This window comes from Tenrec ecaudatus, chromosome 1 (assembly GCF_050624435.1).
Source record: "Tenrec ecaudatus isolate mTenEca1 chromosome 1, mTenEca1.hap1, whole genome shotgun sequence".
NCBI lineage: Eukaryota > Metazoa > Chordata > Mammalia > Afrosoricida > Tenrecidae > Tenrec > Tenrec ecaudatus.
In genome coordinates this window covers 13,331,960-13,605,613 of record NC_134530.1, presented here as the reverse complement: position 1 = coordinate 13,605,613, position 273,654 = coordinate 13,331,960, and the positions used below count along the sequence as shown (strand labels likewise).

General features: G+C 54.9%; 15 protein-coding genes, 1 long non-coding RNA gene, 1 other non-coding gene and 1 pseudogene across 40 annotated transcripts; 10 read left to right on the top strand and 8 right to left on the bottom strand.

Moving 5' to 3' along the window:
- The first annotated feature begins 13,004 nt into the window (after positions 1–13,004).
- Positions 13,005–19,988, top strand: ELOF1 (elongation factor 1). Of its 3 annotated transcripts, none has more exons than XM_075547548.1 (4): positions 13,005–13,073; positions 18,787–18,920; positions 19,113–19,183; positions 19,391–19,988. In XM_075547548.1, exons 2-4 carry the CDS (start codon positions 18,805–18,807, stop codon positions 19,453–19,455), a joined length of 252 nt encoding a protein of 83 aa, XP_075403663.1. In that variant the 5' UTR covers positions 13,005–13,073; positions 18,787–18,804; the 3' UTR covers positions 19,456–19,988. The 3 variants fall into 3 exon arrangements, with proteins under 3 accessions (XP_075403663.1, XP_075403668.1, XP_075403658.1); XM_075547553.1 differs by having other exon boundaries at positions 13,015–13,083; XM_075547543.1 differs by lacking the exon at positions 13,005–13,073 and adding an exon at positions 13,142–13,284.
- A 1,931-nt stretch (positions 19,989–21,919) lies between these two features.
- On the bottom strand, positions 21,920–29,041 carry CNN1 (calponin 1). The gene is made up of 7 exons (XM_075547533.1): positions 28,882–29,041; positions 26,997–27,118; positions 24,081–24,147; positions 23,856–23,993; positions 23,590–23,700; positions 22,785–22,931; positions 21,920–22,678 (listed from the first exon to the last, which is right to left on the bottom strand). The coding sequence occupies exons 1-7, from the start codon at positions 28,942–28,944 to the stop codon at positions 22,433–22,435; spliced, it is 894 nt and encodes a 297-aa protein (XP_075403648.1). The 5' UTR covers positions 28,945–29,041; the 3' UTR covers positions 21,920–22,432.
- Positions 29,042–36,281: 7,240 nt separating this feature from the next.
- LOC142445561 (ferritin light chain-like) lies at positions 36,282–37,012 on the bottom strand (annotated as a pseudogene).
- A 13,029-nt stretch (positions 37,013–50,041) lies between these two features.
- ECSIT (ECSIT signaling integrator) lies at positions 50,042–65,560 on the top strand. Of its 2 annotated transcripts, XM_075547509.1 has the most exons (9): positions 50,047–50,132; positions 50,388–50,467; positions 56,258–56,374; positions 60,462–60,879; positions 61,109–61,332; positions 64,225–64,282; positions 64,390–64,538; positions 64,701–64,806; positions 65,215–65,560. In XM_075547509.1, exons 3-9 carry the CDS (start codon positions 56,279–56,281, stop codon positions 65,460–65,462), a joined length of 1,299 nt encoding a protein of 432 aa, XP_075403624.1. In that variant the 5' UTR covers positions 50,047–50,132; positions 50,388–50,467; positions 56,258–56,278; the 3' UTR covers positions 65,463–65,560. The 2 variants fall into 2 exon arrangements, with proteins under 2 accessions (XP_075403615.1, XP_075403624.1); XM_075547500.1 differs by lacking the exon at positions 50,388–50,467 and having other exon boundaries at positions 50,042–50,132.
- Positions 65,561–66,125: 565 nt separating this feature from the next.
- Positions 66,126–82,251, top strand: ZNF653 (zinc finger protein 653). The gene is made up of 9 exons (XM_075547486.1): positions 66,126–66,412; positions 72,902–72,945; positions 75,889–76,104; positions 79,018–79,599; positions 79,736–79,916; positions 80,014–80,125; positions 81,113–81,227; positions 81,501–81,600; positions 81,835–82,251. Exons 1-9 carry the CDS (start codon positions 66,126–66,128, stop codon positions 82,010–82,012), a joined length of 1,815 nt encoding a protein of 604 aa, XP_075403601.1. The 3' UTR covers positions 82,013–82,251.
- Positions 82,072–101,539, top strand: ELAVL3 (ELAV like RNA binding protein 3). The gene is made up of 10 exons (XM_075544723.1): positions 82,072–82,233; positions 83,473–83,618; positions 84,628–84,784; positions 85,539–85,901; positions 94,258–94,474; positions 95,027–95,130; positions 98,054–98,207; positions 98,365–98,590; positions 99,660–99,698; positions 101,209–101,539. Exons 1-10 carry the CDS (start codon positions 82,072–82,074, stop codon positions 101,537–101,539), a joined length of 1,899 nt encoding a protein of 632 aa, XP_075400838.1.
- Positions 101,540–104,796: 3,257 nt separating this feature from the next.
- Positions 104,797–114,658, bottom strand: PRKCSH (PRKCSH beta subunit of glucosidase II). Of its 2 annotated transcripts, none has more exons than XM_075547465.1 (18): positions 114,501–114,658; positions 114,027–114,138; positions 113,684–113,800; positions 112,935–113,030; positions 112,803–112,860; positions 111,394–111,511; positions 109,825–109,954; positions 108,541–108,625; positions 107,832–107,910; positions 107,147–107,233; positions 106,764–106,937; positions 106,591–106,687; positions 106,142–106,211; positions 105,806–105,895; positions 105,597–105,671; positions 105,416–105,515; positions 105,179–105,337; positions 104,797–105,091 (listed from the first exon to the last, which is right to left on the bottom strand). In XM_075547465.1, the coding sequence occupies exons 2-17, from the start codon at positions 114,109–114,111 to the stop codon at positions 105,194–105,196; spliced, it is 1,605 nt and encodes a 534-aa protein (XP_075403580.1). In that variant the 5' UTR covers positions 114,112–114,138; positions 114,501–114,658; the 3' UTR covers positions 104,797–105,091; positions 105,179–105,193. The 2 variants fall into 2 exon arrangements, with proteins under 2 accessions (XP_075403580.1, XP_075403588.1); XM_075547473.1 differs by having other exon boundaries at positions 106,785–106,937.
- Positions 114,659–115,243: 585 nt separating this feature from the next.
- Positions 115,244–124,528, top strand: ODAD3 (outer dynein arm docking complex subunit 3). The gene is made up of 13 exons (XM_075536550.1): positions 115,244–115,581; positions 117,160–117,281; positions 117,380–117,457; positions 120,119–120,286; positions 120,406–120,507; positions 120,597–120,722; positions 120,899–121,021; positions 121,549–121,701; positions 122,601–122,761; positions 122,842–122,998; positions 123,326–123,478; positions 123,929–124,013; positions 124,184–124,528. Exons 1-13 carry the CDS (start codon positions 115,335–115,337, stop codon positions 124,300–124,302), a joined length of 1,794 nt encoding a protein of 597 aa, XP_075392665.1. The 5' UTR covers positions 115,244–115,334; the 3' UTR covers positions 124,303–124,528.
- A 668-nt stretch (positions 124,529–125,196) lies between these two features.
- Positions 125,197–141,614, top strand: RGL3 (ral guanine nucleotide dissociation stimulator like 3). 2 transcript variants are annotated; one of them, XM_075536542.1, is made up of 19 exons: positions 125,197–125,232; positions 125,641–125,754; positions 126,358–126,581; positions 126,755–126,805; positions 126,915–127,129; positions 133,924–134,066; positions 134,139–134,354; positions 134,884–134,987; positions 135,077–135,161; positions 136,460–136,516; positions 136,595–136,681; positions 136,812–136,844; positions 136,929–137,050; positions 137,631–137,726; positions 137,825–137,902; positions 137,983–138,079; positions 138,900–139,052; positions 139,148–139,262; positions 140,484–141,614. In XM_075536542.1, exons 1-19 carry the CDS (start codon positions 125,197–125,199, stop codon positions 140,600–140,602), a joined length of 2,145 nt encoding a protein of 714 aa, XP_075392657.1. In that variant the 3' UTR covers positions 140,603–141,614. The 2 variants fall into 2 exon arrangements, with proteins under 2 accessions (XP_075392657.1, XP_075392649.1); XM_075536534.1 differs by having other exon boundaries at positions 137,965–138,079.
- On the bottom strand, positions 130,883–131,073 carry LOC142438054 (U2 spliceosomal RNA). The gene has a single exon (XR_012782520.1). It is a non-coding gene; the product is annotated as a U2 spliceosomal RNA (small nuclear RNA).
- A 6,047-nt stretch (positions 141,615–147,661) lies between the features above and the next one.
- Positions 147,662–152,060, top strand: EPOR (erythropoietin receptor). The gene is made up of 8 exons (XM_075536523.1): positions 147,662–147,764; positions 148,587–148,722; positions 149,548–149,720; positions 149,797–149,957; positions 150,348–150,501; positions 150,602–150,689; positions 151,277–151,364; positions 151,449–152,060. Exons 1-8 carry the CDS (start codon positions 147,662–147,664, stop codon positions 152,058–152,060), a joined length of 1,515 nt encoding a protein of 504 aa, XP_075392638.1.
- A 753-nt stretch (positions 152,061–152,813) lies between these two features.
- Positions 152,814–154,736, bottom strand: SWSAP1 (SWIM-type zinc finger 7 associated protein 1). Its single transcript, XM_075536510.1, has 2 exons — positions 154,488–154,736; positions 152,814–153,570 (listed from the first exon to the last, which is right to left on the bottom strand). Exons 1-2 carry the CDS (start codon positions 154,734–154,736, stop codon positions 153,067–153,069), a joined length of 753 nt encoding a protein of 250 aa, XP_075392625.1. The 3' UTR covers positions 152,814–153,066.
- Positions 154,737–159,296: 4,560 nt separating this feature from the next.
- On the bottom strand, positions 159,297–167,015 carry PLPPR2 (phospholipid phosphatase related 2). Of its 11 annotated transcripts, none has more exons than XM_075547393.1 (10): positions 166,774–167,013; positions 165,644–165,821; positions 164,966–165,045; positions 163,720–163,908; positions 163,467–163,602; positions 162,599–162,870; positions 161,661–161,807; positions 161,088–161,210; positions 160,757–160,808; positions 159,297–160,605 (listed from the first exon to the last, which is right to left on the bottom strand). In XM_075547393.1, the coding sequence occupies exons 3-10, from the start codon at positions 165,029–165,031 to the stop codon at positions 160,253–160,255; spliced, it is 1,338 nt and encodes a 445-aa protein (XP_075403508.1). In that variant the 5' UTR covers positions 165,032–165,045; positions 165,644–165,821; positions 166,774–167,013; the 3' UTR covers positions 159,297–160,252. The 11 variants fall into 11 exon arrangements, with proteins under 11 accessions (XP_075403508.1, XP_075403493.1, XP_075403526.1 ...); XM_075547378.1 differs by having other exon boundaries at positions 161,661–161,837; positions 165,575–165,821; positions 166,774–167,011; XM_075547411.1 differs by having other exon boundaries at positions 161,661–161,837; positions 163,720–163,833; positions 165,575–165,821; positions 166,774–167,011.
- Positions 165,657–181,341, bottom strand: CCDC159 (coiled-coil domain containing 159). Its single transcript, XM_075544688.1, has 14 exons — positions 181,181–181,341; positions 180,821–181,080; positions 180,274–180,307; positions 179,936–180,024; positions 179,749–179,830; positions 179,416–179,611; positions 178,510–178,577; positions 178,334–178,410; positions 168,873–168,985; positions 168,617–168,699; positions 167,925–168,038; positions 167,659–167,668; positions 166,774–167,125; positions 165,657–165,716 (listed from the first exon to the last, which is right to left on the bottom strand). The coding sequence occupies exons 1-14, from the start codon at positions 181,320–181,322 to the stop codon at positions 165,657–165,659; spliced, it is 1,680 nt and encodes a 559-aa protein (XP_075400803.1). The 5' UTR covers positions 181,323–181,341.
- A 1,437-nt stretch (positions 181,342–182,778) lies between these two features.
- TMEM205 (transmembrane protein 205) lies at positions 182,779–185,179 on the top strand. 3 transcript variants are annotated; one of them, XM_075536492.1, is made up of 4 exons: positions 182,779–182,921; positions 183,431–183,539; positions 183,631–183,794; positions 184,818–185,179. In XM_075536492.1, the coding sequence occupies exons 2-4, from the start codon at positions 183,440–183,442 to the stop codon at positions 185,121–185,123; spliced, it is 570 nt and encodes a 189-aa protein (XP_075392607.1). In that variant the 5' UTR covers positions 182,779–182,921; positions 183,431–183,439; the 3' UTR covers positions 185,124–185,179. The 3 variants fall into 3 exon arrangements, with proteins under 3 accessions (XP_075392607.1, XP_075392598.1, XP_075392614.1); XM_075536483.1 differs by having other exon boundaries at positions 182,838–183,016; XM_075536499.1 differs by lacking the exon at positions 182,779–182,921 and adding an exon at positions 183,035–183,164.
- A 2,967-nt stretch (positions 185,180–188,146) lies between these two features.
- RAB3D (RAB3D, member RAS oncogene family) lies at positions 188,147–207,404 on the top strand. 2 transcript variants are annotated; one of them, XM_075547356.1, is made up of 5 exons: positions 188,147–188,256; positions 190,583–190,869; positions 191,361–191,479; positions 191,559–191,683; positions 203,972–207,404. In XM_075547356.1, exons 2-5 carry the CDS (start codon positions 190,642–190,644, stop codon positions 204,157–204,159), a joined length of 660 nt encoding a protein of 219 aa, XP_075403471.1. In that variant the 5' UTR covers positions 188,147–188,256; positions 190,583–190,641; the 3' UTR covers positions 204,160–207,404. The 2 variants fall into 2 exon arrangements, with proteins under 2 accessions (XP_075403471.1, XP_075403462.1); XM_075547347.1 differs by having other exon boundaries at positions 188,147–188,309.
- A 2,239-nt stretch (positions 207,405–209,643) lies between these two features.
- Positions 209,644–232,290, bottom strand: TSPAN16 (tetraspanin 16). The gene is made up of 7 exons (XM_075544611.1): positions 232,222–232,290; positions 229,184–229,378; positions 224,445–224,519; positions 222,332–222,439; positions 220,118–220,270; positions 216,451–216,534; positions 209,644–209,691 (listed from the first exon to the last, which is right to left on the bottom strand). Exons 1-7 carry the CDS (start codon positions 232,288–232,290, stop codon positions 209,644–209,646), a joined length of 732 nt encoding a protein of 243 aa, XP_075400726.1.
- An 8,438-nt stretch (positions 232,291–240,728) lies between these two features.
- Positions 240,729–254,401, top strand: LOC142445459 (uncharacterized). 6 transcript variants are annotated; one of them, XR_012784028.1, is made up of 4 exons: positions 240,729–243,471; positions 243,831–243,897; positions 244,839–244,958; positions 254,164–254,401. It is a non-coding gene; the product is annotated as an uncharacterized LOC142445459 (long non-coding RNA). The 6 variants fall into 6 exon arrangements; XR_012784025.1 differs by lacking the exon at positions 254,164–254,401 and adding an exon at positions 246,015–247,196; XR_012784027.1 differs by lacking the exon at positions 254,164–254,401 and having other exon boundaries at positions 240,729–241,027; positions 241,424–243,471; positions 244,839–245,616.
- Positions 254,402–273,654: the final 19,253 nt, after the last annotated feature.

The following is a 273,654-nucleotide window of genomic DNA, read 5'->3' as shown; positions in this document are numbered from 1 at the left end:
CCAAGTGAGTTTTTGTTGTTGTTGTTTTTAAATATTTTATTAGGGGCTCATACAACTCATCACAATCCATACATACATCAATTGTATAAAGCACATCTGTACATTCTTTACCCTCATCATTTTCAAAGCAGTTGCTCTCCACTTAAGCCCTTTGCATCAGGTCCTCTTGTTTTTTCCCCTCCCTCCCCGCTGCCCCCTCCCTCATGAGCCCTTGATAATTTATCAATTATTATTTTGTCATATCTTGCCCTGTCCGATGTCTCCCTTCACCCCCTTTTCTATTGTCCGTCCCCCAGGGAGGAGGTCACATGTAGATCCTTGTAATCGGTTCCCTCTTTCCAACCCACTCACCCTTTACCCTCCCAGTATCGCCCCTCACACCCCTGGTCCTGAAGGTATCATCCACCCTGGATTCCCTGAGCCTCCAACTCCTATCTGCACCAGTGTACAACCTCTGCTCTATCCAGACTTGCAAGATAGAATTCGGATCATGATATTTGGGGGCAGGAAGCATTTAGGAACTGGAGGAAAACTGTATTCTTCATCGGTGCTACATTGCACCCTGACTCATCTCCTCCCCTAGACCCCTCTGCCAGGGGATCTCCAGTGGCCGACAAATGGGCTTTGGGTCTCCACTCTGCACTTCCCCCATCATGCACTATGGTAAGATTTTTTTTTCTGATGATGCCTTATACCTGATCCCTTCGACACCTCGTGATCGCACAGGCTGGTGTGCTTCTTCCATGTGGGCTTTGTTGCTTCTGAGCTAGATGGCCGCTTGTTTACCCTCAAGCAAGTGAGTTTTATAAAGGTTAGAAGCACTTTCAGGTCTTACAGTAAATGGAACACAGGCCAGAGCCCGCGGCACAATAGCGCTGAACCTCGCTCCCAGGACTGTGGCCTGGTCGCTTCCACACCACACTGCACTGTGTAGCAGCTCCTGGGAGAGAGCCCTCAGAGAGAAAACTTCTGACTTTTCAGGGACCTCGTTGGGAGGCATGGTCGACCCCTTTGGCTGAATCAAATACACCTGTCCTAAATGGGCCAGTCCCGATGTGCCACCCACCTACATGTACCATCCCTTCCTGGCTGGAAGCTCAAACCTAACACTGTCCACAAGTTCCCTAAGAAAGCCTGGTCTGATCAACCTGGCTTTTCCCACCTCTTTTTTGGAATGTGGCCATGTCCCTCAGTCCCTCTCCAGCGACTAGTTCAGCAGGGGTCAGCACCCATGCTTTTGCTCAGCTGGGCAAGTGCACGTTAGGAATGACTTCACAGCCTGGTTCTTAAAATAAATGTTGGAAGCAGTATGTTGGTGGTGGCCTGAAAGCTAACTGTCAGTTCAGTTCCCTTCTCAGGAGAGTTGGGTAACAGCCCTAAACCAATAGGCCAAGACCAGGGCCATTCATAGAAACCACTGTTGGGGCCTGCCCTCAACTGTCACTTCAACTGTTAAAGGACAGGGACACCGCTGTCTGTTTGCAGCCGCCAGCCCAGCTGAGCAAAATGAAACATCAGACTGGAATAAAAAAGGAACTGAGGTTCTTTCTGGGGGAGAGACTCAATAGAAATGGTCAAAGGGAGACATCAACTAGGTCCACGTGGAAGAAGCAGTACACCAGCCGGTGTGATCCAAGGACTGTAAATAATAAAAATCCAAATCTGATGGAGGGAACGGTATCAGAGCTTACATTGTGAACCCTCAGTTTACAGAAGGCTATGGTGACCGCGCAAGGCCAAAATCCATATGCGGGCTCTTCACGTGGATTTAAAAAAGAAGAAATGGCCAACATCACCCACCCCCACCTCCCTTTTCTCAGCAAGCATAACAGAAACCCAGAGAGAATAAGCCATTTCCTCAAGGTCACGCCCAGGAAATGGCAGACCCTCAGTCTTCACTGCTGACTCAGATGCTCCGAGCAGCCAGTGGGGCTCTGAATCAGAGGTCGATGTAACCCCATAGCCTCACTCGCAGTGGAAGGACCCAGACTGTAGTTTGCTCTTTGATCAAAGTCAATACCTAAAAACCTGCAGCCCTGATCACATTAGAGAGCCTGGATAGAACACAGGGAGGCCCGAATGTGGGACGGAAATCACCCAGGAGACCAGGCTGACTGGTAGAGGGACTGGGAGTTAGACAAGCCTCTGACCCTTGCCCCTCAGGTTCTGGAAGGGGACTGGCCTCTTGTGTGAAAATAATCAACCACTTCGGATCACAAAGAGTGCATTCACCCAAGGACAAAGTTCAGCGGGTTAGACAAGGAGGAGGGGTGGACACAGGAAGCCCAGGTGGATGTGGGATAAAGATGATACATGTCGGGATGGCAAGGGATGCGTTGAATCAGAGTGTGTATGAATCATTGACTATAAACCTGCGATCTGCCATGTGTGAACCTTCACCTAAGTCATATATAGTTGGTTTCATTTAATGTATAGACCTAGATGAATCAGGAGCCCCAGTGGTGCGGCGGTTACCAGCTGGGCTGTTCTCTGCAAGCTCAGCAGTTTGAAATCACCTCCTTGAGAGAGAGATGGGCTTTCTACTCCGGTAAAGAGTGGGGGACACTCACAGGGGCAGTTCTACCCTGTCCTGCAGGGTCGATGTGAGTCATCATCCACACGACGGCAGTAAGTTTGGTTTGACTGGAGACCTAGGTGGAGGATGTGGTGGAGAACAATAGCTTGAGGTTTTGATATTTTTGTTTCATGAAAGTTTTTTTTATAATATTCTAAGAGGAAAAACAAAAACACAAACTGGTTGCCTATGAGTTGAGTAAACATTATAGGGTAGAGGAGAACCACTCCACTTGGGTTCCGAGGCTGTAAATCTCTACAGAAGGACCCGCCGTCTCTTTCTCCCTGCAGAGCAGCAGGCAGGTTCGAACTACCCATCACTCAGTCAGCAGCAAGGCGCTAACCATTGTGCCACCAGGCTTCCCTTGCAACTTGGTCACCAAACACTCACTGCAGTCGAATGGTGTCGGACCCACAGTGACCCTAGAGGACAGAGTAAGTAGAACTTCCCTGTGGGTTCCAAGACTGTAAATACTGTAGGGAGTAGAAAGCCTCAACTTTCTCCCAAGGAGCGGCTGGTGGTTTCAAACTGCTGACCTTGCTGTTAGCAGCCCCATGCATTACTATAGATGTGAATGATGTTGAGTTTGTTACACGATACATATATTCCTAGCATGATTTTTATTATTATTATTTTACCGAAGTGTCAGTCAGCTATTCTCCCTGACAAGCACTATGCTTTAAAAAAAAAAAAAAAACAAACACAAACATGGAGGCAGGGGTCAGAATCACCCCCACCCATCCCAACCTCCCTTTCCTCAGCAGGCTCAGAGAGTGTAAGCCGTTTCTTAAAGGTCACATACAGAAATTGGCAGCCCCTGCATCTTCACTGCTGACTCAGAGGCTCCAGGCAGGCAGGGGTTTGAATCAGACAGTCAATTTAGCCCGACATCCCCATTCACATTGGAGGCCCAGACTGCAGAAAGAGGAAGTGACATATTCCAGGTCACATTGGGATTGAGGAGAGCCCCCCTCCTCCATACCAACCTGGCCCTTCTATCAACCCCTGAGGACAAGCTCCTGGACCAGTCACCTGGAGACACAAGAGGAATAATAAGGAGAGATGGACACTCACCTTCAGGGGGCTTCCATTTAACTGGGAAGTGTGTGGGGGGGGTGGGGGGAGAGCGTGATTAGACTGTCCTATGGAGCAGGGTTCCATTCGATTGTGTGTGGGGTGGCTACGCTCCCCGACCCCTAATAACAACAGTAACTGAGCCACCGCGCCTGATGCCGATCATCTCGGTGATTAGTAGTGGCATGATCCTCCCCTCCATCACACAGGGTGCTGGAACAAAACCACCACCACAAGGCCATTGCCATTCGTAGTGAGTGGCTAGGACAGAGCAGAAGTGCCCCGGCGGCTCTCTGAGGCTGCAAAGCGGTGAGGAAGCAGAGAGCCTCATCTTGCTCCCGCAGAACAGCTGGTGGTTTTGAATAGCTGACCTTGTGGTTAGTAGCCCAATGCATAACCGGCACTCCAAGCACACTGGAACTGGCCACCCCTAAGGAGGCAGACTACGCCCACCTCATAGACAGCAGCCAAGGCCAAGAAGTGTGAACAGGGGAGAGGTTTATAGGGCTTACATAAACAAAGCGCTCTGTGTTTATATGACTTTCTGGAAAATGCAAGATGATAGAAACCAAGAGTCCCTTCTAGTCGGTTCCAACTCTTAGCCACCCATATGCACAACAAACCGAGACACTGCCTGGTCCTGCGCCTCCTCACAATGGCTCTTAGGCTGGAGCCCATTGTTGCAGCCGCTGTGTCGAGCCGTTTTGTCCAGGGTCTACCTCGTTTTCGCTGCCCTTCTCCTCTACCAAGCCTGATGGATCCCTACAGGTACTGGTCCCTCCTGATAACATGTTCACAGTATGTGAGACGAAGCCTCGCTATCCCTACCTTGAAGAAACATCTGGCTGTCCTTCTTCCAAGACAGATCTGTTGGTTCTTTCGGTAGTCAGGCTTCTTCTCCAGCGCCGTCATTCAAATGCTCTGAGTCTTCTTCAGTCTTCCTGAGGCAATGCCCAACTCTCACATGCAGACGAGGCGACTGAAAATGCCATGGTGTGGGTCAGGCACACCGTAGCTCTCAAAGTAACATCCTCGCTTTAAAATATTTAAATGGGGGGGAGGGTATCAGAGCAATAGCAAACTAGCTAAGAGGAGGTACCAAGAGGCAAAAATAAGGGGAAAGTGATGGTGGGGCAGGAGGAAGGTAAAAGGAAACAGAGGAAGGACCTAGGAAGCAAAGCAATGGATTGAGGTATAAACATAGTGGTGTGCATATGTAAGTACATTAATCCACAAAAATAGAGGTATTGGCCTATGTTCATATATTTATATGGCAGTATGCTGAGATAGTGGACGGACTTCAGGCCTCTGCTCATACCCTCCCTCAATACAAGAATACTGTGTTCTAACCAATTGGCATTCTGAGATTTTCACCCTCCCAAGACAAAATGGGTACATAAGCAAATGTGGCGAAGAAGGAGGATGGTGCCTGGCTATTAAAAAATATAGCATCTGTGATCTTAAAGACTTGAAGTTACACAAGCTGCCATTCAGGAGAGAAGCAACAAGCCCACATGGAGGCACAAGCCCACAAGCACACCACCAGTGTGATCATGAGGAGTTATCAGGACCGGGTAATAGGCATCAGAAGACATAACAAACAAACAAACAAAAACATATTGTTGAGAATGAGGGGGGTTGGAGCAGAGATCCAAGGCCCATCTGTAGACAATAGAACAATCCCCCAACAGAAGGGCCACAGGGAAGGTATGAGTCAACGAGGGTGCAGTAATGCATCAGTGAAACATACTATATTTCTCTGGTTCCTTGAGGCTTCCTCACCCCCCACTACCATGACCCCAGTGCTGCTTCTCAATTCAGACTAGACCAGAACATGTACACTGGTATAGATAAGAGATGGGTGATCACAACACAGAGACTCCAGGAACAGGAAAGGGAATAGCGATACTAGAAGAGTAGGGGGAAGATGGGGGAGAAGAATGAAGAAAGGGGGAACTGATTGTAATCATCAACACATAACCATACACCCCTCTTCAGGGGAATAAAAACAACAGAAAGCATCGGGGGATGGAGATAGCAGTAGGTGTGAGATATGAAAATAATAAAAATGTATAATCTATCAAGGAGTTATGAAGGCGTGTGGGGAGATAGAAGGGGGAAAAAAAGAGGAGCTGATACCAAGGGCTCAATAGAAAGTAAATGTCTAGAAAAGAATGATGGCAGCACATGTACAAATTCTCCTGATGCAAGCGATGTATGGATTGTGACAAGTGTTGTAAGAATGGATTGTGACAAGTGTTGTAAGAGTCCCCAATAAAATGATCTTTTAATAAGATATTTAAAAATAATAAAATACTTAAAAGAGGATTTACCCAGTGCAATGCATCCTTTGATCTCTAAACTGCTAATTCCATGAACATTGATTATGGAGCCCAGCAAGACGAAATCCTTGACAACTTTAATCATTGCTACACCTTTCATGATGCTGTTACCTATTGGTCCAGTGGTAAGGACTCTGGTTTTCTTTCCATTGAGTTGTCATTCATATTGAAGGCTGCAGTTCTTGATCTTCATCAGCAAGTGCTTCAAGTCCTCCTCACTTTCAGCAAGCGAAATTGTCATAATAAACCTTCCTCCAATCCTGATGCCACGTTCTTCTTCATATAAATGAGATTCAATCGGCCTACAAATTAAATAACCATGATGAGAGAAGACAACCCTGACCTCACCTTTCCTGATTTTAAACCATTCACTATTCGTTTATTCTGTTCACACAACTGCCTCTTGATCCATGGACAGGTTCGTGATGAAATGTTCTGGAATTCCCACTCTTCCCAAGGCTCTCCCCAGTTTGCGATGATCCACAGTTAAAATGCCTTTGACGGTCCATAAAACACCAGTAAACATCTTTCTGGCATTCTCTGCTTTGAGCCAAGATCCACCTGACATCAACAAGGATATCTCTTGTTCCATGTCCTCTTCTGAATCCGGCCTGAACCTCTGACAACTCCCGGTCAACGTGTTGCTGCAACCATTGGTGGATAATCTCTGGCAAAATTTACTTGCGTGTGATAGCAGTGACATGGTTCGATAATTTGAGTGTTCTGATGGGTCATCTTTCTGCTGAAATGGGTAAATTCCAGTCCGTTGGCTAATTTCTTGGCATGGAGAGTCCCTGGTGATGCAAAAGATTCATGTGCTTGGCTGAAAACTGAAAGGCTGGCGATCCGAGTCCACTCAGAAGAAGTGCCTTGAGAGAAAGTCCCGGGGCTGGATCTACTTCCTAGTGAGAAATCAGCTCCTGGTAACATAGGGGCAGAAGGGCAGGTCTGCTCTTACCCAAGTGGGGGGTCTCTGTGAGTTGAAATCTAATCAGTTAATGAATTGTTTAGGAACCAAAATTTTAGATAAAATGCAGGAAAATACATATCTGTATTGTGTTGGATATGTTTACTGTCTGCATTGCAGTGATGGCTTCAGGGCTGTACACAGGTCAAAAAGGTTCCCGTCAACAGTTGAATTATGTCCTCCCCCCAAATATGTGTCAACTCAGCTGAGTCATGCTTCTCTCTGGTTTGGCAGTCACGTGATGATGTAAAGCAGCAATTAATGTGAAGGGTCCCTTGTGATGCAATATGATTTGGAAACCAATCAGCTGCCAAAGGACTAATTCCTTCACAGCTCTGCTCCAGTGTCAGGAAGGCTCTCTGAGGTGTGTCCAGAAACACCTTTTGACTTACAAGAGATGGAAGGAGAGAGGGATGTTAGAGCAGGAACAAAAGGAACGCGGCGCCAGAGCATGGGTTTCCGTAAACAGGTTTTATTAGAGGTAATGACCTGCCCGGTGAGTTTAGACTGGAACCAGAGTAAAGGTGGCCGGATGGGGGAGGATTGGAAGACGAGTGATGAGAGAACAGCCGGAAGTAAGAAAGGGAGAGCTAGAGAGAGGAAGAGACAGAGGGACGGACGGACATGCGGCCACACAAGAAGGTGAAGACAGTCAGAGATAAATGAGGAGCTGACGCCAAGGGCTCAAGGAGAGAGCAAATGTTTGAGAACGACGATGGCAACAAATGTACAACTGTATTTGACACGATGGATGTATGTATGGATTGTGATAAGAGTTGTACCAGCCCCCAATAAAATGACTAAAAAAAATAAAAAGAAGAAAGAAAGTCAGAGAGACAGGGAACAAAGGAATCCCGCGTTAATAAACTTTGGGAACAGAAATAAATGATCATGTGTAAAAGGAGCCCGCTCTTCCCCCATTGGCTGTGGCACCAGCAGAATGGTGGAGGTGGGGGTTTGGGGAGATTTCTGTGAGTTTTCTTGAAAAGACGAGGTGTCACCTTACACTAGGAGGGGTCCGAGAAGGGGTTAGAGACGCTGACTATGGCTGAGAGCCAGAGCCTTACTGCTGGACCCTTTAAGAAACAAGCAGAGATCAGAGGGATCTACTACCACCAAGAAAGAAGAGCCAGCGGTCCCTGCACTGAGAAACTCCTAGACCCAGTAGAAGATTGTCATCTCCAAGACACATGGCAAAGATCTCCAAAGAATGACGGGCCTACATATTCTGAAAGGACACCTGAGTCTCCTCAGAGGAAATAGAGATCTTTCCCCTACAGCCACCATTTGAAGTCAAACTTCCAGGCCCCTAAATTGTAAGAGAATCAACTTGGGTTGATTAGAGCCACCCATTGGTGGTCTTTCTGGTATCGCAAGAGCAGTAAGAATTAAATATCAGAGTTGGGTTACATGCCGTTTGTCAACTATCCCTCAATAAAGCTGCTCGTAAGAAAGAAAGATGAGGCTCGGAGATAAACAAGTGGCCATCTGGCTCAGAAGCAACAAAGCCCACATGGAAGAAACACACCAGCCTGTGTGACCACGAGCTGTCGAAGGGTCAGGTATTAAGCATCAAGGAACATAAAATCATATCATTGAAAAGGTGGGTGAGTGCAGAGTGGAGACTCAAAGCCCAATGGTAGCCAACTGGACACCCCTTGCTGAGGGTTGTGGGGAGGAGATGAACCAGGCAGGGTGCAGGGTAGCAACGATTAAACATATAACTTTCCTCTAGTTCTTAAATACTTCCTCCCCGCCCCCCACTATCATGATCCCAATACTACCTTGAAAATCTGGCTAGACCAGAGGATGTACATTGGTACAGATAGCAACTGGAAACACAGGGAATCCAGGACAGATGACTCCTTCAGGACCAGTGATGAGGGTGGAGAGAATGTGGGGTAGAATGGGGGAACTGATTACAGGAATCTAAATATAGCCTCATCCCTGGGGGAGGGACAGCAAAGAAGAGGGCAGGGGGAGATGTCAGACAGTGTAATATATGACAAAATAATAATAATAAATGAAAGATGAAGGGTTCACGAGGTAGGGGGAGTGGGGAGGGAGGGGGAAAATGAGCAGCAGATATTAAGGGCTCAAGTAGAAGGCAGATGTTTTGGGAATGATGAGGGCAACAAATGTACATATGTTCTTGACACAATGGATAGATGTATGGATTGTGATGGGAATTGTACGAGCCCCCAATAAAATGATTTTTTAAAAACAATTTAAAAAGAAAAAGAAAGACGAAAACTCACCTCATAACCAGGAGCACCGTGAAAAAGATACAGTATATAACACAGAACGGCAACTTCTTGGAAGTCTATCCTTCCCAAGAAATGATCCAGTCTTTAAGGAGGCTGGCCTGAGGACTTGTACTGCACCATTCATTACAGACGTAAAACTTGAGACGCCCCTCAACTGCCCATCAGAAGGATCATGGTTTGAACAGACTATGGCAGAGTGGCACCGTGAGGACGCAGATCCTGAAAATAAGACTTAGTTGAATGTACATTTTCAGCATGATGTGCAAACACAAGTCTCAGGGTGACGTGTATAGCACATCCCATCCAGCTAGCTTGCAAGCTGGTACCCACCCGAACGTCAAGACAGTTCCCACGGGTCACACTGCCCCCTGCAGGACACTGGGGGACAGTGTAGCCAGGGCCCAGTGAAATCAGTTTTTTCCTCAGTGAACTTTATTTGAAGTCATCTCACTTTAAATCCTTTTCCTGGGAGGCTATTTCTAATTAAATAAGTCTTGTTAAGATTCCTGGTGATTTGTCCTTTCTTTTTTCTGTCCTCTTACTCAAACCTAGAAACCCACGGGGCAGTTCTACCCTGCCCTGTAGGGTCCCTGTACACGGGATAAACCCGGTGGAACCAGAAGGGACTCAAACGCTCAGCTACCTCTCCGCGCCCCCCTCCCCCACCAAACTGACCACTCTCATGTTGCAACACCTCATTTCAAGACTTCTTCAGGACGCTCATCTCTTTTGATCCAGTCTCTTGCTGGCTTCTCGCCAGACAGCTTTTGAGGTCAAGGAGCTCCTGGTCGCTCTCCTCGGCTCCCTTTTGTGCTCCTTCTACGCCGGGCTTCACATAGGCTCCATATCAGAACATTGCTCAACGTTACATCCAAATCTTTCCCCTGTGCTCCCATTTCCAATGGCCTGCTCAGCGTTTCTCTTCACTTACATCAAACTTGTCATGGTCTACACACCACTTTTGACCTCCCCTTCAAAGCCTCTCCCTTCCTCAAAGATCCCTGAGTGACACAACAGTTTGCTCTTGAGGACTAGATTAAAGGCGGGGCGGATCAAGCCCACCCTATGGAGCCTGGTGCTCGCATTCTGTAAAGGTGACAGTCGAGCCCAATGGAAAGGCACCCAGCATCACCATCTAGAGAGTAGCTCGATGCCCCCTTGCATTGATAGGACAGGTTTTGATCTGCTGGGCAGGGATCTGCCTTTGTAAGACTTGATCCAGGATGTTTTCCCCTGGCACCAATCTCCATGCTAAGGGTAAACAGAGTTCAATTGATTAAGATGGAACTCTGCAAGAAAACAACTCACAGGTTGTGGCTCCCAGTGGAACTGTGCTCTCAAAGATTCCTCCCCCGACAGTGTCTGGAGTGCTGTGTCCTTGGGGAAATTGCTGACGTAGCAATACAATCACCTTATACCCTGGGGGGGATGATTGACAATGTTTTTCTTTTTTGTTTCTAGGGAGGGTGATTGTTTTCCTGACTTTTGTTTGCTTATTTTTGTTTTCTGTTTTTGTTTGTTTCTTTGTTGGTTGGTTTGTTGCTGCTGTGGGTCTAGTTGGTCTTATGGGGTTTTGATTTTGTCGTAATACGACTGCCAAAGTAAACCAGAGTCAAGCCTAACCCGTGGACCAGCAGATGGATCCCGGGCTCCCACTCAACTCTAGCCCAAATCAAAAAACAGCTAGTTCTTACAACATGACCTTGATCAATATTCACTTTCATGAAATGAACACTGAAGATAAGGGTGCTACAGCAAAGTGCAGTGAAGAAAGCAGATGGTGGCTGGCTATCAATCAAAATAGTGTCTGGGGTCTTAAAGGCTTGTATTCAAATAAGCAGCCATCTAAGTGAGGAGTCAACTAAGCTCACATGGAAGAAGCATACCAGTTTGTGTAATTCAAAGATGACAATAACAAAATCCAAATATGAGGAAGCTGAAACCTCTCTGCTCCTCTTAAGAACCACCCACCACCAGCCGGACCACCCAGAGATCAAGCCCGACTTTATCAGCAATTTCTATCCTTACTTGTTTGCTGGGGTTAAGGTCACGAGAGGTTCTGAGTGAGGCTGCTCGGGCTTGTATTCCCCGTACAAGTTTGCAGTACAAGCCCTGGGTGTAGTTAATTCCTTCTTCCTTAAAGAAACCTGGTCTCCCCTTGATTTAAGGGGTCATGGTTCTGTAAACATTCTTCTGCTTGTATAGATCAAGTAAATACTTAATAGGCTTCCCATCTACTTCAGCCTTAGGGACACCCTGCCTAAGTAATCAATGCCATGGGTCCATATGAACCAGGCCATTCTCATGACTACTTTGGCTAGCTGTTCATTACAGTACCCAAGCCCATCTTGTCTCTATTGAATGCTGACACTTCACCCCATGGGGCCCATTCAGTCTTAGAGCTGACAAGTGTCTTAGTTCATTTAGGGTAGTTCATTACCCAGCCTGGCTGACATTAACTAGCCATCCCTGGAGTTTCAAGGATGCTAAGGATCTCTTTCCAAATCTGTTTCTTGATGCTGTAGTAAAATGGGTGCGCTCGGGAACTCTATTTGTGGGTCTAGGGGGCTATCCCAATAAATCCACTCTAACATGCCAATTTCCATAAATCTTTTTGGAAAGGCTTTTAATACCTTCTTCTTTAGTATACCAAGGTAGGTATGTCTGGTACTTCAGTTTAACTCAGTGTAGTCCATCTCACAAACCCTGCTTCACTGAGCTAACAAATCAACGATTAGGTCCTCTCCTGTGTTTAGTGGGTCCATGTCGATAAACTCAGGCGGGTCCATGCTATGTTCTTTGCACTATTATTCCCCACCCTTAAAAACCTTTCCCACATATATTCTCCAGGTTTCTATCTGTACAAATTAGGAAACTCCAGGAGCCCCCCACACCCCAAAAGTTTTATTGGCATATAATTCACATATCATACGATTCAATAATTCAACTACATCAAGAAGGGATGTACAAACATTGCCACAAGCCGTTTTCGAAACTTTTCTTCATTCTTGTAAAACCCCAGCTGTTTTTTAGGAGTATATCACATCTCTTCCTGGGTCAACATCTGCACTTCACCTTTGGGGATTTTCTGTGTCTTAAAGTCAAATTAAAGATCTAGAAGCAATAATGAGTGGTAAGGGTGTTTCCTGGGAACTTGCAGTATATCTTGGAAAGCAGCGGTTCTCCACCTTCCTCATGCCACAGCCCTTTAATACAGCTCCTCGTGTGGTGGTGACCCCCAACCATAACATTATTTTCGTTGCTACTTCATCACTGTCATTTTGCTACTGTTATGAATCGTCATGTAACTATCTGATATGCCAGATGTATTTTCATTGTTACAAATGGAACATAATTAAAGCAGTGATTAATCACACAATATGTAGCTGTATATTGTGGAAAATGTATGTGTTCTCCAATGGTCTTAGGCGACCCCTGTAAAAGGGTAGTTAGACAACCACCCCCCACCCCCCCTGGGGGGTCGCGACCCACGGGTTGAGAACCGCTGTGTAAGGCGTCTGCCTCAGGCAATGCTTCCGGCAGGGTCCTAGGTGCGGTGTTCGTATCCAAGGTTGGGCTAATCTCAAATGCGGTGGGTGGGTGGAGGGGATGATGATCGTACCCAAAACGCCAGACACACGGCCACCGAGTTGATGCTGTACAACAGGACAGAACTCTCTCTGCGCGTTTCTCAGGCTGTAACTTCCCGGGCTTCCTCTGCGCGCGCTCCCGGCTGGCGGGAGTGGGCGGGACTTATGAGGAGGGGAGGGGTTTCCGCTTCCGGGGAGGACCGGAAGTCGCCGTCTCCCAGTGAACCGGACTGTCGCGAGGAGGGAAGGCGAGTGCAGGTGAAGGAAGGTTCGCGTGGGCGGGCGTTGGGATCGGGCCCGACTGGGTTTTTTCTTCTCCTCCGAGGGTCCTGGGGGGGCATCGGGGACCCCTGGCATGGGAGATGGGGTATCAGAGAACTTGATCCTCCCGAGCCCCGGGCCGCTACACTCGGCTGCGCCGGGGCCTAGCTGCTGCGGACGGCCGTCGGGCGGCGACGCGGACGCCCCGGTGAGCCTGGGGGCCATCGCCCCGGTGAGCCTGGGGGCCATCGCGGGCTGCCTCAGGGGTCGGTCCGGCGCCTCGGGGTCGACTTGGCCGCCGACCGACAGGCCCGGGCTTCTGGAGTCTATGTGGAAGCCAGACCCGTTTCCTGGGGGAGCGGGGCAGCAACCCCCAAGTCGGACGGGGAGACCCTGCCTGGAGAGACTCCTCGGTCGCTCAGCAAGCAGACATGGCGCGTGGGATGGATGCGGGGGCTGTTTGCAGTGCTGGCGATTCGGCAGCACCCAGAACAGGCCACCATCTGGGGTTTGTCTTTTGGTTGGCCGTTTGTTTTGTTTTTTTCAAAAGTTTTATTGGCACATGATTCATATGTAATCCAATTTAGTAGGTTAATTATATTAAGAAGAGTTGTAAAATCTCCACCACAATCAATTTTAGAACATTTTCTCATTTCTTTTATAAGTTGTAGTTAGGTCTATATTCCCCATCCCCAACCTCCCCTGCTGTACCCCTAAGATACTATTAATCCAGTTACTGTCTGTAGATTTACCTATCTTGGATTTCTTTTTTACTTTTAATCATTTTATTGGGCGCTGGTACAACTCTTATCACCATCCATCCATCCATCCATTGTGTCAAGCACATTTATACATTTGTTGCCATCCTCATTCTTAAAACATTTGCTTTCTACTTGAGCCCCTGGTATCAGCTTATGTTTCTCCTCATGAACCCTTGATAATTTATAAATTATTATTTTGTTATGTCTTACACTATCCGAAGTCTCCCTTCACCCACTTTTCTGTTGTCCATCCCCCAGGGAGGAGGTTATATGTAGATCCTTGTAATCGGTTCCCCCTTTTCTACCTCACCTTCCCTCTACTCTCCTGGTATCACCACTCTCACCACTGGTCCGGAGGGGTTCATTTGCCCAGGATTCCCTGTGTTTCCAGTTCCTTTCTGTACTGGTGTATGTCCTGTGGTCTAGCCAGATTTATAAGGTAGAATTGGGATTATGATTGGGTGGCGGTAGGTGGTGGGGACAGGAAGCATTAAGAACTAGAGGAAAGTTGTATGTTTCATCATTGCTACACTGCACCTTGACTGGTCTCCTCCCCACTACCCTTCTGTAAGGGGATGCCCAGTTGTCTACAGATGGGCTTTGCGTTCCCACTCCGCACTCCCCCTCATTCACAATGATAAGATTTTTATGTTCTTTGATGCCTTATACCTGATCCCATTGACACCTCGTTGTCACACAGGCTGTTGTGCTTCTTCTATGTGGGTTTTGTTGCTTCTGAGCTAGATGGCTGCTTGTTTATCTTCAAGCCTTTAAGACCCCAGATGCTATATCTTTAGACAGCTGGGCACCATCAGCTTTCTTCACCACATTTGCTTATGCACCTGCTTTGCCTTAAGCAATACTGTCAGGAAGGTGAGCATCATGGAATGTAGTTTAATAGAACAAACTGTTGTTGTACTGAGGGAGTACTTGAGTGGTGGTCCAATGTATCTGCTACCTTAATACTAAACCCATACATAAATGCCCATAGGTCTATTTCCCCATCATCATGTATAAATATATTTACATATGCACATGCCTGTATTTAGACTTTCTATAAATGCCCTTTGCCTCCTAGTTCTTTCCTCTATTTCCTTTTACTTTCTGCTTGTCCCACTGTCATGCTCAGCCTTCTTTTGGGTTTCAGTAATTCCTCTCGGTTACATTGCCTTTGATCAAGCCTACCAGGCCTCTTACACCCTCCTCACCATTGGTTTTAGATCATTTGTTTTCCCCTTGTTTCTGGGTTTGTTAACACCACTCCCTTTCTCCCACTTCCCCCTCTACCAAGTTCCCCGGAACCATCCAGATTGTTTATCCCACCTATCTTATCTAGATAGACCTGCAGAGATAATATATGCACAAAAACAAGACAGAGCAAAACAAAGCAATAAAAGAAAACAAAATAACAAACCAGTTGACAAAAAAAGAAAAGCCTGTAAATAGTTCTGGGTCTGTTTGTTGACCTTTAGGAATGTTTTTTGGTCAAGTCTGATGGGGTGTCATGTCCTGGCCCCAAAGTCTATTTGGTATTCCCTCGGGACTTCCTTGGTCTGCTCCCCTTGCTGTTCTGTTGCACGCCCTTAGTGCTTTGCCTTGGGGTGGTAGGGTCAGATCGGGTGCAATTCCGACACTGTGTCTCCAGTGTTTCCCCTGTAAGGCTATGGGTCAGTGGGGGATGACGTGTGTCATAGTGGGGCCAGCCATATGGTCCTCTCTGTGCATTGGCTGCTCTGAGCGGGGATATCGTCCTCAAGGCTTGGTGGACTAGGATGATTTCCACTTTTGTCCCCCCCTTCATTTACTCCCTTATGCTCTGATCAGACATGTCCCTCTTCCTGACTGTAGCTTCAGTGCTGTCCTCTGAAGTGAATTCTTCTGGAGGGAGGGGCGGCTGTCCACGTAGTTAGGATTGGGACCGGCCCCTACATTCTGGGTTCTAGCTGCTGCTTCCCGCCCCGATCACATCTCCATGGCTCACTTCAGCCGTATCTTGTTTTCTTTTTCTAGAAAAGGCTTACCCTGCTGCTGGGTTTTGGTGCTTGCCATTCCCTCTGCCTGGGCTGCCTTGTCCCCTCATCCAGACCCAGGTTAAATGACACCGGGCGCCCCTCCCTCATCACCGTTACCTGAAATAACCTCCCGTCGGAAACATTCATTTAGCCATGTTTCCCTCACCTCTTAAAACTTAACACCCTCAAACCCACCACCAACCAACTGATTCCAACCCATAATGACCCTACCAGGGGGTCTTCATGGCAGCAGCCCACCTCACCTCTCCTGGTAACACCTCCTAGGTTTGAACAGCCGACCCCACAATTACGAGCCCAGTGTTTATCCCACAGTGTCACCAGGCTCCCTTTTAACCTCAACACTTAGCAGTCTTTGAAACCATTCCCGGTACTAGTTTGCTGCTAGAGTATCTGTCTTTCTCCACCAGCACTTCAGTAAGTAGCACAAGAGCGAGACTCCTTCCCTGCCTTGTTCATTGCAGCATGGCTACAGTTTAGAACTAGCAAGCTCTGCCACTGGTTCCTTCCTTTGTTATTTGTTGAGTGTCAGTTCTGTGCCCGGAGCCATTCCAAGCTCTGGAGATCCCACCGTTGAAAAAGCAGAGACCAAAGCCCCTGCCCTCCTGGGCTCTACATGGCGAGGATGATGGCAGGGGATGGAGATGCAGGGAGACCGATGGAGAGGCCACTGTGCTGATAGGAGCCAGTGATGACTGTGAGCGCCTCAGTCAGACCAGGGGGCTGACCAAAGAGGTGGTGAGAAGTAGATTCGAGCTGCATTCAGAAGTAGCAGGATAAGGTAAGAGATGCCAACCTCTCCCCGCCATCCCATCGATTCTGACTCAGCGACCCTGGAAGGACAGGGTAGGACTGCCCTGTGGGTTTCTGAGACTGTAACCCTTTGTGGGAGGAGAACGCGTCTAGCTTTCTCCCGAGGAGTGGCTGGCGGTTTCAGACTGCCGACCTTGCAGTTCTCAATCCAGTTCGTAACCACTCATCACTAGTGCTCCATGCTCAGAAGTACAGGAAGGAAAAAAATGAGGACAGGTCCAGCTTGGGGTCTGTGTGTCTAGGCTGATGGACCTGCCATAACCTGAGATGGGGGAGACTTTGGGAGAGCGGGTTGAGTTGACACAAGGAACCTTGCTTTAAACCAGAGGGTCCATAAAGCTTGACAGCCTTGGCAACTCTACTGTCCGTCAGCGTCACCATGAGTTAGAATTGAGTCGACAGCAGGAGGTGTGTTGATTTGGATGTGGGACACATTCCATTGAAACCTTCATCGGACAGTAGAGCCATCAGTGTCAGGTCCTGGAGGTTGTGCCCCTGGGCCTGCTTCTCAGTCAAGTGTGTGGGGAAGAAGTGGCAGAGATGGAGTGAAATGGGAGTGGGGGGGTGTGTGTTCCTGAGAGCTGCAGGGGTTAAGCCAGTTAAAGGGCCAAGTGTAAGCGGTTTTCTGAGCAGCAGCCGCAGGGAGCAAGGCCTGCATCCTAGGGAGGACTCCCTGTTGGGGTCAGCAGCCCGGTGACCTTAGCGAGTGGGCAGGGAGGAGTGGAGAGAGAGGAAGAGGAGCAGATGGAAGCACAGCAAGCTCGTATTAGAAAAACAGGCAGAGAAGCAGGGTGGGAGTGGGAGGGGCTGAAGAGTTTGGTCGGCTGGTTGTTTTTTATGATGGAAGAGAATAACAGTAAGTATATTTGGTAATAATCCAATAGAGTATTTGATGTTTCAAGAGAGAGAGGAGATGGGATCCGGGGCACAGTTAGCAAATTGCCCTTGAAGGGAACCTAGACATTCTTCCATAGCAAAAGAGGCCCCCATGGAAGCTCTCTGACGTGTAGTAGGTATTGAGAGCGGGAAGTAAGAGGATTCTAGGTGGTTGTTCTTTAGTGGAGCTTTGCTTATCCTAGGTCTCCTTTTCCATGTAAAGTTAGTGATTCGTTTTCCATCTCTTTAAAGAATGATGCTGGAATCCGAATCGGAATTGTATCATCGTTATAGGATACTTTAGGTAATATTTGACATTTTCACAATGTGAGGTCCTCCTATCTGTGAACATGGAACATTCTTCCATGTTTGTTGGTCTCTTGGTTACTTGTCCAGGTGTTTTGTAGTTTTCTTTGTGTGAGTGCTTTGTTTCTGTGGTTAGGTTTATTACTAGATATTCCACCATTTGGGTGGCTACTGTAAATAGCATTTTTTGTTTTCTTGATTCTTTTTCAGAGCTCTGCACGCTCTCTTCTGTTCTCTGCATTCTCAGTGAACTGGAAGCATCCTCAGTAAAAAAGAGAGGGTGTTCTATAAGGCGTGATCAAGCAATATGAATGAAACCCTGCTCTTTTTTCCTCTAGAACCAGCGCTAGACTGGCTGGGAGTGAACCAGTGAGTTTCTGAGACTGTAAAGCGTTACAGGAGCAGGCAGCCTCTTCCTCCCACCAACCGGCTGGTGGGTCTGGTGCACTGACAATATCTAACCCACACCACCACCAAGAACAGGCCACATAGCATCCTCAGCTCCTGGACACTCGGGCTCTTTGTAGCTCTGCACTCCTAGCCATTCACGGTCACTCATTCAGTGGCCTCCTGGTGTAGATGCCAGTGACAGGTGGGACAGACCCACACCTTTGCTCATGTCCCCTTCGCAAGCCCCTCTGAGGTAACACGCAGTCTCACCTGTTTTATAGATGAGGAAGTTCAGGCACGGACAGCTTCAGTAACTTGCCCAGGGTCACAGAATAAGGGCAAGGAGGTGGGGGCACGGGGCTAGGCTAGAACTTTACAGCTCCTTCTTCCAGAGTGCACTGATTGTCCGCCTCTCTGAGGACCCAGGTACCGTCGGGGCCACTGCCAGGCCCCCCTTCCCAGCCTCCTTCCAGAGCTTCAAGGCTGGGCCTACTGTGTGAATCACTCCCACAAATCTGTGACTCCTTCCCACAGGGCCACCTTCCGGGAGTCATGGGCCGCAGAAAGTCAAAACGGAAGCCGCCTCCTAAGAAGAAGATGACGGGCACCCTAGAGACCCAGTTCACCTGCCCCTTCTGCAACCACGAGAAGTCCTGTGACGTGAAAATGTGGGTGGTCAACAGCACAGAGCACCTGGGCGTCCTGTTGGTCAGGAGGTGCCCTTTCCTGGGCTCCAGCCTGTTCGCCATCTGGGGACCGAGTAGCCCTGTGGCCCCAGTAGGAGTGGGTGGGAAGGGCGAGGGGTGGTCATCAGACACAGGGCTCTTTGCTCACCCGGTTTTCACCTCCTCCCTTTGCAGGGACCGTGCCCGAAACACCGGAGTCATCTCCTGTACTGTGTGCCTCGAGGAATTCCAGACTCCCATCACTTGTATCCTTGGAAACGAGTCCTCAGGGCGAGGGGGAGGGTGGTTAGGGCTGGGGGCCCACACAGGGCAGCCCTGACTCACATGCCATGTCCACCCATTGGCATCCTCCTCCCCTATGACGGTGAGGGCTGAGGGGCGGGGGCTGGGCTGACAGAGTGGGTGGGCAGCTAGTCCAATGCCATCAGATGCCCTTGACCTCAGTCACTCAGATCTCTCGGAGCCGGTGGATGTTTATAGCGACTGGATAGATGCCTGCGAGGCAGCCAACCAATAACAGCACAGAGGACCCGCCCCTCATGCCCACCCACTGGATGCCAAACCAGAGACATTCCAGGGGTCCAGGGTGTGGGTCCAGGGTCATCCCACCAGCCCCCTATGGATGCGGGCATGCGTGTGGGTGTCCATGAGTGTGTTTGGGAGTGAGAGTGAGTGTGTGTGCGTGTGTGTGTCAGGATAGGGCTGTGTGGTTGCTGAGGTTAAGGGACTTGACTGGCCTCACTGGCCTCACTTGCCTCAAATACCTTGGTCTGGCTCCCTTCTCCCCAACCCTGGACCTCCCTACCTGTGGGAGCTGCGGGGGGGCCCTGCCCCCAGCATCCTCGCTGACATCCCCAGGGGGACACAGCAAGTCCAGCAGAAGCTACGGCAGGGCCCAGCACAGCCTCCTTGCCCAGCTCCCCAGCACCGAGCCCTCTGACTGGACTTCCCCACCAGTTTGCAGTGCCTGGGGCCTGCCGAGGAGGAAGGGACAGGATTGCAGGGGCAGCTAGAAGCGATCAGCCCTGAAATAAAGCAGTCAGTGCCAGACTCCCTGCGCCTGTCATTTCCTGGGTTTGGGGCTCATTTCTTCTGATCCAAGGGCTCATTTCTGCAGTGGGAGTGGGGCTCCCGGTTTCAGAGGTGGTTTTAGAAGTGGGGCTTAGGGGTCACCCTTCCAACCATCTGTTTTAGCCACCCAGCAAGCATTCAGGGTGAAAGGGAGTCAGTGCTGGGGACTTGGGGCCCGATGGACCAGGCAGACATTTGGTCAGGGAAGGCTTCCTGGAGGGACAGTCGAATGAGCTGACGGGAGCGGTGCCCCATGCCCGACTGCCCTCAGAGCTGGCCTGTCCCAGCAGCAGCCCTGTGGTTAGCTGGACAGAGAGGGGAGATAACTAATCCCAAGTCCCACAGCCAGAAAGCTCCACAGCTGGGACTTGAACCCAGGAAGCCTGTCTCCAGGACACTTGTGACTTCCTCATAAGACTGGTTGGGGGCAAAAAGCAAGGGTGGGTTATGGGAACAGCTGGGTAGACCACCCAGGAAGTGAAGTCACAGATTTGAGAACTGGGAGGAGGGAGACTGAAGAAGGCAAACACCCATAGTGTGGTGTCACGGGAATATCAGGACATTCAGGTGGCCTCATGGGTGATTGATCTTCATACCTGGGATGGTTCTAGGCTGCCCCTCCTGCCGGCCTTGGGAGCCTGCCCAGTGGGCAGCCCTGCACTCTTGGTGGTACAGTGGGAAGGACAGCAGGACTCCCTTCTGGGGCCACACCCAGGAAGCAAATACAGGGGGCACGGGCCTGGCACCCCAGGGGTGGGGAGTGTGGGCAGCCAGGTGAGATGCCATCTGTCCCAGAAGTCCTGGCCACCAGGCTGGACCACTAGTCTAGCTTTGCCTTCCAGGCTCAACAGGGCGCTCCCACTTCATGAAAGCCCTGGTGAGGGGCACGGGGAAGGGGGGGGGAGGAGGCCTGGACCTGACAAGAGCCTGGGGGCGGAGCTAAAGCAGTGGCAGGCGCCCCAGGGGTGCACGCAGACATCCAGTGGGAGAGGGGGCTCCTAGCATCTTGGGGCCCTCTTCCTGCTGCCCGCCCACCGCAGCCCCAAAGGCCAAGTGCTAATATGGTGCTGTTTTCTGAGAAGCCAGGGCCCTGGGCCAACTGGGGATCCTCAGCCCTTCCGCACTGGCGCAGGGGGAGCACACTGAGCGCCTGACACTCCTTTTACCAGGCCCCAGGGCCTGCGTGCGCGCACGTGCGCGTCTGTACACACGGCCCCTGCTGTCCTGTTGACGCTGCAGCCCCGGCCCAGGGTGGGTGACAAGGGAGGAGACTTCGCCGTGCCCCTCCCTGTGGCGCTACGTCCTGGGAGCCCCCATGTACCCATCCGCCACCACAGGCCCAAGGCAGAGTCAAGGTTCGCCCTGGTCCTGTGGGGTCTGCAGAACCGCAGCCGGACCTCCCTATTGGGGCAGTCTGGAGCATCCCCTCCCGCCCCTCATTGTCCAGTCACCCCACTTAAGTCCCAGTGGACCCTGTTTTTCCTGGCTGGGGAGGAGGAACAGGGTTGGGGTGAGGGCGTGGCTTGGCTGGCACAGCCGTGATTCACATCCCAATCTGGCCTGTCCCAGGGTGTGGGTTTTTTCTCACAACAGCCCTCAGACCTGTGTGTGGTGCCCTGTGAAGTCAGTGGACACAGGGCCCGGGCGGTGTGGGTGCTGGGCATGGGCAGGGCCCACGTGGATGGTGGGCGGGGGAGGGAGAGGGCGGGTAGGTTCCTGCCTATGTGAGCATTTATGGATAAACGAGAGTGTGCGGACCTCCTGGGGGAGTGAGGCAGGGGGTGTGTGGGTGAGTGGCCTTGTGGCTCAAGGGGAGATGGTGGGGCGGGGAGATGCAGGTGTGTGCGCACACCTGTGCACGTGTGTGCGCGCACGCACGTGGGAGATGAGACAGGTCTGAGGCGCTGGGCAATCGTACAGCCATGTTTATTGTGCTCCAGTGAAATGGAAGAGGAAAGTGCTCGCGTTACAAACGCCGCTGTCACGTTCACGGACGCCAGCCGCCGCAAACCAAACTGCGCGTGTCCGTCAAGGCCCCTGGGCATGCAGTTGGCTCCCCCTGTGGCAATGGGAATGGGGTGGGGACAGCCGAGCCTGGGCTCTGGGGGCTTCGCTGGCGGGGGTGGGGGGGCGTCTTGTCCTGGGGACACCCACCTGTGAGGGAGCTGGGGGGGCAGCCGGAGTAGCCGTGCTCAGTGCCTCCTTGGGATGCTATTGGGAACACCCGGTCCTTGGCGGGACCCCGCAGTGCTGCAGGAAGGAGGGCCCCCTCCGTACGCACAGCCCCCCATCCAGTCTGCTCTCCCCAAACTCTTAACCCTGTAGGCAGGTGCCAGGGGGCTGGAGGACAGGCGCCATGCAGGGGGCAAGGGTGGGCTGGACCGGGCTGGGTCCAGCCAAGAGCAGCAGGCAGCCTCCCACCCCTAGGCCGAATTGTAGTAATTGTGCAGGTGGTGGTTGTGGGCCGGCTCATCCAGCTCGGGGTACTCGGGGGTCAGGCAGTACTTGGGGTCATAGACCTGGCGAGGCAGCCCATACACCGTCATGCCCTGCTGCGAGGCCCCCTTGTTGCTGCCCATCTGCAGGCTGACGTTGAGGGTGTCACAGTGCTCCATGCCCAGACCCGGCTCGAAGATCTGCCGCTTGGTCCCAGGCGCGGTCATGCCAGCCTGGGGAAGGGCAGGAGATTCAGTTGGGTGGGTGGGAGGAGCAGGGAGAGGGGAGCCCGATCATCAGGTGCCCCCACAGCCCACTCCACTGCCCCTCGCCCCGCACCTGGCTGGCTCCCTTGTTGGTGCCCATTTGCAGGCTGATGGTGGCCTGATCCAAGGGTTGGTCCGTGCCCAGCTTGGGGTTGTAGAGGTGGCGCCGAGTGCCATAGGCCGTCATGCCCTGCTGGCTGGCAAACTTATTGGTGCCCATCTGGGGAGCAAGGAGCCGCCGTCAGCCACACAATGTAACTGGACGCCCACACAGCCCTCTCCCGAGGTGCCCTGTCCACCTGGGATTACGGAGGCCTTCACCTCCAGAGGGTGTGCCACACCCCAAAGGGCACACAGCCAAGGAATGGCTCGGCACACCGGGGCCCGACTTCCGGGGTTCAAATTCAAGCTCGCCACTGGTCAACTGAGGATCCTGTGCAGGGAGCTAATTTCTCTGGGCCTCAGTTTCCTCACACGTATAAAGGGCATGGTGGTAACTACCTACCCCTGAATGTGCACAGCACAGTGACTGGCCTATAGCTTAACCCCCTGCTGCCGAGTAGATTCCACTCAGCACAACCCTGGAAGACAGGGATGCTGCTCGCTGGGTTTTTCATGGCTGCACATCTCTGCGAGCAGACAGACAGCCTCATCTTTCTCCCCTGGAGCAGCTAAAGGGTTTGAACTGCCCACCTTGCGTTTAGCAGCCCAGTGATTAACCAACTGGGCCACCAGAGCTCCTTGGCATAAAGTTCAATTAGTGCTAAATACACTGTCTCCCAAAGGATGCCCTCCTGGCACTTGTGCCAGCTGCCCGGCAGCTTACCAGCCACACTGAGGAGGAGCAGGGGTGGTGGGTGGCGTGGGGGGAACAGTACCTGGAGTCCAATGATGTTCCGCCCTTCTCTTAGCTTCTCGGGCTCAAATTTCCGCTCCTGCTTCTCAGCATACTTCACTCCCACGTCCACCTTGTTTCCTTTTGTCTTGGCCTGGGGAGGTGGAAGGCGGGGACTAGGGAGGGAGCCTCTGGGCCTCATGTTTCCCATGGAGACCCATTGGCATCCCAGCCTGAGCAGTTCCCAGTCTGCCTTCTGGGCGTCCCCTTCCCGCCTATAGTGGGTGCCCACTCTTGCCGCACACTCACCATGCTGGCCAGGGCCAGGAGGGTGGACTGTACTTGGGTGTGGTTGGTATTCTCAAACAGGTCATTGGCCTCAAAAATGTCATGGGGTTTCACCCCATACTTGGTGATGGCCTTGATGAAGTTACCGATGTTCTCCAGCTGGTGAGGAGCAGGGACAGTCAGTGGGGACAGGAGGTCTCAAGGGCTTATGGGCAAGGGGTTAGGAGAGGTTGAGTGTGGGTTTACCTGGTGCCAATTTTGGGTTGATTCATTGACTTTCTTCACAGAACCTGGTTGGAGCTTATTGATGAACCTACAGAGAGGAGGGTGGAGTAGAATTACGAAGGTGACTCTGTTGTCCCTCTACTTCCACCCCGTCACAGGAGAAGCCCATAAGAGAGTTGGCAGCAGCGGTCATCACGCTGTTTCCACTCCGTGTACCGCAGCCGCCCACCACCACCACCAGCTGCTGTCATGTCAATTGTGACTCACGGTGAGCCCACATGGGTCAGAGTAGAACTAGGCTCTAGTTTTCGATGACTGGTTTTTCAGAAATAGAGTTGATCAGGCACCTCTGGGGGGCCTTGAACCTCCAACCTTTCGTGTTAGCAGCTGAGTGTTCCAACCATCCAGGGTTCTATCTCAGCTGCAACCTCAGCAAACCACCCAACTCGAGCCATCCGCTCTGAGGTGGAGAACCAGCAGGAGGGAGCTAGACTCCAGTCCTCAGTCAGAGAGCCTCCTCAGGTAGAAGGCAGATTCCCGAGCTCACTGGCAACCGCGTCCCAGTCTGCATTTCTCTTGTGGATTTCCTACAACTGAGAGCCCCAGTCTCCGGCTTTGGGCCGCTTCCCCACTGACACTGGCCCTCTGGATGAGCTCATCCAGACCCTTGGCTACCCTACTTCAGCCAGGCCCATAGCTCTCAAACCCGGCTCCCTACATGAGCATCTCAAACTCAACACACCTCACTCACTCTCATTAGAAGTCAACACAACTCACAGATTTCTAATGTCCACCTCGCCCCAAAGCTTGGCCTCTCCCCACCCCATCTCAGTAAAAATTGGCAATGCTATCTTTGCAGGTGCCCAGCCAAAGCCCCCAGAGTTGTCCCTAGCCCATCACCCACACATCCCTTGCTCACCACCAGCTCCAGGCCCCCTGAAAGACCTTTAGCTCCACCTGTAAGATATGCCAGAGCCCTCTGCCTCTCAGCGCCTCCACCCCTCCACCATGGCCTGAACTACTAGTGTCTCTGGGCTGAGCTCTGGCAGTGACCCCAGAGGCTCCCAGCTCCCATCTTGTCCCTCACAGACCCTTCTTCGTCTAACAACCAAAATGACCTTTTTAAACCAATTCAAGTTGCTCCCAGTTCCAAGCTCTCCGGTGGCTTCCCCCAGCCTCCAGCCCACAGCCTTGCCTCTTCACTATGACAAAGCCCCCCGCACCCCCAGCTAACCCTCTGACTGCTGACTGCATCTCCCTCCCCTGCCCCTCACTCAGTTACCTCCCTCCCCCACTGTGCCCTTAAACTTGCCAGACAACAGCTCCCCCCTGAAAGCATTTGCACTGGCTGTTCCTCTGCCTGGAACCTTCTTCCCCTGACACCCCCACAGCTCCCTCAGTCTCCTTCGCTTCGCCCAGGCTCCAGTCAAACACCACCTCTGCAGTCCGCTTCCAGACACCCTACAGAAAAGAGCAGAGGCCCCCACCCCCTAACTTGTCTGCACAAGTTGCTTGTAGGTCTACAAGCCAGTGGGTGCATATTGGAGTCCTGTTCTCCAGCCTTGTTTCCCACCAGATGGAAGTAAAGTCTCATGAGACTGATCGGGTCACTGTGGGAAACATGACGAGAACTATATTCCCTAACTCATAACAGAGGGAATCTGGAAAGCTGGTATTCCACGGTAGGACTGGTCAGTTAGAGACAAAGTTCAAGTACATTATCCTGCGTTAACTATCATTCCCACAGGTTCTCCCCTCACAGCTATGCTGCCTTAAAGTGATTTTATCTCCCTATAGAAGCAGATGTCCTTTTGTTGTCTCCTCGTGCTGTTGTTACCCAGCCCCCCTCATACCTTCCCTCAATGCAGGAATTAGGTGTCCTCACCTGTGAGGTCAGGGACCTTACAGTAGATTCCACCCACCTTGTGACGTACGTAACTACTGAATATGCATGTCTTATGGCTGCCTATCGATGTCCCAAGACAGTAAAGACTCTCTCTTCTCTCTTCCACGTGGACCAAGAGGGGCTGAGTTACCATACAATGTATCCAACTTCTTTATTTTATTCTCTGCCCTATCTTTCCCATCCTCTATGACTTTACTGTGATCTTTATATAAATCATAACTGGACAATCACGCCTACGGACCCTTCGGTGGTTCGAGGCTGGTTTCCTCTGACAGTCCACTGTCCCCGGGGTCTCGGCTAGGGCCGGGCACACAGCAGGAGCACCTTGAACGCATGTCATGAAGGAAGGCGGAAACAACTCAAGCTTGAGCAGCCTCACCTCTGAGCTGGGACCCAAGGGTGGCCCCCTTGCTACCCTGTCTCCCCCTTCCTTATCCCTGACGGGATGAAGGAACAAAAGCCCAACACCTGGGACTTAGGTTCTGCTTTCAGAGCGCAGTACCGGGAGGCACCTCAATCCCCACTGTCAGCTGGCCCGGTCATACTGGAGGTGCAGTTCCGGCCTGGGCTGAGGTCCACGCTCCTCTGCTCCTCCCAGCCTTTGCCGGATGGAACCCTGGCCTGGGAGAGAGGAGATTGCATCCCCTTGGTGACTAGGTTGAGAGGTGTCAGAGCATCACTAGGGGGCCATCCATCCCATCATGGTGGGAGTGGAGGATCGCCATGGATGCTTCTTGCCTTTTCAAAGTGCCCTCTCTCATGACCCAGGGGGTCACAGGGAGCCACTGCCCTGTCGAGCACCCAGGTCAGGACAAGACTCTGGAGCTGTTAGGGCTGGGACACCTGGCAGCTTGCTTTACTGAACTGAGCCTGGGTTTCTCCTTCACCCGGGCCCGGTGAACACATGCCACCTCAGCCGACCGCTGTTGGGCTGTCAGGTATAAAGTCCCCGTCCACGGTTCCAGGCTGGCGGCCGTTGAGGGGGCTGAAGAAAGTTGGGGGCCACTCACATCCCCGTCCGTCCCACTCACTCGCAAAGGATGATGCCGTCTTTCAGGCCGTCCATGAAGTTGTTGCCGATGTGACGTCCCGTCACCCCCTCGATCCACTCCCGCAGCTCCTGCTCCCGTTGGTGGTCATATTTCTGGGCCAGCTGGGGCGGCGGGCGGGCGGGGGGCGGGGGGGGGGACACGGAGACGGTGGTGAGCACGCAGTTTTGGAGTGGGCTTGACTCCTCCTCGTCCCTTCCCAACTAAGGCAATTCTCTGCCCCTTGTTGGGAGGGGGGGACAGGGATGAGGGGGGCTGGAGGGGGCCCAGGGCCAGGAGCGAAGTGGCACCTGCCCAGGGGGTCATTCCAAGCATTCTGAGGTTTGGCAAGGGAGAATGCAGGCAAAAGGGGGGTGCCTCGGCCTCCTGGTTCCCCCTCCAGGCCAAACTTGGGGCTTCATTGCCCTGGCCCTCCCCCCTGGGCTGGCAGGGGACAGGAGGCCTGAAGAGGGAAGGAAGCTGGGCTCTGTCCAGCGTCTCTGGGCCTTGGTGTCACTCCCGGGACCTCATCTCCCAAGGCTAGGCTCAGGGTGGGGGTGGGGAGCAGGCTCTCCGAGTCTGACCTCAGACCCCTCTCTGTGCCTGTCCCTCTCCCTGTTCAGGCTCTCTCTCCCCTCAGCTCTCTGACTTCTTGCCCCTGTCTGGGTGAACCCCCTCTCTGGCTCTGCTGGGGATCAGACTTGTCCTTCTTCCCTGCAGGGTCCCAGCCTCTGGTGGGGGGTGGGGCTCTCCTTCCGGCCTCGCCATCCCAGTCCCAGGCTTTATCTTGCTCCAGTCTCGCCCTCCCACCAGGCATCTGTTTCTCGCCTGGCTCAGTTTCCCAGTGTTTTCTCTCTGTCCTCCATTTATGTCCCCCACCCCCAGTCTAGATAAACTCCCAGGCCCTGGGCGGGGGACTGGGCTGCCCCCTTTCCCGGGTCAAACAGTTAGGGGCTTAGGAGACAGCAGCCCCCTCACCTGGCCCTGGCGGCCCCCTTTCCCTACCAGCCAGGCTTTATAAAGCTAACCAGCCCTTATATAGCGGCGCCTGGCGGGCCGGGCTCCCTGAGGCCACCTTATATGGCGTGGCAGCTCAGCTCGGAGCGGCGCTGGGGGTGGGGGTGGGAGGGGTGCGCTGGGATCTGTCTCTGGCTGAGCACCCGCCCCCTGCCCCCCCCCACCCTGCTAAGATCCCCCACGACCCAGCTTCCAACCTGGGCTCTGGTCTCTCCTTGCTCGCTGTGGAATCCTGGGAAAAGTCACCCTCCTGAGCATCAGTCTGTCCCTCCAGTGCCGTGCCGCTGCGACTCCTCCCCTGGCCTGGCCCGGGATCCTGGGAGGTCCCGCTCCCTCCCCTGGAAAGGCTGACCCCGTGCTGACCCAAAGTCCTCAGGTCAGAGCTTTACACCTGCCTGGGTTGAGCAGGAGAGGGACCCTGGCTTCCTGCTTCTCCTTCGGAGCCTGTTTCCCCATCCTTAGGAGGTCCCTGCCAGGCCTGTGATGCCCGCCCGCCCGCCCCAGAGACGTCCCTCCCCCCTGATGACCTCCCTCACTCTGTGGGCTTCTCACCCCAGGGACCTGCCTACGCCAACCCTCCCTCCAGTCTCTTTGTCTGGCTGAGAATGGACTAGCCACAATCTCCAAGTGGGTACCACGTCCAATCCGGGAACATAGACCGTTCATGGAACTATGAGCAGGTGGGGTATCTGATGTTGGGGGTCTGCCTTCTCTATTCAGCTCCCCACCCCCAACTGTAGCAAGAAGGTTATGGAGGGTCCTGTGAGGGAGAGAGGCAGCCCCCACCCTGTGTCTGTCCCCCTGACCCTCCCAGACTCCAGTCACATGGAGTAATCAGGAGGGGGTTCAGGGGGCACCCGTCCAGTCCTACCTTGTTCTTGACCTCGGCTGACAGCCCGTAGGCGGGGCCTCGGTTGAAGTGAGCAGAGGACATGCTGGCCGCTGGGCTCTGAAGGGAGTTAGCAGGGGTGCTGGTGGCAAGGCCAGGCAGCAGCTGGAACTCCGTCTGCACCCTCTTCCCTCCTCGCACGTTTTTTGAAGCTCAGGAGGCGGCCCGGGAGTCTTCCAGAGCCGTCCCATTGGCCGCAGGGGCCTGCCAAGGGGAGGGGCACCCCCACCTCAGCCACCCCCCCTTGTGATGTCAGGGCCTTGGTATTGGGAGCTGATTGTGTCATTGTTTCCACCTGGGGGGGTGGCCTGAGTTATTCTTAGGGGGGGGCTTGGCCAGACAGAGACCCATCCCGCTCCAGGCCACATTCCCCCACCCCCTTTGGTCCATTGGGCCCTGCCTGGGTCTTTTGAGTCTCTTTGTCGCTGTTGCTGAAGCCATTCTTCTATGACTCTGGGGCGGCCTCTCTCTGGGCTGTTGCTCACCCCCTTAACGCAGGACAGTCCCTGTGGCAGCATAGCGAGCCCCGTCCTGGATTTAACTCTAGGCACCAACAGTCTGTAACCTTAGGTAAGTCCCGCCCCGTCCAGGGACCTCTGTTTCCCCATCTGTAAAATGGGCGACGATAGCGCCTGCCTCATAGGGGACACTGCGAAGACCAGAAGTACTCCCTCAGCTGGCACCTGCAGGGGTCGGTGACTCTGCATCTGTCACCTCCAGACCGCATAAGGTCCTAGAGGAGCAGAACTCTGGGCCCCTATTCATGGGTTGCTTGAGCTACAGGTTGACTGTGCTAGGGAGCCCCTGGGGCCATGGACACCTCCTAAGTCACTGCGCGTCTGGAAGGGACACTAGCAAACACTCTGCCTGGCCAGATGTGGGCCACAAGAGTGGAGGAGATGCCCACACCAGGCCACCTAGATCATGCTGGGGACTTGAATGACATTAATGTGCAAGACACTAATGATGTGTCAGGGGCATGCTGGTCTACTGGCCCTGAGCTGCGGTCTCTGCTGTGATACAGTAATATGACAGGAGCCCCTAGGGCAGTGGTTCTCAACCTTCCTAATGCCACGGCCCTTTCATACAGTTCCTCATGTTGTGTTGACCCCCCACCCAACCATAAAATATTTTCGTTGCTACTTCATCACGGTCATTTTGCTACTGTTATGAATCAGGCGACCCCTGTGAAAGGGTTGTTCAACCCTCCCCCCCTCCCCACCACAGGGTCGAGACCCACAGGTTGAGAACCACTGCCCGAGGTTGTCAAGGGTTACGCGTGTATCAACCCAAGCCTCATAATACCTTCAGAGGTGGATGGTGCTACTGCACATGCCTTACAGATGGGGAAACTGAGGTCTGCGCTGGTGGAATCCTCAGCACCTTGACACTCAAAACACAAACCAATTTCGACCCATAGTCGTCTCATGTGGGGTGTCTGAGGACGTAAATCTTTACGGGAGCACGCAGCCTCATCCCTTGTCCGTGGATCAACTAGTGGGTTTGAACCACCAATCTTGTACTTGGCCATTTCAGTACTTACTGGACAGTGCCACCAGGACTAGCTAATCCTCTGCTGTGGGGTCCTTCCCAAGGAAGATTTTCCTTAACCTCTACCCACTACCAGTGTTTCCCAAAGTAGGAGATGCCAGCTGCTTGGGAAGATGCTGGGATGATCCGGGAGTCTGCCAAAGTAGATACCTACTCTTTGTCCTTGATAAGGAGCTACACTAGGAAATTTTGCGGGTTTTTTGGGAACTTTTTAATTACCAGGCAGGCTTTGACTCTTTTTTTTTTCCCTGAAAAGGGGGCAGTAAACCAAATAAGTCTGAGAACCTATACAGATGGATATGGTACCATCCAAGTTGAGACATACCAATGCCGCCTGAACGGGAGTCTGTCCTCTCTCTTCGGGAACCATTCGACTGGTGTTCCTGGGCTAAGTGGCGACTACCCAGAGAGTGGGTGGTTTGAGTCTACCTGGAAATGCTGCAGAAGAAAGGCCTGGCCACCTGATTCTGAAAGATTAGTCCCTGGAAACACAGAGTTCTAATATGACTCACATGGCATCAGCCTGAGTCAGAATCTACTGGGTGGCAACTGTGGGTTGGTTGGTTGGTTTTGCAGAGGTCGTGCTAAGGACAAGTTGATGGCATCCAATGATGTTGAAGACGCTAAACAGACATCAGATGAGCTAACCACCACCCGCTGACATCACGAGGACAGAGTAAGCCTGCTCCTTAGAGTGCCTGAGATCCTAGGTCTTTCTCCAGAGGAGCCCCTGGTGGGTTTGAACTACTGACCTTGGTGTTTGCATCCCAGCGCTTAATGCACTGCGCTACTACGGTTCTTGAATGAATCTATAAAAACCAAAACCAAACGCACTGCCATCAAACGGTTCCAACTCACAGTGCCCCTACAGAGGGGAATAGAACTGCCTCCGTGGGCCTCGGCACGGGCGTAGCTAGCCTCGTGTGTCCCCTAAGGAGCAGCTCGGGGTTTCAAACTGGGCAACCCACGCATCCACTGCCGTGATTCCAACTCACTCGGGTGCAATGAGAGTAGAAAGTCTCATCTTTCTCCCGAGGGGTGCAGCGGCTGATAGCTTCGAACTGCCAACCTTGTGGTTAGCAACCCAACGCATAACCACTACCCCACCAGAGCCAACGAGTCCTGAACTCCGAACTCCCTGCCAGTCCGGCCACGGGTGCCCTCTTCTAAGCGATTCCCATCCATGAACCCTACCTATCCTCACGGTGGCTCTCTGAGATGGGAATCTGGGATCGCACTCCCTAGACAGCTGGGGAAAGGGAGGCACAGAGGGGAACAGCTCCGGGGACCCACCGCTGGCATGCGGCCTGCTGGAATCGAACTCGGACCCTTCGGGCTTCCGCCCACGCTAGGCGACGCGCCCAGGGCCACGGTTCGCGACTGCGCATGCGAGGAGCGGCGCCGCGGCCGCGCTCGAGCCTGGCGCCCCCTGGCGGTCGCAGGAGGGACGGGAGCCGGGCCGGGCCGGCGGTGACGTCAGGCGCTGACTCAGTGGGCCCCGCCCCCTCGCCGCGGCTGCGTGGCCATTTATAGAATCCGCGCGGGCTCTGAAGTCACGGCCCAAGCACGACGGGGCGGGTGGGGGAGCGTGGGGGGAGCTCCTGGCGCGCCCCTGCACGGGGCACCCCGGGGTCTCCCGAGGAGGCGGCCCTTTATGGGTCCGTCTTGTCCCCGCTGGATCTGCCTCTGGCGCTTGCAGCCCCTCTGAGTCACCGGCTGCCTGCCTCCCCTCTGCTTTCCAGCCTGAGCTTCCTGGAATCTGTCTCTCTGTCTCTGTCTCTCCGCTGTCTCTGGGTCTCCGCTTCTTGTCTCTGAATCCCGGTTTGTCTTGCCCCTGGCCTGTGTCTGTGTGCGTCTTGTAGGTGACGTCGGGGGTGCGCTTTCAGGACCACCCCATCCCATCTTGAAGCCCTAATCCTCAGGGACTCCCCCAGCACTGACTTCGTATTAGGGTCCCTTAGCTCACTCCCCTCGGGTCATAACCCCCTATGGGGCAAGGCAGACCTGCCCCTGTGGGTTTCCGAGACGAGAGCTCCTTATGGGAGCAGAAAGCCCCATCTTTCTCCCGCATGTGGTCCCCTATTCAGCTCCTAAATCTGATGGTTCCAGGGCCCAGCCCTTGTGTTTCTCATGCCCAGCTAGGTGAAACGTTGTGGTGGTGGACAAGCCCTGCCTCTGGGCACGAGGCACTCTTAAACCTTCCTGACTCGGAGCTGCCTGAGGCACATCCGCTCTGTCCCTGGGTGTCTCAGAGAAAGTCAGAGCATCCCACCCTGGACCTGCTTGCTCTGCCAACCCTGAACTATCCTTCCGGCGATGGGGGAGAGCTCACAATGGTTTCCCTATGCAGAGCCAGGCACCGTGCCCAGCAGTGCAGCGGCCTGTAATCTCCCCCTGCCATCTCAGAGAGGAAACAATTGAGCCATTTTTAGAGATAAGGGGCCTACGGTTTAGAGCAGGCGTCCTGGTGGTATGATGGTTCGGCACTCCAGAAACTGCTCACCAGAAAGTTGAGGATTTGAACCTACTTTCTCCCAGGAGAAAGATGAGGCAGCCTGCTTCCGTAAAGGTGGATCTATGGCCAGTTACACTCTGTCAGGGCAGCGAGTTAAGGTTCAGAAAGGCTAAGCCACTCTCCCAATGCCTGCCACTCTGCTGCCACCACTCCTTCCCGGGGTCCACAAATGTGCCCTCTTCTCAACCCTACCTCATTTCATTTCAATCTCTACTCAACTGGCCCTGCCGCCTGGCTCTCAGATCATCATTCCCACCCCTAGAGAGAGAGCCCATGAAATGGTGATGCTGGGGACTGGTGGTCTGAACCTTTAGAACTTTGGTTTTGAAAAGTAATTTTGCGATGGGTTTGTTGTTGTTAGGTGGCGTCCAGTCGGTTCCAACCTAAGTGTAAACACTTCTGGGTCCTGCACCATCCTCACGACCATTGTCCTGTGTGAGCCCATGTTTCAGCCACTGTGTGCACCCAACTTATGGAGAGGCTTCCTCTTTCGTTGTCCTACGTTACCAAGCCTAATGTTCTTTTCCAGAGATTGATGTTCCTGATAACATGCCTGTGGTAGGTACATAATCTGGTGTCAACTTGAGGTTTAAGAGTGAAGGGTGGGGTATAGCCTGTCAATAGGGTCACAGCTTGATGACCTCATTGGAAGTCTCTAAGGAGATCAGTAGCTCACTCGCTGGAGGCGGGACACACTCTCACCACCTTTAAGACATTCCTGAGACAAGCCACATGGAGCTAAGCTGATGCAGCCAGAACCCTGGGAGCTGTAGAAGCCACGTGGAGACCCCTGCCAGCACTGAGATGCTTCTACCGCCACTGGATCCACAAGACTTTCCACCCACTGGCTTGTGATCTTCCTGCATTAGGCATTATTGCATGGCTGCGGGAGTCTAAAGAGGAATTTATGGACTAGTATTGGACATATGGGCTAATATCGGACTTATGGACTTGATCTGGACTGGGCTGGGATGCTCTCATAATGTACAATTAATTACTCTTTGTATAAAGCTCTTTCCTATACACATGTGAGTGTCTATGAATTTGTTTCTCTAGTCTACCCAGACTCACACAGTGCTCGAAGCATGTGGGATGAAGTCTCAACAGCCTTCCTTCCGAGGAGCATTCAACTGCACTTCTTTCTCCTCCTCCTCCTCCTCCTCCTCCTCCTCCTTCTCCTCCTCCTCCTCCTCCTCCTTCTCCTCCTCCTCCTCCTCCTCCTCCTCCTTCTCCTCCTTCTCCTCCTCCTTCTTCTTTTCTTCTATTTCTTTTCATCGCAGCATGACTTCTTGTTGATACTTTTTCTTTAAATGTCAATGGCTTCATGGACGTGTAGTTCACATACCATACAATGTAATGGTTTAAGGCTAGTAATGCAAGTTGTGCAAGCATCACATCTGACAGATTGTCTGTGTGCTCTGGCAGTCCACAGCATAGGGAAGTACACCTGAAGGCTGCCTGACAAGGGGCTGAATTCCTTATACAACCGAGTGGGACTAGAGTTCAGACAGGAAAGCTTTAGGAGACAGGCTTCTCCTTAATGAAAAGTCTTCTTTTTTTAATGAAACTTCTGAGCTAGTCTCTCAGAAACACCTCAGAGATTGAGATCCAGTGTCACTCCCCATGGAAACAGAGCTCCCTCAACTTCCAGAAAACCCACATTGTCTCCCTTAGCCTACAACCCCCACAATCCTCCACGCCCAATGGAAACCTTTAAAAATGATGAACTTGTGTGTTCAGGGAGCTATCTTCCTGATCGGAATAGCTTTCGGGTCATTAGGTTCCCTCTGGAGCCCCTAATAAAAATCTCCTGACTTGCCTCTATGTCTGACTAGAGTAATTCTTTCTCTCGATCACAAACAATAACCTGTTTCCAGGAGCAAACTTTCCTCATAAACAATATCATCCATGAGTGCTGTGCTCCTTTTAAAAGGCTTTGAGACCAAAGCAGTCAGCATTTATTCAGAGCAAAGATGGGCGTGGGATGGAGTGGGGGAATTGAGGGGTGGGGGGCAACTTACACTGAAAACAAAATCAAATATTTAATGTTGAAAAAGTGATTTTTAAAGAAATTACTCCATGTCTCCTTATCACCTTTCCCTGCTTTCTTTTTCTTCTCATATCACCTGATTTATAGCTGTCTTTCTCATCCCCCATGAGACCAGAAATCCCATTGGGCCAGGGGCTTTGCCTGTTTCATCCACAGAGCCCAGCACAGTGGCTGCCCACAGCAGACAGGCCAAAAAAAAAAGGCATTAAAGTGAGTGAGCCGGGTCACGAACCCACATCTCTCTGAGTTGTTGATGCTCAGCTGTACACAAAGGCAGGGCAGTAGTTCCCAGCACTTCGGATTGAGGATAGGGAATTAGGGAGTGTCCTTTACAGTTCTATCCCTCCCTTCTCTGGGAGAGCAGTTGGGGCATAAATGAAGGGGTGCTATCATCAACTGTGGTTCAAAAAACTGAAAAACACTCTCGGCCGATTCTAATTCACAGAGCCCCTATAGAGCAGGATAGAACTGTGGCCTTCCAAACCCCTGGGGGTTCCAAGACTCTCTCTTTATGGGAGTCGAAGGCTCTCATCTTCCTCTAAAGGAGCAGCTGGTGGTTTCCCACGGCTCACCCTGCCAGGAGCAGCCCGACACGCACCCACTCCAATACCAGTCAGCCCCCAACTCAGGGTCTCCGGTCCTGCTTCATCATCCCTAGGATTCGTTGTGAATTGGGAAACTGTGACTCGTAGGGCTTTCCCTGGCTTCCTTTTGGAATTAGACTGCCAGGCCTTTCTTCCTAGTCCATCTCAGTCTCGAAGCACTGCAGAAATGTCTTCCGCATCGTAGCATCACACAAGCAACTATTGACAGATGGGTGGTGGCTGAGCATGAGTTGCACTGACCGGGAGTCAAACCCAGGTCTCCAGCATAGACAGTGGGAAGTCACCACTGAATTACCACTGTGTCGCTCCCCGCACACCCCCCAGTCTCCCCCCCTCCCGCCACCCCACACACACACAGGCTAAGATAGGGGAGTTAGTCTAGATAGTCTAGGTCATTCTACAGCTGCCCATTGCCCTGCTCTTGATCTTGGCAAGAAGATGTTTTGGAAGCAAAGCAATGGGCTGAACAGAAGAGTTTTTTGGTTTTGTTTTTTTGTTTTTTTTTTTTGCTGCAAAAGAAAGCTTTATTGTTTCCATTTGGTCCCCAGCTGGGGGGAGGGGCTCCAGGGCGGTGGCGCTGCGGACGGGTTCAGGCAGAGGGGCACAGGCCGGCCGTGGGGAGGCAGAGGGCCCCTGGCAGGTGGCTTGGCGCCGCAGGTTCCTAGTCGTCTTTGAGAGTGAGCCTCTCCAAGAGATACTCGCCCAGCCGGCCTGGGGGCTGGCCACCCTGCGGAGGTTGGTCAGGTGGTCGCCCATCTTCTTGAGGAGTTTCACCTCCTTGTCCAGGAAGTGGTTCTCCAGAAAGTCACAGAGATGAGGGTCGGTGTGAGTGGACCCTGCGGCATGCAGGTCCAGAAGAGCCTGGTTGAGTTTTTTCTCCAGGGCTAGGGCAGCTTCCGTGGCGTCCAGGGCTCGACCCCACTCATCTTGAGACGGCTCCTGCACATCCTGGAAGAGGGCGCGGCCGCCGCGCTGGTTCTGCAGCTTCAAGAGATGCTCGGCCCCCTCGCGCTTCTCCTTCGCCAGCTCGCGGAAGAAGTGCCCCACGCCTTCCAAGGCCACATCGTCGCGGTCGAAAAAGAAGCCCAGAGAGAGGTAGGTGTAAGAGGCCTGCAGGTGCAGGTTGACCAGACGGTTGACGCCGGCCTCCGCGTCGGCGGAATAATTCTGACGGATCTGAGAGCTCATGATGCGTCGGTTTGGAGGTCACCGCACGCCAAATAAAAGTGTCCGCTGGTCCCAAGAGGAGGGGCTGGCCGAGAAGCTGGTCCCCAAGTTACTTGCGGAAAGAAACCTGTTGCGTGGCGGAGGGTTGGCGGCAGGGAGTCCCCGGACCTGATCCGTTCAAACACTGTTGAAGCAAGACACAGATCCTCGGGACCTCCGGGCGAGCTTAGCCTGGTTTTGTTTTTTTTAACTGAATTGGTGAGCATCACCTTGTCAAGTCAGAAAGCTTCACAACACACACACACACACACACACACACACACACACACGTTGTAAGGGAGGCTCTGGGAGCCCTGTTAGTGGATGTGGGCCATGTGTTCATCACTGTCAAAACTACAGTGTCCTTTCCTTTGACCAGAAGCCCTAGTGGCATTTTAGTTACATGTTGGGCAGCAATCTGCAAGCTCGATGGTTCAAAACTCCAAGCCCCATGGAGGGAGAAAGCTGGGTCTTTCTACTCCTGCAAAGATTTATCACCTCGGAAACTCACAGGGCCAATTCTACCCTATCCGAAAGGGTCACCACGAGTCACCATCAGCTCAATGGCCGTGAGTTGCGCTGAGTTGAATTCTGTTGAACAGGAGTCCTGGAAGTGTAGTGGTTAAGTGTTGGGCTGCTAACTGAAAGGCCAGCAGTTTGAAACCGCCAGCCGCTCCTTTCCTCAGAGGAAAGACACAGCTCTCTACTCCCATAAAGAATTATAGTCTTTAAAAAAAAAAAAGAATTACAGTCTTGTTGCTTAGGAGGCATTGAGTTTATGTTATTGGTGGCGGAATAATTTGGGAAAGGATCTCATTAATGACACAGCACAAGGAATATAATCAATGGCGCTGAATGTGTGCATGTAGAAGCTGTTGAATTGGAGGATGTTTGATGTGTATATTTCCAACATTATTGGAAAAACGATTACGTGAACAATGCGTACAAGGAAGAAGACACTGTTCTAGAATCGAATGTGAGAGTCGTTCAACTTTTCTGGATACGATTGAATTATCGCATTGTATGACATGGAGGAAGTGCTAGTAAACCTTTTAAAAAGAGAAAGAGTTACAGTCTTGGAAGCTCACAAGGGAAGTTCTACAGTTCTACCCTGGCCTCTAGGGTCACTGTGAGTGGGCATCAACTCGATGGCAGTGAGGTGAGGTTCCTTTGAAAAAGTAAATCCTCTTTTTGCAATATCCCCAAGCAGTTTAATTGTAGGTGTGAAGAAGGAATGTGTGACGGAACATCAGTTGCCTGTGGGAAACTGACACCGAGGAAAATATGACGAGGACGATATTCCCTAATTTATCACAGAGGGAATCTGGAAAGCTAGCATTCCACAGTAGGAAAGTCTCCACTTTGGTAAGTTAGAAAGTCCAGGTACATGATCCTGCTTTCAATAGCATTCCCACAGAGTCTCCCCTAACAGCTAGGCTGCCTTAAAGTGAGCATATGATCAACTTTTACGTCCCTATAGAAGCAGACGTCCTGTTGCTCTCTCTTCCCGCCATGTCACCCAGTCCCTCTTAGACCTTCCCCCAATGCAGTTATTAGGTTTCCTCACCTGTGAGCTCAGGGACTTTAATGTCGAGACCACCCACCTCATGATGCATGTAACTACTGAATATGCTTGTCTATGGCTACCTATAAATGTCCTGATAGTAAAGGTTTGCTCTCTCTTCTCCCAGTTCCACATGGACCATCTAGAGGGGCTGAGGTGAGCATGCTACCTACCATAAATGTGTCTGACTCCTTTATCTTACTGTCTCTCCTATCTCTCCTATCCTCTATATATTATCACTGTACAATTGCGCCTACTGGGCCTTCGGTGGTTGAAGGCTGGTTCTGACAGTTGCCGTGACCTTGAAATCACAATTCACGCAGTCGACCCTCAAACGGGGGGCGGGGGGCAGGGAGACCAAAAAAATGAGTACACCGCATGTTGTCTCCATGAAAAGCACTGATACTGTGGTTAGAAGCAGATCAGTGTTACATAGGTTCGGGATATGACCTGGTGGTGATTCTTGGCTGTGTGACTTTAGACTTTACGCTTCTCGGTGTCTCCGTTCAAAACCAAAAGCGAAAGATGAAGCTTTCTACTCCCATAAAGATTTAGTCTTGGAAACCCAGGGGGAAGTTCTACACTGCCCAATAAGGTCACTGTGACCCGGAACGGACTCTGGCAGCGAGGTCATTCTGAAAGCCATTGCCGTTGAGTTGATGCAGCCGCACAGTGACCCTCCAGGCTGGAGGGTTGCCTGGAAGCTTTAAGGAAGCGGTGTCTCATCTTTCTCACTCGGAGGGGTCTGGTGGGCTCGTTTGTTACTCGTGCAGCTTAACTACTTAGAAACTAGGAATCTTCTACATAAGTATATTTAAGTTTGAGACCATTTAACACTCAGAAAAGTTGCAAAAACAAGAGTCCCCTGTGCCTTTGGGTCGGCTGCCATTTTCATCGCTGCCAGAGGGCAGAGTCTGACCCACAACAACCCTGCATTGGACTTCCAGAACTTACATCTTGACCGGAGCAAGCAGCCCTAGCGTTCTTCCTCAGCTCTGACAGTGAGCAGCCCAAGGCCTAGCGCCACCAGCGCTTCCTAACATTTTATATAACCGTGCACAATTACCAAGGATCCTTAGCTGTTGGGTGGCTAAGGCGGCCTATGAACCAAAAGGTCAGGGTTGGAACGACTGCAGCTGCACAGCCCCAGGTGGCAAGATGAGGCAGGCTGCTGCCATGAAGATCACCAGCTTGGGAACCCTACGGGCAGTTCTCCTCTGTCCTCCAGGGTCACTATGCGCTGGAGCCAATGGTTCCTAATACAATTATCCCCACTATGAAATTAACCTAAATTCACTCACTGCTCTGGGGCTGACTCTGACTCATCACGACCCTATAGGACAGGGTAAATCCGCCCCTGTGGGGTTCTGAATCTGCAGCTCTTTAGGGGAGTAGAGAGCCCCCTATGTCTCCCATTGAGCAGCTGGTGGTTTTGAACTTCAGGGTGCAGTGCGCTACACCATTGTGTCAGTCTGGGTACTTTAGAGAAACAAATCCACAGAAACTTATGTATAAGAGAGTTTCATATAAAGGTCCAGTGCGCATCAAGAAAACATCCCAACCCAGTGCTGCCCAAGCCCACAAGTCCAACATTAACCCATATGTCTGACACCAATCCACAAAGTCCTCCTCCATCTCACAAAACACACACTATGACGCCAACTGCAGGAGGAAAGCCAAATCAGTGAACGTGTAAGCATCTCAGCGCTGTCAGGAGTCTCCACACGGCTGCTCCAGCACACAGGGCTGCATCGGAGTAGGTCCATGCGGCTTCTCCTTGGGGATGTCTTGCAGGAAGTGAGCCTTGCCAGCTGAAGGAGGAAACTTCTCAGGCAGCTGCGCCCTGGTGCAACCATCACAAAGCAAGAGACCCCAGAACTAGAAAGGCGAGGCTCACTGAGCCATTTATCCCTCCGCCCTCCAATTAGCCCCACATGTTTATCGGCCAGGTTGGCACAATAAACTACCTCAATTGGGGACAATAAACTAACTACCTCAATCATCAAGGCGCCTTCACTTAAGCTAACAGATGGCTATCAACTAAAGTCCTGACGTCACTCCAGTCTCCCAGTTATTTCCAGCAATGTGTTCTTTCTGGGCCAGGATCCCTCGTTGCGTTTAGTCATCACGTCTCCGCGGGTCTGTGACAGGTCTTCACTCTGCCCTAGTCTCTCCTGACCCTGACACTTTAGAGCAGTGGTTCTCAACCTTCCTCATGCCGCTGACCATTCATACAGTTTCTCGTGTGGTGGTACACACACACACCCCACCAACCATGAAATCATTTTCATTGCTACTTCATCGCTGTCATTTTGCTACGGTCATGAATCAGGTGACATTCAACCCTGCAACAGGGTTGACCCAGTCCAACCCCCAAAGGGCTCAAGACCCACAGGTTGAGAACTGCTGCTTTGGGGGGGAATAATGACAGGTTATTTCAAGAGCTCCGGCACAGTACCTCTTCAGAGCATTGGAAAAGCTAGGATGTCACCACGGGCTGCCAACAGGACAAACAAGTCTGTCTTGGAAGAAGTACAGCCAGAGGGCTCCTTAAAGACAAGGATGGAGAGGCTGTGTCTCACATACTTTGGACGCGTTGTCCGGAGAGACCGGTCCCTGGAACAGGACCTCATGCAGTGAAGGAGAGGACGGTCCTCATGCAGATGGATGGACACGGTGGCTGCAACAATGGGCTCAAACATAGGAACTGCAGGGCCGGGCAGTAAACCGGGTCGCTATGGGTCAGAACCAACTCGTTGGCTCCTAACAACATTTCTTTTTATTTATTTTTTAATCATTTTATTGGGAGTGCTTACAACTCTTATCACTATCCAGACACCCATCCATTGTATCAAGCACGTTTGTACATATGTTGCCATCATCGTTTTCAAAACATTTTCTTTTAACCTGAGCCCTTGGGATCAGCTCCATATTTTCCCCCTCCCTTTCCCATCTTCCCTCCCTCATGAACCCTTGATAATTTATAGACTTTTTTCTTTTTTTTAATATATAGACTTTTTTTCATCTCTCACACTGACTGCTCCAACATTTATTTTTTTTGCTCCAACATTTCTTTTTTTTTTTGCTCCAACATTTATTTCTTATGGTCTCAGTCTGTGCTTTGTGTGATGCTCAGAGGCCGAATTTTCTCAGTTCTCAGGGAGGAGGCCTAGGAGCTAAAGTGTTCTCACCATGCGGGGGGGAGGGGGGTGTCGTGAGGCTACCCTTGGCTCAGGGTGTTACCCTTGATCTCTGGGGCCAGGTGGTGTCTTCCAGGATTCTCCACTATAAAGCGGGTTTTTTCCATAGGGTTTTAAAAATGCAACTGTTATCATAATCCATGCAAACATCGATTGTGTCAAGCACATCTGTACATTCGTTACCCTCATCATTCTCAAAACATTTGCTCTCCACTTAAGCCCTCTCCACGTAAGCATCAGCTCCTCATTTTCCCCTCCCTCCCCGCTCCCCCCCATAGGGTTGTTTTAAGGATTATAGTAACAACGGATCTACTTCACGGCTGTACTCACAGAACCACAGTAAATATGTAAATGCCTGTGTTGAATTTCTTGAAGAATAAACAAAGTAAAAACCGTTATTGTCTCTAAAGCCGAACACAGTGCCTAGCTAGGCGTCCCCGCAGAGGACAGTGTGCCCAGCAACGCCCGCCCTGCACGTGGCTGTCAACCTGCTAGACTGGACTGGAGGGGGCGGGGTGTGAACAGTTGCGTCACTCATCCCGCCCCCTCTGAACTGGGAGCTGATTGGCTATCGTGCTTCTTAGCTCCGCCAATCACAGACGCGTACACAGGCGCTGTGTTGAGGCTGCGCAGAGTCTACCATGCAAGTCTGATGGTTAGTTACAGATGTCTGAGCCCCTTCACCTATGTCTCGGGGACCAAGGGGCTGTACAAATGACTTTATTAGGGTGAGCATCCGTCTCATCTGGGGCTCCAGCTACTTCGGAGACCTGAATTCACCTATGTTGCTGGGTTATCTGGAGGGAGCCCTGGTGGTATTGTGGTTTGCATTGGGTTGTCAATCCTAAGGCCAACAGCTCGCATCCTCCAGCCACTCAGAGGGAGAAAGTCAGACGGGGCGTTCTACTCCAGTAAGGAGTTGTAGTCTTGGGAAGTCACAGAGGGCAGCTTTACCCTGACCTGTAGGGTCACTGTGAATGGCCTTGACTTGAAGGCAGGGAGTTTGGTTTTGAAGGGTGAGTGTTATTGTAGTTGCTGTTTTGAAGGTCAGCAGTTCAAACCCACCAGTGGCTCAGCGGGTGAAAAGATAAGGCTCTCGGCTCCAGGGAGATGCAACAGCCTCAGTTCTGCAGTGTCCTTTGGGGTCACCATGAGTTCTCTTGTAGGGGAGCCTGGGGCCCTTCCACTCACCCTAGCCTGACCTCATCTCTTGACAAGCTGGTTCTCTGTTCTCAGTGAAAACAGAGAGAAACACTGGTCGTCCCGCAGCATCCTCACAGGGGTTGTGTGGCAGGCCACCGTTGCAGCCATTGTCTGTCCATCTCCTGGAGGGGCTTCCTCTTCCGTGGACCCCTCGCCTTTACCAAACATCACATCCTGCCCTCTCTCAGTGACATGTCCAAAATACTAAGACCGAGTCTGGCCATCCTGCTTCCTTCCTAAGGAGCATTCCGGCTTTACTTTCTCCAAGACAGATTTGCCCGTGCTTCTGCCGGTCCTTTCGACGTCTGTCACCAACCCTGTCATTTAAATACCTGTCACTAACCCCATCATTTAAATGTATCGGTTCTTCTGTGGCCTTCCTGCTCTTTTCTTTTCGTGGGTCAAGAAATGTTGCTCCTGAGGATTCCAGGCCCCAGAGGAAGACAGGCAGGGACGGCCTTCAGCCGCGGCTGCCTCATTGTACATGGTTCCACGGAGCTGCTCCTGTGGGTGCTCCTGCTGCAGCTTCAGAGCTGTGTCATCAGGGGCGGGAGTTTGCCTTACTCAGCCAGCATGCGGTCGGAGCGACAGAGGAGGTGACAGCACCTCAATGGCAGCCTCCTCCTCCTCCGACAATTCTCAAAGATGCATGGATGGGGTGCCTGCGCTCAGCCCAAGAGCTCCTGAGGACTGCCCTGGAGAGGCACCTGACCACAGCCTTGGCAGCAGGTACAGGTGATGGTCCCAAGCTACTACCAACCCCAAGTCTTCGAAGTCCATCCTATTGACAAGCGACCTTGCAAGTGCTAACAGCCCAGTGGTTCGGGCTCCTGCTCAGGGTCCAACGGCTTGGAGTCAGTCAGATTTACCTTCTTTTTCACTGCCTAATGTCCGCATGCAGATGAGGCAACAGAAAATACCATCTCCTAGAATAGGCCCCCTCAGTTCACTCTGCTCCAGCCACTCCAGGCCTTTGTCATGTCTTTAAAGAAGCAGACCGCCTTGTCCTTCTCACCGGTCTCACTGACACTGGCAGTGGACCAGCAGGTTCCAACCTCTGAGCATTTGTCACGAGCCCACAGTGTTTCCCAACTGAAGTGGCATTACTAGGACTGGGGACACTGCCACCACCATGGGCCTTGTCCCATGCCGGACCACACAGAATCTTTACTAAATCTTTAGTATCACTTTTGACCATGGAGTGTAAGTATAATCGATAAGTATAGTGACAATGAAGCACACAACTTTCCTCTAGCTCTTTGATGCTTCCTTCCCCCCACTATCACGACCTCGATTCTGCCTTACAAATGGGATTAGACCAGAACATGCACACTACTACAGATAACAGCCCTAAACACAGGGAATCCAGGATGGATAAACCCCTCAGGGCCAACAAGGAAAGTAGAGATACCAGGAGGATTAGAGGAGGGTGGGGGGAGAAAAGGGGAACTGATCACAAGGATCAGTCTAGAACCCCCTCCCAGGAGGACGAATAATGGTAAAGTGGGTGAGGGGCAATGGAGGATGATATAAGATATGGAAAAGATCATCTATAACTTATCAAGGGTTCATGAGGGGAGGTGGGTGGGGAGGGAGGGGGAAGAAATGGGGAGCTGATATCAGGGGCTCAAGTGGGAAGAGAATGCTTTGAAAATGATGATGGCGGCATGTGTGCAAATGTGCTTGACACATCGGAGGAATGTATGGATTGTGGTAAGAGATGTAAGAGGCCCCAGTAAGAGTAGTTAAAAAACATAAGCCAGTATAGCTATAAATGGAGTACATGTAATAATGCTTCGCTTTTGTTGCTTAGATGTGGAATCGGTTCTGACTCATAGCAACCCTCTGCACAATGGAAATGCCACCCTCACCATCCTTATGATGGCACAGTCACCACAGCCATCCAATCCCCTGATGGCCTGGCTCCTTTGTGCTGTCCTCTAGCCGCGCAATGTCCTTCTCCAGAGCCTGGTCTCTCCTGACAACATGTCCTCTCAGGAATATTCTGGCTGTAGTTCTTCCAAGAGAGATTTGTTTGTTTTTCTGGCAGGCCATGGTACTTCCAATATTTTTGCCAGTGCCGTAATTCAAAGGCACTGATTCTTCTCTGGTCTTCCTTAGTCAATGTCCAATTTCACACGCATAGATGACTGGACATGCCATGGCTTGAGTCAGGTGCACCTCAGCTCTCAAAGGGCCGTCCTTGTTTCTCAACACCTTAAAAGAGGTCTTGTGTAGCGGACTGACCCAAGGCCAGGCCTTTTGGGGTTCTTCGCTGCTGCTTCCGTGAACATTGATTGTGGATCCAAGCAAGATGGAGTCCTTGACAACTTCAGTCCTTTTTCCATTTATCATGATGGGATCTATTGGTCCAGTTATAAGGATCTGGGTTTTCTTTGCACTGAGTGGTAATCCATATTGCAGCCTTAGATTACAGCTAGAATCAAGTGCAAGTTCAAAAGCCATTCACATAGCTAAGGTGCATATACAGCCCCCGGTTTGCTTTAGAGACATCATTACCGTAGGAGAGGAGAACATTAGGAATTTTCCCCATGGGGCATAAAGTAGTTCTGTGGAGGCTGCTGCTGTTGGTGTCAGGTGCCATGGAGTCAGTTCCGACTCCCAGCAGCCATATGCACAACGGGATGCCGTACTGCTCTGTCCCATGCCAGCCTCACGATTGTTCCCATGTCTGAACCCAGTTGTAGCCGCTGTCGTCACTCCATCTCCTTGGAAGCCTTCCTCTGTTTCGATGCCCCACCACTTGACCAAGAACGATGTCCTTATCCAGGGACCGGTCTCTCCTGACAATATGGCTATAAAGTATCTAAGACAAGGTCTCGCCATCCTTGCCTCGAAGGAGCAGTCTGACTGTACTTCTTTGAAGACAGATCTGTTTGTCCTTTTAGCAGTCCATGATGCTTTCACTATTCTTCTCCAGCACCACAATTCAAATGCATCGATTCTTCTTCTCTCTTCTTTATCCAACATCCAACTGTCTGCATATGAGGCAACAGGAAAGATCATGACTTGGGTCAGGCACATCTTAGTCCTCAAAGTAACATCCTGGCTTTTCAATACTCTAAAGAGGTTTTGTGCAGCAGGATTTACCTAATGCAACACGTCATTCGACCTCTTGACTGCTGCTTCCATGACCATTGATTGTGGACCCGACGTAAGACACAAAATCCTTGACAACTTCAATCTTTTCTCCATTTATCATAATGTTACCTTTGGTCCATCTGTGGGGATTCTGGTCTTCTTTGCATGGAGTTGTAATCGACACTGAAGACTGCAATCCTGGATCTTCATCAACAAGCGCTTCGAGTCTTCCTCACTTTCAGCAAGCAAGACTGTGTCATCTCTATATCCCAGGTTATTAGTAAGCCGTCCCCCAATCTTGATGCCACATTCTTCTTCACATAATGAAGAAGTCAGCTCCCCACTTTTGGAGAAAGGAGCCACTGAAAACCTTATGCAAATTCTATGGATAGTATCATTAATTCAGCCTATTGCTTAGAACTTAAAATGCTGTTGAGGAAAGGAAACTTAAACAGGTGTAGGCCAAACTCAACAGCTCATCACAACAACAATCTAAGAACAATGGATTCTTTTGACATAGTCCAACTCAATCCTCATCAAGAGATCACTGAAGAAGTGGGTGCTATAGAAAAATGTAGTGCAAAAATGAGATGGTGCCCAGCTCAGAAAGAATAGTGTTGGGCTCTTAAACACTTGTCTTAAAACAAGCAGTCACATAAATGAGGTGTCAGCTAAATCCGCATGGAAGATGTACACCAGCTTGTGTGATCCAAGGATCATAAATAACATAATTCAAATCTGAAGGTGGGAATGGTATTAGAGTTTAAATTATGCTTGGTTTGCAGGCTGGGGATGACAGTGAAAGCCCCAAATCCATTTACAGGGTCACCGCATGGATTAAGCCTCTGGTGAGACCCCTCTGACCATAGCCTCGGGATGTGTATGCTTTTGGATATATGAAGTCTAGGGCAGATGAAACTGTGGAGACTCGCAGTTACTTAGGGTTATGGCAGAGGAGGCTGGGAGGGAAATGGGTATCTAAGAATAATGAGTACAGGCATGAAGAATATGCCCTAAAATTGATTGTGGTGGTGATTGCACAACACTTCCTAATAGGTTTAAATCCTTGGATTGTATGGTATGTGAATTGCCTGTCAATAAAACTGGAAAAGTTTTAAAGAAAACACGTGGACACTTACTAATGAAGATCAAAGACTTCGACATGGACTACAGCTCAACACAAAGACAACAAAAATCTGCACAACAAACACCCTGACAAGAAACAGAGAAGTTGAAAGTTGTCAAGGACTTAATTTTGCTCGGATCCATAATCAATGCCCATGAAGCAGCAATCAGAACATCAAATGACGTAGTCCACTGAGTGCATCTGTGGCCAAAGAGCTCTTTAAAGTGTTGAAAAGCCAAGATGTCACTTTGAAGACTAGGGTGTGCCTGCCACGAGCCATAACAAAACCGAAACGAACTCATTGCCATCAAGGCGATTCCACATTATAGTGACACTGTAGGGCAGAGTAGAACTGCTTCTTTGGGTTTCTTAGACTTTAAATTTTTACACGAGTTGACAGCCCCAAGAGTAGGCAGCCTGTAGGTCTGAACCACAGACCTTGTGATAAGCAGTTCAAAGCAGAGCCCACTGCACAATCAGGGCTCCTTGCCACAAGCTGTGGTCTTTTCAATCGCTTCCTATGCAGACAAACTGCCAGAAGATTAAACAAGTCTGTCTCGGAGGGTCCACAGCCAGAATGCTCCTCAGAGGATGGCAACACTATAACTAACTCATGTCCTCTGGACATGCTGTCATGCTTGGCAGACTAGATGAAACACCACTGTCACTGAGTTGATGCTGCCTCATTCCAACCTTATATATGGTTTCCTTACAGAAGCAGAGTGCCTCCTCTTTTTCTCAAAGCGCAGTCGGTGGGTTTGAACTGTCAACCTTGCAGACCTTGAGAAAAGGTCTTTGGGAAAGCAGAGGGTCGGCGAGGAAGAGGAAGACCCTGACAACGCTGGATTGACCAGTGGATGCAAATGGACTCCAACCCAGCAATGGTGAGGATGACACAGAACCGGAAGCGGTTTCGTTCTGTTGTACATACGGTTGCTGTGTGTACATTACCACGGGTAATTTTTGAGAACAAAAGAGCATAATGTTAACCAAAGCTAGGGTAACTGACATGATTGAAGAAGCCCTGGTTAATGGTGGGAGGCCTAATTCAGTGCTTTTTGCAATATTAATTAACAACAACTCCTAATCATAACTGTGCTAACCTCTTTATTTCCATCCAGTCCCTCCTCGCAAAAGCCTTGGGATATGCTTTTATGATTCCCATTTTACAGAGCCAACGACTGAGGTATAGAGGGAAAGTGTGTGTGTGTATGTGTGTGTGTATGAGAGAAAGAGACACCACCCATACACAGGACATGAAGGGGCTAGGTTGGAATTCAATCCAGACTTGCTAGACTCTCAAATGGGCAGGTCCTAACGTGGCACACAGCACCCCCGGGCACGGTGGTGGCCTCAGGGGTCTTTAGAGGCAGTGGGAGCCAAAGGGAAAAGGTGCAAAGTCACCCGGGAACATGTGATGCCCCAGTGGCAGGAAGCCAGCACCAGTTTGATGGGGGAGGCAGGAATCAGAGGTGGGCAGGGCTGGAGTGAGTTTGGCTCCCAGTGCCACCCGGCCAAATCCCACCTACCACAGAGCAGGTAGCCAGAGGCATCGGCCAATCCGTGGGTAAGGGCAGCCAAGTACTCACTGATCCCCACCGGAGGCTGCTCTGACCTGTCGAGGGCCAAGGTCCTCATGCATGTGCTTGGCTGGGGTAGAGTGAGGCAGTTCCTCAGCAGCAACAGCTTCATTCCTAGTGGGGTCCCTTCCTCACCTGGGCACCCTCAGAATACTGTGGCTCCCCCACATACCCAGACATAGGGAGCAGGGTCAGCCCGGAGCTCTGGTGGCAACGTAGGTTATGCCTGTGGCTGCTTACCGCAAAGTCAGCACTTGGGCACTACCAGCTGGTCTGCGGGGGGAAGATTAGACTTTCCAGTCCTGCAATGAGTTGGCATCTCTGAAAACCACAGGGGTAATTCTACCCCACTGGGAGTCGGAAGAAACTTGAATGCAGTGAGTTTTTTTTGAAGGAGGGTCGGCTCATGGAAGCCCAGTTGACCCTAACAGGCCCTGACAGGCACCCATGCAGCAACATGCACACCCAAGAAACAGTGCTTCCCTACCCACCCACCACCACCACCACCACACACACCCAGAATGGCCTAGCTCACACCGACACACACAGGGACCACCCACACTTATACAGTCCCCAACCCCTCCACATAAACATACACCTTTGCTTGAGTTTGGAGACAAAGTAAAATCCACAACGCTCCACCACTATCTTATCGCTCCAACATCCCAGCGACCTGCGTCCTTTCAGAGTCCCAGGACACACAGCCTTGAACAGTTCCCACAACCTTCAGTGAGGGTGGCCTAAGGACCAAACCAGACTCCTTCCCAGTGGAAGGTGGGAAGGCAAAAAAACGCCAGGGGCAGTGTCTGCTTCTGACTGCAGTAGTAAATATGTGACTGTTTGGCAAGGGTCAATCCAACTGAACCCCAAACCACCCTGGCTGCTTGTTGTTGTTGTTGTTGTTAGGTGAAACGTCAGGTCGGTTCTGACACACAACGATCCTATGCCCAACGGAACGAAACCCTGCCCAGTCCAGCGCCATCCGCACCATGGCTTCTACGCTTGAGCTCACTGTTGACACCACTCTGTCCCCCCATCTCCTCGAGGGCCCTCCTCTTCCTCGCTGCTCCTCTACTCGACCACGCATGCTGCCCAGTAAGCTCTCATAATTGTCCCTTCAATAGGTGAGGCGATGGAATTCACATCCCTTCCATCTTTGATCACTCATCTCCCCTTTTCCTCGAAGGAAAACTGTAGCCTTGGACAGGCATTACAGGTCCCCCAAATCCATCTTCCCAGCCTCGGAAACGGAGACTCATTGCTCTCCCCACTCGTAGTGCACGGTGCCCAGGTGGGAAATCAGGACTAGCTTCAAGGGAGGGGCGTGGCTTGCTGTAAGGCGGGGCCAAGGTCCTCCAGCCTTCCCATTGGTGCTCCTCTCGTGGTAGGCGGGACAGCTCGAAATCGGTCTTCAGGATTTGCTGTCGCCGCGGGGTCGGGGGCGGCGACTCGGAAGCTCTTCGGGCAAACATGGCGGCGCCCAGCGGCCGGACCGAGCCGGTCAGGAGACGGTGGCCGGCCGCGTGAGAAGGTAGGCCGCAGGCGGAGGGCCAGCGCGAGCCCCTGGGCCCCGAGGTGGCTCGTTCCGGCTCCTGGAAGCGCGGGAGGGCTGACCCCGGAGCCCCAGGTGCAGGGAGGGCGCCGTGACCTTTGGGGCTGCGGGACGCGGACACGCGGGAAAGCGCTCCCGCAGCCCGCATTCCTTATCTCCCGCTGTGAGACCGCTGGGACCCGGAGAGGTTCGGACCCTCGCCCGGAGCTCACGTTGCACGTCGTTCGTTCGCAGGTGGGGATTCGAACCCGCGGCGGCCGCTTTGCAACACGCAGGAGGGACGCAGAAGCTGGGCAGCCCGCCGCAGAGCCGCCGTACGCACCCTCAGCCGCGGCGCTCAGATTTGGGGAAGGTCCTTGTAGAGATTCACAGAAGAGCTTACTTTTGCCATTGATCCTTGCCGGGCCCCTGCCACTTAGCAGGTCGTGCCCCAGGTGCTAGGGCCCCAGCAGGAAACAGGACTGAACTCCCCGCTTTCCTGAGCAAATGCTGTAATGTTGGCGACGGCGGGGGGGCTTTGAGATTGTGGGCAGGTCGGTCCAGGAAGGTATCTCATAGGTGGGTGGGTCTGGGGAAGTTTCGTTTTAAATCGCGCCGGGAAAGAAAGCGCAAGAATCCTAAAACGAGTAAAACATAGCTTGTCAAAGACACTGTGGCTGAGGAGGTAAACCCTTTAGGATTTTAATGTGATAAATCACTAGTGATTTTAGGCAGAAAGCACTGAAATTAGTTTAGTTTTAAAAGCTGTCTCGGACCCCAATGGCAAAGAGAACAGACTGAAGGCTTCATGTATCCAGGGGAGAGGGATTGGGTTGGGGCATGGGGGAGGGTTGGCCTGTGGATAGAAAGAAATGGTCCAGTGTTGGCAAGAGTCACCAGGAACGGGAGTGGGGGAAGAGATCGATTGTGGACTTAAGAGCTGCCACTTAGGTTTGTGACCTATTCAAACGAGGAGCACTGGTGCCCCTGGCTGAGATGGGGGAGGAACAAGTTCCAACAGGGACCTAGTTTGGAGTCAGTTAAGGTAGCATGTGAGGCTGGAGCTCTGGGCTGTTATGGGAAATAAGCAGTTGGGAGCCATCTGTGCATAGATCTTTTCCGACACTTTCAGACACACAGGAGACCCTGTCCGGGGTTCTTGTGAAAATGCAGCTTCTGATGGAGCAGGTGCTCCATAAACGGAAGCGACACATCTTGGGCACACATTTTGAGCAGCGAGGCTTTCAAGTCATTGGTGTGCTTTAAAAATCTGGTGCCTGATTTCATCTATCTATCTGGGTTGTAGCTGAAGAAGCTCTTGGTGAAGGAGTGAGTTATTCCATGGGCTGCTAGCTTCAAGGTCAGCAGTTCAAAACCACCAGCCACTCTGCAGGAGAAAGGTGTGACGGTTAAAGTCTCAGAAACTCACGGGAGTAGGGTCAACAGTATTTGCCATGAACGACAGTGGAGGTGGACATCTCTGGTGTCCTCTGGCTTTCCTTGTGCCAGGAGGTAAGAGTCAGACATGCCTCCACGCTCCAGCCTTCAATACCTATTTTGATCAGCCACGCCTCCCACGCCACTCAACATTTTGCTGAGTTTGATAATACATTGACCCACTGCCCAGAACTCCCAGACAGTACTCACAAGGGAAGAAAAACTTGAAGTAGTCAAAGATTTCATCTTGCTTGGATCTACAATCATTGCTCGTGGAAGCAGCAGTGAAGGAATCATGGCCTTGGGTACAACTGCTGCACATCTTTATTAAAGTGTTGAAAATGTTACTTTGAGGACTAAAGCGCCCCTGACCCAAGCCATGCTGTCTTCAGTTGCCTCATATGCATGTGAGAGTTGGACACTGAATAAGGAAGACCGGAGAAGAATCGATGTGTTTGAGTTATGTGCTGGCAAATATGGAAAGTACCGTGGACTGCCAAAAGAAGAAACAAATCTGTCCCGGAAGAAATGCAGCAAGAATGCTCCCTAGAAGCAACGATGGTGAGACTAAATCTCACATCGTTTGGACATGTTAGGAGAGGCCAATCCCTGGAAAAGGAGGAAGGCACGTGACAAGATAGACGGACACAGTGGTTGTAACCATGGGCTCCGATATGAGAATAACTGAGGATGGTGCCAGCCCCGGGTCTGTTTCCTTCTGCTGCACTAAGGTCTCTACGAGTCAAATGTGACTTGATGATGCCTAACATTAGAGAAGCCGTGGGTTACCACAAGTCCGGATCGCAAACAGTAAGGTTCCACTCATTGGTCTCCTCACTCAGCAGCCAAGTCACGCCCGGCCTTCCGTCTCTCAGCCACGTGGTCCATTGGCCTTTGCCTCCACGGGCCAGCAAGCTAGCCCACCTCGGTCCTGTGGTCTCGGCCAGATGAGGAGGTGGCCCGTAGTCTTGGAGCTGCTCCTCTGAGTCTCTGCGCAGTCTCTGCTGCATCGGGCCTCCGCCACCGCATAAGTTCCTCAGGCTTTCTCTTTCTGCTGCTACGTCAAAGATGGCTCATCCTTATCGCAGGGTGTGTGTGTGTGTGTGTGTGTGTGTGTGTAAATTGACCAGTCCCCTCTCTTAGTGTCACACATGCCCTATTTGCATAGTCCTACCCAGTCACTTTGTGGGAGTTACAGAGAGTTTGAGCCCCCCCCAAAACAAACAAACACAGTGACCCTATAGGACAAGGTAGAACTTGCCCCTGTGGAGACAGAAAGCCGCCTCTTTCTCCAGGAGAGCTGCTGGTGATTTTGAACTGCTGACCTTGGGCTCGGGGGGAGACCTGGGTAGAGAACTAGATTAAAACATTTTTCTTCACCACAAATATGCTGACAAGTCGAGTCCAAAAGCACATCCACAGGACTATGCACCGTGATTTACCCTAGGAAGGCAGTTTAGTCTTTAAATATCAATCACGTAATAGACAGATGAATAAAGGACACAAAATGTATGATGATCTCAGTAGAGACAGAAAAGCCATCTGGCAAAATCTAGCACCCTTTCGTGACAAACGCCTAACAAACTTTTCTTTAAAAAAAAGAAAAACGAATAGAACTTTTCTTAACCTGAAAAAGGGCATCTACCAAAACACACACAGTTCACATCACACTTTAAAGACTTGAAGAGCAGGAAGAAGTTAAGGATGTCTGCTCTCACGTTCCTTTTTGACGTGGTACTGGAGGGGGTGGCTGGAGCAGACGGGAGAAGAAGAAGTCAAAGGCGTCCACATTGGAAAGGAAAAAGTAGACTATTGATGGGTAGATAATGTGATCTTGTATGCAGAAATCCTAAAGGAATACACTAAAGAACATTAGAACTGGTAAATCGTCATCCTCAGCCAAGCTGCAGGACACACAATCAGCAGATAAAAATGTATCCCTATACACAAGCAACAAATAATGCAAAAATGAAATCACGAAAACAATTGTTTATAATGCCTTCATAAAAAACGACACTTATGGAAAAATTTAACAAAAAGACGTGTGAGATTAGTACACTGAATACTACTCTCCACTGTTCAAGACTAAAGCATATACAAATAAATGGAGAGATCACATCCTGTTATTCATGGATCTGAAGACTGACTGTTAAAATAGTAATATTTCCCCAAATTGATCTATAACTTTCTCAAAATGGGCAATCCTGCCCCAGACCCCCAGTAGGTTCTGGAACAATCCAGGGGGCTGCAAAAGCAGATTACCTAGACTTTATCCTGCACTATGGGCTAAATCCCAAAAGTTTTTAATTGCCAGAGGGAGGCTGAGTGAATTTTTTTCCCCCCTGAAAAGAGGACGATAGGCCAAATCCATTGGAAAACCTATGAACTGTATATCTCTTAACACGACATCAGAATGCCAGCTGGCTTTCTTGTAGAAATTAACAAACTAATCCTAAAATTCCTATAGAAATGAAAGGGGCCCAGATTAGCTAAGAAAACCTTGAAGAACAAAACTGCAAGGACTCACACCTTCCAGTTATAAAACGTCATCAAGATAATGGGGTCTGGGCTTAAGGTTAAAGGCATAGAGGCAGAAGACACTGTTTGTAAACCATTAGTCTTTTTGTTTCGCTCCCTGCCAGCAAGCCCGTGCTGACTCATAGTGACCTATAGGACAGGGAAGAACTGCCCCTGTGAGTTTCTGAGACTAACTGCTCATGGGCCTAGAAAAGCCCTGTCGTTCTCCTGGGGAGCAGGCTGCTAGCTTTGAACTGCTTTCGCAACCCAGTACATAACCATTACGCCACCATCGTGAGGGTCTTGAATCCAGAATAACAAACTCTGAGAACTCAATAATAAAAGAGGGAAGAACCCAAGTGTGGGTTTTTTTATTTGACAAGGGGTCTGAAGAGACTTCTCCAAAGCAGCTCCACAAATGGTCGGCCAGCACAGGAAAATTGCTCTCAACATTATCAAAATGGGGAAAAGGCAAACCAGTGAGGTCCCGCTTCACATGCAGACCCCCATTGCCTTCAAGTTTATCCCCGCTGCTGGCTACCCTGTAAGACACAGGGTTTTATAAGACTTTACAACAGACGAACCCCTCAACACCAGCAGTGGGAGTGGCGACACCAGGAGGGAAGGGGGTGTAGAAAGGGAGAACCGATCTCAGAGATCTATGTGTAACCTCCTCTCTGGGAGATGGGCAATGGGGAGGCGGGTGAGGGGAGACGCCGGGGAGTGTAAGATATAATAATTATTTATGAACTATCAAGGGACCAGGGGTGGGATCGGGGAGGGAGGGGATGGGGGGAAAAAGGGAAACTGAGCTGATTCCAGGAACCCAAGTGGAAGGTGAATTATGAGAATGACGAGTGCAACGAATGTATAAGGGTGTTTTGCTCAATTGATGTATGTACAGACTGTGATAAGAGCCTTATGAGCCCCAATAAAAAGATTTAAGACTTTACAGTAACAAACAGCATTTTTCTCCTGCTGAGTGGCTGGTGGCATTGAACTGCTGACCTTGTAATTAGCAGCCCAACCAATGCACGCAGAACTCACCATCCTACTTTTTACATCTTTTCACACCTACTAGGATAGAGCTACGGGAGAAAAATGAGGCTCTGTGCTCTTGTAAGATTTATGGTCTCAGAAACCCCATGGAGCCGCTCTAGTCTGCCCTGCAAGGTTTTTAAGTGTTGGAATTAAGTCAACAGAAGTGCGTTTGAAGATAGTTCGAACTGAAAAAAACAGGCAATCACAAATGTTGGGGCGAGTGGGGGGGAATTGGAACACGGATGCTGGTGGGCCTATCATGGGAGGCCCCTGTAGAAACAGATCCGTGGTTCCTCCGAATAACAACTGCCATATGTCCCGGCAGCTCTGTTCACTCGGAGACTGGTACCCCAGCAGCATGAGTCAACTTGTCGAGACAAGCAGGATGTCTGGCAATTGATGACGATAAGTAAGATGCGCTTAAAGTCACTCAAAACAAGGAACACCCAACTGCTATCGAATCCATTCCGATTCACAGCCACCCTACAAACTGGTTTCAAACCGCTGGCCTTGTGGTTAGCAGCCCAATACGTAACCACTGTGCCACCAGGCCTCACACCACGGGTCAATGACTAGAAATGTCGTTCTGTGCATGCTACAATGTGGACGAACCCTGAAAACACGCAAAGTAAAACAAAAAAACAGACAAAAACACACATGTTCTCCAACTCTGTTCATACGAAATGCCCCAAAGGGAACTATACAGAAAGGAGACTCGTGGCGGCTTTGTGGTTGGGGGGTCAGAGGAAAGGGAGTGACTGCTAACAGGTACAGGGTTTCTGGGTAGGCGCACAAGTCTCCGAACACCCTAAAACCCACTGAATTGTACGCGTCGCAAAGGTGAACGATATATCAATAAGTCCTTTTCTTTTTTAATAAAAAATAAATGATCCTGGAGGTAGGGGACCATTGCAGAAGCTAATTCCTGGAGAAAGTGAAAGGTCCAGTCCATCAGAAGCAAGGACCCTTGTTTGTAACAAGTCAGCTAAGCCCTATCATACGGGTGAGCACACAAGGCCACTGAGACTCACCGTGGGCCTTGTCCAGACTCCAGTTAGTCTCTGACCGTGTGGGGCTTCTTTCTTAATGAGTGACGATACCGGGCTGATGGTGTTTCTTCTTTTGGCCAGGTAGTCATCTGACAAGCTGCCATGAGCTGGGCCCAAGCCATCCTGCTGGCCCGGAGCCTCTCTCGGGGCTGGGCTGGCGTCCGTGGAGCTGCCCTCAAAGGAGCCCCCGTCTCGCAGGTAACAGTCAGGGGAGGAAATCTGGGATTGGTCCCGATCCCTTCAAAACCCACCCCGTCTGTCTACTCAGGTTGCAGGTCCCTAACTTATTTGTAAGAGGTGCTAGTGCCCATAAGGGGGCCCTGGTAGCACAGTGGTCAAGCACTGGGCTGCTAACCACCTGTGGCTCCGCAGGAGCGAGATGAGGTTCTCTACTCCCGTCAAGGGTTTACCGTCTTGGAAACCCACAGGGGCAGTTCTACCCTGCCCTACGGGGGGGTGGGGGGGGTCGCTCTGAATTCCCCATAGCATCAACTCGATGGCAGTGAGTTTGGTTTGAGTACCCATATCGGAACCCTGGTGGTGTAGTGGGCTCCATGTTGGCTGCCAGCCTCAAGGTCAGCAGTTTGAACCCGTCAGCTGCTCCGTGGGAGAAAGGTGAGGCTGTTTCTGCTCCCGTGCAGATGCACCGCCTCAGACGCTGTAGGGAGCGGTTCTGTTCTCCTCTGTAGGGTTCCTGAGTCCAAAGCAACTCAATGGTGGTGGGTTTGGGTTTAGTTGGGTGGTGCCCAGATGGGTGAGGAGGTGAGATTTGACAAGAAAAAAAAAAGTGTGAGCTGAGTAGCTTTGGGTGGTGACTGTGGGCGGCCCCCATAAGCACTTCTAAAGATGGGTAGGAAACTGAAGTTCCTAACTCACCCAAAGTGACCGGAAGACGCAAGCAACCGTGCCACAGGTAACGGTGGGAAGGCGGTATGACGTTAGCGGCTGTTCCGCCCCAAGCTCGGGGTGGAGCGTTTTACTCGCATGATCCCCTTTGTGGTGCGTCCCCACTTTGGGTATTCCAGGACGGCCTTTCCAGTGGCTCCACGGACACACTGCCCAGCTCGGGAATTCAGCAAACCAGACCTGTTGTCAGGGCTCGAGTCCATTCCAACTCCTAGTGAACGCAGAGCAGCGCTGCCCACCGAGCTCCCGAGACTGCGCCCTCAACGGGAGCAGGTCGCCAGGCCTCTTCTCCCTGGGAGACGCTGCTGGGTTCAACGCCATGACCTTTCAGTCAGCAGCCACGCGAGCGAGGCTGCCAGCACAGCACCTCTCTGCTGCATTAACCCCAAACCCAACACATGGCCACGGAGTCGATTCCCACTCACAGTGACCCCTTTAGCCCCAGGTGGGCTCTGAGGCTGCAACTCTTCCGCCCCTACCCCTCAGTTTTCGTGATTTAAAATTCACATGTCATATACTCCACAGCTGTGTTTTTAAAGGATAATATATACGTCATGACAGTCCATTCTCGTGCACCCTCCCCGTATTCATCCTTTGTTCAAGTCCCCTCAGACGCCTCTCCTCGCCCCTGATAAGGCTCTACATCAGTCATTGCCAAGACCGTAACTCTTCAGGGGAGTAGGAAGCCTCACCTTTCTCCCATAGAGCAGTAACCCACTGTGCCAACAAGGCTCCCCCTGGTTGCCTACCTTTTCACTTGACATCAATGCCATGTTCTCTTTTGTTTTTAACACCACCTGATCTGGCTCCTACTCTGGACATATTGTCAGGAGAGTCTAGTCCCTGGAAAAAGAGCCACCATGTTTGGTAATGTAGAAGGGCAGGCCCTCGCCTAGATGGAGGGGCTCCAGCAGAGGAACCGTAGGATGGCCCAGGACCATGCAGTGTTTAGTTCTGTTGTGCGTCTTAGCTGACGCGATGGCACCTAACAATAACAATAGTCATTTCATTGTTAGGTCAGTGAAGCGCCTGACTGCTAACCACAAGGTCAGTGGTTCCAACCCACCAGGTGCTTCCAAGGGAGGAAGCGACCTCCGTCTGCGTCCACTTTTGCACAGATGCCAGTGTGGGAGCCCCGGGGGCAGTTCTAGGTGGCCCGGTAGGGTGGCTACAGTGACAGTCGGTTTTTGGGGGGGTTCGTTTCATTTCTAAGCTGTCGTGGGCAGCAGAGCGGAGGGGTGGAGACCAGTCTCCAGTCTGCCCTGTGCAGCTGTGTGACACCAGTGTCCCAGCTGGTCTCTGGGCTTTGGTGTCGGGGTGTCCGTCACGTAAGCGCAGGGAGCCGAGGCCCTAGTAGGGCCGTTGTAAACATGCTAATGAAGGGCCCAGCAGTACTTGGAGGGCAGTAAACACTCAGTAATCTTCACTTACCTTCAGTTTGTGGGGAGACTCGCTTATCTTTTCTTTTCTTTTTTTACATTTTATTAGGGGCTAATACAACTCTTCACAACCCACACATATACACACATCAGTTGTATAAAGCACATCCGTACATTCTCTGCCCTAATCGTTGATTCGCTTATCTTTTCATTCCACTTTTTCCATGAGCTTTTGGAAGCTCCCCTGTGTGAGCTCTTCAGCTGTGTGTAAAGATGCCTTGCATGTTGCCATTCTCCTTTAGGCCAGCTTAAATTAACAGAAGGACTCTGCCCATGCCATCTGCAATAGAGGTTGGCTCACTTTTTTTCAAGGGTCAAGAGTAAATATTCTCGACCTGTGGGTCGGAGCCCCTTTGGGGTTCAACAACCCTCTCACAGGGGTCACCTGATTCATGACAGTAGCAAATGACAGTGATGAAGTAGCAACGAAAAGGATTGTACAGTTGGAGGTCACCACCACGTGAGAAACTGTATGAAAGGGTCGCGGCCTTAGGGAGGGTGAGAACCGCTGGGCTAGTCAACTCTGTCGACTCTGTTGCTGCTGAAACCCTGAAGCGGTCACAGGCGACGTGGGATGAACAGGCGTGGCTGTGTCACACACCAGGCTGTGATCTGCAGGGTTAGCAGTTTGAAACCGCCCACTGCTGGGAGAGGAGGACGTGGCTTTCTACTCCTGTAGAGAGTGACCGTCTTGGAAATCCACAGGGGCCGTTCTCCCCTGTCCTATAGGTTCGCAATGAGTCCGCATCAATTTCATGGCAGTGAGTCTGAGGTTTTGTTTGTTTGCGGTGTTTTTAGAGCATTCCAATAAAATGTTATTTAGAAAAGCTAGCAGCGGGCTGGGATCGGCCTACGGGTCACAGTTCGCCAACTTCTGTCTAGCAAGCACTCCCCACTCTGGGTAACAAGAGATCTCCCTGGCCAAGACAAGGTGATCCTTACCGATGGGGAAACTGAGACCCAAACACTAAAGCAGGAGGTGGCCGTCACCTGGCCGAGTGCCGTCAGGTCGAGATTCCTGCTGACTCTAAGACCTGAGTTTTCCTTTTCAGTTATTTTTTTTTTAAGTGGAATAGGGAATGCCATTGCTTGTCCTGAAGGAGTCCATGTTTCAGAAAGCTCTGAGACCACATCGTGACAAGTCTGTGCCTCTCTTGTCCAAGCCCCACTCAGTTCCTTCTCCGTCTGGAGGCAAACGGTGCTACTGCTTATGTCTTCCCTGCCGGAGATGGTTTGTCCCTGCGCCCACACCGAGACAGGGAGAGAGCACCCGCGCACCCTGCTGGCGCACATGCTCAGCTGCTAACTGAAAGGGTGGCGGTTCTAGCCCAGCGACCGCTCCAGCTGCCATTGAGCCCACTTCCAAGCCTGTAGGACGGCGTGCCTCAGGGTGTGAGGCTGACGTCATGGGCTCGAACTGCCAACCTCGGGGGGCTGAGCACTATGAGATGGCTACAACTAGACTTCACACAGCCGCCACAACGTGGCTATTTCTGGGAACCCACTCGCATTTCACACCTGGCTGGTCCTCCTAAAATAGGGCTCCCCTGAGGTTAGTGTCCAGATCCCACAGCAAGACCCTTAGCCGGCACTAAGACTGCAAGTGTCCCTAGTCCAGGCCTGTGGCCATTGTCAAGATCCCCTTGCTGATGGCCATTGCCACTGTACAAGTCACTTGGCATGTCGCTCTCCAGGCTGTTTGGAAACAGGACGATCGTCATTGCTGAGTGCAGCCTCCCCTGTGGTTTTCCCAGTGCCCACCGGCAGTGGACGAGCGCCTGCGGCCTCACCACCACGCCAGTATAGCGTGGCCTCACCTTAGGCAATGCTGCCTGACTCTGGCTTTGTAACCACAGCCTCACGCCTCCCTGGGGATGCCTGGAAGCCCCCAAGGGACCCAGAGAGGTGCCAGATTCCAGCAGCACCCCTCTATCCCTCAGGTCTCCCCTCTGGCCCTGCGGGGCCTCCACGGCAGTGCTGCCACCCACAGCTCAGACTCGTCGCTGGTCCCACGCCCCCCTGAGCCCACCCGGAGGCCGGCCAAGGCCCAGGCGCCCCACGAGGAGCTGTTTGGGCAGGCGCCTGGCGGTGCGCGCGAGAAGGCCAGCTTCGTGCAGGCCGTGCAGGACTTCACGCGGCACAACGTGCATAGACGGGGCCACGTGGACTTCATCTACCTGGCCCTGAGCAAGATGCGGCAGTACGGCGTGGAGCGGGACCTGGCCGTCTACAACCTGCTGCTCGACATCTTCCCCAAGGAGGTCTTCCGGCCGCGCAACATCATCCAGCGCATCTTCCTGCACTACCCTCGGCAGCAGGAGTGCGGCATCGCCGTCCTGGAGCAGATGGAGAACCACGGTGAGGGCCCCACAACAGCCACCAGCGGCCTCATCACCCACAGCTCCGACTGCCGTCCTCCCCCCTCCTTGTGGGCCCCATTTGCTTCTGGTCTCAGGTCTTTACCTCTCTGATGACCCCCCCCTCCCTCCCCCATCAATGTTCCCGCTCTCTTTATCAATCCCCGACTTCCTTTCTCTCTGCCTGATTCGGTCGCATCCACCTTGCCCACTTTGGTCTGTCTGCACAGGGGTGATGCCCAACCAGGAGACGGAGTTCCTGCTGATTCAGATATTTGGACGCAAAAGCTACCCTATGCTCAAGTTCCTGCGCATGCGGCTGTGGTTCTCCCGCTTCAAGAACGTCAACCCCTTCCCCATGCCCCGGGACCTGCCCCAGGACCCTGTGGACCTGGCCACGCTGGGCCTGCGGCACATGGAGCCCGACCTCAGCGCCAGGGTCACCATCTACCAGGTATCATTGCCCCTGCCCACGCCCCATCATGGCCTGCCTGGGCATGGCTTCACCTCCAGGAATGATTGTGGTGGGACTGTGGGACTCCCTGCCCGACCCTCAGTGGGTACCAGGCCTTTGTTCCTCATAGCAGCTTACTGAACTCTGCGTAGCATGTTCGAGGCCACAGCCTTGCTTCCTGGCCGTAAGCTCTGCCCTGCTGCTCCCGCTGGCAAGCACATTGTCCTCAGGAAGTTCCCCTCCAGAGACTCCAGGTCTCTGCTCCCATGCCCCTTCTTCAGCAGCCCGACTGAGGCACTTTGCCCCGGCCATGGATGGATCTGCCTCCTTGTTCACCATGTTTTGCCCACTAGATCAGGGCCCCCCACAGGCTAAACCCATGACTCAGTTTCCACCAGGTCTCCAAGGTACCCAGCACAATACCTGGCACAAAGCTGACACTCAGCAGCTGTCGGTGGAGTGACTGAATGAAGTCCCCCTTGGCACTCTAAAGGCCCCCCGCCCACCGTCAGGCCTCGCTGGGCATACACAGAGGCCCTCGCAGAGAACCTCAGATGACAGTTTCCCCCCGAGGCTCCAGTGGGGAACGAGACAAACCCTGAGGTTGTGGGAGGTCAGGATGGGAGGGCGAGGCGTGGAGTCCAAGTGTTGGGAACAGCAGGGGAAATCCTGGGAATCCCGGGAGATGCTGAAAGGGCTGTCTGGAGCCAGGGCCTGGGGGACCAGAGGGCCGGAGGCAGGAAGAAGAGGCTGGGGGAACTACAGGTTAGAATTTGGTTTAAACCGGCTGACTGATAGGGAAAGCTGTAGGGAGGTTGAAGAGGAATTATGGGAGTCAGAATCATGGAATCTGTAACGTCAAGAGCTCCCCGTGGCTGTTGTGCGGATGGTAGGTACTGGTCAGTGGGAAGCGAGGGCGGAGGGATGGAGGGTGACCGGAGCATCCAGGTGAGAGGATCAACTGCCCGGAGCATAGCGCAGAATGGAGAGGTAGGTCCTTGTCAATTCATCGCATTTTCATAAGCCATGCGTCCACCTGGTAAACAAGCCAAAGGGTACACAAGAACACACAGGCATGAGCTGGCCTCTCCCACCCCCAGTCTCCTTCCCCCCCCGGGGGGGGGCACGGCCAGTACCAACACCGTGTCACCTTCCAGAGAGCCTACGATTTGCAGGCAGCTCCATCTTTGCTGAGACACTTGGCGCCCCCCTTCTCCTCCCCCCCCAACCACCCATTGGGATAAACAAACCCAGTGCCTTGCCATTAAATCCATCCTGAGTCGGCAACCCCACAGGGCAGAGCAGAGCCTGCAGACCTCTCACAGCGTAGGCCTCCTCTTGCTCCTGTGGAGAAGCTGATGGGCTTGAACCGCTCACCTCGGGGTTAGCAGCCCAACTCGAAACCCACTCCACCAGGGCTCCTCTTATGAGAAATGCATTGAACAGTTGAGCCCGTGGTGGAAGCGTCGCCCTCCTGCCCCAGCACCTGCACGGAGAGTGAAAACCACCTAGTGCCAGCCAGGGACACAGCTCTGTGGATCAAGGCACCCCAGGTGGTAGGACCACGGAGCTGTCGAGGAAGAACGCGACCAGTGAGCTGCCCGTGTGAGAGCCGAGGAGACATCAGAGTGCACACATGTATATGCTTGCTGTACACAAAGTAACCCCGTGAAGATGAGATGCGTGAACAAGAATCCTCTGTGGGGGGGGGGGTGCAGAGGAGGCAGGCATGGACGTGAGACTGTTAGCCCAGCTCAACTCCTACACCATGTCAGTGTTGCGAGGGTCAGGGAAAAGAGAACTCTCAGCCACATAGCTTGACACAGTGGCTGCCCCATGGGTTCCCTCCTAAGAAGGACTGTTGAGGACGGTGGACGGCCGGGCAGTGTTTCTTTCCTAGGGTCACCTTTGAGCAACTACACGACACCAATCAGCATCAACGATGAGTACTATAGTGTGTTTATTTTAGTGGGCTCAAAAGCTTAAAACCAAGACAGACTGAAAAACCACTCAGTCTGACTCCATTTCTAAGTGATGGTGTAACCAATGAAAGAGAGAAAACCACAACATGGTTGGGAGGTACTGTTGAACCCATCCCTCGTGGTGTGTATCTCAACCCTGGGAAACAACGGCAGGGACCCCAAATCCATCCCCATGGCTTCAGAGGCAGTAGTAAGGGCGGAGCTATTTTACAGCTATTGAAGAAACCAAGAAAATGTATTGCTGTCAGTACCCATTCCCTTCAGGTCCATTCTGACTCAGGGACCCCAAAGAACAGAGTGGGAGTGACCCCACTCTGGGTTTTTCCTAGGCAGACCATCATATTGTTCACCCTCAGAGCAGCTGGCTGGTTCAAACTGCTGACCTTCAACTAGACAAGTACTTACCAATTGTACCACCAGATGCCTTAGTACTATGGGTAAAACAAAAACTTGGTGCCATCCAGTTGATGCCAGCCCATAGCCACTCGATATGTTTATTGGAACTAAAACTGTGAGTGTGAGAGAGAGACTTTGGGGGGCAAGGAAGAGGAAAAAAAAGCAATGGACTACCAGGGGTCCTTGAACTTTTAAAACGGGGCCAGTTCACTATCCCTCAGACCCGTTGGAGGGCCGGACTATAGTTTAAAAATAAACTATGAACAAATTCCTATGCACACTTATTTTGAAGTAAAAAAAATAGTGCAAAAACACCCGGCGGGCCGGATAAATGTCCTCGGTGGGTCACATGTGGCCTGCAGGCCAGTTTGAGGATACCTGGTTTAAGTGATGTATAAGAGGCCCAGTAGACCGGCTCAAGAGATGCCCTGAATTCCCAGGGGGCCCCATTCCTGTTTGCTCCCCGCTCCTCTAGTGGGGCAGTTGTCGCAAGCTCCCACTTTTTTCCTTGCAGATGCCTTTGCCCAGTGACTCCACGGGGGCACCGGATCCCACCCAGCCCCACATCGTTGGTAAGGCCTGCACCTGCCTCAGCCTCTGCCAGGTTCCCGGTGGGCCTGAAGGATGGATTCCAGGGGCTTGTGGGCTAGACCCAAGGGCGTGCTTGTCTCCACACCAGGAATCCAGAGTCCCGAGCAGCAGGCCGCCCTGGCTTGCCACAGCCCAGCCAGACCCATCTTCGTCGAGGGCCCCTTCTCCCTGTGGCTCCGAGATAAGTGTGTCTACTACCACATCCTCAGAGCTGACCTGCTGCCCCCGGAGGAGCGGGTGAGTGGTGGGTGGCCTGACACCACCTACAGTGCTTCTGAGAGGGGTGCCAAGGCAGAGGGTGGGAGAGGGCAGCTGATGGTGGGTGGAGCAGGGGAGGGTGTGGGGTGTGGGGAGGCAGGCTGTGACGGCACTGACGAGCCTCCCTCCCACCTGGAGTAGGAAGTAGAGGAGACTCCAGAGGAGTGGAACCTATACTACCCCATGCAGCTGGACCTGGACTACGGGAGGAGCGCCTGGGATGACTACACGTTTGATATTGATGAAGGTAAGAGGGGGAGGGGCAAGACTCAGGTAGGGCCCAGGCTGAGACAGCCCACTTGCCACACACAGGCCCCAGGGAAGGCATGGGCACATACCCGCTCCCACCCTGAAGTCACCATGCCTGTGAGATCTCATTCACATACTCTTGATATTCCCACTGAGCAGGCTGAGTGTGACCAGCTCAGACCTGCGGAAGGGGAGGGCTCACAGGGCTCCCTGGGGCAGTCCTCAAGAACCTGAAGGCATCACACACAGGTCACGAGTGGGAAGGGCTGTCCAGGTCGAAGGAGTTGCTTGTTCAGAGGCTTGGAGGCCCAAGGGAGCAGAAAGCTGTCGCCCTTGAAGCTCTGTGGGATCCCGGAGAGCGTCTCCAGCCCCCACCACACAAACGCTCTCCCATCTCTCCCAACAGTGGAGGAAGGCCCTGTCTTCGCCATGTGCATGGCCGGTGCTCATGACCAGGCCACGCTGGCCAAGTGGATTCAAGGGCTGCAGGAGACCAACCCTGCCCTGGCCCGCATCCCCGTGATCTTCCGTCTGGCGGGGTCCACCGGGGAGCTCTTGGCGGCCTCCCCAGGGCTGGAAGAGCCACCTCTGCCCCCTCAGGGCCAGGAGGAGGAGAGTGACAGCCTGCATCGGCAACAGCAGGGCCAGAGCTGAGGCTTGGCATGGGCCCAGTGTGGCCCCAGGAGACTGCGGCGGCGCGAGAGGACAAGCCGTCCTTGGAGTGTACAGCAAATAAACGTTCCCTTGCCTTCCCTCCTCTCTGGCCGTGTGACTCCCTTCCCTGGCATCTCAGGTGGAGCAGCCCCTTTACACGGGGTGACAACCTGCCTTAAGGGCGCTCCCAGGAGGCACGGTCCCGTATGGTAGGGCTGCTAACCTCAACGCTGGTGGTGCAAACTTAGCAGGAGAAAGGTGAGGCTGTCCGCTCGCAACGACAGCTAGTCTCAGAAACCCTCTATCGGGCTGCTATAGTCCACTTGATGGCCGTAGATTTGGGGCCCCAGGCCTTTCCCCTCCCGCGCCACCCCCGGTCGAAGGCACAAGGAAGAAACCCTTTCCCTCAGTCTTGGGAGCGCTGCCTGCCTGCTGTGCTTTCCCGGGCTAGCCTCAAGCCCGGAGCTTCACCTACGTCCAAGGCGCGGCAGGAGAGTGGAGCGGGGTGGGCGGTGGCGTGCGCGTGCGCAGTGCTCGCCGGGTGTTCCTTGGCGCCGCGGGGCAAGAAGAGGCCGTGAGAAATTTCCCGGCGGCGCGGGAGATGCGCGCCACTTCCGGCCGGGCTCCTAACAACGGGGGAGGCTAGTAACGAGGGAGGGGGGGATGGCGGAGCGGGCGCCGGAGCCCGGGGCGGAGGCGGAGGCGGGCGGGGAGGCGGCGGCCGAGGAGGGCGCGGCGGGCCGCAAGGCGCGCGGCCGGCCGCGGCTCACGGAGTCGGACCGGGCCCGGCGGCGGCTCGAGTCCCGGAAGAAGTACGACGTGCGGCGCGTGTACCTGGGCGAGGCGCACGGGCCCTGGGTGGACCTGAGGCGCCGCAGCGGCTGGAGCGACGCCAAGCTCGCCGCCTACCTCATCTCGCTGGAGCGCGGCCAGCGCAGCGGCCGCCACGGGTGAGGGGGCCCGAGCTGCGGGAGGGAGGGAGCGAGCGAGGGGGGGAGGCGCCCCATCCCCCGCCGAGCGCGGGCCCGCCCCCTCCCGCGAGCGGCCCGGCCTCCGGGCACCTGCGAGCCCCGCCCAGGGCCGCGGCCGCCGGCCGGGGGCTCGGGCTGCAGGTCCCCGCCGCGTCTGGCTCGAGACCCTGCCCCTCTCCGCGACTGCCCAATCCGAGGGCTGCGCCTCGCCTCTCGGCCCGCCTCCAGGGCGGGATGCCCCGCCCCCGGGCCTCTGATTGCCCAGCCTCGGCCAGAGCCCCGCCTCCCAGCGCTCCAACTGCCCTGTCCCTGGGCGGGGCCCCGCCCCCCGGGGCCCCGGAACAGTCACCGCCTTGCCGGAGACCCTGGACGCACCGAGGTCCCCAGGGGTCCCACCTGGACTTCAATTGGCCCCCTCTTCCCACAATCCTAGCCCCTATCCACGTGCAGACCAAACTTTCTCTCATCCCCTGGCCCCGGGGGCACACCTCCGCCCTGGGACACGTGCCCGCAGGCCCATCCCTGGGCCCCAGGTAAAGGGGCGTCCGCCCAGTTGCCAAGTCTCAATCTTGCCAATGAGCAGTGCGGCCTTACAGGTTGATGGGAGCAGTCATTGAATTAAAATAACACCGAAGGCTTAATTAATTAGCACCGTGCCTTATTTAGCACATAGCTGGGCTTGATGCTGTTGATTCTTCTCACAAGCAGTTCCGCCCCGAGATCACTTACATTCCTGGGGAGTTTCAGAGGGTCAAGGACCAACTAAATCCTGTGAGCTGTTCTCCCGGCTCCTCCACGTGCTGGCTGGCAGGCGTGTGTCCACCAGCAGGAGAGGAAAGGAGCTTTTTAAAAGTGTTTATTTGAAAAAACAAAAAAAGATTTTGTTTTTAATTTTTGATGTTGAGACAATCCATAGCAAGAAAAACTATTTCAACAGTTTCTCCATGGAAATGTCAGGGACATTGATTATAGTCTTGAGGTGCACAACCATCGTCACCCCCATGCAAGTTGTTCTTCCCCATTAACGTAAACTCACTGCCCCCACCCCCCGCTATGGGTTCTGTCTGCCCTTGGGAGTGGCTGGGGTCACTCTGATGTCCTCGTATTGTTATGAGAGGCCATCAGGCCCCTTCTGACTCAGCGACCCTGTGTACAGAAGGAAACACTGCAGGGCCCTGCACCATCCTCACAATTGTTCCGACGCCTGACCCGCTGTTGCGGCCACAGCATGGATCTGTCTTGGCCAGGACCTTCCTCGTTGCTGCTGCCTCGCCACTGTAACAAGCACGAAGTCCTTCTCCAAGGACTGGTCTCTCGACAGTATATCCAAAGTGCGTGGGACAAAAGTCCCACCATCTTTACCTCTGAAGAGCGTTCTGGCCATACTTCTTCCAAGACAGATTGGTGTGTTCTTTTGGCAGCCCGCGGTACTTTGATGTTCTTTACCAGCACCTTAATTCAAACTCACTGATTCTTCTTCTGTCTTCCTTATTCAGTTTCCAACTCTCATGCTCATATGAGGTGACCAGGGGCCCCTTAGTCATCAGAGTAACCTCCTTGCTTTTCAACACTTTAAAGAGATCTGGTGCAGATGTTCCCAATGCAATGCAGCATTTCGTCCCTGGACTGTTGTTTCCATGAGCATCGATTGTGGGTCCAAGGCAGACAAAACCCTTGTACCTTTCCATCTCTTCTGTTTATCCTGATGTTATCTGTTGGTCCGGTGGTGAAGATGTTCATTTTGTTTCCATTGAGCTGTAATCCCTACTGAAGGCTGCAGTCCTTGATGTTCATCAGCCAGGGCTTCAGGTCCCCCTCACGTTGAGCGAGCAAGGTTGTGTCATGTGCATATCAAAGGTTGTTCAGAAGCCTTCCTCCAATCCTGCTATTCCATTCGTCTTCATTGGATCCAGCTTCTCTAGTTAATTGCACAGCATACAGAGTGAAGAAGCGTGGTGAGAGGAGACAGCCCTGACACACACCTTTTAAACCATCCAGCAGCCCCTTGTTCTGTTCGCACATGTTCCGCATGAGCACAAAGACGTGTTCCGGAATTCGCCGTCTTCGCAAGCTCTCCAGTTCGATCTGATCCATGCAGTTAGATGCCTTGGCATAGTTAATGAAACACAAGGACATCGTCCTGGTATCCTCTGCTTGGAGCCAAGAGCCATCTGACATCAGCAATGAATGATATCCCTTGTTCCACATCCTCTTCTGAATCGGCCTGAACCCGCTGCCAGTGTACTGCTGCAATCATTGTTGGATGATCTTTAGCAAGATTTTACTTGCATGATTTTTGGTATTTTCTGTAGTTTGAGCATTCTGTTGAGTCCCCTTTCTTTGGACTGGGTACAGATATGGATCTCTTCCAGTTAGTTGGCCAAATAGCTGTCTTCCAAATGTCCTGACAGAGACGAGTGAGTACTTCCTGTGTATCACCAGCTTGTTAAAACGTTTCCAGGGGTGTTCCTCCAATACCTGGGGCCTTGTTTTTGGCTAGTGCTCTCATTGCAGCTGGAACGCCTTCCTGCAGTCACTGGGTCGTTTGCCTGTGTTACCTCCCGACACGGTGGAATGTCAGCTGGTTCTTTTGGTGCAGGGGCTCTGTGCATGCTTTTCATATTATTTTGATGCTTTCTACACCAGCCGGTATTTTGCCCGTAGAACCTCTCAGTATTGCACCTTGAAGCTTGAATTGGTTCTGAGTTCCTTCAGTTTAAGATAAGCTGAGCGTGTTCTTCCATTCTGGTGTTCTAACCTGAGGGCTGTGCACACTTCATTATGGCATTTGGCTTTGTTATTTCTCCAGCTGCCCTCTGAAACTTTCTGTTCAGCTCTGTGACGTCATCGGATTTCCCACTTGCCTTAGCTCCTCTACGATCAAAAGAGCGAGTTTCAAATCTCTTCTGATTGTCACTTTATTTTTTAATAATATTTTTATGAAAAAAAATTTTATGTACATATCTTACTCATCTAAGGATATCCATTCACATACAGTTCTGTTGTTGAGTCCCATCAGGAGGGGTTACCCAATCATCAACGCTATCAACTGCCCTTGCCTCCCTATTTCCCCCTCTCACTTCCCACAGTCTGAGGGAGCCATTTCTCCTGCCATTGCCTCTGAGGGGACATCTATGTCCACGACCAGGTACGAAGCAATCTTCCATATACAGATGAGCAAACAGAAATCTAACGTGATTAGAGAGGTATAACACATGAAGACCTTAATAGTCAGGGGAAGGAATCTTGAAGGAGGAGAGAATAGTTTTGTGGTTCATCAGTATTGTACCGCACCCTGGGTTTATCATCTGTTCCATGTGGTCCTTCTGAGAGGGACTGTCCAATTGTCTTGCTGGTGAACTTTGGGTCTCCACTCTGTCCACTCCCTATCATATCGATTTAGTTGCGTGTTTTTTGAACTTCTGATACCTCTTCCATGTGGACTTTGTTGCTTCCCTGATAGATGGCTGCTTGTTTAACTACAGGTCTTTAAGACCCCAGAAGCTAAATCTTTTGGGAGCCGGGCACCATCAGCTTTCTTCACCACATTTGCTTATGCACCCTCTTTGTCTTCGTCAATCATGTTCATTCCCTTTAATCTTTTCTTTCTTGTTTTTAAATGACCTTTTGCTCTCTTCTTAAATGATGTGCTTGATGTCCTCCCACAGCTTATCAGGTAGTGTTCAGTGAACAAATCTGTTACTTAAAAACTCTGGAAATTCAGGTGAGATAGACTCCAGGTCATATTTTGGCTCTCCTGGACTTGTTTTTATTTTTTTCAGCTTGAGCCTGCACTTACATATGAGCAATTGATGGTCTGTTCCACAGTCAGCCCCTGACCTGGTTTTAGCTGCTGATATTGAGCTTCTCCATCTTTTCTTCTGCAGCTGAAGACAGTTTGGTTTCTGTGTATTCCATCTGGAGAAGTCCATGTGTCCAGTCACCATTTGTGTTGTTGAAAAATGAGACTTGCAATGAACAAGTCGTTGATCTTGCAAAATTCTGTCATGTGATCTCTAATTTTGTTTCTATCACCAAGGCCATATTTTCCAACTTCTGTTTCTTCCTCTTTGTCTCCAGCTTTTTCATTCATTACCAATAATTATCATTGCATCTTGATTGCATGTTTGATCAATCTCCAACCGAAGTTGTCAGTAGGATTCTTCAGTTTCTGCATCACTAGCTTTAGTGGTTGGTTCATAACTTTGAATAAGAGTTGTATTGATTGGATTTCCTTAAAGGTAGAGAGACATTATCCTATCACAAACGCATTGTACTTTTAAGATTGACCTTGAAATGCCCTTTTTGACTGTGTGCAACACCATCCCTCTTAGTTGTGTTATTCCCAGCACAGAAAGCCATGTGATTTCCTGATTCAAAATGACCAATAGCAATCCATTTCAGCTGACTAACGCCCAGGATATCAATCTTTATGATGACGTCAATTTTCGTATATTCATACTCTGTATATTCCAGGTTCCTATTACTAGCAGATGTTTGCGATTGTTTCTTCTCATTTTGAGCCTTGCCCATCACCAGACGAAAGTTCCAGAGGCTTTATTTCCTCAGACTTTCCTCCATCCCCATCATCACGGTCAGCTCCACTCTGAGAAGGCAGCTCTTCGTCAGCCGTTATAAATGCCTCTGACCTGAGGGCCTCATCGCTGGCACTCTCTCTGACAGCATTTGATGCTATCGGTAAGGTGCCAGAAGCTCATGGCTTGGAGTGGACGGTCTCTCCCTTCTTCGGAGTCTGTTCCTACTCTGGAAGCTCTACGGACGCCTGTTCACTCTGGTGATCCTGCTGGCATTTGAAAATCAGTGACACAGCAACACACAAGCCACCACAGCACGACAACTGACCAGCAAGTGGTGATTTGATGTTACAGGGACCCCAAAAACCTCACGGCCACCAGGTCTATTCCAACTCAAAACAGCACAGCAGGGCACACAGCAGAACTGCCCGTGGATTTCTGAGGCTGTAAATCTTTATGGGAGTATAAAGCCTCAACTTTCTCTCTGGGAGCAGCTGGTGAGTTCGAACTGCTGACCTTGCAGTGTAGGCACTCTCCCACCAGGGCCCCTCTGGATGCCATATAGATAGATCTTAAAGAGCTTCATGCCCATGGCAGACATCTCTTCTACTAGTTACATGGAACTGTTGTTTGGTTTTAAGAAGATAGGAGAGATTCTTGGATTAAGGTTTGAAGATGATCTCAGGGCTTCGTAATCTCACAGGTTCATCCAGCCTCCATCGCTCCAGAAAGCACAGCCTGTGATAATTTGAAATTCTGTTATGTATTTCCCCCCTTTTGATGAAGATTCTTTGGTGGACTTCCTGATCAAAATGTTCAGCAATGGCCCCCAGGCTTGTCCGACAACTCTGTGAAAGTGCCATTGCCTCATCTGTAGGGTCGGATCCGAATAACCTGGGTGGGTTTGCAGATCCTGCTTCTTTGTTTTCCGAAAAGCCCCCATGGAACTCTGGATGTGCAGCTGGGGTTGAAGACCACTAGCCTGGAGTTCCTGTGATAAAAGTGATATTTGCAAAGCTTGATTTGGCTCGGCTTGGGCCGTTCCAACCTGTGGGCCTTGGGGGTTGCCAGACTGTGCGGCAAACACCTGAACTCCGATGGGGAGCAGCCATGGCCTGAGGGAGAACTGTGTTTCATTCTTGATCGTTGTCTTCTACCTGGAAGGATGTCCGCTTAGGAGGTGTAAACCAAGTCCATGGAGATAGGCATGAACTTCAAGGCGAAGGGCGAACCAGGGACACAGGGGGATCAGGGCCCATGCATGTTAGCTAGGGCATTTCTCTGCCCAAGGTCTCCCAGGGCTGGCCTCAAGATATTGGCTGGCGGTGTCCCCAGCCCAGAAATGCAAGGAGGAGGGGAGGGCCACTTCCAAGCTCCATTGGGGTGCTGGCAGAGTTCATCTCCTTCCAGTTGTAGAGCTGGGGGCTTTGCCACGTGATGCCCCCGAAGGACCCCTTATGTTCTCAGCTTCGAACGGCTGGCTTCCTCTGTGCCCTTTTAAGGGCTTTGTGACCATATCAAGCCCTTTCCAATTACCTCTCACTTGATTAACTGTGTTACGGGTACCACGAGCTCTTTGGAGCCATAGGGCACCCCAAGGGGGTGGAAAGTGGCCCTCTGAGAGCTGTGCACACCACACACCCCCTCCTAGCCTCATTACTAACTTCTCTGCTCCCTGGCCTTGGGGCCTGACCCTTTCAGCGCCCATGGCCTGGCCTGTGAGCTGGGTGGTGGTGCCCCCTCCACGGGCTGATGTGCACTGCTGACACGCTGCTGGAGCGCAAACCCCACCAGCAGTCTCCCCCCCCCCCCCCCCCCCCCGGGCCTGGACAAGCGGCAGGCATTGCTGCCGTCACGATTCCTGCCGACCATCCATCAGGAGGCCCCCAGGTCTGGCCCCACACTGACTCCTCACTGCCTCTCTCTGTTGCAGGAAGCCTTGGGAGCAAGTCCCCAAAAAACCAAAGCGGAAGAAAAGTAAGTGGATCTGCAGCCCTGGGCACGGGGCCCCCGCCCTTTGGTTCAGTATCCGTCGTGTAGTTTGCTGAGGGCTCACAGGTGCTGCGTGCTGTGCTGGGGAACAGGAGCCCGGCCTTCTCGGGGGGAACAAGACAGGCCGACCAGGATGGAGAGGCGGGACCTGGCACAAGAGTTCTCCAAAACTCAATCTCACTGCCGTGGAGTTGATGCAGACTCATTGTGAGCCTATAGGACAGGGTAGAACTGCCCCTGTGAGTTTCTGAGATGGTCACGCTTTACAGAGCGGCTGGCAGTTTCAAACTGCTGACCTCACATTCAGCAGCCCAGCCCGTAAGCACTATGCCAGGACTCTAGATGCCCCCACCCCCCACCCCATCTCACACACAAAGGATCCCAGCCCAGTGAGGCGGTGTCCCAGCCCTGGGCTGTACATCTGTTCCACGCCTCAGACCCAGGCGGTGTCTGCCCAGAGCTGCCCCCTGGGGGGAGGGGGCAGCTGGGGCCTGACAAGCCACCTCAGCGGGGTGATGGAGATGAGGCTAGCAGGAGGAAAGGGGCAGTCAGGTCAGGTGGCTTGTAGAGGTGGGGGAGGAGCAGCAGGCTGAGTCAGCCGGGAAGAGGGCACAGCCTGGCAAAGGTCCTGGAGCAGGACCCCACCTGCCATGCTCTGGGAGCAGTGAGGAGACTAGTGTGCTGGGAGACGGAGAGCGGCTCCCACAGGAATGCCACCAGGGGGTGATGAACCAACAGGGTCCTCTGAGCACCAGTGAATGGTCTGGGGGAAGCCGCCTCTCTGTCATCAGCTCCTCTCTTCTTGTGACCTGTCCCCTTTCCTCCTCACTTGCCAGAGGAATGGCTTACATCTCAGGAGAGAGTGATTTGAAAATGCAGCCAACCCGAATCCTGCCTCCTTAACATAACAAAGACAACCCTTCCCAAAGGGAGGGGCTCGTAACCACAAACCTACAAGGTCAGGTTTAAGACACGGATTTGGAGGGGCCCCAATCAACCCCGGACAGTCCATCCCTTGACCCCTCCTATGCAAGACACGTTCCCCGTCACCAGAACAAAAAGAAGCCCCTCACTGCCATCAGGTGGACTCCAGCGCAGTTGTGATCCTTTAAGAACAGGGCAGAACGGTCCCCTGGTAGTGTCTGAGACGGTAACTCTTTAGGGACTAGAAAGCCCCATCTTTCTCCTGAGAAATGACTGCTGGTTTGGAACTGCTGCGACAACAGGACTCCTTCCAACCCATCCCTTCATCTCGACAGTCCTACAGCAACTCCCAGTCTCATACCTTATCACTGAATCAGCTGTAGCAATTACGGGTGAGATTTCAATGTATTTCATCCCAGGACCAAACGATTACCAAACGATTTGTAATCTGTGAACCTGTGAAAACTAGACAAGTTAGCCATTTCCATTGTAGTGTGTGTGCGTGTGTGTGTGTGTGTGTGTGTGTGTGTGTGTGTGTGTGTGTGTGAATGAGAGGGGAGGCAGCAGGCGTTGCAGGGAGCAGCCATTTCTGGTACAGATGGGAGAAAGTGAAGGAGGAGCTGGGGCAGCGACCCCCAGCAGCCCCTAAACCCAGCCAAACACATCACATTAGCTCTCCTGGCTGCATGAAAATAACCCTCTGATCTCTAACACCACCTGAGCACTGGCCCTGTGCCCCAGGCCCGGGAGGGTGGCCGCCATCCTCTGGATCCTGGGTCGTGGCCCCTCAGCCCAGGCCACGGCTGTTCCAGGCCCTCTGGGACAGCAACGGAGGCAAGGAGAACAGGGAGGCAGGAAATGCCGGGTCATGCGTTCACCGCGAATACTTGGGCATTTGTTCTGAGGTAGAAGCTGTGTCCTCAGGCGCCCTCTGGCTGCTTTGGGGAGGAAGGACAGGCAGCTGGCAGGAGGGTGGGCACAGGGGAGGCATCGCGAGGATTACTACAGTAAGAGTGACACGCTGGCACAGCTGTGCCTCCACTATGTGCCAGCTACTCCAATTCATCTGCCAACTCCTCCAGTGAGGGCAACCCCTGGCCCAGCATTCATTCCGAGAGGGTTGGCAATGAAGATGGTAGGGGCTAGATCTGAGCTCTTCTGGCTTCTGTATCGCCATGAGGCAGGGGTCAGCCATGCCCCCACCCTCCTTTCTTTACCTATTCCTCCCACCCCACTCTTCTGTGGGGTTTCATAATTAGTTGTAATGGCCACACGCAACTCACAGACAAAACTCGCAACTATGAGACTTATTAGGGAAATTAACAAGTTATCATAAGTCAGGGTCTGTAACCAGTCAGGGTACAGTCATTGATCCCAGCAGTGCCTCTTTTCAACTAACAGCCTAGTCTGTCTGTCTGTCTGTCTGTCTGTCTGTCTGTCTGTCTGCGTCTCTCTCAGGTCCCACCTGGTCCCTTGGCTTCTGCCTCTGAGGGCAGGAGGCCAGCCCACTGCTCTGCCTCAGTCTCGGCTGCTCCTCCATCCTGTCTCTTGGTCTCCTTGTCTCAGCCTCTAGTCTTGCCTGGCTTCTGCTCTGTCCCATGGTCTCCAGGCAATGCCTGGGTGCCTCTGGTCTCCGCCTCAGCCCTTCAGACCAAGATCTCAAACATGGTCTGCTTCCAGTGATCCTAGAATTTCTCTCTACTCCTGCTTCAAACATGGCGCATCCTTATGTGATGGCTGAAACTGACCAATACCTCTGCTAGTGTTCACGCCTCCTGTTTGAACAGTCCCACCCAGTCACGGCGGGAGTTAGAGAGACACGGGTAGAAGAAACCGCACTCCACTACCATGCCTCTCACCTCTCTGAGCCTCACGTACCTCATCAGTAAACTGGAACAGACCTGGTATTTCAACCCAGAGGGGCCCATAAGGCCGAGGGAGTTCTGGGAACCCAGGGGACCAAGCCCCACCCCTCACCACCCGCTCTCCCCACCACGTCTGCAGGGCGGCGGCGCAATGTGAACTGCCTGAAGAATGTGGTGATCTGGTACGAGGACCACAAGCACCGCTGTCCATACGAGCCACACCTCACCGAGCTGGACCCCACCTTCGGCCTGTACACCACCGCCGTATGGCAGTGTGAGGCCGGCCACCGCTACTTCCAAGACCTGCACTCACCCCTGAAGCCACTCAGCGACTCAGAGCCTGACAGCGACAAAGGTGGGCTGTTGGGTGAGGGGTGGGTGGTGCTGGCCGCTCTGCAGCCCCTGCCAGCCCCAGAGGTGGCCTGGCCCTGGCTGTGGGACCCAGGCTGAGTGCTGTTGAGACCTGACAGACCTGTGTCCCCCCTCGCTGTCTTACAGGGTAACAGGCATGGAGCAGGAGGGCTGCTTGTGCCCAAGCCAGCCATTGGCTGCCTTCTCCGCCCCGGCTTCTTGGGTTCTCTCCCTCCCGCTCTCGTTCTCCTACTCCCTCTCTCTCTTTTCTCTCTTTCCAAAGTCCCTGTGCCCCCTGGGGCCCACCCCGTCCTCCCCCTTCTTCCTTTCCCTCCCCACCCCCCCTCCTGTCAGCCAGTCTCTCTCCCCCATCCCACCTTGACCACCCACAGCCTGCTAGGGCCTGGAGGGGACTGGGAGGGGCTTGGCATCAACTGTGAGCAGAGAGGGGTCTGCTGCCAGGCCTCCTGCGGGCACTGAGGGCGGGTCCGTCACAGGGACTGAGCCTGAGCTGGCAGGCCTCTCGGAGCAGGTGGCATCCCAGCTGGTGGAGGGGAAGCCGTGGGCGAGAGGTGTTCTGGGGAGGGGGGAGACCCTTGCCAAGGGCCAGCCCTCCTACCTGTCACTGCCCCCCTCACTGGGCTCCACTCCAGGCTCTGCCCCCATCCACCCTGAGCACTGCCCAGAAGACAGGGCTGTCAGTCACTCTACTTGGCACACAGGGAGACCCAGGACCCGGGAGAAGCATGACCAGACATCTGGTGGCAGTCCGGCTGGCACAGGGTGGCTCCCAGGGAAGCCCAGCCTGACTTTGGGTGCCCAGAGCCAGGCTCTCAGACATGAGCGCCAATCAGCCAGCCCTGCGGGTAGCTGTGGGCACCCATCCGTGCCGAAGCCCCTCACATCCCAGCCCCGGCTCCTCTTGCAGCACCATTTGGCAGCTGCACCCAGGGCCCAGGACTCCTCCCACCATGCACTGCCTGGTTATCACCAGCATCTTCTGTGGAGAAGGTCAGTGTTGGCCCTGATGGATCCGACACATACCAGCCTGTCCCCTCAGGTGGCCAGGGGCCTCAGTCCCCAGGCAGTGAGTTGATGGCCATCTCATGGCCACATCCTGCCCGGAGGCATGCTGCTAATACTGACAGGAAGGGTGGGGGCCTGCTGTCCATCCTGTCCCAAGCCCTGTGCAGCTCTCTACTCAAGAGATACCCCACATGCTCCCTGAGGGAGGTACAACCATTGTTCCTGGTTTGTCAGACAAGGCACCAGGTCCAGAGAGGTTAAGTACGGCACCCTTATCATACAGTGGCCTGTGGACACCCAGATTCAGCCCCTGGCGGCCTGGCGCCAAGACTGGGCTCTTACTGTGACCCTTAGTGGCAGAGGCCTGTCGTTTCTTCCCACACCACAGGGCCCAGCCATGTCACCAGAGTGTAGCTGAAGGGCACCTTTACTTGCCCGCTCCCCATTTTCTCCCGGGTGTGGCATAGGTGCCCAGGGCCTTCATCAAGTGAGGGTCTTCATCAAGTGAGGGTGCTGTGCCAGGTGCCACTCTGGAAGGAAATGTGGTCAACAGGCATAGAGAATATCCTGGGGAAATAAAGCAGCAGGGGGAGGGTGCTCAGGGGAGCTCCGTGAGCAGATACCCTTCTGCAGAAGGGCTGGAGGAGTCGAGGAAGTTAGGAGGCCCAAGTTGGGGTCTGGGAGAAGCACTTTTCACACAGCAGAAATGGCAAGTGCAAAGGCCGTGTGGCAGCCACCTGCCTATTGTCTGCAAGGAATGGTCCCTGTCCTGTGAGGCTGGAGTGGAAAGGAGTGGGGGCAATGTGGACAGGCAATATGGGACCCAGTGAGGACGTGGCTAGTGAGCTGGACAGAGCATGAATGAGCCAATGCCCATTTCTCTCTCTCTCTCTCTCTCTCTCTCTCTCTCTCTCTCTCTCTCTCTTTCTCTCTTTCACACACACCCACCACCACCCCCACACCACCACCACCCAGTCCCAACACCACCACCAGCACCACCCTCCTCCTTAACCTGCCAGCTGTCTTCCATCCTGTGGCCTGAGTGTTCTAGGCCCTCTGTCTCCCTGTCTGTGTGTAAAGCTGATCATGTCCACTCACTTTATAAGGGTCAGAGTTCACCCATATGGCCACACTAACTGCAAGGAATTCTGGGAAATGTAGTCCTCCTGGGCACTAGGAGGCAGGCACACAGATTGGGGAATGGCTGACCTGTCTCTTTAATAGGAGATGGGTAAAGGGTTCCCTGTTGAAGAGGACGGAGAACTGAACAGATATTCTCAGGCCCCTCTGGGCACTGGAGGTGGGACATGTGGGCATCTGCAGGGCTGTGAAAGGACTGGGATGTTCCTGGCAGAGGTGACTGGGTAGTGACCAGGGAATGTGTCAGGAAGTGTTCGGGCTATGGATGGAGTTTGGGTGGAGGATCAATAAGTTTTGAAGATGGGTAGTAGGGAGGTCAGGAGGAGCCCCCCCCCCCCCAGATTCTGCTCTGAGCTGCAGCAGCTGTCATGGGGCCAGCCGGTGGAGGGCGAGTGGCGGAGCAGAGTGGAGGTGGAGGCTTGAGTTTAAGTATGAGAAGGCTCAGGGGTCAGTGGCTATGCTGGGCTGAGGCCCCACCCCCATGAGGAGCACATGTCAGGAAGAGGTGGGTGCAACATTAAGGGACAGAGATGCCCCCCACCGCAGCCCTGAGAGGCCAGGCTTGAGGGGCCATGTATACCTGCAGGTGCCAAGGGCAGGGACCGAGATACCAGTGGGTCCCAGAGGGTGGATGGGGACTGGGACCACGAGCGTTGGCAGTGAGGGGGTCAGAGCACCCAGTCCTGGACATCTCAGCAACTGCCACCCTCCGCTGCAGCCATTGTAACCACCCCCTCCCCTGTCTCCACAGTAGGCAGCGGCCTGGCGGCTGGCAGCTCCGCCTCCTCCAGCTCCGATTCCGACTCCGAGGGGCCCCCAGAGGCCTCGGTGACAGTGACGCCCAGCAGCCCGGCGGGCAGCATCGGGCTCATCACACAGGAGGGCATGCACATCCCCTTTGACGTCCACCACGTGGAGAGCCTGGCTGAGCAGGGCACACCCCTGTGCCCCAACCCCGCCAGCAATGGGCCCGAGGCCCTGGAGGCCGTGGTGTGCGTGCCAGTGCCCGTGCAAGTGGGTACAGGCCCCAGCGCCCTCTTTGAGAATGTGCCCCAGGAGGCCCTGGGTGAAGTGGTGGCCAGCTGCCCTATGCCAGGCATGGTGCCCGGCTCACAGGTGATTATCATCGCGGGCCCAGGCTACGATGCCCTCACTGCCGAGGGCATTCACCTCAATGTGGCTGCAGGCAGCAGTGCCCCTGGCAGCGGACTGGGCGAGGAGGTGCCCTGTGCCATGATGGAAGGCGTGGCAGCGTACACCCAGACAGAGCCCGAGGGCAGCCGGCCCGACACGACAGGCATGAGCACCACGCCAGTCATCGAGACCAAGAAAGGTCTGGCCATTCCAAGGAGGGTGGTCCGAAACCCCCGGTGGGGGTGAGGATGGGGGGGTGGCTAGGGGTCCTGTGAGCAGACTCACTGCCAGCCTCCGACCCCATGGCCACCCCTGCCCTGTGTCCACCCCCGTAGAGAAGGAGGACCTGTACATGCTCAAGAAGGAGGAGAAGGAGGAACTGGTGGCCCCGGAGCTGGCCGAGCTATCGGCTGTGGTGCCCGAAAGCATGGAGCCAGAGGCAGAGGCTGATGGGGAGGAGCTTGATGGCAGCGACATGTCCACCATCATCTATGAGATCCCCAAAGAGCCTGAGAAGTGGGTGCCCGGGGTCACATAGGGGGAGGGCTAGCCAGCAGACTCCCAGCAACCCTGGGTGGGAGCCCCGATGCATGCGCACTTCGACTCCCTCCAGGAGGCGGCGGAGCAAACGCTCGAGAGTGACAGACGCCGATGGCCTGCTGGAGATGTTCCACTGTCCCTACGAGGGCTGCAGCCAGGTCTACGTGGCCCTCAGCAGCTTCCAGGTGAGGCAGGTCCCCAAGGACACTGGGCTTGGCACCTGTGGGCACTGGTAAGGTGTGGAGTGTGGCTTTGGGGACAAGGGGAGCTGCACAAAGACAACACAGTGTGGGAGCCACCCCATCACCATCCACTCAGATAAAACTGCCCCCTGAGTCTGGGCGGGAGCCCCTAGGGACACAGGTGGGGTCTTGCCATCCCACACCTGGCATAGAGGCGGCTCCAGGCCTGTGAATGTGCTGAACCACATTTTCCTTAAACCAAGCCCCTCCCGAATAACAGGCCCTCTGCGGTGACAAAGTGCGGTCACTACTGGAGCCACTACGCCTCTGAACCTTGATTTCCCCAACCACAACTGGACTAGGATCCCGGCCCTTCCCGGGACCAGGGAGCACCCACTGGGGCTCCAGCGTTGGGCACACAGTTGTTAGGTGTCCTCAAGTCTGTTCTGACCCGCAGTCCTGTGCCCTCCACAGCTGTTCCTAAGCTGGAGCCCACTGCTCCAGTCACTGTGTCAATCCATCGCATCAAGCGCCTCCTTCTTTTAGCTGCCCCTCCACCAAACGTGCTGTCCTTCTCCAGGGACTGGTCTCTCCTGACAGCACGTCCAAAGTACGTGAGCCAAAGTCTCGCCATGCTGACCTCTAACAGAGCATTCTGGCCGTCCTTCCAGGACAGATTGGTTTGTCCTTTGAGCAGTCCATGGTCCTTTTCTGCACAACCACAATTCAAATGCACCGATTCTTCTTGGGTCCTCCTTATTCATTGTCCAACTTTCACACGCATGTAGATGAGGCGATGGAAAGTACCCTGGCGTGAGTCAGGCGCACCTTAGTCACACAGTTGACGCTCAGGAAGTGCTGTTGGGCCCCGAGGCAGAGCACCTCTCTCCCTTCTCGCTGGCAGGGCTGATCCCAGCCTGCCCCCAGCTGCCGTCGCTTCTCCCCACTCTGGAGAGCCCCACAGCCCTGGCCCGCCCCTTCCACCCGCAGAACCACGTCAACCTTGTACACCGGAAAGGGAAGACCAAAGTGTGCCCCCATCCAGGCTGTGGCAAGAAGTTCTACTTGTCCAACCACCTGCGGCGGCACATGATCATCCACTCAGGTCAGGCCCCCTGCTGTGTGGGCGGTGCTGCTGGGCAGCCAGCTTTCCCCTCAAACCCGGCCGGGGGCCCCAAGTACTGCCTGGCTGACCAGGGAGCCCCTGGTGCTGTGGCTGCTGTCCTTGTCACCGTCCTCAGTCGCACTGGGAGGTCAAGTGTGGTGTGTCTGCTCCCAGCAGTCCCTTAGAGCCTGCCACCCATCTCTGCATCGCACCTGAGATACCTGGTGGCCTCCAAATGGCAGCGCCTTCAGCCCAGCATCTGCTTACCCCTAGGTGTCCGGGAATTCACCTGCGAGACCTGCGGCAAGTCCTTTAAGAGAAAAAACCACCTGGAAGTACACCGGCGCACGCACACAGGGGAGACGCCTCTGCAGTGAGTGCACCCATGGGCCCAGCGGGAGGACATCCGCGAAGGGGCTGGCCCCTGGGCTGGCTCCGCCCCACCCATGCAAGTGCCCACCCAAGGTGGCACGGATCCTTTTGGGTGCCTCCCCTGCCTAGCCCCTCCCCGGGCCACCCCACACCCCCTCCTGAGCCCACCGCGGCCGCAGCCCTACCCGCAGACAGCAGGACTCTAACCCTCCTGGGTGTTGCCTGCTGCTGGCAGGTGTGAGATCTGCGGCTACCAGTGCCGACAGCGTGCGTCGCTCAACTGGCACATGAAGAAGCACACGGCGGAAGTGCAGTACAACTTCACGTGCGAGCGCTGCGGGAAGCGCTTTGAGAAGCTGGACAGCGTCAAGTTCCACACGCTCAAAAGCCACCCGGACCACAAACCCACCTGAGCCACCCGACCTCTGACCCTTCCTATTTATTTGTCCGTTTGGATACCTCACCCGGGCCTATGGGGCGGGGTGGGGTATGGGGGCTTCGAGACCGCGGGCCGGAAGGAGGCGCCCCGCCCCGCCCCAGGCTGGGCGCCCTGGGCAGGTCCCCCTTCCCCACCCCCTCGCACCTCTGGAGCTGGCGCCTGGAGCGGCACGGCTGGAACTGTGTCCAGAGAGAAGTGAGATTAAAGAGTGAGAAGGGATACCACCTCCCCTAGGCCTGGATAATTTGGGAGGGGGAACTGACACCCTCGACCTCCAACATTGACCCCTCAGCTGGTGCTGACTCCCCCTTCCCCCACCCCCTTTTTCTCTGTCTGTCCTCAGCTGCCTGGGCTCTGGGAGGGGGTGACTCAGGATCCTGTTTCCCAGACCTAATCCCTCAGGGGACTCTCCTGTCGGCTGCAGTGCCACCCTCAGAGCTGGGGGGACAAGCTGAGACGAGGCTCACGAAACTCCCAAATAAGCCATTTACAGCTTGAAACCAGCGCCATGCAGCCAAGAGACTTAGGGAGGGCGTCTCTGAGGAGGTGGCATGTAAGCAAAGACCAGAACGGCAAAAAGGACCCGCCCCTGGAGAAGGCAAGCGCCAGGCTAAGGGAACAGGCCGTGCCAAGATCCGAGGGTAGAATGGGAGCGGCCTTGTCCTTTGGAGAAGAGGGGGTATGGGTTGGCAGAGGCACTGCGATTTCCCGCGGAGGCTGCTGGGGCCGCCTCGGGAGCAATCCTTCACCGCGCTTCTCCAGGCGCCCGCCAGGTGGCGTGCAAGTCGCATGGGCACAGGTGTCTGGCCACGTGACCCTGGGGACAGCAACCGCGAGCCCGGGCACGTGCCCAAGGGAGCCCTGTGGCGCCACGCGGAGATTGACCTCAGCAGGTCCTCCCCAGCTCCGGAGGACAGCTCGAAGCCAGGACTAGAGCCATTGCTACTTGAGAGGGGGCAGGGGTGGAGAGAGCTATCCCGGTCAGGAACGAAGAACCAGTGAACATAAGGCCACTGGGGTCACCCTCCACCCCACCCCCAGGCACAGTCCCCTTCTCGTCCTTGTATGGCCCACAGCCAGAACCGGCAGTTTCCATGGAAACTGCAGCTGGGCCTGCGTGCCCAAGAGTAGCCTCCCTCTTGGCGCAGTGTGGAATCCAGGAGTCTGAAGTAGGGAACAAGTGGCAACCTGTCCCCACTGCTGTCAGCTAGGTCTGCCCCAAGCCAGGTCACCGAGGGCCCACCTCGCTACCGCCTCGATTGCGGGGCTACTGTGATTGGCCTGCTCCAGCATCAGTGTGGCAGCGATCTCTGCTCCACGCGTTCTGATTGGCTCAGTTTCTAAAGCTTCCTCCTGCTATTGGTTCCCCCATGAATGGTCCCTGGTCGGTGAATTTAGGCTTTCCTCTCTAAGTTTAACGGTATTCTTGGACAGAATGTGGAGTGTGCATGGGCGTTTAAGAACGAGGATAGGGTAGAGGGCACGGATCTCGGTTTAGAGGTTCTTGGTGAACTTGACTCGGTAGTCGGGCTGCTGTCTGTGGTGCTGAAGCCAAATCTCAGCGCCCACGCCCAGGGAAGGTATGTCTTTGCACCTGGCTGCTGTCTAGACATAAGCACGCACGACCGTCCTAGTAGCCAGTTGCCCCTACCAAAAAGGGATTGTGGCTCTATAATCGGGAAAGGACCACGATCCCAGGAAGCCCCGCCTTACGTTATGCCGGATCGGAGAGGTCCCTAGGGCTTCCCGCGGTTTCAGGACAACAGTAATAGATACGATCTTGAACACACCTTACCCATTCTGAGCAGTGTAGAAGTCCCATGCACTCTGGGACGCAGCCCCCACCTTTTGAACCCTAGAGGCCACACCTAGCCACTAACCAACCAACCCACAAGCATCCTTTCAGGCAGTTTAGGACTTAAGCCATCAACTACCCACCCCCAGGGTCTTGAAGGGCTACACCTGGTGCCCCCAAGTCTGGAGACCCTGGTCTCTTCCCATCGAAGCCGTAGTTCCCCATCCCCTCCCAAGTCTCATGGACAGAGCCTCCGGCAGATAGAATCACCTCTCCCTCCACTCCTCCAGCATCTTGGGTGCTGGACAGAAGAGGAAAACCTGCCATGTCACCCCAGCCGACAGTTCGCTCAGGGAGTTCCACGGCAGGGCCTGAGAAGGCAGGCGGGCCCCAGTGTTGCTACCCTAGCCTCAGAATGCACTTTTGGAGGTGTGGAGCCCGCGCGCGCGCTCGCTTCCACCTGCCGCGCCGTCGGGTGCCGCGAGGGGGCGGGGCTAGGGCGCCTCAGCCAATGAGCGACGCCGGCGATGGCCTCTGTTGCTATAAAGGGCTGGGGGCGGCGGCGGCGCGGCCCAGAGCGCGGAGCGCGCAGCACGGGCTGGAGGGAGGGAGGGAGGGCGGGCGAGGGCAAAGAACTGTGCACCCGGGACCGGACCGGCCAGGCCTAAAGGGTGGCGGCGATTAGGTAGAGCTCCGGGAATTCTGTTGGGGAGCACAACCTCTCCAGGCTCTGCGGGGCCGCCCAGGGGCTATCCGCAAGCCCCAGCCCTCTCTCCATCCTCTGCCGCCGTCAGCCACCCCGAGACCCGGTCGGCCGCGCGCTTGTCCCCGGGCTCGGGCCCGTTCCCAGCCCTCGAGGGAGCCACCGCCTTCACCGCTGCCTCTGCAGCCGCCGCGCCAGAGGCCGCCCGGGCGGGCCCCCGGCGTGAGCATCGGGCGCCCCCCGCCGGAGTGCAAGACCCCCGGAGCCGCCCTCTCCACGGACCGCGCCCGCCGGGCACACAAGAATGGTCACTGTAGGTATTTTCCTGTAGCCTAGGGAAAATCTGGACGGGGAGATGTTGGGCCTAGGTACCGGCGAGATGGGGAGGGGGGGGGGTAGGACCAGGCCTACTTAGGCCTGGATGGGGGGGGTAGGACCGAGCCTCAGGGCCTGAGAGTAGCAAGACCGCGCCCAGAGTGCTGGAGTCCCTTGGAACCTGGCCTGGGGGGCCTTGGGGAGCCGCGTTGCTATTGAGAAGGATTCCCACGCCGCCTGGGGACTGGGATTGCCCACCTCCCCAAAGCTGGCCGGATGGGGGAGGGGCCGCAGAAGCGGAGGATGCGGCTTCCATCCAGGCCCGCACCCCGCCGGCAGCCCAAACAAACACAGGGCCCCGGTCACGGATGCTGGGCCTGACCAAGGCGGACAGGGCGTCCCCGAGGGCCCGGGGAGGCGGGTGGCGTAGGATCGCGCGCCCTGAGAGTCGGCCGCGCCCAGGAACCGGGCGTCTCGTCCTCGAGCCCGACGACCTTGCGGCAAGCGGGGAGGGGTGGGGGCGCGCCCGGAGGCCCCGCGGGCCTGTCGCCGCTGCCGCCGCGTCCCTTTGTTTCTTCCCGGGCGGTAGCCTCGCGCGGGCGCTTGGGGCTGCGAGGAGGGGGAGGGGAGAAGAGGGCTTGCGTGGGGGGGAGGGGGACTCTTGGCTTCTGGGCCCTCGCCCTCCAGGAGGTAGTACAGGGACCTGAGGCAGCCACCTTAGGCCAGGACCAGGCGGCCCACCCCTCAAGGGCTTTGGGCCGCGGGGTGACCTTGAGTCTGCGGGTCCGCGGCACTCGCCCCACGCCCGGCTCCTTCAGCAGCCACCGAGCTGGTCAGCTCCCGAGCGCGCGGCCCTCCTCGGCCCGCCACGCCCTGGCTGGCCACGCCCTTCGAGGCCACGCCCCCAGGGGCCCGGGGGCCCAGCCTCGCCCGAGCCCTCGGATTTCCACTCGGCAGCCCGGGCGTATCCCAGAGGCGGGGCTGGCCCGTTTTGACCCCGCCCCAGCTCCGCCCTCGCCCCCGCCGCGCGACTCGGCTCCCCGCGCCGACGCGCGTCCTTTGTCTGGTCCCTGCGCCCCGGCCTCCTGCTTCCGCTCCTCCTGTCTTTCCCGAAGTGTCTGTAAACTGTGTCTTTCTGGGCCTCCTGGTCGAGTTGTGGGGACCACGGGGTGGGGGGGGGGAGCTGATGCTCAGCACTCTCCACCCCTGGGCCGCTTCCCCCATTACATCCTGGGTCCCGCCCACTCAGCTCTTAAAAGGCCACCTCTCATGCTCACAAGCTCATTTCAGGCCAGCTCCGTGCCCATGCTGCATCTCAGCGGCTCATCCTACTCTGAGAAGTAGATTGAGACCCCCGCCCCTAATCACCCCTCTCCCCCCCGCCCTCAGGGCCCTCACGACAGCCCAGCACCACCTAGGTTTCCTCCCATTGCTTCCAGCTGTAGAAAGGGGAAACATGCACAAAGAGGAGAGGGTGTGGTCAGAGGTCACACAAGGGCCTCCAACCTATCCTAGGGACAGCCTGGGAGACAGTGAGGTAGACTGAGGTAGGCAAGGGGGAGGGCAGGGCCCAGAGGGGGAAGCTCAGTCCACACCAAGTGGGGGCCATCCTGGCCATAAGCACCTCTCAATGCCCTCTTGTCAGTATGGCCTGTTGCTTCAGATGCTGGGGCCAAGCGGTCCAACACTGGGGGGTCTGCAGCAAAGTGACCCCAGGTGGGTTCCCTGCAAACTGCACCAGCCAGGTGTCGGCACGGTGGTGTGCAAAAGAGCCAGAGGAGGAGGGACAGGAGAGGTGGCATGGGCAGAGATTGGGTAGGAGGGAGGAAAGAGGGGTCCAAAGAGAGCAGTGGGCAGAGAGTGATACAGAAGGTGAGAGAGGGGAGAGAGAACAGAAGGGGAGACTCAGGACATTTGAGAGCAAGCCAGGGCTCCAGTGCTCCCAGGCTTGCTGCCTGCTTCTTACCTCCCCTCAGACCTTACCCCTCCATCCCTCTCCATCCCTAACAGCCCTTGAAGGTCCCTGTGATTTCCCCATGCTGCTGGCTAAGCAGGGCGTGTGTGTGTGTGTGTGTGTGTGTGTGTGGCTTCTATCAATCTGATCCCCATTAGCAGCTTAGCCTCAGCCAGCTCAGCAGAGAAGGAAACATGACACCCATCCCTCTATCCCTCTGTGCTCTGGCAGGTGGAGAGAAAGGAGATGGGGTGGTGGAGCAATCCCTGACTTACCTGACTTACCAAATCACCTCTTAACCCCCTCAGCGTTGCAAGTAGTCAGGGGAGGTGGGTGGCATCTGGCGAGCACAGCATTAGGGAATGGGAGACCCATAACCCTGCCGTTTCTAGAGTCAACTAATCAGGGGTCAGATTTCTGATTTCACTGCTTCCACCTTGTCAAGTCACAGCTGTCTCTCACTTTGCACTTCTCCGCCTGAAAAGTGGGAAGGGCCGTCTCCACCAGCGTGGTGGCGAAAAGTCCATGTAAAATGTGCGTCTGAAACAGTTGGCTCCCTCCCCTCACACATAGTTGTTGTCAGTGTGGTCAAGGGGGCTCAACTCTCTCTCAGCAACTTCACCCACCAGCTGACAGCATGAGACATTGGCTGGTCCTGTGAGATCTTTAAGATCGTTGGTATGTTTAAGTCCATTGGTGTGGCAGTCATGTCAGTCAGTCAGTCATGTCATTGTCAGTTCTTCTCCAAAAGGGTTTTCCCTCACTCGTGCGCATTTTATAACCCATATGTGCTACACAGAAGCCCCCAAACTAGGATGCAATGACCTGAGCTAGTGACTTGTGTAGTGATGTTTGCTTCTCAGCCTTCCACAGCAGACATTACCAACTGATCACAGAACTCTTGTCTCGCTGAGCCCAGGTGGGAATTCATGCCCATCTAGGAGAGGACACAGTGAGAAGGGTGGCAAGTTGAATAAATGACGTGGCAACAGTGATGGAGGCCACAGCACAAAATAAGTGCTCACTTCTATTATGTTTATAATTACCGGTCAACTTTTTAGGAAAATAAGGCTGGTATGCAAACCCTGGTTTTGAATGTTCAAGACACCGTGTAAACACTGCAAGTCCCTGCCCTTCACTGAGATTTGGTTTCCTCATCTGTTAAATGTGTGTGTGGGGTGGGAGGGAGGTGTAGGGGGTGGTGGGTATCCTGTAACTTTGAACATTGCTAACTACAAATGTTACACATAGAGGTTTGTGTGGAGGATATCATAGCCGTGACTACTACTAACGTGTTAATGTTAGGAGATTCGGGGGCAGATCTACAGAACTGTGTTGTTTCACCACCAGTACCCATGGCAGACATTACCAATCAATCCAGCACACGTTCCTGCTGAGCCTGGGTATGGCTCAGAATTGTCCTCCACTACTACCCAATTAAGAGTTTCAGGGGAGTTCAGGGTCAGGGTTGCTGTTGTGAGCTGCCATAGAGTTGGCTCTGACCCATACTGACTTTTGTAGAATGGAATATTACCTGGTCCTGTGCCACTGTCATGCTCTGACCTGCTCTACCATCCCTTGGGGAAGAGTATGTGGGAAACAGAGGTCCGAGGGAGAGAGAAGATCACCCATCAGGTGGCAGAGCTGTCCCCAAGGCATTAGCTGTAGTGATTAGCTCTCAGATCAAAGAGACCCAGATTTAAGATTGGGGCCACCATTCATACCTCCTAATGTCTCTAAGCTCGGTGTCCTCACTTGAAAACTAGAAATATGTTCTCTGCTTGTTGGAAGGAATAAAAGAAAGTGCTTCATACAGTGCCTGATCAAAACATAAACCTTCCAAGTCAATTCTGACTCATAGTGACCCCATAGGACAGGGTAGAACTGCCCCTGCATGTTTCTGAGATTGTAACTATAAATTAGTAGAAAGCCTCATTTTCCCCCTGCTGGTGCCTGGTAAATATCTCGAATCAGGGAACAATTATTGGCCAACAGTATTCTAAGACAGGAATGTCAAGCAGGACAAACCTGCTTCCATTGCTTGTGGCAGTGTCTGTGCAGACATTACTAGTCGATCTAGGAACACTTTCCCAATATGCCTGTGTATTGCTTTGGATCCTTGTGCGTGCCACTGTGCCAGTAATTTGGAGTCTGTAGCAAAGTAGAGCAGAGGCCCAGAACAGTAAATGTCTGAAGACACACAGCTGGGAAATATTGGAGCAGAGCTCCAACTAGTCTTACCTGTCAGGAGCCAAAAACAACCCACTGCTATTTAGTCCACTTCAATTCACAGCGACTATCGCACAGAATGGAGCTACTCCACAGGGATTCCAGAACTGGAAACCTTTACAGAAGCGTGCAGATTTCTTTTTCTCCCACAGAGTGACAGGTGCGTTCAAACCACGGTCTTTTTGAATAGCCACCTGTATTAGGTGGAGTTCTCAGTGTGTGATACCATGGGCTCCGCCCCTGCCCTCACCCAGGAGGGTCTGGTTGACATAACCCCTAACTATCACACAGCCCGATGCTTCACCTGCTGCACCACCGGGCTAGAGGTGAAGATTAGAAACAAAGCCTCATGTTTAAGCCCTGCCCCTCCTTTTATTTGCTACGTGCTCTTTTGACAACTTCTCAAGCATATCTTCAAACTTCAATTTGTCGGTGAAATGAAAAGAACAAACCCAAAACCTTAATACCCTCCCTCCTCTTTTCAGCGTCGATGTGAATGAAAAAGAGGAAAATTTCCCCTCGGCAGAGTTGGCTGAGGTGACCCTGTACCTGCTGTCTGGGTGTAGACCTCTGCTTCATGGCATGCCAGACACTCTCAGGGAATCATGGGGATCTTTCCGGCCGAAGCCGGATGTGGCTGCCCAACACTTCTGGATGCAAACCTCTAGGAAACCCCCGTGGACTGACTGTTTCAGGCGCCAGCCCTGCTCTGTGGGGGAGAAATCGGAAGATGCAGGCTAATTCCCTTCCCCGTGTCACAGTACACCGCCGGTTAGTTGTACGTTCGTACCCTGGCTATTGCCGTGGTACTGGAAGCAAAGCCACTGGTATGTTGAATCTCAGGGTCACCCATGGTAAGCAGCTTTTAATAGAACTTCCAGACGAAGAGAAAGCTAGGAAGAGGGAATGGATTCGTCGCTGAAAATCTAGCAGCAGAATGTCGTTTGACAGAGGGCTGGAAGGTAGGCCTCTCTGATTGGCTCAAAACACAACTGGGGAAGAGCTGCCTCCTCAAAGGAGACTCAACCTCCACGATCTAGAAGGAGCACAACCTTCAGGACCATTTGCTGATGGGTCACAACTCAGAGGGAGAAGAACATAAAGGGTCACCTTTGGAAGAAGAGGAAGGCCCTCCGTGACCTAGATGGACACAGTGGCCGCCACATTGTGCTGAAACATCACCACTGCGAGGCTGACTTGGGGCCATTCTGGCCACTCACTGGACGGCAGCATTACCTGACAACAATCACCTGTCACAGCAGATCACACCAAGGACTCCACCAGTTTCCTGCTGAGCCCAGATGGGGCTTTACAATTCTTTCCCTACCTGGTTCCTCAGAGAGCCACTGCCAGCTCTTTTGAGTTTGCCAAAAAGTGAAGCCTAAAACTGCCGAGCCTCATCCCGGTGTGGGTTGCAGGAGGAATTCCATCAATTGTTTTGGGGGCCATACCCAGGTGCAGGGCCCACCCCCAGGCCAGACCATGGCCCAGAGACAGGAAAGGTCTTGATGGGCGAGAATGATGCGGCAACTGAAAGGTGGAATCGATGTCACCGAATGCAGAAACTTGAATTGATGTGTGGTATTCTGAGTAGATTCTCATCAGCAACTAACAGAAAAGGATTTGTTTAAAAGAATAACTGAACAAGAAAAGATACAAATCAAAAACACACTTTAGAGTCTTAGAACTAAATAAAAATCAGTATACTTTCCTAAACACAGATGTAAAGATACAAATCAAAAACACACTTTAGAGTCTTAGAACTAAATAAAAAGCAGTATACTTTCCTAAACACAGATGTAAAGATCTTCTTTGTAAAAAATAAATAACACACATGCACAAACTCAGCAAATCAAGATTTAAAGTTACCGAATGACCAGGTATGCTTTATTTTATGGATGCAAGGTTGTTTGGTTAAAGATTAATTGATTCACGTATTTTATAACGTGAACATTTAACCCCCCCAAAAAATGTCAACAGATGCTGAAAATTTCAATGAAATGAAATATCCATTTTTTCATAAAATAGCTTTGTTGGAATAACTCACTGCCATCAAATTGATTCAGACTCATAGAGACCCTATAGAAGAGAGTAAAATGGCCCGCTGTTTTCTGAGACTAACTCTCTATGGAAGTAGAAAGCCTTTCTTCCTCAAAGCAGCTGTTGGTTTCAAACTGCTGACCTTGTGGTTAGCAACCTGACTTGTAACTACTAAGCCACGGGGCTCCATTCTTGCAAGGACAGTCGGAATGAAATATTGCTCACCTGGTAAAGGCCACTTACAAAAAGCCTATGGCAGAGCTCACGTTTAACTTTGAATTGTTCAAAGCGTTTCCATTAACATCAGGAATAAGAAGTGACTAGTGTTGCTCCTTGGGCTGCCATCCAAATGGCCGGCTGTTTGAAACCACCAGCGCCTCACTGGGAGGAAGACTGGGCTTTCTACTCCCATAAACAATTCTGGTCTCAGAAGCCCGCAGGGGTTCTCTGAGCCAGCACTGACTCAATGGCAGTGAGTCGGGGATTTATTTTTAGTTTATCACATTGTAGCCACCACTGCAACAAGACAAGAAAAACAACAGGGCAGGCCATAGATCAGTGTTGCCAAAGCTGGGGCGGAGATACACTGAAACCATCTGAGGGGCCACAAAAGCACATGCCTGCACTTTATCCTCCAGGGTGGCTGTAACTCAAAAGTGTTTCGTGGGTAGAGGGCCCTAAGTAAATTTTTTTTTCCTGAGAAGGAAGCAGTATGCCAAAAAGTTGGGGAGCCTCTACTGTAGATGAAGACACAACGCTGCTGTTGCTTGCAGCCAGAATTATCCTTAGAAAATCCAAAATACCTCATTGGGAAAGCTATGGGAGTGAATGCCCAGTGGACATCTGTGGGCGAAGCAAAAGAAATATTGACATCATATTTGTCACAGGAGGAAAAAAGTATATGCTCAGAGAGGGGTTGGCAGGGGCTTCTACATGGTTACGCTTTCAGCTGCTAGCCTCGCGGTCAGCAGTTCAAAACCACCAGCCGTTTCCCAAGAGAAAGAAGAGGCTTTCTCACAGAGAATGAGTCTTGGAAACCCACAGGAGCAGGTCTGCCCTGACCGTCTGGGAGGCCATGCACCCAGCACTGATTTGATGGAAGTGAGTTTGGCTTGGTTTACTAAGCGACAAAAAAGAGAAATGTTATATCGATTCTAAAAAAACATTTTCTCTCTTGTTGTTGAGAATAGACACTCAACAGTTTCTACATGTCCACAGAGCGTCACGAATGCTATGGAATTATGGACTTCAAAGAAAATGAAATTGTTCTTAAACTTTCTGAAGCGCCTATACACACACGCACACACACACACAATTCATTGGCGATAATATTCTTTCAGTTTTTCAATCGTCCACAGCCTTCTTTTCTGAGTTGTTCCTCCCGGTTAACATAAACTCACTGCCCCCAAGGTTCCTGTGTCGTCTTTTGAGTTACTGTTTGTCAATTGGATGCCAGGCAGGTATATCTTAAAACAGCATAAAATGCTCAAGGCAGAAGTCTCTATTAGTGAAACTGGTCTGGTTTCGAGAAGACTGCGGAGGTGTTTTTGTCTTTAAAAAAAAAAAATCTGGGTAGTCGTTTCAGGGGTTCATCTAGCCTCCATGGCTCCAGAAAGTCTGGAGGCCGCGAGAAGTTGAAATTCAGTTCTACGATTCTTCCGCCACTTGCTCAGGATTGTGCTATAAAATCTTCAATCGAGATGTTCAGTAATTGTCGCCAGCCACCACGCAGTTCTCCTGGTTCCTGGAAGCCCTTACTCACACATTGCACTTCCTTCCCCGTCCTTCCTCTGTTTCTCCAGAGGAACAACGATGCCGTGGGTCGCCACGGACAAGCGTCGAAGACCCCAGGCACAAAGCAGAGAACTAAGGAGTAGGACAGAGAAGCACTAAGCACATGATCAGGCCAATTAGCTGGGATGTCCCATGAAACCATAACCCTAAACCTCCAAACCAAGAAACCAAATCCCACGAGATGTTTGGCTGAACATAAGCCGTCGCCCCAGCTCGTTTCTTCCTCTCCCATGGCTGTAAATAGATCCATCACATCTTGCTGGGGGCAGGCGACGCATTGGCCGCAATGACACGAGTCGGCTCTGGGACCCTCTCTTCAACCAAAATTCAGTACTCTGTTTAAAAAAATAAAAGCGCTGTTTCCTATTGTGACGGCATAAGGACCCGCTTGTCTTCTGTGAACCGCATAGGCCTTGGGCATCCGTTTGCCTCTGTGGGATTTCCGTCAGCGCATCCTTGCAGGACATTTCCAGGTGCAGTGACCTGCCCGGTCCTAGAATAGAGTTGTCGGCTGTCCAGTACCCTTGAGTTGGCTCTGACTCCTGCGTCCCCCGAGGATAAGAGAAGGTAGCTCTGCCCCATCTCGCGCCAGCTACCTGGTTGTTGCTCTGCTCAGTCCATCCTGAGAGCCTCCCAACCCCAGGCTGCGGGTGGGTGGAGTGGGACGAGAGAGGATGGGAGGTGAGAGGCGGTAGGCACGGGAGGACAGGTGGATGGCCGGTGAAGTCAAAAATAACGCCCGTGAGGAATGGGCTCCTTAGAACAGGGCAATCGTCACGATCTAGCAGACAGCATCGGACGATCTTTGCTTGTAACCCCACTGGGTTTCCACTGGCTGGTTTAAACGGTTTGGTGAAGTGGAGGGGCAGTGAAAAAGGGGAAGGCCCTCGGCAGTGGCTACCACAATGGGCTCCAGCGTAGGAACCGTTGTGAGGACGGGGCAGGGCCAAGGGTGTTTCACTCAGGGTCTCTGTGGGTTGGACCTCAGGAGCTGGCGCCACCACCACCACCAGTTGGTCTTAGTAACACCTGGTGGTAGACGCCTGAGCCTGTGACAGCCCACTGCCATCGAGCGCCCTAGAGGACAAAGTAGAGCTGCCCCTATGGGTCTCTAAGACTTGAACTCTTGGTGAGAGTAGAAAGCCTCATCTTTCTCCTGTGCAGCAGCTGGTGATTTTAAATGACTGGCTTTGCCATTAGCCCCTCCCAACGAGTAACCCCCTATGCCACCAGGGCTCTAGAATAGACTGTGCCCTCCCCATGTCCCGCCCCCCCAACCCCCCGTGTGGTCAGGGATGCCTAGTGGCTCACCATGGAGCCCGCCTCAGATCTGCTGGCCCCGCTGGGGAGACGGGGCGGTGAGCGGATGTGGCTTGTTGTCTCCAGCAGATACTCGGGGCCATGGAGTCTCAGGTGGCGGGGGGCCCGGCAGGCCCGGCCCTGCCCAACGGGCCACTCCTTGGTACAAATGGAGCCACTGATGACAGCAAGACCAATCTCATTGTCAACTACCTGCCCCAGAACATGACCCAGGATGAGTTCAAGAGCCTCTTCGGCAGCATTGGCGACATCGAGTCCTGCAAGTTGGTGCGGGACAAGATCACAGGTGTGGCTGACAGTGGGTGGGATGGGGTGAAAAAGAAAGGGCCGGAGGGGAGAGGTGGTCAGCTGCAAGAGTACAGGTGTTCCGTCAACAAGAACACCCACGAGGAAAGGGCTCCCGCGGGCACTGAACAGCACTGCCACCCGAGCAGCAGCGGCGTGTGCTCAAAGGCAAACATGGGAAGACCCAGTGGAGGATGGAGGAGGAGGGGGCAGGGTGGAAACAGGGTACGAGGGCTGCAGCCCTGGCGGGGGGTGCTCTGCACACACTTGGTTAATAGGGAAACGCGTTGGCAGTGCCAACGTTCACCTAAAACACAGTGACAGGTTACCCTCCCCCAAGAGCATAGGTGTGCTGGGGGTAGGTAGGCCTCGGGGAGTTGGAGGTGCGATGGGGAGACCGGTGGGATTCTAGAGTCTGGGGAAATGGGACTCTGGAAGAGCAGACGAGGGTGACATCTGGGTTCTCATGGGCTTGGGGGCAGGGCGTGGGAGGATGTTGGCAGGCCTGGGGCCTGAGTGGACGGTCGGGTCATCGTCCTGATCCTCCCCACAGGGCAGAGCCTCGGCTACGGGTTTGTGAACTACTCCGATCCCAATGATGCCGACAAAGCCATCAACACCCTCAACGGCCTCAAGCTGCAGACCAAGACCATCAAGGTAGTGCCCTTCACGCTGGCCTGCCACCTGCCCTCTCCCCCACGACCCCGTCCCTCTCTCACCCAGCTGGAAGCTGCAGGCTGTCCTCCAAGTCTTCCGGCTGGGTCACCTGGGCCATCCCATGTGTCCTCTCCACCCTCTGTGAACCTGTGCCCTCACCTGTCAGTGGGGACAGTAGCAGCCCCGCCCTCTTGTCCTCTGGAGCTGAGTCAGCTAGCCCCAGAGGTCCCAGCAGTAGCAGCAGCAGCAGGAGTGACCAGGGTCCAGTGGGCAGCCCCTCCCTGCCTTTGTCATGGAGATGGAGGGGTGGAGCCCATCTGCCATCTGGAGCCTAATTAGGGTCTGCAAGGGTGGGGTTGGGGGCCCACACCTTTGTGCAACACCCCCTCCCCTCCTGGAAGCAGCTGCAGCTGAGACCCTGTGAGCCCAGGTTCCCTGGGGGGGATGTCTCCATGGAAACTCCCCCCTCTGAGTTCGCCTGGGGGGGGTCTGGGTTCCACCCGCAAATCTGCTCCTGGACCTTGGGGGTGGGGGAGGGGCAGAGCACCCATCTGGCCTCAGCTTGCCATGGGAACAGCGGTGGAGGAATTTGTCCCTCACCCCTAGGAGGTGGGGTGTGAGATGGTGACCCAGTGGCCGGCTGGACCCAGAGAGGTGATCACAGGTGCCACCCGGGGTCCCTAATAACCAACAGAGGGCACGGTGTGTGTGCAAGGGAGCACGCGTGTGTTAGACTCTCCGTGTCGTTTGGGGTCTGAGACACAGTGTGGCATGGGACATGGTGCTTTGCGGCTCTGTGACGTGGTGTGTCTGCCTGTCTGTGGGACGTGGTGGCCTTGTGCTTGTGAACACGGTGTTGGCTTGGCAGTTACTCTGTGACACCCAGCTGTCACTCACTCTAGCTTGCTGGGGCAGGATGGGACCATGTGGTGTGTCGGGCTGTGGCAAGGTGTCTGTGTGGCCCGGTCACCGCTGTGTGGGTGTGTCTCACTGTGCCTCATCCGGATGAAACGGGTGTGACCTTGTGTGCTTGCTCAGTGACGTGACAGGTGTGGACTTCCCCAGCTCTCTCCTCTGTCGCTGTGATACCGCCTCGTGTCCCACCCATGGCTCCAGGCACAGTGGCCGAGGCTGTGACACCGTGTGGCCTCAGTGGGGCCCTGCCTGTGGGAGTGCGTGGTGGTGCTTCCTCCCAAGTGGGGCCCCAGCAGATTCTTCGCCCACTATTTCCAGCAGTCCGCTTGGTGCCAGGCCTCGTCCTGGAAACGGGCCAGGAGGAAGTCCCCCATGTGCTCCTGGGGAGCCCACCTTTAGGTGGGAGACCCACCTCCAGGACAGGCCACCTCAGAGAATCCTATTCCGTGGCCATCTTTGTCTACCTTCCACTGCTCCCAGTCCCCCGGAGCTCCGGCTCCCTCCCTTCCTTACCACCCCCCAAATCTGACCCCTCAGCGAGCCCCCTCATAGCTCAGTCAGAGAGAGACTCTTCACATATTTGAATTCAAGGAAGACTCGCCGTTCCTGGGACCCCAGGTGCACACCATGGTCTGTCATAGACACCCCCACCCAGCAGCACCCTCGGCCCACTCGCGCCCAGCTGCTCGCATGCCGTGGTCCCTCTCCTGAATGAAGTCAAGTCCCCCTCAGCTCCCCGCCCCGAACAGAAGCCCAACCCTTGACAATGACCCTGTCAGCGCAGAGGTTACTCTATAAGATAAACTAAAAACAGAAAATAGACATCAGCAGAAAGATGGGGAAGGGGAGCTTGTCGGGCTCCTGCATACTGACACCCCCTCACCCCCCCGACACACACACACACAGCTGAAGGTCACTTGTTGGGGGGCGGGTCCCTCTGATCTCCCCCCTGCCCCACCCCAGGACATTTATAGACACACAATGAGATGGGGTCACACACACACACACACACGGCTTTGTAAAGGGGCTTTTCTTTCCCTCCCTGCACAATACGCACCACTGTTTCGGGGAGATAGGGACACACGTTCTAAACAGCTGCGGAGGCCCATTGTTGGCCGGGCCCTTGCCAATGGCAGGAACCAAATGATTGCCCCCAAACGTGTACCCGTTCACAGTGGGCAGTGGTGCCCAGAGACAGAGTGAGGCAGGGGTGGCATGGGGCGTCTCCACCACACGCCAAGAAGAACGTGGAGGAGCAGCGGGTGCAAAGACCGTGAGGCAGGACCACGCAAGGGGGCGTTTGGTGACTGGCATCAGGGGAACGAAGCAGGAGGTGACGGGCAGATGGGGCAGAGCCTGGGGACTCAGGGGGAGACTTGAGGGAGGTGGGAGCTGCGTGCCCCGACGCAGGTGTTCAGGGGCGCCCTGCAACAGGGAGGTCAGCCTGAGGGGACGAGGACAGGCCTGCGGAGGAGGAGAATGGAGGTCCAGGTGGAAGGCGGTTAGATGCATCGGAGGGGGTGGGAGAGGGGACAGTACTGAGCTCAGGATGCTGGGGAGGGTGGTAGGGACCGGAGCCCAGGATGGCAAGTGGGAGCAGGCAAAGGTAAGATAAGGCCCCAGGAGATTCCCCCATGGGAACCTGGGAGGCAGGTGTCACCTGAGCATGCTGCCTGAGGGCTTGCTGGTGTTTAAAGCCCTGAGTCTGCACACATGTCCCCCAAGGCGCTGTGTGGAGGCCGGAAGGTGGAGGAGGGGCCACGGGCCTGGCCCACTTTCTACTCCAGCCGTTGGGGGCTGTGGTCCCGGGCGGTGTGGCCCTGTTGGAGGGTACACTCAGTGCCAGCGGCCCACGTTGTGACTGCTGCAGCCAGGCCCCCCACCGCATCCTGCTGATGCCTCCAGGGTGACACCGTGTTTGTCATGTGGCTGAATGAGGCAGCTCTGCGACTCGGCAGTGGTTTGGATCAGCCTTCCCCTCACCTCTGCCCACCGCCCCCACCCCCAGGTGTCCTACGCCAGACCCAGTTCCGCGTCCATCCGGGATGCCAACCTGTACGTCAGCGGGCTCCCCAAGACCATGAGCCAGAAGGAGATGGAGCAGCTCTTCTCCCAGTACGGCCGCATCATTACCTCCCGCATCCTCGTGGACCAGGTCACAGGTCAGGCTGCCAGGAGGGGCCTCACGGGGCGAGGGGCAGAGGCAGGACCCAGACGGAGACATCTCAGAGGTCAGGGCAAGGAGCGGGTGAAGGGGTCAGCCGGGACAATGGGGAGAGGAGGGGGGCCGTGTCCTCATGGTGCCCTCACACCTGGCAGGCGTGTCCCGGGGCGTGGGGTTCATCCGCTTCGACAAGAGGATCGAGGCCGAGGAGGCCATCAAAGGACTGAACGGGCAGAAGCCGCTGGGTGCGGCCGAGCCCATCACAGTCAAGTTCGCCAACAACCCGAGCCAGAAGACGGGACAGGCCTTGCTCACTCACCTCTATCAGTCGTCCGCCCGGCGCTACGCAGGTCCCCTGCACCCCCAGACGCAGCGCTTCCGGTGAGCCCCCTGCCGCCGCCCCGCCCCTCGCTCCCTGGGACCCAGAGGCAGCTGCCTTCCCTGAACCCCCATTCCTGCAGGATGGAGGAAAACAGGGACGGTGCCCACACACCAGGGCCACTGAGGGCCGCAAAGGGGCAGTGCATGGGTGCTGGTTCGGGTGCTGCCCCCACTATTGGGGGCATCCCCATGGGGTCTGGATTTGCCTGGCCCTCTCGCCCCCAAGCGGCTGTGGTCTGCTCCGCAGCTTCCTCTGCAGAGTGCTTCCCGAAGGAGCACTGTTGCCACAGTGCTTGTGTACCGGGCTGCTAACTGCAAGGTCAGCAGTTTGAAACCACCCGCCGTCCACTCCACAGGAGACAGGCGAGGCGTTTCACTCCCACACGGTCTCCGTCTCGGAAACCGCACACACACTTCTGCCCTGTGCCCTTGGGTGGCTGAGGGTGGGCATCGGCTCAGCTGGCAGGGAGCTCCTGCTTTGTTTCCTTTGACCGCCGCCTGCACACGTGCTCCGCACTTGACCACTGGCCACTCGCCGAAGTGCTGCGGAAGAGAGGCCTGGCCAGCAAGCAGGCCTCTTAGGAAGCTCGGGCACAGCCGTGCGAGTGAGGCCGGTCCTGCTTTGCCCCACCCAGGACACAAAGACCAGCCAGACACAGCCCCAAAGAGGCCTTCGCCCCAGCCCCTGCCCACGCTCTCAGCACTCCACCCGCAGCCCTGCACAGGCACCTCTCTCGGGTGCCTCCCCAGCCCACGAGGACACGTGCTCAAAGAATGGACTGCGATGCTCCTGTCGCCTTTGTTAGGGATTAAATTATCTCCCCAGAGGCTGGGCCCTGCGCTGGAAGGGATGCTCCTGCAGGCGGAGGGGGAGGACAGGCCCGCGGGGCGGCAGGGCAGGCAGAGGCGGTGCCAAGAGCGGGTCGTGCCAGGCGGTGTCCAGCCGGGAGCGGCTAGGGCGGGCAGGCGGGGGCAGGGCGGCGCTGCAGGCCAGGGGTGGGGGCAGGGAGGCCAGCCGCTGGCCGACTTGGGACTGAGACCGCCCCTGACCACCACTTCTGCCCCGCAGGCTGGACAATCTGCTCAACATGGCCTACGGAGTCAAGAGGTAACAGTGCCCCGCCCCCTATCCTCGCGGGCCAGCACCCTGGCACCCCCGTTTCCCCCTCCCTAGCCCCCTACCCCAGGATGGTCCCCGGGTTGTGAGCACCCTGGAAATAGCGGGGGATGTAAGATTTGATGGCAGGCCCTGCCCAGCTCCTGGGCGGAGCCCTTCCAAGCAGCCCCAGCTGGCCGGCAGGGTGCGGGAGCGCCCGGAGGAGGGCAGGGACAGGGCAGTCGGGGTTTCAGTGTCGCCACCCCCCACGTTCATCTTTTGAGTTCCTTCCCCCACTGTTGGTCGTCCTTGTGCAGGGTCACAGGGTGACCTTGTTGGGGTCCGAGGTGGACGGCAGTCCCTGGCCGCCCTGGTGGCCCTGACCCGTGATCGGCTCTGTGTCTGCCTCCCAGCAATCTGTTGAGTGCATGTGTGTGCCAGTGCTTGGCACGGGGCTGGGGCTGCAGCACGGCCCGCCCCGAGCATGCCGCCCGAGTGCCCGGCACACAGCACTCAATAAAAGCAGCCTTCACTGGCTTCTTCGTTGCTTTTGTGGTTAATTAACTAGTCCCCATTTCTTCCCCCCCCCGCCCCCCCGCCAGTGGGGAAGAATCTAGAAACGGGACCTCAGGAACACAGAGGGAGGGGTGGCGTAGGAGTAGGGGAAGTCCTGCCCATGTCCGGCCTGGGGAACCCAGGGCAAAGCACAAACCCTGCGCCTGTCAGTGGACATGGCTGGCCAGTGGGTGCAAAGGTAGGGAGGAAGGAGTGAGCTCGCCGGCTCCCGCTGGCCGAGACTGGTTCTGTCCTGCAGGCACAGGAACACGCCAATTCAGCCCCTTCGTGAATTCTTTCCCTGAGTACACACCTCGTGCACACGCCGTGCTGCAGCCACAGGTGCAGCTGGCACCTGGGGCTGAGTAGGATGAGGATGGTGAGGGGCCTCGAGCGGCTCTTTTGGGGATCGGAGGCAGCCACCCTGAAGAGCAGAGGGAGTCGCTGGGCTTGTGTGCTCACACCCCAGACTAGACTTGCAGCCACTCAGAGATGGGAGGTGGGGGGATTGGGAGTGCCAAGGGGGGCGGGGGCAGCCAGCAGGGGCAGGGGGAGCATGGTTGCTTAGGGCAAGGTGAAGTTGAGCAAAAGCAGGAATGGGGTGAGAGGTACTGGGGTGAAGGGTGAAGGTCAAGGGAAGGATCAGCAAGGTCAAGGACCTGATTGATGGGTCATGGGTCAAAGTGTATGGGGCTCAGGGCTTCAGAGCAGAATCCTGGGCTGAGGAGGTCTAAGGAGGGTTAGCGGTCAAGACAGGGCTGGAGCATGGGATCAGGACAGGGGCTCTGGAGGCACCATGCCCTGTGACAAAGTTAAGATGATGATAAAAGGCGTCAGTCCCAAAGTCAGAGATGCCCACGACATGACAATGGCAGAGGCTGTAGGTCACAGAGGGGTCGGGGACCTGCTGGGGGTCAGGGCAGAGCCCGCGTGACCCCCAAAGTAGTCCCCTGTCGCTCATCGCCAGGTTCTCGCCCATTGCCATCGACGGCATGAGCGGCCTCGCGGGCGTGGGCCTGTCGGGAGGCGCCGCGGGCGCCGGCTGGTGCATCTTCGTGTACAACCTGTCGCCGGAGGCGGACGAGAGTGTGCTGTGGCAGCTGTTCGGGCCCTTTGGGGCCGTCACCAACGTCAAGGTCATCCGTGATTTCACCACAAACAAGTGCAAGGGCTTCGGCTTTGTCACCATGACCAACTACGACGAGGCAGCCATGGCCATCGCCAGCCTCAACGGCTACCGCCTGGGCGAGCGGGTGCTGCAGGTCTCCTTCAAGACCAGCAAACAGCACAAGGCCTGAGCCGCAGCGCCTCCCCACCCCTCCCCGGGCAGCAGAGAGAGAGAGAGAGAAAGAGAGAGAGAAGGGGCCCGAGAGAGACAGCGCAGGCAGACCACAGACGGCACGAGGCCCCACATCCCTGCGGGAGCCACAGGGTGAGCACTCAGGGGGCAGGAGGGTCTGCAGGGAATGGGGGTGCTTGGGGTCCCCCACCTCCCAGGCTGGGCTGTTCACTCTCTCGTCTTGGTTTTGTTCTTGGCGATGGTTTTTGTTTCTTTTTCGGCTAAAAAGAAAGCAGAGATGTGCCCCTCCCCCCTGCCCCACCCTCTACCACCATGAGCTCAGGAGGTGCTGGGGGTCCCCTGCCCCCAGGACCTCCTCCGTCCAGGACACCCAAACATCTCCAAGGGAGGGCCTGGGGGCGGGGAACGGGTTTAAAAATCCCCAACCAAGAGAAACGTGAGGAGGGTGTGGGCATCGCCACGACAGAGCCCCCCTCAGTGGAGCGTGGGGAGAGGGAGGGGCTGGAAGCAGAAACAAAATGAAAAAAAAGGGGGGGGTGGGAGGGGAAGAAAAACTCTATTTTTGTAAAAAGGGAAAAAGACCTCGTGGAGAATTTTTACTGGGGATTCTTGAACTTGAAAAAAAAAACCACAAAAAAGACAAAAAAAAACCATAAAGAAAATATTTTGGCAGGTTATGTTTACCACCGGGGGCCGGGAGCAGGAGGCAGGCAGGGCTTTGGGGCTGGAGTCCACAGGGCCAACACTTACCAAACCACAGCCGCTCAGGGCCCGCAGGGGCCACGTGGACACCCCAGGGACACAGCTCCGTTGATGCACCCCACCCCCCACCCCAACAGGCTCCACCTAGACATGGGGCTTTGGTCAGAGAGAAAGGAGGAGGTGAAGGGGTGGGGGCTACAGACACGTGGACACGGGTACACAGACACAGCATCCAGGGACACAGTCAGGCCCACAGCACCAGGCCCCCGTGAGAGGTCCCATTCTCTAGCCTAGCCCTCCACCTCCTCCTGCTTGGCCAGCCTCGCGGCATCCTCAGCCACAGCCTGGCCCCAGGTTCTCTGCAGACTTCTCTCCTGGGTCACCACCGGTCTCCCTGCTGCCCACGAACACAGACGTGCCCACGCGGCGCCCACACATCCAGACACACGATACCTCGTTCCACTTTGGCACCACAGTGGGCTGGGAGCAGCCCCCGCCCCTCAACACTTGAGGCCAAAGGACCTTCTGCCCCTGGGGTGGCCCACAGAGCCAAGGGGGCAGCCCCGCCCTGAGTCTCCCCCACAGCAAGCACCCCATGCCCACCAGGCCCAAGGTGGATGGGCCCAGGGGCCCTGCCCCGCACTCCCTCCCGCCCACTCGTGACCCCTTCTTTGGTTTGCTGGGTTTTTCTCTTTCCAGACTGGTGAGGGCAGTGAATGCGGGCCCACCGCCACCATCCCAAGCCTGGCCCGACCATGGCTTCTGTCGGAATTTTACACCCTCCCCCTCCCCTCTACCCAGTACCCTCTTCCCCAACTAGTTTTTATTCCTTTAAAACATGTCTGACAGAAGCCAGAGGCCTGGACCCTCGCCATGCAGCCCCCAAGCCCCCACCACAAAAGGGAGCCCTCACAGCCACCCCCCACCAGCGGGCCTAGTCAGAACTGAGCATTACAATCCCCGATGTTAGCTTGAGTTGCCTTCTCCCCGTGTCCCGGCGTTTGGTGTCCGGCCGTGGTCCCATCTGACTGTCCAGCTCTCTCTCCCCGACCCCTCCCAGTGTTTGTATTAAACGTCTGTGGAGCTCCTGCTGCAGAAAGAGGGGAAAAAAAGTGACAAAAAAAAAAACCAACAGAAGAGGAAAAATAAAAAACCAACAAAAAAAGAGAAAACACAGAAGAGATAAAAAAAAAAAAGACACAAACTGGCACCAGTTAACTTTCTTGTACTTTTTTGCCGAATTTAGCTTCTTGTAGTTTTAACTTATTGCTATGTTAGCTATTTATTATTCCCTGTTGTAAGGACATTTGTGTATATTTCTGTTACTTCATCCAGTTTGCAGGTTAGAAGGAACGATGCCGCTTTCTGTTTTGCCGAGACGTGGTTACGCCTAATTTATTTATAAAAGGGGAAGTGGCATCCTTAAAGCCCTGACAATAACAGTCAAGGTAGCCGCGGCACCCCGTGTGTGTGCCCGGCCCACGGCCAGCGACGTCTAAGGTCTCAACGGAATAATTTTTTGCTCTTGTCTTGAGAATTTTTTCAGTCCTTCTTAGCTGAAGACCCTAGCTTGTTGATACACAAACCTATTTATTCTTGTGGTTCTGAGTCCTCCTACCCTCTCCCTCAGCAGGGCCGGCACCCCCAGGGGCCCCTCCCCCCCTGCTGTTCTTGGGGCCCTCTGCGCCAACACGTGTGCCCACGTGGGAAGCGTGCCCAAGGCGTTTGTGAGCAATAAGGGCTGGGTTTGTCCCCCACTCAGGGGGGACTGGGCCTTGGAGAGGGGCGCCTCCCCACCCCTCATCCAGGTCTAGGTCCCTGCCACCCCCCAGGACTGGGAAGGGACATCTTTTTCTAAAACACAGAACTCAGCCCAGCCCCCTCCCTGGCAGCCGACCCCTCACCCCAGCGGCAGGCTGGGCCAGGGCTCCCAGGGAGGGGGCCAGGGGCGGGGACAGCAGGGCGGGGCCTCAGCCCCTCCAGCCCTCCCTTCATCCTGTTATTTATTTGGAAGGTTTCAAAGCGCGACACAGTCCATGTTGGAGGTGATTAAAAAAAAAAAAAGATTTAAAAGACAAAAAAAAAAAATTCAACAAGAACACTTTGCGTTGCGTTTAGACTATTTATTACCGGGATTACAGGCCTGGCCACGGTAACAGACTTTTACATGGAATTGTTTAATTATTTGTACTTTTCATGCCAGAAAATAAAAAGTTCAGAATCTTACAGCCGTTGGGTGTTTGTGCAACGTGTCCGGGGTGCCCTCAAAGTCGGCTGTGTAGCGTACCCCCCCTACCCCCCCACGGGCTGCTGTTTCTCCACGGGGCTCGGTCTCCTCTGGAGCCAGGCTTGGCCCCACCAAGACCCACTGCCTCCCTCCCACAGGGTGGGGGGCTGGCCCAGGTGGGAACCCGGAGGCCAGTGGTGGGGTGTGTGCAGGGGGAGAGGGGTGTGTCACCAAACCCAGCTGTGGCTGGGAGCCGCCCAGGGCCCGCCGGTGACCCACCCTCACCTGGTCCCCAGCAAGCAAATCAAGGCACACAGGCGCGGGGGGAGGTGGTGGCCGTGTTTATTGTTTCCAGGTCACTGGTCACATCACTTGACCCCACCAGAAGGGGAGGCAGGTATGGGGAGGAGTAGGGGGGTGCTGGTGAGGCGGTGGGAGGGCACACTGGGAGTCGGGCTCTTTCATGGTCTCTGGAGGCCCCCAGGGTCTGGGGGATGGCTCAGCTAGTCCCGAGATCGGGCAGAGCTCACTGTCCTGTCCTCCACGGAGGTCGCAGTGGGCAGCCTGGGTCTGCCATGAGGGCTGGGGGGCAGCCTGTGGGGCTGGTCAGGCCGTGAGGTTCTGGGGCAGGAGAGAACAGATGAGCTCGAGGAAGAGGGACAGCCCCGGAGGGCGGAGCGGCCAAGGCTGGACCCCCCTGCCTGCTACCTCGGCTCGGGCTGGCTAGAGCTCGTCGTGGTCACTGTCGGGCAGCTCGGGTGGCGGTTCAGGGCAGGCGGCCGGCGTCATCAGCTCCATCAGGTACTCGCAGCGGCTGGGTTCTGTGGTGCTGGTCACCACTGTCTCCTTCCCACACAGGAGCCGCACCTGGGGCGGGGCCGGGGATACTCAGAGGGGCCCAGAGGGGCACTGTGTCCCTGACCCACCCACCCATCAGGCACTCACAGTGGTGGAGCGGTTGGGGCCCTGCCAACAGCCTGTGCCCTGTTCATACTTCATGGCACTGAACTTGTCGTGGTCAGGGCCGGCCCAGGCGCCCCACGTGCTGTGGAGGGAGGGAGACGTGCTGAGGGGGGAGGGGAGGGGGTGGGATCGAGGAGGGGGATGCGAGTTTAGGCCCACTCACCCAAGGCTAGTGGGGGAGCCTCCGAGTTTCGGTTTCTGAGAGACCAGCTTGAAGGGGCAGAGCCGGTAGACATACCTGTCATGGGACGGGGCTGGTGGATGCGGACACTCAAGAGCCCCAGCGTCCTCACCACCAACCTTGACACCCCCACCCCCACCCTGGGGCCCCTAGGCGCCTCCAAGGCCGGCCGGCCCCGTCTGCAAACCCACTCGTTGGTGGTGAGCTCATAGCACTGGCTGTAGAGGTAGGCGAACTCCCCACTGGGGCCGAAGTCAAAGGAGATCTCCTGCTCCAGGTTCCTGCCGGGAAGCCAGGTGGCAGATGCAGGAGCCGCGGACTTGGGCGCCCAGCCCAGCCCAGGACTCAGTCTGGAGCCTGGGCGCAAGCACGGGGACCCTCCCACAGGGGCCTGGCCACCGCCTCCAGTTACCTGGGAGACACCCAATTAACATCTCCTCTGGGGAACCTGGCAGCAGGGCTGTGTGCGCGTGTGTACGCGGGAGGTGGGGGTGGGGGGTTGAGGGAGAAGGTGGGGCCCCCAGTACCTGATGGACTCTTCCATGTCCCTCAAGGACCGTTCGGCCTCCTCAAACTTGGTGCGAGCCTCTTGGGCAGCTGGGGGGCAGGGCAGGGAGGTCAAAGGGGCTGCTGAGGCAGGGCCCAGAATGGCAGCCACCCAGCCTCCTCCTCTCACTGGGCCCCAGGAGGCTCTTGCCAGCCTGGGGCAGACCCCAACTGGCACCCAGGGAGTGAGGCCAGGGCTCGGGTGGCCCCTTGCTTTCTCAGGTTGGCACAATAGCTGCAGCCCATGGGGAGGCAGGAGGGTCTCTAGGCTTCTAGGCAAGGGTGCAAGGACCCGACCCTCCCCCCCCAGCCACCAGCAGGCATGGTGGGGCCTGGACCTTGGACCCCTGGCCAGTCAGTCGGTGGAGGCAGGGAGAGTAAGGTTGGCTTGGGGGAGTGGAGCAGGAGAGGCCCCGCCCCACAGCCTCACCGTCTATGAAAGCTTGCGTCTGCTCGTCATAGGGTGGCAGCTTGTCCTCTTCGGAGGGGCTGGCCGCTTGGGGGGGCACCTGAGGGGGCAGGGCTTCCTGGGGACAGGTAGTGGGAGAATCAGCAAGTAACCCACCCCCAGGGTCCCGCCCCACCTCTGTGCCCTCCACACACCTTGGGCTGCCCTCCCTGCACCTCGAGCTCCTCCTCCTCCTCCTCTTCCTCCTCCTCCTCAGGAGCCTCTTCTTCCTCCTCCTCTTCGGTGGGTGGAGAGGGCACTGGGGGCAGCTGCCCCTCTGTGGGCTCCGCAGGTTCAGTGGCAGGTGCTGGCAGGTCAGTGGGCAGCACCTGTGGACAAGCAGGGGTTCGGGGTAGATGCCCTGGACTTGGTGGGGGGATCCACCCTCACCCGACCCCTCTCCCTGGGTCTGGAGTCCCATGAGGGCCCTGAAGGAGGGGGGTGTGGGTAGCTGGGGGTGAAGGGTGCATGGGGAGTCCAGTTGGCCAGGGGTGGCCTTGGGCGTGGGCAGGGCTGCAGTTGCCCTGCCCTCACTGACCTCAGACCGGTACTTGTCCCTGATGGCGGACCAGAGGCGGTCATAAAAGGTGCTGGCATCTGTCTGTGAGTCCCCTCCAAGGAGGGCCTGTGTGGTTGGGGTTGCGTGAGCATCTGGGCCTCCCGCCCTCCCCCTGCCCCCCAGGTGCTCAGTGGGCAAGGGAGGGTCTCAGCCTGCAGTGCCTGGCATGAAGGTGCACAAGGGGGCAGGCTAGGCCAGCTCACAGCCCCAGGATGTGCAGAGGGGGCACCTAGAGACCTGGGGAGGGGCAACTGCCAGAAAGAGAGAGAGAGAGAGACAGACAGACAGACACTGATGAGCAAACAGTTCCAGAGAGAGGGAAAGGGCCAGGCCTTGCAGGGAGAGGCTGTGAGGGCCAGCCTGGGCCACACAGGGGACTACTGTGCTGCAGGGAAGTGGAATGGGAGCTGGTGAAGAGGGAACCAAGCGTGTCAGGTGTGGGCAATCTGGCTCTGCCACCGAGGCATTGCCATGACCTTCCAGGTCCCACAGGCCTGGGAGAACCCAGGCGTGGCCTGGCAGGGACAGCCACAGCCGGGTTCCCCATAGCTCCTGCACTGAGGCCTACAGGGAACTCCCCAAGGGAGCAGCCAGCCTGCCCCCATCCTACTGCCCTGAGGCCACCCTAGAGGGAATCCTCTCCTCAGACCCAGGGCAAGAATACCTGGGCTTCCCCTTCGGAGAGCACCCCGTCCCCATCCGTGTCCAGCTCCGGGTGGGTCTGCAGTTCGGCCACTGTGACCCTGAAAGGTGAGGACACAGCCAGGGGGAAGGGGGGGGGGTTAGGGTTCCCAGCCACGTACCCAGCAGACCACAGGAACCACGTGGTCTGCCTCCCCATGGATGTTTCAGGACCTTGTGGTGGTATAGAGGAAGGGGCCCAGAAGTGGGGAGAGGAGGGCTGGGGGACCCACTCGGGACCCTAGTCACCTGCCTCTTACCCCTTACTTTATAGCTTTAGGGACTCAGAGACAGAGGGGGATTATATATCAGCACCCCTACCTCCCTAGACCCCTGAGACACCTCCTTCTACCCTCAGAAGCCGACACATGAAAGCTGCCCTTCTGCCCTGCCCCTGCCCAGGTGGTCAGTGACCTGTTCACCAGCCTGGACCCAAACCAAGGTCCAGCTTCTGCCAAAGTCCTCAGGCCGCCGAGCAGGCTGGGAGATGTGAGAGGACCCCACCACTATGTCCTGCACCTGAGGTTTCCTAGCCAGCTCAACCAGCACCCAGGGGTGGGGGTGGGGTGTCAGTGGCTCCCTGGCTTTCCCAGCCTGGACCCATTTCACAGGTGAGTCTGAAGAGGGCTGGAGACCAGTGAGGACGGGCATCCTCTGGCTGGTGTCTGAGGGACAGGGGTGGGGGCACTCACATCCCATCTGCGTCGTCATCCAGCTCCTGGAAAGCGCTGGCCGCCAGCTCCTGCTCCTGCTGGGCCTTGGAGGCAGCCTGCTGCTCTGTGGGGGACCAGCCATCAGCCCCCACCTCCGTCTCCTCCTCCCTCCCCCGCTACTCCCAGGACCACTGCACCCCAGAGAGCACCCGTCGGCTGCCAGGCACATAAGCACTGGAGGGGCAGAGCTCTCTGAGGACAGGCAGGGCGGGTGGTGCTGGGTCAAGAGGGCCGCCTGAGGACCAGTGGGGAGGCAGCAGATGAGGGGGAAGGCTTCCAGGAAACGGCATCCAGAGAGCTCTGAACAGGGGGGCCGGGCAGGGTGCAGACAGACAGGAGCGGCGAGGGAGGGGGGAGAAGCACAGATTCTGAAGAGAGGGATAGGAGACTGGCCAATGGGTGCGATCAGGAGTGAAAGGGCGGGGGAGGCACCCCTCCTGGGCAGAGGGCCACCAAGAACACCCTGTGGGGCAGCTCCACTCCAGTCCTCGGGATCCCCCAAGTCCCCGGCAACCACAAAATCAGTCAGAGAGTCCATCTCCATCGCGATCAACCAGGAACTGCCGAGACACTAAGAGAACTGCTGAGGCTCAGCCGAAACCCGGGAAGCCGCCTTTGCCCTACACCAGTGGTTCTCAACCTCCCTAACGCCACAACCCTCTAACACAGCTCATGTGCTGGTGACACCCCCAACCATAAAAGTATTTTCGTTGCCACTTCATCACTGTCATTTTGCTACTGTGATGAATCGGGCGACCCCTGTGTAAAGGCCATTTGACGCCCCTCCCCACAGGTTGAGAACGGCTGCCCCAAGCAATGCTGCCGATGCTGAACAGTCAGGTGTCTGTTTCGATGAGCCCCTGTGGGGCAGAGACGCTCTAAACCCAAGTCCAAGGTGGGAGACTGACTGGAGACTGCCCCCCGCCCCCACCAAACCAATAATGAAGCTGTGACTCAGAAAGCAATCAACAGAAAATGACCCCGCTCGTTCCAAGATCCCAGTACCCACTCTCCCTGAGAGGCCTGGAGTTGGGTAAAGAAGGGCAGGTGACACCCCACCATCGCCACCACTGCCACCGCGGGAGACAGACCTGATTCAAGGGCTCAAATTACTCTCAAATACGATGACCCCACGCAGTTGAAGACAGGCAGGCACAGAAGGAAGGAAGAAACCACGATGCAACAACAGAGAGCAAGAAGCCCCGGGCCCAGGCCATCCCTTCCGGGAAAGGACAGGCGAATCCTCTGGCTGCCCACGAGTACCTTCCCACAGCTTCCGGTGCTGCTCCTTGGCTTCCTTCTCCGGCTTCTCGGCCTCCTCCTTCACCGTCCGCAGCAGCTCCACCTGGTCCTCCAGGGACTTCTTTCCCTCCTGCAGCTCAATGAGCTTTTTCTGGGTGAGGAGACGGCAAGGGCCCAGCTCTCACTGGGCCTGCACCCCACAGGGCAACAGGAAGGCGCACTGGGGTCTCTCCTCTCTCTGGTTCCCAGGGCCCTCTAGAGACACCCAAACACCTCATCCCAGTCTCCGAGCCCCTGTCCACCCCTACCGCTCCACCTGCTCCATCACCTCCCACACCAGGCTCCGTCTGTCCTCAACAGTCAGACCCCCAAATGCCTTTCGGCCTCCTCTAGTCCTTGGTCGGCACAGATCCATCTGCCTGCCACGCTCCCGCTAGCCAACTCTAAACCTGTAAGAGCTTGCAGCAGGGATGGAGGGCTCCTCCAGGAAGCCTTCCCTACCACCCTCCCTCAAGAGGAGGAGTGGGGGGAGGGGGGAGAGGGTCTCTTGTGTCTGAGCTTCTGTTCGCCCCACAGCTCTGGGTGTCCTCCCACTAGACAACCTGTCCCAGAGGCAGGTCCAGGTGCAGCTACAGCCGTCTGCCCCACCCAGGACACGTTCTGGGACTCTGTGGTATTTCCACCAAGAAAGACTGCTCGCACTGGGGGGAGGGGCACTCCAGCCTAAGGATGCCAGTGGGAAGGTGCCCAAGGTGCCAGGGTCTTAGGTCACTCAGCCATCAGTCAAGTCCGAGTCCCCGGGGGATCGCATTCTTTCCAAAACCTTGGTCCACACTTAAGCCTGGCTTCCTGTCAGGGTCTCCTGTTTCCCCCTCCCCGCTGCCTCCAGCCACCCAAGAGGGCTAAGGTCACTTAGCGCTGACCTCCCTCCCAACATAGCTACTCCCTTCTTGTTCTGTGAACTTGGGTAGGAGAGATCTGGAATTTTCTTTGGCGGGCAGAGAGCCTGAGTCCTGGCTTAGCAGGTCAGACAGAAGTCCAGGGACAGTCCTGTGGACTCTGGCCCTTCAAACAGACCCAGGAGGCGGTAGGCATGGGAGAGAGGGACAGCTAGGGACACATGCCCTTTGGGGTCACAAGTACCCACCCTATGGAACCCAAGGGCCCCTGGGGGGTTTCCCTCGGAACTGGGCACTCATGCAGTCAGCAGTCCCACCTTAGAGACAGGGAGTGGGGGTAGGGAGGAGACACCCCTCATGTCCAGGAGGTGGCAATACTACTTCAGCCCAGGTCGGCCTGATACCCCAGCTCTGCTTGAGACCTCGGCACCCACTTGGCAACTGTGGCCCCAACAGCCACACCCCCTATGAGGCCTCAATGAGCCAACCAAGCAGTAACTCACCCCCAGGAAAACACCAGTTTTTCTTTGGGGGGGTGTGGTAGCAGAGATGTAACCCCCAGCCAGCTCTGCCTGCCTGCCTGCCTGGCCAGCCCATGCCTTCAGAAGAGCCCTGCACCAACTGGAATATGTGAGTGTGGGGGTGTGGTGGGATGGGATGGAATGGGGGGGGGGCGTATGTGTGGCCTCACCTCCTTCTCCTCCCGGGCCTTCTTCCAGTCCTCGATGAAGATCTTCTTCAGGCGGAAGCCCTCCCGGGTGACCTCGGCCATCTGCTGCAGTGTCTCCCTCTCCTTCCTGCCCTTCTCTCTGGGAGGCAGGGGAGACACACAGGCCACCGCTAGGGGGCACTCAGGGCCCACCAGGTCAGCCTCTTGCAAAGGGCTCAGCCCATAGGGGGTGGGGTGAGGTGGGCGCCCACGCACATAAAGGGCAAGTCACGCTCCCAGACAGACAGCCTGGCCACTACGGAAATGCCCTGGACCCAGAAGCGTCTGCACCAGTGGTTCTCAACCTTCCTAATGCAGCAAACCTTTAATAATACAGCTCATGTGGAGGTGACCCCCAACCATAACATCATTTTCATCGTTACCTCCTAACTGTAGTTTTGCTACTGCTATGAACTGTCATGTAAATACCTGACATGCAGGATGTATTTTCAATGTACAAATTGAACATAATTCAAGCATAGTGATTAATCACAAAGCAACATGTAACTACATATTGTGAAATTCTTGTTTTCCGATGGACTCAGGCGACCCCTGTGAAAGGGTCGCGACCCACAGGTTGAGAACCACTGGTTTACACAAGCTCCGGGCTTCTCGGAGTCTCCAGCCTCCCAGTGACTTGTGGAGGAGCCAGTTACACATTCAGCTGTGGACTGCTCGCAAGGTCATTGGTTCGGATCCACCAGCTGCTCCACAGGAAACTCTGCTCTTGTAAAGATTCACAGCCTCAGAAACCCAAGGGAGCAGTTCTATGCTTCCCTACAGGGTGGTAGGGAGTCAGAAACGACAGCATAGCATGAAGGTGTGTTTGTTTGTTTGAGGGGGAGGGGTTGCCATCAACCATCAGGAGGTGGACACAGCTGTCCCTACTAGATCTAACTCAATTCCCCACTCCTGTCACTTGGATTACCTGCCCGTGGGCTTTTAGACTTTCAGGCTCTGCTGCACAGTGTGGCTACAAAACACTGCGAGTTCTCGTCCTGGCTCTGCCAGTTCCCAGCGCCAGTGCCCTGGGAGAGCTGTTTTCCTTTCAGTATCTGTTTGCATCAGGTGGCATAGTGGTTACAGGTTGGTCTGCTAACCACAAGATCAGCGGTTTGAAACCACCTGCCAATCCACAAAAGACAGGTGAGGCTTCCCGCTCCTATGAAGAGTTACAGTCTTGGAAACCCACAAGGGCAGTTCTACCCTGTCCTATGAGTCGATAGCAGGGAGTTTCCTTTTTTCCACCTGTTGACTAGGGAAAGGATGGCACCTGCTCCTAGACCAGGGAAAATTGTGGTAAAGGTGCCTGGCATAGCATAAGCATGTGACCACAACTACAGCAGAAAAGGAGTCTGATCCACGGGGGAGGGGGGGGGTCACCTACGTACTTGCAGGTGTTCTCGCAGATGATGCCGCTGTTGTATTCGTCCGTCCCGTCACAGCAGTCTGAAGGCAGAGGCGGGATGCCATCAGACATGGTAGGGCCAGCTCTCCCATTGCACCCCCCAGCCCTTACTCACCACAAATTCCATCGTTGACTCGGCTGGAGGGGATGTACAGGGGCTTATAGCCAGTGTTGGTGCAGTGGAAGCTGCCGTTAGGACAGGCAGCAGTGCCTGGGGTTGGTGAGGGGGGAGGCAATTGCTCAGAGGGGTCAGTGGCAACAGAACTCTATCTCCCCACGCAGGCACACAGCACCCCAAGACATAGGGCCTAGAACCAAACCTCTCCCTCAGCCAGCCTCCACCTACACCTGTAGACACACAAACACCCAAAGCTCACTGCCACCGGGTCAATTCTGACTTACAGCAACCCTGTGGGTTTCAACGGCGACTGTAGGTTGCTATGGGCGCAGATAGCCTCATCGTTCTCTGGCTGAGAGGCTGGTAGTTTCAAACTGCTGACCTTGTGGTTAGCAGTTCAGCCCACTATGCTACCAGGGCCATGCACGCATCCGCACCGTCAAAACAAGCTGCTCCCACCTTTACCTCTGGTGTCTGACCAGACTGCCCTTCTGCCTTACCCTCCCCCCTTCCCCCTTGGAATCTGCAGGGTCCTTCAGAAAGTGGGTCCACACCCCAGGCTGGGTGAGGGCCTGAGGCTCCCTCCACAGAACGCTGACTACACACTTTGGGGCCTGCCTTCCTGTCCACTGGGAGCCAGGGAAAGGCTGGGCCAGGTCACTTGCGGTCACTGCGCCAGGGCCCGGCACTAAGCAGGTGGTCACGAAATGCACCAGGACCAAACCGCGAGAGAGCTCACAGCTCACCGGGCTCATCGGAGCCGTCCCTGCAGTCGCAGTAATCGTCGTTGACCTGATCCGAGGGGATGGTGGCCGAGCCGTCCAGGCAAGTGAAGGGCTTGGACTCGTCATAGAAGTGGTGGTCTGGGGACCAGGAAGAGGGGGTTATCATCTCAGGTCAGGGCGAGCGCGCGCGCGCACACACACACACACACACGTGAATTGCCATCACAGCCCTCCAGCCCTACCACTTTCCCAACCTCCGGGCTGGGAATCCAGGAAAAATGCCCGGTGTGCCAATTGCAGGAGTCAAAGGTGATCCCTCCTGCACCCTACCCCCCACCTCCTGCCGGGGCGCGGGGGCACTCACTGGAGAGGGAGACGCCTCGGGGCCGCTTGACCTCCACGGCCCAGCAGGCCGGCAGCAGCAGCAGCAGCGCCGGCAGCAGCAGCATCCCGGGTGCCGAGGCCGGAAGCGGATTCTGGAGGAGCGAGAGGGCTAGGGAGACGTGCACCTTCCCCGCACAACGCGGCAAGAAAGGGACCAGGATCCAGCCAAAGGGGGGCGCCCTTCCTCCAGCCAACTCGACTCCCCCGTCGCCAACGGGCAGTGGGGGCTCACTTTGCGTCCAATCACCCAGGGAAGGCGAGGAACGTTCTGTTCAAATTAATGGGGGGGGGATCTCAAAACCTCCGTGGGGCGTGGGGGTGGGGGGAAGCGAAGTCCCCAATTGCCGCCAAGAAACCTAAGGGATTAGCAGTCTTCCCCCCGCAACACACATTCCCCTCCGGCCGCCCCTTTTGGGAAATCGGGTGACCTCCCGCCCGCGAACTCATCACTTACACGCGGAGGGAGCCAAAGGTCAAGAGCCACCGCGCCCCCCTGGCCCAGTGACCAGTTCCCGCAGCAGAAAGAAAGCGGAAGCGCGGGCACGCCTCACTTCCGGCGGCATGCCGCGCTCCCGGAGCCGTCGCTCTGGGGCGCCATACTGGGTGCGGCGCGACAGGCGCGCCCGAGCCGCGGCGGCCATCTTGGGTAGGGCCGTGGAGCGGAAGGCTCGCGCTTAATGGCGGCGCCAGGTGCCTCCATCTTGGGAGTGGCAGCTTCTGCAGCCGGAAAAGAAAATCTCTGCTCCGTGCCCGCGAAGCAGGAGCCGGGGGCCCTGACGTGAACACGTGACCTCAAACTAACCGTCCCTCGGCATCCGCCTCCTCGCTTCCCGGCTCAACCCCGCCCCCTGTCAGGACACGCCCCCTGTTAGGACCCGCCCCCGCCGTGGAGCGACAGCCCTCCGCACCCGCCTCCTCGCTTCCCGGCTCAACCCCGCCCCCTCTCAGGACACGCCCCCTGTTAGGACCCGCCCCCGCCGTGGAGCGACAGCCCTCCGCACCCGCCTCCTCGCTTCCCGGCTCAGCCACGCCCCCTGTTGGGACCCGCCCCCCGCCGCGGAGCGTTAGCCAATGAGAGCCACGGCGGGGAACGCGGGCGGTTTCCTTGGGAGCGTTCTGGAGGAAGGAGGGGGGAGGCAGTTACCTAGCAACCGGGGTATGCAGAGAGGCCCTGCTAGACCGTCCGCAAGTGCATTCCCAGAGCCCGGTTAAGGAGAACTGGATCCTGGACAGGGGTGACTCCTAATCGCCGCGCTAGCCCCTAAGGCCTCTGGGCCCCAACCTCATCATGACGTCCCCGCTGTGCAGAGCGGCCTCCGCTCACGTTCTGACTGCTCAGGACCAACTTTTGACGCCCTTGTCCAAGGCCAAAGGCAGTCACCGTCAGGGCAAGGCTGGCGGCCACCCGCGAGGCAAGGGTGCAACCCCAGCCTGGTACCCAGCCCACACTAAGCCCAGATCTTTATACCCCAGCGGGGTGAAGGCCTCTCTGCACGCACAGGTGGCCGAGTTACAGAAGAAGATACAACTCTTAGGTAAGACGGCAGCAGAGGTCCAGGGGCCCACAGTGTCCAGACACGGTGGGAGGAGAACAAAATGTGTACCCACTTAGGGTTTTGCTTTGTTTAAAGATGTCTCCCGGGCTCACAATCAAATGGACTGTTTCACACGTTCTATCTGTCCTGCTCACTGCAGGGTCAGCAATTGAACCCTCGGTCACTCTGCGGGAGAAAGAGGTGGCAGTCTGCTTCTGGGATGATTACAGCCTCTGGGGCAGTTCTGGGTCGCACTGGGTGGCTAGGAGTCAGCGTAGACCACAGAGCACCGAGGAGTTTGCTGTTGGTCTCACACAGCGTGGAGAGGCAGTGGCAGTTCACTGGTAGGAATCCTCACCTTGCACGCAGGAGCAATGTCATCAGGAGGGACCAGTCCCTTGGCTTGGCAAAGTGGAGGGGGCAGCAGAAAAGGGGAAGGTCCTCTACAAGACAGATTGACACAGTGGCTGCGCTAGAGCAAGGCGTGCAAGGATGGTGCAGGTCGGGGCGGTGCTTGGCTCTGTTGTGCACGGGATTGCTGTCACTCGGCACTGACTGGATGGCACCTAACGACAGCCAGCCAGGGCACCTCAAGCACATTCCTTACCCCACCGATCAATAAAGACTCCTTTGGTGCTGTAATGCTGGACAGGTGGCAGTGGAAGAAAGACCTGGTCTTTCTAATGGTCATCTGGAAACCAGCCAATGCGTGATCTCTGGCTTTCTACTCCCACACAGAGTCACAGTCTCAGGTACCCACAGGGGCACTTCTCCCCTGTCCTGTAGGGTCGCTGGGAGTCAGAAGGGACTGCGTGGAAGGGAGAGTGGACAATTTCTGAAGCCATTTTTCAGTGGTCACATTTGGTTGGGGGCCAGGGTGGGTTTAATGGTGCTGCTGGGCAAGGCTGCACTGTCATTCACAGGAGACCCCCCCCCACTTACCCACACATGAAACATTATCTGGCCGCAGATGATATCCTTCATGCCCAGGTTGGGAAATCCTGGTGACAAACCATCCTGGTGTCATTTTTGTTTCCCTTCTTCATGAGGAGATTGAAATGATTGAAGGTTGGACTCAACAGTGAGACCGCCTGTGACCTTGAACAATTTGGTCAGCCTCTCTGAGCCTCAGCCTCCCCCTCGAAACACGGGTAGAATAGCTGTAGCGGTTGACATAGGATAAATTGAGGCCTGTAAAGCTCTTTGTCTGGCGTGCAACACATACTAAACATTCCCAGTGAGGTACTCAGGGGCCCTGGTGCCAGAGTGGTGTATGCATGGAGCTGCCAACCGGGAGGTCAGCAGTTTGAAACCTCCAGCCGCTCGCCAGGAGAAGGAGGAGGCTTTCTGCTCTCAGAAAGAGTTACAATCTCGGGAATTCACAGGGGCCAGTTCTACCCCGTCCTATAGGATTGCTATGAGTTGGAACTGACTTGATGGCAGCGAGTTTGAGGGGTTCTATTTTGAGTGACGTGGTAGCATGACACTGATGGTGACAAATAGGTCTTCCTTGGGGACACTGCCCCTGGCTACAGCAGTGATGCTTGGCCTGTGCCTTCCCACTTGCCCTGCCCCCAGAGGGGGACCGGAAGACCTTTTATGAGAGCTCCCAGTGGAACATCAAGAAGAATCAGGAGGCCATCAACAAGCTCCATGAGCAGATCAAAGTGCTGCAGATCCAACTGTTGAACCTGCTCCAGGTGCCCAGGCAGAGGCAGTGGAGGGGGCCTGGGAGTGGGCAGGGACTGCCTCCGTGGAGGGGGCCTGGCTGAGGGTGACCAGCTGCCTCGCCCTGCAGGGAGATGAGAAAGTGGTCCAGGCAGTGATTCGAGAATGGAAGTCCGAGAAGCCGTACCTGAAGAGCAGAACAGGCCAGGTTTGCTCTCCGTCACTGCCCATGCTGCCCTGTCTCCTGCTGGGTCCCCATCCAGCCTCCCCACTGCACTGCCTGCCTGCCCCCCAGTCTCCTCTCTCCAGTCATTTCTCTGCACCAGCCCCCATTCCTGCAGTCCCCCAATGAATCATCATCACCTCATCACCGCATGCCTGCTGTGTGTGCCTGCCATGGGAGCAGGTGTTGGGCCCCCCCCCCCCCCCCCCCCCCCCCGTCGAACAAGAGAGACCGGAGGGCTGCTCTCAGAGAGCGCACAGCTGAGTGGGAAGGGAACACATCAGGAAGCCAAAGGGACAAATGCAAGCCACTAGGTCATTTCCAGTAGTTGCAAGGGAAATGACCCAAACAGGGTGATGTGCTACAGAGGGACTGCAGGAGCAGGGAGATTGGCTAAAGCCCCGCAGAGCCCGCTCTCTAAAGGAGGCAGAGGATTCCCTTTTGCACGCTGGGCTTCTAGCTAGCAAATAAACTCTCTTTGCCAAAAAAAAAAAAAAAGGAGGCAGAGTTGACAGTCAGTATGCAGACAGAGAGGGCGAAGAGAGGTGACTTAGGTCAGAGGGCTGCAGGCCCAGGGAACAGCAGTATAAGGTCGCTGAGGCAGGAGCAAGCTTAGTGAGGGTGGAGCCACACAGGAGGCCGGTGGGGTGGGGTGGCTGCAGCCCAGTGAGTGGGGGGGTGCAGCAGCAGGAGGGGAGGTCAGAGAGGGAGGCGGGCCAAGCAGCGATGAGGAGTTGAGCTTGTACTCCAAGCAACAGAGGAGGGGGGAAAAGATTGCAAAGAGGCAAAAGTGGAAATGGGGACAAGTGCCGGCCACACTGGAGTGGAGGCGACGGAGATGGAAAAAAGGATGAGTGCCGGGGCATCATGTGAGCGAGGCCATGGAGCCCTCGCTGACAAATGGGATGTCCATATCGTGGGACGAGAGGGAGTGAGGGAGGACTTCAAGGATGGAGCCACCATGAGCTGAGACCGTGGGAGAAGGGCAGAGGTGGGGTGGATGTGGAAGTCCGTCTTGTTGTGCCGTGGGTTCAGCATGGAGCCAAGACCAGCAGCTCAAACCCTCCAGCCGCTGCACTGGACAAGGAGGAAACTGTCCCGTGTCCAGACGCCCAGTCTCGGGAACCCCAAGAAGCAGTTCTAGCCTATCCCGTACAGTTGCCCTGAGTCGAAATCAACGGGGCGGCAGTCGGCTGGGTGGGCCTGTTGGGAGGCCCCAGGTGATGCTGTTGAAACGTACAGCTGCCAGCCAAAAGGTTGAACCTCTAGTCTGCCCAAAGGTACCTTGTAAGAAAGGCCTGACAGTCCACTTCCCCCCAATCACCTATTCAAAGCCCTGGGGAGCACAGTTCCACTCGGACATGCATGGGGTTGCCCTGTGTGAAGGTTGACCTTGGCGGCAACTTGCAGCTGTCAGAGCTGTAGGCAGAGTATTCAAGCAGGCTGCAAAAAAAGTTATGGAAAATGGGATGGAAAGATAATGAAAATTTTCTATGAAAATATTTTTTGTTTGTAGTTTTTTTTTAATCCAAAGATCATTTTATTGGGAGCTCTTACAGCTCTTATAACAATCCACGTATCAATTTTATCAAGCATATTTGTACATCTGTTGCCCTCATTATTTTCTGAACATTTAATTTCTATTGCACCCTTAGTATAAATTTCCCTTTTTCCCCCTCCCACCCCCTCTACAAAATTCTTGAAGCCCTTTCATTTATACTTCTATGGACCAGCTGTTCAGGGAAGAGGTGAAATGTGGGTCCTCTCGATGTAGCTAACCCAAACCCACTGTCCCTGAGTAGATTTTGACTCACAGGAACCCGATCTCGTGTTTCCAAGACTGCACATCCTGATGGGGGCCGTCAGTCTCACCTTTCTCCCCAGGACCTAGTGCTGGGCTTGAACCACCAACCTCGTGATGTGCAGCCCAACACCCAACCTGCCGTGCCCCCAGGGGGGTTCCTGTCTCAGTGTATGACCCAACTCCCCTGCCCTGGGGGTCCATTCCAACTCATAGCGACCCTCTATTGGGTTTTCCAAGGCTGTAACTCTTTCCCAGGAGCAAACAGCCATAACTCTGGAATGGCTTTGTACTGCCCACGTGGGGTCAGCAGTCCCACAGAATACCCAACAACCAAATTCAACTGCCATCCAGGCCATCTCCACTCAGCAATCCTATCGGACAAGGTAGAACTGCCCTTGTGGGCTTCAGCGTCTGTAGCTCTTCACAGGCATAGAAAGCCTGGTCTCTCCCCAACCCCCACCAGCAGGAACAGCTGGTGGTTTCAAACTGCTGACCTTGCGGATTGCAGCCCACCCTACACCATTGGGCCTTTAAAGGCCTAACTGTAATGAGGCCACCCAGGCTTTGAGTGTGGGAAGAGGAGAGATGAGGCCCCGGGGGACTCGGGGCCCAAGAGAGTCCGAGGCCCTCTCTCCAAAGGCAAAGGAGACTGAAAAGGGGCACCAGGGATCCATCCTCCCCCAGGCCTGGAGAGAAGAGCTCCTGCAGGAAGGAGGGCCTTCTGATGCGATGCTGGGAGGAGGCAGCCTCAGTTGAAGATGGGAGAGGGGATGGGGGATGAACAGGGTGGGGGTGGGGGCTCAGGGCTTCTCTAGCAGGCCCCTGCCCGCCCCCTGCAGCAGGCACTGGAGTTCCTGGAATACCGACTGACTGAGAAGGTGAAGCAGCTGAACGCTCTGCGCCACGAAGTGGACTTGAGGCAGAAGCGTCTGGAGGAGCTGCAGCTACAGCACAGCCTCCTTGAGCTCGAGATGGCTGAGGCTCAGGACCACAACACGGATGTGGCCAAGGTGCGGCCAGCGAGGCCTGCAGGGGGGCCGGATAGTGGGGGTGGCTGCAGGGCGAGGAGGCTGGGGGGGGGCGGGTGTGAGGAAATGAGGCTACTCAGCCCAACTCTATGGCCATCTAGACCATGCGGAATTTGGAGAATCGCCTGGAAAAGGCGCGGATGAAAGCGGAGGAGGCTGAATACATCACCAATGTGTACCTGCAGATCAAGTCGTACCTGCAGGTGAGGACTGCGGAGTTGTCCTCGGAAGGGGAGGTCAGAGGTCAGGCTCTGGACAGGGACAACCCAGTCACAGGCCCGTCCACCTCCAGGAGGAAAGCCTCAATATGGAGAACCGGCTGGATACTATGGAGGCTCAAGTGCTGCACACCAAACATGAGCTGGGCGAGCTGCACCTGGTGAACCAGGAGGCACTCAGCGCCAGGGACATCGCCAAGGTGCCCATCTACCTCACCCCCCACCGTCCTATCCAACTGCCTTCAACTGCCCTGCCAGACCCCAGGATCTGACTGATCCCCAGGGCCCCTCCCACCTCCCTCCAAGGGGCCCCGCGCCCCGCTGGCTAGGTTAGGTGGTGGCTGGGGGCAGACCTGGCTTGCTGCCTGCCTCTCAGGACCAGCTGCAAACTCTGGAGGAGACGCTGTACCGAGAGCGCAAGGAGCGCGAGCGCTACGTGACCGAGTGCAAGAAGCGAGCGGAGGAGAAGAAATTGCAGAATGAGCGCATGGAACGCAAGGTAATCGTCCGCCACCCAGGGTAAAAACCTCCGGGCGCTCCTTGGCAGCACCAGCCCTGGGTCTGGCCCACAGTTTAGTGAGGAGGCGGAGGAGAGGGGAAAGGAGACTGCTTGGCTCCATACTCTCTGCGCCCCATCCCGTCCTGGCTGCACCCACTAGATTCTTCTGCCGACCCTGCCCTGAGTCCACTCCCCACTCCAACCACCTTGGAAGTACGCCCCTTTCCAGCCTTGCCACACCCCCTCCCTGCCTCATTTTACTGGCAGCCCTCCTTATCTATCCCCATGTACCCCTTCTCCAGCCACTCACCTCCAGGAGCCTCTGCCTTCTGCTTGCCCTGGCCCCTGCGGACCCACCTCCCCTCGCTCATCTGCTGTCCCCCCAACCTGCCCTGCAGGTCCCGACTCTGGCCCGGGTGCCCTTCCTTCTTGCCATCACACCCTCTCTGGGGCTCAGTTGGGATACCCTGCCCCAGCCTCTGTGCTGACTTGATTACGCCCCTGGGCCCCTCCCACCCCCCCAGCAGACTCAGCGTGAGCACATGCTTCTGCATTCTGAGGACATGATCCAGGACAACCTGCGTGCCAAGGAGGATGAGCTGCGGCAACGGTGGGGCATGTACCAGTTGGAGGTCATCTTCAGCAAAGTCAGGGACGCCACTGGCGTCGGGGACACCCATGTGAGTGCTGCCCGCAGCCCAGCCTGCCCAGACCTAGCTCCGGGGCCCAGGCCAGGAGGTTGGGGTGTCTCTCCAGGGAGCTCACCTGTTCCCCCTCCCGTCCCCGCTGGATCCATTCCTCAGCTTAAGAGGATGTCTCCCATTCCTTGCTGCCTCCTTCTCTGCTGCCCTTTGAAGCAAATCTGGCTAGGGTTGTCTGTACCGACACCCACCTTCCACCTTGTTCTCTCTCACGATGGGTCAGACAGGCCAGAGCCTGGAGGCTCGCTCCGAGTGTCTGTCGCTGCCCTCTGTGTCTCCAGCATCTATGACGAGCGTTGCCTAGCCCACTGTAGGCAGCTGGCACCACTCTTAGACTGGACAAGCAGAACCCCAGCCCAAGGTCCCCGGCAATGCAGCATCTCCTTGAAACTTCCAAAGTCCCCTTCCGGTGCTGGGTTATGGTCAGCCAACACTGATGTCTGCATGAACCCTGGGCTCGTTTCTTGCCTCTGTGGCCCCTCCAAGCAACAGCATGGGGACCTCCTCCCAGGTGACTCTGGGGTCATCTTGGGACACCTGGCTAGGCCCCTTTCCAGAAGGGAGACCTGGTGAGCGGGTAGCTCCTGCCGGCTCGCTCGTGAGGTGTCTGGAGGATGAGGTGGGATTGGCCATCAGAAAGTGATGGGCCGTGGGTTTTGACAGGCAGCTCCGCTTACTGCACAAACAGGGCTCTGCTCGCTGGTTTGCGGGGGACTCAGTCTCCAGACAGACCATCATGAGCTCAGGGCTGCGCCATCTCACGCAGACCCAGGTGGCTGTGCGAGGTTGGGCTACCTACCTTGCGAGTCCCAGAGCCCCCTTCCCCCCACCACGCTCTAACTGCGGGTTAACTGCCGTCCCCCCCTCCCTGCCCCCAGTCAGTGGTGCGGCGGTTCCTGGCCCAGGGCGACACCTTCACGCAGTTGGAATCCCTCAAGAAGGAGAATGAGGAGATGCTGGTGAAGCAGAAGCAGGAGAAGCAGCGGTTGCAGCAGGAACTGGAGCTGCTCAAGTACTCCGGGGAGACCAAGGTGGTGAGGTGAGGCCGCGGGGCACGAAGGAAGGCGTGGGGCACACGCGTCGGTGCGCTCCCACGGCGGCCTCTCTTGCGCCCTGCAGCGAGCAGAAGCAGTTCCACCAGCTGCAGCAGCGACTCAAGGCCGAGGAGGAGCGGCGCAACGAGGCACGCGAACAGCTGGAGCGCTGCGTACGGGCGCTGGAGGTGGCCCAGGAGGGCCTCGAGCACCTGGCGAGCAAGCTGCACTACGTCAGCGCGGTAGGCCCCGCCCTCCCCTCTCAGCGGCTGGGGCCTGGGAACTCCCACCCCCTCCCGAGCCAGCCCGCCCCGGTCCCAAACCTCAGAGAGCCCTTCCACTTCCGAGAGTGACCCAAGGCAGGCGACGCACCTCCCTGCCCGTGTCATCTACCCCCACTCTAATCCAGGGCCCTTAAAATTCCGAGGCTCCGCCCACACACTGGTGGGACCTAGACTTCAGAGGCCCCGCCCCACGAGGGATAGAACCACCCCCTGTGGGTGGCCCTGAGCTGGAGAGCCCCGCCCCCGAAGCCCCGCTGCCTCCCTGCCAACCGGGCTCTTTTGCAGGAGGGCAGCAGCTTCGACAAGGAGCTGGACCCCCAAAACCCCAGCTACGTGCTAGACCTGCTGGGCTTGGTGGAGGGGAAACTGCTGAAGCTGCAAACGCAGCTTGAGAACCTCAACTTGCCGGAGCTGCTGGAACACATAGCCAATCGCGAGGTGCCCAGGCCGTCCGGGCGCGGGACCCCGAGACCGAAGGGCCGGGCTGAGGGGGCAGGGGCTGGGTCGAAGACGCCAGGGAGTCTTGATAGTGGGCGACCCTCGGGACACCAGGGGTGGTTGCTGAGGAGCCCCGGGTGAGCCCAACAGGTGCAGAGGAGCCAGGGGAGCTGAGAGCTCGTCCCGAGAGGCCAGAGGGCGGAGCTAAGGGAGAGGTCTGGCGTCAGAGGTCAGGGGCGGGCCTGAGGGGCGAGGGGGTGGGACTGGTATCACGTGCTCGCTGGGAACCTGGGGTACGGCTAGCCCGGGGAGGGCGTGGGGGGAAGGGAGGGGCACTTAAACCGGGAATTGAGCCGTAGTATCAATATATAGACATATTTCAGAGTGCGGTGGGGGACCCCTGCAGCCCTTGCCCCACCCACGCTCCTCTCTCCCGCCTCCCCCACCTAGTTCTTCGCCAGCTTAGAGGGAAAGCTGCCGGTCTACAACACCCGCATCCCCATGCCCGTCCTCGGCTCCAAGGACAAGTTCTTCGGTCAGCGCCCGCAGGAAAAGGGGCGAGCGTTGGGGAGGGGGGACTGTGCCCAGGGGCGTGATCCGAGGCCAAGATTAGGACAGGGTGGAGCAGAGGAGGAGGCGGAGCCACTACCAAAGAGGACCGCCCCTTCTCCCCTCACACGCCCTGTCCCGTCCCCCCCCCCGCAGACGAGGAGGAGAGTGAGGACGAGGACAACCTTGCGGTGACTCGCGCGATGCTCAAGATGCGCTCCCAGAAATTCATCGAATCCCGCAGCAAGAAGCGCAGCCGTGCTCGGAGGTCCTAGTTCGGTGCATGTGTCCCCCTGCGTCCCGGAGTCCCTTCGGAGCCCCGGAGCCCTCCCTCGGGGCCCAGCCTCAGGCCCACGGGGCCCGTCAAGGGCTGGACCGGCCCGGCCTGGTTATGGAGCCCGCGCGAGGCGCGGGAAGGAGGAGGGAAGGGGACCTGGAGTGACCTTCCCACAGTAAATCTTCCCAGGCGGACGGAGCAGGCTGCCTCGGAATTGCGCAATAAAGGTCATTGAGCAGCCTCTTGGGTCTTTCCCTCTCCTTGACCCCCCCGCAATGTCAGCGGTTCAGGCGAACGGCTGGCTAACTGAAAGGCAGGAGGCTTGGGTGCACCCACAGACTCTGGAAGAAAAGGTCCGGCGATCTACTTCCCCCCAAAATCTGCCCTTGAAAACCTTAGGGAGGACGGTTCTCCTCCGACATACCGGGTGCCCATGAATCTTTCACCCAGCACCAGTCAGGGCCATCACCCCCTCAAAACTGGGTGCCACACTCTGTCTTCTCGTCTGGGAAGTGAAGAGACCCCAATCAACTGACAGTACAGATTGCGCCCTTCTGCCCCCACCAAAGATGGGGGCCTTCTACACCTGAGGCAAATCAGCTTCCCTGCCCATGGGGACCCAGAGGAGACTTCTCCGTGAGACAGAGATGTGTCCTTTCTCCTGAGGACAGACTGACGCACACCTCCGAGTCAGTGTCCATTTGGGCTGAACTGGCCAGTGGGGTCTGGCCAGTCCACCAGAGTGGTGGGTCGGACCCACTTGCCCCGCCCCGCCCCGCGGTGTCCCGCCGCCCCGCCCCTGTCCTGCCGGAGAGGCCCCGCCACTGCCCTGGGCCACTGGCCCTTCCGCTTCAGTCGGTGGCAGCGCCGCGGAGCGGGACAGGCACAGGCCATGGATCGCTCAGCAGCGGGCAAGGAGCTCGCCCTGGTAAGGGGCCAGGAATCTGGGGCTCCCGCTTCCCTGGCGATACCCAAATCCAAGAATTCCAAGCCCCCTCTCCGTAGGCCTGTTTCCACCCACCTCCATTCCCACCGCTGCCCGCCCCCGCCTCCCAAGCCCCTCGGAACCTCTAGGGAGTGCCCATCTTGGCACCGGTTCCTTTGGGGCACGGGTTGGGCAACTCAGAGCCAGACTCCATGAGCCTGGACCGTGGGACGTCCCCGAAGTCCACCCACGCCCTCGGGGCTAGCCAGGGACCCTCCTCCAAGTCCCGCACTTTGGGGCTGGAAGTGGGAAATTGCGCAGGAAGGCTGGGCCTGGGTTCACGCGGGCAGCAAGGCACCGAAGTCCCGGGCTCCGTCTCCCCGGGTGCCCTGACCCCGCCTCCGCGTCCAGGCGCCGCTGCAAGTCTGGGGCGAGGAGACCGAGGACGGCGCGGTGTACAGCGTCACCCTGCGGCGGCAGCGCAGCCAGCGCGCGAGCCCGGGGGAGAGGCCTGGGGCCAGCGAGGTGAGCAAGGGGTGGGCGGGTGCCGTGGCCCGGGAGGCGGGGCGGGGGGCGGTGACCGCAGAGCCTGGAGCCCCCAGGTGAAGTTAGGGAGGTGGGGGCGGTGCAGGCTAGTGGCGCATAAAGGTGACCGGGCCAGGGGACAAAGAGGCCTAGGAGCGGCCAGGTGAGAGGGGTGGAGCCTGGCGGGAGGTGGGCAGGGGGGGGTTTTCCCTCAGATGGCGTAGTTGCAGAAGGAGCAGGACCAGGGGGCAACCAACCGGGTTGGGGCGGAACTGGACTGCAGCGCCCGGGACAGGCTGGTTTGGGGGGGAGGAGGCGGAGCCCGACGGCAGGGTGGGGTTTAGGGGCTGCAGAAGGCGGGGTTTGTGAAGGCCCGGGGAAATCAGAGTGGCCTGGGAAAGTGGCCGCAGACAGCCGAGTGGACCAGGGTACCGGGGAGCGGTGGGGGTGGGGGGCACCCTTGGTGGACTGGGCCAGAACAGTAAGTTCTGGAGCGCCAGGAAGAAGCGTTGGGATCACAGGCCAGGCGGGGGTTGCCAAGGGTGCCTGGAGGAGCACCCCCGGACCCCCGCCGGCTTCTCCTTCTGCCTTTTCGCCCCTCAGGTCCCTAGCCCCGCGGCCGAGGCCTTTCTCCATTACCGCACGAGCAAGGTGCGAGCGCTCCGGGCGGCGCGGCTGGAGCGGCTTGTGCGCGAGCTGGTGTCTGGAGACCCCGAGCAGGACCCGGGGTTCGTGCCTGCCTTTCTGGCCACGCACAGGGCCTTTGTGCCCACCGCCCGCGTGCTGGGGCTTCTGCTTCCACCGCCGCCGCCGCCATTGCCCTCGGGGTCAGTATCTATTCGGGCCACCACTTTCCCAGTCCCAGATCCCCACCTGGGCATAGCCCCCTTTGAGTTTTAAACTAGGACCCGCCCCCCCCCCCAACCTCAGACCCCAGCCCCCTTCATAACCCTCTTCTCACCCCCTCTTCTCCAACCCTGATCAGAAGGACTCTTCCTAGGGTAGAGATCAAGAAGGAGGGACAAGCTCCGAACTTCAACAAGAACCTGAGGTTGGTTCCCCACTGGGGGTCCTGGAGGGCAAAGGTCAACCTGAGAATCTAGACTGGCCAATAAAGGGAGTCTGGAGCTTAGGGTTCTGCTGCCCCACCTTTATGGCAGGGCTGTGGTGTCTGTGCTGGGCTGCTGGCTTCGGGACCACCCACAGGACTTCCGAGACCCCCCTGCCCATTCGGACCTGGGCATCATCTGCACCTTTCTGGCCTGGGCAGCCCCAGAGGGCGCTGAAGCCAAAGAAGCAAAGAGGCTGCTGAGAGATTTCCTGGAGGAAGCGGAATTGGAGCCGGCAGAAGAGGAGAAGTCAGACTTAGGGGCAGGTGAGGATGGAGGGCCTTCGGGGACTGGGGAGCACTCTTCCCTTCAGGGGCCTTCTCTACCCTTTCATACCTCCAGGCCAGTTCTCAGGTCTGTGGAGCCTCAGTTTCCCTGGTTGTAAAATGGAATAATAACTCATGTTTGTCTAGTACACACCCGTATCCTAACTACAAAGTCGCTCCACCATCAGGCCAGATGTCCTGGGTTTCTAGCTACAAACCATTCCCTTCCATTCCCAAACCATTCCCTTCCATTCCCAAACCATTCCCTTCCATTCCCACTTGGGGACACAAGAACCTGTGTTCAAATCTTAGCTCTGACGCCTCCTGACTGTGTGACCTTGTCCCATCTCAGTTTCCTCTTATGTGAAGTGGGAGTGGTAACAGTACTTAGTCCATCGGATTCTTCTTTCATTCAGCAAATATTTAGCGACTGGCTCTGGGCACACAGTGATGGACAGGACACGACCCTGAGGGCGAAGGTCAGCAAACAAGTAAATAAGCAGTCAGAAGCTTGACGCAGTGAATTCATAGTAAGGTATCTTGGTATATAGTATTTTTCTTGTTGTTAGCTCTGGCTATCTGTTGAGCTGCTAATCACAAGGGCTCCATGGGAGAAAGAGGAGGCTTTCTACTCTCGTGGCAACGTTCTCAGAAATCCACGGGAGCAGTTCTCCCTTGTCTAACAGGGTCACCGTGAGCTGGAATTGACTCCACAGCAAGGAGTCAGGAGGAGCCCTGGTGTGTGGTGGGTTAACCTGTTGGTCTGCAAACCGCAAGGTCAACGGATTATCTCCTGAAAGGAAGACAAGGCTTTCTCTCATAGATAGTGACCATTTCAGAGACCCACAGGGGCAGTTCTACCCTGTCCTACAGGGTGGCTATGAGCCAGCATTGAGTCGATGGCAGTGAGTTTGGTTTTGGTCGAATAATGAAATATATACAGGAAGCTTTGCTCGTTGTAGGTGTGAGGAAGGGATCTGGCCCTTTACAGGAGGGTTTGCTGCCCCGGTTGCTGAGCGCTTTAGGAATGAAGGTGTCACATACAAGGGATCTTCAAAAAGTTCGTGGGAGACGGGATTTGAACGAGAATGGGATTTTTCCAGAAACTGTTTGAAGTCCCTTCTGGTACTTTGATCAAATGTCATTGGTTCAAGTGTCAGAGAAGCCTTGCCTGACCCCCTCAACAAAAAACACCCCATGCTCTGTGCCCCCTCTCCCCGCCTCGTATTTCAGCATCAGCTCTCTTTCCTTGCTTCGGTTCTGGCTTTTGCTGGGTGGATCATGGCAAACTTCAGAGAACAGGACCAAACCCTTCTTGTTGCCAGCAGCAGGAACGCTTAGTGTGGTTGACTGAATAATTGCCTCCTGGCTCAGAGGCCGGCCCTTTTGGTGCCCACGGCTTATCAGGTATCATCTCGTACCCATCTGTGTTTGATCTGATCCTTATTACCAGAGCTTCTAGATCCTTAATCCTTATCCTTTAATCCTCAGAAATTGGCCACACTCCCCTCCGTTGCACAAAGCGGCGGCCTCTTCCTAATTCCCGTTGACCATGCCTCACTGTTTCTACATTTGTACCCACTCTTCTCCTCTCCCAGCATCTTTCTCCCCAATCCCTTCCAGATTGCATCAGTGTATCCCAAGTCATTAGAGACTAAGAGTCCAGTGTCACTAGCCAGGAGCCCCACAGGACTCTTACAATGCAATGGAAATTAACAAAAGACCATATAACGATAAAAATCTCAGTTCCTTAGTCACGTCAGCACTCACTCACTCACTGCCCATCCAATTGATTCGGCTCACAGTGACTCGATAGAAGAGACTGGAACTGCCCCTGTGGGTTTCCGAGTCTGTGGATCTTTATGAGAGCACAAAGCCTCATCTTTCTCCTGCAGAGTGGCTGGTGGTTTCCAACTGCTGACCTTGTGGTTAGCAGCCCAACACATAACCCCCTAGGCCACCAGGGATCCCTCCACCAGTGCTCAGGCGCCATGACATTGCTGCCGACAACCAGATAGGACAGCAGAGAGCAGACAGGTCCTTCACCTGTCAGCTCCTGAGACACGTATTCTTACAATGGCTTATCGTTTGGGTTGGCTTTTTGGTACAGAAAATTTCACACCTACCAAACTAGAATAGTGCACAGACAGCAGCCCTCATCCATCTACAACCATGGTCAGTTTGACAATTTTTTTGTTTTGTCTTCCTGGAAGATTTAAAAGTAAATCGCAAACATCACTGGCAAGGGACTTCTCGGGTGTGTGTTTTAGAGAACTTGCATTTCTAACACCAGTAATTCCATATCATCAAAACACCCGGTCCATTTTCAAACACCTCCCCTTCCCAGTGGTCTCAGAAATGTCTTTTTGACAGTTATGTCTTCAAATCAGGGTCCAAAGATGATCCACTCAGGGCATCTGGCTATTTGGCTAGTCGCTCTCTTTTATTCTTCAACCTTCCCTCATGTTTTTGTTTTAATGCCATTATTTTTTAAAAATGGATCATTTGTCGCCAGGAATGTCCCACATTCTGGAATGGCCTGTTTGCTTCCTCGTGGGGTCATGCCATTGGTCCTTTATCCCCCATCTTTGCTGTGAGATCTAAAGCTTTGATTAGATATTTGGGTGCCTGGTTTTTTTCCATAACCCCCTTTTTAAAGAAAAGAAAAAAATGTACCAATATGCTGGATACAATTGATGTGTGGTTTGATGTAAGAAGTGTAAGAGCCCCCAATAAAATGATCTTTTTTTTCCCACACCAACAGCCTTACATCATTTATTGTTAAACTTGATTAGGAAGCAAAAAACCAAGGAATAAACCAGATTATTTGCCAATAGAAGTTCAAGTCATCAGATGGGGACAAAATTTGAGCCTGGGAAAATGTGGCCATGCGTGCCACCCTTCAGGGGGGTCCTTACAGCCCCAGCTTGGTTCTTCTCCAATGTCTTCTCTTGGAGTTGTACCTGATTTTATTACCGGTTTTCATTCGAATCCATTGGGGAATGGGCCGATTCTGCTTCTGTTTCTTGGCCAGGAATCTCTTGATCCTGAAAGTCTTATGAGACGACATGGTGAAGTCGGAGCACCACCACACTCGGGGTGGCAGAGAAACGGAGCTAAAATGATCTTTTAATAAAAAAATTTATATATATATTATTTTTAAAGCTCACATTTTTGCAGTGCTACCCATCCTAATTGGAAATGAAAAACAGACCCTTTAAAAGATCAGTTGAGGAAAGCCCATGCAGAGGCTCAGCCATTTGAGTAAAAATCAACTTGATGGCATCCAGCAATAACAACAGACTTCGTATCACGGTCAAGGTAGCAGGACCCATTCTAAGTCAGCTAAACTACAGAATAGACTGTGGTGTGTTGTTGGATATATTTAATCATTCTATGTGACATCGATATATTAGGTACCCCATATGAGTGACACCTGAATACCAGCTAGATGCCCTTTGGAATATTCCTTACTTTTCCTAAGCCTTGGTTTCACTCAGTAGAAAAGCATGCGTGTCAACCATTTTTGCTTTGATTGTGATAAGAGTTGTATGAGCCCCTAATAAAATGTAAAAAAAAAAAAAAAAGATCAGTTGAAAAATAACGTGATCCCTACCAAGTTTACACTATTTTAAAAGATGTTTGCAAAAGGGATAACATGATAATACCACAACTGGAAAATGGCAATCATTTACATGACAGTAGACTGTGCTTTTTGTATGTATTTATTTATTTAGTGAAATGTTTCCCCCGAGGGGGTGCACCGTTCCTGGAGGTACTGCAATACCAGGTCGATGCGTGGAGTGGACGGAGCAAGCTCCTATTCCATCTCCCTGCTCCAAGAATCTATTTAATATCTTGTCCTCCCATAGAGGACGTATCAGATATTAAACTGATAAGAAAAGATACGACACTGGATCTTAGCCAAAAGGCTGAGAAGCGATTCTACGGTGCTTTTTGACATGTTGCTGCTTGGGCATGCCTCTGGGAGACACGCTGAATTGGATCCAGTCCCCTTGCCTGTCATAGCCTGACACCCACCGTGGCACCCCAAATGCTAACCAGTACAAGGGTAAGCCGCAAAGGCTCAGACACAGAAGCAAAGAGGCTGGTGATATTGCTTTCCAATCTGGTGACCAACACTCCTGAATGCAGAGCAACATAGACTCCATGCCTTCCCGGTTGGTATTTTTGGATGAAGCTAATCCAGTGCTAGGGAACCCTGGCAGTGTAGTGGTTACGAGTTGGGACGCAGTCCTCAACATCTGCAGTTAGAAACCACCAGCCGCTCCATGGGAGAAAGACGAGGCTTTCTATTCTCATCAACAGCTATCCATCTTGAAAATTCACACGGGCAGTTCTACCCTGTCCTCTAGGGCCGTGATGAGTTAGTCTTGATTCAGTGGCAGTGAACGTGAGTCAAATTCTAGGTGCAGGTGATTGTAAAAAGGTTTTCTAATGACGTCAACGTCTGGAGGGAGCTTTGAGGGCTGGCGATTAGTCTCGTTTCCCCAAAGCTTGAGTTCCCAGCATTCCTTCATCCTGGGATGACCAAACCCAAATCTGTTGCTGTGAGGTGTTGTCCAGTACAGCGCCAGCCTCACAGTGGTTCCTGTGCCTGAGCCCATTGCTGCAGCCACTGTGTCCACCCGTCTCCTTGCAGGCCTGCCTCATTTTCGCTGCCCCTCCACTTTACCCAGCATGACGTCCTTCTCCAGGGACTGGTCTCTCTTGACTGTATGTCCAAAGTATATAAGACGAAGTCTTGCTATCCTTGCCTCTAAGGGGTGCTCTGACTGTACTTCTTCCAAGATAGATTGATTTGTCTTTTTATCAGTTCGTGATATTTTCAATATTCTTCTCCGGCACCACAATTCAGATGCATCGATTCTTCTGTGGTCTTCCTGATTCAATGTCCAGCTCTCACGTGCCTATGAGGCAGAGAAAAATACCAAGGCTTGGGGTAGGTACACCTTGGTCCTCAAAGTAACATCCCTGCTTTTCAGTACTCCAAATTCTGCTTGTGCAGCAAGCAGAATTACCTAATGCCACGCACCTTTTGATCGCTTGATGGCTGCTTCTCTGAGCATCTGTTGTGAGTCCAAGCAAGACAAAATCCTTGCCAACTTCAGCCTCTTCTCCATTGATCATGCTGTTACCTATTGGTCCAGATGTGAGGAGTCTGGTCTTCTTGACAATGAGTTGCAATCCATCCTGAAGACTGCAGTCCTTGGTCAGCATCAGCAAGTTTTCCAAGTTCTCCTCCCTTTAAGTAAGCAAGGTCGTGCCATCTGCATACCTACGTTATTAACAAGCCTCTCTCTAATCCTGATGCCACCTTCTTCATAGAAGCCAGCTTCTCTGACGATTTGCTCAGCATGCAGATTGAAGTATGGTGAGTAGATGCAACCTTTCCTGATCAAAAACCATGCAGTATCCCCTTGCTCTGATCACACAGCTGCCTCTTGGTCCATGGGCAAGTTCTAAATGAGCACAATGAAGTGTTCGGAAATTCCCATTCTTCTCAAGGTCATCCATAGTTTGCTACGATCCATCCAGTTGAATGCCTTGGCCTAGTCAATAAAACACAGGTAAACATCTTTCTGGTGTTTTTTTGCTTTCCGCCAAGATCCATCTGACATGAGCAATGATATCCTTTGACTCACATCCTCTTCTGAATCTGGCAGCAGCTCCCTGTCCATGTCCTGCGGCAATAGTTGTTGGATGATCTTCAGCAAAATTTTACTTACATGCGATATCAGCGGTCCTGTTCTGTCGTTTGAGCGCTCCGTGGGGTCACCTTTCTTTAGGATGGGCACAAAGAGGGATCGCTTCCAAGATGTCCCCAATGCAGCCCTTTCATTCCCATTCCATTGATTCTGATTCGCAGCCACCCTACGGGACAGGCTGGATCTGCTCCCTCTGGATTTCGAGACTTTACTCCGTCATCTGAGTAGACACCTCGATAGCAGTTTGATGTGCATGATCCATTTTCATGAAAATAAATAAGATAAGGAACCCAGAAGGCAAAGGGGTGCTTCCCATAGCACAATAAGCTGCCTGGACAAGCCATGATTCGGACTGACGACAGCCTTCCCTTAGCCACCAAGGTTGATCACCTCTTCAGAAAGGAGCCCCCGTGGCTTAGGGGTTACAAGTTTCCTAAGGGCAGCCGCTCAGCAGGAGAAAGTCAACCGTCTGTCTCGGAATCTCACAGGGGCAGTTTGACCTACAGGGTCGCTATGAGTCAGCATGCACTTGATGATGGCAGTGAGTTGGGTGTGTTTGTTGTTTTGTTTTGTTGGTCAGAAACAAGAGGGCAGCTGGAGTGCATCCGAAAACAGGCTAGAGATCCACAAACCTGATTTAAAACAAAATAACCCCTCTGGCCCTCATTAACCCTTCTACCATCCTCTGGTTTCAGACCAGCTTTTTACCTCTTAGTGACTGAGGTGTGACCCAGGGCCAATTGTCCCCTACCTGTCAGCGCTGACGGATTATATACTAGCACCGCCCTCTCAGTGGGTGACCAGGTGAACCTGGCTGGGTGCTCAGTGAAGGTGAAAGTCGCTGTTAACCTCCCCAGACCCAAGCTCACAGGTATTATGTTCCAGGTTTGGTCTCAGCGCAGCTGCCCATGCCAGAGTAGCGTTGCCGCGTAGTTCTCTCGGCTGCCCATCTTTCATGGAAGCCCGTTGCCAGGCCTTTGCCCCGCGCAGCTGCTGGGTGGGTTCCAAGGGCCCACGTCCCCAGGGCTTCTAAGGGCGCCCTCTACCCCCTCCTGCTTCCTTGAGGACCCTCCGGAGGTACCCAGAACCCAGACCCAGACCTCTTGGAGGGCAGCAGGGAAGAGGAGGAAGAAGCGATGCCCGAAGGCCCAGAGCTCCTGGACTTCAGCGTGGATGAGGTGGCCGAGCAGTTGACCCTAATGGACGTGGTGAGGAACCTCGCCCTTGTCCCCTCCCCAACCCCCGGGCGCCCCCCCACTAAGCTCACCCCCCCATCCCAGGAGCTCTTCTCCCGCGTGCGTCCCTGCGAATGCCTGGGCTCCGTGTGGTCGCAGCGGGACCGGCCGGGGGCCGCGGGCACCTCCCCCACCGTGCGTGCCACGGTGGCCCAGTTCAACACGGTGACGGGCTGCGTGCTGGGCTCAGTTCTCGGGGCGTCGGGCCTGGCCGCCCCCCAGCGGGCGCTGCGGCTGGAGAAGTGGATCCGCATCGCCCAGGTCAGGGTGGGCTGTGGGCAGTGGAGGACAGGGGTCCGGGAAGAGGGATGGCAGGAGGGGTGCTGGGGACGGTAGAAGGGATGAGAGGAGTGGCTAGGGAAAGAAAGCGGATAGAGAGCCACTGGGGGTCCTGGAGCTGGAAGGAAGAGGCAGAAATGGGGGGTCATGGGGGTGCCGCAGAAGGTGGGCAGGATGGGAGAAGGCAAAGGGAAGGAGCGAGCCTGGGAGAAGGTTGATACCCAGATGAGTCTTGGGTTCAGGGAGGAGGGTCTGGCCCTTGGAGCCATGCTGTGGGCAGGACGGGGGGGGGGGGCGTGGGGGCTGGGGGGGGTGCACTAGTGGAGAAACTTGAGATCAAAGCTGCAGACTCAGGAGTTTGAGACTGGAGAAGGAGAAGGGGCTTGAGAGGAAGGACAGGCTTAGTTTTCAGAAGTCCAGGTCCAAGGTGGGTCTGGGGTGGGGGTGGGGAGTGGGCGAGAGGGCAAGAACAGACACAGGACCCCACCAGTGCCTGCACTTGACCTCCCAGCGCTGCCGTGAACTGCGGAACTTCTCCTCCCTGCGCGCCATCCTGTCCGCCCTGCAATCCAACCCCATCTACAGGCTCAAGCGCAGTTGGGGTGCCGTGAGCCGGTGAGCAGGGCCCGGGGTGGGGGGCTCGCTGGACTGGGACCAGCGCCCCTCTCCGCCTCTGACCCTCGCACTTCTCGCTGGCACCCCAGGGAACCGTTATCCACTTTCAGGAAACTGTCGCAGATTTTCTCGGACGAGAACAACCACCTGAGCAGCAGAGAGATTCTGTCTCAGGTGAACAGGCTTGGAGGGCCCAGGGCCGGCCAGGGCAGGTGGCTGGTGGTGGTCATAACATCGTGTGCTTTCTGGATGTCAGGAGTGACCTTTCCTTTGTCCGTGGGCCGTCCTCCCTCCCCACCCTCCTTTGCAGCCCCCATTGTAGACTCCTCTTTGTTTATTTATTCAACATGCACCAGGCCTCACCAGGGAGCGGGCACTGCAGACAGGAGCCATAGAAAGCAGTGGGGAGACAAAGAGCTGTCGGGCGCATGAGCCTTGATAAGGAAAGGGACTAAAGGTGTGCCACACAAGGCTTGTGTGGTGTCGAGGAGACATTAGGTTGTAATTGCCACGACTATCCACTTGGCAGGCGATCTGGTGGCAGAGTGGTGACACAGGGGGCTTCGAACCACAAGGTTGGCAGTTCGAAACCACCGGCAGGCTCAGAAACCCACGGGGGCAGTTCTGTCCTGCCCTGTGGGATCTTTATGGGTCAGAAACGACTCGATGGTGCAGTGAGTTTGGCTGGGATGCCACCCTCAGAGAGATCCTTATCGGCTGGCACCATCTCCACCCCACCCTGCCAGTGCCCGTATGTCTGTGAGCTGTGGCGTGTCCTGGCCCTGTGCCTCCTGCACGGCCGTCCTCTCCGGGAGGCTGGGGCCAGCGTCTGCTTTATTCTCCCAGAATTGGTTCCTAGGCCATAGGAAATATCTGTATCCCATCCCAAGGAGCCCCACTTCGAGGCACCTACTGTGTGCCAGGCCTGGTGTCTGGAGGTTTCACCATGACGCAGGCAAGTAGTGGGCCTGTCAATTCCGACTCTTTGTGGACAAAACTGGCCCACAGGGGTTTCTGAGCCTGTGAATCTTTACAGGAGGGAGCAGAGAGCCTCATCTTCCTCTCCTGGGTTTGAACTGCTGACCTTGTGGCTAGCAGCCCAGTGCGTAACCCATTACGCCACTGAGGCTCCTGGTACCATGACAGCTGCCCCAGAGATTCTGTCATGACCAGGCATTCAGGGTGTTTCCAGCATGGGCTCCGGCCCCTGCTCCATCCAGGCCAAGACAGGACTCTTTCTCCTCCTGGCCCCAAGAGCCTCATTTCCCGTCATCCCCCAGCCAGTGGGACCTGTCCACTGCTGCTTACCTGCTCCCTGACTTCTGTGGCCACCTCTCCCCAGGGTGGCCCAGTTCCCTGGGCTTGGCCTCTATAACAGGCTTGGGATTGTGGAGAGCAACATGGGTGTGTGTGGTGGGTGTCCAGGCTCTGCCCTGGGGGAGGCATTGAAGGGCACCTCTCCTCCCTCACAGGAGGAGGCCTCGGAGGGCCTCCAAGAGAAAGACACGCCCCCAGGAAGCCTGTCCACTGTGAGTGATGAGGTTGGGATAGGGGAGGAGGGTGGAGGGCCACTGACTGCAGAGTGACCGGAGCTCTGGGGGCTGCAGAAGCTGCCCCCAGGCCCTGTCCCCTACCTTGGTACCTTCCTCACGGATCTGGTCATGCTGGACACTGCCCTGCCGGACATGCTGGAGGTCTGACCCCTGACCCTTGCCGCTTGACCCCAGCCCCCGCCTCCTGATAGCCCAGCCCCTAACCCTGACCCTGACCCTGATTCCCTGACCCTGGAGTCTCTAGTTCCTCCCTACTTTGTCTAATGCCCAGGGGGATCTCATCAACTTTGAGAAGAGGAGGAAGGTGAGTGGGCACGGGCTAGGAGTGCAGGGGGCTGAGGGTGGGGGCAGAGCGGGGCGGGGCGGGTCTCAGAGTCTGCCCTCTCAGGAGTGGGAGATCCTGGCCCGAATCCAGCAGCTACAGCGACGCTGTCAGAGCTACTGCCTGAGCCCCTGCCTGCCCATCCTGGCTGCCCTGCGTGCCCAGCGCCAGCTCAGCGAGGAGCAGAGGTGACCAGTGGGACCGGCCCTGGCTGCCCGGCCCTGTGCCACCTCACCCCAGTCGCCTCTGAACCACCCACTCCACCCTGTGTCCCTCCCTAAGTCCTTCTGAGACCCTCTCCTGAGTCTCCCTAGCCAAACCGTCACCTTCTGTTATCATGGCCCCAGACAACCTCTTACCCTGAACTTTGGCCCCATCAGACTTTGTGATTTCAACCGTGGACTTTCATCTCTCTTGACCCATCTGCCCTTCCTCAGCTCCTGACCATGTTTTATCCATGGCTCCCTAGGTCCCTGACTCCCCACCCGGCTCATCTGTCCATCCAACTCAGCTATCTCTTTCTTACATCGACCTCAGGGATTCCCTGACCTGGGACCCAATTTGATGCCAATTTGGGTCCCATGTGGCCCTCGAACAAAGCCATTCTTGCCCATCCCATCTTTGGCCTTAGGAAGACCCAGGTGTCAGAAGTCGTCCCCATTTAATCCCCGACCCCGACAGTTGATACCCCCACCCAAAACCCAACTTCTACTTCTAACACTTCATCCCCTGCTGCTCCCCGCCCCATCCGGACCCCTGACCTCTCAGCTACCGCATCTCTCGGGTCATCGAACCGCCCGCTGCCTCCTGCCCCAGCTCCCCACGCATCCGCCGGCATATCAGCCTCACCAAGCGCCTCAGTGCGTGAGTCTCGGGATACTGGGGTGATGAGGGCAGAGGTGTGTGGGGACTGCTCCTGGGCTGAGTCTGACCCCAGCCTCGTCCACTGTCCCGATTCTCAGGAAGCTGTCTCGAGAGAGAGGCTCATCCCCTGGTGGGAGCCCTGGAAACTCCTCGTCCCCCACGTCCCCCACGTCCAGGTAATGATCTCACTGGTGGGAAGGACAGGAGACAATAGGGCCAGGCCAGCCACCAACCTCAGGCTCTGCATCTGCCCCAGTCTGTCTCCAGGGTCCCCTCCACCCAGCCCTAGAACCAAAGACCCTCCTCCTGGAAGTCCCCCAGCCTCTCCAGGGCCCCAAGGCCCTAGCACCAAGGTACCAACTGCCTGTGTGTACAAATGGGAGTGTGGGGGCCCAGGACTGTGTGTGTGGAGGAGGGAGGAGGGAGCAGGGAGGAGGGAGGGCCCGGGCGGCCTGAGCGCCTTGCTGGACACCTTGGACCGTGTGCTTCTCCGTGGCCCTGTTGCGGGCAGTGTCACTGTGCTCAGGAGCTGTGCATCCTTGGCCCACAAAGCACTCTGGGCCCACGGCCTCAGACTTCCACACAGGCTGCCCGCGCCCCCCGCAGAGGGCAGGTAGTGGCGGGGTGATTGTAGCAGACCACCTGCCGTTCCACGGGAGCCACGAGGCCTTATTCCTCCCAGCAGGCGTTCCAGGCTCGGACACCTGCAGGGACAGTTCTACCCTGTCCTGTAGGGTAGTTTAGAGTGGGCATGGACTTGCTGGCCGTGTGAGTGAGCCCCTGTCCCGAGGCATCTGCAGATCTAAAGAGGGGGGTGTGCGCCCGGAGACCGACAGACCGCGTCTGTGTGTGCGGCCATTGTGAGCCATGAGGGCATTGCTTCCTGTGGACGTGGCGTTCCGTGTGTGTGTGTGTGTGTGTGTGTGTGTGTGTGTGTGTGTATTGGCCGTGTGTACATTTTGGGGGATCAGAGAACCAGCCTGTGGGCTTGTCGGGTGCACTGATTATGAGTCTTGCGCTTTGGGTGGGTAGGGGGTTGCCTGATCTTTGTGAACACGGCATGGTTGAACACATCAGGATGGGAAGGGACTGCCTCTTCCCCTCTCCCTCAGTGTTGGCCGCTGGCCAGGCTGAAGCATCTCTCTCTGCCTCACCCGTGCCCACTGCCTACAGCTGCCCCTGAGTCCAGACCTGACAGGCTCCAGGGCCCTCGGCTTGTCCCTGAGTGGCCCCCACATGCCTGCAGCCGGGCAGCAAGGCTGCGAGGCCCGAGTCATCCGAGTCAGCATCGACAATGACCATGGGAACCTGTATCGGAGCATCTTGGTGAGGGGCCTGGTGGGGACGACTTTGGGGGGGAGGGGGCAGCCCTGCTTTGTGGCTTGGTTCTCACAGCTCACCTCCCGTCCCTGCCTTCTCAGCTCACTAGTCAGGACAAGGCCCCCAGCGTGGTTCAGCGAGCCTTGCAGAAGCACAATGTGGCCCAGCCCTGGGCCCGAGACTACCAGCTCCTCCAGGTCCTTCCTGGCGACAGGGGTGAGCAGAGACAGCTTACAGCCTAGGCTTGGGGCTGGCTGCGAGGTCAGCAGGCTTAGGGGGGTGGGGTCAGGCTGGTGGTCTAGCCTCAGCTGAAGAATAAGGTGGCCTGGGGTAAAAAGCCAAACAATGGCTACATTTCAATTATGGAGGGCTCTGGGATTGCTCAAGGAGCTCCGGTGGTGTCGTGGTGACGAGCTGGGCTGTGATCCTCAAGGTTGGCGGTTCCAAACCACCAACCGCTCCTCAAGAGAAAGACGGGGCTTTCTATTCCCTGAAAGAGCTCCCATCTCAAAAACCCACAGAGAGCGTTTTACCCTGCCCTGTAGGGTCCCTGTGGGTTGGCATCGACTCCATGGGTGTGAGTTTGGTTGGGGTTTGGGAGCTTGTCCAGGTTCTTTGTACAGACACCCCAAACCCCACCTTACCCTTCGCTGTCACATCAACTCTAATGCCTAGCACCTACTGGGCAGAGCTGCCCCGCTGGGTTTCCCAGGCTGTTGGCTTGGCAGATGGCCACATCTCTAGCCGATGGAGCGATTGGTGGGTTTGTCAACTGCTCAGATAGCAACCAAGCATGTAACCACGGCACCACCCACCGAGGCCCCTCAAGGCGAAGAGGGGCCCGTCCAAAGCTGTCCTTTTAGGAATGATGAGGAAAAGAGATTGTCCAGGACCCAAGGAACAGAGAGGAGGTAGGAGGTTGTCTTACAGGTCAGGGCCGTCTCAGGTGGCTCAGGCTTCGCCTAGTGGGGCAGGAGGCTGAGGGGAGACCGGGTTTGCAATTATGAGCAGATGAGTTTGTCTGGGCTCAGCCTGGGGGTCCTTCCAGTTAGCTGGACTTGGGGAGGAAGAGAGCCCCGTGGTTTGAGAATCTAAGGGAAGAAAGGAGGAGGTGGGAAGGAGGCGGCCCAGTCTTTGAGAGGGAGAGGCAGGAGGCTGCCTACTAGTGGTGCTGAAAGGCATCGCCTGAGGATGGCTGGCATTGGGAAGGGCTAGCTGAGGGTTTGCAGGGCTTCAGTGGGAGGGCGTGTCTTGAGAGGCTGTTTAGACTCACTCTCAGTGAGAGGAGCAGGAGGTTGCCTGGACACTGGCTAGAGGGCCCCAAACTGGTGAGGCCCCTGGGTGTCCAGAAGCTAGTAACCCGGGGCCCTTAGGGGTGGTGGTGGTTGGATCACAAGGCTGTCCAAGCCTCTCAGCATCATCCCCACCCCTGGCCAGAGCTCCTGATTCCTGACAATGCCAACGTCTTCTATGCCATGAGTCCTGCTGCCCCTGGAGACTTCGTGCTTCGGCAGAAGGAGGGAGCTCGACACCCACCCTCGCCTTCCCTGACTTGAGGTGGCCCCACCCACCCACCAAAACACTGACTCCTGGGTTCAAGGGGACCAGCGTATGTCACCACCGAGGCAGACGGCTGGTCTCCTGCAAACCCGCATCCTCCAGTAGCAGGAACCCCAGGAGCCCTGCCCTCCACCAACTGTAGTCCCTTGTACCCCAACTCTCTGAGCCTCGTGATCCTGGCTCTTTGTTTCAAGTATATCATCCCCCTGGAGGGCTGGCTGGTGAGCTCGACCCGTAAACATGGAAGTGTGTGGGGTTGTTGGGGATCGGACCCCTTCCCAGGGAGCTCTGGTAATTCTTGGAGACACATCAGAAGCGACCAAATGGAAAAACCGAACTCGCTGCCACCAAATCAATCCTGACTCACAGTGACCCTCTAGGACAGGGCAGACCTGCCCCTGTGGATCTCCCAGAGGGGAACTCGTCTATCTCCCACAGGACTGACCAAGGCCGATGCAAACAGTGAGCAAAGTGAAGAAATGGCAATCTTGTGTGTCTCACGGTGCCTCTTCATCAGGCGCGCACACACACACATGCACGCTATGAGTGGGTGAGGCATGCTTGATGCCAGAGATGCTGATATGCCTCTTGTTTGGCCGTGGATGTGGGAGAGGGAGGAAATGAAATTCCCTTGGGGGAGGTGACCATGAGCCTGCGTCCATCATGGCCCCTGCGACCATGGGAGGCAGAGGAAAGAGAAGCCAGAGATGAAGCAAGAGGTCAGGCCAACTGCAGCCAAGCTGACCTGCTCCTCACCCCACTGAGGGACTCCGGCCAGCTCCATGGAGGTCCTCAACCAGGGCCCCACAGCTCACATGTGACCCAAGCCTCTCTGTTGGGAGGGAGCAAGACCCCCATTCAAAGAGGCGTGTGCAAAAGGGAAAAATGAACGGTTCACCTCTGGAAAAGCCACAGTTGAATCTAGCACCCAGGCTACACCACTCAGATTTTGTCTCTGCGCTGCTTTGTGCTGAGCATTAGGCTGGCCACCGCTGTCCGTGCCGCCCCCACGCCCACCCCCATGCAGCACCTGGACAGTGCTCTCCAAAGTGGGGGGATACTTCCCCCTGGGGGGCGCTGGGATGATCCAGGGGGCTGTGAAAGCAAATACACTTTATCCTATCCTATATCCTAGTACAAAAGGTTTTCACTAATGTGTGTGTGACTTTTTTATTTTTAATGAAAAGGGGGCTATAGGCCAAGTAATTTTGAGAACCTTTGTCTAGGTGGTAAAACCGCTGATTTTTAGCGGCCCACCCTGTATCCTTTGCAGCAAGACAGGATCATGTGACTAAGTCCTAGACAAAGAGATGGGGGGTGGGGGGAAGATGTAGGCAAATGCCAGGTCTTGCTCTTGCAGGAAGGGGTTAAAAAACAAACAAACAAAAACCTTCTCACTGCTACCTAGTCGATGCTGACTCACAGTGACCCCCTGTGAGTCTCTGAGATGCTAACTGGGTGGGAGTAGAAAGCCCAGTCTTTCTTCTGCGGGGCTGTTCGTGGTTTTTGAACTGGGGAGCTTGCAGATCACAACCTGCCGCCTGCTGGTTGGAATGAAGATGTGGTGAGAGCCGTCCTGGAGAGGATGGCTCAAATTCTCCCAACAGCGCAGCAACCAATTGAGGGGCATCTGGGTCTCTGACGACCGTATTGGGGTTGCTGCCCTTTGAAATGTTATGGAAGAGAAAAAATAACTCGATGTCCATCTTACTGAAAGCCCTGGTATGTAGGTCTCGGTTAGAACACTCAGATGACCATTTAAATTCACACAGCCCCACTCCAAAGCAGGGTCAACCCTCCTGGGAGCAGTGCCTGGCTCACATCCCACCAGCTCGGGCCCGTCAGGCGAAGAGAGCCTCTTCAGGGAAGATGTGCGTTGAATCAACTTGTACCACGTGCTCACCCGGGAGCCAGTCCCTGGAGCCACACACACTGGAAACAGAACTTTTATAAACATAAGTCTGGAACCTAGAAAATAGGTTCCCAAACACCCAGTTTCTCCAACACGTAGAGAGGACATCCACCCATGGTGGAAAAGAAGGTAGCTAGGGAGCAATGTACCTCGACAAGGTGCGGTGGGAAGCTAATTTGCGGTGGAAAGTTTCATGAGGAAACCCAATAAACGACCATGACTCTTGCAATCCTATGCATCAGAAAGGGCAGGGGCCATATTTCATCCCATTGCAGGTAGGAAGCCCACGAGTCCCGGGCTAGCTCGAAGGCACCTAACAACAACTTTTACTGTGTTTTCTCTGTGCCAGGGACTCTTCTGAGAACTTGACAAGAGCTAGCCCCTTAAATCCTCACCGTGGTCCTGTGAAATGGGCTTAGGTACCACTGAGTCCGTTCTGACTCAGCGTCACCCTGTGCTCAACAGAACAGAGCACACAGCTTGTGTGGTAGTTACATAAGCTGGTGTCAATTTGGGATTTGAGAGGATTAAGAGTGAAGGGGTGGAGTCTAGTCTGTCAATCGGATCATAGCCAATGTGGCCTCTGTGGGGGCATGGTCTTTTCCTGAGAGTTCTGGGAACTGTTGGATTTCTTCCTTGGAGGCGGAAGACTTCTCTCTCTGCTTCCTTCCTTCGAGAAATCCCAGAGGAGATGCCACATGGACCTACCCTGATGTAACCAGACCTCTGGAACCGGAGAAACCAAATAGAGACCCCCCCCCCCCACCAGCATGAGATTCTTTCAACGCCACTGGATCCAAAGACGTTCTACCCACTGGCCTGTGATTGTCCTTCACTCAGCATCATTGCGTGTGTTTCTTGAGTCTGAAGAGGACTTTATAGATTGGTATCAGACATATGGACTAATATTGGACTTATGGGCTGGGACTAAACTGGGTTGGGAGGCTTTCTTAATGTACAATTACCCTTTATATAAGACTCTCTCTTATACACATATGAGTTTCTATGGATTTGTGTCTCGTTACCTGGACTAACACAGCTTGGTGCTGGGCTTTCCTGGCCATGGTTATCTTTGAGCCTGGTGGGTCAGCCACTGTGTGTCCATTCATTGCCCTCAGGGGCCTTCGCCTTTTCACAGACTCTCTGCCAAGCACGCTGCCCTTCGCCATGAATGGACCCTCTCAACAACAGGTCCCAAGGATGTAAGACAAAATCCCACCCTCCTCACTTCTAAGAAGCACTCTGGCTGTACTTTTCCCAAGTCTATTGAATATTCTGCAGTCTATTTAATATTCTTTGCCAACACCCTCATTCAAAGCACCGATTCTTTGATCTCCCTTAATTATTGGCCAGCCTTTGTATACGTGACAGGTGATCAGCTATACTACAAAACAAAATAAAACAAACCCACTGTCATTGAGTCAATGCCAACTCCTAGGGACCCTTTAGGGCAGGTTAGAACTGCTCCCATAAGTTTCTGAGACCTTTCTCCAGAGGTTTGGCTGGTGGTTTTGAACTGCAGACCTGCGGGTTGCAACCCAACTTGTAACCACTATACAGGACCAGGGCTCAGGTCAAATGCACCTTAGTCTTTAAGGTGATATCCTTGTTTGTTTGCATACTTTAAAGGTTTTTTTTTGCAGCACATTTATCCAATGCAATATGTTGTTTGGTTTCTTGGCTGCCGTTTCCATGGGTACTGATCATGAGTCGTGTAAAATAAAAGCCCTTCCACTGAGTTGCGATCGGTATTAAACGAAGGCTGCCGTCTTTGAGCTTCATCAGCAAGTGTTTCGATTAGTCCTCTGCGTTTTCAGCCAGCCTGCTTGTGTCACCTGCATAGTGCCAGGTTGTTGATGAATCTGCCTCTAATCCTGAAGCCACGTCCTTCTTCATATAGCCCAATATCTGGGGGTATTTCCTCAGCATACAGAACAAATAAGCACGGTGAGAGAAAACAGCACAAACAAACACTTTACCTGATTGTAAAACATGCTTTTAAAATGTGCTTGACACAATGGATGGATGAATGGATGGATGGATGGATGGATGGATGGATGGATGGATGGATAGATGGATAGTGATGAGAACTGTATGAGCCCCCAATAAAATGATTGAAACAAAGCAAAACCCTTCAGGATAGATCTTGAAATGTCCTCTTTGGCAATGAACGGAACGCCATTCTTCTTCAAGTTGGCATTCCTGACGGAGCAGACCATGTGACTGTCTGATTCATCATGGCCCATACCAGGCCACTCCAGCTCACCGCTGCCTAGCCTTATCGATCCTTATGATTGATATCAAACCTGATGCAATCCGCTTCATTTGTGATGACTTGCAGTATTCCCAGATTGGTACTTTGTGCATGGCACACTCTGATACTTCATGGATGTCTGCCGCTGTTGTGCTTGTGAGTCATGCCACAGCATCCAAGGAGGGTCTCATAGGGACCCTTTAGGGCAGGCTAGCTCCTCCCATGCCTTTACGGTAGACGCCGCTTTGAGCAGGACTGTTTGGGGGCTGTTCAGAAGGTCTAGCTCTGCTCCTGTCACTCTTGTGCTGTGATGGCTTGCGTGTTGCTGCGACACTGAACGCTACACCATCAGTATTTCAAATGCCAGCAGGGTCCTCCAGGGTGGACTGGTTTCAGCAGCTGAGCTTCCAGAATGTGGTGGTCTACTTCTGAATACTTAGCCACCGAGTGCCTGAGAAAGAGCCTTGTGGAATAGGCCTTAACAGTATCTTCATCTGAACGTCTCCATGAAGAACCTGAGCTTTGGGAGGATCGAGTTATTCACCCAAGGTCATGTGGAGTCAGAGCGGACTCCACAGCAGGTGAACTTAACCACTGGGAGCGTTTGCCTCCCACCGTCACAGGTTCTAGAAACCCCCCTCACAGATACACTCCAAATGTCAGTTTCCCGAGCAAGAAATTCTCTATGAGAATGTTTTCTTTCTTTTCATGGAAAGGTACCGGGCACAGGGGCTACGTGCTTAAGACAAGGTCAGTGGGCCATCTACATCTTCTGGCCTGGTTTTCAGGAGCTTCTATGGCGTGTCTGATGCTGTTCTAAGTGCTGGGGCCAGATAAATGTCCCAGCCCTCGCAGACCAGGGGATGGGGAGGGGGCGCCGAATCCATAACAAACCCAAGAGCAAATGCAGAAAGAGCTCACTCCCTCAAGGGTGACATGCAGGAGGGGCTGTGCCTGGGAAAGGACCTCACGCTGGGTCAAGGCGAGGGCTGGGGGTGGGAAAGAGGAGCCTTCAGTAAGATGGGCTGATACAGGGGCTGCGCTGTGGGGTTCAAGCGTGACCATTGCGAGGCCAGTGCAGGGCTGGTCGGCGGTTTGTTTTGCTGTACACCGGGTCACTATGAGTCCAACAACTGGAAGGCACTTCACAACGACAATGGAGGAAGGGGCTGCTGCTGTGGTCAGGTGCCCCGAGTCAGCTCCAACGCATATGGACAACAGAATGAGGCATCAGCTGCTTCGACGTCGCCCTCACAGATGTTGTCTGAGCCCATGGCTGCAGCCACAGTGTCCGTCCATCCCCCCGAGGGCCTTCCTCTCCCTCGCCGCCCCTCCACTTCACCAAGCACGATGCCCTTCTCCAGGGACTGGTCTCTCCTGACCACATGTCCTAAGTATGTGAGAGGCGGTCTCACCATCCTTGCCTCTAAGAAGCATTCCTTCTGACTGTACTTCCAAGTCAGATTGGTTTGGAGGGTGGGGTAGCAGGTGAGTCTTCCAGGCAGAGGGAGTCAATGTCTTCCCGGCTGGTGGCAAAGATGGATTGACAGCTGAGCGCTCATCCAGCCAGCCCACATACAACAGAAGGGGGCGCCCTCCTCACAGCAACGCCAACTGAAGTGCCATCCTGGAAGGTCCCGGGCCTCGCAGAGGTCACCTGTCCTCTCTGAGCCAATCACTGGGCCCCAAGCACCGTGCTTAAACTGGCTAGCCTGAGTTAAGGCAAGTCCAAAGGACCCACCCCATTCTATTTCCTAGGTAGTGTACCTGTAGGCTTTCTAATCCGGTAAAGAGTGACAGTCTTGGAAACCCACAGGGGCAGTTCTACCCTCTCCTACAGGGTCGCTATGAGTCAGAATGTATGTGATGGCCGTAAAGTGTTTGTTTGTTTGTTTGTTTGGTGGGGGTTGGTACCTCTAGACAGCTAACTACCTCAGTCCAGGGGTCTGGTTCACAGTCATTGCCCTGGTGATCAGATTACACTTCTTTCTTGTACCCAATAGACAAACACCAAATAAACAAAAAAACAAACCCCACCACTGCCATGGGGGCCGATTCTTACCTATAGCGGTCCTATATAGGGTTTCTAGGACTATCTTCCTCCTGGCCAGTAGGTTTGAACAGCCAATCTTGAGGTTAGCAGCCCAACACCAGACCCCTAACACCCCCAGAGCTCAGGCTTTTATGGTTTGCCTCAAAGTGACTTTCCAGATTACCAAAAAGAACTGCCCGCTCCTCGTAAGACCAGGTAGCAAGAATACCCACATGGGCATAACCGGAACCCAGGGCTTTCAGAAACCGACATCTCAGTACAGGGCACAGGCAATTCTACAAACACACCCTGGTGTTGTGTACACTGCCTGGCCAGGCTGCCCAGCGCGCAACCCCTGGTAGCCGTTACTAGCATTGCTGTTTATGCCTCTCGAGACCAGGGAGGGACGTTGGCTGGCACGATCCTATCAGTAGATTACATTTTTAAAATATTTGCTGTGTCCCCGTCAGGGTCATACTTTATAGAGGAGAAAAGGTTGTGGCTCAGATAAGGTAAGTCACTTGCCCAGGGTCACACAGCGAGGAAGTGTGTCTGTCCGCCAGAACCAGAGAGCTGTTCCCGTCCCCCAAGTGGCCACTGTACCCGACAGGCCCCTGACCCTCTCCTCCTACCCAGTGAGGCGGAGCTGTGGCCTCCCGCTTATCTCTCCCCAGGCGGCCTGCAGGCCCCGCCTGCCCCCAAGGGGGTGGGGTGGGAAGCTGCCACTTGGAGGCACTGAGCCGGGAAGGGACTGGTCAGCTGTGTCCGGAGGAGGCAGCTGCTGACCCAGCTGTGGACTGGGGTGGAGACGGGGTGGAGGGGCTGGAGTCCTGGGCCCCCATCGTGGGGTCTGCTCCATGGACCCTCTGTGGGCACCCCGAGTTGGCTCTCTCTGTCTCCTGCTTGCCGGAACCACCTGGGCCCCCTTACCCAATCCAGACCCAAAGTTTGAACGCAAAGGTAAGGACAGCGCTGGGTGTGAATCTCCACATTGGGTCTTGGAGGTCACGGTTGGCTTCTGGGGGGGGGGGGGCGTGTTGGAATTTAAAGGTCCTGCAGGGGCATCTAAAACTCCCAGGTTGGATCCCAGAGGAATGGTCAAAGGGGGCATACAAACCCCTACTTTTAACCTTTCCAGCAGCCTTGGATATGGGAAATCCAACAGGGGACCGGCGGAGGGGTGATGTGGGATCCGACCCACCCCAGCCCCCCTGCTGACTGAGCCCGGGGGGTGGGGGGCAGAGGACCCAGTCCCTGTCCAAGTGGACTCTTTATGAAGCGCAGGAGGACCCAGTTGGGTCTGAGTCCCCAGGCCGGGCGGCAGGCGACTGTAAACACTGATGCGTCTGGCGCCAGATCCCTGGATGCCCGCAGGCCCGAGGAAGGGGGCGGGGGCCACGGTTGGCGCTATCGGGCCTCCGGGAGCCTGCCAGCGCAGATAGGGCCCCCCCCCCCCCCGCCTCCACCGCACACACCCACCCTGGAGCGCGTCCTGGGTGGGGCGGGGTTGGCAGCCAGAGGGGGAGGCCTTGAGCGCGCAGTGCCTGGTGCCCGCCACCGGAGGGCGGTTGCGTATATGGAGAGCGAAAGGCGGGGAGCGGGGTGCCTGTGAATTCTTGGGGTACCCCTCACCAAAGCCCAACGAGGGGCCTCAGCTGGGGGCGGAGCTCATTCTTATCAGACAGGACAGGCGGCCGGAGGGGAGGGGGCCTGTGGCCCGGGAAGATGGAACGAGGCTTCCCAGACCCCCTCCCTTTATCAACCTCCCCCACCCACCCACAGCGGCCCTGCTGGGGGCCCGGGGGCCCGAGGAGCTGCTGTGCTTCACCGAGAGGCTGGAGGATTTAGTGTGTTTCTGGGAGGAAGCAGCCAGCGTCGGGGTGGGCCCTCACAACTACAGCTTCACCTATCAGCTCGAGTGAGTGAGTCCCCCGTGTGCAGGTAGAGGCCCCATGGGTGGAGGGGGCAGGCAGGCGGGACAGCACTCCCTGGAGGTCGCAGTTCAGGACTGGACAGCTCCCCTTCCGCTGTGGGTGTGAAGTCTATGGAGTCAGGAAGGGGACATTCCCATTGGTACCCCCAGACATCCCCGCTGGGACGAGGTCCCTCCAAACCCCAAACCAAACCAAACCAAACCAAACTCATTGCCCCTGAGCTGATGCCGGCTCCTGGCGACTCTCCAGGACAGGGTCCAACTGCCCCATAGCTTTCCAAGACTGCTAAGTCGTTATGGACCTTGAAAGCCCCCCCCTTTCTCCTGCGTAGCAGCGAGTGGATTTGAACTGCTGACCTTGCGGTTAGTGTATGGAATCAAAACTCAAACTCACTGCCATCAAGTCAATTGGGACTTGTGGCAACCCTGTGGGGCAGGATAGAACTGCCCCTGTGGGTTTCCAGGGCTGTTCCCCAGGGGAGCTGCTGCTGGTTTTGAACCTCGTGGTTTGCAGCCCAACAACCACTGCACCACCCGGGCTCCGAAGTCAAGACACTCCCACCTGCACAGTATGGAGCAGGCGTCCCTAGCGGGCAGCTGGGATGTAGCATTCCTCCGAGAACTGCACACCTGTGTCAGGGATTCAAGGTTCCAGCGCTGCGGGGCGACCTTCACCCTCCACGGGGCGGGCACATCCCTCACGGCAGCGCAAAGGGGTCCTCAGCGGTAGTGCCCGAAATGCCCCAAGGAGCTGGCAATACCGACCCTCCCCAAACTGCTCCCTTCCCTCCCTCGTCCCTCCATGCACAGGGGCGAGCCATGGAAGCTCTGCCGCCTGCGCCAGGCGCTCACGGCCAGCGGCACGGTGCGCTTCTGGTGCTCGCTGCCCACCGCCGACACGTCGAGCTTCGTGCCCCTAGAGCTGCGCGTCACGGCGGCCGGCGCCCCCCGCTACCACCGCATCATCCACGTCAATGAAGTGGGTAGGTGCCCCGCGACAGGGAGGGGGTCCCGGGAGGGGGTCTCGGTCCCCGCCCCCTTGACCCTCCCCTCCCGCAGTGTTTCTGGACCCTCCCACAGGGCTGGAGGTGCTGCAGGCGGACGAGGGCAGCCACGTGGTGCTGCGCTGGCTACCCCCGCCTGGCGCGCCCATGACCAGCCACATCCGCTACGAAGTGGACGTCTCTGCGGGCAGCGGCGCCCCCGGGGGCGCGCAGAGGGTGAGGCCTGCCCCCATGCCCCACCCCATCTTTAGACCCCAGTGGGGCTGGGTAGGTGGCGAGGGCACAGACGGGCCGCCTCAGCCATAGCACCCCTGCTCGCCCTCCGACTCCCCTCCCCTCCAGGTCCCATCCCTGACACCCCACTACCCCATTGCCTGAAGTCCAAGAGGGCTGCACACCCCTCTACCGTGCCCCTTCCTCAGTGTCTCCTCGACCTTCCAGAATCCCCCATGTCCGCAACTCCACTTCTTGTCTAATTCTAGTGCCAAGGTTCGAATTCCGCCCCTCCGCGCCCAGATTGGCAAGGTCCTCCAGGCCCCGCCCCGAGCGCCCCTTCCCACTCGCCCCGCCCCTTAGGCCCCGCCCCTCACTGGGCCCCGCCCCCAGGTCGAGATCCTGCCGGGCCGCACCGAGTGTGTCCTGAGCAATCTGCGGGGCAGGACGCGGTACACCTTCGCGGTCCGCGCGCGGATGGCCGAGCCGAGCTTTGGTGGCTTCTGGAGCGCCTGGTCGGAGACTGCGTCACTGCGGACAGCTAGCGGTGAGGCTAGGTCCGCGGGGGATGGGGGGTGGGTGTAGGGAGGGCTGGGGTGGGGCTGGGGCAAGCTCACACCCTGACCTCCTCTCCGCCCGCCTGCCAGACCTGGACCCCCTCATCCTGACGCTCTCCCTCATCCTGGTGCTCATCCTGCTGCTGCTGGTGGTGCTCGCCCTGCTCTCCCACCGCCGGTGAGCCCCCTTCCAGGTCCTGCGCCAGCCAGTCCGCAGTGCGGCCTGTGATGGAGCTAGAACACCTTGCGCCGTGGAGATCCAGGCTGAGAGAGGGGCAGACATTTGGCCAAGATACTCAGTGATGTGTGATGGCAGGGACCCTTCCCTCCGCCCAGCAGTCCCGGTCCAACGTGGTTAAAATGTTCTGCTCCTGGGGACGTTCTTTGACTGTCCCTTCCACCTCAGTTGCTGCCCCTTCCCCAACTCCCCAACGCCCTTAGCTTTTATAAACGCAACCAGATGGATTTCATGGAAAGACTCAGCTCTGGGGTTCTCCATCAGGCCTTGGAGATGCGGTGTGATCTGAACAGCCACCTGCAGGCATATGTACATCGATGCCCAGGCCAGATGGTTTCACACCCTTAAACTGTCAGTGCCACGATTCTGACTCACAGCGACCCTACAGCGCAGGGTAGAACTGCCCCTGTGGATTCCGAGGCTGGAAACCTGAGGCCAGGCACCTGTGCCCCCGTGACTGGTCCTTGAAAGGATACTGGTATCTGGTGACACATACCCGGTCCCTCCATTTCCTTTGGCGTCCCCAGGGTTCTGAAGCAGAAGATTTGGCCAGGTATCCCGAGCCCCGAGAGCGAGTTTGAGGGCCTCTTCACCACGCACAAGGGGAACTTCCAGGTAGGTGGCCTGCTGGTTCCCTCGGGGCCCAGGGCTTTTGGCAAAAACCCCAGGCCTCTGAGCTGGTCGCTACTGTTCCCACAGCTGTGGTTGTACCAGAATGAAGACTGTTTATGGTGGAGCCCCTGCACCCCCTTTGTGGAAGAACCCCCTGCTCCCCTAGAAGTTTTGTCTGAGCGCTGCTGGGGGGCCACCCAGGCAGTGGAGCCAGGTACAGCAGATGAAGGGCCCCTGCTGGAGCCAGTGGGCAGTGAGCAGGCCCGGGACACCTATCTGGTACTGGACAAGTGGCTGCTGCCCCAGAGCCCACCCGGTGAGGGCCTGCTGGGGCCCAGTGGCAGCGTGGGCACAGCAACCACGGACTCGGACTCAGACACTTCCTCCTGCTCATCCGTCTTGGTTAGAAAGCCCAGGCCAGAGGGGGCTTCAGCTGCAAGCTTCGAGTATACCATCCTGGACCCCAGCTCCCAGCTCCTGTGTCCACGGGCACTGCCCCTTGCGCTGCCCCCCACTCCACCCCACCTTAAGTACCTCTACCTCGTGGTCTCTGACTCCGGTATCTCCACTGACTACAGTTCTGGAGGCTCCCAGGGAAGCCCAGGAGATGCCTCTGACGCCCCTTACCCCAACCCCTATGAGAACAGCCTTGTCCCCACCCCAGAGCCCCCACCCCCCAGCTACGTAGCCTGCACCTAGGAGCCCAGTCCAGAGGTGCCTGGGGATCCAGCACAGCTCAGCACACAAGTTCCAATCCAGAGCTAAGACTCACCGGGAAGGGTGTTCTTCCTCAGGGCTGGGGGCATGGCTGATATGAGTGTACGGCCCAGTCCATCCAGCTCAGGCCATCAGAGCGTCCCAGAATTCTTCAATCAGCATATATTAAGGGACAGCTCAAGCTCCTCTCTCGTGTCTTTTCCAAACACCCATTCTTCCCTGGGTCGAGGCCTGAATAAAAATCCTTGAGCTCTCTGTCTGAATCTGTGGACCTGGTGCCTGAACGACCAGCATTAAGTAAATGGACTCGTCACTGTAAATGACACTAGTTGTTTTAATGAATGACGTTAAGTCTTGGTAACTTAGCACACTAGTGTGTCTCTCTCATCCCTCGACTCGAAACAGGTGGGCTGCCATCCTGGGGAGAAGGCAGAGGCCCAGGCGTTTCTGTCTAAGGCAGCGGTTTCAACCGGTCGGTCTTAACCTCTTTGGGGGCCAAATGATCCTTTCATAGGGGTCACCCAATTCCTAACAGTAGCAAAATGACAGTTATAAAGTAGCAACGAAAATAATATTATGGTTGGGAGGGGGGCGGTAACAATACATAACATCTTTGGCTCCAGCAATTCCACTTCCGGGTAAACACTCTCAAACTCAGAAACAGCCCCCGGGACAGGGGACATGTGTAAGAAACTCACTTCAGTGAATGAGAAAAACCAAAAACAAACACGTGGCTGAATCTTACAACTGTTTATGGGAAAAGACGTCTCCGATGGCACTTAGTATAAAACTTGTTTTATAAAGGTCAGAGCAACATGAAACAATATGTGGTTTGGGCAGAAGTGTGCGACAGCTCCTTGAAACGAGGCCAAGGCACTGGACATTCTTTTGGGTTTGGAATTTTCACACTGTGTCCCTGAGGTTAAGTATTCCAACCCTCAGCTTAGAAATGGGGAACAAACAGAGAGACGCAGTTGTACTCCAAAACTCAGGGCTGTCCTCTGGAGCAGGGGCCCTGGTCTGGGCTGGGGTCACCCACCTCAGCAGACAATGGGGTGATGGCCATCTCTCCATCTGGCTGGAAAGCCATCAACCATTCTGTCCTGGGGCCCGGCCTGCCAGGCTCCAGACAGACTCGGAGGCAGCGCTGCGCTGGGCCTGGTGCATCTGGCTGCAGCCAACAGCAGGCAGAGAGATACCGCTGGAGCAGTGCCAACTGCAGCATGTCCCCACTGTCTGCTTCCTCTTGGGTCTGGAGGGCTACCATGAGCCCACAGTCCCCACTGGGCCCAGCCCGGTGGCTGAAGTGGGCAGCAGTGTCCAGAAGCAAGGCAGCCAGGCGGGCAGCTTCGTGGGGCCCGTGGTGCTCTGACAAGTACTCCTCGAGGCCATCGAGTAGCAGGAGGGCGGGGGCTGGCCCCTGGGCCTCGTGGGCAGAGCACAGGAGCCGGAAAAGCTCCCTCATGGAGGGTGGGTACTGGAAGCGGATCTTCTAGAAGGAAAAGACAAGGCAGCTTCAGCACCAGAAGCACAGCTTTGGCCATCCTGCTTGCTTCCATGCTTCCCTGGACGGGGTTCTCACTCCCTCCTCAGTCGGAGGAGGATGCAGCTCTGACCTGCCAAATAATCTCACCGCTGATAAGTGAGTTAAGGTGTCTTGCCTCAAATGTCTAAGTAGTGCATCCCCCTAGGGGGCACGAGAATGATGGGGGGGGGGCGCTGCAAAAGACACCCACGTTCTATCCTGTCCTAGAGCTCTGTCTGCAATGGAGGGTTACGTTTTTTCCCTGCTTTAAACTTTCAGCTGCTCACGGGGTGGGGGTGGGGGGGGGGGGAGAACGACGAGACTTTCTGCCCTGTAAAGTTAGTCTTGGAAACCCACAGGAGCAGTTCCACTCTGTCTTGGAGGGCTGCTAGGATTCAATTTGACTCACAGCAGTAAGACCTTTATCCTGGATGCTGGGTTACAGCACAGAAATTCCTAATTGCCAGGGCTTGGGTGCGTGGAGAAAAATAAAAAGTGGGTGGAGAGCCTAAGTTTGGGGATCTAAGCTCTCGGGGGAACCATGTCACAGAAAACTTGTCCCTTGCGCCCCCTGGTCTTGCCCCATCCTTGCCTCCTGTGCTATTCGTACGAGCTCCCAATTACATTACACGCGACCCCATTTTAGCTCTGGCCCCACTCTCCGCAGAGCCCACCTCTCGCTGACTCCGCTCCATCACTGAATCGCGGCTCACTCAATCTGAACTAGGCTCACATAGTCCCGCCTCTCGTTCCTCCTCGACTCCGCCCCAGCCTGCTTGTGCCTGCTGGCTCCTCCGTCGCCGCGATTGGTCGCCCTTCCTGTCACTCAAACCTCCATCCACCACCCCCATTGGTCGAGCCCTCCTATAATCCCACCCCATTACCTGAAGCCGCAGAGGGTCGAACGCCGCTCGCGTCCGGAGAGGCAGCCTCTGCAGAGGTCGCCGGGCCAGGAAGAGGACGGGGCCCCGGCCCTCGCTCGCCACGTCCAAGGCAGCCGCGAACAGCAGCGCCGTCTTCCCAGAGCCGGGGCCGCCGAGCAGCAGCACAGGAGGCCCGACTTCGGCCCCGTGCTCTTCGCCCGGCCCAGCCGCGCCGCCTGCGCTTAGCACTCGCCTCAGCGTCTCCGCCATTCGCAGCGTGCCTTTGCCCAATCGGCTACCCGTTCCGACCTTAATCCCGCCCACGGGGAAGCCTCATTGGTTACAGTACTCCTAGACTCCCCATTGGCCGATGGAGCTGTCTATCAATCTAGATCGGCCTTTGCCTTGCTCCTCCCCCCGGTGAAGGGGCAAATAACCCAGTTTGAGGAATGGGGTCATTTGGAAAAGATGAGCTTCTTCCTCGGGGGAGCCAGCAGGAATACGATGACTGTGAACGAATCAGATGTTCAGAGATCTATAAAGGGTCAGAATTTGGGGGAGCAGGCCCAAGCCACTAACACCATTCCTTAAAGTCTCCTGGCCCCTGCCTGTTTGCTCAGCGGTTCAATATGGGGTTCATAATCTCTCAGTAGAATATTGTGGGGGCACGTGTCTGTGTGTGTCTGCTGACGTTTCCCAATGACAACTGAGAGGTGAAAAAATATTAATGAAATCCAGAGGCAAGCAAGATGGACGGACATGAAATATTAGGACCTGCTGGTCTGCTGCTCTGTCCCTGCACAGTGTCGTCGTCGGTGGGGCTGCAGGTTCAAAGAATCCACGGGCAAAACATCGATAGCCTTCTCTGAGGGTCTCAATTGGCTGCCTCCGTAGCCGAGGGGATTAGAAAGGACAGCCAGAATGCTCCTTAGAACATCCAGACTTTGTCTCAGGCACTTTGGACAGGTCAGGAGAGACCTGTCCCTGAAAGAAGGACATTGTGCTTGGGAAAGTAGAGGGGCAGCAAAAAAGCAGGAGACCCTCAACAAGATGGATTATTAGCACGACGGGCTCCGTGATGATGAGGATGGGGCCTGACTGGCGGGTCTCTGTGAGTCAGTCAGAAGCCCTGTCCCCAGCGGGTCTGGGGAAAGGCAGGGCCATAGAGCAAAGACAGGGGCAGGAGAGATGAGACAGGTTGGGAGACAGACAGAGGCATGACAGGGACCTTGTTTGCCTTATACATCTCTGTCACCAAAGCTCTGAAAGGAGCATAGCATAATGTAGGCTCACCTTATGTGTGTCTAATGAAGGCAGGCTGTGAGGCAGAATTGATTAGAAACTGGGGCAGACAGAGTGATCAAGTGATCACTGGCTGGGTCTCCTCACCCAGACTTCGCCCCAGAGCTGCGACTCATGCCCATGTTGCCCTGGCAACTCTGTCTCCTGGTAACTTCAAAGTGGTCTTGTTGCCAGGAGACCCAGGGGCAGAGTGGAACTGTGATTTCCTGATTTTCTCTCTTTCTCTTTTCTCTGGGCCCAGAAAACAGTTTCACAACATTCTTCAATATACCCACTCACACAGCTGGGCACCCCCAAGCTATACCTATACCTACACACACACACACACACACACACACACACACACACAACTGTGGCATCCCGGCATGTGCTCCACCTCTAACTCCTCATCACCAACAGCTTTAACCTTCAGTCCATTCCCTTGCCCCCATTGGACCCAAACTGTCTACCACCTTCACTCTTCACATACCCCACTCTTCCTCTCATGTAAACACACGCAGAGCACTCTGAAACAAGTATGCCAACACACACACACACACACTCACTCTGTGAGGCATACTGTTCCATTACCCAGTCAAACATGTCAGTTCAGCCCCCCAAACAGACACACAGCTCATGGATGACTGCACTGGGCAGCACCCCACGTGCACAAGCACCCGGGACTGCCACCCACAATTACACAGGCAGTCCCTTGCCGTTAGTGAAACACCATCCCACCGAAGACTCCAGACACCACTTTAAGTCGACCACCAGCCCTCCCTGTTCCCTTTCAGCACCGTGGACAGCCCCGACCGGACCTACTGTCCTTCACGTGCCCTTGCTTGACTTTGAGACATCCCTGTGGTTTTGTTGCCCCCATCCCCACCCCATTCAGGCGTCTGTTCAGAGAGGCCATTTAGCCTGGCCACCTGGCTAGACTTACATACCCATCACTTTCTACCTGCTTATCCAGTTTGCTTTCCCTCCAAACAATGCAGCACCTCCCACGGTATATATTTCTCCACCTCTCTAGAACGTCAGCTTCACCAGGGGCGGGGTCCTTGCCCGTCTGGTGCTCCACTGAGCCCTAGACCAGCCTTTGGCACACAGTCAGCCAGGCCCACTGCCATCAAGCCTATTCCTACCCATAGCGACCTACAGAACTGCCCTACAGGGTCCCAGGCTGTGATCTTTATGATGGGACTAGACCCTGGAGAAAGACACCGTGCCGGATAACTACAGGGTCAGGGGGGAAAGAGGAAGACCGCCCACATGTTGGATTGACACCGTGCCAGCAACAATGGTCCCAAGCACAGCAAGAACCCCGGGGATGGTGCAGGACTGGGCAGTGTTTCCTTCTGCCAGGAGTCGGAACCATCAGTGAGTTCTGAGAAAAGCAGAGTCCTGCTCAGACTTCACATCAAATCAGACCTCAGTTGTGGTTGAGTTGGCTTTGAAATGCTCCGAGATTCACGGGACAGACAGGGTGGCTTTTGAATAAGTATGTAGAGCCTAATCTGTGCTCTCCACCCCAAAGACAAATCCTGGAGTGGGGACAGTGGGCAAGGCCAATGCCGCTGTCTCCAGACACCTCCTTGCGTCCTCCAGTCCCGCACTGCGACTGTTCACACTTCCTCCGCCTGTGCTCAACATCAGCACCATGGACAGCCTCAGCGAGGCCAACTGGAGGCCGGGTCCGTCCTCCACGCCCAGGACTGGATTTTGTTGTTTCTTGGGCCCAAGTGGGGGCTGGAAGAGACCCTGAGGATCCGGGCGGGGTGTGAGCCCTGGAAACAAAAGCCTTGGTGGATCTAGCAGTCTTCATGGTCTACCCAGTAACATTCCTATCTCTTTCCCCTGGGCCAATTCTGCCACCTCCCTGACCTGCCCTTTCCTGACTTCACTGTGGCTGGACACCGGGGCCTCCTGGCCGCAGACTGGGGTGCTCTCTCCTCTCGCCCCGCACAGCTCCAGGGGCACCTCCTCAGAGAGAACTTCACTGGCTCCAAAGGAAACTCACTGTCGTCCAGTCGATGCCAACTCCCGGCGACCAGAGACCTGATAGGACAGGGTAGAATTGCCCCTGTGGGTCTCTGAGACTGGGCTTCTTCACAGGAGCAGAAAGCCTCATTGTCCTCCCTTGGGGACGCCGGTGGTTCCCAACTGGCTGTTTGGTCTCCTTGCAGCCCAACGGGAAACCCACTATGCACCCAGGGGGCCCTCCCTGATGACATTCTTCGTGAAAAACCATGTCCCCATCCCCCGACTGGCCCCATTTTTTCGTAACTCAAATGCTCCCCTCCTCACTTAGCAATATCAAACCCTCTCAGAGATGTCCGATCCCTTAGTCAAATCGATGAGCCTAGAGTTAGGAATTTAGATTTTTATGTTACCTTAGTCCTCAAAAGGCTTAACGTCATTGCTGGCGAGTTGATTCCAACTCTGTGAGACGAGACAGAGGAAAACAGCTGGTCCCCTAGGTTCCCAAGTTTGCAATCTATACCGGAGCCGACTGCTACATTTCTGTCCCCTGGAGGATATGCTTTCCCAGAGCAGCCACCATGTGCTTCCACCCACGGGGCTGCCAGGGATCCTTTGCCCCAAACCCACCTGGTGCAAGCACTGTTGCTTATCACCCCAAGTGGAGCCTGCGGCCATGTCCCCAAGATGAACCATTTATCTGAAGTGAAATATAAGAAGTCACATTCAAGTGAAAACTGGAAAAACCCCAGCCACGTCTGTCCAGGCCAGGAGTTGCCACCAATGGAGGGCAAAGGAAGGCTGGTCTTCAGACCTTCTGGAAAAGTGGGCTTGGGGGTCTGTGTTTCACTACATCACTAGTTCTCCTGCTTCCTGTTTCTCCTAGGTTAGATTGGGAGCCCCACGGCGGGCAGGGTCTGTCTCCTCTGCTCACTGCTGTCACTCCTGGATTTCAGTACCCATGGGCTCCCGAGGACGGTGTGATGAATGTAAGTAATGAGGGACGGGGGGAGAAAGCAGACCAGCCCTGCCTGGTTCTTGGGTGGTTCTATGCCCTGAATGGCCTTTCTGAGGCCCCTAAGACACCATGGGGGGGGGTGTAGCTCCCCAGCACACTCTGAGTTGTCAGGGTTGTGAGCTCAGCACACCTCACAAGCAACACTCCTGCTCTCCTCCGTGACCTGGTTTCTCAGACCTCTCAGTATCCCCCAGCCATGCGAGCACCCCAAGCTTTCCTCACTCTGGTTCTGTCACCCTGTGTCCTTGTCCCCTGGCTAACTGGGCCAGCCGCTCTGGGAACACCCACAGAGAGGCATCTCTGCATCCGTGCGTCCACTGTGGGGCAGTCCACCCGTCGGATGAGGGAATGGGGCCCAGAGGCTAACTTTTCTAAGGCCCCACAACCAGGAGACAGCACAGCCACCATCTAGACCCAAGGCGCAGACCCCACAGTCCCACACTGCCTCTCCATAGTCGCCCTCCGACATAGTGGGGAGACAGTCTCACGGACACCCATGGCGGATTTCCTCCACACCCCACTGTGGGGGGCAGGAAGGTGCGGGGACGGGGTTCTGTTAGAAACAGGTCTTTATTAAAGATGAGGAGGGGGCTGGAGAGAGGGGGCAGTGTCTCCTCTGCCCCCTGCCTTTGGCTGCCCAGGGTAGGGGAGTGCCCCTCGTTCCACACACACCCCCAGCAATGGCACATCTGCAGGAGGCTGGGAGGTGGGGTAGGGGTGGGGGGTACAGTGTGCAGAACAGGGGCGACTTCCAAGAAAAAGCTGTCCCCACAGCCCTCCCTAATAAATAACCAAGGGTCGGTGGTGACCTGGGCACAGGCAAGGGGAGACATCACTCCCGAAACCCCAAAACTTCCCAAAGGGAGCAAGCCCTGAATAAATAGGGAATTTGAAGGGAGCGGTGAGAGGTTGCGTGTGGAGGAAGGGCTGAGAGGGAAAGGGGTCCCCAAGGACCCTGCCCTGGGGGAGCCTGCCCCCCACCCTCAGCTCGACTCTGAGGCTAGAGGACCCAATGACAAAGGTCTGCTCAAGCTCTCTCCCCCTTCCTTGGCTCCAGCTTGGACATGGGCGGTCCCCCATTGGCTGGAATCATACCCACCCACCCAGGAAAGTCTGAAAGCCAATGGTTCCGATTGGCTGTCCAGACATTGGCCACTGGCTGGAGTTGCCCTCCTGCCGGAAGATTCTAAGAGGTGAAGGGGAAGTTCTCATTAGCTGGAATAAACTCCCTGTGTTTAGAATTCTGAGAACTGGGGTGGTAGGGTGGGGTCCCCAGGGAACAGGTGGGTAGAAGTCCTTAAAAGGGCCATCACAGGGCCCAGGGCCCACCTCCCAGCCAGATCCACCTGGACTTCCCTCTTCCACTATGTCCCTCTGGTCATCCTCTGGCGTCTGGCCCTGGCTGGTTTGGGGGCAGCGGGCTTTGGCACTTACACACAGGCACACAAACTGGTGGCAGGGAAGACATGGGGGCCGGGTAGGTTCTGAGTGGGTGGGTGATAGGGCCTCACAGCAGGTGGTCACGGCTGGCAAAGAGGTAAGGGCTGAAGTTGTCCCGGTGGAAAGGGGAAGAGTAGAGCCCACTGAGGGTGTACAGGTCCCGCAGAAGGGGGGTGGGCAGCAGCAGCTTCCGGCCCCGGCCACCACCCCCGCCACCCCCTCCTGGCCCTCCGGGCCCTGGGGAGGAGGGTGAGGGGCCTTGGCTGGGGGTGGGCGCTGGGAGGGGCAGGGGCAGCGGCAGGGGCGTTGGCTCAGATCTCAATCTTGGGCGGGGAACTCGGGGTGATGAACACATGGCTGGGGCCCTGGAGGACACACAGCTGGGGATCAGGTGGCCACGGCGGGTGCAGTTCTGCGGCTCTGGAAAGGTCAGGAGTCAGGGGTCAGAGGGTCCAGAGAGCTTGGGCGGAGGCCACAAGGGTACCGGCAGTGGAGGTCCCTCTGGCAGCCCCCTCCATCTGCAGCCATCCCCTCCACCCCCACCCCCACCCCCACCCCCACGCCCACTCACTGGATGGGGTGAGCCGTGCCGGTGTCGAATGCGGCCTGTAGGCTTCGGGTTCCTGAGACAGAGAGGCAGAGGGAAGGGGCTAGTGGGCCCCCTGGGCCCTGGCGCCAGCACGAGGAGCTCTGCAGGCAGAGCCTCAAGGAAGAGATCTCCAGAGTCCTCACAGGAGAGAGGTGAGTAACCTTGGGGTGTCAGGGCTTCCGTTTATAGCGTGCAGGGAGTCCTCCGCCTCCCCCTGAGCCCAGGACACTCATCTGTGGCCTGATTTCCTGCATCCCTAGCCCCCCTCCACCCACCACCCTCTCCAGCCGGAGCAGTCCCCGGCTCCCCTTACCTGGGCCACACTTAACTTTTCGAGGGGGCTGTCCATGGTGGGGGGCTGGCCCAGGTCCTCCCAACGTGAGAGCCTCCTGCCCAAGGGCAGTCGGCTCTGGAAGTTGTGTACGACGCAGGTGACCTGGGATGGAGGGAGAGCAGCTGGGCTGGCACCGAGGGCCACTCCGGCAGAAGTTGTGTCAACAGCATCCCCATTTTGCAGATCAGAAAACTGAGACGGGTTTTCAAATCACGGCTAGCACTCGGATGGCGCTTACTATGGGTCCGGCCCTGTTCTTGCACCTCACTCAGAGGCAGTAAGGAGGCCTGGAGGGGTTGCGGACTAGGAGTTGGGTTGCTGACCGCAAGGTCTGTGGTTCAAAACCACCGGCCTCTTCCCAGTAAAAAGAGGAGGCTAACCGTGCCCCTAAAGACTGACAGGCTCAGAAACCCACCTTGTCACCCCACTCCACAGATGAGCGCATGCAGACACTGGACAGGTCCCACGGGGTTCCTCCCGCCCGCCCCTCGCCCACCCCAGCCATCAAGCAATCCTTCGGCCTCTTGGGTCAGGGAGCTGGAGGGGGCTCACCAGGAAGGTGGCAATGGCCGCCCCGGTTAGGAAGCCGGCCAGCACGTCGGACCAGTGGTTGCGGTACTCGGCCACGCGGACCACGCCCACCAGGAAGGCGGGACACAGCAGGGCCAGGCAGAGGGAGGGCTTGACCAGGCGGGAGCCCTTCACGCGGAATATGAGAGTCACGTACATCTGTGGGGCGGGGCAGGTCAGGGGTCTTGGGGTCTGGGAAGTGCTGTCGCCACGCCCAAGTGGTCACTATCTCCTGGGCTAGAGGGCGTGGCCCGAGCCCCAAAGGTGGTCACGTGGTGGTGGTGGGGGGCTCCATGGACATACGTGTAGAAGTCTGTCCCCTGAAATTGGAGTCATAGATGGGGAAAGCCACTTGCCAAGTTAGGATGTGGCCAGACAGCAGAGGGTCAAGGCTCCAGAAGGTCGAGGGGGGTGGGGTCACGGGTCCCAATGGGCTACAGGCAGGGGTAGAGCGATTGGTGGACAGGGGGAACAAAAGGGGCGGGGTTTCAGACCAGGGACCTGTGCGTCCACGGAAAGGAGGGAGGCTCCCTAGAGTCCAGGGCGTGGCCAGCATGACAAAAGGCGGGGTCACGGCCCTCAGGGGCGGGGCCAGAGCTCCAGAATGAGCCCACCCACCCATTCTCCCAGCCTGTATTTGGGACCTGGGACATTTGGGGACCATGGTTGGGCGCTAAGAAGGGGTGACTGGCCCTCTCTCTCCAGAGTGTCTTTCAACTCCTAAAGGGCGGAGCTAAAGGCCGTTCCTGGGCGTGGCCTCACATGGCTGGGGGCGTGGCCAGACACCAAGGTAGGCAGCTAGGAGCCGAGGGGAGGAGTCAGAATCTACACCCAGGCTGCGGCTAGTGCCCCAGTGGCTTCCTGGCAGTATTGCACAGGCTCTTGCCCCCCTTTCTGAGCCAGCAGCCCCCCAGGCTCACCGCGGTATAGGTGACAGCGTAGGCGCAGAGGGCCGCGTCCTTGCAGGGGAAGGCTCGGCGCGCGGCAGCCACAAGGCTGGGGCTGCCAGCACAAGCGCCCTGGTCAGTGACAAAGCGGTCGGGCCCTGGCCGGTCAGGCGAGGGTGGCGGGCAGCCCAGGGCCGTGTAGTTGGGGCGGCAGACGGACAGAAAATGCGGTGTGGGGTTGCCAGTCACCACTTGTCCGGCGTTGGCGAAGATGGTCGTGGTGAAGAGACCAAAGGCGTAGACCCCTGGGGACGAAGAAGAGGGAGCCTGGGGCCCTGATGTGGCAGAGGCCACCTCCAAGAACCTTGTATGACTCACCAGGCCCCTTGTCCCCTGTTCCTGTGACAAATGTTAAACCACACCTAGGACCCCCAGGACGGCACTCTGGGCGTCCTGCCCTTGGAGCCTCATTACAGCACATCAGGCCTCGGTGTCTCCATCACCTCTGCCAGGTGGCAGTCCTCTCCTGGGGCATCAGCACCATCGCACCACAGTGGAGCGCGTGCCCCTATGCCAGGGCCACTTCTAGGATGACCAGGTGCCCCGCGGAGACCATGAGAAATCTGAGCTGGATCGCTGCCCCACTGCGTTGGCCTGAGCCTACGCCCCCTCTGCCTGACCCTCCTTGACAGAATTCCAGGTCCACAGCCCCCAGCTGCTCTCCTGGCTTGACTAGGCCCTACTCACAGCTCTGAAACCTCCCAGATGTCTGGTCGGGGCCCAAGCCCGCCTCCTGGCAATCCTAGCCATTCTGTTCCGTGGGCTGAGGGTGGTGCTGGGCCCTCTGGCTCTGCCCTCATCCCCCTCGTTATTGCAGGGCTGAGCCCGGGCTGTCACTCACCCAGGAAGCGGACAAGCCTCCGCAGAGGGGGACTGAAGCGGCAACAGGCCCCGGACACGATGGTGCGCTCCCCAATAACAGGGACGGCCGAGGGTGGAGCAGGAAAAAAGGCCCTTGCCAACTCACCCAGCAGGATCTGCGGGCAAGACCAAGGTGGGTTCTTCCTGGTCCCTCAGCCCTCTCTGCCCCCCTGCCCTCCCGTCTCCTATGGGGTCCTCCCTGCAGCCCACCCCAGGCCACCCCAGGGTCTCACCGTGAGGGTGGGCCCAGCTGTGACCAAGGTATAGATGAGGGCAGGGGGCACCCTGCTGGCAGCCTCAGGCCCTGGATAGGGCTTGGCATAGGTACTGTCGTAGCAGAAGAAGCCCTGGGTGTGCACGGGGAAGGTGTCTGTGAACTCCAAGCGGTAAGCAAGCAGGATCACGACACCCAGCAGCACCGACTGCCGGCCAGCCAGGGAGTAGAGGCACGGGGAGAGAAGAGAGAGGGTCAGGGCCTGAGCTGAGGCAAAGAGCCAGAGACACAGTGCTGGAGAGAACAGAAAGGCAGAAACTGGGAGTCAGAGAGATCAGAGCGAGAGACACTGCGATGGAGGTAGAGAAAAGGCCTAGACTGTTAGGGGCAGAGATCAGGGCGTGGGGAAAACACGGAGATAGAGACGCAGAAAGATGGACAGAGGAAATGAAGTGGGGGAGTATGTGGCCTGGGGTCAGGGCAGAGGGAGAGAGATGATGGGTGGGGAAGTGCAGGGACAGACTGAGAGAGAGAGAGAAAGCATTAGAAGTAGTAATAGAAGCATCACAGACATAACCTTTGCTGTGGACTGGACACCCTGGACATTTTCAAGAATTTACCCATTTTGGGGAGGGGGCTTAGAAATGGGGAGGTAATAACAATAAGTAGGAGAATGAGAAGATTCTAAAACTGATGTGATGATTGTACATCTCTCCTTCATGTGATTGATCTATTGAATTGTATGATATGTGAACTCTCTTCCAATAGAATTGTTGGGGCAAAATAAATGAACTTAAAAATTGGGGGTGGGTCGAGGGAGAATCCATCCATTTCCCCCTGATAACAGCCGTAGGAGAGGATTATGCCCATTTTACAGATTCGGACATCTTAGCAGGGAGAGTGTGGATGTAGGGAGCCCAGAGATCAGTAGTGAAGACCAGGCGAGGCGGGGGGACAGGAACCCAGGGAATGCAGCCTCTGAGACCAAGCTCACCCCCACTTCTCAAGAGGAAGGACAACAAAAGTGATAAGGAGCGAGTGCAGGGTCACAGAGAGCCAAGATTGGTGCCAGGGAGATGGAGAAAGGGGTACAGGCAACGACCGGACAAGGATGAAGAAGATTGAGGTGGAGAGACAGGCCAGAGACAGTGACAGGAAGACAGGAGTGCCATCTGCCCCACACACCACCCTACCACCCCACCCCCGCTCTGCCCTGGAGGGGCAGGGGAAAGTTTCTCGGGGGAGGGGGAGGCCAGGTTCCTCACCTCCACAAAGACAAAGCAGGGGATGATGGAGAAACTCCTCTTCAGCTGCGGTCTTGCTCCCGCCATGGTGAAGGCCCGGCCTGCCCAAATGGGAGGGGGTGGGAGATGCAAGGTGGGGGGTCAGGGAGGTTCTGGCCTCACATCTGAGCCTGGCTCCACCTCTGCACATCTAGCCCCACCCCCAAATCTGGCCCTGCCTCTACATAGCTAGCCCCACTCCTGTTGGTCCCTGTCCCTGCCCATTGGTGGCCCCTGCCTCCCCAGACGGCCAGCTTTGTCTCTTTTGAGGCTGGGGGATCCAGGGTAGGTAGGAGGGGCCCAGAGCTTATATACTGGCCCTGCCCTCTACAACCCTACTCTCTTCCCAGCGGGCTTTCCATGGGCTCCCAAGCTCCACGGCCCCCTCCTCCAGCTGCTCCCATGACATCCTCAGGGGCTACTCTCTTGATGTGTGTCTGGGCTGGCTGATGGCCAGGCCCCATTCTCTCCCAGCTGCTTCTCCCCCTCTCCCTCCCACCCCTCTTCCCAGGCCCGTCTGCCTCCCAGCATCTTGCAGGGCTAGCCTGGCTTCCTGCCCCCCCACCCACAACCCCGCCCCCATAAGCCTACCTTCAGTCCCAAGCGCCCCAGTTACCTACTGCTGCTGGTGGGCACCCTCACCACTGGGTCTGACCTCACCTGCGAAAGCGCCCTACGGCTTTCCACAGGCCGCCACCATGCCCACAGACTCCTCACAGCTGACCCTAGCGGCCTGCAGGGCAGGGATGAGCACCCCCATTGCACGGCTGCAGAAACTGAGGCCCAGGCAGGTGAGAGTAGGCACTCAGGGTCCTGTGCCCCATCCACTCGGCTCACTCTGCAAGGTGACAGGTAGGGTGAGGGTCACCAGAGGCCCCACAGGCTCACCTGGCCACAGCCCTCCCACCCCCAACCCACCCTTTCCCAGAGGTATAACCACCCCCAAAGGTGGCCTGGAGCATCCATCCCAAACAGCACCGACTTGGGGTCACATTAACCCATGGCACAGCACCCCTCCATCCCACCATAAGGACACAGGGGCTGCTGGGCTCCAGAGACCGTGCTTGGTGCCAGCCTGTGGCTCATTCAGACAGGTGCCCAACACCCACAGACACATAACTGCATGCACACACACACACACACACGGCCTGTCACAGACACCCACATACACAGTCACAGGGACACACCAGGAAGCTCCCCACACACCCTACAGGCCCATGCAAGCCCTCCCTGCCGGGCGCCGGGGTTACCAACACATTTGAGCGGCACAGTCAACAGTCGCACCCCACACACGATGGGGGTCACGGACCAGTCACGGTGTCACACGCCCATTCACAAGGCACTCAGCGACAGCCACACAATGAGGGCGGGCTCCGATGCCACACTGCTGGTCCCAGGCGAGAGAAGGTGCCATGCACAGCCACAGCCACATGGCCACGCGAGGGGAACATACATGGACTGTGACACAGATTCATACACGGAGCCAGAAGGCCGCACTAACCAGGCGCACGTTCACACACACACACACACACACGAACCGCTCAGGGCACACCATCAGTGCAGGCACACGGTGACGGTGGCAGGAGACACGGCCACACACACACACACACACACACACACACACACACAGCCAACCCTCAAAACCACAATCACAGCCTGACAGCCACACACACGACCGTTACACAACCACACACCGATACAGAATGACAGCCGCACAACCAGCCTCCCCACCGTCGCCGGGGTCCCCTCCCCCAGCCCCGGCCGGCCACCTTCCTCCCGCGGCCTCTTACCCTCCCCACGCTGGACCCGGAGGGACACGATCCGGAGGAACGGAGGCCCCGGCCGGACGGACGGACAGCCCGCGGGAGCGGGGGGTCAGGGTAGCCCTCCTCCTCCCCAGGCCCGGGGAGCCCCCGCTCCACCCGGACGGCCCCGGCGCGGCGGGTCCGGCAGTCCAGCGGCCGGCCGGGCGGGAGGACGCGCAGACGGACGTCTCGAGCCGACAGTGCAGCGCCGCGCGGAGTCTGCGCCCCAGCTCGGGCCGAGGGGGGCGGGGCCTCGAGGCGCCTCGTTTGCATAGCTTCCTGGGGGCGGGGATTCGCGGCGTTCTTTCGCGCGATCCGGGGCGGGGCCTCAGGTGTTCTTGGGAAAGGATCATATTAGGATAGAGCTTGGGCGTGAGACCTCATGGGAAGGAGGACAGGGCTTCAGAACCCGATTCTAGGCTGTGCCCCACCCTCTCAGGGCTTCACTTTCCCTACGTGGACAAGCCCCTCCCAGTCCCCCCAAAAACAACCCAAACCATTACAAGGGAGTCAATACCAACTCATCACAACCTTCTTCCCATGTGAGTTTCTGAGGCTGTAACTCTCTATAGGAGTAGAAAGCCTCATCTTTCTCTCTCAAAGGGGCTGGTGGCTTCGAACTACTGACTTGACTGTTAGCATCTCAAAGCAAAACCACCATGCCTCCATGGCTCCTTTTTGGGCAAGGTGGGCAGCAGTTCGGATTCTCCCAAGAGGAAGTTTAAGTGCCAAGAGGGGGAAGCCTGTCTGGTGGGCAGTGTCCACACACAGCTGCCCCCTGGTCTGAGTCATAGACCAAATCTAGCTTCACACTATCCCCTGAGCTTAGCCAACCCCCCCCCTTCCTGGACGGTCGCTGGTATCGGTCACCCTCTGGGCACTGGAGAGGTAAATGGGGGGCTGGGGGTGAGCCCCAGCACTGGAAGCAACAGGACAAACAGACGGGGGGCTGGAAGAGGGTCTCGGCGAGTTTATTTTCTCTCTGGAAGGGCTTCCTGGAAGAGCAGAGCCGGCTGCTCAGGCTGTGGAGAGAAGGGTAGGTCACGGCTCCCCCTTCTCCAGGGGACTCCCGGGGTATGGGCTTGGGGACCAGAAGCCCAGGAGCCCCAGGGGGTGTGGCCAGGGAAGACAGGTACCGGATGGGAAGGGACGGCTCCTGCTCAAAGGTGGCTGAGAAGGGTTGTGGTCAGAGTCTGAATCTGAGTCCCAGGAAGCAGGTGGGGGGCTCAAGCAGCGGTGCCCCTTGTGGCCTGTGGGGAGGACAGGTGCAAGCGATTCTGGCCCCTCATCCACAAACCCTGCGTGTGACCCTCAGTCTGTGAGCCTTTGATCCTTGACGGACCTTCCAGGGGATCAGACATGACACCAAACTGTGGCCTTAATGACCCTTGAAGTGGAATCCTCTCACTGCCACCGGGTCATGATGACACCCAGCGACCCGATAGGACAGGGTAGAACTGTCCCTGTTGGTTTCTGAGAAAGTCACTCATTAGAGGTGTAGGAAACCCCATGTTTCTCCCTCAGAGTGGCTGGTGGTTTCAAACTGCTGACCCTGTGATTCGCAGCCCAACACGTAACCACCACACCCCTAGGACTCCTTGAACTGGATCCTGGTGAGCCTTAGAAATGATTCCCAGGAAACCTGGATGTCACTTCTGGGGGAACCTAACCCACTCCATTCCCCGCCCCCCCCGTCCCACTCACTCTTTACTGTGACCTCGTAACGTCACCTCAAAGTGATCACTAGAGACGACCTTCCAACTATGACCCCAAAGAAGACCCCCGATTGTGACCCCATGTGCGGAAGCTGGAGAGGGAGCCCCCTCACCCCTGAAGCTGGAAGCCTTATGGCGCCCCCCTGAGGGAATGGTGAAGCCGTCGATGGAGTTCTGGAGCGAGTGCACGGCCGACCTGCCGAGAGAAGAGGAGCTGGGGGACCTGAGGACCCTGCCCTGCTGGGGGCTCCCGAGTGGCAGGGCTGGGGTGGGAGGGGCCGGGGCTGGGGGCTGGGAAGAGAGATGCTGGTGGCTCCCTGCTAACTCCCTGGGGAAGTGAGGCCTCCCAGGGTCCGTGGCCAAGCTCACCATAGGTCGCTCAGCTCCTTGTGGAGGCTGTCCTTCCAGGAGCTGCCGCCGCCCAGCATCTCCTCGGGCTCCAGCCAGGCCTCCAAGCCCTGTTGCTTCATTTTGGTCAGGACCTGGGACCAGAAGAGGAGCGGACATTGGTGAGGATAGGGGTGAGAGGTTAACCTGTTACCATGGAGCCAGTTACAATTCTCAGGGACCCGAGAGGCCAGAGTGGAACTGCCCCCTAGGGCTTCCAGGGCGGCCGACTCCACAGAAGCAGATGGTCAGGCCTTTGCTCCGGAGAGCCGCCGGTGGTTGGTTAGCAACTGGAGCCTATAGGGCGCCTCGATGAAAGGTTACAGAGCACTTTAGTATAAACCAGAGTCCTAACAACGGGCTGCGGGTGAGTAAACCCTGACTCCTGGTGGCCTGGCGTGAACTACGGTAGAACTGTGCTCCGCGGGGTTGCCCATGGCTGCGTTTTCCCAAGTTGCTGTTGGGTGCCGTCAAAGTCATAGCACCCTAACTGAACGAACCACCACCTGGCCCTTCATCATCCTCACAGCCGCTCTGATTCCCGAGCCCCTGTGGCAGCCCTTCGTCCATCCATCTTCTCTAGGATCTTCATCTTCTCCGCCTTCCTTCTTCTTTACCAAGCTGTCCGTACCCAGGGACGGGTCTCTCCTGACCACAGGTCCAAAGTCCAGCAGTCTTTGCCAGCCTTGGCTCTAAAGGATCGTGCTGGCCGTACTTCTTCCGGGACAGATGTTTGTTCTTCTGGCAATCCGTGGAGCCTTTCATATTCTTGGCCAGCCCCACACTTCAAATGCCTTGATTTTTCTTCGGTCTTCCGTGTAAGTGACCATCAGGCTCTGGTTTTGTCTTTCCTGAGCTGCCTCTCCATAGAGTTGAACCCCCAGCCCTTCGGTTCGCGGCTGTGTGTTGAGCCCATGCACCACTCCGGGGCTCCTTCAAGGGCTTGTTGCTTTTGTTAGTTGCTATGGAGCTGAGTATGAACAGAAAATACCAGGAAGATGTTTACCGGTGCCTTATTGATTTTTTTCAAAGGCATCTTTGTCTGAGTGGGTTATAATGTATTACGGATAATGTTGTGAAGAACGGGAAGTGCAGAACACTTAATTGTGCTCGCGTGGAAGCTGTACACAGAACAAGAGGGAGGCCTTCCAACGGAACAAGGGCCCGCGGCACGGCTTGACATCAGGAGAAGTGGGCATTAGGGTTGTGTCCTTTCACTAGACTTCCATCTGTATTCTGCGAAAATAATCCTAAAGAAATGGATTGTATGAAGAACGTGGCCTCAGGATTGGAGAAAAGGCTTGTTAGCAGGTGGGACAACCTTGTTGGATGAAAGCGAAGCTTGGAATCACCGAGGAAGACCAAGCCGACAGCCTTCTGTATGGATCGTGTGTCCACAAACCCGACTCGGCTACTGGGTGTACAATAAAGCACTGCCCGGTCCTGCACCATCTTCACGGACATCCCAAGTTTAAGCCCATTTTTGTAGCCCCGGTGCCAATCAATACATCGCTTGGAGGGTCTTTTTCTTTGACCCTCTACTTTATCAAGTAGGATGTCCTTCCCCAGGGACTGTTCGCTCCCAATAATGCGCACATGAGCTGTCCTCTCACTACCCTCCCTTCTAAGGAGCGTTCTGGCTGTTTTCCCTTTACAATAGCTGTGTTTGTTCTTCGGACGGTTTTTTCTTGAGGTTCAGCCGTCTTCACCCACCTCACCATTCCAAGGCATAGTTTTCCTGCAGGCTCCTTTCTCAGCCAGCTTTCCCACGCCTGCGACGTGCCTGGGAACACCTTAGCATCCATCTTCAAAGTGACCTCTTTGCTTATGTAACACGTGAAAGAGGTCTATGGGAGCCGGTGTGCCCAATGCAGTATGTCGTTGGATAGCCAGGCGGTGGCTTCCACGGGTGTTGGCTGTGAACCAAATGAAATCATTCATCCCCTAAATCTTTTCTCTGTTTATCAGGATGTCGCTTCTCGGTCCAGTTGGGAGGATGGATGCATCCAGTCACTTCTGACTCCTGGCCAACCCCATGTCCAACAGAAGAAACAGGGCCTGGTCCTGCGCCTTCTTCACAACGGTCATGATTATAGCCTGTTGCTGCGGCCGCTGTGTCTGCCCATTGCCTTGCGGGTCTGTGGGTCTGGAGAAGAAGGTTGGAAGTATGGCGGACTCCTACATGGACAGATTTGTCTGCCTTGTAAGAAGTACAGCCAGAGGACTCCTTAGAGGCAAGGACCGCAAGACTCCGACTGACGTATGCTGGGCACGTTGTCGGGAGAGCACCGGTCCCTGGAGACGGACATCATGCTTGGTAAAGCGGAGGGGCAGCGACAAAGAGGAAGGCCCTCAGGGAGGTGGATGATGGACACAGCGGCTGCAACAATGGCCTCAAGCATGGGGACAATTGTGAGGATGGCCCGGGCTCAGGCAGTGTTCGGTTCTGTTGAACAGGGTCGCTGTGGGTCAGAACCAACTCCGTGGCACTTGACGACGGCAACTACTTTGCCAAAGATGATGTTCCTTTCCGTCCATGTTATCAGGAGAGACCAGGCCAACGTATGTCAGACGAAGGCTCGCCATTCTCAACTCCAAGGAGCCTTTTGGCTGTACTTCCTCCAAGAGAGATGTTCGTTTTGGGGGCAATTTATGACACTTTCAATATTTTTAAAAAATCATTTTGTTGGGGGCTCATACAACTCTTATCACCATCCATCCATTGTGTCAAGCACATTTGTACATCTGTTGCCATCCTCATTCTCTTTCCATATTCTTTATGACACCAACTTTCGAAGGCATCAATTCTTCGGGGGGCTTCCTTGTTCATTGTCCAGCTTGCCCATGCCTAAGAGGTGACTGAAAATGCTATGGCTCTTGGCCCAGGTGCCCATTAGTCCTCCAAGTAACATTTTGTTCTTGATTTTTTTGGTGTGTGAAGGAGAATGATCCAGTGCAAGACACCATTTGATCTCTGGACTACTGCTTCCATGAGTGTCGAAGGTGGATCCAAGTCAAATGAAATTCCAGATACCGACGATCGTTCCACCACTGATCGAAGATGTTGTTTGTCTTGACATTGAGCTGTTGCCCAGAATGCCGGCAGCAATCGTTGATCTTCATCAGCAAGTACCTCCAGTCCTTTGAGCTTCCACCGGGCAAGGTTGTGGCACCTCCACAGCTCAGGCTGTTGGTGAGTTCCCCTCCAACCCCGATGTTGAGTTCGTCCTCAAACAGTTCAGCTTCTCAGATTATTTACGCAGCACGCCCACGCAATACAGGTGGTAAAAGGCTGCTGTCCTGATGCTTTCCGGGGTGAATTTAACTGTACAATGCAGCCCCTTGTTCAATTTGAAGGGCTGCCTCTTGGTTCACATGGTTTCCACATGAGCACAGCACGTGCTTTGCGAATGCCTATTCTTCACAATGCTATCCCAAGCGTGTTATGATCCACTCCGTGAGAGGCCTTTGCTTGGTCCATACAGCACAGGTCTCCTCTGCTTTCAGCCAAGCCCTTTCTGCTGCCAGCACTGATATGCTTCGTCATGTCCTCTTCTGAACTCGGCTTGAATTTCTAGCAGTTCCTTGTTAATGTACTCTGCAGCCATTTTTTAAAAACTTTAAAAAAATCATTTTATTGGGGGCTCGTACAATTCTTATCACAATCCATACATACTAAGAACTTTTAAAAAATAAAGTTGTATGGGGTCATAATCCAAATATCCAATTCAATAATTCCATCATATCCAGAAGTGTGTTGTACAATCTAATGGGTTTTGTTCTTAGCTCCCCATTTTCTCCCAACCTCCCCAGCTCAAGGACCCCTGAAATCCAGTTACTATCTCTCTAGATTCACCCATCCTGGACTTTATATAAACATCACGGACCAATAATCATACAAAAATATAAACCAAGGAGTCAAAGAAGCTAATAATCAATACCAAAATAAGACAGAGAAAAACCCCAGTTGAAAGAAAAAGGAAGATATTAAAAACTAGAGCAACTTTAAAATGGGTCAAAAGGAGATCAAATGATACGGTGTTAGATTTTGACTTAATTATATCTGTCACAATCCAGGTTATTCCCATCCCTGCTCTGTGTTCAGAGGGCATCTGACAAAGGCTCCACCCACATGTACTTCCTCTTCACTTTTGTTTTTGTTTTTAAGCGCTAGTACTTTTAGAGGTGTCAAAACGGGGATGAAATCAGATGTCACATTTTAATCTACTCTAATCCTCTCTCCCGATCCTCTGATAGCCAGGCCATTCACATCCCTCCACGCTGGTCAGAGGGAACTCACCAGAGGCTTAATGTCTGTGTAGATCCTGCGCATGGATTTGGGGCCACCCACCGTCATCCTTAGCCTCTGCAAACGAGGACTTTACAGGTTAAGCTCTGACACTATTTCCTCCTGTGGGTTTGGCTTGTATTATTTATAAGCTTTGGTTCACGCAGGTTGGTGTGTTGTTTCCATGTGGGCTTCCATGTTGATGCCTCACTGTTAGATGGCTGCTTGTTTGAAGACAAGCCTTGAAGACCCCCAGACACGAGTCTTTCTGACAGCCCGGGGCCATCTAGTTTCTTCACCACGTGTTGCTAGAGCACCCATAGCTTCAGTGATCTCTTTATGAGGGCGAGTATCAAGGCAGGCTGCTTTATAAGAACTAATTATTCTTAGATTAGGGCTAGAATTAAGTGTGAGCCCCACATCCATGGTTTATATATATACCTCTGGTTCACCTTAGAGACATCTATGTCTTTTTTTAAAAAAACATTTTATTGGGGGTTCATACAACTCTTAACACAATCCATGCATCAGTTGAATCGGGCATGTTCGTACCTGTTACCCTCATTCTTCTCTAGACATTTGCTTTCTATTGAGCCTTGGGTCTTTGTCCTTTTATGTTCGAGAACATCATCGGTCTCTTCCCTGGAACATAAGGTCATTCTATGGGAGTGTCCTTAATTTAGCTGATGACAGCAAGAGATTCTGCAACCATTTAAAACATTACCTTCAGCAAAACTTTACTTGCATGTGATATTCATGATATTGGTAGGTTAATTTTACATTGTTGGGTCATCTTTCTTTGAAAGGGGCACACACATGGACCGTGCCCATCTTTCAAATGTCTTGGCGCAGACCAGTAAGTGCTTACAGTACTCCATCGGTTTGTGGAAACATGTCAATTGGTACCTGGGGCCTTGTTTTTCACTGGAAGAAAGACCGGGCTTTATACACCCACCAAGAATGACCGTCTCAGAAGCTTCCAGCAGCAGTTCTACCCTGTCCTACAGGGTGACTATGAGTTGGCATCACCTCAATGGCAATGAGGTTTTGGGGTTTTTTGGTGTGTGTGTGTGGGGGGGAGGGTGTTTTCCACCAAAGCCTTCAGTGCTGCTTGGATTTCTTCCTTCAATATCATCAGTTCTTGACCATGTACTGCCTCTTGAGATGGTGGAATGCCTACCAATTCTTGATAGGGTAGCCATCTTCCTCCTGTCTTCTTCTGAAACTTCCTGTGGCATTCGGTACTCTGCCCACAGAGTTCTTCAATAGTGCAGCTTGAACGTTTTTTCTTCAGTGCCTACAGCTTGGGAAATGCCAAGCATCTTGTTTCTGTTGGGTTTTCCACCCCCAGCTCTTTGTCACCCAGGTCTTTGTCACGTAATTCTGGAGCCAGCCACCCTTCGAAGTCTTCGATTTAACTCTTACTTCATTATTTCTTCCACCTGCTATGGCTATTCTACATTGAAGAGGAGTCTTACTGGCTGTGGTGGGATGAAATTCCTTAGCATGACTCTTCTACCCAAACACCTGTAAACGCTCACCAAATGAGTGGGTGGGGCTATGCAAATATGGTGTAACACTAAGAGAGGCGATTGGTCAGTTTTTGTTACCACCCCTCTGGCTGTCGTGATGAGCCATTTTTGAAGCAGTAGCAGAGAAAGAATCGGGGGGATCTTGGAAGAGCAGGTTCAATATCTCCGTCAGGTGTCAGGGGTCACCGAGAACAGGTGTATCAGACTGTAGCACGGAGACTCAAAGGCGCAGGGAAGCCAGAAAAGGTCCGAGATCGCCCTCCGTTGTCAGTTTTTGCAGCGGTGTAGTGGGTTGAAAGTTGGGCTACTAAATGCAATTCAGTAGTTCTAAACCACCAGCCACCCCATGGGAGAAAAAGAGCTTTCTTGCAGGAGAAAGACTGGGCTTGTTACTGCCATAAACAGTTACAGTCTCGGGAACCCACAGGAAGTCGCCATGGGGCAGCACTGACTTGATGGCAGCGAGTGCACTCTGGTGCAGTCAGTCTTGGAAACCCACAGGGGCAGTTCTACGCTGTCCTATGCGGTTGCTTGGTAGCAATCAAGTTGACGGCAGCGAGTTTGGCATTAGTTTGAACTCTATGCTCAAAAGCAAGTTTCGGAATCTCTTCAGATCTTTTGTGTCTTTCTTGTCTTTTCAATGATCTTTTGCTTTCTTTATGTATGATGTCCTTGTTGTCATTCCACAATTCATCTGGTCATCAGCCATTCATGTTCAAGGCATGCAATCTATTTCTGAGAAGGTCTCTGCATTCAGGAGACTTATACTCAAAAGTGGTACTTTAGGGCTTGTAGACTTGCTTTTCTTCAGCTTCAACTTGACTTGCCCATGAGCAATTCATGGTCTTTTCAGCCAGTAGTCCCTAGTCTCAGGCTGACTGATGGTACTGAGCTTCTCCATCTTCTCTTCCCATTGATGCCGTCCATCTGAATCCTGCTGCTCCATCCTCTGAGGTTCATCTATATCGTCAGCGTTGCTGTTTGTATTGCTGAAAAGATGGTGTTTGCAATGAGTAAGTCGTCAGTCTTGCAAATACCTATTATTCAACCTCTGGCCTCATCTCTACCATCAAGGCCATATTTTCCAGTTACTGATCCTTACTGATTCCGACCAGAAATTATCAGTGCACTTGATCACATGTATGTGTGATCAATTACAGACTTCAGGCATTGGTAACCATCTTTACGCTCTTTATCTTTGGGCTTAGTGGTTGGTAAGAAAGTATAAACACTGAGGGATGGACACCAGAAAAGTGGGTGAAGGGAGGTGTTGGACAGTGAAAGATATTACAAAATGATAATTTATAAATTATCAAGGGTTCACGAGGGAGGAGGGAGCAGGGAGGGGGGAAATGAGGAGCTGATACCAAGGGCTCAAGTAGAAAGCAAATGTTTTGAGAACGATGAGGGCAACGAATGTACAAATGTGCTTGACACAATGGATGGATTGTGATAAGAGTTGTACGAGGCCCCAATACAACAATTTTATATTAAAAAAGTGAAAACAACAGTCAGATTAACTGGTGCTCGTGGGAGGCATATGGGTGTCATCATAGGACTGGCAGCACTGTGCTGGATGGTAGATCTTGAAATGCTCTTTTGATTGTGAAGGGGGTGCCAATTCTCTTCAGTTTGCCATTATTGCCTGTGACCACCCAATTTGTAAAGGCCAATATCAGTCTCCCTCAGCTCACTCATGCCTAGGTTATCTGTCAATAACCATTCCATTTCTGGTCAAGTTCTCGTTTTCCTGGGCTCACAGGGTGTACGTCCCACACCCGATCACTAGTGGATATTTTCAGCTGCTTTGAGTGGCGCAACATCAAGAGTTGAAGGTCCCCCGACCTTTACTCCACCCGCATTATTAAACTTGACTGCGCTTCTCTAGTCGTATTTTGAGTCCCTTCCACCCTGAGAGGTTCATCTTCTGGCACCACGTCAATGCTATGCTGCCCTTCAAACGGTTTGCATAGGCCACTTTTAAAAGACGTAGATTACCGGGCCCTTTTTCTTAATCTGTCTTAGACTGGGAGCTTCAGGGAAGCCTGTTCTCCATGGATGATGCAGCCGGATCTTGAAATACCGATGTCATAGCTTCCGGCATCACGGCGACAAGCCGCCACAGTACCACACACGGATATACAAGTGATGGGACATCATGGCCAATGGAGAAAGGATGGAAACTGCAAAGGGTCTTATTTTACTTGGGTCTGCAGTCAACGCCCAGGGAATCAGCAGGCAAGAATCAGATGACATAGGATCACACTGGGGGAATCTGCTTCAAAAAGGCCTCCTTGGAAACCAGACACTTATTCATAGTTGGTTTGTTTTTTTAAAGCAAATTACTTAATGTATTTTTATGGTTGGAGGAGAAAAAGTGTTAAAACGGTTTCTAATGAAGTCATATATTTAAATGATGAATGACTAATGTGTTTGTAGAGACAAAATGAACTAATAAATGATATTAAAAAAAGCCTCCTTAAACTCCCAGACCAATCACATGGCTCAGTCTCTATAATTGCTGAGACCATAAGAACTAGATGGTGCCCGACTTCCCTTATCAACTGCTCTGAAAAGGATCCTGGGTAGAGGAGGGGGAGAAAAATACGGAACCAAGTCCAAAATCATAAAAGAGATATTGTCAGATAGAGACTGGTAGACTCCCCCAGCCGATGGTCCTTAGTCACTCTTCAGGTCTGGAATGGAATTCACGCCTGTGTTGGAATTCTGAACCACATTTGCCCAAGAACCAAAAACGGAGGGCTAGAATAGAAATACTAATCGAAATGGAAAACACAGGGGAGAACTGATGGGGCATTGAGGGGGCTGCAGCGGATGAGTTGAAACGAGACGTGAATGGTGGAATGTAAAACGGATGATCTGCTCTGTAAGCCTTCGCCTGGTTTACAGTAAAACGTTCAAATGCAAAGACAGCACCGAAGACCTTTGAAAGGTGAAAAAGCAAAGACATTACCTAGAGGACTCGGATGTGCCCGGCTAAACTGAAAGTATCTTCCATCGCTTTATATGTCTAGGAAAGGTGGACCAGGAATACGGCAGGTGGAAGGACTCAGAATCAGGAACGATGGCCTTCCGGAAGCATATGGACTACAGACCACGGTATGTTAGAAGCAACGACCCGACTCACTGGGAGGAAGCAGAAGGAAGGGTGGGGAGCCTTCATCCCATGTGCATGCTCTCAGGAGGGACCAGTCCCTGGAGAAGGGCGTCGTGCTTGGTAGAGGGGCACCCAAGAAGAAGACCCTCAAGGTGATGGATGGACGTAGCTGCGGTGAAAGTTAGCTCAAACGTAGGCACGATCGTGAGGAGGGCACAGGATCAGGCAGTGTTTGCTTCTGGTGAACGCGGGGGCAGCGATGGCTCAGAAAGACAGGATGGCCTCTCAGAATAATAAACTAAGAGCTTCATGATCGGGTCCTTCTGCCGCCCACTATCCAGATGGGGAAAGGGAGGCTCAGAGAGATGAAAGGACTTGCCCGGCAGTAAGTGACAGAGCGAGGATCTGCACTCCAGTCTTTTGGCGGCGGCCTGTTGGGTCAGGCCAGCAGAGACTGACTCTTCATGTACCCACCTCCCATGGGATTCCTGCTCTTGTTTCTCACCTTGCGGCACTTCACCTGTGTCTTCTGCATCTTCTTAATGTTCACCAGGTTCTCTGTGATCTCTTCCTCCTGAGCCTCTGTGTGTGGGGGGAGGAGGGGGTGGAAGAAGCTCAGAGGGGCTGGGAGGAGAAGACAATACCACCATCCCCTCCAGGTTGGGGTCTCCGGACACTCACGGAGCTTCTGGTAGATGAAGGTCACCTCCTCTCGAACCAGCTCCAGCTCCTCCCATAGGAATTTCTTGCTGAGGGGACCCCCCCAAAAAAACCCCACAACAACAACAAAACCAAGTTCACTACAATCGAGTCAATTCTGACTCACTATCAACCCTATAAGGACAGGATAGAACTGCCGGCCCTGCGGGTTCCGGAGACTGTAACACTTTACAGGAGTGGAAAGCCGCATCTCTCTCCTGAAGGGCAGCTGTTGGTTTCAAACTGCTGACCAGGCAGTAGCAGCCCAGTGCGTCACCACCAAGTCACCAGGGCTCACTTGCAGAAAGGGGAGTGTCACCTCAGCCTGCTGTCTCTGCCCAGCCCCTGGCCTCTCCACCCTTTGCCTCCACCCCTGCTCAATCCAGCCATTTCCTCAGCTTTTGTCTCCTCCCACCATGGCCTGCCCACCCTTCCTTTCCAACTATTACTCCACCCAACCTCTCCCTGGCCCCAATCCTCTCCTCCTGACCTTGGACTTCCCTCAGTCCCTCCCACCCTCTTCAGCCTAGGGCTTGGCCTTCACCTTTCCCCTTCTGTCGCTTCAACACTTCAAAAAATGTCCTGCCATTGAGTTAATTCTGACAAGGTCATGGTGACCCTACAGGATAGGGTAGAACTGTCCCTTTGGGTTTCTGAGGCTGGAAGACTTTTCTGGAACAGAAACCTGCAGCAGCAGCCCACGGGTAAATCCACCGGGCTCAGGGGCTCCTACAGCCCCAGCTTCCTGCCTGAAGGTCTCCACCCTAGCTTCCTGGCCCTCCCCAGTCCCTGCTCCTGGCCCTGTCCACTGCCCCCAGTCGCCCCTCCTTTCCTTAAGCCTCCTCTCTGGCCTCCCCTAGCCCTCCCTTCCTTCTCACCCGTGCCCACCTGTCTTGGATCTCCTGGGCGAGCAGCTGCAGGCAGCGGGCGGTGCGGGCCTGCTGCATCTCCTCATTGTCCTGCAGCGTCTTCTGCAGCCCCTTCAGGCCTTGGGCCAGGGCCCCGTACAGCTCCTGCCGGCCCTGCTCCAGGCCCCACTTGCGCAGGTCCTTCTGAGCCTGGCAGCCAGCGGGGCTCAGCACCTCTGCAGGCACCGGGGACTGAGCCCTGTTCTTGCACAACCTGGAACCCCGCCCGACCCCGACGCTCACCCCAGACTACTCATCTTCTCGGGAGCCCCCGCCCCTGGCCAGTCTGGCCCTGATGCAGGTCCTCCCTCACCTTCAAGCTGCTGGATCTTGATTTGCTGCAAGCTGCTCTCCTTCTCCAACATGGTCACTGAGTGGTTCAGAAACTCGAAAGCCTGGGGGCAGAGGTCAGGCCTGGGGCTGGAAGAGGGCACCTGTGGGGCAGTGGATGCCAGGAGATGGGGGAGTGGGAGCAGGGCCAAGGTCAGGCGGCGGCTCACCTTGGTCTGGGCCTGCAGCTGGCTCTTGAGTGACTCCAGTTCAAACCGCAGTTGTTTCTGGGAGTCGGGGATCATAGTGGTGGACTTTGCTGTGGGCAGAGGTGAGGGGCAGCTGAGGCCAGAAGGGGTGGTTGGCAGGGGGGGACAGAGCAGAGCTCAACTGAGGCTCAGGGCCTAGCGGGGGGCCACGGGGAGGGTCCCTTGAGGTAGAGGTGGGGTCAAGGGGACAAGATCAGAAGCAAGAGGCAGCAGAGGCGGGGGCAGGGGTCTGTAGATACTGGGGCTGAGAGCAGGGGGCCCTTCCCTACATGGCCTTGTTAGGTGGGGAGGGTTCTCACCTTTGACCTTGCAATTGTTGGTATCCAAGGACTTCTAGGGGAGGGGGACAAACAGGGTGGGTGTTTGTCCCTGAACTGCCTTCCTGCTCACTCCAGCCCGGTCTGGGTGGTTGGACACCTGTGTGGCTTGTCCCAGGTGTGAGCTCAGGCTGTGACCCAAGACCAGCCCTGTCCCTGGCTTGGGTTCAGGTAATGGCCCTCCTTCTTGGAAGCAACTAACAGCACCACCACCCACAGGGGGAACGCAAAGCACCCAACGCCCAGCCACACGCAGTCACCAAAGCCCTTAGGGACGCAGCCGCACAACATGCAGTCACAAGCTGAACACTCTAGTCTGGGGTCACGGAGCTCCACAGAATCCACTAGCACACCTCTCAGCTGCCCAGGTCCTAGGGGGTTGGGGTGGAGCTGCCCGAGCCCCACACCATGCACAAAATCCTGCACTTCTCCATCCCATCATCGGGCAGGGGCTTTCAGTGAGGGCCGGGCACTGACCTAGAGGGTGAGAGTTTCTGCCTCCCCGCCGCCCGCTCCCCGCCATCTCTACCCCACATCCGCAGTGTGGTGGGGTGCCCTTGGAGATGTGGTGATGCCGCTTCAGGTCGTTGTCATTACAGCTCTCCTTCAACACCTCCGAGCTGGAGAAGCAGGGGGTGCCATGTGTCCGCAGCCCTGAGCCCCACCCTGGCCTCCAGTCGCCACACGTCCCTGTCCCTGTGTTCTCCGAAGAAGCCGGCCCCAGGATCTCCGAATCTGAGACCCTGGCCCAGGGTTCTGTGCAGTCCAAGATCTTGTCTGCGGAAGAGTCTGGGGATGAGGCTTCATTTAGGGCGAGCCCAGAACGCCCCTCAACTCCTCAGTCTCCTCTACACCCACCCCCCAGCTCCAGGCGCTGCCCACCACGAACCCCAGAACTTGTTACACTTCCTGTCAGCGGACAAACCCACGTTGGCGGGCGAGGGTGATGAACAGCGGCAGGTCACAGCGAAGTCAGGGTCCCGGGGTAGGCCAGCCAGGAGAGGGTCACTGTGAGAGCGGGGAGAGACCATCCCTCGTGTCCCCAGCACCCCCAACTCTCCCTGACATCCCTAGAGGCCTCAATGTCACAGCAGGAGCAAGATGACCCTGGCTCCAAGACTCCCAGCAGGAAGTGAGGGACTGAAGAGAGTCTCCTCCCCCATCCCCCCCCTCTGCCCAGGACCTTGACCTCCTGGGGTGTGTAAGGAAGGGCTTCCCTGCCAAGAAGTGGAGTGTGAAAGGCTTGAGGGGTGGACACAGGGGCTAACTGGAGCCTGAGAGGCCAGAGATGGGAGACTAGTATTCTAGAAGCAGCTTGAGCAAACCTGAAGGCCAGGCAGGAGGGCGTGCACCTGGCCTCGCAGGTAAACCTGGCGAGGACAGGTATACCTGGTCCACAAGATTAGCTGAATTGGGGCCGAGGTCTGTGCGGAGCGAGGCTGACCTCTGATGGCAGAGAACTGCCCTCATGGGACTTTTCTATTCTAGGCTGTAATCATTCCAGGTACAGATCGCCAGGACTTTCTGCCACGGAGCCGCTGTTGGGTTCAAACTGCAAACCTTTCCGTTGGCAGCAGAATGCTTATTAGCCACGAAGCCGGCAGCCAGCAAGGTTGGGCGCAGGCTGGCCGAACCCGGCTGGGCAGCTCACGTCTGCATCCCCTCCCCCCGGGAAGCCCGTACTTCCGGAGGCTGCGCCGCTCACGGGGCAGTAGGGAGCCTCTCCAGCCACGTGACCTGGGTTTGGAATTCTAGCTTTGTTTTGCGTCAGAGTCGCGAGCTATAAACACGGGTGGTGACTGAGCCCACCTTGCTGGGCTGTTGTGACTAAGGGAATGAAGCCATGCCAGTGACTGGCACGCAGCAGGGGCCCGGTCAGGGTTTGTCCTGGAAGGTCAGCTGAGAACCTGGGACCTGAGGGCCAGGGGATCCTTGCAGGAGAGGAAGGGGCGGTGACATCGCTGGGGACCAACCGACTGCAGGCAGGTCGCAGCCTTGCCGCCCCGCCCCGCCTCCCGTCCCGCGGATTCTAGTTCCTCCCAGGAGAATTCTTTGAAGAAGGGGCGGGGCCATTCGCTTAGGCCCCGCCCCCACCAAGAGGGTCGTGAATCGCACGCCCGTCCAGTTCCAGACCTGCTTCCACTCCCACCTACCACATACCACCTGTTCATGCTCTCCCATCAGAGACCGCGAAGCCAGTCCCTGCCTGTGACGCTGACGTTTGAGCCTGTGGGGACACCATCGCTTTAAGAAAACACGTGCCGGGGCTGAAACCGGAGTCACAGAGGGGGGCGGGGCCGGCGCCTTAGCTCCGCCCCGAAGGCGCCTTAGCTCCGCCCCCGCCGCTGTAGCCCGAGCCTTGCTCGCCGCCTTCCCGCTTTTAAGGGCAGTTGGGCCCGGAGCTCAGAACCCGGGGGCGGGGCTCCCAGACGCGTTTCTGCTCCTTGATTGGTCGATATCTAAGAGGGCGGTACAGAGGTGGGGCGGAGCGGAAAGCCGTAAGTCTACGATTGGATTGGCTGGGGGCTCCGCTGGAGGCGGGACGAGCGCTTGGTTGCGCGGCGGCCCACGAGGGGAGGTGGCCGAGGAGGGGCGCGGGCCACTGGGCTGCCCCGAAGCGCGGCAGCGAGGTACCAAGTTCGGCCCCCTGGGCCCCGCAGTCCGGCCTCAGCGCCTCTGGACGCACACTCCTGGGTGCACCGGTTGGAGGTTCCGGTTTCCGACGGTGGGGTTGGACTTCTCGGGGCGAGATCGGGGGTTCCCTGGGATTAGTAGGTGTTCCGGGGGGCGGTGGTTTGGGGACTGTTTGGGAGTAGGGATCTTTGGTGTTGGAGCCGGAGCCCTTGTGCTGCCTGGGCGGTTATTAACTTAAGGTAATAAACTGGGAGCTTGAGCTTCAGGGGCGAGACTTTGGGGGGGTTGTCTTGCAGGTAGCACGGATGTTGGGTTGGGGGGCGGGGGCTGAGATCTCGAGACCCGGCCTTTTGGGAGAGATTGAGTCGAGGGGTTGTCAGCGGACAGCCCCGCTCCTGAGCAGCCTCTCTGGAATCTCTGCTGGATTGGCCATGACCCTGTGGCCCAGTGGACTCTGAGTCTGAAGGCCACTGAGCAGAGCTTAAGCTTGGTGCCTCCTCTCTAGGGCTGCAAGATGGAGGAAGTCGGGGCCCCGGGAGGCCTGGCCAAGGTGGTGCATGTCCTGGTCTTGTCAGGGGCCTGGGGCATGCAACTATGGATGACTTTTGTCGCAGGTAGGGAGCCTGCATGTTGTGGGAACCTGGGGCGGGGACAGGATGGGGAAGGGCATCTGTCCTCACAGACTTATGGCCCTTGTGTCCACAGGCTTCCTGCTTTTCAGGGGCCTTCCCAGACATACTTTTGGCCTCGTGCAGAGCAAACTCTTCCCTTGCTACTTTCACATCTCCATGGGCTGTGCCTTCGTCAACCTCTGCATCTTGGCCTCGCAGTGTGCCTGGGCTCAGCTCACCTTCTGGGAGGCCAGCCAGGTAGGCAGGCTGGGGAGCTATGACCCTCTGGAGACTTATTCCCAGGGCCCCAGGGAACCCCTACCTGGGCACGAATTAAAAATAAATAAGTGTCCCCTCTTCCTGATGGATGCAAAACTGGACATCTTTGAGCAGTTCACAGACTGAAAACGGGTCCCAGCAACCCTGTCTTCCTACCAGTGTCCCATCACTGGCTGCTGGCTGCTCCTTCCTCTCCCCTTGGGCCTTCTGCTGAGCTGTCAGTGACTCAGCTGGGCTGGGGCACTGACCCCAGCTCTTTTTTTTTTTTTAAACCAGCCTGACTGGCCTTCTGTAGGTTCTTACTCCCATGATCCCATTTCCCCAATCACCAGGCAAGGGCCCATGCCTGCCTCTCATGTTTCTCTACCTTGCCCTCCCCTCTCTGCCCCCATTATATTCCTCAGATATGGGCAGGTGAGGCCAGACAGGTGTTTCAAGAATAATCCCACAGAGACAGAAAAGGATTGTGGGTAATTGGAACCTCGCCGACTTTTTTCCCCCCACCACCTCCTGTGGGCCCAGTGGCAGCTTCTGGGGGTCTGGGCTGGGGCCACAGAAGAGACAGGCCTTTGTCTCAGGGTTCCTGTTCTGGGAGACCAGAGGGGGTGTTCCCGGGCTGTGCACCAGTTTGGGGAGCAAGGTTCTTTTCTGAGCTGCCCTCAGTTTGGGGGAACAGGAGGAGGGGAGACCAGACCCTGTTGTGGGCTGTCGTCTAGGGATCAAAGGAGAAGGGGCCCAGGTGGGCTTTGGGAGAGTAAAAGGGACAGGGGCAGCCTTTCCTCAAGGACTGCTAGTTTATTTGTTTGTTTTGGGGGGGAGGATGACAGCTCAAACTATGTCTTTGGGGTCCCCAACCTGGGGTGAAGGAAACAAGTTGGCCTGTGCCGTGGTGCTGTCTCCCCTCCTCCCCTGGGTGATGAGGATGCAGAAGGGGCCCTCACAAGGGCCCCTCCTGCCACCCAGGCACACCTCACCTTGTCCCCCTTTCCGCGTCCCCTCCAGCTCTGCCTGCTGCTCCTGTGCCTCACGCTGGCAGCCATCAATGGCCGATGGCTTGAGCCACGCACCACGGCCACCATGTGGGCTCTGCAGACCATGGAGAAGAAACGGGGTCTGGGCGGAGAGGTGCCCGGCAGCCGCCAGGGCCCGGACCCCTACCGCCAGCTGCGGGAGCAGGACCCCAAGTACGGAGCCCTCCGCCAGGTCTTCTTCCGGTACCATGGCCTCTCCTCCCTGTGTAACCTGGGCTGCCTCGTGGCCAACGGGCTCTGCCTCATCAGCCTTGCTCTGAACCTGAGCCGCCTCTAATCACTGCCCCGTACCTGCGTGGGGCTCAGCATTTTAATAAAGGCCCTTTGGAAACAGCTGCTGGTGTTTCTGATGTGAGAAGCAGGACTCTGGAGATCCTGTTTCCCCATGCCCATGGCACAGTGCGGTGGCACGTTAGCCCTTAAGCCCCGCCTGAAATGGTGCCCACTGATCGGTACGTCATTCTGATAGCCGGTTCTGATCGTGGGCACAGACTTGCTCCCCCACCCTGTTGACATTGGGCGCGGCTGCATGACTTAACGGTGGCCAGAGGTTACTGCGCCTAGGTTCTCAACCTGTGGGTCGTGACCCTTTTGGGGGGATCAAACGACCCTTTCACAGGGGTCGCCGATGCATAACAGTAGCAAAATGACAGTGATGAAGTAGCAACGAAAATAATGTTATGGTTCGGGGAATGGGTCACCACAACATGAGGAACTGTATGAAAGGGTCTCGGCAGTAGGAAGGTTGAGAACAGCTGCCCTAGGTGATTTGCTGCCTGTTCCTCGTCACCATGGCAACCAGTGTGGGTGAGAAGCAACTCTTGGAGACTGGGGTTGCCTGTTACTGCAGCGGAGTCCAGCCTTTCCTGACTGGTGGCCTTCCTCACAGTTCATCCACATGCCACCCTTGGTGACAGTGGCTTCCATGAGGCAGTGGGAGTTCAGAGGGCTCTCTCCTTAGCAAGGGGGACTGAGAGTTGGGCCCAAGCAAAGCCCACACACTTGCCACTGTGGCCCCGGGAAGACAGCTCGGGTCTTAGCTTGTTCTCCTTACTGTGTGGCCTCAGGCAAAGAGCTGCACCTCTCTGAGCCTTGATTTCCCTACTCATAAAACCAAACCAGGCCCCGCTGCCTTTGAGTGGATTCCAACTCACGGTGACCCTATAGAGTAGACCTACCCCAGAGGGCTTCTGAGGCTGGAAATCTGCAGAAGCCAACTGCCAGCACATCTCTCTCCCTCTGTTCGGCTTGTGACGTCAAGCCCTGACCTTTTACTCTGCTTAGCGGCTGAGCACTTAACCCGTGGGCCACCAGGGCTCCTTTTTTCCCATAAAACCAAAGCCAACCCGAACCCACTGCTATCGAGTCGATGTGACGACTCACAGCGACCCTATAGGACAGGGTGGAGCTCCCCACTGAGTTTCCAAGACACTCACTCTTTGTGGGAGTGGAAAGTCATGTTTTGCTCCCTCTGAGCAGCTGGTGGTTTCAAACGCCTGGCTTTGCAGTTAGCAGCCCAACATGTAAACACGACACCACTCAGACTCCTCTTAAGACTATTTCATTCCGAGTGTGGGCCCCAGAGAGCATTTAGCCAATGGGCCCAGCCCACTTTCGGATCAGGTGTCGCATTTGGCAAGCACTTGACTGCAATCAAAACCCTCACCTAACCCTGGGAGGTGGGTGCTGCTGTTATCTGCCACTTGATAGTTGAAACCGGTCCAGAGAGGTTAAGGGACCTGTCCAAAGTCACAAGGCCAGACAGTAGTAGCGGTGGCATTTGAATTTCTGTCCAGAATCCACGGTCATAACTCTCCCATAGCCAAAACTCCAAACAGTTCAAAATAGAACCAAACACTGCCCACTAGTTGGACTCACAGGGACACAGGACTCATGTAGGGTCCAGTAGAGCTGATCCTCTTTACAGAAGCAGATGGCTACAATTTTCTCCTGTGAACTACCGCTCATTTGGTCGGCAGCCAAGAGCTTAAGCCGCCGTGCCATCTGGCTACTTCTACCTATGTTGTTAGATGCCATCGAGTCAGTTCTGACTTGGCAGCCCTATGTCCAACCGAAAGAAACACCGCTCCATCCTGCTCCATCCTCACCGCGGTTCCCATAGCCGAGCCCACTGTTGCAGCCACTGTGTCACGCTGTCTTGTGGAGGGTCTGCTCTCTTGCCGCCCCTTCACTTCTCCAGGGACTGGTCTCTCCTGATAACGTGTGCAAGGTATGTGAAAGGATGTCTTGCCATCTCTGTTTCTAGGGGGCATTCTGGCTGCATTCTTCCAAGACAGACCCTTTGTTCTTTTGGCAGTCCATGGTGCTTCCAATATGCCTTTCCAGGACCATTCAGCATTCAAATGCATGGATTCTTCGGGCTTCCTTCCTCCATGTCCAACTTTCATATGCGTAGGAGGCAATGAAAAATACCATGGCATGGGCCAGGTGCCTTGGGTCAGTCCTCAAAGTGACCTCGCTTTTCAACATGGAAAGGTGGTCGTGTGCAGATCTACCTAATCCGATACGTCTTTTGATCGCTTGACTGCCGATTCCGTGAGCATCGGTGCTGGATCCAAGCAAGACGAAATCCTGGACAACTTCAGCCTGTTCTCCAGGTGTCACGATGTGACCTACGGGCCATGGCAGGTGTGAGGATTTTAGTTGGCTGTCCATCGAGTCGTGGCCCATACTGAAGGCTGCAGTCCTTGCTCTGCATTAGCAGGCGCTTCAAGTCCTCGCGCTCACCAAGGTTATGGCACCTGCAGATGGAAAGCTTGTGAGTTAGCCTCCCTCCAGTCCAGCTGCTCTGATTCACTCCGCCTGCAGTTGAAAGATTGTGCTGAGAAGATACAGTCCTGACGTGCACACCTTCCCTGATTTTAAAATCATCCTGTAGCCCCTTGTTCTGCTCACACGGCCTCTCGACCCATGGATGGACAGGTTCTGCAGGAGCACAGTGACCTGTTCTGGAATCCCCATTCTCCTCAAAGCTACCGGACAGTCAAATCCCTTTGCTTTTCCACCAGTGTCTGTCCTGGCACCCATCCTGACTCACGGGGACCCTATGGACTGGACAGTGTCAACCTGCCCCTTTGGGTTCCCCAGACGGTGAATCATTAAGGGCGCAGACAACCCCATCTTCCTTCCTTACCTATGTAGCGCGGGCAAGGAAAAGACCGAACTGGGGGGAACCCCCCCGCCAGACCTGGGGTGGCACCTCGCAGCCCCGCCCACCTGCCGGCGACGAGCCCCGCCCCCGGGCGGCCCCGCCCCCTGCCTGGGCGGTGCCCGCGGGATCCGGGTGACTGGGCAGCGGCGGCGGCAGTGGAGTCTGCGGCCGGGGTCGCGGGCCGAGCCGTGGCGAGTTTGGAGGCAGACTTGCAGGGAGCAGCGACCCCTCATCCGAGGTGACCCCTCGCACAGGGCGGGTCCCCCCACCCTGCTTCTCGACGTCCAGCAGGTCCGCGGGCGTGAAAGGGTTCGGGGCAGCGCGAGAGGTGGGGCCGCCGGCGGGGTAGGGGAGGGAAGGGAGGGCTCGGGGACAAAGACGGGGCGGCCGGGGACGCCGCCTCCCTCGCCCCCACCCAGCTGGGCTCCCCTGGGAGCGTTAACGGGGCGCGCGGGGGAGCAGGGGGCCCAGCTGGGGGCGGGCGGCGGGACCATATGGCGATGGGGGAAGCGCCGGAGGGTCCTTTCGCTCGCTAGGGGCCCATTGACGGGTGCAGGGCCGATCCACCTGGGGACCCTTGAATAGTGCCTGATGTGCGGGGTGACTGACAGCTGGGGCCGACAGGTGGGCTAGGGCAGGGGCGGGGCCCAGCAGGGAGAAAGAGTTCCTGCCCCTTCGCTTCCCTGCAAACCCGTTCTCCCGGATGGCGGGGTGGGGCGAGGGCGGGGCAGGGAACTGGGCGGCCGGATCCTCCTTCAAATGGGAGATAACGCTGCCAAGGTGTGTGTAGGTGGTGGTGCGGGGGTAGGTGTGGGTTTCCTGTGTCCCCGCTATTCACAGTCACCTCCTGGAACCTCCCAGGGCCGAGGAAGCAGCCCTAGACAAACAGGGAAACTGAGGCCTAGGGGAGCCCGAGGAGGTGCTCCAGACCTAGAGGAAGCAGCAGCGTGTGTGGGCAGCTGTCAGTCGGTCAGCCCAGCCCTAGGACAGATGCCAAGAAAGGACCCAGGATGGGAGATGGCTCCCTGGCCTCTCCCAGGGGCTGGGGTAGGGGTGAGTCAGGGCTACTTAGAGGGAGACAGACCGGCCCCTTTGGTAAACAAAGTGGCAGTGCCCGCCTGGGAGCAGAGCCTGGGCTTTCAACCTGGGAAGATTCCTGAAAACCCGCTACCCGTGGGGTTAGGAAAGGGGTTAAATGCAGTTTGAGGGAAGGCAGAGCAGGCACCTCATGGCTGACACTAAAGTCAACACTGGGCCTGGGGGGCCTCCATCCAGCTGACAGCCTCCCCCCCTCCCCACCAACTCACACCTGGGCCATGGGCCAGCTACTCAGCCCCGGGCAAAGTCCACAGGTGCACCTTCATTCCCCCACCAACACCTGTATTCAAGCCCTGGCTTTGCCCCTCCCCCTCCATTTCCAGATGCCAGCCTTCTTGTCTTTGGGGCTCAGTTTCCCCCCTTGTTACAAAGGCCTGACTTCACCCGGAGGCAGTGCCGATGAAACACCAGTCATGGTTCCTGAGTTCCACTGATGGCCAGACACTGCCTTCTGCCACTGTGCCCTAAGACCCTCCCCCTGCGTGTGACCCCGTGAACTCAGTGCAGGAGCGCCGCCCAGCGCAGAATAGGGACTCAGCAAACGGGGGATCCATAAACCCATTTATTGCCAACTAGCTCTCCAGCTAGCGACTCCGTCAGACGTCCTCATTCTCCAGGTGGGAACAGGAGGGATAGAGAGACCACGGGATGTGCCCCGAGCCACCTGACCCCCAAGTGACAGCTCACCCACTGCTATTGAGCCGATTCCCACTCACAGCAGCCCTGGAGGACAGAGTTGAGCTGCCCCTGTGGGTTTCAGAGACTCTACCCGGAGTGGAGCGCCTTGCCTTTCTCCCGAGGGGCAGTTGAGTGGGCTCCAACCTCTGACCTTGCGGTTACGGCTCAGTGAGTGCCCTACGATGCCAACAGAGCGCCTTCTCCAAGTGGCAGAGTTCGGATTTGAACCCAGGCCCCGTGTATGCCTTGAAGCCATTGTGCTTCTTAGAGGCGGTGGAGTTGGTTCTGAAGGAGGCCCCGTCCAGGCCTGTGTCATCCTTGTTCTTATGTCTGAGCTCACTGCAGCAGCAGCCACGGTGTCAGTCCATCTTCTCCAGGGACTGGTCTCTCCTGGTCGGATGTCCAGAGAGTGCGAGACGAAGTCTCGCCATCCTCGCTTCCAAGGAGCATGTGGGTTGTATGTCTTCCACGACAGATTTGTCTGTCCTGTGGGCAGCTCTTGGTACTTTCGATAGTCCTCATCGGCAACGTCATTCAGAGGCAACAGTTCTTCCTCGGTCTTTCTTATTCAGTGCCCATCTTCCACGCGCAGATGAGGTGATTGAAAATACCCTGGCTCAGGTCAGGTGCACCTTAGTCCTCAGGGCGACATCCTTGCGTTGCCACACTTTAAAGACGTCATATGACACGCAGTTGATTTACCCGAAGCTGGGCGTCTTTGGATCTGGTGGGTTCTGCTCCCACGAGCATGGATTGAAGCCACTATGGGGGGTTTTCTTCTCTGGCAGGGCACCGGTGCCCCCTCACCTGAGACATTAGCCTCCCCTGGAGGAAGCTCCCCGCCAAGATGGCATCAGCCGCAGAGCCGCCCACAGGCCCTCGGGACGCAGCCGACCAGAACTTCGACTACATGTTCAAGCTGCTGCTGATCGGGAACAGCAGCGTGGGCAAGACGTCCTTCCTGTTCCGCTATGCGGACGACTCCTTCACGCCCGCCTTCGTCAGCACCGTGGGCATCGACTTCAAGGTCAAGACCGTCTACCGGCACGACAAGAGGATCAAGCTGCAGATCTGGGTGGGCCGGGGACCTATGGCCATGGGGGAGGAGTCTATCGGCCCAAGAGAGGTTAGGGTGTCTCCTGGGAAGCCCACGCCTGTCTCCTCCATTGTCACATGGGGGGCTATGGGGTAAGGCTCCAGAGGTGGGGATGGGGTGACCCAAGCTACCCCCTCGTGTTTGACTGCTGGTGAGGATTGTCAAGGAAACACCAACTTCAGGGGGCCCACCCCAAGGGCAGAGCTGTATCTCCCCCATTAGATTGGGGTGGGGTGGGAGTGGCGAGCAGCATTCTCTTGAGAATGAATCCCTCCGTCAGACTGGGTCCTGTGGGTTGGCCATGCCTCCCTCCTCTGATGGGGTTTGTGTGGATAGGCTGGTGTCTCCCCCATGAGATGGGGCTGCAAGGACAGGCCTGTGCCTGTGTTTGTGTGGGCAGGCATAGGACCCTGCCAGTGGGGTGGGGAATTGGGGTGGACGCCAGCCCCCTGACCTTGCTGTCTGTCCAGGACACGGCCGGCCAGGAGCGCTACCGCACCATCACCACCGCCTACTACCGCGGAGCCATGGGCTTCCTGCTCATGTATGATGTCGCCAACCAGGAGTCCTTTGCCGCCGTGCAGGACTGGTGAGTCCTGTGGAGCCGCCGGTGCCCCGACCTTTGCCCTCTGCCCTCCAGCCCTTGCTCACAGCCCCAAACCCCACAGGTCCACCCAGATCAAGACGTACTCCTGGGACAACGCCCAGGTCATCCTCGTGGGGAACAAGTGTGACCTCGAGGACGAGCGTGTCGTGCCCACTGAGGATGGCCAGAGGCTCGCTGACGACCTCGGTGAGTGCCCTGCCTGCTGCAGGCCTGAGACACGCCTCCCCACCCCCCGAACCCGGCTCTCGGGGACAGCTGTCACGAGTGATCTGTGCACCTGTATAGAGCATCGTCTCCATTCCATTTTAAGGGATTTAATCACAGATGCCCCCCATCTCCCTGAGACTCATGCTCTGAGACCACCCCCCTAAACAAACAAAAGTCTTAAACTCCATCCCTTTGAGTTGATTCTAACTCATAGCGACCCAACCGGCAGGGCAGGGCTGCCCCTGTGGGTGTCCAAGACTGTTAACTCATTTGTTTTTCTTTCATCAATTTATTGGGAGCTCCATCGAGCAGTACTGTGCAATTGCTCCCACAGTCAGTTTCAAAACAATTTTCTTTCTTCTTGAACTCCTCCTTGGAATCTGTTCCCCTCCCCTTTATGCCCCCCCCCCATCTTTCCCCGGAGGAGCAGGCTGCCAGTTTTGACCCACCGACCTTGCAGTTAGCAGCCCAGTGTGCAACCACTTCACCACCAGGGCTGCTAGTCTTGGGGACTCAGACTCAGCAAAGCCAAGGCTGGCGATTTCCCCTCCAAGCATGCCTGCCCTTATTGGGGCTGGGGCGTGGGGGGGTGTCTGTCTAGAAGCATGAGAGAAACCCCTCCGATGGGCGCAGCATGGGATCCAGTTAACCTTAAAGCACCTGTGCCCAGGTGGGTACGGCACAGCCATGCCAAAGGGTGAGGGCATCCTTATGGCCTGGGGTGGCATATTCCCTGGGGGAGACGGTTACCTGGAAAAAATCAAACTGGCGAGGTCGCGTGGGGGTCCCTTCCTTTGGTCCAGGGCTTATGAAACTTTCTCGAGGCTATGGATCATATGGTAAACATCTTCGGGCTTGCCCATTCATGTCACACATGCTCAGCTCTCCGTGAAAGCGGCAGAAGGCTGTGTGTGGATGTGGTCGTCTGCAGATAGAACTTGGTTTATGAAATAAACCAGATTCGGGCTCTGGCTCAATGTTTGCCAATCCCTGGGGGAGAGGGGGGCAATCTGAAACAGAAGAACATTGGCCTGTTTGCCTTGAGAAGTTCTGGAGGGAAACACAAGAATGCAGAAACAGAAGTGGATGGTGCGTGTCTGAGGGAGCCCTGGTGGGCTGTTGGGTAAACATCGGGTTGCTCACCATGAGGTCGCCGGTTCAGACCCACCAGCCACTATGAGCGAGCCCAGTGAGGGGGCTGTCTGCTCCCATAAAGGAAACCGATCTAGGGTTCCTATGAGTCCGAATCGACTCATCGGCAGTGGGTGGGTGCCTGGCTGAGAACTGGGAGTCCTGGGCACCCCTGGCAGGAAAGGGACATTTTGCCGTCTACCTTTTTTGAAGTGGGGAAATCGGATGATTCATGACAGTTGGAGCTAAAGGAAAATCCTGTCGGGGAACGCGCTAGGCCTGCCCTGCAGGAAAGCACTGCCGAGGTGGGCAGTTACCAACGCTTTGTGCTCGCAGGCTGCGAGTGGCCGTCTAGTCGGTTCTGACTCATGGCGACCCCACCCCTGCGTGCAGGGAACTGCTCCGGAGTCACCTTTGGGGAGCAAGATGCCTGCCTCCTGAGGTGCCTCTGACTGCTTTCCAACTTCCAACCTCCTGGCTAGTGGTTGAACAACTGTGTAAGTCTGGGTTAGCCAGACTAACAAGCTCATAGATGCTCATATGTGCACGAGAAAGAGCTACCTGTAAAAGCACAATTGTACATCGAGAAAACATCCCAGTCTATAAGTCCAATATTAGCCCGCATGTTGGATACCAGTCCATAAATTCCTCTTCAGACTCACGCAGCACATGCAATGGTGCTGAGTGCAGGAAGATCACAGGCCGGTGGGTAGAAAGTTGTGGATCCAGCAGTGATGGGAGCAACTCAGCGCTGGTGTGGGTCTCCAGGAGCCGCCTCCAGCTCCCTGAGTGTCTCAACAGCAGACCAGGGAAGACAGAGCGAGTGGGTCTGGCCTCCAGTGAGCTATTTATCTCCGTCGCCCCTCCAAATGAGGTCATCACGCTGCGACCTGGTTGACAGGCTGGACTCCACCCCTTCGCTGAAGTTGACAGGAGATTACGTAACTGCCACAACTAACCCTGTCTGCTCACCAGCGATAGAGCTTGGAATATCAGCCTGCAGCCCACTGGCTGAATGAGTTGGGGCTGGTTTCACCCCTGCGTCCCCAGGCTGCTTCCTGGGCTGGTGCTGTGGTGGTGGTGGTAGGTGCCAGGACCCAAAAACCAAACCCACTGCCGTTGAGATGGCTTCAAGTCGTAACGCCCTAGATTGGGTTTCCAAGGCTATCAGTCTTTCATGGGAGCTCATGGCTGCCTCCTCTTTCCCCCTGCCGAGAGACTGACGGGTTTGAACCACCGACCTTGTGATTAGCAGCGCAAGGTGTAACGCTCCACACTGTCAGGGAAGACCAAGTAAGCAGATGCGGGGCCCATGTGTGGATAGGGATTCTCCCTCCCTCGCTGTGTGATCTCAGACAAGGAGCTTTACCTCTCTGGGCCCTTGAGATGGAGATGAAATCACCTCTTGTCAGGGCCCTTGGGAGTAAAGCGAGTTATGACATATGAAGCTGTTAGACTGTTGTTAGGTGTATCGAGTCCGCCCCAACCCATAGCGACCTGGCACACAACAGAACAAACATGGCACGGCCCACCTTGTGCCTGAGCCCATGGGGGAAACCGCGGCGGTATTGGTCCATCCATCTCAAGGGCTTTCCTCTCTCTCGCCACCCCTGCACTTGACCAAACATGATGTCTTTCTCTGGAGACTGGTCTCTCCTGACGGTATTTATGTAAGATGGTCTTGTCCTCTGTGTTAGTCTGGGTAGACGAGAGAAGCAAATTCATAGACACACTCGTGTACATAAGAAAGGGCTTTCTAGACAAGAACAATTGAATATTGAAAAAAATCCCAGCCTGGTGCAGATCAAGTCCATAAGTCCGATATTAGCCCATATGTTCGATACCAAGTTACAAAGTCCTCTTCAGACTCACGAAACGCATGCAATGACGCTGAATGCAAGAAGATCACAGGCCAGTGGGTGGAAAGTCTTGTGGATCCAGTGGTGGTGGATCTAGCGCTGGCTGGGGACTGCACATGGCTGCTCCAGCTCAGGACACTAGTGTAGTTCCATGCTTCTTGCCAGTAGAGAGTCTCTCAGGGAGTGAGCTGAGAGAAAGAGTCTCCCGACTCCAGGGAGGAATACAGGAGTTCCCAGAATCCTCAGGAGAAAGTGGTGCCCACACAGAGGCCTCGTTGGCTCTGACCTAACTGATGGACAGGTTAGACTCCACCCCTTCACTCTGAATCCTCAAATTGACAGATGATAATAGATCTTATGGCACCATCCTTGCCTCCGAGGAGCGCTCTGGCCATACCACGCCTTGTCTGTCAGTGGGTCGCCCTGTGGTGGCTTGTGCATGGCTGTGATGCTGTAATCTCCGTCACTGGTATTCCCAGGGCCAGCAGCATCCCTCAAAGGGAACAGGTTTCAGCGGAGCTTCCAGACTAATAATGGTAACGGAGGAGGACTCAGCTCCCCACTTCGGAGGAGGAAGCCGCTGAAAGCCTCACGCAGAGTTTCGTTAGAATGAGGAGGTTCCATCTACGCGTTTGCTTTGTGGGCATTTCCAAGGCAGCCGCTGGCACATTACTGGGTGATTCCATTATTCCAGACTCTGTGGTCTCTGTGTCTTCCACTGCTGCTTCTCCCTCACAGACCAAACCCGGAGGTCTGTCCGAAAAGTTGCAGCCCCATCCTCCCCCACCCCCTGGCTTCTCCTGAGCCCTGCCAGAACCAGCAGCCTCGGTGGCAAATCTAGAAGACAATGGCACCTCCAGCCCTAGTGCTCTCTCCACGGATTCCCTGGGATCTTGTCACTCCTTCCAGAGCTATCTGAGCACCCACAACCATTGATGGCATGTTGGCTCTTTTGCTGACTTCCACAGATGGCAGGCCTGCTGTCCCCCCTCGGAGCACCCCGCTAAATAATTCTGCTTGAAACCAGCCCTCACCCATGTGCACGTGGTCCCCGCCGCAGGCTGTGTCATGACTGCGCACCATCCCCCGTGTGATCAGGGATGTCCTGACGGTGTAGCCGGCAAACCATCAGACTGCCAACCAGCAGGCCCGTGGTTGCAGCCCCCCAGTTTGCTCCGTGGGAAAAAGACGAGGCTTCTTGCTTCGGTTGCCAGCCTTGGGAAGCCTTGCAGGCCCGTTTCTGCCCTGATCCAGAAGGGTTGCTATGAATTAGAACCGACTCAGCAGCAGCTGGGTTTCCCTTGGGGGCAGATGGGGAGGTGGTTGCCAACTGTTTCCCCCCACAAACACTGCCCCCAAATCCTGACACACAACCTGGTTCTTCTGATACACATCAGTGGCGTGAAAGGGCGGGAGGCCTCTCACCCTTCTTGGTGGGCCTTGGTGTACACGTGGAAAGAGATCCAGCTGCCACCTGGGATTCTCAGCCCTTTTGGAAAACGACCTTCTCCGGATGGAAATTTCCCAGCCCGTACGCAAGTAGAAAGCGCTTGTGACACACAGTCTAGAGTCAGCGCATCATCCATGTGTATCTATCTAGGCCTCAGCCACGCCAAACCCACGGCTGCCAAGTCAGACCCGATGCAGGGCCAGCCTGGAGGACGGGGTCGGACGGCCCCACAGGGCTTCTGAGACTGGACTCTTTAGCCTTCCTCATGCCGCACCCCTTTCATAAGTTCCTCATGCGATGGTGACCCCAACCATAAGTTTATTTTCATCACTACATCACTGTCATTTTTCCTTCATTAATACTGCTTATTCTTAGGCTTCAATATTAGATTTTGCTACTGTTACAAATAGGGCGACCTCGGTGAAAGGGTCATTCGACCTCCAAAGGGGTTGGGACCCACAGGTTGAGCACCGCTGTATTGAAGGAAGCCGCCACAGCTTCCTCCCTGGGAGCAGCTGGTGAGTTTGAACCGTTGACCTGGCAGAGAGCAGCCGAGTGTCTAATCCTGTGCCACCTGCTGCTCGGCTGCTCAGCGCAACCCTGTCCTGTCCCGATGCGTTTGAGACTGCGGCTCTTTTGCTTTAAGAACTATGGACCGCTTCTCGATGTTGCATGTCGTCTAGCGCAGGGGAGGGGCCGGCGCTAATCTCCTCTGTGCTGTCCCAGTGTCGGTGTACGTGCTGCCGAAATGAGAGTGAAACTATCGCTCCTTCACGGAGTAGAAAGTCCCGTCTTTCTCCTTCGGAGTGGCAGGTGGTTTCGAACGGCCGACCTTGCAGTCACAGTCAAAGCCCATTGCGCAACCGCTAGGCAGTGAAGGCCCCTGTGCAGTCTCCCAAAGACCTTTTCTTATTGTAAAGCAGATCTCCCACATTGTAACACGTTGCTACACACCTTCAATCGTGAGAGAGAACATTTTTTCTAACTCAGTCAGCTCCGCCGTTATCGGGTCTAACCGTCGCCCCCAGGTATCACCCGTTCTCGCCAGTGGGAGCAAGATTTGCTTGGCATGAGTTTGGATTGGGATCCTCATGAGCCCACGGCTGCTTCTGTTCAACCTCTCTGTTTAAAACACACACATGGATGATTTCACTGTTATCCGTGAAGGCGGACACAGCAAATTTGGTTCCCCTTTGGCCACGAACTCCCTGAGCTGCTCGGTGAAATTAGCTATGTGTTCTCACCATGTGTCAGCATCCTCTTTAAATTCCTTCCTGGCCGTTCCGTTTTCACCCGTTTCCCTGCCCTCTTCGTGTCTCATCTTTACTTGAGAGCAGCGGTTCTCAGCCTTCCTAATGCCACGACCCTTTCACACAGCTCTTCATGTGGTGGTGACCCCCCCAACCATAACATTATTTTCATTGCTACTTCATCACTGTCATTTTGCTACCGTGATGAATCGGGGGACCCCTGTGAAAGGGTCATTCGACACCCCCAAACGGGTCGCGGCCCACAGGTTGAGAACCACTGCTCTGGAGTCATGGCTCTTTCGGTCTGGTGTCGGTCGATGGTTTTATCGTGGAACCTTGTGCTCACTTGATTCGGGGAGTCTATTATTTGGCCAAAAGGTGATCTTGGGGTGCTTTCAGCTCGTGACCTAAGGAGTACTTCAGGGCGATCATCTCAATGGCCCGATGCGTCCACACTGGGGAAGAGATTTGCATTCTGCCATGTGCTTTGCTCTGCTCTGCCTGGTGTGTCGATTCTATCAGAAGCATCGGTGGCGGTGGCCGGGTACCATCTAGTTCTTCAAGGGCTCAGGATAGATCTGCTGCGGTGATTGGCCCGGTGAGCTGGTGCCGACACTTTCCTTTCCTTCTTTCTCTCTTACTCTTGATGAGTAACGACCAGCAATTGTGTCTCAGACGACACTGCTGGCACTCCTTGAAGATCCCAGAGGTTAGTCCCTTCGTCGGATGTGGGACATGAGCGTCGTCCCCGGGGGCTAAAGTTCTTGCACGGTGTTTGGACACGTCTGTTTCTTTTTGTCTTAGTAGTTTGATTGGCACGTCATTCCCGTACGATTCAGGCGTTCCGTCATATTACGGAGCGCTGTGCAGCCCGTTACCATGTATAGCTCATGCGTTGCACCATTAAATGGTTCCCCATCAGCATCAGTCCTAGTACGAGAGTGCTGCCGGCATCACCCCCATCCATTTTGGTCATGCCTTTTATTACGTCTTCCTGAGGCTGTAGACTAAGGAACTGGGACCAGCAGACTGCTGCCCACCGGGTGTTTTCGGTACCGCCTACAAGCCAAGAGTGGCTGGGACCCTTTGAAAGGACAGAATCCAAGGAAGACTATCTCATGACCCATGAAAACGACATGAAGTTGCCATTTGAATACTTATCAAAAGATGCAAGCCCCCTCATTTGTTTGCATATTGTCTGTGGCTGCTGTTGAGCTCGAGAGGCCAGAGGTGAGCCGTCGCACCTGAGACCACAAAGCCCAGAGCGTTCACCTCCTGGCCTGTCCCAGAGCGAGGTTGCTGACCCCGCGCTGTGACGATCCTGTTTCTCCCTTGCCTGCCGCCCATCGTTTGGTTGGAGAAGCTGATCTTCATTCCATGAAGTGTCTCTTAGTGGGGGTTTGCCTCTTGGCGCCGTATGAACCACAACCCGACTCTCACCCTCGGACTCACCACAGTGTGTAGCGTCGGGCACCTCTCTGCACGAGACCCTTTTCGAGTGTCAGGAAGCAAGGATGTGGCTTTGAGGACTGAGGGGCGCCTGACCCGGGCCATGGTGTCTCCATCGCCTCATAGAGATGTGGAAGTTAGACATTGAATTTTTTTTTAAAAAGGCCGAAGACGGATCCATGCATTTGAATTGCGGTGCTGGTGAAAGCTCTCGAAAGGTCCACGGACTGCGGAAAGGACAAGCCTATCTTTCTCGGAAGAAGTACAGCCAGAGAGCTCCTTCGAGGCAAGGATGGCGAGACTTCGTCTCATGGGTTGGACATGTGGTCAGGAGGAGACCCTTCCCAAGAGAAGGACGTCCTGCTCGGTAAAGTGGAGGGGCTGCGAGAGAGAGGACGGCCCTTCGTGAGATGGACAGACACCGTGGCTGCAACCCATGGGCTCAGGCACAGGAACTGCGGTGAGGCTGGCGCAGCACCGGGCAGGGTTTCGTTCTGTCGGGCACGGGGTCCCTGTGGGTCGGAACCGACCCGATGGCACCTCACAACACCACACAGCCACAGTGGTGAGGACACACGGGACCAGGCGGCGACTTGTCCTGTCGTACACAGTAGGGACTGACCACCTCACACTAGCAACATCCGCTTCCGGCTGTGCTGGGCTGAGGCCGGAGGAGGGTCAGTTGTTGGGAAACCGGGGTCCTGGAGTCCATTTGCCCAGAAAGAAACGCTGTCTTGAACGATCTGGCAGGGATCCGTTTCCACCCAGCCCTGTGCCAGCATCCTGGAAGCAGTTGCCCACACACATTTCTAGAGAACATTCGGCAGCTGGGGGAGGGAGGCTGCCCATTCTGTCATTAAGTTTAAAATATCAGGGTACAAAGCAAGAGATAGTATCTGATCCAGATTTTGTAGAAGCGCGTGCGCGCGCGCGCACATACACACACACACACACACACAGAACTTACACAGCTCACCAAGTGTATATATGAGTCCCCAACTTAATGAATGGGCTCTGTCCCTGCAGCTCTGTTTTAAGTAAGGTCTAACTTTTTAAGTATTAAGTAAATTGAGTCTCTTTGTCTTAAAGTTATGATTGCCTTTTATTATTAGGGTCTCTATAAATCTGTGAAGATGATTCGAAAGAGTACATGCAAGGGGGATTCAAAAAGTGTGTGGGGAAAACAATGAAAAAAAATTTTTTTTTAATGTGTGTGGGAAAAGTTGGAATTGTAAGATGATGGCATTTTTTTCTGTGCACGTCTTGAAGCCCTGTGGAAGAAACTTACAGATCTGTATTTTAATACATACATAACCTACATAAAAACACCCAAATCACTAAAACAAAAACTTGTTCTGACAAAGAGTTGGACAATGTTGGTATTCAGTCGGTGGCAGTGAGAACTCCACTTGCAGAAGGTTCTAGAGCAGTGGTTCTCAACCTTCCTCATGCCGTGACCCTTTCATATGGTTCCTCATGTGGGGGTGACCCCCCCACCCCACCCATAAAATTATTTTCATTGCTACTTCATCACTGTCATGTTGCTACTATGATGAATTGGGTGACCCCTGTGAAAGGGTCGTTCGGCCCCCAGGTTGAGAACCGCTGTTCTAGATCATCTGGGTTCTGCTGGAGAATGCAGAACCCAGGATTCTAGTAAGAAAGTTCGTGAGCATTGTCTGGTCCTTTGGGGTTTGTTTCTTAGTCCGTTTTGCAGTGTAACATTTTACTGCTTTCTGAGTCTGCCTGGCAACTGTAGCAAACTGACTGGTCTTTGGATCCGCGGATTCATGCAGCCGAGGCCCCTGACGTTGCTCCGGGTGAGGTGATTCTGACCACAGCGCCGTCCTCTCGGCCATTGCCACACCTAAGTCCATTTTTTTCAGCTACGGTGTCCCTCTGTCCCGTTGACAGTCTCTCTCCCTGCCCCTCCACTTTCCCAAGCATGGCGCCCTTTTCCAGGACTGGCCTCTTCCGAATAACGTGTACAAAGGACACGAGACGCAATCTCTCCATCCTCGCTTCTAAGGAACCTTCTGGCCAGACTTCTCCCAAGACGGAGCTGTTTGTTCTTCCGGCTGCCCCCAGTCCTGTCAATGGTCCGTGGCAACGTCACCATCGGAATGCTTCGGTTTTCCTTCAGTCTTCCGGATTCATTGTCCGAGTGTCCCACGCCTGTGAGGTGATTGTAGAGACCACGGCTCGGGTCAGGGGCACCCAAGTCCGCAAAGCCTCTACGGCAGCGTTTTGAGCAGTAAATCCTAAAACTGGACCTCAGTGAGCGATCACATGGAGGCTGCGCCTCTAGGCAGCGCGTCTTACTAAGGATCTGGTGTACAAACACCAACCGGGGACCATCAGCGCCCAGTGCGGTAAGCAGCCATTCGTGGTGACTTCACTGCCAGTTCAGTGTCGGTAAAACCCTTATTCACAGAGGGGGGAAATCATGGAAGACTAACTATCAAAACACCAATAGGAACTGTTACCGAGGACGCCTTCATCTGTCTTGGTACTTTCTGCTTTGGCGAATGAATTTCTCCAGTAAATACTGAAGTCAGAGAAAAAGGTTAAAGCCAAGACAGGATGACGTTGGGTCGTGTGAGGCAGAGCCATTGGGAGAAAAGGAACCCCCGAATTTGCCCCGGAAGACTGAGGTGACCCTGACTGCCCCTGGGCTCCGGGTTGAAGATCTGAGTTCATGTCTGCCTCATTCGTTCATCCATTCATTCATTCATTCGTTCATTCATCTGTCTGTCTCCATCTAACCCCTTTAACAAACACAGGAAGACTTGCAAAAGCCGGAACCCACGTAAGGTGGAAACCTTGTGGAGAAGGCAAACTCAGAAAAGGAGTCTGCTGGTCAGGATGGCTGCACCCTGTCAGCGACAGAAACCTTGCAAACTGCAGGGAAGCCAGCCAGTGCCGTGGCCTTGCTTCTGCCCAGCCTCCAGCGGAGTGTCAGCACCTGGCATCTGGGAGGGAGGGGCAGGCCCTGCGGTCACGGTCACTGACTTGGCAAATCCAGAAAGTCCTGCCCTGGGTCACTGAGTGAACCGGACCAGAGAGTGGGTAATTAAGCTAATTGTTCCCTTGTGCCTCAGGCAGTGGGTGTTGCTTCGGACAATTCCAGGGACTCTCTGGGCCACCGTGGTGGTGGGGGGGGGGCCATAACCAGACCCCTCTGGGTTGGCTTACCATCAGGGAGCCGGACTGACCCTCCACGGTCGCCTGATGACGATGTGTGGGGTCCATGAGCTGGGGGAGACATCAGTTTTGTGCCGGGGACCTCAGCAAGTCCCCAAACCGTTTGTTTCACTTCCTGCCCCCAGAGGCCTGTTGGGAAGAGCTTCTTTCTTCTTCTTTCTTTGATGAGAAGCAGGATATGGTGGTCAGTGTGATGCTGAGGCACCCTGGTGGCACAGTGGCTAAGCACCCAGCTGCCAAGCGAAAGGTGGGTGGTTTGAGGCCGCCAGCTAGCTGTCCCACAGGAGAAAGACATGGCAGTGCCCTGTGAGCAGCTTTGGAAACCCCAGGAGGCAGTGCTCCTCTGTCTCATAGGGCCGCTGGCAGCCAGACTCTGGCTTTGTGTGTCATGCTAAGAATATAGGCAACGCTGCCTGGGGCCCTCCTTCCTCCCTGGAAGGGGTCGGCCTGCCTGCCTGCCTTCCTTCCACCCAGCTGATCAAAGAAGAATGTTGCTTCTTTGAGCCAGGCGGCCTGGGTGTAGCCCCTGCCTGTGTTGCCTCCTGGCCTTATTGATTTCGGGAGGCAACTTTATCACGCCTTTGTTTCCTCCTCTGTCCAATGGGCCCGAACACCTGTCCACCTCCACACATCATGGGGGGAGATCAAGCGAGCGGATCTGTGTGAATCCGTGCCCACGAAAGCAGCCGTCAAGAAACCAGACAGATGCATTGCCTCGGGCCAGGCCGCCGCAGAAGATCTCTGTAGCACATGGAAGAGCAAGGCTGTCGCTCTGAGGACCAAGCCATGGTGGCTGCCCTCGACTCCCCGGCACGTGGAGCAGGACCCGGGCTAAGGCAGCCCGGAGAAGAATCGGTGCACGGGAATGACGGTGCGGGCGAAGACTGGACAGGGCCTGGGACCACCATACACACAAGGCAGCCTGTCTCAGAAGAAGTCCAGCCAGAATGCTCCTTCGAGGCCAGGATGGGAGGCAGGTGTTCCCCCCGCCCTCCCCTTTGGACAGGTTATCAGACCTGGTTCTGGACCAGGATATCTGCTTGGCCAAGCAGAGGGATGATGGTCAGGGAGAGGGGTTGACGCAGTGGCTGCAACTGTGGGCTCAGCTGTGACCGCTGTGAGGGTGGGGCTGGCGCGGGCACGGCTTCGTGCTGTTGCCCACGAGTCTCTGAGTTGGGACGGATGGGCAGCAGGTCACGGCAGCAGCAGCTTAGCCCTCAGTGGAAGCTAGTCACCACATGAACACCCTGATGGAGGTGGTAAGCTGATAGCCCCCAGGTCAATGGTTCTCCACCTTCCTCATGCCGCAGCCCTTTCACAGTTCCTCGTGTTGTGACCCCCAACCATCACATTATTTTCGTTTCTACTTCATCACTGTCGTTTTGCTACTGTTATGAATCAGGCAGCCCCTGTAAAAGGGTCGTTCAACTTCCGAAGGGGTCGTGACCCACAGGTTGAGAACAGCTGCCCTAGGCCAATGGCAGGCCTCAGCTTAGGGTTGTTGTTTTTTGGGGTTTTTTTTTTTGGAGGTGCTGTAGGGTGGGTGGGAAAGTGTTTGTTTTCTGAAGCATGATAACAGCTTGGCAAACATTAGGGAGAAGCTGATCTGCCGGTGCCGGTGAGTAGCCCGTTCCCAGGTGGACCCCATAGTCCTCACGGGTTAACCCCTCACTGCGACTGCCTTGTGAGGACGAGGCTCTGGGATCTTGTGGACCAGAGCTGGTGCAGCCGGCTCTCTGCCTCGCTGTGGTTCCCGTTTTACAGATGAGCAAACCGAGCCCCCCAGAAGGCCAGGCCACTGGGCCCTGGCCCCATACCTGCGCCAGGGCCAGAACTGGGCTTGGAAATGAGCTCTGTGTGATGCCACCATCCAGGAGTTGTGCCTCGGGTGTCTCAGTGGGTCCCCCGCTTTGTGTCCTTGCAGGCTTCGAGTTCTTCGAGGCCAGCGCCAAGGAGAACATCAACGTGAAGCAGGTCTTCGAGCGCCTAGTGGACGTCATCTGTGAGAAGATGAATGAGGCGCTGGAACCCGGCTCCAGCCAGGGCAGCAACGGCAAAGGACCGGCCCTGGGAGACGCGCCAGCCCCCCAACCCAGCGGCTGCAGCTGCTAAAGTTAACCCCCAACACCCACCCCAGCTGACCCTGCTGCCTTGGCAGGTGCTTTGACTGTGACTTGGGCCACAAGGGCTGTTCCCCAAGCCCAGGGCGCCCCTCCTCTCCCATCAGCTGCCCCACCACCCTGCATGGTTGCCCCTTGCCAAGGCCACCTGCCTGCCAAGCAGCCCCTCCACCTCCCATCAGAGTCGCAGGCCCTAGGACTCTGCCCTGTAGGCCGAACCTAGGGGTGACCACGTGCACAAGCTTGCCGGCTCTCGAGCCATTGCAGCTGGGTGACTGGGTAGCAGGGGCGTCCACTGGGTGGAGGGGCGGCCATAGTGCCTTCTGGTTTAGAAACACTTTCTGAGGCTCACATGGTGCTGCATGAGCTTCAAGGGGGTCCATCTTTGCCCACCTGGGAGTGGGTATGGAAGGCGGTCCCTCAGCTTTCTCAGGGTGCCCTGGCCTGGGCCCCAACCACCTCCTCAGCCCCCCAGGCTCAGGGCATGGTGGTGACCTGGCCTCCACCAACCTCTCCCTCTGGCCTGCAGCCCCTCTGCCGAGAAAGCCCCATGCCAACCGCTTTGCCTGGTGGAAAGGGACAAGAGTCAGATATCCCCTTCACTTCAGGAACCCCAGAAGTGCCTTTCTAAGCTCCCCCATAGGCCCACGGCCCCCATGACCCCCACAACCCTGGCGGTTTCTGCTCCTGCTGGTGTGGACTCATGGGGCCCTGGGGCAGCTTGCAGACCTGGCAGAGAGGCCCCAGCTCCCCGCAACCCTGGCGGGGCCCCTTGCCAGGAGATGCCAACAGCCAGGAGACTGGGCTGCCTGCCCAGGCCTGCCTTCCTCCCTCCCCAGGTCCCTCCTGGCCGGGCCGGTTTGAAGCAAGGGCTTTCCCAATCTTCCATCCTGCCAGAACCGGAGATTGAGCCACATTACCGCAGCTTGCCCTTACTGGAGACTCTGGTGCAAGGACGTGGGCTTCTTCCACCGGAGGACCCTTGGCCTAGTGCCCACGCCCTGCCATCAACAGGGCCCAGCGAGGGGACTTCGGTGTGCATGGTGGGGCCACGTCGCAGGGCTATGCCCAGGCCAAGGCCCAGCCAGAGGGCCGAGGAGGGAGTTAGTAACCCTGGCACTGCGTGGACGCAGCTCTGGAGGGTCAGGAGCCCTGTACCCATGAGGCTTGGGCAATGAGTGTCCCTGGTTTGGGGGACTTCACAAGGGGACCCCAGTTGTCAACCAGAGTCGGGGGTTGGGCGTAGTTTGGGGGGGCTGTTTATGTCTTGACTGCCCCCAGCTCAGCTGTCTGTATTCCCACTTCCCTGACGTCCACTCCCAGGTGGTGGCCATTCTCCCAGCCACAGTAGCCAATGGGGCTCCCTCCAGCTGGTGGCTTCCAAGAGCTCCGGCCACCACCTCCTGCGTGACGGGGAAGGCCAAGTTCAAGTGTTAACGTAGCTCTTGCCCGATGGAAGAGTCCCTCGGGGACTGCCCTGGAGTCCATTCTGGCTCACAGTGACCCTACGGGGCAGGGTAGAACCGCCCCTGTGGGTTTCTTCTAACTCTGCTGCCCAAAGCATGACCCACTGTGCCACCGGGGCTCCCTGGGAGCCCTCCTGGGTGGTGCGAATAGTGACGGTGCCTGGCTGTTAACTAAAAGGCCGGCGGTCTACCCAGAGGCACCAAGCAAAAAACGGCCTGGCTTTCTGCTCTGAGAAATGTGCTACTGATGTCCGCGTGGCGCTCAGCTGTATCGGGGACACACAGGGTTGCCCTCACTGGTAACTGGTTTAAGAGGTGCTTTGGGGTTTTGTTGTTTAGTCTTTGTATCGTTTCCACTGTCGGCGAAGGAGCCACAGTGACACAAGGAGCCAAGTGCCAATCGCCAAGTTCAGCTGCATCAGCCGCTGCTCTGCGGGGGCAAGACGAGTCCGTCTGCTCCCAGAAAGATGGGCAGGCTCCAGACCCTGTGGAGCAGTTCTCTGTCCCACGGGATCTCTCTGGAGTCGGAATCCTGGTTGGTTTTTTGGGGGGTGGTGACTCTGAGCTGCCATCAAGCTGGCTCATGGTGACCCACACACCCGGTAGCAGGAAACCCCACCTGGTCATGCACCTTCTGCATGCTCCATGGTGCATCCGACCGATGTCATGTGTAGGGTCTTTGTTGAGGGGGTGTTTGCCACCCTTTCTTCCTCGTCCGACTCTCCCTACTCTCTTCGGAACGCTGTGGAAACCTGCTCAGCTGTATAGCAAACCACAGCGCCCACCGACGGGCGGGCTGTGCGGTGCCTTGCAGTACACCGGGCAGGCCTTTAACTCGGTCTTCCACATGGAAGAGGGTGAGGCGCTAGGTCAGATCGTGTCTAGTGGACCCCCCTCGCCCTGGATACTCGAATTCGATGAATGATCTGGACAAATTCTTGGAAACTCAGAAGTGAGGGCATCGGAACAGCTAGGGCAGCAATCACAACTTTTAGTTGCTAAAGCATTGAAACCAAAGTAGGCTAAAAACAAAAAGCCTTCCTGAGAGACAGCGTGGCTTGGCAAGACTCAGTCCTGCCAGTCTTTTCCCTAAACATCCAGAAAAGAAAAAGAAACAGAACTTTCACACAAAGGGCTATGTGTATGCCTATGTGACGGAGAACAGCGTTGGCTGCTGCTTGTGTCTGGACTAGCCTAAGATGGTTGTTTACATGAGACTAAGACAGTTCAACATTTCTCATAAAAGTAATATGAGTTTCTGTTTTCTAGGAGGAGGAAGGAGGGGGGATCTTCCTAAATCAAGTTGGTTTCAGAGACTCTGAGACTGATGTCCTGGTAGATCCCTGGGAGGGTGGAGCCTCGCCGAGTTCACAGACAGGAAGCAACCCCAAGACCACGTGATCCAAACTGCCCAACTCTGGGGAGAAGTGGGGCTGCGTAATTAGCTGCCTGGGCCTGACACCCTCCTGATTGAGAGTAGTCCCCAGGCAGGTTGGGTGGGCATTGGCCACTGCACTGGTCGTTTGGGCTCTGCTGTTTGTTTTTTTTTCTTTTGGGCTTCTCCCAGATCATAGTTTTACTGCGTTTAGAAACAGCTGCTGTTTGGTCTGAAGGTTAAGGTGTTCGTCCTGCTTCTGTTTCCTCCTTGGCCAGTCCTGAAACACACTGTGCACGGAGCCGGGGGGGGGGGGGGCTGGTAACCCTCCCTCTGTCAACCGGTCCCTGCTGTCCAGTTCGCAGAGTCATGCACTTTGCTGAAAAGAATGAAAGCTATCGGACTGAAGTGTGGGTGTGATCTTTTACTTTCATTAGCCAAGTAGGGTTTCCAGGAAGACGTGTCGTGCCAGTCTGCTGCATTGTCGGGATGGTCGCTTGAGGATGGGGTGGGATATGGTAGAACCACCAGCAGAGGCTCAGGCTTGGGGTTGCCTCATGGCCTTGACTCTGGAGAGCTCAGCTGTGCACGGAGACCTAAGACAGTGCTTCCCATGCCTGAGTCAGATCTGCCCCAAATTTGGCAGTTACCGAATACCCAAGGCCCAAACCCAAGTCCTCCCCACAGCGCTCAAGGCCTGGTCTTGACTCCCATCACCTACCCAGTCTAGTCTCCCCACTTTCCCCTCAATCACAACTCCACCTATATTGATCTCCTCACCGTGGCTGCGATACATCAGGTCCTGGCCTCTGGGACTTTGCACTGGCTCTTCCCATTGGCCTGGAAGGCTCTGTCCTCACCTCCTTTGGAGGCCTTCTCATAAACCCCTCTGTTTAGGACTGTGACACCATGCCGGCCCCCCAAGCCTCCACCCAGGTCACAGTCCTGAGACAAGGCTCAGGCTCAGGTAGTTTGATAAAGTACACAGGTGGCTCTACTTTACAGCCAGGTATGACAGGAAGTGGAGGAGAGGGGAGCAAGTTCCAGGACCCCAGAGAGCAGCTGGCTCATCCAGAATGTGATGTTCCTCAGCACGTCAGTGGAGATGGAGGCAAACTTAGCACAGCGGTTCTTCAACGTGGGTCCCCAGACAGCAGACCCCACCACCCAGGGCCCTGTTAGGATGGCAGCTTCTTGGACACAATGCCCTCCAACAAAATCAAAAAACAAACCCACTGCCATCCAGTTGCTTTCAACACAGTGATTGGGTCCGTCTGGGTGGAATAGAGAAACAAATCCAATGAAACATGTGTATAAGAGTTTTATATAAAGGGTAATTCTACATTGAGAAAGCATCCCAACCCAGTCCAAGTCCATGTCCATAGTCTGATACTAGCCCATATCTCTGATACCAATCTATAAAGTCTTCCTCAGACTCACGAAACACGTGCAATGATGCCGAATGCAGGATGATCACAGGCCAGTGGGTAGAAAGTCTTTGGATCCAGTGGCGTTGTGAGCATCTCAGCGCTGGCAGGGGTCTCTACGTGGCTTCCCCGGCTTCAGAGGTTTAGTTGCATCAAGGTGGGACCACGTGGCTTCTCCAGCTCAGGGCACTAGCATAGTTCATGTGTCTTGTCAGCTGCAATGTCTCCAGGGAGTGAGCAGAGAGAGAGAGAGAATCCCATCTCCAAGAAGGAATACAGGATTTCCCAGGCCACGCCCACACAGGCCTCATTGGGTTATATATCTTGATTGGCAGGTCAGACTCCACCCCTTCAGTCATAATCCTCTCAAATTGACATCAAATTATGTAACAACCACAATGATCCTATAGTACAGAGGGGGAATTTCTCCTTTGGGTTTCTGAGCTTATAGAACTTTCCAGGAGCAGAATGCATCCTCCTCCTGCAGAGCAACTGGTGGGTAACCCACTACACCACCAATGTTCTAGGTCCCGCCCCCCTAAGACCTACCCGATCAGAAGCTTTAGGGGTGAGGCCCAGTCACCTGCATTTTAACCAGTCCTCCGGGGGATTCCAATGCAGGGTCCCATTTGAGAATTACTAGGCTGGAATGAAAGGTGACGACCAAGCATGACGTGTGGACCTTGTGAGTCCCAATTCAAAGGAGGAAGAACCCATCGCTGAGTCAATTGGGAAAACGCAGTGATGGGCCGTTGTCTTGCGTGTGATAATGTTCTTCTGGTGATAGATCAGCACACACGTCATTAGAGATGTACTCTGACGCGCGGAAGGGGAAACGAGGCCCTGCCTGGAGTTGGTTATAGACTATTCTCTCGAGAGGAAAAGGGAAGAGATGAAACAAAAGCTGTTGGGGATTGTCGTATCCTGCTGGAGGACCTACGGGACTCGATTGGGTGACTTCTCTGGGCTTCTGTGAATGGTTTAGGTCACAAAGCTCCCTGAGGAAGAAGGCTAGTGCCACGGCATCCCAGGGGTTAGCAGGTAAGAAGGGTTCACGTGACGAAGCGGGGGATCCAGATGGACAGGGTTCCCCAGGGTTTTATTGTCAGCTGCCCTTTGCCAGGAGAGCCCAGAAACATAGACATTTGAGTCAACTCCGCAGCAGGCGACTCCCTCAGCCCAGTGCCCTGTGCTTCCAGGCTGCATCGTCAGCTCAACTTGGCAAACAGCAGCCACGTAGCAAGAATTCCTGGTACCTGAAACGGGAGAAGGGAGAAACATTGAGCCAACTCTAGGCATTTCCAAGCCAGGATTAAAGCAGAGATCCGAGTCGGGGGAGATGGGACAGTTCCCTGCTCGAGAAGACCTGGCGCTCTTGAGCCCTAAGGATCGCAGGGGTAGGTGGAGGGCAGATCCTTCATCATGATGCAGATTAGCCATTTGGTCCCTTCAGATCTTCCCTCAACATTCTATTCTTTCTTCTATACCCTGCTCTCCAGCGTCCTGTTGAGGTTGGCCAATGGGATTCACCAGCCAGACACGGGAGGGCAGCAGGAGGGGCAGCTTAGAACATTTCTTCCCCATTCCCACCCTTCAGCATGCACTAAGCTCTCCGGGACCACAGCTCTGGGCAGCTCTTGCACTTCCTATTATCTTCCCATGTCTGCCAAGTCTGGAGAAACAAAAGTTCCCCGGGCTCACTAGTCCCTGGGCATCTCAACCTTTCCTTATTTCCCTCAACCCAACCCGTGGCTCTCCAAGGAGGCCCCTGAAGGCTTGCGTCATCGATGGGTCAACTGGAGCTGAGTTGTGTTTCTTGCTGGGATCCTTGGGGGAAAGGGTGTTATAAGAACCGGTTGCCAGACCCAACGTCAGAAAGACTGACCCTATGTTTCTTCTAAGAGCTCTATATCGTTTTGGGCCTTACATTTGACCTATGACTCATGTTGAGCTAATTTATGTATATGGTGTGAGGTAAGGGTTCCACTTCATTCTTTTGCATGTGGGTATTCCGCTATCCCAGCACTATTTGTTGAAAGGATCCTGGAAGGGCCATGGACGGCCAAAAGAACAAACAGCTCTGTCAAACAAACAGACAGCCAAAAGAACAAACAGATTCTGTACAGCCAGAATGCTCCTCGGAGGCAAGGAATGGCGAGACTTTGCCTGACATACGTTGGACATGTTGTCATGTCCAAAGAGACCAGTCCCTCGTAAAGGACATCATGTTTGGTAGAGTGAAGAGACAGCAAAGAAGAGGAAGGGCCTTCTGTGATCACAGGGTGTCGACAGGATCAGGTAACAGGCATCAGAAGACCCCAAACAAACAAATACATTGATGCAATCGATGGGGGCTGGAGTGGAAACCCAAAGCCCATCTGTAGATAATGGGACATTCCCTCACAGAAGGGTCACAAGGAAAAAGCGAGACTGCCAGGGTACAGCACAGCACCAACAGAACACACAACATTCCTCTGGTTCTTTAATGCTTCCTCCCCCCACCCACCAGTTCTACCTTACGTGACCCCAGTCCTACCTTACAAATCCAGCTACACTGGAGCATGTACACTGGTACAGATAAGAGCTCTCAACACACGGAATCCAAGACAGATAAACCACTCAGGAACAGCAATGGAATTAATGATACCATGAGGGTAGGAGGAAGGGGGAGGGAGAAGGGGGGAGAAACATGAACCGACTACAATGACGTATAATCCTCCCCCCACTCCCCAGGGGGACAAACAACAGTAACATGGATGAAGGGAGACAGCGGGCGGTGTAAGATCTGAAAGAAATAATAATTTATCATTTCTTAGGGTGGGAGGGTGGCGGAGGGAGGGGAAAAAGAGGAGCTGACACCAAGGGCTTAAACAGGAACTATTTTGAAAATGATGATGGCAACATAGGTACACATGTGCTTGATGGATGTATGGATTGCTGTAAGAGCCTCCAATAAAATGATTTATTTATAATTTAAAAAAAGAAGAGAGGAAGGCCCTTGACCAGACGGATGGACACAGTGGCTGCAACAGTGGGCTCAAACATCAGAACGATTGAGAGGAGGGTGTGGGACCCGGCGGGGTTTCCTTCCGTTGGGCTGGAGGCACCTAACGACACCATTTGCTGACAAGACTATTCCGTCATCATTCTATTGCCTTGGAGCCTTGGCTGAAAACCAATCAACTCTAAATGTCAAGGTTATTATATATGTAATAACATATATAATATACACATTACACACATGTAATATACATATTACACACACACCCCACATACATGCAAACCCCAAACCAAACTCACTGCCACTGAACTGATTCCAACTCACAATGACCCCACAGGACAGGCTAGAACTGCCTCTGGGTTTGAGTCTGTAATTCTATTCAGGAGAAGAAAGCCGCTTTCTCCTGAGCAGCAGCTGTCTACGTTGAACCACAAGCAGTGCAGTGCAAAGCCCCCTGGGCCCCCAGAGCTACATAGATACAGATGCCCACACGTTACACAGGTCCATAGGCTTATACCAGGACCACACTGTCATGATTAACTTGAAATGAGAAATGTTAGTCCTCCAACTTAATTCTTTTGAAGAGTGGAGTGCTTTATTATTGCCAATGGAGTCTACTCCAAATCAAGCGACCCGATGGGACAGAGGAGAACTGACCCATAGGGCTAACCAGGCTGTGCTTTTAAAAAAAAAAATCATTTTATTGGGGGCTCGTACAACTCTTATCACAATCCATACATCCATCCATTGTGTCAAGCACATTTGTACATTTGTTGCCCTCATCGTTCTCAAAACATTTGCTTTCTTCTTGAGCCCTGGGTATCAGCTGCTCATTTCCCCCCTCCCTCCCCACCTGCCCTTCCCCCACGAACGCTTGATCATTTATAAATTACTATTATTTTTTCATGTCTTACACGGTCCAATGTCTCCCTTTACTCAATTTTTTGCTGTCCGTCCCCCAGGGAGGAGGTTATATGTAGATCATTGTGATGGGTTCCTCCTTTCTACCCCACCTTTGCCTTATTCTCCCGGTATGGCCACTCTCACCACTGGTCCTGAGGGGTTCATCTGTCCTGGATTCCTTGTGTTTCCAGTTCCCACCTGTACCAGTGTACATCCTCTGGTCTAGTCAGATTTGTAAGGTAGAATTGGGATCATGATAGTGGGGGGAGGGAGCATTTAAGAACTAGAAGAAAGTTGTATGTTTCATCGTTGCTACACTGCACCCTGACTGGCTCGTCTCCTCCCTGGGACCCTTCTGTAAGGGGATGTCCAGTTGTCTACAGATGGACTTTGGGTCCCCACTTCACACTGTCCCTCATTCTCAATGATGATTTTTTTGTTCTTTGATGCCTGATACCTGATCCCTTCGACACTTCGTGATCACACAGGCTGGTGTGCTTCTTCCATGTGGGCTTTGCTGCTTCTCAGCTAGATGGCCGCTTGTTTACCTTCAAGCCTTTAAGACCCCAGATGCTATATCTTTTGCTAGCTGGGCATCATGAGCTTTCTTCGCCACATTTGCTTGTGCACCTGCTTTGTCTTCAGTGATCGTGTCAGGAAGGTGAGCATCATGGAATGTCAAGGCTGTCCATTTTTATGGAAGCAGACGGCCACCTTTTCTCCCACAGAGATGATGGTGGGTTTGAACTGCTGACCTTCCAGTGAGCAGGGGAGCACTTTGCCACTGCGCCCCAGGGCTCCTTGATTATTACCGGTCCCTGGAAGTCCTACACATGTTCTAGGATCAGCTTGTCATTTTCTGCACGATAACCCAGCTGGGCTCTTGACAGCAATGCACGGGATCTGTTGGCATCTTCACACGATTGAATTTTATAATCCTGGCCAACACTTACTTATTGTTCCATCTCTGTGGAGACTCCCCGAGACGCTATTGGACAGAGTAGAACTGACCCACGGGGTTTCTGAGGCTGTGTGATCTCCACAGAAGCTGACACTTTGCTCTTTCTCCTGCTTGTGCGTCCAAACTACCAACCTCTTGGAGAGCAGCTCGATCTTTAGCCCATGGCACCACCGGAGCTCTCTGATGGACGCCTGAGCGTCATGAGACTTCCTACTCCGGTCAAGCGTTAGTCTGAAACCCACAGGGCAGTTCTGACCTGCCCTCTGGGGTTGCCATGCGTCAGAATGGACTCAGCGGCAGGGAGTTGGCCCTTGGTGGCACAGTGGTCACCATCCGGGCTGCCATCTGAATGCCCGTGGCTGGAAACCGCCAGCCTCCGGAGAAAGATGGGATGTTCTACTCTTGTGAACAGTGTCGGGCCCAGAAACTCACAGGGGCAGCTCTACCCTGTTCTGTGGGGTCGCTCTGAGTCGGTATCGACTTGATGGCAGTGAGTGATTGGTGGTGCTTGGTCGGAAATGCATTTCTAACCATAAGGTCGGCTGTTCAAACCCACCGGCAGCTCCTTGGAGAGAGAGCTGAGGTGGTCCTGGCCCCGTAGAGATTTACAGCCTTGGAAACCCTTCATGGCGTCGCTCTCAGTCACAACAGACTGGATGGTGGCGGGCTGCGTTGTGTTACGAGGGCTGATTGCCGCCATGGCGGTGGGTTTGTGTTTTGTGTTTCGTTTCTTTCCATGCTTTGTGGTTTTCGATGTTCAAGTCTTATACTTTTTGGTGAAATTGATTCCTACTGACAGGGAGGTTCAGACAAGCCTGGAAGAGGATGTGGAAGAAGGGATATCATTGCTGATGTCAGATGGATCCTGGCTCAAGCAGAGAGTTCCAGAAAGATGCGTACTCGTGTTTCGGTGACTGTGCCGAGGCATTGGGCAGTGTGGACCATAACAAACTGTGGTTAGGCTTGAGAAGAATGGAACTTCTAGAACACTTCACTGTGCTCATTCGGAACGTGCCCATGGATCGAGAGGTGGCCGTGCTAAAAGAACAAGAGTACACGGCATGGCTAGAATCAAGCGAGGTGTGTGTGTCAGGGTTGTGTCTCTCACCACACTTGTTCCATCTGTGTGCCAAACAAATCCTCGGCGAAGCTGGATGATATGAAGAAGCATGCGGCATCAGGATGGGAGGAAGGCTTCTTAACAACAAGGTTGCTGAAAGTGAGGAGGACTTGGAGCACTTGCTGATGAAGATAAAGGATTGTCGCCTCCGTATGAATCACAACTCAATGTGAAGACGCCCCGGATCCTCGCAGCTGGACCAATAGGTAGCATCATGATAAATGGAGAAAAGGTTTGACATTGTCCATGGTTTTGTCTTGCCTGGATCTACCATCAATGCTCATGGAAGCAGCAAAGACACGTTACATTAGGTGAATCTGCCACACACGACCTCTTTCAAGTCCTGAAGAGCAAGATGCTGCTCTGAGGACTGCAGTGCTTCTGATCCCGGCCATGGGGTTCTCCATTGCATCCTAGGCAGGTGAAAGTTGGACGCTGAATGTGGAAGACCAACCAGAGAAAAACCGATGCACTTGAATTGTGCTGGAGAAGAACGTTGAAAGGACCATGGACTGCTAAAAGGACAAAGCGATCTGTCTTGGAAGAAGTACGGTCAGAGTGCTCCACGGAGGCAAGGATGGCAAGACATAGTGTCAGGAGGGACCAGACCCTGGAGAAGGACATCGTGGTTGGTAAAGTAGAGGGGCGGCGAAAGAGAGGAAGACCGAGATGGACCGACACAGCGGCTGCATCCGTGGGCTCAGGCACAGCAGGGACCACAGTGAGGCTGGCACAGGGCGGTGCAGGGGTTTGTTCTGCTGTGCAGAGGGTCACTGTGGGCCGGGGCTGACTGGAAGGCACCTCACAACAACAACACTTCCTAGAGTCAGGCTTCACGGACCCTTGGTGACAGAACCTCACCAGGGTCTCCAGCAAACCCTGGGAAGCTCACTGGACAAAGGAGGGAGGCCCTGACCTCCCACCGGACTGCAAAGCGCCTGCACTTGCCCACGCAGGCCTCTGACCAGATCAGTGCAAGTCAGGCTCGTTAGCTGCAGGGAGACGGCCCTGCATCTAGAATCAGACCTGAGGACCCTGGGGAGCTCCTACCTCCTACCATCTCTTAAAAAACAAACCAACAAAGACCAACCACCAAACTCACTGCCTTCAAGTCGATGCTGACTCACAGCGAGTCTCTTGGGCAGGGTGGACTGGCCCCCAGTTGAGTTTCTGAGACAGTCGCTCTTTACAGGAGTAGAGAACCCCATCTTTCTCCTGAGGAGTGGCTGGTGGTTTCGAACTGCTGACTTTGTGGTTGGCAACCCAACCACGACGACCCCAGTGTTTCCCCACCCCCTCGAGGCCGGCTATTCGTGAGACCCCTCCATTTGGGGTCTCTCTTTGCCTCGCTCCAACTTTATATTTCTCCTGAGCCCATTTATCGTGTCCTACCACATGATGCATTTTCTTTTGTCAAAACACAAACAAGCGAACAAACTGGACTTCTTCTCTGTCTCTTTTGAGGAAACCACCACTTTCGGGGAGCAGAAATGCTCATTCTGCATCCCAGGGCCTACAACGGTGCCCGGCCCCCGAGAGAAGGATTGATGGACGTGGAAATCCTTCAGCTGGCTTCTCCCACACTCGGGATAACCGCCAAATGCCTCGTAGCCATGCGCCGTCTGCCCCACTGACTCCGTGCCCTCTTCTCCCCGCCACCTCCTCCCTCACTCTGTGCCTTGGCTTCCTGGCTGATCCCTGAAGAATCCCAGCAAATTCCTACCTCGGGACCTTTGTACCAACTGTCCTCACTTCCTTCCCCCATATGCACCCCTGTCCTCCTCCACCGCCTCTGGTCACTGTACAAATGCCACCTTCCTCAGGGAAGCCCTTCCTTGATGCCAGTCCCTATCCGATGACCCTGTGTGACTTCCTATGACCACCCCTCACCAGCCAAAATGTCACCTCCACCATGGCAGGGCTTTGCGTCTCTCGCTCATGCCTGTATCCCTGGTACCCAGAACAGGAGCTGGCACTCAGGAGGCACTTGATAAAGGACTTGGATGTATCCAAGAGGGGCAGTGTCTTACCTGGATTGCCACTGCCCCCAGCAGGCCCCCACTCAGGGTGAAGCACTGAATCTTGGTTAGTCTCATGAGCTTGTGGAAACAGCCCTGAGGAAACAGACACCCAAACAGGCAAGCTTGTTAGGGACTCGCGGACTCTGTGTCGCTGCCAACCCCCAACCCTTGGGCCATCCAGACAGGAGAAGGAGACAAAGTCATGAGCCCCTTGATTTCTTCTCATCTGACTGCCCCCCTCCCCCAATATATCCTCTGGCTCCCTCGCTCCCCTCACTCAAAGATTACCACTCCTTCCCCCGGACCCAGCCTGTGCCGGCGTCCAGTGTGACGGCGAGGACTATGGCCAATTGCCCCACGTGATCCCACTATGTGACGTTGGATCATCCACTATAGTCCTCAGCACTTCTGTTTCTCCACCTGTGACATGGGACCAACTGGACCGGCCTCACCGGGCTTTTCTATTTTGGGTGAAGCTGAAAAGAACCGATGCGGTTGAATGATGACATCGGCGAAGACTATTGAAAGTCCCACGGGATTGCCAAAAGAACAAACCAGTCTCTCTTGGAAGAGGTACGGCCCAGGTGCTCCTTAGAAGCGAGGCTGGTGAGACGTCATCGCACCTACTTGGGACGCGCTGCCAGGAAAGACCAGTCCCAGGGAAGGCCATCGTGAAAGTCCAGTCCCTGGGAAGCCCATCGTGAAAGTCCAGTCCCTGGGAAGCCCATCGTGAAAGTCCAGTCCCTGGGAAGGCCATCGTGCTGGTAACGTAGAGGGGCTAGCCCCAGAGGTCAAGGCCCGCAACAAGATGAGTCCACACAGTGGCTGTAACAACGGGCTCAGACGTAAGAGCCGTGTGAGGATGGCTCAGGGTAGGGCAGCGTGGTGTAGTAATCCACAAGGAGGGCGCGGTCCACAGCCAAGATGCAGCCACTGTGAGTGATCTCCACGGGCTCCTCCCTTGCCATGAGTCCGAGCCGACTCAGAGAGCCCCCCACCCCCCCGTGGGCTTCCGGGAAGCAACTGTTCTCCGGAGTAGAAAGCCTGGTCTTCCTCCCTCTGAGCTGCGGGTGGTTTCGAACTGCTGACCGTGCGGATCGCAGCCCAACCCGTGTAACCCTGCCACCAGCCGGGTCCCATGAGTGCTCTTTATGAACAAAAGGGGCTGGCGTGAACTCAGCACCTTGCTAGTCTGCCGCATGCCCGTCGGGAAGTACTCTCCGATGCCTCCAGTCCATACGTGCCCGGGCTGATTCCAAACAAAATGTGCTTGCAAGTGAACATGCCTCTGGAACAAGGGGTGCCTGCAGACAAGGTCTCTCCGTGATGCACCACGTCAGGGGCCTTCACAAAGGTGCACTCAGTGCAGCAGCTCCTGGAAGGGTCTCTGGGACCTTAAACTCGGGCAAAGGGGGTCCATTCAGGAGGGTATGATTTTATACCAAAGGGCTCATCTGATACATTTTCCTCAAAGGACACAGGATGTTCATGGGGGCTTATTAGGGAGAAGTTTTCTTTTTTTTTTTTAGCTGAAAGAGGCACCGTTGAGAAAGGCCAGGGAGGTTACACTGATATATATATCAAATATATTTATATATCAAATATATTCATATATAAAATATATTTATATACCAAATATATTTTCAAATATATTTATATATTGAAAATATATTTAAAATATATTTATACATCAAATATATATCAGATATATTTATATACCAAATATATATTTCAAATATATTTATATATTGAAAAATATATATGTTAAAATATATCTCAAATATATATATATCAAAATATATTTTGTCACCACCAGGCAATGCACCTGCTCATTTCTTCAAAGAGAGCAAGGGCTCCCTCCTGTAATGTTCACTGGGCAGACTGCCTCCGTCCAGCCTGCAGCCCTGACCTAGCCCTTCCAGACTTCTTCTCTAGACTCCCTCGTCCAAACAGCCATCTGGCGGGTATCCATCAAAGAGCACAGGATTCTTCAGGGAAGGGCACAGCAGAGCAAGGGACTCCCTGGCCTCAGGCCCCTTCTGACTCCTAGTGCTCCTGTAGGGCAGGGTCCAGCTTCCCCTGTGGGTTTCCGAGCCTGTAACTCTTTCCAGGAGTAGAAACCTCCTCTTTCTCCAGCAGAGGGGCTGGTGGTTTTGAACTGCTGACCTGGTGATTGGCAGCCTAGCAGCATTACCCACGATCATCATGTGAGAGAGGAAGAACCGCGTCTTCACAAGACACGGACCTAGAGGGCCGGCATGGGTGAGAAACCATAGCTTCCCGTTTGGATATTTTTGTTTCCTTAAAGCTTTCAATGAGTTCCCAGCGATCCTTTGGGATTTACCACTCTTGGTATTTTCTCACATTTCTCCCGACAATCCCACGAGTCGGGGGCTAGTCTTCTCTGGTTCACAGGTGAGGAAGGTGAAGTTCAAAGAGATGAGGTGAGCAGACACCCACGGACAGTGAGGCCTTAGCTGCCCTTCCTCTGGTGACCCGGTCCTCCCTTTCCTAGGCCCCTGGTGCTTCTCGCTTCTAAAATCTTGAGCTGTCACAAGCATGCTCTTGCTATTTTGTGTAGTGGGTGCTTATTATGTGCCTCCTGGGTGCCCGGGCCTGGGCGGTAGGAACGCGGTAGGAAACCAAACAGTCTTTGCCTGCTCGGAGTTGGGGGGCAGGGGGCATTCACGAAGGGGAAAATGGGCCCCAGAAGCATGAGTCACACCGAGCCTCCTGGGCAGGGATGGTACGGGGGTGGTGGTGGGCTTTTTTAGAGGGGGCCAGGCACAGCCTTCCTGAAGCAATGGCATATTGGAGCCCCGACTGGGGCACGACAAGCCTTCCAGGTGCAAATGGCCCAAGGAAAGCGGGTGCCCGGTGCGCCTGAGGCCAGAGTGGCTACAGTGGGCTGCATGGGGGTTCAGCGAGCGACGGACAGGTTGTCGGGGCGCCCTTGTGCGTCTGGGAGACCCAGGACCTGCCCCGAGCGATTCTTCCTGAGGGAACTGTCCAGGATCTGCCAAAAGGATGAACGAATGAATGATTCCGATTCCTTCCCTCTGAGAAGATCCGAGCGCTCCGGGCAGCAGCCGTCAGTGAGGGAGGGCCTGGGAGGTGAGGTCTGAAACCCAGCTCCCTTGCTCGCTAGCATGGGCTTTCTCCGTGCCTCAGTTGCCTTGTTCACAAGGCAGAGAGAACAGTGCTCACCTGTGAGGATGAAACACGGGCCACTCCTGAAGTGACTGGCACCAGGTCGGGGACCCAGGGCGGGCTCAGTCCCCGGTGGTGGCTGTCGCTGTCATTACGAGATGGGTGGTTCTCATGCCCCTCCTCTCTCTCTCTCTCTCTCTCTCTCTCTCTCTCTCTCTCTCTCTCTCTCTCTCTCTCTCTCTCTCTCTCTCTCTCTCTCTCGTCTTTGCGGACTTGTAGGCCTGCAGCCACTGCCCAGCTCTGCCAGAGCCCTGTGACCTTGAACCAGCCCCATCCCTTCCCCAAGCCTCAATTTCCCCATCTGCAGAAGTGGGGATCTTAACACGAAACTCCCCAAGACCCTGCTGTCCAAACAAGACTCAACACACAAACGGGCCTGGGTGTTGGTGTCTCTCTCAATCCCTGCTGGGTTCCCCAGGAGAGAGGGTCATTTTTTTATCTGTCACCAGACCCCGTGCCCAGTTACCTTCTGGTGGATGACCTGGCTGGACACGCTGTGGCCGTCACAGGCTGTAGCCCCAACAGACTTACAGCAGCTCCGGGGGTAGATGCGGCCAGTCATGGTTTCGAAGGAGGAGCCCACAAAATCTGTGTAGTTATTTACCCCACAGCACCGGAGCTGGAGGAGGAGAACCAACGCTCACAGCTGTCCTCTCACACGACTGAGTGACAGCTGCCGGTCCCCATGGCTACGGGGGCGGGGGGGGGGAGGGGGCAGCCACAGCGCTGCAGGACCTGAGAAATGCTGCTGCCCATGGTGGCCTGGGGGCCCTCTCCCCTGGGGTCAAAGCTGAGCTCCTCCCCCCCGGGGGCCCACAGGGACCGGGCCCTCTGCCCTCCCCCAGTCTCCAGGCATCTGCTGCTTCTGTCTCCTCCGAGCCCCTCAAACCTACATCACTAACCGTCGCCCCAGGGCCTTTGCACAGACACCTCTCTCTTTCCGGAATGTTCTCCAGTCAGAGAACTCTCTGACTGAATCCCTTCCTCGCTTCCTGCAGGTTTCTGCTCAAATGTGCCTCTCCAGAAAGGCCTGCCCTGGCCCCACTTTCTAAATGAGCGACACCCTGGTCTCGGTCCCTCTGGGGGAAGGTATGCAACAGTATCAAACTGCCCCTGGGCCATCTCACACACTGCAGACCCACCGGGACTGGCAAGACAAGTGGGCTTATCAGAGTCACTCCGGGCCCCTTGGGCTGTCACCTTCTCTATTCAGCAGCGGTTCACAACCTGTGGGTTGAGACCCCTTTGGGGTTTGAACGACCCTTTCACAGGGGCCGCCCAATTCATAACAGTAGCAAAATGACAGTGATGAAGTAGCAACAACATTAATTTTATGGTTGGGGGTGTCACCATCACATGAGGAGCTGGACTTAAAGGGTGGCGGCCTGAGGAAGGTTGCTCTAGAATGTTCCCTTTGCTGAGGCAAAGGAGAAGGAGAAGGCTCTGGAGGCGCTCACTGGGTCGCACACAGCTCATTGGCTAGAACTTGTCACGTGACTCCAGCTAGGGCGCCCCAAACTAAAGCCAAACTCATTTCCATGGGGTCGCTTCTGACTCCTGGCTGCCCGACAGGCCAGGTAGACCTGCCCCTGTGGGTTTCTGAGACTGTACCTCTTACGGGGGTCGAAAGTCTCGTCTTTCTCCCAGCTAACCCGAAGTGGGGCAGTCAAGTCATCCTCATCCAAACCATAAATCCGAACTTCTCGCCAGGGAGTTCATTCCAGCCGCCACACTGGGCTTCCAAGACCAAGACCTGTGGCAGCCGACAGACGCATCTTTCTCCGGCAGTGCACCGATGAGCTCCGCTCCCCAGCCGGCAAGCACCTAGCCACCTTGCCACTACTTAATGGCGTCCTACTGTGTGCTAGCAATAGTAGGCAAACAGCCCTTCCGACCACTTGTCTTCCTTTATTGCAGACATTGCCCTTGACACCAGTGACTGATTGGTCTCGTGTCCATGTCCCCAACTTGGGCATCCACTACCCAAGGGCAGGGGTGTTTTGATGTTTGAGGCTGGGGACACAGCCCTGCACGGTGGACAAAGCCCAGCACAGTGCCCGGCACGCAGGCTCAAAATACCAAGCTCACTGAGTGGAAAAACTGCCTGTGGGTCTCTGAGGCTGCAACACTTTAGCAGAAGCAGAAAGGCTCATTTTTCTCCTGAGGATCGGCTAGTGGGTTTGAACAGCTGACCTTGTGGTTGGCAGTCCAAGTCATAACCCACTTTGCCACCAGAGCAGGCTGTAAACCCACACTCACAGGGACCCTATAGATCAGGGAAGTACTGCCCCCTATGGGTTTCTGAGAAAGTAACCCTTTATGGGAGTAGAAAGTCTCATCCTTCTGATGATGATTGGCTGGTGGTTTCAAACTACTGACCCTGCGGTTAGCAGCCTGACGCAGAACCATTACGCCACCAGGGCTCCCGGGGCATGCAGTAGGAGTTCAGCATTTACTAGCTAAAGAGCTGTGAGAATGCATGGTGGGTGTGATCCACCACCTGGGGCATGAGCAGCCAAGCCCAGGACGTGGGCCAGCTCTACCTCGTGTGGCCGCCTGCCCCTCCTGAGCTCGATGCCACAGGCCGAGACTCCAACCTGAACGTGCTCAGAATCCAGCAGGAGCTCTTTCCTGCTGGACCCTCTGTCACCCACCCGCCCCAAGGCCCGAGGCATCTCACCTTGGCCATGACCAAGTTCCATCCTGCAGAATAGTCGTCCGGCTCGTTGTAACCTTTGTAACTCTCCCTCAGGGTGGCCAGGGTGTGCTCCAAGGCCAGGTCTTGCACCTCAAGGAAGCACAGGGTCAAGTTCAAGGACGCCTGGGTGACAAAGGCAACTGAGGGAGAGCTAGGACCGCAGGACATCCCTTCTGCTTCCGCCCCCTTCCCTACTCTCAGCCCCCTGGGTCCAGGCGGGGGGGGGGGGCAGACAGACCCCACCCTGGGTCCAGGTGAGGGAGGACCGACCCCGGCCACCAGTGCAGGGCCGATGGTGGGTCCCGAGCCAGCGTATCCGGTCGCCCCCGCCCCATCCCCACCCGCACACACGGTTTGAATCATCTGCTCTTTGGAATCTCCCACACACGCCGGCTGCACCCACGGTGGGGCTGTAACTCGATTAGCGAATTGAATATCATCTTCTGCGAGCCAAGTGCTCTGCACATAAGGGGTGAATTTAATTTTTCTGGTCTTTCAATACAGGTTTGAAATTAACACCACCCACACACACACCTTTTTTGTGTTTTTTTTGGGGGGGGGTCTTCTGTCTCCCAAAGAGGTGATCGCGCCCATGGTTTGGCAAGGAGCGAACACAGAAGGGCGGACCATGAAGTCTCCCTCCCACTGCTGTCTCCCAGGCAGGAAAGTCCCTCCTACTCTCCCGGCAATACTGTCACCGTCACCACTTCCTGCGTCCCCAAAAGAGACAGTCTATGTGTGTCACAACAAAGCCTGGCTGCTGTCTCCTTCCCTTCCTGGTCTCATCCTCGGAATTGTTCTGTGTGTGTGTTGGAGGTGCTGGGGGCCTGGAGGGGTGCCACCAGTCCCCACGCTTGGCTGCTCTGGAAAGGCTGATGGTTCAGATAGAGCCAGGGGCGCCGGAAGCAAGGCCTGGTACACTACTCCTGGGAAATCAGCCTCGGAGAGCCCAAGGGAGCACATGTCCTCCCACAGACACGAGGTGGAGGCAACTCAGTGGCAGCCCGGTTTGTACGTCGGGGACACCTTGCTCATGTTGCTTCTTGGAGGCAGGGGGCGGTGTTGGCGACCCTGTCTGGTGGTGACCCGCTCCTGTGCACGCTGCCTGGCTTCCACCTGCAGTCTCTGAGGCCTCGTGCCCCCTGGGAGCAGCCCTTAAGCATCGGCTGCTGGGGATTGGTGGATCAGCCCCTCAGCCCCCTGGGCCGCCAGGTGGGATGAGTGAGGTGCAGGTCCCTTGCTGCAGACCAGAGGTCCCAACCGGGTTGTTCACAGTGTCACCTCTTTCTGTCTTGTGCCTCACTCCCGGTCTCCCTTACAAACACATCTGGGCCCCCCCCCAACATCCACCAAGCCCCCACCCCCACCCCGAGTTCTGACCTGTGCCAAGGCCTCCATCCTAGGGTCCCATCCACGGCAAGACGCGGCACCCCTCCTTCCTAGCTTCCGTTGTGTCACCACCAATCTGCCCCCAGACTGCTTCTGGTCCCTGGTCCCCACAGACCATGCCACCAGGCCCACCCCCACCCGGGGGTGACTGTCTTCGTGAGCGCGCACGCGCACGCGCGCGCATATGCACACACACACCTGTGGGTGCGCATGTGTGTGCGCTCTCGCGCGCACGAGAACTTCTTAGGAGCGTCCCCAGAGATGGCGTTGTTGGAACAGGGTGTCCAGGCTCTTGTCCCGCAATCCAATCGGGGTTCGCCAAGCGGCCCCCTCCAGGGGCTCGTTTCCCAACCATGGCGGCGTGGCCCACACGGCATGGCACGCAGGCCCGTAGCTTTCCCAGCACAAACCGCTGCCTGTCAGCACCGCCGCCCCCAGCGTGCATCCGCGAAGAAAGCGCCCCGTAGGGTTTTCCATCGCTCCCTTTGGGAATTCGATCACCTGACCTTTCCTTCAAGGCGCCTCAAACCACCAGCCTGCGGGTTAGTAGCTGAGTGCAGTAGGCACCTGCACCCCCACCCCTCCCCCGACTGGATTCCCCCCCACCCCGGGATTGCTGAGCCCTTTTGGGGTGGAGGGGTGTCCCCTGGCGGGAGGGGAAGGCAGTGGCCACCAGGGCCGAGGGGAGCAGCTGCCCAGTACTTACGATGGGGAAGAACGCAAGGACCACGGTGGCCACCGTGACTTCGACGAGGGCGATGATCAGCAGGGACAGGAAGCACTGGGAGGGAACACAGAAGGGGGGCGGGTGTGGGCAACAGGCAATCCCCCAGGTTGTCCCCCAGAAGAGGAGGAAACTGATCGACACAACCACACGCACCCCTCCAGCGCAAAGAAAAGCAGAAACCATGGAGACAGTGGTCGGTGTGAGACATGGAAATAATTTGTAATCTATCAAGGGGGGAGGGAAGGGGGGCAAAAGGAGGAGCTGATACCAAGGGCTGGATACAAGATAACTGTCTAGGAAACAGTGATGGCAACACATGTACAACTATGCCTGAAACAATTCGTGTAGGGATTGTAATAAGCACTGTAAGAGCTCGCAATACAATGATTCTAAAAAGAAAAAGGTTATCTCCTTAGGGTTATCAGCCATCTAGAGCAGGGGTCATCAAACTTTTTAAACAGGGGGCCAGTTCACTGTCCCTCAGACCCATTGGAGGGCCAGACTATAGTTTAAAAAATCTATGAACAAATTCCTATGCACACTGCACATATCTTATTTTGAAGTAAAAAACAAGCAGGGCAAAAACACCCGGCGGGCCGGATAAATGTCCCCGGCGGGCCACATGGGGCCCTGGGGCGGTAGTTTGAGGACCCCTGATCTAGAGCAATCAGACCCTATAGTCTGCCCACCCTATGTGGGGCCCACTCTCTTCTGATAAGGACAGTGGATTGTTCCCCTGAAGGAGAGCCCAGAGACAAGGTCCAGCCAACTCAGGCTGCCATCTTGACTCTAGACTCCGTCCATCCTGTCACACGTGTACCCTTGAGGCCTCCCCTTCCTATTGTGTGCACACCCTGATCGTCCCCCTCCTGTTGCACATCTGCCTCGTGTACAACCCTTTCCTGTTACGGGTGCGGTCGCCTGTCACCAGGGTAGCTTGCCCGTCCCGAGCCTGTATAAGCCGTGATTGGAGATAGAGTCGCTCTTTCGGCATGGGTCTGGCTCCTGGAGTCACGGCGGTCCCCGAGGCGAGCACTCACACCCTGTATCTTGTCTGATGTCTCTTTCATTTCACCCTTCAATGACACAGCCGCCCCTTGGACCTGTTCGATTGTGGGGGCTGGCACCCCCCAGACAGGGGACAGTGGTGGCTATGTCCCCTCCCTGGCCCTGAGTCACACAGGGCAGGATACTCCCCCCAGGCCACCCGGGCTGCTCGGTGAGAAGAACACATGCCGAGTGCCAGGGGGCCTGGTGGCTTTTCTTTCTTTCAAGTCTCGATTTCCTGAATGTGGGGAGGGCCAGGGGGCTGGCCAGGGGACACCTTGAGGACTGACCTTTCCTTTCATGGCCAGCACCATCTCCAGGGTGCCGTAGGGGCAGTGTGTGCCGAGGGCGGGGCTCAGGGAGAAGCTGGACGGAGGAGGAAGAGCCAAACCTAAACCACATGGTTGGCCACCCAGTGGATTCCATCTCCTAGCGCGGGAGACCCCGTAAGACGGGGGCGGGGGGGTGGGGGGGTGGACTGCCCCTGATGGTTTTCCAGACTCACTCTTACAAGAGTAGAGCATCTGTTGGATGGTTTCAAACTGCTGGCCTTGTGGTTAGCGGCCCAACACGGAACCACTGCATCGTCAGGACTCCTGGGAGGGGTAGCAGGAGGAGAGACTCGCACACACCGATGGGCTTGGTCCCCAGAGGCCCAGGACCTCCAGCCAGTGCAAGCCAAGGGCACCGGATCAACTTCAGGTGCCTTTGTTTCCTGAGAAATTCCGAGCGCAGGCGGGAAATCCGGCAAGCAGAGGGGTGGTCTTGAAGTTCCTACCACTGAGAAAGCGCTGCCCTCCCGGGTCTCGGTTTCCCCCTGTGTACACTGCAGGGTCCACACCAAGCCTCTTTCAGTTTGTCCTACTGGGAGGCCCACACGTTGCCGTGAATCTGGAAGCTGTGCCGCTGGTGTTCCGAGTACCCGCAGGCTCACCCACGGCAGACAGGTCTCCTGACTAAGGGACCCTGGGGTGCAGCCGGTGAAGCGTTGGGGGAAACCACCAGCCGCTCTGTGGGAAACAGACAGGCCTTCTACTCCTGTACAGAGCTACAGTCTCAGAAGTGCACGGGCCCGTTGCACCCTGCCCCGTAGGGTCGCTGAGTCAGAATCAGTTTTTGGCTTGGGGCTTTCCTGACCAAGACAGTCTAGAAAGAAGGGCCCGGTGTTCCACTTCCCATAAAGACTAGCCAGTGGAAATCTCTGGCACAGCAGTGGACTCTCGTGTGAGATCGCGCTGGAAGATAGACCCGCAGGTTGGAATGACACCATGGCGTGACAATGAACGAAACGAACCCAAACCAAACCCACTGCCATCGATCGAGTCCATCCTGACTCAGGGCGACCCTCTGGAGGATTTGGGGGCTGTAAATCTTCATGGGAGCACACAGCCTCAATTCCCTCCTGCAGAGCGACTGAGGACTTTGAACCACCCACCTTTGGGCCCGCAGCCCACCACTTATCCAGTGCCACCAGGGCTCCATCATGAAGTGACAGGTAAGAAAACAAAACCAGCAAGCAAACCAAAACGCCCAAACCGCTGCCATCAGGTTGATTCCGACTCCTAAGGATCCCATAAGACGGGGTAGACCTGTCCCCCTGCAGGGTCCCGAGACAGTGACCCTTGGGGAGTAGAAAACCTTGTTTTTCTCCAGAAGGGCAGGTGGTGGTTCTGAACTGCTGGCCTCACAGTTAGCAGCCCAAATGGATAGCCACTACAGGGCTCCGGATGAACTCCAGCCTAGCAGCACGTGTGAGGGTGGGCCGGGGCCGAGCAGGGTTTCATTCTGTTGTACACACAGACGGTGGTTATGCAGCAGAATCCACTCAGCAGCCCCTAACAGCAACAGTGGGGGGAGGGCGCTCGGGGGGGGGTCTTCTCCAGATCACAGAGGGCAAAGCAAGGTCAGCCTTCCAGCCCCTTTTCATCCATGCCCATCCAGGCAGCTGCTGTACTGTTATTAAAATCAGACCCTCAAGGCTCCTGCTGTTCGCGGAACAAAGCTCCGAGCCCCCTGGCTGCCCGAGGGCTGAGGCTGGCTGCCCGAGGGCTGAGCGTATCCCACCGTAACAAGCAGTCCCCACCCGTGAGATCCCCACAGCCCACCAGGGCCAACATTAGCAGCGGTGGGACCCCAGGCAAGTGGCTCACATATCAAATTGTCCTGCAACCCCACCTTCGGATCTCTTCCTCCTCGGTGTCGTCCACCATCTCCCACTTGGGCCCGTGCAGCCCCTTCGCCCTCATCCTGGCTCCTACCCAGGTCTCCCACCGCATCCCGAGGCCACCTGTGCAGGCTTGAGTTGGGTCCCAGCTCCCAACCCTCCAGGGATCCCAACACCATCAGAGGCACCTTGCTTTTTGGAGTGAGGTCTCAGAGGTCGTGGAAGGATACATGCTCAGGGGAAAGCCGATGCAATCCGTCAATGGATTGGGTGTGGGGCGTGAGGGAGCAGGGCCCTGGATGATGCCAAGTTGACCTAGGGGTGGAAAAGCATCTGCATCCTCTTGAGGGTGAAGTGCGACACAACGAATACGCTTTTTGGAGTCATACAGAACGCAAAGGATTGGGGACGGAGCTTGGTAGACGAGGAGGATGGGCCGGGCGTGATTTCGCTCATCAAGATGGTCTGTGCTCTGGGCGGGCTAGGATGAGGCGCTCCCTGAATTCTTGGGGAAAGTGCTATTTTGCAGTCAAGCAGCAAGAGACAAAAGATGCTAGAGACAGACTGAGGCTGGGGATCGGCTACTCCCCTCCAATAACCAGATGCTAAGGGGGCATCTGTTGGCGGTGTTGCTCGACGCCTTCCATTCGTTTCTGAATCAAATACAGCCTCGCCCTGTGCCAGCCTCACAATTCCTGTCCAGCTCCAGCTCACGGATACAGCCCTCCTCCTCTCTCTCCATCTTCCCCTTCCTGCTGGCGGGCCACTCTGAAACCCTATGCTTCCACGGTCATTGGACCCACACAACTCTGCACCCAGCACCTCGACCGTCGGCATTCGGCATCACTGCCTGTGACTGCGCGAGTCTGAAGAGGGACTTATGGACTCGTATTGGATTTATGGACCTGACTTGGTCTGGGCCGGGATGTTCTGCGGATTCATAATTCGTTCTTGATCTAAAGCTCTCTCTTCTACATCGAGGCACGTCGCTGGATTTGCTTTGCTAGTCAACCCAGCCGAGCACCAGCGATGATGTGACTTTGAGGACTGAGGCACACGGGACCTGAACCACGGTATTTCCCCCTGTCCCGTGGGCTTGTGAAGGAAGACTGGCCACTGAGGAAGGGCAGGAGAAGGATTGACGCGTTCGAATTGCGGTGCTGGGGAATGTGGAGAGCCTGGTAGATTGCTTAGAGAACAAATGGATCTGTCTTAGAAGTACAGCCAGCAGGCTCCTTAGAGGCAAGGACTCAAGACTTCGTCTCCCATACCTTGGACAGGCCAGGAGAAGCCAGTCCCTGGAGGACTTCCCGCTTGGTGACGTGGAGGGGCAATGAAATAGGAGGGGGCCTTCAACAAGCTGGAGGGACGGGCAGCAAGGGGTTCAAGCCCAGGAACAGTTGTGCAGGGGGTCACTAGAGGCCAGACACACAGTGGTCCCTAGCAACAAGGACAGGGTTGCCCGTGAGGGGGGACGCTCCAGGGGCCATATGTCGATCCGACTTACAAACAAGAGGATCCCTCGGTGCTCTTTAGTCGCTCCATACCACCCAGCCAAGCCGAGCGGCACCATGCCGCACCCCATGGCCAAGCACAGGCAGCCGATGTGTAGCAGGTGCACAGAGGACAGCCCCAGGACCCTCGTCAGGGCGGCCTTCCCATTCATCCAGGTGCCCAGGCCGATGAGGAGCACGCCAGACATCTAAGGACAGAAACCAGGACGGAGAGAAACAGTCAGTCAGTGGCACGCCGATGGAGCGCTCGATGAGGCGGAGCATCACGCCAATCAAGCCAGCCCGTGCTTCCAGAGGGTAATACCCAGCGATACTAGTGTTGGGCTCTGGGATGGGGCGGCGAGTGGGTGGGAAAGCACCCTTTGGACTAAGCCTTTAAAATCCCGGGGAGGTTTACCTTGGACAGGAAACCATTTCCTGGGAAACTCCTTTGCTAGGAAAGGACCCTACAGAAAACAAGCAGGAGTGTGTGGCCGGAGCAGGCTGTCCAGGGCTGTTTGGGAGTACAGAATGGAGGCCATCACCCCTACAGAGAAGGCGGGCAATCATGGCCCAGCCAGGCAAGGGGACGCTAGGCAGTTATTTAAAATGCTTGTGGGGGTACTTCTGGCAAGATGGTGGACGCGGCCGACCGCGGCGGTGATTGTCTACAACCACAACCAGGAGACGAGGTGAAACGGATCCCGACAATAATCCCAGAGCCCTGCGCCTCAGAGGGAAGGACTGGGAAGAGGATTGACCACCACCAGGTACAAACTGATGCCACCTGGCGCTGCTAACCGCAACGTCAGCGGTTCGAAACCACCAGCCGCTTCTCGGGAGAAACAAAGATTTATCCTCCTGGAAACTTGGACCCTAAAATACCTACAGGGTCGCTATCAATCAGAATCGACTCACTGGCTGTGAGAAAGTTAGAGAACTCTGGTAGCGTGGTTGGTTAGATGTTGGGCTGCTGCCTCCACCGCAAGATCAGCACTTCAAAACCACCAGCTTCTCCTCGGGAGAAAGATGAGGCTTTCTACTCCTATAAAGGTTTGCAGTCTCATAAACCCACAGGGGGCAGTTCTATCCTGCCTTTGGGGTCACCATGAGCTGGAATGGACTCGATGGGAGGGAGAGGACTCTAACCTCAGACCCCTCTCTTGGCCATCATGTCCATGCTGACTCGTAGCTGGCCCTGTGGGGTCCCAAGACTGTAACTGTGCAGGGCGTGGAAACCCCAGTCTCTCTCATGCAGAGCTGCGGATGGTTTTGAACTTGCTGACCATGCAGATAGCAGCCCAGCATGGAACCACAGCACCCACACGGCTGAATAAAGGGACCCAGAGAGGTCACCTGGTGATGGATTCAATGACAAAGTCAAAAGGGGGATCGTGCCTTTATAGACCAAATGAACACAGGAGGAAGTCACTTCGTTTCCAGAACTTGGGTGGGGGAGGGCAGTGTGAAGTAGGGGGAGGTTGGGAAAGGCTGATAGGAGCAGGAAACGACCTTGGGAAGAGGGCAGGACTTAACAGTCAACAGAGATGAAGGTCGATACCCACCCAATCCTGCAATCAAGGGAGACCCAGGCCTGGCTGGGTGGCTGAACACCCAGACTGAATGGGGGTGGGAGGCGCAGTGGGAACATACACCCCCAACACACACACAGGTGCCTGGCTTCACAAGGCAGACAGAAAAGTCTAGACAGCGATACAATAATGCTGATCCTAAATATAGTAATCATATGTATCATAATAACATACCGATCACAGGCCCATCATATACCAAAGGGTGTCCTGTATCACCTTGTCATCCACATTATGGACTTATTCATCCATAGTCTCTGTAGGGTTAAGTATCCTCAGCTCACTGCCACCTAGTTGGTTCTGATCCATCGATCCTATAGGACAGAGTAGAACTGCCCCTGTCGATTTCCAAAGCAGGAATTCTTCACAGGAGTGGAAAGCCTCGCCTTTCTCCCTCACAGTGGCTGGTGGTTCCGAACTGCTGACTTTGTCAGCAGTCCAACCCACTATGCCACCAGGGCTCCTTCTGGTAGGCACAAGTATTTAAAGCATGTATCCAATAATTAACGAAAATCAGTCTTGTGAGATGTAATCATGCTCATAAATAAAGCAAAACCAAACTCAAAGCCATCAAGTCAATTCCAACGCGTACATTCCTATAGGACATGGTAGACCTGCCCCTGCAGGTTCCTGAGACTGTAACTCTCTACAGGGGTAGAAAGCCTCATCTTTCTCCCACCGAGCAGCTGGTGGTTTTGAACTGCTGACCTTTCGGTTAGCAACCCCATGCATAACCACTACGCCACTAGGGCCCCTATAGCAGGCATAAGCCTCATTTAATATCTACATCAGAATGATACAGCCACGTGTCAGGTTTCCCAAACCCAACTCACGGCCCTCAAGTGGCTTGGGACTCAGTGACCCTATGAGACAGAGAGAACTGACCCCGTAGGTTTCCAAGACTGTAAGTCATACAAAAGCGGGTGAGTTTGAACCCCTCCCCCTGGGCCTATCCATTAGCAGCCAGTGCTTAACCGCTGCTCCACCAGGGTTCCCGAGACAGGGTTATGAGTCGTGTTTCATTTCTTTCTCTTTCCTGGAAACCTTTGCCTCCAGTCTTGGACAACGAACACGGGGATTTCTTTAATAATAGACTCTCAAGTCCCTTCTATAGTGATGGGGTGGGGGTGGGGGGAAGTTTGGGAAAATGTAATGCAGCAAGAAAGCAAACACCCCATCCTGTCCTCGGCCACAGTTCTCTGCAGGATTTGCCTCACAGCCAGGCTCACTGGTCCCCGACCTGGGGCCCCTAGAACATGTTCTGCATCCGGGCGATTCCCTGCCTGAGCCTGTTCCCAAGGAGTCCTGTTCATCTCCTAGTCTGCCCTACATCCCTCCTGTTGCCCTGGGACCACAGACCTGGGAGGCCCATCAATTTGGATCAACTTATTTCTGTCTTTGAGGGAACCGGTTGTGGAGGAAGAGCTGCGAAGTGCAGGGACCAGGGGTTGTGACACACTTACCGCCACTAAGCCATTGAGGAAAAATAACAGCTTCTTCAAGGAGGAATATGGAGTGTGCATTTCCGCCATGTCGACCGGCCCGGTGTGCTCCTTGCAGGACCCTTTAGGTCAGCATCTTCTTAGAGCCCTGGGCCACTGCTTCCCAAGGTGGCAGAGGTCTAGGGTGGGAGCTACTGACGCTGACCTCCGCCCGTCCCTCTCCTGGCCACCTCCCCTCCTCATTGGCCTTTGTCACATCACAATCAAAGGCTGCAGCAGGACTCACTGAGCCAGTGATACAAAAACAAACACTTCCCCCCCAAAAAACAAAACAGACTCCCTGCCATCAAGTGAATTCCTGACTCATAGTGATCCCATAAAACAGAGCAGAGCTGCCCCTGTGGGTTTCTGAGACGGAGAATCTTTACAGGAGCAGAAAGTCTCGTTTTTCTCTCTAGAAGCAGCTGGTAGCTTTGAACCACCGACCTTGATGTTAGCAACCCATCCCCACGATGTCACTAAGGCAGGCGTCCCCAAACTGCAACAATCACATCTCACGCACCCAACGGGTCACCCTAGGTGGGAAGAAAAGCCTAATGACTCACCCCTGCCCTGGGAGTCCCTGATGCCACCAGCCTCTGTGTAGTTGACACCATCTCCTAAGACAGGACCCTGCACTGTCCTGGTCACAGCTGTGTCCCAGGGCCTGGCACACAGTAGGTGTTCCAGAAACTGGTGTGGCGTGAAAGAAACCAGGGGTCCGTGACTCCAGTTGACCTCAGCAACTTAGATAAGACCCCGCAGGGGTCAGGGAGCTTTTGCAAACCAGGGAGGGAGAAGTCAGGAGAGGGCGGCTGGGGGCACAGCTCAAAGACCACAGTCAGCGTCCCCGAACGGTTCATGTAGAAACGGGCGGCTTGGTGTCCATTCTGCTGCGCACAGTCTCGGCAACAGTAACAAAAGTGGGATGGATTATTTTAAGAGGGGAAGAGGATTCGTAAAGCAGGCATCTAGCTACAAGCAGTGTCCCCCACCCTGGAACCCAGCCACATTAGCTCATTTGGCCTGTCCTTCTGGAAGGGCTCAGAGAGGCCAAAGGACCAGCCAAGGCCACACGGCAACAGGGCCGAGGCCGGGCTATGAAACTCCCAGAGCCTGGGAACCTCTGAGTCTCCCTGGAGTGGGCCTGCCCTTGTCCTCTGCTCGGCCAGAGCTGGCAGCGAAGAGATGTCACCCGATCTAAGGGCATGTGTCACCAGCCTCCTCTGGGCTACTCTTGATGACAAGTAGATATTTCCGGGCAAAATTTTAAAAAATGCACAGGGCAAAGAGGCTGCCCAGATTCAGCTCCCATGACCCTTAACCCACCTTACCTCTGCCCACCCGTCCCCATGTCTGAGTCCACACAGCCCCAGCCCAAGCTCTCCTCTGGTCTAGGCGGAGTCTACGCCCATGTCCTGGGCCAACTCGGAGAGAGACAAGAGCTAATGTTTTTTAAACAAACAAATGAAGTAGTGAGTGAATGAATGAATGAATCTTGTTTTAAGAGCTCACATTTTAATTCGTTAATATAACGCTTGTCAAAGGAGCCTCTGACTGGTACACAGGTTAAGTATTTTACTTCTGGCTCAAGAGCTGGCAGTTCAAACCCATGGGGGGCGGTGCCCAGGAAGAAAGGACTGGCAATTTGCTTCTTAAAGGTCACAACCTTCACACACACACACACACACACACACACACACACACACACACACACACACACACTGGAGTACAGCTGGGCTCTGTACACACCAAGCATTGGAACTGTTGGCCACCGACAACACCATACTTTGTGGAAGGCATTTTGGAAGGCGTTTAGCCAAGCGGCAAGAGGACTCCTGGTCTCCCCTGTGGACCAGCACCATGCACCTCCTAGAGTGTGTCCTTTCCCCTCTTTCTCTGGAAGGTCAATTGAAAGGAGGAGGAAGGAAGCCACATCAGGAAGCAACCAGGGCGGAACTGGAGGAGGAGTTTGGAAATGTTTGGCAGGAGGAGAACAGAGACGGGGCCAGGTGGGTGTAAACGTTGTGAGGAGAAAAGGTTATGAGGCACTAGATAGTCCACTAGGCTTTATTCGTGATGTCCCCCGCCCGCCCCCCCCACTTTATCATGCTTACTGGAATAAAAATAATGCTTACTGAAACATTTTAATAAGGATTTGAAGTTCCGGGGGGCGGGGGGAAAACGGAGGCTCAGCACCAGAGGCAGAGGGACTGACCGTGGGGGTGAAAGAGGACGGTGTGCGACACAGGGCGGCAAAGGAGGGCCGGGGTCCGCGGTCCCGGGGAGGCAGGACGTGGGGTGCAAAGGGGTGCGGGCAGGGAGGAAGCAGGGCCTGGGCGGGAACCGAGTCCGCTGCTGCAAAACAGGGCGGCAGAGGGCCGAACACAGGGGGCCGGCGCTGGGGTGGGATGGGGGTGACCCACGGCGGAGGGGAGCACCCCTGGGGGCGAAGCGGCGGCGTTGGCGCAGGTCCTGGTGGCGTCCGCCCCCTGGCGGCACCCGGCGGAAGCGCGGCCTTGGGGGCGGGGCGATGGGGCTGGGGCGGGGCGAGGGGCGGGGCGATGGGCGGGACAACGACCCACCTATCATCCCCTCCCAGGGGGATGGGCAGCAGAAAAGTGGGTGAAGGGAGACATCGGTTGGTGTAAGACGTGAAAAAAATAAGAATAATTTATAAATGATCAAGGCTTCAGGAGGGAAGGAGGGGAAAACATGAGGAGCTGATCCCCAGTGCTCCTGTAGAAAGAAACCGTTTTGAAAATGATGTTGGCAACAAATGTACAGGTGTGCTCGACACAATGGATTATGCTAAGAGTTGCAGGAGCCCCCCAATAAAATGATCCAAACCAACCGACCTATGAAGCGCTGTTTCTCCTGTGACGGGAATCAGTGTAACTGGCAATGGGCTGTGAGGGGACAATTCAATATCCCCGCAGAAATAGCCCCTCAAATACACGTCCTTAATAACAGAACTTGTGTGTGTGTGTAGAGAGTTTCGATGTATTTCTCCATCTGCTTTCCCCCCCTCCTGCCTTCAAACATTTCTTGGGAATAAATGGAATGGAAAGATTTCCCCACCAGCTTTCGGAAGCCCCCCCTCCTCAGATTATCTGTCACTTTGATCACTGGGGTGGCCCCATGCTGTTATGCTGGGAGCTTCTTCATCATCGGCATTCAGGTACCAGCAGCGTCACCCACGGTGGACAGGTTTCAGGGGAGCTTCCCGGACCACGCACAGACTCTGAAGAAGGAACAAGCGGCCCACTTCTGAGGAATTCGCCCCTGAAAATCATACGGAGAGCAAGGGAGCGTGTGAGATGCGGGTCCCTCTGGTTACAAAGAAGGACCCGGGAAGAGCTGCCGCCTCAAAGCAGAGCCCCCTTAATGACATGGGTGGAGGAAAGCTTTCAGGACATGCAGTTGCCAATGGGGCACGACTCACGCTGAGAAGAAGCCGTGGCAAACACCAACGAGGGGTCGAAATGTGGTGTGTACGAAGTATGAATCTAGGAAAGTGGGTGGTCGTCGAAAATGAACGCAGGCACCCAAAGATCAGTCTCGCAGGCCGTAGGGAGCCGAAACGGACCGGCACTGGCCATTCTGAGGCAGACCACCTCAGGGTGGACTCTGCCAGGACTCGCACATTCAAGGGGCATGGTGTCGCATTCATCATCCAAAAGGATGTTTCAAGATCTATCGCAAAGTACAACGCTGTCTGTGGTAGGGATGGTATCCACACACGCTCAAAGAAGCCCAGTGGATACAACTATTACTCAAATTTACACACAAATCACTAGTGCTCGCGATGTGGACATTGAAGGATTCTATCAGTGATTCCATCGGAAGCCGCTCGAACGTGATCGAGATGCATTGATAATTAGTGCTGATTGGATACAAATGTTGGAAACAAAGAGGAACAATACTTGGGGGCAAAAATGGGCTGGGTGCTAGAAATTAAGCTGAAGATCACCTGGTGGAGGTTTTGCAAGACCAACGACTCTTCATCGCACCTTTTCAACAACATCAGTGGCAACTCTACACGTGGACTTTGCCAGATGGGCTGTGTATGGCCTAAGCTAAAGCAGGCCAGGGCCCCGCTTCTCAGCACGTCCCCGAAGGTCAGCAGTTGCCCCCTGGAATGAGGAGACCGAGAAACGGCGCCAGGGATGCCGGACTCCCTGATAACCGGACACCCTACCTACCAGAGCTGATAAACTGCATCCTGGGCCATAAACCTTCCCGTCTCCCCGCTTCCCTTTAAAACCCTGGCCCCCCAACAGAGCCCGTGATTCCCCTGAGCTACTTGCTAGACCATGAAGCTTCTCCTGGGAGCTCCCCCTGCATCCTGTGAACTATCCTTGTCCGTCTCCCCGTGCCTCGGTTTACCTCTCACTCGTCCTGTGCCTCAGCTCGTCTTTACACGCTCGCCAGGAATCAAGCTGACTGCATGGATGGAAAGAGTTGGTGGAGAAGCTCCACATCGTCTGTCAAGATGATAGACAGTCGGCCAGGGGCTGGCTGTGGAAGAGCCCGTCCATTGCTCCTATGCAAATCCATGCCGAAGCTGAAGAAAATTTAAACAAGTCCACGAGAGTCGGAATACAATCCAGTATATCCCACCTGGATTTAGAGACCATCGAAGGGCAGGCTTGATGCATCAAATACAAATGACCAAAAACAAAACCACAAAATAATCTGATGCGTTTGTGATGCCGCAGAGGCTAGACATCTTTTTGGAAGCCGACTGACATCGCTTTCCCCTGCCGAGTGGCTAGCTGGCCCGCCTTTCTGTGCGCAACCAAAGGCTGCTAAGGCCTCTCCCTCCACAAGTGTAAACCCACCCATGGCCACCGACTCAGCGACGTAGGCTCGGGTTTCCGAGGTTGTAAATCGTCACAGGAGTAGACAGCCTCAGCTTTCTCTGCGGGAGCAGCCGGGGGTGGGGGTTGAACCACCCACCTTGCAGCCAGCAGTCCACCGCTTTGCCCACGGCTCCACACATCTAGTAGATCACAACACACATTGTAGGGAACATCATCCAATCTATAAGAACAGTAGCAACAACAAAACAACAGAACACTCACTGCGATCTGGGAGAATCCCAACCCATAGCGACCCCACAGGGCAGGGCAGATCAGGCCCCAGCGGTTTTCTGAGACTGCAACTCTTGCCTGGAGTAGAAAGCCTCATCTTCCTCCCCAGGAGAGACTGGTGGTTTGGAAGTGTTCACCATGTGGTTCGCAGCCTGAGATAGAGTCACCAGGCCACCAGGCATCCTAGTCCAACGCAAGGGAGGATTTAGCATGTTGCCTGCTGAATCCTGGGATCCTCTCTGGCTGAGTGACTTCAGAGGATTGGGAGCTCCTCCCACCCAGGGGGAATGGGGAAGGGAAGCAGGGCGCCCTGGATGAGCACCGGGCACCAGGCTTGCACACTCCGTCCTTCAGACTGTTCCCAGCCTCTGGAGCACAGAATGAGTGTGGGGGGAAGGCTTTGCTCTTTCTTAAAAAGCAGCCAGAAAAGAAGGATGCCCAGTGGGAAGACAGTGCCAGGACTCCAGCTCCAGGGCTCCGCCAGGAATTTCCTCTTCGGTGCAGACCACCTTGGGTGGAAACAGCAGTGCCCAGTACCCGTGAGTGTAGGGAGAAAGTGCATGTCGATAAAACCAAACCACGGCCACCAAGTCCACTCTGGCTCCTAGCAACCCGGTGCAGGGTTTCGGAGCTCGCACGTCTTTACAGGAGCAGGCAGCCTCATCTTCCTCCTGCAGAGCAGCTGGTGGGCTTGAACCTCCAACCTGGCGGTCCGCCACCCAGTGCCTCACCGCCCTGCCAGCCCAATGCTTTATGACTAGATAAGAGGTCTATTTATTTCTCAAGAATGGAGAAGACATTCAGCTTGCTGAATGCAAGGGCTTAACATTTTTTAATTTTGATTTTTATTGGGAGCAGAATAGCAAACAGCTGGCCGAGCAACAAACCTAAGTTTGATGGTGATTTGTGTGACACACACCTCACCCAGGACTCCCCACCTGTGAGAAGGACACAGCACCCTGGGAGGGGGTAGGGAGGGCGTGAAGGACTGCTCTCAGGCGCAGAGCCGGATGGACAAGACAGAGGCTGCGTTTCAACAGGGAAAGATGCCCTCCCACTCTGCTCCTCCTCCAGCAGGGCTGATGGTCCCACCTGCCCCTGGTCTCAGGGTCCTCCCCGCTCTGGTCTGATGCTGGCACCCCACGTGGGGACCCACCTGTGAAGCCAACGATGGGTGCTCCCCCTCCTGGAAGGATGCCTGTGGGACCTGATCCTGGAATGAGGCCAGCCCTGGAAGGCCACTGCCAAGGATAACTGCCCATCCGTCCTATGAGGGGGCCACTGGGCCAGGAATGACCAGAGAGACAGGTAAAGGGATTCCGCAGCCTCTTGGCGGCGGTTGTCTATTACTTGTACAGCAGGTACATTCAGCAGGAGATGGTGGTCCTGGGCTCGCACGCAGGCTTGCTCCCCCTTTCCATGACAAAGAGAATCATTTCAGGAGTGGAGTAGTGGACAAGAAGCCAGACAGAGCCATCTGTGTTGGCATTGTGGCGTGTGGCGATAAAGGGGACAGCTTTTAGTTACACACACGCACAATTTTCATTTGGAAACCTGGCCTTTGGGTTTCTCTTGGGGAAATGTAGGAACCTGGCCACACTCACTGGACTGCCAGCTACTTGTGGCCCGCCAGAGTGGCCGCTGTGCCCTCTCAGGAGAGGGAGGGATGGGGTCATTTCCCAGTTTGCCAGGGGCCACTCTCCCCGCCCCCGTGCCACCCCCCCTGCCCAGTTACCTGCTGGAGGGGGAGGGATGGGGGTTATGTTCCAGTGTGCCAGTGGCCACTTCCCCGCCCAGTTACCTGCTGGCCCTGTGCCCAGGCTGTTCTTCAACCAAGGCCACTGGCTGGCCGGGGAGCTGTGATACCTGGTGGTGTGTCGCTGTCGGGAGGACAGGACCACAGTCCCTGATGGAAGAGGGAGGTCCCTTAAGACAAGAACAGAACACACGCTACATGCCGGGACCCACTGACCAGGAAGACGCTGCAGAACCTGACCCCTCCCCGGCCCCTCCTGGGTCTGTGGTGTGAGGTGAGCTGACTCGGGCACCCCGGGTACACCAGAACAAGCACGTGAAACCCTGCCCTGGTTGTGCCAACCTCACCATTAGTGTGTGAGCCGACGGATGCAGCCACCGTGTCCATCCCGCTTACCGAGGGCCTTTGTCCCTCTCCCTCTGATGTTCTTCTGCACTAAGTCTGAGGACCTTCTCCAGGCACGGGCCTCTCCAGCCCTCCTCAGCGGATGCTCTGGACCAGGGCAGCCACCTTGGGCTGGGCTTCCACCTCCCACCCGGGACTTCTGGCATCCACCCTCCTACTCTTTTCCGTCCCCGCTTCCGGCAGCTTGTTAACAACTGAGCCAGGCCACTGCTCTCCTCTGCCTGGAATCGTCCATGGCCCCTACCTCGAAGCACTTCCCGATGAAGGTCAAGGGTGGCAGCCTTTGGTATGGATCACGACTCAAAGCAACGAAAGGCCAGCAGCCCCAGAACTGGGCCAGCAGGTGGCATCATGATCATTGTCTTGCTTGACCCACAACTGATGCTCAAGGAGACAGCAGTCAGGAGATCGAAGAACCCATCCCATTGGGTAAATTCTTGCTACACACGACTTCTTTATTTCTGTTTTTTTTTCTTCAGTTCAATATGGTTATTTATTTTTAATTATTATTTTAAGCATTTTATTGGGGGCTCATACAACTCTTATCACAATCCATATATCCATCCATTGTGTCACGCACATTGGTACATTTGCTGTCCTCATCATTCTCAACACATTTGCTTTCTACTTGAGCCCTTGGTATCAGCTCCTCATTTTTCCCTTCCCTCCCTTCCCCCTCACAAACCCTGGATAATTTAGAAATCATTATTAATTTGTCATGTCTTACGCTGTCCGACGTCTCCCTTCACCCACTTTTCTGTCGTCTGTCCCCCAGGGAGGTGGTTATAGGTAGATCCTTGTGATCGGTTCCTCCTTTCTACCTCACCCTCCCGGTTCTTTCTGACTCTTTATTGGTATTTTTATCTTTATCTTATTATTTTTTTCTTGCCCCCGAAGAGGAAGGAAACTGGTGAGCCTGGTGGCCATAGCAGTTACGTGGGAGAAAGAAGGTAGCGTTCCACCCGCAGAAAGAGTTACCATCTTGGAACCCCACAGGGGCAGTGTCCCCCCGTCCTCTAAGGTTGGCATTGACTCAATGGCAGTGAGTGTGTTTGGTGGGTTGGTTTGGGGGCAGCCACACTGCTGGGTGGGCACTGTGGACTCTTCAGCCTCCGCTTTGTCCAGCTCTAGGGGGTGCTGCTGCCACAGGAAGCCAACAGAATGGCTTGCTTCTGGAAACTGTCAGCAGGAATTCTGTGTGTCTGTGCAAGGCTTCCTGCCGGACACTCTTCCCTTCCGCCCAGCAGCTGGGCGGGCCAAACGCTGCCTTATCTTCCTGGCGAGGCAACAAGCAACAACTCTGAAAGCCCCGGAGTGCAGCTAGCTCGTTTGATGGCGGGCTTGGGGAGCGCGATGAAGGCCCGGCGATCTGTTGGTGAAGCCAAACCAAACCCAGGGCCCCCGAGTCCATTCAGACTCAGCCGAACCTTCTAGGACCTTATGGAACCAAAGAGAACGACCCCATAGGGTTACTGAGGCTGTGCGTCTTTACTGGAGCAGACGGACACATCTCCTTCCCAAGGAGCAGCAGGTGGGTATGCAGTGCGGAGCTTCTGTTAAGCAGCTCGGTGCTTAACTCGCCGTGCTGTTGAGAGAATTAGGCCCAAGGGGTACACTGGTTCCTCTGGGCCTGAGAACCCACAGTGGAGGCGCCCTCGTGGGGTTGTGGGTTACACGTTGGGCCGCTAACCACGAGATCAGCAGTTCAAAGCCACCAGGCGCGTAGAGGGGGGAAGGTGGGTGGAGCTTTCTGTTCCCATAAAGATGCCGAGCCTTGGAAACCCACTGGGGCCATTCTGCTCGGTCCCTTTGGGAAACCAGGAGTTGGGATTGACTCAAAGCTGACGAGTTTTGAGATCAACGGTGGTCAAAAACGTGCACACTTTCTGAGTCCCCCCTCCCCCCCTCGCCTCCATCTTTCCTAAAGGAACGCGCACGAGGGGGACTGGTCATCACATCCTCCTGTATGAAAGTGACCAAAAATGGGAAGCAGCGTCACTGGCCAGCAATTGGGCCTTGCTTGTGACTGACCTATGGTTAAAAGAGAAAGCTGTTTGAGACAGCCATTATTTCCAGGAAAGAAGCCGGGGGCAGGACTTGGCGGAAGCTTACAACGTACGACAGTGAAGGGAACCAGAGCCCCAAACCCCCTGCCCTTCGAGTGGATTCTGACCCACGGTGACCCTCCTGGACAGAGTGGACCTGCCCCCACGGCGACCCTCCTGGACAGAGTGGACCTGCCCCCACGGCGACCCTCCTGGACAGAGTGGACCTGCCCCCACAGCGACCCTCCTGGACAGGGACCTGCCCCCACAGCGACCCTCCTGGACAGGGACCTGCCCCCACTGCGACCCTCCTGGATAGAGTGGACCTGCCCCCACGGTGATCCTCCTGGACAGAGTGGACCTGCCCCCACGGCGAGCCTCCTGGACAGAGTGGACCTGTCCCCACAGTGACCCTCCTGGACAGAGTGGACCTGCCCCCACGGTGGCCCTCCTGAACAGAGTGGACCTGCCCCCACGGTGACCCTCCTGGACAGAGTGGACCTGCCCCCACGGCGACCCTCCTGGACAGAGTGGACCTGCCCCCACGGCGACCCTCCTGGACAGAGTGGACCTGCCCCCACGGCGACCCTCCTGGACAGAGTGGACCTGCCCTCACGGTGACCCTCCTGGACAGAGTGGACCTGCCCCCACGGCGACCCTCCTGGACAGAGTGGACCTGCCCCCACGGCGACCCTCCTGGACAGAGTGGACCTGCCCCCACGGCGACCCTCCTGGATAGAGTGGACCTGCCCCCATGGTGTCCCCACTGTGCCACCAGGGGCCTTAAAGTGGAGGAAGCCGACTTGAAAACGCACCCGTTGGCTGATCCCAAGTGTACAGCACTCTGGGAAAGCACTCTTAAGACAGTGAAGAGGCCCGTGACCGCCAGGGGCTCTGGGAGCAGGCATGGGCAGTGGGGCCCGGGAGGGTCTCTCAGGGCAATGGCACTATTTTGTAGGCTAGTGTCATGGTGTACTCGGGCCGTTATCAATTGGCCCATTACGAGTGTACAACACAAAGAGTGTGTGTTAGTCTGGGTAGACTACAGAAACAAATGCAAGGACACTCCTATGTGTGTAAGAGAGAGTTTTCGATAAAGGGCACATTAAGAAAGCATCCCAGCCCAGTGCTGTGCAAGCCCCTAAGTCCGATATTAGCCCCTATGTCTGATACCATCTCTAAATTCCTCTCCAGACTCACGAAACACATGCAATGACGCCGAATGCAGGAAGATCACAGGCCAGTGGGTAGAAAGTCCTATGGATCTAGTGGCGTTGCAAACATCTCAGCGCTGGCAGGGGTCTCTGCATGGCTTCTCCAGCTTCAGAGGTCTGGTTGCATGAGAGTGTGTCCATGTGTCTTGTCAGCTGCTATGTCTCCCAGGGTGTGAACAGAGAGTCTCCCACCTCCAAAGGGAAAATGCTGGAATTCCCAGAATCCTTAGGGGAAGGCCATGCCCACACAGAAGCCTCACGGGCTATGACCCGATTGACAGAGTAGACTCCACCCCCTCACTCTTAATCCTCAAATTGACAAATGATTATATATCTACCCCAGAGTGTTCCTAATGGGCACCACGGGCCCCAGGGAAGACCCCACAATACCAAACCCACACTGTCACATGGATTCTAATTCTTAACAACCCAAGAGCCAAGAATTTCCCACAGGGTTTCCCAGGCTGTGTCAGTCTCTTTGGGAGCAGACGGCCACAGCATTCTCCCGAGGGCTGAGTGGTGGGATTGAACCACTGATCTTTCCGTTAGCAGCCCACGGCTTCACCCACAGCGTCGAGACTGCCCTTTAGTTCCTGACACATTATCAATGCTGCTGATTATCGCCATCGATGCCCCAGACTCCGTGCGACATAACTGAGAAGGCAAACGGGCAACTGGAAAGAGAGGATGCCGGGGAATCTCTGCTGCCTTTTTCGGTAAACTGAAAAGCGTTCTGGGAAAAAAGATCAAATCGATTTTAAAACAGCAAATGGGTGGGGACACCTAGTCTTCTGTTTGCTCCCATTGGAACGATTTGAATTGGAGTTTTGTTGGCCTGCCCCACCCCCCTTCTCTCTCTCTTTTTAATTTAATAAATCTTTTTATTGGGGCTCATACAACTCTATCACAGTCCATACATACATCTATTGAGTAAAGCACCCTTATAGATTCATTGCCCTTGTCATTCTCAAAATTCGCCTTCCACTTGGGTTCCTGGAATCAGCTCATTTTCCTTTTTTTCCCTTCCCCCTCCCTCCCCCTTGCCCCCTCTCCCCATTCTCTTTTTATTGGGGAGCTTGGACGAAACTAGAGAAGTCTCCTTCAAACAGGACTGCCTGCGAGACGGAATCTCGAGAGAGCAGGTGCGTGTGTGAGTGCGTTTGGGACCTTTCTCTGCAGAGCATGTCCTGCAGGTGTGCTGTCACGGCTGAGTGGGGAGGCGGGGTCACCTTCCATGGGCATGCGGGCTCTGCAGGCAGACAACCTGTGAGAAATACTGCCGACCGCACAAGGCTTCAGTTCCTCTTGGTAACTGGGGGGTCGCTCTAAGACCCCCACCTAGGACCTCACTCAGATGGGTCCCCCGAGGGAGGCCCGGGGCAGCCCACCTTATCCCATATGAGGTTGCAGGGGGGGGGGGGGCGGTATCACGGGTGTTTACCGGCCATCAAGCAAGAAACCCAAGCTGTGCCCACTTCACCGAGAGGGAGCCTTTCTTAGTTGATTTTGGGAAATGCGGGCACTTGAGCCTCGAAAGACAAACCGGGCTGCGCCCGGCAGCCATGTCACAAGCGGGTTTCCATTGGTGGAGTATTATGGGATGAGCGATCTTCACGCTCCCAGCTCCAGGGCAAACTCCCTCCCCACTAAACGCACCCTTCACTCACCCAGCCCACACAGAGACGTTCCCCAGGTTCTGGGGTTATGGGGTTCACTGTCACATGCGCTCTCACTTTGTGCTCTGGCTACTTCGTCGTTTGGGGCCGTCGGTTCCTCAATTGCTGACGATGAACCAGGTTGGGCTTGAGTTCCCACATCTCCCAGGGTGGAAACCACTTCCCCCTTGTGGGACACAGGCTTGTGGTGAGAGGGACTCAAATAATCTGTGTCAGCTTCTCATATTGACACTGTGTTCGTCTGAGGTGACGAGAGAAGCAAAGTCACAGCCGTGTGTGTGCAGAAGAAAGAGCTTTACATTAAAGAGTAATTGAATATTGAGAAAACACCCAGCCCAGTCCAGATCAAGTCCATAAGTCTGATATGAGCCCATATGTCCAATACCACTCTATAATTTCCTCTTCAGGCTCATGCAACACATGCAATGACGCCGAATGCAAGAAGCTCACAGGCCCGCGGGTGGACAGTCTTGTGGGTGCAGTGGCAATGGACACATCTCAGCGCTGGCAGGGGTCTCTGCATCAAGGTGGGTCCATGTGTTTTGTTATTAGAATGTCTCTCAGAAGCGAGCAGAGAAAGAAGTGTCTCCCACCTCCCAGGAGGAAGTACCGGATTTCCCAGAATTCTCAGGAGAAGGCTATGTCCACACAGAAGCCTCATAGGCTATGACTGACAAACGATTACATATCTACCACATCTGTGAATGGCCAGATGAGCAAAGAGCTCCATCCCGGAGGAAGCCCAGCCAGGGTGCTCCGGCTTAGAAACAAGGGTGGTGAAGGTACACGAGCGGCCAGCTAGCTCAGGAGCAACAAAGCCCACATGGAAGAAGCACACCAGCCTGTGCGATCACGAGGTGTCGAAGGGATTAGGTATCAAGCATCATCAGAACAAAAAAAATCTTACCATAGTGAATGAGGTGGGGAGTGCAGAGTGCAGACCCACTGGACATCCCCTTGCAGAAGGGTCTCGGGGAGGAGACGAGCCAGTCAGGGTGTGATGTAGCAACGATGAAACATACAACTTTCCTCTAGTTCCTAAATGCTTCCTCCCCCTCCCACTGTCATGATCCGAATCCTACCTTGCATGTCTGACTAGACCAGAGGATGTACACTGGTACAGATAGTAATTGGAAACACAGGGAATCCAGGGCGGATGATCCCTTCAGGACTAGTGGGGAGAGTGGCGAGGGAGGGTGGGCTGGAAAGGGGGAACCGATTACAAGGATCTGCATGTGACCTCCTCCTTGGGGGAAAGACAACAGAAAAGTGGGTGAAGGGAGACGTCGGACAGGTCAAGATATGACAAAAATCATAATTTATAAATTATCAAGGACTCATGAAGGAGGGGAAGCAGGGAGGGAGGGGGAAGAATGAGTTGCTGATGGCAGGGGCTTAAGTGGAGAACAAATGTTTTGAGAATGATGTGGGCAATGAATGTACAAATGTGCTTGACACAATTGATGTATGGATGGATTGTGATAAGAGTTGTATGAGCCCCTAATAAAACGATTATAAAAAAAAAAAAGAAAGAAAGAAACAAGGGTGGTGAGACGTCCTCTCCCGTATTGTGGACCCTGCAGAAGGACGTCATGTTTGGTAAAAAGGCAGCTGAAAAAGGAAGACCTTTTAACAAGACGGATGACCCCATGGCTGCCACGAGGGACACACACACAAACTTGGGAGGATGGCACGGGACCTGGCAGCGCGTGGTTGTGTCAACTCCATGTCCCCTCGCGACGACGACAAGGAAGCGTCCGCATGGCCGTCGTTGGTGCTTCCGTTACTGTTACTACTGCAGTCACAGGAGCCTGGGGGCGCAGTGGTTACACGTCAGACTGCCAACAGGAAAGTCAGGTTTCAACCCCTCAGACTGCTCGGTGGGAGACGGAGGGGAGTCTTGGAAACCCCCAGGGCCTCTGTACCCTGTCCTCCAGGAGACGCTGGTCCAACGGCAGTGAGTTCATTTGTGTTGTGGACAAGTGGACATGTATGTCAGCGGGAACGTGTCAGCGGCCATCCGCAAGCCCGGAGACAGATTTGAATACGCGTAGTTTGGCGTCAACCCGTGCGGGTGGGAGCTGGAGCCTCCGCCACAAGGCCCTTTGTGGTATGAGGGCAGGATGTTCCTGACAGGACCAACTCTGAGCAGAGAGCACACAGCATATGGGAGCTGCCTACTCCTGTTTCTATAGCTAAGCCTGCTCTAAAGGGTAGTGTCTGCTTTCTAAGAAATCATGATGGCAAATAGCGTGTGGTCTGAGGTAGTCAGTTTATTGTGCCAACCTGGCTGCTGAACACATGTGGGATTAACTGAAGGGCGGAGAGAGAAATGGCTGGGCGAGCCTTGCCTTTCTGGTCTCTTGCTCTTTGATCATCGAACCAGCGTGCGGCTGCCTTGCTGGTTCTGTGCCTCCATTCGCAAGCTACACTACCTGTGGGACACCTAACCCGTGGACTGTGTCTCTGTAGTTTGAGGTTCCTTCAAGACCTGCTTTGCCACACCATTGGAATTTACAGCTCTTGAGCTGGGGACTGTCAGACTCTGTCATCTGGCTGACTGTTGGTGACCTGCCTTGCTGTTTGCTGCCTCTGCCCAGATAGCCTGAATTGCTCTGCAGAGGACGGCCCAGCAGCCCTCAAGACTTGGACTGCCAGTGTCTCACGGGAGTGAGTTGCCCTGAGCCATTTGTACTGCTTTATAATTTAATTCACTGGTTTTTCTTATGTTAGCTATCCATCTATCTGTATAAATAGATATAAAATCATTAGCATTCTGGTTTTGTTTCTCTAGAGGACCCCGTCTAACACATGGTCCCGTAGGAGATAGCTAGACTGAGCACACGTACACAGAAACAAAGCTCACTCGTGGCGATGAAGGCGAGTGAGGGGGGGCGTTTGGCGTGGGCACCTGCCATCGACTAGGTTTTAACTCACAGCTATGCCAGTACAACAGGGCAGAGCACTACCCCGTCCTGCTTCCTCCTCCCCATTGTCCTTGGGTTGGGGCCCCTTGTGGCCTCTGTGCTCATCCATCTTGTTGTTGAAGGTCTGCCCCCCTCCGCCCCCCCAACCCCCATGCCAGTCCTGATGGCCTCCTTCAGGGACTGGTCTCCCTTGATACATGTCCAAAGCACATGCGACAAAGTGTCACCATCACATCAGCAGTCCCTTTCTGAGTCTCCCTTGTGTCGCAGATTTGATTAGACACCCTTCCCCCTGCAAGTACGCGTCAACCTGTCCGGGTCACTGTTCCTAGTGGTTTGGAAGCTATGCAGTGATCCCCAGGATGTGCTCAAACGACACCCCTAATCCTCTATTGGTTTACAGCCCTGGTTCTGTGCAGGGGGCTGGGGTTCCCTAGGCTGTGACCCCGCCAACACTTTATATCTTCCCCAAACCAAACTCCCTGCCATCAAGTCGGTTCAGAGTCATAGCCACCCTATGGAATTGCCCCTATGGGTTTCTGAGACCATAGCTCTTTTTGAGCAGAAAGCCTCAACTTTCTCCCAAGGAGCAGCTGGTAGCTTCGAACTGTTGACCTTGGAGTTAGCAGCCCAGCCCTTAACCCACTACCCCACCAGGTCTCCCTCCTTCCATCGTACAAGATTTAACAGAAGAGAGAAGTGGACCGAAATCAGAGGGCTGCATGACCACCAAGAAGGAACAGCAGGAGTGGAGCGAGTCCTTTGGGCCAGGGGTCCCTGCACTGAGAAACTCCTAGGGTAACATGTGCATGTTGCCTGGGCTCAGGATGAGAGTCCTTCCTGGTGCTGATGCGACCTTGGCTGGAGGACAAACAGGAGAGGCCAGGGAGGAGCTGCGGGAGAGGAGGGAGGGATTGGAAGAGTCCACAGTCCACAGTAGGGGAAGCAGGGAGGGAGGGAGGAAGAGAAGGAGGCTGGCCACAGCTGGCTGGTCAGTAAGAGTGTGAGATGGCGGCTGCGAGGGGCTGGGTGTGGCTCTTGGACCTGGGTGTCCTCGGTGTCCTCTGCCTTTTTGTATGAGAAAGAAAGACACGGAGACCAAGCAGAGGTGGACTCACTTTGGCGCTCCGCCCTCTGCCAGAGCAGGATCTTGCATCTGGTTCCTTGATCTCCCGTAGTAGCGGCTCCTGCCGATCCCAGGAGTCATCAGTGGACGACCAACAGTGGATTCATTCGGCCAATTTTGGACCTCTGTGTCTACCAGCCTGTGCCCCCTGCTGCCTCTGCTTCATCCATCAGCTTCCGAGATGCCTGACTTGAACAGGGCTGGACGTGCCTGTTTCTACAACTGTGTGTGCTTTTTCTTCTTGAGACAAATCTCTTTCTTTAGACACACACACACACAGAGACACACACACACACACAGTGACTTTGCTACAGGGAACCTCACCTTACAAGCTCCCTTATCTAAATGTAGCACGAACTATTTAGCCTTTCAAGTTGTTCTTGGTTTCTGTTTTCCAAACAATAGCACCGACGTCCTCACCGCCCTCCTAGGGTCCCTCCGAAGGCGCGTGTCCCAGGATGCAGCTCCTTTGACTTTCCCAGCCCAGGCAGTCCCCAGAACAGGGAACCTGTCCCGTTCCATTCCCAAGTCTCTTTAAGGCAAATCTGTGTGTGCACCGAACACATGAGACACAGTTTGTATCTGACTCAGTCCGTCAAATGACTCAGTATACGGTAGTAATGGTGTCTGAAGCCCTCCAACCGCAGAGGGGGACGGGGTGGGGGGGCAGACAGAATCGCTGTCCTCAGCCCAAAGCCGATTGGTGTGCAGCGAAGGTCACATACAACTGGACTCTCCAACCTTCGGGTCAGTTCAGGTACTGCCATAGTTACATAATTTCATGTCCACAGGACGCAATCTAAAAGTGCAGGGGTGGAGGTTAGCCTGTCAATCAGGTCCCGGCCTGATGGTGCCTCCTTGTGGGCGTGACCTTCACCTTCCTGCTGGCTGATCCTGGTGCTGTGAGCCCTGCGATGATGCGTCACCAACATCGGATCCACCCACGTCTGCACCCGCCGGCCGGGGATCTTCCTGCAATCTGCAGCACGGCATGTGGCCGCAAAAGTCTGAACAGGGTCTTATGGACTGGTATGGGACATACGGACTCGAGCTGGACTTGGCTGGGGTGTTTGCTCGATCCATAGTTACTCCTTGGTACGGAGCTCCCTCCTACTCAGAGATCCCTGTCACTGGATTTGCTTCTCTAATTCACCCAGTCTCACGAGGCACGCCCTTCCTTCCGCTGGGAGAACCCAGACGCCATACCAAGGCTGACGATGGGTTGCTCAGTGAAGCAACCGTCTTGAATTCAGGATCCGAATCCACTTGGAAACCATCTGGAGCCCCGCCCACGACTTTGAATAACTGCATGTTTGCTGCCTCTTTTGTTCTTTTCTTCTGCCTCCTCCGGCCCCACGCAAACATCGTGTTTGGGTCATACAAGGAGCAAGGTGCTGGTCTCCTTTGCTAGGTGCCATCGAGCCAGTTCCGACCCATCTTGAAGCCGTGCACGACAGAAGGACACACCTGCTCCCGTGCCGTCCTCACCATGGGCCCTTTGCTTGAGTACAGCCACTGGGCCATTCTGTCTTGCCCAGGGAGGACCTTCCTTCCTCTTTTTGGATGGCCCTCTACTTCACCAAGCATGATGTCCCCCTCCAGGGACTGGCCTCTCCCCCACCCTTTTTAAAAAATTGTTTTATTGGAGGCTTAGACAGCTCTCTGGTCTCCGCGAACCACATGTCCCCCATGACCCCAGAGGGACACCCCATAGAGGCCACACAGTGCAGCAGAAGTAACCAGGGCAGCGTGGGTCAGTCTGTCATCCAGGGTCACCCAGTTGTGGCATCCACCAGCTAACTGGCTGGACACGGGAGCCACTTGGACATCCTGCCTGGGGCTTCTCATCCAGAAGAGAGCCCTCTCGCAGCGCAGGTGGGGCCTCGCTGTCTCTGTGGAGCCGGTGGAAACATCAGCCCTTGAAGGCCCGGTGGGCTCAGTCTACTCAAAGACACCAGAGTGGCCGGGCGTCCTGGGCACCCGGCTTGGTGTGAGGTTTTATAACCAGGAGGCACAGCTGAGGCTATTTTGCAGGTACTAAGAAGCCCCGGGGGCTTTGAACCACCAGATCAGCAGTTCGAACTCAATAACCGCTCTGTGGGGGCAAAGGTGAAACTTTCGGCTCCCGTCAGGAGTGATAGTCTTGGAGACCCCCAGGAGCAGTTCTATCCTGGTCTATAGGGTTGTTATGAGTCAAAATGGACTTGACAGCAGCGAGAAGGCGCCCCGGGGCTGCTAAGCGCAAGGTCAGCAGCTCGAATCCACCAGCTGCTCCTTGCGAGAAAAATGAGGCTTTCGGCTCCTGTCAAGGTTTCTAGTCTTGGAAACCCACAGGGGCGGTTCTAGTCTGTCCTATCGGTGGCTGGGTCGGTGAACGAAAGAGTGGAGGAGCTCTGAGACAGCTGTGGGCTGATGTGGGGCTGCTGACCACGAGGCCAGCGGTTCACACCCACCAGCCAGTCCTCTGAGAAGACTTACAGACGTAGAGACCCTCAGAGAGAGGGTCCCTGTGAGTCGGGATCCACTCGCTGGCAGTGGTCGGATGTATCTCAAGATAGGCCTGGGGGCACTTGGCTAAGTCAAGTCACTCAGCTGCTAACTGCAACGTTCCTCCTGCTGTGGAGTCAGTGCCGGCTCATCCTGTGTTTCTGAGTGTGTACTTGTTTATGGGAGTACAAGGCCGGGATGTTCTCCCCGGGAGCTGGTGGTGGTTTTGAAATGGCCACCTCGCGGCTCGCAGCCCTATACTTAACCACTATACCATCAGGCCTCCATTACGTGGGCGGTTCACAATCACCGAAAGGCGCCTCAGAACAAAGGCCTGGCAACCTCCTTGGGAAGGGGTGGGGGACAAGCAGGGCTGCAGTTCTGTTCTGGCCCACATGGGGGCCACAGGGAGACGGGGCTGACTTCACCGGCCGGTTTGTTTTGAGATGGGAGCCCTTTGGGGTGGGGAGGAAGACCTGGTGGAGTTGTTTTTTAAAAAAACAAAACCGTGATACCAAAAAAAACACGTTTGAACATTTTAAAAATAAATAAATACCCGGTTGCCCTGGGGGACCCGGGCGCCAGCAGGCGCCGGGAAGAGCGCTGTCTCTGATGCACTCCTGAGAAGGGTTAGGGGTCTCCAAGGGCACTCCAGGCTGGGCCTGGGGGTGGAGGGCAGGAGAGATACTGGAAACGTGGCCACGCCTGGGACTGGGCTAACAGGGAGCCTTTGGGGAAACAATAGCGCTGACCCAAAGCCTCAGGGGTCCCATAATAAAAAACACAAAGGATTCCGCCCAGAGCAGGAATTTTCTGCAGGCTGCCTCTGGAATGGTCTCCTCTCTGCTCTTTGCAAAATAAGGGCGCACTCCTGAAGGGATTTCTCGGCGCCCTTACCCTCTGCCAGGTGCTGAACGAAAGGTCTTAGAACCTTGGCTCCCACGCTTGGAGGGAGATACCGCTGTTAGTTATGTGCAGGCAGGGAGTGCCCGGCTGGCACTCTGGCCCCGGAGGAAGAGCCAAGATTAGAAAGCCAGTTTCCGGGCCCAAGACCAGGCTGCCTTTTTAAAATTTCTTCCCAAAACAAGTTATTTTATTTTTGTTGTTGTGGAGGATGTGTGCATGGCCAGCGGAACAACGTCTCCCACGTCCACCAGCTAGTCAGTCTGGAAGTGACACTGGGTCACATTCTGTGAGTTGCCCCCTTCCCCCTCCCCCCTCTTCCCCTCCCCCCTCCCCCCCGCCCCCCCCCCGGACATAAACTCACTGCTCAAGAGGAAGAACAGATTTGTTTGTTCGTCTGGTAAATACATGTGCCTGGAGGAAGAACAGCCAGAATGTTCCTTGGAAAGCACGCACTTTGGACGACATGTCATCTTGGGGCTCAGCTCTGGGCCTCATGCTTGGTGAACCCAGAGGGTCAGAAGGAAGGGAGAGAATTCAGATGGGCGCAGTCGGCAACCGAGGAGACGGAGGGTGCGGGACCCGGACGTGGTCGGTCCTGTTGCACACAGCACCACACAACACGGCCCCCTCTAAGGTTACTGTCTCGTGTGTTGAATGCCTGGGGCCGATGCGATCCCATAGCAAACCCCAAAACCAAACTCCCTGCCACCGAGTTGATGCCAACCTAGCGACCCCGGAGGACAGGACACAGGGGGCCCCTGTGAGTTTCCCAGACTACTCGTCTTAATCCCTCGGAGCAGCCGGTGGTTTTGAACTGCTGACCTTTCGCTTAGCAGCCGGACACACCACCATCACTCCACCAGGGTTCCCCTGGCTCCCTTTCAGATCGATCTTAAAAGGGCACAATGTTCTTAAAGGAACACAAAGCTCCAGGCAGGGATTCTTGCTGAGCTCAGCGAAGTGACTGTTTAGCTCGAAGGAGACTTCAGGGGCCCTGGTGATGGAGCGGGTCCGCACTGGGCTTCCATCCTCAAGGTCAGCGGTTGGAACGGCCTGTTGCTGTGTGGGAGACAGACGGGGCTTTCTGCTCCTGGGAACAATTTCAGTCTGGGAAACCCACAGGGTCTCTGGGTCGGCATTGGCTGGGCGGCAGTGAGTCAGACTTCCAGGGGGTATTTTGGCTTAAGGTTTAAAGATTATCTCAGGGTTTATCCAGCCTAGCTCGGTGCTGCCTTCCCCCCCCACCCTCCCACCTCACCCACCCCACCCTTCTCCCCAGCACACACACACACACACACACTCTAGTTGAATAGGACTCTCTCTCTCTCTCTCTCTCTCGTTGAATAGGATTTGTTCTGGAGAATCTTGGATCAATATAGTCAGTCATGGGAGCCAGGCTCATCCACTTCCTCAGACCTCACAGCTGAGGGGACGGCTGCTCACGGAGCCTCCTCCTGTTCCTGACGCTACCTTGTCCTCGGTAGCGACAGCGCGCCTTGCTGCCTCTGTCCGTTCGTGTATCCCATGCACCAACAAACGCCCAGTAGATGCCAACTGGGGGGCACGGTGGAGCAGGTGTTGGACGGCGAGTTATAAGGTGGAAAGTTCAAGCCCACCATCTAATCCTTGGGGGGAAAGGTGAGGCTGACTGTTCCTAACAAGATCTCCAGCCTCGGAAACCTTGTACGGCAGCAGCTCCCAGCCCCTTTGGGGGTCAAACGACCCTTTCACAGGGGTCGTCCGATTCATCACAGTAGCAAAATGACAGTGATGAAGTAGCAAAGAAAATAATGTTGTGGCTGGGTCACCACCCCCTGAGGAGCTGTGTGAAAGGGCTGCCACAATAGGAAGGTTGAGAACCACTGCCCCACAGAGTGGCTGTGAGCTGAGACGATGGCCGTTGAGGATGGGTTTGGGGGTTTGGGTGCTAAATAAGACAGATGCGGCCTCTCCCCATTTGAACGCATATCTTTTAGGGGCTCCTGTGTGTGAACAGGGAGACCCTGGTGGTGTGGTGGTTGTGCACTGGGCTGCCATCCACATGGTCAGCAGTTCAAAACCACCAGCCGCTCGTCAGAGAAAGCCTCCCATAAACAGTTACAGTCTCTGTGGTAGTTATATAATCTGGTGTCCGTTTGAGGATTCAGAGTGCAGGAGTGGAGTCTAGTCTGTCAATCAGGTCACAGTCAATGAGGCCTCTCTGTGGGCATGGCCTTCTCCTGAGGATTCTGGGAACTGTGTTATCCCTCCATCGAGGCAGGAGACATTCTCTCTCTCTCTGCTCAGTCCCTGCTAGACACTGCAGCTGACAAAACACATGGAGACAGGCTGATGGCAGCCAGAGCCTCGGAGCTGGAGAAGCCACATGGAGACCCCTGCCGACACTGAGAGGCTTACAACGCCACTGGATCCACAAGACTTTCCACCACTGGCCTGTGATCTTCCTGCATTCAGCATCATTGCATGTGTTGCGTGAGACTGAAGAGGACTTCACTCAGATTGGTATCGGACCTATGGGCTAATATCAGACATATGGACTTGATCTGGACTGGGCTGGGATGTTTTCTCAATATTCAGCTGCTGTTGTCTATGACGCTTTTTCTTATACACATTTGTGTGTCTCTGGATTTGTTTCTCTAGTCTCCCTGGACTCACGCAGTCTCAGAAATCCATAGGGGTCCCTGTGCGTCAGCATAGACTCTATGGCAGGGAGTGAGTGAACCGTGAGTATAATTAGTCCCCCTTCTTTCCGAGAACATGAGATGACAGGGCTCTCACTACCTGACAAAGCAACCTTGTCTGTAGATGACAGACTCTGGGGAGAACCCCGCATTTCATGAGCCGGGAAGTTCGCAGGCCTCTCAGGAGCAAAGGCATTCTGGGCAGGTGGCAGGGACACCCGGAAGTCCAGGGTGAGCTCAGCATATCTTCCTCCCGGAGCTTGTGCAGCCCCAAGGGCAGGCTGTGGCCCTTCACCCTGTGGACCTTCTCACCCCTGAAGTCCCAGGAGAGGCACCCCCTGACACTTTCTCCAGGGAGTTGAGGGAACCACTCCCATCGTTCAAAACAAAACGAGCCCATAGCCTGTACCCTCCCACAGCAGCTCATTTTAACAGCAGTCAAAGATCTAAACTTGGTGAAACGAGGCAACAGCCGAGAGTCCCTTTAAACCCAGCATAATCCTCCGGGTTTTTTCGAACTTGCATGAACCAATAATCCCCAATGCAGAGGTGAATCTCAGAGGACAAGCCGTTTTTCTGGAAGGTGACAGTCACTCAGCGGGGTCGTGAGACCAGCAGGAAAGGGCGTGCTCAAGGGCAGGCTCCCACCGTGGGGGACATGAGGGAGGCTCAGTTCTGCTGGGGCCCTCTGGGAGTCCCCCCACCATTTGACCAGGCGACAACATCAGAATACACGGAGCAGCGAGAAGTGGTCACGGAGTTCATCTTGATGGGCACCACAATCAGTGCTCGTGGGAGCAGCAGTTGAGAGATCAGACGGCATGTTACATTGGGAAAATCGGAGGCACGAGCTCTCCTTAAAGGGCTGAGCATAAGGGTGTCAGCTTCACGGCTAAGGTGCATCGGGCGCAGGCCACGGTGTCTTCACCCGCTCAGTCCTCCCACTGGAGCCTGGCGGCCCAAGTTAGCGGCCCAGCACTGAACACATGGGTGGCCTGGGAGAACCGGAGAGACGGAGATGCAGGAACGGCCCGCAGAGCAGGAGGTTGCAGGTGGGGGGGCAGGAGGCAGGGGGAGAAGCAAAACCAACACCCAACCCTGGCCATTTCCTCTGCAGCCTGGAGGAATGGGGCCACAGCCTTCTTTTGTGGCTAGAAACCACGGAGGAAGTTCCCATTGTGTCTACACACCCCTACACCCCCCACACCCACAGTTCCCATTGTGGCTACCCACACCAACACCCCCACACCACCACCCACAGTTCCCATTGTGGCTACCCACACCCCTCACCACTCCCATCACCCCCCACATACATATACACAGTTCCCATTGTGGCCACACACACACAACCCCATCCCCCCTCCCACCACCACCACCCCAGGCCTAAGATGTTTCTTCTGGGCCCTGTTCTCTGCTCTACACACACACACACACACACACACACACACACACACACACACACACACACACACAGTGGCCCGGCAGGGAGTGGTGCCTCAGCGGGGAGCTAGGCAGGAAAGGGCATGCTCAAGGGCAAGCTCCCACCATGATGGGGCTCAGTCCGCTGGGGCCCTCTGGACGTCCTCCCACTGAGCGGTGAGGGAGTCAGTGTGCTGGTCATTGTCACTGGCATGGCAATCCCGCTTTGTGCAGCTGTGGGGGAGTGGGGGGTAAGGGAGGGGGGACACAACACTACCACTCAGCAGACGCTGGATGCTGACTGTTGGAAGGGGGGCCTGCAAGGACCTCTTACTTTCGCCTCAGTGTTCAGCATAGCTGCCCCAGGGAGCCTTCCCAATGTCCCCACTCTTTTTATCCATGTGCGTCATTTTGACTCTCCTGGAGTCCACACGCCTGTGTTTATTAAACGGGGGGGGGGTGTTGCACCCCCACCCCCGGCCATCTGCCCTTGGGAGACCTTGGGAACCTGGCAAGCAATGCTTCCCAGGAACCTCTCTCAGGCAGAAGGATGGCTCAGTAAGCAGCTTAGTGGGGACATTTGGCCTGAGGCAGTGAGTTCTTTTGCAAAATGGTTCATGCACAAGCAGCTTCCGGAAGTATCTGCTCCCGGGTCTGACGACTCGTCAAACCCCTTTGCCGCGGCATTGGGTGACCCCAGAGGACGGAGGAGAACTGGCCCCATGGAGATTCCAACGCGTCAGTCTTTACAGAAGCAGAGCGCCTCCCCTGAGAGAGTGAGCGGCTGGTGGGGTAGAACCGCTGGCCTTTTGGGCTTGCAGCCAAGCACTCACACCCCTGTGTCACCTGGGCTGGCAGCGTCTGATTCACTCACTGCCACCCGGTCAGTACTGACTCAGAGTGACCCTCCAGGACAGAGTAGACCTGCCCCTGTGGGTTCCAGAACTAACTTCAGGGGAGTGGAAAGCCTCGTCTTTCTCCCAAGGAGCAGCGGGTGGTTACAAACTGCTGACCCTGCGGTTAGCAGCCACAGGGCTGCCAGGGTCAGACTCGAGGCTGGGTTTGGGGGAGTTTGGGTGGCCTTGGTGATTCTGTTTCTGTCACTGAGTGTTCCTGAAATCCTGCGCTATCATCTACTGAGTTCATCTAACGATGATTTACTTCCAGGACACTGTCCCGTCTTTGGGTTGATGCTGCCCCATTGGAATCATATCGGCGCAAGATGTTTGGGTACACGAATTATTTTGGTGTCTCTCTAAGCATTGCAGTTTGGGGCCCCCCAAGTTCTTCCTTGGAGACTCGGCCACTTGTCCTCATAAAATAGAGTTGGCATACGTACTGACTGGCTTATGGCGGGCTGGCTGTCTTTTTAGCTTGCCGGACAGCCCCCTGAGACCCTTAACCACTCCCCGACCAGGGCCCCCTTACTGATCATCAGTGTTATTCTTTCAGTGGCCTCTGACCTCAGAGGTGTCCTCTGAGGTGATACTGCTGGGGAGAAAGCTTCTCTGCCACCTTGCTGCACCCCCAGAGGGTGATGGTGACGGTGGGGGGATGGGGACGGGGGGCAGGGGGAGAGACCTTCCTGGAGGGGGGAAGAAGCGAGGGAGCCCAAGGGGTTGGTAACCAGTGACACACGTCGTTTGGGTGGGTGTTGTCCAGTTCAGTAGCTCCTGGTGTGGCCCCTCCCCAACAGCCCTTGCACACCCCACTGTACAGCATCCTTGGTGATTGTATTAGCCATCGGAATCATCCAATAATATATGGTAAACACAGTTGTGACATTCCTCAGGGGATACAAACGCTATCAGCAAAATTGTTTTGCAAAATCTTTCTCCCGTAAATCACCGCTTTAGTAGTGATGTTGCCCCGAACCAGGGTTTGTGGCCCCCAGGGCAGCGGAGCTGAATTCACCAACTCCCAGGTAGAGAGGGAAAGAGCAAGTTTGCGACCTCATCCGGGGAGCGTCGGGAAGCCATGCAAGTTGTCTGCATGGTATCGCAGCTGTGTCCAGAGCTCGCCGACTTTGCACTGGGTGGCGCACACCAGGGCGACCGCGGACTGACATCCCAAGTGCTTTCCATTCTGCAAGTCCCAAGAGAATCCCAAGACTGAAATGTGGATTGTAATCAGAGGAAACAGCAGTGACTCACAAGCCGTCGACCAGGGATGTCTTAACCACCCTCTAGGTAGCTTCCTCCAGGTGATCGTGCATACTCCCTGAGCACAGAAAGTTAAAATTCCACCGAGGCTGAGGTGAGGAACGGGGCAAACATGGAGCGCGTCAGTCTCACTACAGATGGAATGCTAATGCAGGATGCGAGTACACATCGGCCATAGTTCCAGCTCTAGAGCAGAAGCCTCTGATTCCCCACCCCCATCCTCTCCCTTAAAGACTACCTCATATCCCCCCATTCACAATATAAGTTCACTAGTCCTAGTGACTACAATTTTGTAACCTGATAATCGGTTCCCCCTTTCCAATCCACCCTCCCAGTATCGCCACTCACACCACTGGTCCTGAAGCGATCATCCGCCCTGGATTCCCTGTATTTCCAGTTCTTATCTGGTCGAGGCAGATTTGTAAGGTAGAATTGGGATCGTGATAGTGTGGCGGGGTGGAGGGGGGCGGAAGAAGCATTTAGGAACTAGAGGAAAATTGTATGTTTCATCATTGCTAAATTGCACCCTGACTGGCTCATCTCCTCCATGAGACCCTTCTGTAAGAGGATGTCAAGTGGCCTACAGATGGGCTTTGGGTCTCCACTCCACACTCCCCCCATCATTCACTATGATATGATTTTCTGTTCTGATGATGCCTGAAACCTGATCCCTTCAACACCTCGTGATTGCACAGTCTGATGTGCTTCTTCCATGTGGGCTTCTTTGCTTCTGAGCTAGATGACTGCTTGTTCACCTTCAAGCCTTTAAGACCCCAGACACTATCTCTTTCGATAGCCGGGCACCATCAGCTTTCTTTGCCACATTTGCTTATGCACCCGTTTGTCTTCAGCGATCGTATTAAGCAGGTGAGCACACAATGATATGAATTTTTGTTCTTTGATGCCTGATAACAGCTCCCTTCAGCACCTCATGGTCACACAGGCTGGTGGCACAATAAACTTTAACTATATCAAAGACCCATCTACAAACATCATTGGATTCCTTTATACTAATGAAGAGAACTCAGAAAAAGGAAACCCAGAAAGTTGCACCCTTTACCACAGCCACCCAGAAGACGAGATGCTTAGGGATAAAAGGAGAACTACAAAAGCAAGAAACCAATGGAAGACTATGCATGCTCCCAGATAGGAAGCCTTAACACTGTGAAAATGCCAACCTTACCCCAAATAATCCATACATACAATGCAATCCCAATCCCGATTCCCTGAAGAGATGGGAAAGCTAATCATCAACACGACATGGACAAGAAAGAGATCCTTCATAAGCAAATCATTACCAAAGAAGAGCAAAGTTAGCGCGTTCTCACTTCCCAATCTCAAAATCTATTCCAGAGCCCAGCAGCCCAAACAGCCTGGTGCTGGTACAATTCTAGGTGCACAGACCGGTAGAACAGAACCGAGAGCTCGGAAGTTAATCCATCAACCAACAATGTTCTTTGAGAAAGGGCAAAAGACATTAAATGGGCATGCAATAGTCTCTTTAACAAATGGTGCTCAAAACAAACAAACGGTGCTGGCGAAACTGAATCCCAAATGCAGAAGGAGGAAACAGGACCCGTATCTCACATATACAAAAATAACTCAAGATGATCGAAGACTTAAATGTCAAACCTAGAACTACATGGATCGCCGGTGGAAAATTAGGGACAAACTTAGGTTCTGTCGTGTTAATCGATGCCTCCAGCTAATTCTACAGCAATTTATTATATTCATGCAAGTCATTTCTGCTTACTGTTATCTTTAAGCAACTCTTAGTTCAACTTTTCACTAATAGAATATGGTTGGAAATTTTTCCAATGTAGTAAAATTGTATCTACAAAGAAAAACAATGTAAAGGACTTCACTAATAGCATAAAGATAAGCCACATATGGGGGGATATGTTGACGATGACCTATCAGACAAGGCACTGATCTAAGAGAAGTTACAGACAACTTCAACACTTCAGCAAGAAAAAGACAAATCACCCCATTTTTAAAAGGGGAAGAGGGCAGGACGAGCTATTTCAAACAAGAAGACATCTAGGCATTCAAGAAAAAAAGGGAGAAATACTCAACATAATTAGCCATGTGAAGATGCAAATCAAAACATTGAACTATCACCTTACCCCAGCATGACACACACACACACACACACACACACACACACACACACACACCAGAAAGCAACAAGTGCTGGTGAGGATGCCGAGAGACTGGACCGTCACTTGTGAAGGGGTGGAGTTTAGCCTGTCCATCAGGTCACAGCTTGATGATCTCATTAAATAGCTTTCTGGAGGTGGGATACATACAGACTCTGTTTCGTCTTCCTGCGGACAAGAAAGACACATGGAGCTACGCTAGAGCCCTGGAGCTGGAGGGGCCGCGTGGAGACCCCTGTCAGCATTGAGATGATTCCACTGCCACTGGATCCGCAAGACTTTCCACCCACTGGCCTGCAGGCTTCCTGCATTCGGCATCATTGCCTGTGTTGTGTGAGTCTGAAGAGGAATTTATAGCTTGGTGTCAGACATATGGCCTAATATCAGACAGATGGATGTGATCTGGACTGGGCTGGGACATTTTCTTTTTTTTAAAAATCATTTTATTGGGGGTTCATACGACTCTTATCACAACCATCCATTGTGTCAAGCACATCAGTACATCTGTTGCCCTCATCATTCTCAAAACATTTGCTTTCTGGGATGTTTTCTAATACACAATCGGTCTTTTATACAAAACTCTTATACACATAGGAGGGTCTCTGAATGTGTTTCTCTCATCAACCCAGTCCTTCACTCCGACGTTCATCCATAAGTCTCTTTCAGACTCATGCGGCCACCTGCGGGTGATGCAGACAGTGAACCAGGAAGCAGAAGGTCACAGGCCAGTGGATGAAGGGTTGTGTAGATCCACAGGTCAGGGGAAGCACGGCAGGGCACCAACAGCTGTCAGGGTTGGGTGGCCCACGTACGGCTGGCCCTGGAGGCCGGCCCAGAGTCTCCATGAAGTCCTAGCGAGAGTCCACACCCCCCAAGGAAGAGTCATGAAGCCACCACTTGATTGGCTTGGCTCCACCCCTAGCCAGGGGTGTCTAATTGACATAATCCCCAACTCCCACAGTGCACAGCCCAGCGGATTAAGAGCCAGGACACAAATGGAGATATACCCACCTGTGTTCGTGATGGTACTATTCACATTAGTGAAAAAGATAGAAAAAAGCTAATGCCCCTCTGTGGAAGAATGGATACATCAACTTTGGGAGCTATGGATTACTACTCCGTGTTTAATAATGATGAACCTCAGAAACACCTCCTAATATGGATGAGCCTGGAGGACAGTACACTGAGTGAAATCAGCCAATCAATGAAGGACGACTATTGTGTGAGAACCTTATGATAAAAAAATAAAATACCAAGGTTGTCACGCTAAAAGAAACCTTCTTTGATAGTTACCAGGGGCTGGAGGGGAAGGAGGAGTGGGGGCGTCACGCAGGATCAGAGGCTGGAAGACAAACAAGTGTTAACTTGGGTGAGGGCGAAGGCAATGTACAATAAGAAGAAGGTTGGCCAAAAAAAAGTATGGAGCTGGGAAGACACTGGGAGAGTTGCAAGGGTTAAAGGCAACGGAGGCAAATGCTGTTATTTACCCAATCCTGCAGCAGTGGTGATCTGTGAGCAAATGCTTGGATAGACATTCAGGTCAAACAGTTATGGGAAGGAGAGTGGGGAGGACGGACCCACAAATACACATCTATGGGTTTGACAGAGGATCTTTGCACTTGTGTATTTGCCGTAAATATATCCGTGAATGTGGTGCAGCACACGGGGGTGGGGATGATGATAACTCTCAGACATCACCATACACCTTGAGGAAATGAGTCACCGAGCCTAGGGGATCATGACCATGGTCTGTGGGGACACGCCAGTCAATTGGCATAACCTAGTTCCCAAGGACGAGGTTCTACATCCCACTTTGGTGACTAGCAACTGGGGTGTGAAGAGTTGTGAGTGGCCATCTCAGGGGCAGCTACTGGTCTCTCCTCATCCAGAGGAAAACAGGGATGAAAAGGGAAAGACATCTCAAAACCATGGGTCCAAGGGACTCATGGGCCACACTAACATCAGTCTCCGCAGCCCTGAGACCAGAAGAACTAGATGGTGCCTGACCACCACCGCTGACTGCTCTAAAAAAGGATCACGGTTGAAAGCCCTGCGTAGAGAAAGGTGGAATAGAACTCACAATCATAAAAGAGGTCAGGCTCACTGAGCAGATGGAGAACAAGAGAACCCTGAGTTACCCTTCAGGTCTACACCTGAACTCACGTCCACATTAGAAGCATCGACCATGTAAGCTCAAAGGGGCAGCATTTTCCCAGGGACAAGGTCTCAGAGGGTGCGGGAGAGGGAGGAAAGGACACAGGGAGGAAGTAGAATAAGGGAGGGGACCTGGGGACCATGGAGGGGATTGTACTGGATGAACCGAAATAAATGTACGCAAATTGTTGAATGTAGAACTGGTGATTGAGTCTGTCCATCTTTATATTAGAAATTTTAGAAAAGAATAAACATTTTTAAATGATACAGGTGAAAAAAAATAACAAAAGCCCGCGGCAACGAAAACAACAGCAAGTAGTTGTGGATCACGGTCACTGGGTGAGAATGACAGCTCTGGCCTGAGCACGGTCCAACCAAAGTCAAAGTCAGAGCCACCAACGTCAAGTCAATTCTGACCCACAGCAACTCTATGGGACGGAAGAGAATGACTTCCCCACCCCACCCCCGCTCCCCCGTTTCTGGAGTTGTACGTCTGGGAGCGCAAGCTGTCATCTTGCATGTCCCACTACCCCACCAGAGCTCCCTCGGGCTCAGAAAGCCAGTGAACTCAATCCCCATGAACCGGGATTGCTGACACATGTTTTGTCGTCAGAACTGAACACGAGGATCTCTTTCCAGAAACGATGTAGTTCTTCTGAAACATGGCACACAACGTTTATAGACTGTCGCGTTGCTCTCACCTCCTCTGACCGTCTGCTCCTCCCCGCTGCCCCCAAATCAACCCACCAGCCAGGTGTCCACCTGCCCCATCCGAAGCAGGCTGTGCCCTAGAGTCGGCTGCGAGAAAGCCCTTACCTGTTACCCTGGGATGAAATGACTCTCTCCTTGAAAGTGAGGTTCTGGAGGTCTCAGCACCACAGGTGGGGGACATCTGTCGGGCGAGGTTGCCTTTGGAATATGAACGCAGCGGACCGTCGTTGCCGTGGAAACCGGTACTCGGGCGGCAAACGCTGGATAAATCTCTGCGAAGTCCTCATGCCCCAGAGCAGCGGTTCTCAACCTGGGGGTCAAACGGCCCTGTCACAAGGATCGCCCGATTCATCGCAGTCGCAAAATGACCGAGATGACGTAGCAACGAAAATGATTTTATGGTTGGGGGGTGGGGGTGGTCACCACCACATGAGGAACTGCCTGAAAGGGTCCCGGCATGAGGAAGGCTGAGAACCACTGCTCCAGAAGGCCCCCCCAAGACCCCCTCGTGCGCAGTGGAGCATTCTCCAGTTGGCAAATGGCCTAGTCAAGCAGAAAACAGTCAAAAGGTGTGTCCCTCTTCTGGATTCATACATTCAGATAGCTGAACTCCTAAATAATTCCTATTTTAATACCACCGCCCCGTAGCCACCAGGACAAGGACCCGCGATTTCTGTTGGGGACACAGGGTCTGCTGATGCTGCTATTCATGGTCCACATTCCTACACCCCCTTTTTTTTTAAAAGAAATTCTATTTGCAGATCCCTTGGGTGCCTGGAAAGCGCCCTGGTGGAACCATGAATGAGGCACTGGGAGACTAACCACAAGGTCAGGGGTTGTAGCCCACCTACCTTCTCCAAGAGGGAAAGATGAGGCTGTCTGCTGTCCCAGAAACCCTAAGAAACAAGTCTACCCTGTCCTGTCAGGCTGCTATTGAGTTGGAATCGACTTGGTTCTCATCTGGGGTGTCTGGAAAGGGGGCCCGGTGGCGCAGTGGTTAAGCGCTCAGCTACCAAGCGGAAGGTCAGAGGCTGTAGCCATTCTGTGGGAGAAAGAGGTGGCAGTCGGCCCCTGTAAAGATTCCGGCCTTAGCAACTCCATGGGGGCAGTTCTTTGTCACATGAGGTCACCGAGGAAATGAGCAAACCCAACAGAGGGGGGCTACATGGGGGGCGGGGATAAGGCGCGAGGCCCAGGGATGAGGGACAAGCATCCAGACAGAGAAGCAGGCAGCCCTGGCCAGCTGTTCAAAGGAAAACAGGAAGCCTGTGCCCTGCCCTGCTGGCCTCTTGGCCCAACTTTTGTCTTTGTGACTTAAACTCCCAAAGGCAGCAGGCCTCCAGCTTCCTCCCCTGGCCCTGAGTGAACCAAGTCCCAGCATGCAACATCTCCCCAGGCTCAGCGCTCGCTCAGCACCACTTCTCTGGCACCTGTTTGGGCCTCGGAAGGCCAGAGCTGTGCACAGGGCTTCTTCCTCACCTGTCCTTAGGCTGGAGGCTCCACGGGCACCTGTTCATTGGGGGTGACCTTGCTGCCATTAGAAACACCAGGAACCTAGCTTCCAGCATCACGGCAATGCACAAACCACCGCGGTGCAACAAACCAACACACGCGTGGTGGATATGGAGGTGAAAGTTGGATGTTGAATAAGGAAGAGTGTAGAGGGTCAGCTACATTTGAACCATGGAGCCGGAGGGAAATACAGAAAGCCCCAGGGGCTGCTCAAAGGTCAAACTGCTCTGTATTGAGGGGAGGTAAGGTCAGAGTGCTCCTTAGAGGCAAGGATGGCAAGACTTGGTCTCACATGCTTGGGACATGTTGTCAGGGGAGACCAGCCCCTGGAGAAGGGCATCGTGTTTGGCAGCAAAAAACGAGGAAGGCCTTCAAGGAGCTGGACGGACACAGCGATGGGCTCAGACAAAGGAACGATGGTGAGGATGGAGCAGGACCGTGCAGTGCGGTGTTTCATTCTGTGATGCACAAGAGCCACGATGGGTTGGCGTTGACTCAATGGCACCCAACAACAACAACAAGGCCAGAGCTGAGAGCATGGCCCAGATTTCAAGACAAGGAGACAGGCCCGGAGAAAGCCCAGCTTGGACTCTAATTCCACCTCCTGCCCATATGCCTCCCTGCTCCAAGCACACAACAGCTGTTCATTCCTTCATTTGTTCCGACTTGGCAACATGCATGTGATGTGCAGAGATGTGAAGACACGGGGCCCATGGGGGCAAGCTCTGGGTCTGACACGCCATGGGATCTGAAGCCAGAGGCTGACCCGCCCTCAGTCTTGCTCCCCTGAATCTAGAATGGGGTGCTGACACCACTTGCTGGGTTAAGCAGGAGCCCATATGCCCAGTAAAGCACTGGGTTGGTGCTCAGTAGAACACTGCTGAATGGATGGCCCTGTGTAAAAATGGTGAGCACGTGTGTGTGTGTGTGTGTGTGTGTGTGTGTGTGTGTGTCTTATCCTGGCTCCTCTAACTTTGCAATAAGGGAGGAAGATCAATGTCAACGGCCCCAGCCGAGGTCGGGCACGCCTCCATCCTCCAACCTTTGAACCAATTCTGACACCCACCGTCCCTCTGATGGCACGCTCTGCTGCTTCTTCACAGCCGTGGGGTTCAGGAGGGAAGCTAACAGAGAGAACCACAAATCAGGATCAGGCACAGCTCAGAGTACAGTTCAGTCGACATGCTAGTGACCCAGGCCTCTCTCACGACGAAGACTGCGAAGCGGAGACAAGGAATGCATGAAAGTGGAAATTTTATTTTGGTTGAGGAACCAAAGCGTAAAGCAGGACTAGAGTCGCCAAGGCAAGTTCCCTAAAAAAGGGTGGGCTTTATGGTTTTATACGTGCACTCTAGGAAGCCAATGGAGAGAATTATGAATAGGTAACAGATTTTGGAGGGGTGGCCATGAACATGCCTTGGGGAGGGGTGATGATTCTTGATAGGCTGTGGAATATTGGATCTCTTCCTTTCAAATGTCTTCGGAGTTGGTCTAGTGACATCTTTCTGGTGACTTTTGGTTCCTTGACCAAAGTACCTTTGTTCCAGGGTGACCTGAAGGTTGTGCCTGCCCTTCCTGCGAATGTTCAGTGGGCCAGGTCGGGTCATAACTGAGGCTCCCTTGCTGTGATTGGGATGCTTTCCTGGGAGAAAAGGGGCTCAGAATGGATAGGTTATCAGGGAGGAAATTCTAGGTTAATTATGGGTCATATATGAGATAGATATATCGTGCAACATCCCATATCCTAAGTGTAGTTTCCTTGGGCGAGGTGTGGAATTTACAACACTACACAGGACTAAGCAGGATGGGGAATGGTCTTGGCTAGACTAGAGAAACAAATCCACAGAAACATTATAAATATATATATATATATATATATATAAAGTGTACATTAAGAAAGCATCCCAACCCAGTGTTGTCCAAGCCCATAATCCAACATTAGTCTATACGTCTGACACCAATCTACAAAATCCTCCTCAATCTCACAAAACACACGCAAAGATGCCAACTGCAGGAGGAAAGCCAAATCAGTGAGCATGTAAACATCTCAGTGCTGGCAGGGGTCTCCACGCGGCTGCTCCAGCACACAGGGCTGCATCGGGATAGATTCATGTGGCTGCTTCTCAGGGATGTTTTGCAGGAAGTGAACCTTGCCAGCTGAATCAGGGAACTGGCTAAGGCAGCTGCACCCTGGTCCGATCACCAGAGAGCAAGAGACCCGGGAACTAGAAAGACGAGGCTCACCAAGTCATTTATCGCTCCACCCTTCAATTATTCCCACATGTGTTTATTGGCCAGGTTGGCACAATAAATCTTGACTATCTCAGGTCTCTAGCCTGCCTCTTCTGGCCTCTGATCTATTCAGGTAAGTGTTAGAAAGCTCTTTTAGCTCTGCCAATTAAATGCCTGGAGGCACCCTACTCCACCCTAAGCCTCTTACCCTAAGGCACTCACTCCGTTTCTCACTCCAGGGGTGAGGAAGACCACCATTCTGCCATGTGCTTGTCTCTTGGTTCAGCTGCCTCTGTGGCCCCCGCTTTTCTGTCCCTGCTTCTTGCCAGCTGGCACCACAGCCCCCAAAGCAAGGCTATTCAGTGCACGGATCTCAGGTCCAAAAAGCGTGCGCCACTCCTGGCTCTTTCTTAATGATTGTGAAGTCCCCCTTTCCGCCCTTGTGTTGGCTCCCTTTAAGCCTTGAGGGGTGGGAAAACGGACCTATCTCCACATGAGGATTCCATACACTATGTTGGTATAAGCCCACCCCCATAAGGGTGCCATGCACCTTGTTTACATCATTAGCAAGCTATTTAGTCCCCTGGTTGGATTTCAAGCAACTCACATTTACACAGTTTAGCCAGTCACCTGGCGGGAGCCACAGAGACCATAGCTAGAAGGACCGATAATTCACTGCACCACGCCCTGGAATTCTGCTCTCCCGAACCTTGTCTGATCTAGTGCCAGAAGATGAGCCCCAAAGGTTGGAAGGCACTCAAAAATACGACTGCAGAAGAGCTGCCTCCTCAAAGCAGAGTTGACATCAAAGGCACGAGTGGAGCAAAGCCGTCTGCGTTTTCGTTCCTGATGGGGCGTGACTCAACGTGAGAGGAGACAGCTGCAAACATCCACTCATCATCAGAAAGTGGAGCGTACGAAGAATGACTGCGGAAAAATTGGACTTACTGCCATTGAGTTGATGCTCACACATGGCGACCCCCCAGGACAAAGTAGAACTGCCCCCTGTGAATTCTGGAGACCGTAATGCTTTCCAGGAGTAGGAAGCCCTGTCTTTCTTCCACAGAGCAGCTAGTGTTTTCTAATTGCTGATCTTGCTGACCCACCAGGGCTCCTTAGGAAAACTCTAAGTCATCCAAAGAGAACTAGAATGCATAAAGATCTATATCCCAAGCAGGAGTGGATTGAAATGGCCTGGTATTGACCATTTTGAATTGGAAAATCACATGGTCTGCTCTGATGGAAACGACACACCCAAGAAGAGAAACGGCTCCTTGTTCGTTGTCAAAAAGAACATCTCAACATCTGTGCCGAAGTACATGGTGCCGGTGATAGGAGAACATCCAAATGCCTACAAGGTAGATGAATTAACACAACGATTACTCAACCCTACACACCAACCACTAATGGCAACGATGGAGAAACTGAGGCATTCTTCCACTGTCTGCAGTCTGAACTTGATTAAACATGCAATCAAGCTACATTGATCATTACCGGTGGTTGGGATGCAAAAATTGGATACTAAGAAGGACCAGTAATTTGAAAATAGGCTTTGGTGATGGAAACAGTGCCAGAGACCCACCCCCCCCCAAGATTAAATGTTGCAGTATCAACGACTTATGCATTACAAATACGTATTCTCAACAGTGCAAGTGGTGACTATAGACATGTACCTCCCCAGTTGAAACACGCAGGCATCAAATCAACTGCATCAATGGAGAGAGATGATGGGGAAGGTCAATACACTGATCAGAACAAGGTCCGGGACTGACTAGCAGACAGACCCTCACTTGCTCCTACCAAAATTCAAGTTGAGACTGGAGAGAATTAACTCAAGTCCACGAGAGCCAAAACACGAGTCAAAAAGGAAGGCAAAGGTGTATCCTACCTGCATGCAGAGACCATCTCGAGGACAGTTGTGAAGCACTGAGTACCGTGACCGAAGAGCAGACAGGTTACGGGGTGACATCGAGTATATCCTACATGAAGAAAGCAAAAGGCCACTAAAAAGGCGGGAAAGAAAAGACAGCACCAACACAGAGACTCTGAAACTTGCTCAAGAAAGTTGAGTAGCTAAAGCAAAGGGAAGCAATGCGGAAGCAAGGAGCTGAACAGGAGATTTCAAAAGATGGCTTGAGAACACCAAGCAATGTAATAAAATGTGCAAAGGCCCAGAGTTAGAAACCAAACAGTAAGAATATGCTTGGCATTTCTCAAGCTGAAGGGAGTGAAGTGGGGGTGGGGGGGTGGGGGGCAGGGATATCACGCCTCAAGTTTCCATATGCAAGGATTCTACGGGGAACACAGTGAACCGTGCAGGAAGCATCAAAAGAGGGTGGAAGGAATACACAGAGTCACCACACCAAAACACTTCAAGAAGTAGCATATGCTCAGGAACAGATGGCACCAAAGGAAGAAGTCCAACCCACATTGGAGGCGTTAAAAACAAGCTCCCTCCCGGGAAATGACGGAACACCGAGTGATACGTTTCATCAACCAGATGCTGTGCTGAAGGGGCTCACGGGTCCCAGCCAAGTAATTTGGGAGACAGCTACCTAGCCAACCAACTGGAAAAGATCTCTGTTTGTGCCCATTGCAAAGAAAGATGACTCAGTAGGATGCAGAAATACTTAAACAATATCATGACTGGCAGGCAGGTCAAATTTCGCTTAAGATCATTCAAAAGAAGGTAGCAGCACTATGCCCATAGGTAACTCCGGAAGTTCATGATAGATTCAGGAGATGATGGGGAATGAGGAACTACGCTTGCCGATATGGGAAGGATTGGGGTTGAAGCCAGAGACTACGAGAAAATACTTCTACCTGTGTCTGATCGACTGGGCAAAGGTATTCAATTACGTGGCTCATAACAATACCACGTAATGGATCACCTTGTGACGAATGGGAATTCCAGAACACTTCCTTGTGCTCAGGTGGAACCTGTTACATCTACGAAGAAGGCAGTCGCCGGAACAGAAGAAAAGGCGATTGTGTGGTTTAGAATCAGGAAAGATGTGTGCGTGGGTTCTCTCTCTTCACCACCCTAATCGGGGCTGGAAGCCTGGTGGCGCCATGGCTGAGTGTTGGCTGCCAACCAAAAGGCTGGCACTTTGAGCCCACCATCCGCTCTGCCAGAGAGAGAGGGGGCAATGCGCTTCCAATGGAGATGACAGCTTTGGAAATGCCATGGGGCCTTGCTACTCCATCGCCCAGAGGACCCAGAATCACCTTGATGGCAAGGGGGTTGGGTTTCTTTTTGGTTTCCCTGGGGCGGATTTCTCCCACTGCTCCAAGTGCTGGTGGTGGTAATCGAAGACATCAGAAAATGGGGGTGGTGGGTGATGGGGGGGCCCGGTGGCCATAGGGCCTCTGCCTCATTCATTCACTTATGAGCACCTGCCAAGTGCACAGGCCGTGCCGGCTGCTGGGGCCGCAACAGTGATGAATGTTGGGAACAGGGCTGTCATTCTGGTGGGAGACCCACATCTCCTGAGAAGCCCCTGGGAGCCGCGGGCTGGGCTTGGGCACAGAAGGGGATGGCTGAGAAAGGTTTTGGAGAGTTGTGAGCCCTGAAGAATGTGTAGAAGTTATCCATAGTCCCCGCGGCTGCGGAATCGATTCCGACTCGTAGCTCCCAGCGGGCAGAGCACGACTGCTGCCGAGGATTTCGAAGGCTGGGTCGCCATAGCCTGAAACAGGCGGTGTTTTCTTCCGTCGGACACAGGCTTGATGTGAACTTGGGAACGTCCACAGCCCTGAACAACAATATAACCATAATCTCTAAGGCAGTGGTTCCCAACCTTCCTCACGCCGCGACCCTTTCATACAGTTCCTCATGTGGTGGTGACCCCCAACCATCATATTATTTTCATTGCTACTTCATCACTGTCGTTTTGCTATTGTTATGAATCGTCATGTAAGTGTCTGATATGCAGGATGTATTTTCATTGTTACAAATTGAACATAACCACAGCTGAATATAAAAAACCGATAAGCATCCAGATTAAGTTCCCATGGTACAAATATATTACAGTAGTTGATGATTTTACAGTACATGAGTTTACATTTACCCAGTAATTATAATTAATGAAGTGCCACTCTATCTCCAATATTGCCACTTTCAACACAGTAGCTGCTTTTAACACAGTAGATGCTCTCTACACACGTGTGACTGGTCCGCATAAGTGCATTAAGGCACCAGCCCTGTCACGTACACCTGTATTTGTACAGGGTATAGGTGATGGGGTTGGTGCGATGATGTAATCACACCAGGTACTCGTATGTGGGCATATATGCATGTGGGTGGACTCGCCTGGAGACGGAGAGAGGAACAGTGTCTCAGTTCCTAAAACCATCAGAAATACATGTTCGACCCTCCCCCCCAAAGGGGTCACGGCCCACATGTTGAGAATCGCTGCTCTAAGGAATCCGACTTTCTTCCATGGAGGAATTGGTGGTTCTGACCACAGACCTTCCGGGTAGTCACCAAACACTTTAACCCCCGCACCACTAGAGTCCCTTCCTTCATCAAGCACTGAGCAGCAAGTCAGGAAAGTCAAAGAGAAAACCCAGAAGTAGATGTCTACAGAGTGTCAACTGGGGAAGGGGCCCAGCTGCTGGGGGGGGGGCGTGCCACAGAAGAAAGGCCTGGTGACCATCTTTTGAGGAAACCCTCCGTTGAAAGCGCAAAGTTCTATTTACACACACACACATACACACACACACACAGAAGTGGGGCAGAGGGGCATTCAGATGGGACGCTCAGAATCAACCAGGGTCACTGGTAGTTTCACTACCAGGTTGCTGGGGACCCCACAGAAGACATAATGCCCAATTCAGGCACAGGGGGTCTGAGAGGTGATGGGGGCTGTCCAAGGTGGGACCTAAGGGGTAAAGAAGGGGTCAGGTGGGTGAGGAGGAGAGTCCAGTACTGGGCAATACCACCGGAGAGCTTGCCCGGAGCCCACCTACTTGCCACCTTCTCCTTGGCCCACTGAAGACCGATTGAGGCCATCTCCCACCAGACTGATGCAGTCCCTCCTCATTGGTGCCGGCTTCTCAGATTGCTCTCCCACAGTAGCCAGAGGAGGCCAAAGTCCTGAAGTCTATGTTTGAGCAGCTGCAGGTGTCCACCCCACCCCCTCCCCAGCCCCACCCGACTGAGTCAGGCCTAGACACACCCTCATGAAGCGGCCTTGCCAAGCGGGTCTGGTAGGCTCCGGCCAGCACCTGGCAGCGGGCAGCGAGAGCAGAGCCTTTACTACTGAGCTTTGAAGTTGAGTTCCCAGAGGCAGGATTCAGAGCCAGTGGCCCTTTCCTCTCCCCACTCCCTTCGAAAGCTACCAAGAAGTATCAGCACCTACCCACCCACAAGGGCCCAGGGTTCAGGGCTCCAGAAGCTGGCCCACTGCCTCCCCATGTCTGTGCCTCATGCTGACCAGGGAGCAGGTGAGGGAGCAAGGCTCAGAGAGGACCTGTCCCAGGCTACACCGGCAGGCTCAGGGTTAAGGACCCAACTAGTCTTTAGAGAAAGCTTAATGGTCAGGTTCCCTGGATTCAAATCTCAGTTGTGACGCTGATTCACTGGGTGACTCAGAGGTAGGTCACTCCACCTTCCTGGGCCTCCGTCTAGCTGTACAAGAAGAACCATGACAGCACCCACACCTGGAGACCTCAAACCAAACCCCTGGCGGCTGACTCAAGTCTGACTCATGGCAGTCTGGGAGGACCCAGTAGAATGGTCCTTAGGCTTTCCCTAGGCTGTAGTCTTCCCTGACAGCCTCTCTTTCTCCTGGGGAGCAGCAGGGAGGGAGGTGGGGGAGCTCAAACCCCCCCGCCATTGGCTGCTGAGTGCTTGCTTAACCACTATGCCACCAGCGACTTGAAAAGGTGGAGGTGTGCCACGGGATTGAGAGGAACTCTGGAGGCCAAGCATCTGGTGCTGGCTGAGCAGTGGAGGTTGGGGGGGTGGGGGGAGGCCGGGAGGACACAGGCTAGGGTGCAGGTGGGCTCAGGCTTTCACTGTAGTTGAGTGGGAAGTCAAGGAGGGTTCTGAGCAGAGGCTTCCCCAGGGAAAGGGTGGTGGGATGAATGGGGGGGGGGGAGTCAGGGAGAAGTGGGAGGTGGGGGAAGGGCTGGATCACAGCAGAACATCCCTGTTTCCTGCCTGGCTGGGGCTCTCCCAAACTTGACAGGCTGGGGTGAGGGTGACACCCAATGATGGGTGGGGTTACACCTGGCCAAGCTGCTGGAGCTGCCAACACAGGTGTGCACCTGCCAGGCTGGGGAGCTGCCTGTCGGGCCCTCACTAGTCTGGATGCTATCGTGGGTCTATGATGTCTCTATCTCTGTCTCCCCCAAATCCCCCAAATGTGGGCTCCGGATGCCAAGTTTTTTATGCCTTAAACTAATTCTCTCTGAAACTGGTGTAAGGGGCAGTCCAGGAGGAGGGAGCTGCGGTTGGGGGGAAAGACAAGGCACCAGTCAGCTGAGCCAGGGCTAGGGAGTGTGTTCTAGAAATGCTGTCAGATTAGTGAAGACTTGAACCGACATCCCCACATCCGACTACCAGGGCAGGCCGCCCGGCGGGTCTAGCGTCCCAGACTAGACTGGCTCTCGCAGGTCCCCAGTCAGATCCTGAATCATACATCTCTCAGTGCCTGAGGCCCAGTCAGGGTCCCCCACCCCCAGCGCCCTACCCCCCACTGAGTCAGTTACAGCCTGGGCAGGTGCTGGGCCTCAGTTTAC

What these genes read in the sequence shown, in the direction of transcription:
- ELOF1 (XM_075547543.1), top strand. Translation starts at nt 13,171, where the DNA reads ATGGGAGATGGGGTATCAGAGAACTTGATCCTCCCGAGCCCCGGGCCG. An exon ending in GCGGCGACGCGGACGCCCCG is followed by an intron (nt 13,285 to 18,786) that starts GTGAGCCTGGGG and finishes TCCTTCCCACAG; the next exon opens with GGCCACCTTCCGGGAGTCAT. An exon ending in ATTCCAGACTCCCATCACTT is followed by an intron (nt 19,184 to 19,390) that starts GTATCCTTGGAA and finishes TCAGTCACTCAG; the next exon opens with ATCTCTCGGAGCCGGTGGAT.
- CCDC159 (XM_075544688.1), bottom strand. Translation starts at nt 181,322, where the DNA reads ATGGTCTCTCCCCGCTCTCACAGTGACCCTCTCCTGGCTGGCCTACCC. An exon ending in GCCCAGGAGATCCAAGACAG is followed by an intron (nt 178,578 to 179,415) that starts GTGGGCACGGGT and finishes GGGTCCCCTCAG; the next exon opens with CAAGAAATTCCTATGGGAGG. An exon ending in TAAGGCTTCCAGCTTCAGGG is followed by an intron (nt 168,039 to 168,616) that starts GTGAGGGGGCTC and finishes TCCTCCCCACAG; the next exon opens with GCCACAAGGGGCACCGCTGC.
- RGL3 (XM_075536534.1), top strand. Translation starts at nt 125,197, where the DNA reads ATGGATCGCTCAGCAGCGGGCAAGGAGCTCGCCCTG. An exon ending in AGTTGACCCTAATGGACGTG is followed by an intron (nt 134,067 to 134,138) that starts GTGAGGAACCTC and finishes CCCCCATCCCAG; the next exon opens with GAGCTCTTCTCCCGCGTGCG. An exon ending in CCCAAGGCCCTAGCACCAAG is followed by an intron (nt 138,080 to 138,899) that starts GTACCAACTGCC and finishes CACTGCCTACAG; the next exon opens with CTGCCCCTGAGTCCAGACCT.
- ECSIT (XM_075547500.1), top strand. Translation starts at nt 56,279, where the DNA reads ATGAGCTGGGCCCAAGCCATCCTGCTGGCCCGGAGCCTCTCTCGGGGC. An exon ending in GGAGCAGATGGAGAACCACG is followed by an intron (nt 60,880 to 61,108) that starts GTGAGGGCCCCA and finishes CTGTCTGCACAG; the next exon opens with GGGTGATGCCCAACCAGGAG. An exon ending in TGCTGCCCCCGGAGGAGCGG is followed by an intron (nt 64,539 to 64,700) that starts GTGAGTGGTGGG and finishes CACCTGGAGTAG; the next exon opens with GAAGTAGAGGAGACTCCAGA.
- RAB3D (XM_075547356.1), top strand. Translation starts at nt 190,642, where the DNA reads ATGGCATCAGCCGCAGAGCCGCCCACAGGCCCTCGGGACGCAGCCGAC. An exon ending in GGATCAAGCTGCAGATCTGG is followed by an intron (nt 190,870 to 191,360) that starts GTGGGCCGGGGA and finishes CTGTCTGTCCAG; the next exon opens with GACACGGCCGGCCAGGAGCG. An exon ending in TTTGCCGCCGTGCAGGACTG is followed by an intron (nt 191,480 to 191,558) that starts GTGAGTCCTGTG and finishes CAAACCCCACAG; the next exon opens with GTCCACCCAGATCAAGACGT.
- PRKCSH (XM_075547465.1), bottom strand. Translation starts at nt 114,111, where the DNA reads ATGCTGCTGCTGCCGGCGCTGCTGCTGCTGCTGCCGGCCTGCTGGGCC. An exon ending in AGTCAACGATGGAATTTGTG is followed by an intron (nt 112,861 to 112,934) that starts GTGAGTAAGGGC and finishes CTCTGCCTTCAG; the next exon opens with ACTGCTGTGACGGGACGGAC. An exon ending in GGCTCCCCCACTAGCCTTGG is followed by an intron (nt 105,516 to 105,596) that starts GTGAGTGGGCCT and finishes CTCCCTCCACAG; the next exon opens with CACGTGGGGCGCCTGGGCCG.
- ELAVL3 (XM_075544723.1), top strand. Translation starts at nt 82,072, where the DNA reads ATGGGGCGGGGTGGGGTATGGGGGCTTCGAGACCGCGGGCCGGAAGGA. An exon ending in ACTCGGCTCCCCGCGCCGAC is followed by an intron (nt 85,902 to 94,257) that starts GCGCGTCCTTTG and finishes TGTCTCCAGCAG; the next exon opens with ATACTCGGGGCCATGGAGTC. An exon ending in ATGGCCTACGGAGTCAAGAG is followed by an intron (nt 99,699 to 101,208) that starts GTAACAGTGCCC and finishes GCTCATCGCCAG; the next exon opens with GTTCTCGCCCATTGCCATCG.
- PLPPR2 (XM_075547378.1), bottom strand. Translation starts at nt 165,031, where the DNA reads ATGGCGGGAGCAAGACCGCAGCTGAAGAGGAGTTTCTCCATCATCCCC. An exon ending in CAGCTGGGCCCACCCTCACG is followed by an intron (nt 163,603 to 163,719) that starts GTGAGACCCTGG and finishes TCTTGCCCGCAG; the next exon opens with ATCCTGCTGGGTGAGTTGGC. An exon ending in GAGGCTTGTCCGCTTCCTGG is followed by an intron (nt 162,871 to 163,466) that starts GTGAGTGACAGC and finishes CTTCGTCCCCAG; the next exon opens with GGGTCTACGCCTTTGGTCTC.
- TSPAN16 (XM_075544611.1), bottom strand. Translation starts at nt 232,290, where the DNA reads ATGGCGGAAATGCACACTCCATATTCCTCCTTGAAGAAGCTGTTATTT. An exon ending in TCCTCAATGGCTTAGTGGCG is followed by an intron (nt 229,379 to 232,221) that starts GTAAGTGTGTCA and finishes TTCTGTCCTTAG; the next exon opens with ATGTCTGGCGTGCTCCTCAT. An exon ending in ACCGAGGGATCCTCTTGTTT is followed by an intron (nt 224,520 to 229,183) that starts GTAAGTCGGATC and finishes GTTCCCTCCCAG; the next exon opens with TGCTTCCTGTCCCTGCTGAT.
- EPOR (XM_075536523.1), top strand. Translation starts at nt 147,662, where the DNA reads ATGGACCCTCTGTGGGCACCCCGAGTTGGCTCTCTCTGTCTCCTGCTT. An exon ending in GCCCTGCTCTCCCACCGCCG is followed by an intron (nt 150,690 to 151,276) that starts GTGAGCCCCCTT and finishes TGGCGTCCCCAG; the next exon opens with GGTTCTGAAGCAGAAGATTT. An exon ending in CGCACAAGGGGAACTTCCAG is followed by an intron (nt 151,365 to 151,448) that starts GTAGGTGGCCTG and finishes CTGTTCCCACAG; the next exon opens with CTGTGGTTGTACCAGAATGA.
- ODAD3 (XM_075536550.1), top strand. Translation starts at nt 115,335, where the DNA reads ATGACGTCCCCGCTGTGCAGAGCGGCCTCCGCTCACGTTCTGACTGCT. An exon ending in GAAGAAGATACAACTCTTAG is followed by an intron (nt 115,582 to 117,159) that starts GTAAGACGGCAG and finishes CCCTGCCCCCAG; the next exon opens with AGGGGGACCGGAAGACCTTT. An exon ending in AACACATAGCCAATCGCGAG is followed by an intron (nt 123,479 to 123,928) that starts GTGCCCAGGCCG and finishes TCCCCCACCTAG; the next exon opens with TTCTTCGCCAGCTTAGAGGG.
- ZNF653 (XM_075547486.1), top strand. Translation starts at nt 66,126, where the DNA reads ATGGCGGAGCGGGCGCCGGAGCCCGGGGCGGAGGCGGAGGCGGGCGGG. An exon ending in AGAGCCTGACAGCGACAAAG is followed by an intron (nt 76,105 to 79,017) that starts GTGGGCTGTTGG and finishes CTGTCTCCACAG; the next exon opens with TAGGCAGCGGCCTGGCGGCT. An exon ending in GCACATGATCATCCACTCAG is followed by an intron (nt 81,228 to 81,500) that starts GTCAGGCCCCCT and finishes GCTTACCCCTAG; the next exon opens with GTGTCCGGGAATTCACCTGC.
- TMEM205 (XM_075536492.1), top strand. Translation starts at nt 183,440, where the DNA reads ATGGAGGAAGTCGGGGCCCCGGGAGGCCTGGCCAAGGTGGTGCATGTC. An exon ending in ATGGATGACTTTTGTCGCAG is followed by an intron (nt 183,540 to 183,630) that starts GTAGGGAGCCTG and finishes TTGTGTCCACAG; the next exon opens with GCTTCCTGCTTTTCAGGGGC. An exon ending in CCTTCTGGGAGGCCAGCCAG is followed by an intron (nt 183,795 to 184,817) that starts GTAGGCAGGCTG and finishes CGTCCCCTCCAG; the next exon opens with CTCTGCCTGCTGCTCCTGTG.
- CNN1 (XM_075547533.1), bottom strand. Translation starts at nt 28,944, where the DNA reads ATGTCCTCTGCTCACTTCAACCGAGGCCCCGCCTACGGGCTGTCAGCC. An exon ending in CAGCCGAGGTCAAGAACAAG is followed by an intron (nt 27,119 to 28,881) that starts GTAGGACTGGAC and finishes CCGCCGCCCCAG; the next exon opens with CTGGCCCAGAAATATGACCA. An exon ending in GGAACATCATTGGACTCCAG is followed by an intron (nt 22,932 to 23,589) that starts GTACTGTTCCCC and finishes CTTGCTCCCCAG; the next exon opens with ATGGGCACCAATAAGTTTGC.
- SWSAP1 (XM_075536510.1), bottom strand. Translation starts at nt 154,736, where the DNA reads ATGGCGGAGACGCTGAGGCGAGTGCTAAGCGCAGGCGGCGCGGCTGGG. An exon ending in TCGACCCTCTGCGGCTTCAG is followed by an intron (nt 153,571 to 154,487) that starts GTAATGGGGTGG and finishes TTTTCCTTCTAG; the next exon opens with AAGATCCGCTTCCAGTACCC.